At 48.4% G+C, this 265,382-nt stretch overlaps 2 protein-coding genes across 7 annotated transcripts; both read left to right on the plus strand.

The window, feature by feature from the left end:
- Nucleotides 1-24,251: 24,251 nt before the first annotated feature.
- LOC144806240 (uncharacterized) lies at nt 24,252-29,109 on the plus strand. The gene has a single exon (XM_078672637.1). It carries the CDS (start codon nt 25,218-25,220, stop codon nt 26,178-26,180), a length of 963 nt encoding a protein of 320 aa, XP_078528763.1. The 5' UTR covers nt 24,252-25,217; the 3' UTR covers nt 26,181-29,109.
- A 74,651-nt stretch (nt 29,110-103,760) lies between these two features.
- Nucleotides 103,761-219,098, plus strand: LOC144806239 (uncharacterized). Of its 6 annotated transcripts, none has more exons than XR_013605734.1 (4): nt 104,213-104,347; nt 158,437-158,506; nt 206,482-206,852; nt 214,645-215,391. XR_013605734.1 is itself a non-coding variant. In XM_078672636.1 (3 exons), exon 3 carries the CDS (start codon nt 216,002-216,004, stop codon nt 217,193-217,195), a length of 1,194 nt encoding a protein of 397 aa, XP_078528762.1. In that variant the 5' UTR covers nt 103,761-103,915; nt 158,437-158,506; nt 214,645-216,001; the 3' UTR covers nt 217,196-219,098. The 6 variants fall into 6 exon arrangements, 1 of the variants encoding a protein (XP_078528762.1); XR_013605735.1 differs by having other exon boundaries at nt 206,482-206,847; XR_013605736.1 differs by having other exon boundaries at nt 104,272-104,377.
- The last annotated feature ends 46,284 nt before the right edge of the window (nt 219,099-265,382 follow it).

Below are 265,382 nucleotides of genomic sequence, written 5' to 3' on the forward strand. Positions count from 1 at the left end.
AGGTATGGGTTAACCTTAAAGGTTACCACAATCCATACCGAAGTTCACCTCCAGTCTTGCAGGCAGGTCTATGAAGCAGCACACCCTATAGCGACAGTGACTTTGGCACTGAGGTCACAGGACCCTTGAGGCCAGTCCACCTCACCCATTGCTGCATCCATTGGAATTGTTTCAGCAGTGGTAGTGCAACTCGTCAAAAATCGACAATGCAGGATTTGCACCCACACCAAACTAAGTTTGCAAACTTCACGGTCTCTGCTTCAGGCACAAGCACTTTTAACATCTGCTTTTGCATTAGGGTTTGTGTATCATTTAATCCACACTAACAAGAACTTCAATTGTTGGGTACATCAAACTCTCTCATTTCTACTTAGGCATATCTGTCTACTTGGGTAACATAGCTTAAAAACATTGACAAAGTCAATAGCTCTGGTTAATCACTTATAAGGTCCCAAAGGTTTATTTTCAAGGTTATTTAGCGCTAGCTCCACCGAGGGTATCAGAGCACTTTACATTTGCAAGGTTATAAACAAGAAAGCAACAATTGTTATGAGCGAAACAAATTCTACAGGTTGGTCTGACAGAGCAAAAAGAAAAATGTAGAGTACGTAGTGAGATGAGTGAGTAGAAGGTAAACAAAAACCAATTAAAAGAACAAGAATGTCATTATTGATAACAATTTTACAGTATACCAAGGAGGGCTCAGCAGACTTGGTAGGGTGTGAGAGAATATAGGAAGGCGAAAAGGGGAGGGATTGAGAAAAGAATGGGTTGGTAAGGGAGGAGAGAGGGGTGTGGAGGGTGTCATGAGAGGGGTGTGTGAGTGCGATAGGTAGGCGGAGTTGCCTGAGTAAGGAGGAGGGAAAGTAGTCAGAAAGGAGAGCAGGGAATTAATTTCCTCAATATTTAGTGAGAAAGTGTATTTTAAGGTCTCTTTTGAAGCTGGTGAGACCTATTGGCTAAGCCAGTACTTGTTAATACATGTAAGTTACCCCTAAGGTTGTCCCTGGATAGCCCCAAGAGCTGGGTGCAGTATTTAAAAAGTTGGGCATGTACTTTTATGTTTTACGTGTCCTGGCAGTGAAAAGCTCTTACATTTGTTTTTTACTACAGCGATAACATTGGAGTTACCGTGTTACATTTTAGAAGTGTAATTTCCTAATGGTAAGAGATATTTGGTTTAAGTTTGGTGTCTCTGGAATCCTGAATTAAAATCCTAACTCATGTTGATGTCGAATTTTAAATTACAATTCTGAAAATGCCACTTATAGAAAGTTACCTTACAAAATAATGGGGTTGCCCCTTGTCCATCAGAACCTGGTTATTTAATTATATTGGCTACAATGTGTTCAGTTGGGTGTTGCAATTGCTTTGCGTGAAAAGTTAGTTCTAGAATATGTCACCAATGTATGCAGATCAATATGTGGCCTGGAAAATTAAGGAAACAAAATGCACAACGCAGATAGAGTGTGACCCTATCTGGGATGTGGAAATATTTTACAAATCTAGTTGTCCAAGGGACAATAAGCTACAGAAATCTACTATCATTGCACATAAATCAATTTGCCTGGCCTACTTCATAAATCAATTATACAGGCTTCCAAAAAAATGTACCTCTTATGTGTAGTGCGGACTATGACAATATTGACTTTACACAGTGAAGCTTTCGCTTGAGGAAAAAAAGTTCTATAAAATGACATGGTGTCCACTGTACTGGAAAATCTGTATCATATATTTACACAGTATACATTTTGCATAAGGTATTGCAAAGCAATAAAATGCAGTAACAAACATTTCAAACCCAAGCTGGTATTTACAAAACATCTGTGATCCAGCCGTAAGTCAGAAATGGACATGCATGTTTGAGTGTATCTCAAGTACAGCTCTGTTTTCTCCGGCAATGTGAAGGTTAGCTTTTCTAATAGATCAGACAAGAGCAGGGGTGCGAGTACTCCTTTCTTAGGAGACAGTTCTGAAGATTTCATTAAGACTTACTGCAAAGTATCATCTCACAAGGTGTGCAGGATTCTCATTTGAATAACTGACATTGCAATACATAATGGCCATAAGGAAAACTCATTGGTGTACCCCAGCCTGACCTCACTGTGGGGCAAGCAGCGGGGTAGATAGGTTTATGACTGAGGTATCGCAGTCTTACCAGCAGTCCCAAACTGAACTTACTGTGATACTTGGTGATGAGTTTATAGGATCGTCAACGAACAAGACCTCATTTTATTTTACAGAGGCACAAAAAGGGCGATAAAACTACCCAAAGGAGAGTGCTAGGTGAGAGTCTTAGAGGGCTTGATTAGACCCCAGAGCCATTTTCTTGGCCTGTGCTAGCGAGGCACAACTGATACAAGAACAAGTTGTGTAGCAATGCTCAAGTATGAAATGGCTACACTCGTGATTAGCCGGTATCAGGGCTAAGGAAGGGAAATTCTTATCAATCTTGTCTTTTCCTAGCAGGCTTTTGATGTTCCTTGGTACAAACTGTAAGGAATTCTGTCTATGGAAATGTGTTTATATGTTTATGATACACCGCTGGATGAATCCTGCATTGTCAGTATGAACATGGTATCAGAAAATAAGGCATTGCCATCAAAACGGTTGTGGTTGGAGCCGCGAGGTTTCACCGCTAATACTTACCACAGTGCTGTGACAGAATTAGACTTCGGCAGCAACTTTAACACAATGGGTCATATGCATGAACACATTTTCCCATAGACACAGAATGGGCAAAACCATTTAATGCATCTGGCCCAATGATTCCATCTTGAGTGGTCAGTATTTGTCATAATAGTCATCCTTCCGTGATGGCTATGTGCTTTGTAAGAAAATACAGATCACTGTCCTGAACCATCTATGTCAGACAGAAACCAAAGGTGCCTCTCGATCAGAACATCAAATGTTTTACTTAATACGGTTTAGAGTATGGTTTGGCCCAATTACTTCTCACTTACCAGTAAGGTGTTAAAAAATGGATCCTCAAGACTGGCTTTTCCTAACTCATGCACACTTTGGTTAAGGTAGGAGCCAATGAATGCATGCAGAAGGCGACTGGCAGGACATATCTCCAAGCAAAAAAAGCACAAATAGTCTAATTAATAAAATCACGCTGAAGCTGCTTAACATGCTCAAAAGAATCCCCGGCTGAAGAGCTATTTACCGGATGCTGGGGCATGTTACTGAGCTGGGTGCAGGGTAGGCGTATGAGAAACAAACATACACAGTGGCCTGTGTATCGGTTTTACATTGAGCTGTGCACACATGCTTTAGCCTTTTGTCCCAGATGGTCATCCACGAGACAGGTGATGAGGTTACTTGGCGGAAGTGTGCCACTTTACTTGGTGGAAGTGTGCCACTTTACTTGGCGGAAGTGTGCCACTTTACTTGGTGGAAGTGTGCCACTTTACGCAAGAGAGGAAGACAGCATGGGCAGCTGTAAGAAAGGGTGGTAGGTTGAGTCATAGGGAGATAATATGGGGAGAGGTGGAGATAGGGAATAGTGGGAATGTTAGGGCAAATACAAGAAGAGAAGTTACACAGGAAAGTAGCTTTGGGGGAGAGAAAGTAATCTACACTCACACACTTGCCCACCGTTTAGCATGAGGTGACATCAGTTTCCAACATCTAAAAAACTGAAAGCATCTTTCGTCTGAGTCAAGTGCATTTCAAACTGTGGTGGTGTCTGACCATGGACAGCAGCTAAAAACAAATTTAACAACACTTCAGGAATCCATCAAAGCCTGTGGCTTAATCTAGGGAGGGTAAATGCAAGTGATTGTCTGATTCTTCCATTACAGCACATTATCCCACCATGCTTTGAGAGAGAGAGTGAGAGAGAGAGAAACACACACACACACACACACACACACACATGCACACACGTACACACACTCACACACACCCCTCCCCCCCCCACTTTTTAATCATTAAATGTATGGCTTACACAACGAGCCCCTTGTTACTGATGGGTTCTGCAGGGAGCTAGTGTTACCTTTGGGATGGGGGTGGGAGTTACTAAGTGAGCCTTTGGTAGTCTAGAATTTGTGAATGGAGCCAGGGATTCTCGGCTAGAGATGGTTTAGGTGTCACAGTGGAAGCCGCTGATGGCTTCGCGGTTACATGTGGAGCTACTGTTAGGTCGGTGGTTCGAGAAGAGGGAGGGATGATTGAGAGTTGAGTTATAGATTTAGACATGACGAGGGAGCTAGACTGTGAACCAAAAGAATAGCAGCGGGCTTCAGAGGGGGGAGAAGAGATGTGAGTTTGGGTCCTGGAGGCTTGGTAGTGAGGTTACACTGTCAGCAAGGTAAGGATTTATTTGAGTGCAATAACAAGGAAAGGGTTGGACATGGCAAGAGATGGTTCAGGAGGTTGCTGTGGAGCTAGAAAAGATATGAATATTGTATGTGGCTAAAAGTGTTGGGTTCCTTAGGCACGGCATGGGCTCGTTTTGATGCCTTTTTGGTTTCAAACCAGAGTTTATGGTTACTGTAAAGCACTCTATATAAAAAGCATTCATGTTATCCTACATAGTGCCTCTACTCATAGCACTCTAATATGTGTTGTTTCTATATTTAGTTGCCCCTTACAAGACCTTCTGCTTGTATTTCCGTGCTTTGCAGACAGTATGTTTTGAGCAGATGAATAACTTCACTGCTGCCTGCATCGAGGTTAAATCTTGCGATTTGAGGTCCTCTCTAAATGTTACAACCTTTGTGAGGTGTCGTTGATTGAGCACATTAGAGGCAGCAGACTAAGAAGCCCAATCAAAGTCCAAGGAAAGACTGTGAGACACAGGGAGGTGTTTAAAGTCTGAAAACAAAGCTCGTCTAAGCTTTACTGATGTGCGGGACTCCAGGGCCCTGTAATCTATCAACATCAGGCCAGAAGAGTAACAGGGCACCTTCAGACTCACCACACTCCCTCCTCAAGTTCTATGTGACCACTGTTAAGAAGCCAATTGTATGCCCTGCAATAAAAAGGGTCTCAATCCTTTTTACATTTCTTCATTAATGGTATATCTGAGGTAAACTTTCCTGATGTTGACCTAGTGTTGGCATACAATACATCATGCTAGTGAAGTTATACTCTGTTGGCTAGGTTAGCAGCTGTTACATTTAAGCACCAAACATCTAACATTGCTCAACTTAGCTACAGTGTGTGATCTTTGGCAAATGTTCAGAAAACTGTTTGCACTTGGATAAAGGCTTCCCCCTTTCCTAGGCAACTGTACATTGACATATTAAGTGTTTTATTGATTAGGAGCACACCACCACTTTGTTTAAAACAGTAATAAAATCAAGATTACAGAGACCGAAAGGTACTCAGATTAGGTCCCAGTGAGTGCCAGTGGGGCCACTATTGTGTAAGGAGGAAGAATTACTATGTAGTAGATATCGGCAACAGAGGTTTCTTACGCTCTCAAGCGGTGAGCGTTTCATGTCCCACTATGTCTCAGACGCATTTCCTTGGGCATTATAAACCAAGTATTCTTGATAATACATTTTATCCCACAGGGATCTCTGCTTTTTAGAATAATTTCCCTAGTTGGAAGATATCAGTCTCAATACTGGTTGATGCCTTGCTGTGGGCTCCAGCCTATCCTGAAGGAATCATGTTCCCACATAATCTGGTTACAGCTAGGTGAGTTGATTTGGAGTCCTCCATATGTTTTTGGATTCATTTTATTGGACAACACACACCATTCTTGCGTGAGGCTTTGTTTCCCCGTACAGGCTGTCGTTAATTTACTAGTCCTGAGGAAGACCTGCTGTGATTTGTATACACTAACACACCAGGGTCGATACGTCGATGACATCTTATTGGTCCATGATCGTGGTCAACCATCTCTAATGAAATGAATGAAGAGATAGGGTGTATGTTGAGCCAGTTGACACAATAAGGATAGACATTTCTTTATTCATTTAAAGTGCTTTTATTTGTTGTGTTGTATCAAGCACTTTTGCACGTTGTGTCATCAGTCACATTGTTTGATATTTGTGTGTCCGTGACAGCCATATATGAAGAACATTGTGCATATTATTTGAGTATATGATTTATAATATACACAATATTTAATAGTTATTCTGTGTGTTGTCTATATTTTTATCGATTGTACCATGGGGGTGTTAAATATTGGTTTAATGTAGGGCCACATTTCATCTATGTTGTGTATATTGTTTAAATACTTTTTGAGACCATATATTGATCTGCATACATTGGTGATATATTCTAGACACCATCTTTTCACACTAAGGATTTGCGACACGCAACAGAACAGCTTTATCACTTTATAGAAAGTTTGCATTTTCCTGCCCTAGCCATTTGGTGTCTGCAACCTGTCTCTGGTCACATGACTGGGTGAAGTTGGCAGTGGGGCTTTCTGTATTCCTCCTAGACAGTCACAAACAATGGGAGCGAACGTGTGACTGGATGGGTCATCACGAGCAGGAAAGGCGAGGAAGCAGCTGGGCCCAGCCTCACTTATACCTGAATAGGTTGTATCCTGTGTCCACACAAAGGTCTGCACACTCCATATAGTTTAGTGTGGAGCCACAGTAGGAAAAACAGGGCATCTGTGTACTTCAAGGGCATGCCTCTTGAAGCTTCTTTCCACTTCAAAGGCATAACTGTGCATAAAAGACCATCTATGCTTCTGGACCTGTGGATACTGTGCGAGGAATAAGGGCTGCTGTGCTGCTGAAGGTCTGCTTCTCTGCTGGACTCCTGCATTTCTGTGGAGACCTGTTGCCTACTGCCCTCTTGCCTGAGTAAGAAGAACTGGACCTGCATCCCTTGAACCCAGAACCCAGAGTGACTCCAATGGCTGGTTGGCTGCCCTCCTGAACTGAAGCCTCGGGGACATGACATGCTTCCAACAACCCAACCTTGCATCTGCACTTGGACTCTACCATCTGCGATTCTTTCCTGCCAAGTTGTGTCAACCAAGTCCAGGACCCTTTGAAGTGGGCCTAAGGTACTCTGCTAGCCTCTGTGGATCCAGAAGAACCAACACATCTCTGCCGTGCAGTGCAAACACAAGCAGAGTCAACCCATCACCGCACTACATGGATCGGAACCGCTGCAAAAAAACTGCATCGAAGCCCGAGACTGCATCAGAACTGCTGCTGTGTGACACAGCCCCAGCACAGGCCCTCACATCCCCCTTTGACGTCAGCCTCGGCGATGGACTCCGCATTGCAGCTCCACACCTCCTCTGAACTGATACATCTCCCCAACTGCGCAGCGCATCTCTGACTTGGACTTCACATTGCAAGCCGTCATTGACGATGATGCAACAGGACCTCGCACTCATCTTCTACGCGGATCCACACAAGGCTCCGCAAAGTGGATTTAAGGTACTCTGTTCAGCAAGCATTACTGGATCCCTGTAGCCGACACACACTCTGTAGCGGTCAGCCTGAGTGTAATAAGGAAGAATACTCCAAATGATGTAGAAACTCAAGAGAGTTTTTTCAAGATCAATAACACAGCATCAACGGTTGAAACATCCATCTGGGTCAGCAATCTCCCTCTGAATCCCAGTTACATTCACATACAAACATACTATGATGTCAGAACATCAACTGTAATATTCTTAAACAAGCATAAGTAAATTACAACACTGAGCATGTTACTGTGTCCCGATCTGCCGTGACCAGATAGCTTCAGCAAGTACTTTACTCTTTTGGCGCCATTTACTCTAAACACTTTAACGTTCAATATCTCCAGTTCTACTACTTCGATTTTTGTCATGCTTTATTACATTTAGTTTTATTTGTATAAGTTGGTGTAGGATCTTTTTGTGTGGTGTTTTCACTGTTTTTCTAACAACTCCCCACTGTCTGATTATGGCATGAAGCTGTTGTTTTCCTTTGCATCCCAGCAGTTATTTTCCAATTACCTGGCCGCGTCCCGAGTCCCTGGTCTGTTCTGTATGTGGCCTTTGTATCCGCACAGTAGGCCATCAAAGAGTATCTAAGTATATCTCTGTTCCAACTTTTAATTGAGGATTTGCTGGATCAGTGGCCCACCATGATCCTTCCCCCACTATGCTGCCTCTGTAGAAATGGACACTGCCAATTCACATTTAAGCAAAATATGCTTTTTAGTCAGTAGATGGCTACTAATGTTTAGACGGCCCTGGCAGTTGTGATGAAGCAAAGCTTCGCATATTTTGCGGCTTGCCGAAATCAAGAACCTCGTTTATGTGTAATAAGGTAACAAAAATGTATGTTTTACTAACATTTATTTTGTTTAAGCAAAGTTCCCGAAGCTTGCCTATGTGTATTTCTAATGAATTAATCCGTGTCCCTAAAAAATGGCCGCCGCTTGTATTTTAGTTACTGCGCATGCGTCAGCCACACTCACGTGTCCTGACGCGTCTGCAGAAGTGGAGGGAAAGTTATGCGCATGCGTAATTCATAGCTGTGCTTATCATGTGGTACTGCTCGTGCCACTGCTCTTGTGTCCGTGTCAATGTAGCTAACATTTAATGCAATAAGTTTATTTCTTGATGATGAGTTAAAAGTACAAACCCTGTGATGTGTTTTCATAATGACATTATTATGTATTAATTTGTTTTCGCTTACTTTTCATGTACCGTGGGAAATGGGGGTCTGAGTGAGAGGAGAGCCATATTGGAGGTCCCTTCTGCGCCTGTGCGACATTCGGCAGCACGAGGGACCTTGGCTGATGGAACATAGCCAGTTGGCAGTGATGGGCGAGATGCTCCTGAGAAAGTCACCTCTGCCCTGCGAGAACAGCGAATGTGGCTCCTTATATGATACATTGTAATATTGCGCTACTGTTTGCCGTGTAACTTCTCATGGGAACCCCAAACCTGCTAGGCGGTACCCAAATATGTTAATGAAGGCTTCAAATCGTGTATTGTGATTGGTGTGTTACCCAAACCCTACCTTAGGACCAATCGAAATTGAGGGATTCTGACACTTTGCAACATTGGGGGGTGGTACACTGTCCCCAAACTGTATATCTACCCTGGGTTCACCTAGTGAACCGTCCGACTTGTCTGGTTTAGCTGACCTGTCACTGACCCAACGCACTCAATAGGTGACTGAAGATACAGAGCGCTGCGGAGCACTCTGTCCGAATTTGACCATAGACTAAGGTTCTACTGAACCTTAAAGTGCTGGCAAAGCACTTAGCTGGGAGTTCGCTGACCCAATCGGGGTCTTGATCGATAGCTGCAGAGCGGGTGGAGCGCAGGCGTTGCTTCCGAACTGTGGGTTCCGGTCCTGTTCTGAGGAGGGTCCTGTCCTGAGGAGGGTCCTGTCCTGAGGGTTTGCTGTCCTGTCCTGAGGGTCCTGTCCTGATTCCTATTCCGAGGGTATCCTGTCCTATCCTGGGTGTCCATTCTGCACCTGCTGTCCTTTGAGGGGTATCCTTCCTTGAGGGTTTCCTGTCCTTAACTGACCCGTGGCCAGGGTTTGGTTTCCACACCTTTCTAGGTAAATATTGCTCTGAACCTCTTGAAATTCTTGCACCTTCTGAATTTCTAACTTTTGCTTTAATAAAGTTCAACATTGCATATGTTATATTTTCCATGCCTTTCCGCAACTATTGAAAAGTCATTTATAATTTTTGCAAAGTTATTCCTGTGCCTTCTCATTTGGTAGAAATTATATTTTGCATAGCAGTGTGTCATTTCCTGATATGGTCTAGAACTTCGTTGCCTAGATTGTTCAAAGGCCACTTCACCTTAAGTGAAGCGTGTTATTCATTATAAGCTCTCCTATAGTCACACACACTTAGCCTATCCCTGTTTAGATAATACTGACTTACATAGTATTTTTTCTCGCTACATTTTATTTAGTACCTTGATGATTACTCTGTCATTATTTCTTCATGCTTATGTGATTTACGTTATCTTGGTTATTGATTGCCTTATTTTACTGTACCTCATGCAAGAAATATTGAACTTTAGATAAACATTTTAAAACTTCCAGTTGTCCGTGGTCATTTAAACAGTATTTGAATGTTATTGGTTGGGTTTGTATTTTGCTGCCTTTCCTTTACAGCTAGCTCCCTGATTCATTGTGGTCATTAGGCACCCGCATCGGTGGATGGTAAGTCGGGTGCACCGAAATTTGGTAGCAGGGAACACACACACACCAACTTGATAGAGCTCGTGAAGTCACCTGATCGATGTATATGGTGATTTGAAAAGTATATGGGCCCTGAAGCCGGAAACGGCGAAAACTGTTGGTCGGGTGGCCTCGCGCGCTCTATCAGTTTTCTGGTAGCTAGAGGATGGTTAGGGACTAGTTGAGAGTAAGGCAGGGATTAGTTGGACTAGTTAAGTCGGAAGCTGCTATTATATTAATGCTGCTATAAGAGCGGCTGTTCTGAGGGAACTGATCACTCTCTTGTGAATACGCTGCTGAAACTCATGAATTTTTGTATTGTTATTATTCTTGTTCTTATATTGTTATATGTACTAATTCATGCATTTGTAAATCGAATTGTTAAGTGTTGTCCGAACTCCCCGGGGAATTGAAAGGGCAAGTGGTGAATAGAATCCATTGTCCTGAGGTCACAGGTTCGAGGAAAGTTAGGTGCAGGTTAGGATAACCGGGAAGCACTAACTAGGGTTTTCTGAATACATGTGTGAATAAATGACAGTAACGGGGTTCATTGGCAAAATTCCCATAGTGGCGTAACCTAGTAAGGGTCACATCGGAAGAGTAGCAGGTTCCTCGGAGCTAGCGTGAAAGCAGAGGGGTCCGCTGAGAAACCTTAAACTCGGAATATATCCCGGAAAGAAGTGGATGAGTTTAGGGGAATAACAGGTTCACCGATGCTAGAGTGAAGGGTAGGCAGAAGAGATCTGCCCGCAGCGCGTGAAAAGTAAATGGAAGTAGTTTACTTGCAGTAAAAGAATTCTTTCTCTGTCTAGACACTTGAGCACTGTGGCGAATGTGTATTTGTTGTAAAATAACCAAGCACTGAGCACTTTAAAAGAAAGAAAGTTTCCGTTACCTTGTGAAGGGAGGGAGTCAGTCGCGAAGCGTCTCTGACGTCACTCTGTGCCGCGCTGGGATTGGTAGAAGCAGCGGGCGGGTAGCGGAGCTGAAATTGTAAAGGAGGGGTGAGCGCCGGAGCGTGGGAACTGTCTCACGAAGGGGCCGCGCACCCATTGGCGGAGCTTATTTTGTGTCGCGCACCCATTGGTTGCACGAATTTTCTGAAGCGCGTTCTAATTGGAGGTAGTTTGTAAACAAAGTTAGCGCAGAAGTCGTATGTGGCACTCGCGGACTACAGAGACTCGACCTGATCCAAGGCATCTAGGGTTTGAAAGGGATCAGTGGAAGGCTAATAGATACGATATTATGTACGGAACCAAGAGAAAAATGTCCCTTATAAGTAAGGTGAAAAATTATTTTAAAACGGACAAACCGATTAAATCTAGAGAAGGTGTTCTTGTCCCAGCACCCAATACTCCCGCCTCATTCATGATGTTTGACCGAGGGTACAATACCTGTGTGTGGCTGGAGAATTGGGTGAAGTACACAAAAGATGACGGAGTATTGGCTTTTCCGTTAGATGGTACTTTCAATGGTAGGATCTTATTTAATTTAAGAACCCGAATGAATGAACTGCATCCCAGACCGAGACTAACGCAGTATGAGGCATTAGAGGAATGGGAGATTGAGGCTTTTGAAAGAGAAAGACCCCGAATGGACAAGGGTTTGACCAAGTGGTACCCCAGGCAGAAACAGGAATCCAGGGATAAAAGGATGAAACAGTGGAGGCAGAGCATGATTGTTGAGGGTCTGTTTCCCATGATGCCTGCATGTCATAACATTGGAGCGGGTGAGAAAAGTACTGAAAAATGTAAGCATTGGGGGGCCCTGGGGGATTCAGATGATGAACTAATAGATGACATCTGTACCAGAAGTCCGCCACCTTACAATGAGGGAACCCGACCTTCCAGTGTAGGAGATGTTCCCCGACGCCACTTCCTAAAAGAAGAAGACAGGTCCCTGGGACTGGGAGGGGGTGGTCAAGTATTGCCCTATCCTGAAAAACCCGAACTGACGGAAACAAGGGATATATATCCCAAAGTGCCCGCAAGTCAGGAAGAAAAATATTCACGTACGAAAACCTTTTTTCCCAGACCCTTGTATGAAAGCGAAGAGAAACCCTCGAATTCAGGACTGCCTTTTGTTCAACCTCCATATGGGGAAGAGCGCAGGTCCTTTAATACTGGAACTTTATTCCCGAAACCAAATTATGGGGGAGGACCAAGTGAAACGCATCCTACTGCCCCGAGTTTTACTCCTCCATTGACCCCCCAGATATTACATGACACAACTCTAAGAAGGGTACTAGTGGAAAAGGAGCAAGAGGCTCTAGCTAGACAAAGAACAGAAATAATTCAGAAAATTTCTCAGTTAAATACCAGTCCTGAGGCATTGACTATTCCAGTAACTATTGGACCGGTGGTCCCGTTATATGGAAATGGTCAGGGAAATCCGATTACTCCAGTTATGACCCCAGTCATGGCAACCCCGAGACAGGAACCGATCATCATAGATGATCAGTCCAGTGAGTGCGAGTCTGAAGTTGCGTTTTTGGAATTGCCAAACAAACAGACTGGAAAGGGAACACAGCAGAGGTATAACCCTTTTAATACAAAAGAAATTAAATTAGAGACAGCAACAGGTACTAGGAATGTCTCTCTGGTAACTCCGGATGAAATTGAGAGTTGGAGTCGTGAATTAGAGAAGCAGACTCCGCAAACAAAGCCTTTAGATCTCTACAAACTGAGGGTCGAAATAGAAGAATTAATGGCAGGAAATGTGGGGTTGGATCGATTGAATACCTACTCTGAAGAAGAATTGTCGTTCATATGTAAAAGCTTTACAAGGAACACCAGAGTGCTCCATGAAAAACTGACCGAAACAGCAGTTAGTATGGGGGTAGATATCTCAAAATCCAAGCCCTTACAGAAACCGTACAGAGCAGACTTCTCAGACAAAGATATAGAACACCTGAATGTGGCAGGGAAGAAGTTGCAGATTAAAGAATTAATGGGGGTACTGCAGAAATGGGGAGATGTGGAAAAATGGAGAAGCAGGTGGGCGAAAAAGAGGGAAGAGGTTCGCTCCCGACAAGTGACTCCCGAGTTTGCTTTAAGAGAGGTAGAAAAACCTGAGCAGTTATGCCCCATGCGCGAAGTTCCAGGGGGAAAATATGTGCATGTCCCCTGGTCTAGGCAGGATATTGTGTCCTTCACGAACGATTTTCCAAAATTACGAGAGAAACCAGTTGACTGGTACAGGCAGGTGGAAAGGTTCTCGAAGGTACAGAAATGTCTGTGGAAAGACCTGGATGGGTTTTTCGACATTGTGGTTCCAGTAGATTTATGGACCCAGTGTAAAATAAACATAGACTGGCCGAGTGAGGAGTACCCCAGAAACAAGGAAACTGGAGAGCCATCAAAGGATGTCATGCGAAAATATGAGCAGGTAATTCAGCATTTGAAAGAAAAGGTGCCCGCAAAGGAAACTGATTGGACAAAAATAGATAGAACAACACAGGAAAGGGACGAGACAGTGCACTCCTTCTATGAGAGGTTATTGCAGGTATTTAAAACATACAGTGGTATTGACAACATCGACCTGAAGGATATGACGCACTTTATTTACAGGTTTGTAAATGGTTTAAGACCTGAAATTTGTCAGTGGATAAAAGATAATAAAATCTGTTGGCATACTAAGAAAATGGATGAGGTCCTGCGGTACGCTAAGTACTGCGAGGACGAGATGGCAGAAAAGAAAAAGGCCCTTAAGGAGAAGGTTATGTGGGCTCAGGTGAAGCTCGCAGAACAACAGGAAAAACAATTGAGTAACATGGTTAAAAATGCTGAGAACAAAGGTCCTGGGGGAGGGGGTGGAGGAAAGCCCCGGCCCAAATTTAGCAGGGAAGAGGCTATGAAAAAATGTCCCTGCCATCAGTGCGGCGAAATTGGACACTGGCGAAACGAGTGTCCCCAATTAGTCGATGTTAATGAGAAAACTCCTGATTTAACTCCACAGACGCAGAAAGAAAGACCAAGAAAGACTCAACCCCAGGTAAAAACAGTTCAGGTGCCTCGAGCACCCAAGCAGGTATACAGGGGAAGACAGGCAGAAAATGAAGAGATAGAGGTTTGGGAAAGCGGGGAGAACAGAAATACAGCAACTTCGCAGTATCTGCTGAATGATACCTTCCTTTGTAATGATCAGGACTGACGGGGCCTGAGAGGGGAGGACGAGGAGTGCGTACTTGGCGCTTCCTTGCCGCTAGACCAGTCTGGACCATATATTGAAGGAAAGGTTGACGGAAATGATGTCACCTTTCTGTTGGACACTGGCGCTACCCGTTCTACTGTAAGAACAGTGGACGTTCCAAACCTACCCCTCTCGGGAGAAAATATCCAAGTAGTGGGTGTATCTAATCAATTGATTAGTACTCCTGTTACCGAACCAATGGAGATTTCAATTGGAAATTTTAAACAGATGCATAGATTTGTCGTCTGTGACACCAGTCCAGTGAATCTACTGGGTCGTGATTTGCTGTGCAAAATGAACTGTACCATCTTTTGCACACCAAAGGGTGTTGAAATACAGACCCCAGATGAAGACGGCATTTATAAATTATTGTTGCTTAGACCTGACTCAGAAATTAAAAGATTGACCCTGCAGGACTTGCCCCAAGAACTCCAGGAAGCCGTAAAGCCAGAAGTGTGGGATTTCACTGGAAAAGATGTGGGTTTGATGAAAGATGTGGACCCCATACAGATAGCCATCAAGGACAATGCAGTATATCCTAACACTAGGCCCTACCGAATGAATGCTGAAGTGAAAGCAGGTGTCACTCTGGAAATACAAAAATTATTGGAAGGAAACATCATACAGGAAGTGATGAGCAGCCCATGCAACTCACCGATTATGGGCATCAAAAAGCCTAGTGGCAAGTATAGGGTAGTGCAGGACCTGAGAAAGGTTAACAAAATTGTAGTTCCTTGCTGCCCTATTGTCCCAAACCCTGCAGTGATATTATACCAGATTCCTTGGGATGCTGAATGGTTCACTGTGATTGATTCGTGTCATGCATTCTTTTCGATACCCCTGCACCCCGACAGCAAATTTCTTTTCTCATTTGCTTTTGAGGGTCACGTGTATTGTTGGAACAGGGTCCCTCAAGGGTATACAGAGAGCCCCTCTATCTTTAATCAGATCTTGAAAAAATGTCTAGAGACTTTGATCTTACCTGGGAACTCTGTGTTAGTGCAGTACATAGACGACCTTCTAGTGGCGTCTAAAAGTCACCGGGACTGTGTGGTTGACACCATTGCCCTCCTAAATCATCTGTGTGAGAAAGGGCATAAAGTAGCCCCTGACAAACTACAGTTCTGTGCGAAATCTGTAAAATATCTGGGACACCAAATAGAAAAGGGTGTCAGAAAAGTCACATCAGAAAGAGTGAGAATAATTCAAAAAATGCAGTTGCCCCGTACTCAAAAAGATGTCAGAATGTTCCTGGGTGTATTAGGGTACTGCAGGCAGTGGATTCTGGGATTTGCAGCCTTAGCCAGGCCCTTGATAAAAATGACCACGAGAGGGATGCCAGATGTTGTACAGTGGGACGATGAAAGTCTAATGGCTTTCACAAGATTGAAGAACTGTCTGTGTACCGCCCCTGCGTTGGGAATGCCAGATTATTCCAAAGAGTTTGCCCTTTTCTGTGACACTCGCGATAATTGCGCATTGTCTGTCCTGACTCAAGAACATGGCACGACCAGAAGGCCTGTGGCTTATTTCTCTGCCACACTGGACCCAGTAGCTGCTGGGTTACCAGGCTGTCTGAAAGCAGTAGCTGCTACCTGTGCAAGTTTGGAACAGAGTGAGTCCATTGTCATGGGACATCCTGTGACCGTGTATGTTTCACATGGAGTGGTAATTCTATTGACCAGAACTAAAACACAGTATCTCACCCCTAGTCGGCTGACTAAATACGAGAGGATTCTTGTGGGTGCAGCAAATGTAAGCATTGTTAGGTGCGGTATTCTGAACCCTGCCACCTTACTCCCCGACCCCTTGGAAATGGAAGGTGGGGATGATGATGAACATGATTGTATTGACCTAACAGAGTTCAGTACCAAGCCACGCCCAGACATAAAAGAAGTACCATTGCCTGAGCATGATAAAGAACTATTTGTGGATGGTTCCTGTCTAAGACATGAATTAGGAGGCTTGAGTGCTGCTTATGCAGTAGTGTCTTTCACAAAAATTGAACAAGCAGGTTACCTATATAACATCAAGTCTGCACAAGTAGCCGAATTGATAGCCATGATAAAGGCTTGCAAAATTGGGAAGGACTTACGCATAACAGTGTATACTGACAGTCAGTACTGTTATGGCGTTGTGCATGACTTTGGCCAATTATGGCTACAGAGGGAATTCATGACTTCCTCAGGTACTCCCATTCGGAATGCAAAGGTTGTTCATGACCTTTTAGAGGCCATCCAGTTGCCCAAAGAACTGGCAGTGGTAAAATGTACTGCTCATCAAAGAAGCATGGACAGAGTATCACTGGGGAACGATTATGCTGATCGAGTGGCTCAATGGTGTGCCAAAGATCGGTATATTGTAAATCCAAAACGAGGGGGGCCAGGAACCAGCTGCCAGCTTCAGGTGTTTGAGGAAGTGCCTACATGGGATGAGGTGAGAGAGTGGCAGGAGTCGGCTCCTTGGCAAGAAAGAGAGAAATGGAAGGAGGATGGGTGTAGACCGAGACGTGTGGATGGTGTGATTTTGGGCCCAACTGGTATGCCTGTGTTACCCCGACACTTGCTTGGCACAATGGCAAGATTAATACATGAAGGATCACACATTGGTAGGGATGCCATGATTCTGGTATTTCAACAGACTTGGTACAGTAAAAAGTTCAGGAAGGTAGCAGAGTCCCTCTGCCAGAGGTGCCTGTCATGTCAACAGATGAACCCAGGCAAGAGGACAATGGTTGAACTGAGCAAGATTGGGAGATCAGGGGGTCCCTTTATAAGGATACAGGTTGATTTTATCACCATGCCCCGTTGTGAAGGGAAACGATATGTCCTTGTCATTGTTTGCGTATTTTCAAAATGGGTAGAAGCTTACCCTACTCCTCAAAGTGACGCACTGACAGTAGCGAAGTGTTTACTAAAAGAACTGATACCTAGGTTCGGAATACCATGCATTATTGAATCAGATAAGGGTGGACATTTCCAGAATGACATACTGGCTGAACTCTGTAAGGCCTTCGGAATAAGGCAGAAACTCCATTGTGCATACCACCCAGAGGCTTCTGGAATAGTGGAACAAGTAAATGGAACTATCAAAAACAGACTAGCAAAGCTGACAGATGCTACTGGCATGACCTGGGTGAAGGCCCTGCCCCTGGTCCTGATGGGACTAAGAAGTGTTCCAGACCGCAAGACAGGCCTAAGTCCCCATGAAATCATTATGGGAAGAGTGATGAGACAAGCATGGGTGCCAGGAAGCAAACTGTTGAGTATTACTGATGATTTGGTGCTTGAATACTGCAGAAGATTGGGTGACCAAGTGCGTTCTATCTCTCGCCAGATTGGAGACGACGGCATCCTCAATCCAACGACTCCTCTCCACAGCTTGGTTCCAGGAGATTGGGTCAAAATAAAGAAGCACACTCGATCAAGCTGTCTGGCACCAAGGTGGGGAAAGAAACGCCAAGTAATCCTGGTGACAACCACTGCAGTGAAGGTCGCAGGTGTTCCTCAGTGGATCCACGCTGGACACACCCAGAAGGTATTGCCAGACAGAGGATTTGAAGAAGAAGGGCAACCAGCAGAGGACCCTGAAGGAGCCAGACCAGAAGCAACTGACAACGAGCAGCCCAGCACCAGTCAGGTTGCAGGAACAGCAGACGTTGGCCCAGGAGTAGTTGACTACGAACTGCCAAGAATCCAGCCTGCTGAAGAGGTCCAGGAAACTGAGCCAGGAGTAGCTGAAGACGAGCTGCCAAGCATATGGCCAGAAGAATGGATACCGATGATTGATCTGACTGAAGATCCTATCAGAACAAGAGAACGACTTAGTGAAGGTAGAGAGTGGACTAGTCAGGAAAAGCAAGGCACAGGCGAAGAACCTCAGCCGCTTGAGATTCAAATCAAAACTGAGGAAGGAGAAGGTCAGACAGGGACAGAGCAGGTATTCGATACACCACCGCGAACACCTGATGCAGATAAGGGAGAGACTAGAAACAGAGTGATAGTTCGAGCAGAAGAAGATCAAGAGATCGAAGTGCTTGAACAGGATCAGAAAGGGTTAGAAGAACGGGTTCAGGAAACAGAAACAGAAATAAAGACCATCGAAAGCCAAAAACAAAATATTCCTGAACAAGGCCAGATTAGCAACCAGGCAGAAGAATTTGATGCTAGCCCTGGAACTAGCCAGATAAGGGAAGTAGGAGAAGAAAGTGGAGAAGAATTACCACGAGATAGAGAGAACAAGAAAATAAGAAAAGAAAGTGAAGTCCAAGTACCGACTAAGAGACTAAAGAAAAGAAACAACCTTGAGCCTAGGTTTGTAAAAAGATTGAGACTTAGGATAAAGACAGTGGAAGAAAAACGTGCAGAGGCAAGAAGAAGTGCTCGAATAGCAGAGCAAGAAGAAGACACTTCCAAAAGAAGGAGTGAGCGAATAAAAAGACAAAACAAAAAGTACAAGTCTCCTGAATGGACACTGGTTTTGGAAGAACTTGAAGATCTTGATATAACTGACGTGAGCGACGGAGAACCTGTCCCAGAGTACTCAGCTGAAGAGGAAGACGAACCACCGTGAATTTGCACAAAGTAAGCTAGTTGTGTAAAAAGCTAAAAAGAGGGGTGAGAACACTCCTTCTGAGCTAAAATGTCTGATTCAACAGTGAATGGTAGACCTAGTTGCAGCCGTTTTAAGACGTGTTGCAAGGTGTGTATATGTAGTGTAGTAGTACTGATAGTTATCTGGATAGGATTAACAATTTTCATTCCCTTTGCTGTAAGTAAAGATACTAACATTGTCCCTGCTGAAACTGTAAATACTGACAGCGAGGGGTTGACAACACAGAGTGTAGAAAGACATGAAAGAGCTTTGAGACAAACAAAACAGAACTTAGAAGCATCAGATGAGGGAGGACTACATTATCATGGAGTTAAGAACAAGACACACTTAAACGTTTTCGCAAACTTATTAATACACTATGTAGAGACTATGGAAATTGAAGATTGCTATGTCTGCATGAAGCTACCTACTTCGGTGGCTGAAGGCGTGACATACCATCATCTGCCATTGACATATGGAATTTCCTGTAGCATTTTAGCTAGTTTATTTTACAAAAGGGGACCGTTACAGTATTATTACTCTAACAATGACGTGATCTTTTCTGAACTTCCTATACGTGGGAACTTGAATCCTGTACATACCAAAACTGACACCATAAGATATATGGGAGACTACTTTCTGACTATAGGGAACATTGACATAGCAGACGCACACAGAGATAACTTGACTTGTTCTTTGCGTGAGCAGGAAAAGATGTTCCTGAACATGGCAGAGAAAAGGAGAATTAAAATTCAGAAGAAGGCTAATGACGAAAGTCAGAAAAAGCCAAAGTGGGCAGAAAACATGGAAGGCACATCATCTGGTGGAGCGGGTCCTGCTCTGTTGCTGGATTTTGAAAAGAAAGGCAAGCTATGTCTTCACCGCGAGAAGACTAGCTATTATAATAATGTTTTCATTGGTTCCAGTGAATGCGAACATAATTACAAGGTAATTGGAGGTTGGGGTTTCAAAAATGGGTCAGAGCCTGTGTTTCCTGGAATTTATTATATTTGTGGGGACAAGGCTTATTTCAAATTGCCGGATCACTGGTATGGAAGCTGCTACTTTGGCATTGTTTTCCCGAAAATATACCATGTGAATGGAAAAGCTGGAAGCAATGAAGATACTAATGGCTTAGTGCGTAGTAAAAGAGAGAGTATAGGTGAAATTATGGGTAGTATTTTCAGTGCACTGATACCTGGAGTGGGAGTGGTTCTGAACACTCACAGAATTTGCAAATTGTCTACTATAGTAGATGTGCTGTCTACTGAAACAGCTCATGGATTTCTGCTGGTCAATACCGAAATGGTTGCGATCAGATCAATGGTTTTACAAAATCGACTTGCTCTTGACACCTTATTAGCGAAAGAGGGCGGAGTCTGCCGGATGTTGAAGGCGCAACATTGTTGCACTTATATTCCGGATAAAAGTGTACAGATCAAAAGATATGTGAAAAACATTACTAATTTGGCAAAGGAACTCAAACCACTCGAGGTTGATAGTGCCTGGAAGAGACTGGTAGATGGTCTCTCAAATGTAGGTCATTGGCTTGCTAGCATAGGTAAAAGCTTATTATTCAAAATTCTGATGCCAATTGGTATTATAGGTCTTATTATACTTTCCATTTTCTTATGCTGTAAATGCCGCAAGCGCACCAAAAAGCACGAGATAAATGCAAGAGGAGTGAAACGAAGTGTGGATGAGATTGAATTAGAGGAAGTGAATGATCAGATATACAAAAAGGTGAAGACTTCTCACCCTGCTAAAACTGAGAGAGAAAAATTAGAACGGTTGCTGGAAGAAATAGAACTTTATAAAGTGTGAAAGAAAGTTGGCATCTGGTTCCATTATAATTTGTGATGATAGTAGATATCATCAAAGAGGGGATTGATGAAGCAAAGCTTCGCATATTTTGCGGCTTGCCGAAATCAAGAACCTCGTTTATGTGTAATAAGGTAACAAAAATGTATGTTTTACTAACATTTATTTTGTTTAAGCAAAGTTCCCGAAGCTTGCCTATGTGTATTTCTAATGAATTAATCCGTGTCCCTAAAAAATGGCCGCCGCTTGTATTTTAGTTACTGCGCATGCGTCAGCCACACTCACGTGTCCTGACGCGTCTGCAGAAGTGGAGGGAAAGTTATGCGCATGCGTAATTCATAGCTGTGCTTATCATGTGGTACTGCTCGTGCCACTGCTCTTGTGTCCGTGTCAATGTAGCTAACATTTAATGCAATAAGTTTATTTCTTGATGATGAGTTAAAAGTACAAACCCTGTGATGTGTTTTCATAATGACATTATTATGTATTAATTTGTTTTCGCTTACTTTTCATGTACCGTGGGAAATGGGGGTCTGAGTGAGAGGAGAGCCATATTGGAGGTCCCTTCTGCGCCTGTGCGACATTCGGCAGCACGAGGGACCTTGGCTGATGGAACATAGCCAGTTGGCAGTGATGGGCGAGATGCTCCTGAGAAAGTCACCTCTGCCCTGCGAGAACAGCGAATGTGGCTCCTTATATGATACATTGTAATATTGCGCTACTGTTTGCCGTGTAACTTCTCATGGGAACCCCAAACCTGCTAGGCGGTACCCAAATATGTTAATGAAGGCTTCAAATCGTGTATTGTGATTGGTGTGTTACCCAAACCCTACCTTAGGACCAATCGAAATTGAGGGATTCTGACACTTTGCAACATTGGGGGGTGGTACACTGTCCCCAAACTGTATATCTACCCTGGGTTCACCTAGTGAACCGTCCGACTTGTCTGGTTTAGCTGACCTGTCACTGACCCAACGCACTCAATAGGTGACTGAAGATACAGAGCGCTGCGGAGCACTCTGTCCGAATTTGACCATAGACTAAGGTTCTACTGAACCTTAAAGTGCTGGCAAAGCACTTAGCTGGGAGTTCGCTGACCCAATCGGGGTCTTGATCGATAGCTGCAGAGCGGGTGGAGCGCAGGCGTTGCTTCCGAACTGTGGGTTCCGGTCCTGTTCTGAGGAGGGTCCTGTCCTGAGGAGGGTCCTGTCCTGAGGGTTTGCTGTCCTGTCCTGAGGGTCCTGTCCTGATTCCTATTCCGAGGGTATCCTGTCCTATCCTGGGTGTCCATTCTGCACCTGCTGTCCTTTGAGGGGTATCCTTCCTTGAGGGTTTCCTGTCCTTAACTGACCCGTGGCCAGGGTTTGGTTTCCACACCTTTCTAGGTAAATATTGCTCTGAACCTCTTGAAATTCTTGCACCTTCTGAATTTCTAACTTTTGCTTTAATAAAGTTCAACATTGCATATGTTATATTTTCCATGCCTTTCCGCAACTATTGAAAAGTCATTTATAATTTTTGCAAAGTTATTCCTGTGCCTTCTCATTTGGTAGAAATTATATTTTGCATAGCAGTGTGTCATTTCCTGATATGGTCTAGAACTTCGTTGCCTAGATTGTTCAAAGGCCACTTCACCTTAAGTGAAGCGTGTTATTCATTATAAGCTCTCCTATAGTCACACACACTTAGCCTATCCCTGTTTAGATAATACTGACTTACATAGTATTTTTTCTCGCTACATTTTATTTAGTACCTTGATGATTACTCTGTCATTATTTCTTCATGCTTATGTGATTTACGTTATCTTGGTTATTGATTGCCTTATTTTACTGTACCTCATGCAAGAAATATTGAACTTTAGATAAACATTTTAAAACTTCCAGTTGTCCGTGGTCATTTAAACAGTATTTGAATGTTATTGGTTGGGTTTGTATTTTGCTGCCTTTCCTTTACAGCTAGCTCCCTGATTCATTGTGGTCATTAGGCACCCGCATCGGTGGATGGTAAGTCGGGTGCACCGAAATTTGGTAGCAGGGAACACACACACACCAACTTGATAGAGCTCGTGAAGTCACCTGATCGATGTATATGGTGATTTGAAAAGTATATGGGCCCTGAAGCCGGAAACGGCGAAAACTGTTGGTCGGGTGGCCTCGCGCGCTCTATCAGTTGTACTCCAGTTCTGTGAAAGACATTAAATGGGGCAGGCTCAGTCAGGAGTACTCTCTTCAACCCACCATCTTAGTTACTGTCCATGCATACCATCACAACTGCATTATCAATACATCCTGTGGAATTAAGCCCCTTCTTATGGAGAACATGGGCCTTTCTTATCAAAATCAATCAACTATTTCTGACTCAGACAGATAGAGAACTGGAAGGGATTATTGGAGTTTAGAGTATAAAGATCAGTAATTTTAAAGAAAACAATAAGTCTGACCTTTCATCAGGCTGGTGTTGCTCTTGGAGTTCAGTGTCTGAGAGCTGCTGCCTTTGGCCACTCATCGTGTGGCTTATCATCTGCTATATCTCTTGTAGTTTGATCAGTTTTCACAGGCAACAGCGAAGCTAGTGCTACGTTCCACAAATTAACTTACCCAGAAACATTGTAAGAATGCCATAAAGTTAGATGCAAAGCTAAAATGCAAACCTCTTCGGCCCTGTATGCTGCTTGGTGAAATTCATGCACCGTTAGTGCCCCATGTCCCTCATGTAACAAATCCATCAACTTCACCCTCCACTGTGGCACTATCAGTTTATCTGCTCTTCTGACAACACCAGTTACCTTGGACAACTCTGACCATGCCAGCTTCTATTTATTCATGCTGCTCAACGTATCTGCCTTTCTTGGCTAAGCAAAAAGGATACATTTGTTTTATTTTTGTCAACTAATCAGCACATTGGACTTCCACAACCATTGGGCCTCAGCAATTGCTCAACTTCAAATAGATTATCCCCTCGCCAAAATAATTTAATCAATACCATTTTCACCTTCAGTGGTCCGCATTATCAGTTTCCAGACCAGGTACGTTACACCATAAAATAAAAAGTATCAACAAACCAATGCCCAACAGCATATTGTAGGGGCAGGCAATGAAGCCAGGCAACTCCATGTACAAAAATATTGGATGAATGCCACAACACTGTGAGGTGCATCCTGCTGCCTTGGGTCTTCCGGTCCATCTCTTACTCCAATCGCTATTTTTGTTTTAACAAAATCTTGACTATATGCAGCTACAAAGAGCTGTAATTATTATGCAAGTGCTACGCAAGTGTTCTTTCTTTACTAATTTACTCTATGAACACTGGTAAATCAACACATTTTCTGAAATAAATAAGTTGTGACATGTTCAACTGAACTTTTATTGAAATATCTGTATATAGTTTATAGTGTTTATAGTGAAATAACCTTGATAAGTTTCAAAGATGGTATAGCAAAGATGTTTTTATGGCCAGTTAAATATTGTGCATGCAAATTCCATTATCTTTCCATGTAGTAATTTTAATTTTTTTTACATTCAACAGAAAAAAAGCCTTGAATGCACAAAATGTTTATGAATAAAGAAGAGAATGCTGTAAATCTGCAAAAACAGTCAGAGTAAATAAGCTCCAATATTAAATAAAGCCTTCACATCCGAGACAGAGGATCCAGAGCATAAACTGACAGATCCTGGAAGAAGCAGTCAAAGGTAATTCAGTGGATGTAAGAGTCTGAGCTGTGCATCTCCACGCGACAAGACGAAGAAAAGAACTTTAGAGAATTAAGGCAAACTATCTCCTGTATAAATAAGTCCAATAACAGCATTTTATCGTGGGATCTGTAGGATGTGGTTACAGCAATGCTTTGCTGTCCACAATTATAACAACCCACCATTCAGTGCTGTAGGTGTACTGCATACACTTTCTAGCTAAACAACATCAACCAGAGAAAAGCACAATGGAGTGGAGCCAGACAACTGAAGGGTGAAGGAAAGACATGTTCTGCTATCTACAATACAAACGTTTTCCCAATTTGCTGTGACCAGTAGGAGGATTCATCTTTATCCATAAGCATGGAGCACCATTATTGAATCTAAAGACACAATCGCCCACTAAGAAGGGTATTTAGTGATCATTGTACTTTATTGTTAAATCAGAGAGAAAATGTCTGAAATATCACACACTTCCAGGGAATGTGAGACTAACGCAAGTGCATTATCAACCATGTTGTCCCATCCAGAAACGCAGTCAAGGGATGAAGAAAAATATATACCTGAACCAAAGAAAGAAAAACCACACGCATTCAGCTAAAGCTTAAGTTTGTCATCACTACTAAAGTGCTGTCAGCAAACGCACACAGATGAAAAATCATTCAACTGCACTGAATGTGTGAAGAGCTTCATTCAATTATCAGGCCTACATAGACATTTACAAAAACACGCAAGGGAAAAATCTTACCATTGCAATGAATGTGGAAGTAGATTTAGTGACTCCTCAAACCTAAGGACTCATCAGAGAATGCACACGGGGGGAAAACCATACAAGTGTAATGAATGTGAGAAGAGTTTTAGTACGTTATCAACCCTAAAACAGCATCAGAGAACACACACCGGGGAAAAGCCATATCATTGCAATGAATGTGGAAGTAGTTTTAGTCAATCGTCAACATTAAGGAAACATCAGCGAACACACACAGGAGAAAAACCTTTCATATGCATTGAATGTTTGAAGAGCTTTAGTCAGTTATCACACCTGCAAAGCCATCAACGAATACACACGGGTGAAAAACCATACCATTGCAATGAATGTGGTAGTAGTTTTACTGAATCGGCAAAACTCAGGATTCATCAGCGAACACACACAGAAGAAAAACCATTTAAATGCACTGATTGTGGTTGTAGTTTTAGAGAATCCACAACATTAATAAATCATATGCGAACACACACAGAGGAAAAACCATACCATTGCAATGAATGTGGAAGTCGGTTTAGGGACTCGTCAAAGCTAAAGATTCATCAGAGAACGCACACAGGGGAGAAGCCATTCAAGTGTAGTGAATGTGCAAAGTGCTTTAGTCAGTTATCACACCTACAAAGCCATCAGCGAACACACACAGGGGAAAAACCATACCATTGCAATGAATGTGGAGGTAGTTTTAGGGACTCCTCAAATCTCAGGATTCATCAGAGAAAGCACACAGGGGAAAAGCCATACAAGTGCAATGAATGTGAGAAAAGTTTTAGTCAATCGGCACACCTAAAACAGCATCAGAGAACTCACACTGGGGAAAGACCATATCAGCGCAGTGAATTTGAAAGTAGTTATAGTAAATCCTCTACATTAATGAATCATCAACAAACACATACAGAGGAAAAGCCAAGTGCAGTCAATATGAGAGGGCCTTTCGTCGATTATCAAACCTACAAAGACATCAGTGTATACACACAGAGGAAAACCCACTCAAGTGCAGCCAATGCTTGAAGAGCTTTTGATGATTTTCATACCTACAAAGCACCAATGTTTGCACACAGGAAAAACTATTCAGGTGAAGTGAATGTGTGAAGAGCTTCAGTTAGTCATCACTACTACATAAGACTTCAGCAAACACACCCAAGGGAAAAACATTCAAGTACATTGAACAAGTGAAGACCTTTTTCTGATTATCACCCCTATAATCCTTTGAATACCATAAGCAAAGACTGACCTTAATGAAACGTGCATAGAAATATTCCTAGAGGTGCAGCAATTCCGCAAACATTTAAGTAGATGGACATTTAAGTCTGTGGACATATTCAGTAATAAAAAAGTGCAGTTCTTTTGAGATGAAGGAATTACTCAAAATAATAAAATTACAATTATATTGAAACTTCGAATACCAGATTTTAAAAAGTAGGTGATAAAAGACTGGATTAGTAGGAAAGAAGAAAGAAACAGATATTTGTAAAATTATAAACGTGTCTGTTCTCAGTAATTGTTAATTTCTTTAAACCTTGGAAAAAAATACAAAATACCAGCAAAACATACTGGGAGATGAGCACAATGTGAACTAAAATAAAATAACCATTGTTTGTTTTTATTTATTTAGGTATAGTTAAGAAAGCAAAACACCCAAGTACACCTGATCATGCTGCCTTAAAAGCAACAATGTGAACAATGCTTGGACTAAAAAGGGTCATTTGAAAGCTAGTTTAAGGGATTAGTTAATAAATCCATAAGCCCAGCACACTAAAACTAATTTAACAAGCACATACTGGTGGAAATTCATAGCTGGTTCGGGTGTTAGGTCAGTTTGCGGAACATTGCTGGTTCTGTGGCAGCATCTAGAGAACAGTGTCCAAAAGCAGGAGAAGTGAAAGTGTGAAAATATGAGCTGCAACTCTCAGGCTTGATGCGTTCAGTTATGGTTGTTATGCCAACTGGATTTGCAAGACACGCTGATCACCCAGGAGGGAATCCTGGTCCCCAATTGAACAAAAACGGGATCGGAGGGGGAGTTCCTTCTGGTCTTGGGGGTGATGTGGGAAAAGACATCTGGTAGTGAGGTGATGTGGGATTTGGTTGCGGAGTTGTCCAGTCCATCTGAGTTGCCAATTATGGGTATGGAAGTGAATGTGGTCGTTGAGCTACGCAGGGACTAAGATGTGGAGTGCCTTTGTAGGTGAATGTGGGGAGATTGAAGGTGGTGCGCTTCTAGATGGGGAGTCAGTGAGGGTTATGCGTGTCCATGGATGAGATTGAGTATGAGTCTGCCGCTGTGCTTTGACCTGCTTGACATTTGTTGGTGAGCTTGGTGGTTGTGCCTGCATAGGGGATGGTTCCGTGGCCTAGTCTACTTGTGAAGAATGCTTGTCTGACACTCCTGCTGCTGTCTAGTGAGATCCATTTGAAAATTCTTCCGAGCATCTTGACAGTGTGGAAGCTGCTTCTATGTTGTCATGACTGGCCGTGGAGATTTGGCTATCCATTACAATACCGATTACCTGGCATCGTGGTTGGGATAGATGTGGGGCCTCTGGTGCTGGTTTACCTGGCCAGAGTCCAGAGAGAGGTGTACTTGCCAGACAGTACAACTTCAGATTTGTCAGCATTTAGCTTGAGGTAGCTTCTTTTCATCCTTTATGCTATGTTGGAAATGCACATGAGGAAGGGCAATTGTGTGATCGACGTTTCTTCTGAGAGGGAGAGCATGAGTTGCATGTCATCTGAAAATAAAGACGATGATGAGGCTGTAGAGCCATATGATGGAGGCCAGTGGAGCAGTGTAGACATTGAAGAGGATGGGATGCAATGACGAACCCTGTGGCAGTGCCACACGTGTCTTCCCACCCATAATGCAGAAGAAGTGATGCTCATTTCCATCATCACATGCATCTTTTAATGCACGAGCCATAGGTGTACAACATCGAGCTGGATCCTTGGGAGATTTGCTGGCTTACCACTATGTAAATGATTCACAGTTAGTATTTTTAAAGTTTCTTTTCTTACAGAGAATCATTCATCCAAATCCGAACTGGTGAATGAACTGAACTGGTGCATGATAGGAAAATTATTGATAGTAGAAAGGGCTGTTGAAAAGTTTAGTTCTCATTAAGTTTCTGTAAGCTTGACAACTAGGGAGAGATTGAATCTTGAGCAGTAAAGAATTCCAGCTCTGAAGAGCTAGAATCCTGAACTGTCGGGTCCCTGCTATACATTTCTGGATCCTTGGCACTGGAAAAGAAATCTGGATTCAGAAAAGACGGAGCACAAACGATTGAGTCTTGACACAAATGATATTCAGGTTTGTGTATACATGCAAAAAGGAACCCTCATTGTATAATCTCTGCCAGTGTTTGAATGAACTTACAAAGCATGTGCTGCCTCGTGGGCAAACAATAAACTTTGTTATGCATTTGAGGCTGCCTCAGACCACAAATAAGATAAACCACAGCAGTCTGAAAAATCTGAAATGTGCTTTTGTGTTGCTGAAGCCATGAAATACGCAGTGTTCTCATAGCCTAGACTTGCCTAGAGGAAGGAGTTCACCAATATAATATGCAAATCAGAAGAAAGGAAAGGGCACATCTTCAGTAGCCGAAGATGGTAGAAACGAATGCCTTCCACTAGTTCATTTTAATGAAGTGCTGAGTCGGGGAAGTTCTTCCTGCCATCGACACCATCATCAACACCACCAAGCAAGTGAGGAATTAGACACATGACTGGTCAAAAATAACACACTGCGGGGTCTGTACCAGGACTAAACTCACTTTACTTTACTTTACCAGGAACCATTTTTAAACTCAACTCTATATATTTAGGAATAAGTGGCTGGTACGGCCATTAGAGGCATAAAGAAATTGAACACTGACACTTTTAAATCTCTACTAATGAAGAACAACCAAACATCCGACCACGGCCCATGTATGGACATCCAAGAGCCTTTAAAAAACACTACAGAGGCGTGTACCAGGATCAAACCCAACTTACGTTCACATTACCATGAGCTAAAATATGATCCAGTAAAAAGCAATCATGATGCTATACAATTCACACAATGATAACTAGATTGTTCATATTTATAAGAAATCTATGTTTTTTTAATGAAATAAAGCAAAAAAAATTCTTTTAATTCATGGTATTTCACTGCTGATTGTGTAGAAAGAGATGTCAAATGAGATTTATTCCCTAAACTATAAAGATAATTTGTGATGTCAGCAAGGAGTCTAGTTTATTTGGCAATAGAGGGGTCAAATCTCAATAGCATGACAGCTTTCAGCAGGAGTCTATCCACCTTCTATCTGCGATCCTATCTGTTTGCCACCATTGTTATGAGACACAGCTGCTGCAGAAAGAAGGATATGAGGACTGTAGTGATGCCTTCTTGCAACTAAAGATCTTTCGGAAACCTCTCAGGTGTTAACACGCACTGCTCAGAATATCAGCCCTCACTCTACCTCAAAGATAATATTATTTTATGCTGGCAAACATTTTCCAATTCTTTTTCTGCGGTTTGCTTGCTGCCCCTGCTGCTCCTATCTTGTAACATATAGGGGTGGGTGACGAATTCCACCCCGCCGGCAGAGTTCACTGAGCTTTACCCACTCAGTGTGGATCGCAGAGTTTTGAAAAACTACACAAAGTGGCACAGAGCTGAGTTTTCCCTCTTACGCGGCCCTCCAATGTTAAGTTTGGCGAGCGAGAGTGAGAAGTATCATATGGCTGGCCACCTCCAGGCAAGATTTCTCAATGCGGGCTGTCGTGGCAGTTCGCTACCACTCATGTTGAGGAAGCTGCAGTGCGAGTAGAACATTTACTCAAGTGGCAGAAAAAAGCAGCGCCCTTCTGCGCTGCGCATGGTGCAGTTTTCAGATTTTATAGAGCAGGACAATGTCCTGGTGCTAAAAATTGGGCACGAGCAGAGCAACTTACTGCACATCACACTTGCAGAACGCTGCTGAGTTTTTTCGGCACATAGCAGAGTTCCACATAGCAGAACTCCTCCCAGGCCTAGTAACATACAATACTGTACTATCAGTCGGTTCCACAGCGATGCTTGAAAATATCATAAATCACCTGCTTATAGTAACTCACCTTATTAGCTGCTTATAGTAGTTTACCTTATTACCTGCCTATAGTAACTCACCTTATTAGCTGCTGTCTTTGACAAATAAAAGGTAACTTGCAGAAAACAATTTACATGCAAAATTACACTCTGTGACTTCTGTAGAGAAGAGCTTTAATTTTGAAATGATGCTCTAAATTTATAATGCCTATCTCTTTAAAATGTGTGCTCTAAAGTGACGTTATGATGTTTCAAATAGTCCAAACACCGTCCTGCCCACACTCTTCATATTTTAGAAAAATAACTAACGGTGTAGTAGAGCTCATTGTAAACAGTTAATGTCCTTCCTTTCTTTAAGCCTACACATTTCAACACAGCAGAGCACATTTCACCTTCTGACAAAGGCAGTGTGTAGTCTCATATAGTGACCGCATACATGTAATGGCCGCTAAGAGGAAGCTTATACCCATTGCTTGCACTAATTACTCAGTTAAATCCCCTAGGTCTGTGGTTCCCAAACTGTGCGCCGCGGCTCCCCGGTGCGCCGTAATGAGGTGCTAGGGGCACCGCGGGCACACTGTGGGAAATTACGACCAACATCCCTCAGTCGTCCGTCATTCGGCGGGCTCGGCTTGGACAGGAGTGAGGCACACACTTAACGTGTAAGAGTGAGCGCACATAAGAAGGAGAGAGAGATGGAAAATAAAAAGACAAAGGCACCAAGAGATAGGTAAGTGTGACAGAGAGAGAGGCAACGACACAGAAAAACAGTGAGATCAGGACAAAAATAGGGAGTGTGAGAGAAAAAGTCTTCGAAGAGGATATAGAGCACTAATTTGTGGAGTTTTATATAGCGCAAACTTGACCCGAAGGCACAGAGTGCTTCACAAATTTTACAGATTAAGGTAGACATAGAGATCAAAACAATGGCGGTACGTGAGCAAGACATAAGACGGCATGATTATCAGTATCAATATGTTTGTTATGCTGTGAGACAAGACTTAAAGATATGTTTAAACATTGTGCTGACTCGTTTCCTGGGACAGAGAAACTCAATTAAAATCTAAATAACTTTTAAACAATAAATGATAAACAATACATTAAATTGTACAGATACGTAGTTTTGCATACAATGCAGGTCATGAGAATGTGAACCTCAGTTTGGATCCTGATTTAAAATATAAAAGGTAAAAAAAATAGAATTGTGGACACCCAGACGCTGTGGAGGACATGAGCCTGTTTGTTAGAAGAGCGCCTAGCTCTGTCCTGAAAGGGGGGCGCTGATGGGGGGGGGTCGTAAATCTGTAGGAAGGGAAGTCCATCGTGCTGGCAATGTCTAGGTGTGGGGGACTCTGTAATTACTGCTAATGGGCCCAGATGAGTGGTCACTCCTAAGGCGCGAACTCCATCCGAAGGCATCAGAGCACTTTACATTAGCACCAGTTGCGTTACAGACGGACACATTAATTTTTAGGCACGGGGAGATTAATGATTTGCCCAGAATCACACGGTGTTGCGCATCTCTGCCGAGACTCGAACCCAGTTCCCCCGCTTTAAAATCAGCCGCTCTAGTCGTTTAGCCACATCCTCTCCTGGTGACCCGTGAAATGAATGACTGATGGTGAAACGTGTCCCTCACCACTGTCCGGGGCCCTCAATGCTATGTCATACCACCTTGAGCATATGACTGGATGTTTAGACTCTGGTGGGAGAAATCACCCCCAGGGGCAGTGTAAAGTATTAGGATGGGAGTTGAGCAGGGCAGGGTCCTGGGGGACTCGGGTGTGTTAGTTTATTTTATTGTAGCCCTTCCTTAAGGATAGCTCATCCCCCCCGCCCCGCCCCTCCCCTTCGCAAGTGGAGGATTGTTTTTTGAGAGCCATGAGACACTTGCAGGTATCTGACAGAAATACATTTACTGAGAGACACGTCCTTCATTAGTGGTGAAACGGGAATCAGCAAGTGACATTTTTCCTTGAAGACAAACAACTCTTTCAGAGATAGGCGTATCGTTTATTCTTCCACGGCGATTTACTTAAACACTATTATTATTATTTTTCATTAGAAACCTTATGATGAGACTGAAAGTACTAGAACGAATCTCTTTGGAGTTACCTCAAAGGCAGTGAAGTGACTGGAACAGAGTTAAGATTTTTTTTGTTCATCTTGAGGCTGAAGGCAAAAATGGAGAGCTTGATAGGGACTCAGCCCACTTAAAACACTGGGTAGATGGGATCTGGTGAGCCATCTTGGGTTCATCAGAGCCATGGGCATCTGCAGAGGGGGGCAAGGGGGATTACTTGCCCCCCCTGGATCGCCAGTGAGTCCTGTGTGGGGGAAAAGGGTGCAAGGCAGAGGGGAGAAGTATGCAAGGTAGAGAAGGGTACAAGGCGGAAGGGGAGAAGGGTGCAAGGCATAGGCGAGAAGGGTGCAAGGCAGAGGGGAGAAGGGTGCAAGGCATAGGCGAGAAGGGTGCAAGGCAGAGGGGAGAATGGTGCAAGGCAGAGGGGGTAGAAGGGCGTAAGGCAGAGGGAGTAGAAGGGTGCAAGGCAGAGGGGAGAAGGGTGCAAGGCAGAGGGGAGAAGGGTGCAAGGCAGAGGGGAGAATGGTGCAAGGCAGAGGGGAAAAGGGTGCAATGTGGACGGGAGAAGGGTGCAAGGCAGAGGGGGTAGAAGGGTGCAAGGCAGAGGGAGTAGATGGGTGCGAGGCAGAGGGGAGAAGGGTGCAAGGCAGAGGGTAGAAGGGTTCAAGGCAAAGGGGAGAAGGGTGCAAAGCAGAGGAGAGAATGGTGCAAGGCAGAGGGGAGAATGGTGCAAGGCGGAGGGGGAGAAGGGTGCAAGGCGGAGGGGAGAAGGGTGCAAGGCAGAGGGGAGAAGGGTGCAAGGCAGAGGGGAGAAGAGTGCAAGGCAGAGGGGAGAATGGTGCAAGGCAGAGGGGAAAAGGGTGCAAGGTGGAGGGGAGAAGGGTGCAAGGCAGAGGGGGTAGAAGGGTGCAAGGCAGAGGGAGTAGATGGGTGCAAGGCAGAGGGGAGAAGGGTGCAAGGCAGAGGGTGAAAGGGTGCAAGGCAAAGGGGAGAAGGGTGCAAAGCAGAGGGGAGAAGGGTGCAAGGCAGAGGGGAGAAGGGTGCAAGGCAGAGGGGAGAAGGGTGCAAGGCAGAGGGAGTAGAAGGGTGCAAGGCAGAGGGAGTAGATGGGTGTAAGGCAGAGGGGGTAGAAGGGTGTAAGGCAGAGGGAGTAGAAGGGTGCAAGGCAGAGGGGAGAAGGGTGCAAGGCAGAGGGGAGAAGGGTGCAAGGCAGAGGGGAGAAGGGTGCAAGGCAGAGGGGGTAGAAGGGTGCAAGGCAGAGAGAGTAGATGGGTGCAAGGCGGAGGGGGAGAAGGGTGAATGGGGGAGGGGAGAAGGGTTGAAGGCAGAGGGGAGAAGGGTGCAAGGCAGAGGGGGGAAGGGTGCAAGGGGGAGGGGAGAAGGGTGCAAGGTAGAGCGGAGAAGGGTGCAAGGCAGAGCGAAGAAAGGTGCAAGGCAGAGGGGGTAGAAGGGTGCAAGGGGGAGGGGAGAAGGGTTGAAGGCAGAGGGGAGAAGGGTGCAAGGCAGAGGGGGAAGGGTGCAAGGGGGAGGGGAGAAGGGTTCAAGGCAGAGGGGAGAAGGTTGTAAGGCAGAGGGGAGAAGGGTGCAAGGGGGATGGTGATGAAGTTAAAAATTGGCGCCCCCACGAAAACATTTCTGCGGACGCCCATGATCAGAGCCCACCCCACGTAAACTTCTTGTAATGCCACAGAGCTCCTTGAGCCTTTCTCTAGCCTGGTTACTTTTAGTGGGAGTGCTTTATACTTCTCTATGATGGTGTTGTAGGCATTGACATGTACTTTATAAGATCTTTGTGAATGCAAATAAAGTTTTATGATAGTGATGGCTACTCTCTGAATCCTTCATCACGTCTAGGCTTGATTCTTCGTGTAGACCAGTGGTTCCCAAAGGGTGCGCTGCGGCACCCCGGTGCGCGGGTAAAAAAATGGTGGGGAGCCATGGCCAACTGCCAATTTGGACAAGGGAGCCACAGGACAAAAAAGTTTGCGAACCACTGCCCTAGGTTAAAATGAACAATGGTTGGATCTTGTAACATGTGGATGAATCGCCTTGTACTAAGATGTATTACATCATGAGCATTAGAATATAAAACGTAGTTATGGGATACAGTAAATGTAAATGTGGGATACTTGTAAAGCGCACTGTTACTCTACCCGAGTGTCCTGGCGCTGTAGCCCGCTGGGGAACCCGTCCTGGTTTTCCCTGTGAGATGGTCCCTTTCTGGGTATCTCCAGGGTGAAACCAGGCATCCCCGGCGTCTGTGGGGGGCCGTTGTAGAGATGAGGCAAGCTTAATGCCCAGAGTTACCGAGTGTGTTCCCTGGTTAGAGTAGGCACTGAGGCAAGAATTATCGAGTCCGTTGACCCTGGTCCAAGACCCTGCCGCGTCGGGAATTGAACCCTGGTCCCGGGCCGTTCTCTGCTTACAGGTCTGCTGCCAGTGTAGCATAATATCCAGCCCATATCTCATCGAAGGATCTAGGAGCGAATTAGCTTAACACCATCACATGTTGTTATTAAAATGTTACAGATCACAGTGACGAGTTACAATTCAGTCAAAATGACCATCTCATGTAAATGCTGTGGCACTGTCACTATTGTAAATATTTTAAGCTACCTACTGTCTTCATCTAAGTCTTACAGAACGGTGAACACACATAGATCAACCATTGTCTACAACACGCTTTATCGATGGGAAGCCCGTGGGGAAGCGCCCATTAATTTGACTATTATAAAAGGAATAAAGATAAGTAGACCTCCTTTAACGAAATATCAAATATTATGACATGGTAATGTAGTCTTAATAATATTAAATGCCTGGCCTGAGAATCTAGATCTCTGTCTGATTGGTCTATCAGCAAAATTGACCACACCATTTCAGATAGCAATGCTTTGGATCTTTCGCACTAGATAAAGTTCTCCTGGAGTTCTTTTCTCAGTCAGTCAAATCCACTTTATTCGGTTAATAAAAACCATAGAATTATGGAACAAACATCATATACAACAACATAAAAACATATAAAAAAGACATATTCAAATAATCTTAGGGACCAAAAAAACATATAATCTCCAACTTCGTAAAAAAGGACTTCAACCTTCAAGTTTGAATGATTAAAAAGGACTATGCAAAATGTCTTTGAGATTTCTCTGGGGAACAAAGAACTGTCAAACACGAAGGCCACTCCTTCACATGTACCACGGAAAGGGACTCTTCATTTAAAACGGCATTAATTTAAAACACAATACATCATGATTATATAAGAGCTGCAGCATTACTTGGCATAATAAGCTGTAGTTTCCTTTACCTAACAGCAGCAACTAAAATACAAGCAATATAAAAAGTCTCTCATGTGTTATTCAACATCTGTAAATACACTAATGCAGGCAGTACCTGAACAAAACACTTTCCCCTTAAAATAGGCTCTAAAACCTTTCTACGATTTTTCATGAAAGTGGTCACAAAACATGATAAAGTGCAAGGTGTCTTGAGCGGAGAAGTTATCACATGTACAAGGGCCTAAATCTTTCATCTTTCTCCAACCCTGCGGTTAAGCCAATATCTAATGCAAAATATTAAATCTGAATCTAGTTGAAAGAAAGAAGTGATATGACTTTGTTACAGATTTCAAATATGGTTCTATCGATGAGGATGTTTTCAGCAGAAGATAGGCTCATACCATGGGTTTCACTATCTCATTTGCATCTCTGTCAATGTACATCATGTTTAAAAAATTTTTTTTAACCCACGATAGATCCTCTTGCCTAATATTCTCTGGAAACTCAAAGAAATCGGGGTGCCCTCATTTCTTTGTTACAGTAATTATATACTGTAACCACGGGTTACAACTAGCTCTTTCCAAGGATAGGCAATCACGGGCGATCTCTCGAATCTTCGTCAGTTCTGGATTAACCCAAATGGTTATGCCGCTTACGAGTTGTGCCAATCTTATCAAGTCCAACATGAAGCCAGTGCCTAGTTCTAGGTGAATTGTACATGAGGGACTGGATTATGGAACCGAGAGTAGGATCCTGAAAAACTTGTTTTCCACAATTTGAGACAATGTTCTCCTGAAGTTCTTTTCTCACTCTCCAGCTGTAAAATATTTCTAACACCAGTGGATTATCCTGCCTTTCACAAACATCCAAATATCTGTTTAGCTTGATGTCTTAAAGAATAGAAAGCTTAAGCATTGGGTCTTTGAACACTTGAATCACAAATCTTTATTTACTTTCGGAAACGTCATTGTCCTGTATCCTCTGCTACTCTTTCCAGCTGTGTTATGTGGTCCATGCAACAATCTGGAATTGATATAACCTCTTTCAGGGGTTATTATTTTAGGACGTGCCATGGCTTTCTAAGACTTTGCAATAAGAATATATTCTCAGAGCAGATCTCTATTCCTCTCAATTGCAAACCAATTGTGGAAGATTCTGTAATGAAAACGCTTTAAATAGCATGATTGGAGTCTCCAGTCTTCTAATAAGATCCAGATTGCCCCAGTTTTAATGATAGAAAGTTCTTATTTTATTAAAGATACTTAGTCGACTATCTTTAATTTTGTGGATAGTAGTTTGAGTCTCCTTTATGTGTATTGTCCATCCCTATTTAGTTCTCTAATGCAGTGATGCTTAACTTGTGGTCTGGGGACACCTGGGAGTCTGCAGCTCCTTCTCGGCGGGTCAGTGACTATTTTTACAAAATTAAATAATATAAAAATGAATACATTCAAATTAAAAAAAGTATGTTCAAATAAAGAAGGAGAACTTACAATTTGAAAACTTCTTTGATGGCGAATTAAAGAAAAGATTTGAATAGTTGAGAATATGGTGTATTCTTGTTTGTGTATATATATATATATTTTTTTTTTGAAAGACCTTTATTACATGTTCACTCACGTTACACAGCTTCTGGCCTACAACCTCTGGGGCCGGCCGCCATCAATACTCTGGTGCGTTTTACGTTAATCAGTACACAGCCCATGGGCCGCCAACCCGGAGGTGCGGTGGCATCACACTGTCACGCTTGCAGGTGGTTCATTATCACAATGCAGTATCATATAGGTCTAATTTTATATTTTATAACAATAAACAAGAAGAACATGAAGTTACCACATTCGGTCTGCATTCCATCCAAAACGGGTATGACCCCCCTATTCCGGTCTTAAATACCATGTGTCCGTTTCATTTGCGCAATCCAAGTCTCTGTAGTTCGCCGTTTATTTCCTCCACTATGGTAGGGTATTGTTTGTATATTTTTGATTATTCTTTTGAGGTTCAAATCATAGAAATTGCTTTGGAGAGGGAAATCCCGGGCTGTCAATAATAACTCAGTGGGGATCCTGGTTTCCAGTAATGATTCAGTGACGGGCACCAAAAGTTCAAGATCCGCTGCTTTAATGTGTTGCATCTTTTAACATTTTCCTCATAGAAAAGGGATATTTAGGAAAATGAAAGCGAGTGGGAGAGCGTGTGTCAGTGGCCCTGCATGTACTTCAACCAACACAGCTAACCCTACCATCTTGTTTCAAACAGTGTTGCATCTACTGTTAGAGCCTTAAAACGGATTCTAAGGTATTTTGGGGGGATACAGTTTGTTTGCTTTATGTATTTCGCAATGTAAGGTTCAGTTTAGAGAGAAAACTCAGTATATAGCATTCTACAAGCACATATATTCCATCAGGAAATATTCAATCACAAAAATACAAATATGTTTTTTACCTGAACATTGTTTACATGGTTATGTGAGTATCATAGACAATATTATTTTCCCAAATAGATAACTAGACGCACAACTGTTGTAAGATCCCAACACATTCGCCTCTCTACCTCTGGCCCATATACAGCATGTCGTTATCTTTTAGAGAACTTGTGGAAGTGCCAATTCATCAAAACAGCAACTTTGCTAACATATGTGCTACTGTCTCTATGATAGTTGCCTTTCAAGGTCTTACAGTGAATGTTCAAAGTAAACACAGTTGACATATCTTCATCATGCTGGTTCATACCAGTTATGGCTTAAAGTAATGGAAAGTCAACCAATATAGGGTAAAATTCAGTGGGAAACACGATATACACACCTCATGAATTGTCCACTCCATTAGAGAGGTCTTCGCCACAGGTCATTGCAAGAGCTTCTGCCAGACTGCCGCACCATCCATTCCAATGCTGAGAGCAGATACAGAGAGGAGCGGACCTGAGCCCGGCAGATGTGTGTTTTCCTTCCACGAAGACGCTCTTTCTCGACTGAAGTCTGACAGTCACAGCTTCTCCAACGTCAACAGGTATGCAGTGCGTGGACTCCCAGAATCTCCAAAGGCAAGTTAGTTCCTCCATACATTCTTAGTGTAGCTCACAGAAGTAGTCTTCTGAGTGCTAAGCTCTTGGGAACATTCGAATCTTGTTATAAATGTTCATATTATTCTTGCTGCTCGTAACATACATCAGTGCTGTTCTCATTTTATATGTGTGGTTATTACTCATCAGAATGAGAGTTAAAATAAACACTTTTTAAACATTAATATAGTATTTTCTTAGTACGGTAGTTGTGCGTGCGTTCTATTCTAAAGAGCAAAAGTACCACTGCGTCCCTGACCCATTACAGAGCTGGTAGTGACCCAAAAGGCATGGACAACACACTAGCAGGTATGCCTGGTGGGGATACAATAACCTGGAATTCTGTTTAAGTGATGGAGCACTGCACTCAGTCCAGGCAGCAGTGGGTGGGAAAGACGAACCCTTTGGAGCTAGACCAGAGCCCTGGTTTATGCAACACAACAATATTGTTCACATGATTCATGGGGTATCACAAACAATATCTTTAATCCAAAAAGAGGCAGCTAGACAAACAGCCATCCTAGGTTTCACTGTGCTTTACATAAGACCGTGTCTTCAAGACCATAATAAATACACAAAGAAAACATATTATAAACAAAATAGTGTAAATTATCACCCAATAAGAACACAAAAAACATTTATAATATAAAAACAATTATAAATAAATATCTTATAATGGCATCTAATTTATAGAGTATAAATTTGCAATATATTGTCACCTGATTATATTGCTTACTAATGAGAGATTTTTTAAAACCTGTCCACATTTCTTTCCATTATTCTCTTAGTAAAATATGACACTAAAAGTTATGTCACCCTATTTGTGTCTGTGAAATATATTTCCATTCATATTTAATATTACACGGTAAACAATTGACCTAAACAATAATATATTTTGCATAATCTCTAAATATCCCTGGAGGAATGCTTTCAAAAAGAAGTGCAATGTTTACACTCTATGAACACACTATGCAGCTTGTCTCCTAGATCTGTATCAAAGAACCTCACCCCTTCAAATGGCTCTTTGAGCTGCATCCGTGTTCCAGTCTTTAAAATACAGATTGTGTCTAGAAGCAACACTTGCCAAAGCTGCAGACATAACCAAGTCAAAGGAAATATATGTCCCCTCTGCATTCTTTTATGAGAAGAAGAAGCTGATGATGGAGAAACATTCGTCCTTTTAAAAGACAGCTTCCCCATGATGGCTCCAACAATAATCAGCAGTTTGCCAAGTCAGGAATGCTGCAGCACAAATCCTCAAAACAAGAAGATCATCCTGGAAAGAGACTGATATACCTGCACTCTGGCCTTTAAACGGAAAGGCGGTCATACAGGGATGCTCATCCTCACCCTCTGAAGGTGAAAGCCTGCACATGTGTGGACTCCTCTCCTCCTGCGCATGCGCAGGAATCGGGCACCCTTCCATTACTGCCACAATCTGGAAGCACCCAATCTGTGTACCCGTGTCAATTCAATTCAAATAAACTTTATTCGACAATTAAGTCATAAAAGTAAAACATAAAATCACATTTTCCAATGATTAAGAAATATCATTAAGAAGATTATACAATAAATATATTTTAAAAAGAATTAAACACCAAAGGTCAATTGCCGAATATCACATAGCTAAAAACACATCCTTAAAATGTATAAAAACTCATCAGTTATGTGGGTCAGATGCTGTCTTGCAAGGTTCATGTCCCAGCTGCATCCCAGCGTTTACAGTGCAAATAAACAGGTTAGATAATATTCTCAATCTGTTTTCATAGTGCTCTTGCCCGAATTATCCATGCCCATTTTAAAAATGTTGCCACTGCTATGGCAATTGGGGGGTTGGGGTCTGTACACAAGATTCTTAGCGCCTCCTCATGTCTGCGGATACCGATTAATTTACATATTGGTTTAATCCACAGCTCTCTAGGTGCCCCATAGAGGGGACAGAAAAAAAGGAGGTGACTTATCGTCTCTTATTCTTCTCTACACCTAGGACATTTGTCATGATGGTTTTCGCCTACCCAATTAGCTGTGAATGACCTTCTTGGAAGGGAGCCTACTCTAGTTTCAAAATAGAGTTTACGGTCCAACTGCTTTTCAATGGCATCCCAATACGGTTCCAGCTAAGGGTATCCCTTGAATTCCAGGAAGCGACCTGTAAGGTGCAGGGAGAGGCCCTTCATTCTTGCATTTAGTGTAACCATCTCCCAATATTTTTCCTTCAGAACTTTTTTAGAGGGAAAAACAGCATTTGCCGGGTCATCCCAAAGTTCCCTCATCCCCAGGCTAATTAGCAGAGACTTTATAGCCTTTAGCCAATGGATTTTTTGTGAGGAATCTTTAGCTATTATTTCTTTAAGGCCCTCTGCATAGTGCTGAAGCTCTTCTGTGGTCCATATCCTACGCCAGTATAGGAGCGGGCGTAGGAAAGCAAGATCTTGGACAGATTTTTTCCCAAGGTCCCACTTTAAAGGTAACAGCGGGGTACTTGTCCGGACACTAGTCGCTTTTCTTAGAAATTCATTTTCTGCTAGTGTCAGACTCCCCAATTTTTCAATACCCCATAGTTCAGCTCCATAAAGAGCCGAACTAAGTACCTTCATCCCATATATTTCTAGCAGTGGGCTAATGGGTTTTGATTCAGAAGATTTAAACTTTTTAAGAAGGATACCTGCCTGCTGGCGATGCTTAAGGACTGCTAGTTCTAGTTGGCTAGTCTATCCCAGATCTTTCTGAAGGGTAACCCCCAGGTAGGTAAAGGCTTCAACCTGTTCAAGCGGGGAATTATTCATGTATATCCTCCCTCTATAGGGTTTGGTACACCCAGTAAGCTTACGGTCAGTAAGGACCATATACTTGGTTTTGGCTATATTTATTTCCAAACCCCGTTCTAGGCAAAAGTCCTCAAAGCGCTTAAGAGCACGCTGTAGGCCACTGGGAGTTTTTGAAATGAATAAGGTATCGTCCACGAACATGAGGATCGGGACTCGCTCACCACACATCACAGGGGCATCAGTCGGGACCAAGGAGAGAAAACTTGCTACCCCGTTCACAAAGAGAGAGAACAGGGTAGGCGCCAAGACGCAACCCTGCCTCACCCCTCGTTCAACAGGGAAGGGTTCTGTAACATCTCCCTGGCCCCCCCACCGTACCTGAGCAAACGTACCCTCATGTAACCGAACAACCAAACACAACAGCTCGGGTGGTATCCCTAAATCCTCCAGCACTTGCCACAATTTTTTGTGGGGCACCAAATCAAAAGCCGCCCTTATGTCTACAAAGACGGCATAAAGAGTACCTTTATCCAAAACCACAGTGCGCCAAAATAAAATAATAAATCGGAAGACCTGGTCTATGGTGCTGGTCTTGGGTAGAAACCCAGCCTGGAGGTGACTCAAGATGTTATCATCATCCATCCATGTCTGGATTTTTCCCAAAACCAGCCATCCCATGATTTTTTGGACAGAGTCGATCAGGCTGATGGGCCTGTAAGTGCTTACTAACGACTTGTCCCCTTTTTTAAATACCGGAACTATTTCCGCGCATTTCCATGAAAGTGGGACTTCCATCCCCCGGGCGATGACATTTGCCAAATGCATGATATACAACCGCCATCTTCCCTTATTGTATAAAAACAAATCGGCGGGGACACAGTTCATTCCAGGTGCGCGGCCCGCGGTCACCAGATCTAAAGCTCTGTCCACATCTCCTACTGTGAATACTACTTCATTATAGAAAACGTGGACCCGTGTTACCTCTGTACAACCTGCTTCATTAGTGGCGTATTGTGGTTTAAAGTAATCAACCCATGCACTTTGGGCTACATTATTTTGGGGTGTCTCATGTTGGCCATCCCTACCCCATTTAAAAAAGTCCCAAAAAGCTTTTGTATTTTTAGCTTTACAAGCTTCTTTAAGGTCCTGCCAACTAGACTCATCCCATGCTTTTTTAGCAGTAAACTGTTTGAGCCTATAGTTGGCTCTGGCCACCTTTACTTCACTTGGGTCCTTTGATTTTAATGCTTTAGATAGCTCCCCCCTAGCTTTACGACAGGAGCCATCATACCAACCCTCTACTCTACAGGTTTGCACACGTTTTCCTTGTCGAGACTTACAGAAGTAGCTTTTTAGTCTAGTAATGTAAGTATCATGGGCATCCATAAAAGCTTTATACGGGAGCCCATCATTAGATTTGACCTCCATAGTCGCCAGGACACCTTCCAAGACATCCTCAATTTCTGTAATGATGTCCTGATGTTCAACCACCTGGCACCACTTTAAGCGTCGCTCATCATTAGCTAGAACTGGGTTCGACTTACTGGGACCCCTAGACATTTCATCTACCAACTTTAAACCCAAATTAAACACCGCGGAGAAAGGGTTATGGTCACTCTCAATGCGGTCCACTATCTCCATATCAAGAAGGGTGTAGCACAACTTGAGAGGAACAAGTAGATAGTCTATATGACTTGCTCTAATACCATTATCAAACGTTGCTTTGGCCATTCTATCCGATGGTGTACGGCCATTAGCTGCCCTCAACTGATGCCCCATACAGAGGCCCTTCAATTGAATTGCAGCCTCAGTCCACTTTCTAATAGGGTTAGTGTCTAGCTGGGGAACTCCCCATCTACTATCCTCTTCATCCGTTAGGTGCATATCATCGGGGCCCAGTGGCTCGAAAGTGGTATTATAATCACCTGCTATTATTGGCAATACGTTTCCAGGGGTTGCCTGAAGCATTGTGTCCAGGGCTGCTACCACCTCGGATACCCCTGGCATAGACATTAAAAATGTCTATTTTCAAATTCGAAGGGAAGCAAAGCCTTACGGTAAGAATATCACAGTTTGACCCGGGGAGTAAGTGGCTATGGCAGTTGAGACTCTGGCTGACCCAAATAACTAAGCCCCCCATAGGGCGACCTGGGTGGCTTTTAACTGCGGGGACATAAAAATTTAGATAACCATCTTTAAACACAGGATCAATCGCCCAAGTCTCCTGGAGCAGACAAATGTCAAATTTATCGATAAATTCCATCCAGGCGGGTGAGTTAAGTTTAGTCCCCACACCCGCCACATTCCATGAAATGAACGATGTTTGGCATACCACACCAGCATGACCATAAGCTAAATTTCCTGATTCTGGAGAACTCACGGGTGCTTGGGATTCCTCGTTCTGCATAGGCATTGCTCCCGTTCCTAGTACCTCATTTATGTTTCCAGTACCTCTCATGACTGGGCTGCAGGCACCTTTCTCTATGCGTCTGCAATCATTGACAGTCACTTCAGCTACCCACTTATCACACCCATCCTCACCTATACCTAGAGACACAGCACTTAGTGCAGGATTTCGGGGTACACAGCGTCAGTCACACTCACCCAACCCCGACAATGCCTCAAACCTATTAAACACCCTTAAGTTACCCAAAGTGCATGCATTAGTTTGCTCTTCCAATCTGAAAACATTCCTTCCAATGGGTACCCTGGGGCCATAGAAATATGATAGGGGGAAAGTTTGTATCTGAGGGGACCGATCGGATTGTGGCCATCTACAAATGTAGTTTACACTTCTCCAGTCTTTGACATTAATAATAACACAGTCCCCTTCAGACGACTTAGGGCTCCTTCCCAACCAGTTCACTCTCCTTGCAAACAGAATTTCTGTAAGAATGTTCGGTGGTAATGGGCGATACTTGTTGAGCCAAAAGACACACTTATTTTTCAGCTCCCCATAGGTTTCTCGGTTGCCATGGGCTACTGGAGGTACTCCCACTAGTATTACCAAATACGGTGCTGATTCAGGTGGGAGATCAATAGTCGGTAGGGTAGCCACAGATCTTGTTACAGGCCCCACGGTACTTGTTACAGGCCCCAAAGATGGATTTGACAAAGGTACTGCTGGACTATTCTCTGTAACATGAGGCCCTTGCTACGTCCCCACAATGTTCCCAGTGGCTGGCAGTGTAGATGGCAGTGGTGCCAAAGAAGGCACCATGTTAACTGCCTCAGAGACTCTAGCCCCCACACTAGTTGCACCCGAAATGGAATAATCCGTTGGGTGTGGAGCTGTTAGTGAATGACGTTGCGGGTTAGGAACACTACGCCGTGTTCCAACCTGCTTCTGGACTGTTGATAATGAGAGTTCCAGACACACCAGTCTATTTTCAATAGACTCCAATCGATCATATATTGGGTTGCATAGCTTTTTAATGGTTCCCTCCAGTTTTTTCCCAAAAAGGTTGGCCCAGATCAAAGTGTGACTCGTTCCTTACAGGAACCTGTAGCCCTCCATGTCCTTCAATAGTTGGTGGTACAGTCTGAGATTGGCTACTAGATGATGTTACTACTACATCCTCCTTTGGAGCAGTCTTCTTTGGACACTTTGCTTTCCTTCCCTCAGCTTGGATCGATGGACCGGGACGTTTTCTTTTCGCTAACATCCCCCCTCTAACTGTGCCGGGCCTGATTTTAAATTACAGGCTGAACGGGTTTTAATGTTAGGTGAGGGAACTCTTCGGGCACCAGGATGGGGGAGTAAAGAAATAGATGAAGACATGCTTAGATCGTCAGTGAGGTCTAGGTGGGGAGAAGAGATAATCTCCACCACACCCGAGGGAGGGAGTGTACCCTGGATATCTTCCTGCCTGGGTGTAGGAAGGTGGCTACCTGACTATGGTTACCCCAGATTTTTTGCCTGTGTTTAGCTGGTTTTTTGACTTAGTTGACCTGGTTCCCTGCTAATCAGGGCCCCAGGCCATCTGCTCTCTCTGTAAAATGGATTCCATGTACCCTAGGTACATACCAATTGGAAATGGACTCCTTGTCAGCCCCTGTAGAATGCACTATAGGTGCACAGGGCACAGGAGCCACTAAGGCCTACCAGGGGCTGCAGCATATCTTTTGCCACCCCTGGCTGGTTCTTAAATTGACACAACTGGCTGATCACTCAGCTGGGGTAAGGTGGTGTACACACCCCTTGCTTAGATATAGTATACCTATGTCTAAACCTATATCTGGACACATGTAAACCTGTGAGCCACTCCTATAGACAGGCCTCACCAATCCTGGAGGCTGGGTGCATGGTTTTTATGTGAGATGGAGCTCTAGCATGAGCTGAGCCTGTCTGCAGCCGTCGGGAACAAATCCCTAAGCTGTTTCAGGATAATGCCATACCATATACTATTAAGTGCCTTATAATCCTCGCGGTTATTTAGCAACTCTGGTTTGGCTTTATCAAAACATGTCGTGTAAGGTGTCATACGCTTTGGAATACCATCCCCTCGCCAGTTCTGGTGACGGGGATGGCATTCCACCCCTCTAGAGGGGTAAGACATGTTACTTCACTTTAATGCGGTTGATTTCTCCAAAGGCCTTAAGATCCACAAAATGGATGCCTCTGCCACAGACAAATGTCTGGACCCCTGGAGCTGACCGAAACCCAGTCAAGGGGGTCCTGGACAAAGGGTTTCCTGTCACAGGAGGGTGTCACCGCCCTCCAGACAGGAGATAGTGTATTGTAGCAGGGAGGTTTGAAAGAAACCAGACACTGCCTGGGGCGCACAAGGCTGCCCCTTGCATAATCCGGCCAAACCGGTTCTGGGGCACTCCAGCCCTCGTGCCAGGGCGGCCTGGATCAAAGGAAGGGGGTGTATCCACCCACTTCCTGGGTCCCACCCATAGGAGGGGACCTAGCAGGTAATCACGCCCACCAGATTCGAATAAGAGTGGGAGCAGTGCCAATGCACATCAGATTTCCTGGAAGAAACATTTGAAACGATATTCTGGACCCTTCGCCTCCATTTCAACGTGGAAGCCCGAAGAATCTCCCTTGTGGTCAAGGAGTGACCACCCTGCAGCAGCAGGCACCATCCAGCCCTCGACGTCTACTTAGTTGCAGTTCCCGCCGGAACTCGAGCGACTGAGATCGACGAGATCAAGCCTTCCCAGCTTCTAACAGCCCGATCCACAGTCCCTGCAAAGCTGAGACCCGTGGAGGCGACCGGAAGCGTGGGGCACGCCATCTTGAATTGACCACGAGACGCTGACCGTGCAGCCCACAAGTGATCCTCGAAGCTGTGCACCGGGGTTTGAGAAGCACCCACCCTGAGCTACTCCTGAGCCGAAGTTCAGCCCTCCACACTCGACGAGTGCTGCGTGGGGCCCTTTGGCACAATTTGGCTCAACGCGTTGGCCCGGTCACTTGCCAGCTGGCTTGTGGTCCCTGTGCCGACGAACTACCTAAGAAGACTCGTTTTGTCCTGTCCCAGGTGTCCGGCAAGGGGTATATCGTGGGCTAAGTTCAAGAGGAAATCCCTGAAGCGGAGGGGCACCACCAGCACCCGACTGGCCCCCAGTTCTGCAATCCTTTGCTCACTGTAGAGCAGGTCATTGTCCCAGTAGATCCAGTGGGCCCCCGAGGTGTCCCCTGCGCTCTGGGCAAGGGCTTGCTGCCGGAGTCCCTCGAGGGAGGGACAGGTTCTTTGTTCTTGTTGGAATTGTTCCTGGGTGGGACCCCCCTCTTGACGCCACTGGGCCAGGTCGGGGAGGTCCGGGAGCCGACCGGGTCCTTCTTCGGTTTGGGCCGGGGGACTTGCTTCTGGGGTGGCCTCCTCTGGGACAATCGCGGGAGGAGGCTCCGGCCACTCGGGTTCTTCTGGACTGGGGACGGCACGGGCGGTCATGGACCGGGTCGTGGCACAGACCCATTCGGGGAGGCCCAGCATCCCCAGGTGCTCTCTCCGTTCGACTGCTGCCCAGGGAGAGCTTTCGAGATCGTTCCCCAGGAGGCAATCCACGGGGGCATCATCGCGGACAGTCACTTTCAGCATCCCTGATACTCCTCCCCATTCGAAGGGGACGTAGGCCATTTGACATAGACTTTCTGAGTTGTCGGCCGACCGGACAGGGCAAAGAATGTTCGGCAAGATCTGGTCCGGGGCCACCAGATGACAGCGGACCGCGGTCACACTGGCCCCGGTGTCGCGGAGGGCTTCCGCCCGGCGGCCATTAATGTTGACCCACTGGCTGTACTTCTGCGTGTTGGCGGGAAGGGGGGCCCGAGGGATCAGGTCTCGTTCCCCTAAGCAAACCAGGGACATGGCGGCCGGTTCCCACTCAGGCTGGTTGGTTTCGTACTCTTCTTGGTCTTCTGGGGTTTGCTCTTCCCCCAGGGCTGCAGCAGCGACCTGGCGGGGTAAAGGGATCGGGTTCTTTGGGCAATTGGGATCATTTGCGTAGTGGCCGGGTCGCTGGCATCGGTGGCAAGTGATGTTGGCTCGGAAGCCGGGTCGCATCGGGAGGTTTCCCCTGCCGGCCGGGGGCGGGGGGTTGCTGGCAGGAGTCACCGGGCCGGTGTCCCTACCCCGACCCTGGCCTCCTCCTCCACGGGGGCGATGGGGCCCTTGGGCAGTTCTGTGCGCTTTGCTGGGTCCGTTTCGGCCAACTCGGGTGCTTTCCCATCGGTCAGCTTCGGCGGCGAGTTGCCGAGGTTCCGTTAGTTTACTGTCCAGGAGGTGCTGCCTGAGTTCGATGAAGCAGTTGTTAGAAAGGTGCTCCCACACAACAAGGTCAAAGAGCTGCTCGTAGGTGGTCACGTTGCTACCCATGATCCACCCCTCGAAGGCCCGGCTAAAGAAGTTCACGTACTCCACACAAGTTGTACCCGGGATCCGCTTGCAGTCGCGGAACCGCTGGCGGTACATCTCGGGTGTGAGTCCGTATCGAGTGAGGAGGGCAGCTTTCATGTGGTCGTAGGATGTCATCAGATGGTCCGGGAGTTGCAGCAGGGCGTCTCGCCCTTCGTTGACAAACCTCCCCCATAACCCGGCTCCCCAGTCGCTCCGGGGAATCCGGTGGGAGGTCATGGCTACCTCGTACGCTTTGAACCATTGCTGGATGTCATCGTTCTTGTAGTACTCTCTGACGACATCTTTGGGTATGTGGACCTTGGGGTCTGTAGGGGCAGGAGTGTTCGTGCGCTCGGGGACCCCGAGTTCCTTGTTCTGCTTCCGAATCTCTAGTTCTTTGAGGTTGCGCTCATGTTCGTAGGTTAGCTTCTTCTCTTCTAGCTCTCTCTGCCTTTGTTTCTCTTCTCGCTCCTCTCGGAGCCGTAAGTGTTCCAACGTTATTTTTTGTTCCGCCAATTTGAGCTCTCCATCTAAGCGAAGTTGCGCCAGTTCTAATTCATGGAGCCTGCTTTTTTCCCGTTCCCGGACCTCTTCTGGGGAGAGACCCGATCTTCTTTCTTCCGTCGGCGTGGGGCTTGTTTCGGGTGTCTCGTGGCTTCGTGTTTGGGGTACGGTCGTACCCGTCTCCGCCCAAGATTCCAGGGCTCGTTTGAAGTCCTCTTTCGTGCTCAGTCCTGTGGTTGAAATGCCTAATTCTATGCAAAATTGTTTCAGTTCTCTGTGGTTGTATTCTTCCAGCTTTTCCATCTGGAATTTTTCTGTTCCGCTCTCTTTTGTTGTCATGGTGGTTGTGTGTCGTGGGGCGAGTGACCCTCTGTACGATTATGCGTAGGTTCGGATCGCGCCGCTGGCCACCAATGTTAGACGGGGACCCAGAGGGTCGGCCGAATACTGGGGGAGAGGCCTCCGATGAGGGCCGTCTCCGGCGATCGTACAGACAAGTCACTTCCCTCCCCACAGATAGACACCACACAAGGATGAGATCAACACTCTTTATATAGAGTTCTGGCGGCAAGGTTATCAGCGGTACAGGAGATTCAGGACTCAAGGGTCCTCTCAATTCTAGTCTCTGTAGGGAAAGGGGGTAGCGGGACAGTCTTGGTACCGGATCGGTACAGGAGGTGGCAGGAGGGAAGCTCACAATCCTCGAGCTTAAGAGTCTGCAAGGTCGGGCCGCGGCAGCGCCAGCAGGCCGAGGCAATGGTTCAAATGGCAGAGGGCCGCGGCAGCGCCAGCAGGCCAAGATGATGGTTCAAGTTGCAGAGGGCCGCGGCAGCGCCAGCAGGCCAAGATGATGGTTCAAGTTGCAGAGGGCCGTGGCAGCGCCAGCAGGCCAAGATGATGGTTCACGTTGCAGAGGGCCGCGGCAGCGCCAGCAGGCCAAGATGATGGTTCACGTTGCAGAGGGCCGCGGCAGCGCCAGCAGGCCAAGATGATGGTTCAAGTTGCAGAGGGCCGCGGCAGCGCCAGCAGGCCAAGATGATGGTTCAAGTTGCAGAGGGCCGCGGCGGCGCCAGCAGGCCCAGACGAAGGGTTCACAGAGCAGGGCTGCGGCAGCGCCAGCAGTCCGCCAAGGATGAGTTCTTCTCGGTGTCTCTCGACTCCAGGATACAACTGCCCTCCTGGTCTGGGGCTGCCCCAGTTATAGGTCTGGTTCCCTTTGATGTCCGGACCCTCGCGCCTTGAGGTCGGGAGGTCCGGAATGAGGGGGTCCCGACACCCAGCAGGGGGTTGGAGCCAGCGCCCAGGGCGGCCGGGGGTGATCGACACCCGGCGGAGGAGAGCCGTTGACGCCTTCTTCTTTCATTGACCTGCCAAGTGGTCTCTTTACCTCCTGTGTGGAGGTTGGTGCCTCGATGTCGGGGCCGGGCCGGGCCCAGGGTTGGGGTCGAGTCGAGGCCACGTGGCCTCGTGTTGTAGTGTCCAAAGATGGCTGCCGGGCCGGGGCCATGGGGCTGACGGGGACCCGGTCAGCCAGTACGGGAGGGTTCAGGAGCTGGAGTCCCGGTGGGGACGGATTGTGGATTACCTCGGGGGGTTGCCGGGGTGGCTCTTGCTGGGGATTCAGGGAGAGCCGGGGTCCGGGCCCTGTTGTGTGCAGGGGGGAACGGCCCGGCTACAAGGCCTGTCCAACAAAAACAAATCCCATGTAAAAGAGCAATACGGAACTACTGATCTTAATCAGACTGTAAAGGTTTTACTGAATTGCACTGTGATTGTTTTATGGTCACAACACCTTTACCCAGTCCCCACACGTATTCCATCACACCTATCCCACCTAACTACCTCCTTTCCTTTATAACCGAGAGCGCGTTGATATGCAACTATGTAAATAACATGTTAAAACTCATGACTGATACAAGTTATACATTTGATTTGTTTCTAATTAATTGATCTATATGTTTTTCTACAAGTTTTTTGGGATTCATTGAATTGATTTATATGTTCTTTACAAACTTTTCTGATCCAAAGATTTCTGGAACTTATTGATTGATGCTAAGTTTCCGTTCTACTATGTGCGAAAATAAAATATGCACTATATAAATGGACTGGTTATGATTTAAGACACGCTATGTTCATATGTGACATTTGATGCTTTGAAAAGAAATACTCTCCGACCACTTCATACGTAACTGTTTTTAATCTCAACATGGACCAGGATGATCACATTAACTATATTGTGGCAACTGGTTGATAGTTGATCTTATATTCAGGCTTTCACCAATCTCACATCTTATGACACAACATCCTCTGTCCTGCTATGCTCATCCGACGTACTTAATAAAAGATCTGCAACAAAGTGCCCTCTTGTGGTGCCCGCCAGGCATGGTAGCGCCGGCCTGGTGAGGAGTATAGCCCAATGATGAAGCATGTCACCTTCAGGTGAGTGAACACAACTTGTCTTAAAAGCACCTGCTTCCTAGGGTGTCTGCGTTCAGTTACAGATAATGACTCTGGGACTAAACCTCCAGAACAGTATACTGGGATTTGACTGTTTTATTTTAACAAATGTACATAGCAGATATTGGCGCTTGCTTGTTTCACAAAAATTATCGGATACCTGCCTCGGAGCGCACTTCTTACAGACGAGTACAGGGTTATCATGTTGCTGCTACAAGCTCCTTACCTGTGAGAGTTATCTGGATAGATGCAGGGGGCAGACCCAAACCAGCCACACGTGGAGATCAATAACAAATACTGAAGATTTAACAGAGCTTCCAAGCTGGTGACCATTACTTAATTGACCTTGAAAATAAAAGACACGATTTTAGTATTCTGGTGACTCATGTCCATAAAAAACAAAGGTTATAAATTCAATATTGTCTCAAATACTTAAAAAATGGAACTGGATATGTAAAATGTAAATGTAAATGTAGGTGTACTTATATAGCGCAAACCTGTCACCCAAAGGGCATCCTGGCGCTTGCTTAGGGAACCCGTCCTGGTATTCCCCTGTGAGAAACCCCGGCAGGGTGTCCACAAGGTGAAAGCCAGGCATCCCGCCGCGAGGGGCCGTAGTGGAGATTAAGTAAGCTATTGCCCAGAGTTGCAGAGTGTGACCCCGTGATTCGAGTAGGCACCGGAGCGAGAATTGTCGAGTCCGTGGAATTTTGAGCCCGAGACCCGCCGAGGCAGGGAATCGAACCCTGGTCCACGGTCGATCTCAGCTTCCGGGTCTGCCGCCTCTAACCACTGAGCCACGCTTCTGATGTTGCCCCAGGTCATGCGTGACAGACACCTTCCACCACTATTGCTTATGGGACTTGTAGTTTTGTTTTTCTCATTAAAAGGATGGGTTCTAAAGTCCCAGTGATCTAAGTGATGTTAGTTAAAATCAGAGGCCTGAGTGAGGGTGAAGCATGACACTGCTCTGTTTAGCAGTGAGATGAATGACAGTTCCCCAGCCCTTCCATTCTTTGACCTACAGAGGCTCGTCGGCCATTCATATTTTTTTGCAACAGCAAATAATCTTTTATTGCAACTTGTGTCACTGAAGAGATAAAATCCATGGAAGTGTTTAATTAACTACTTACAAACATGAACAATCAAGAACATGAGTTTCTGGAAAACTATCAAGCCCCCAATCAGAATCAGCCGCCCTTCACACCCAGGAATTCTTGAGGCTTTGGAGAGGATGAATTGCATGTGGTATAAGAAGAACAATACATCGACTCAAAGCTCACTTCTCAGGGATGTACTGAAATGCCAGCCTCATGGCACACTTAGCCAGCTCTTCACCTCCTCCTCCTCAAACTGTTGACCAGCTATCAGGGCAAATGAGCTTGCAGCAAAGCATCGCTGGCTTGGTTCCACACCGGACCAGGCAATGTGGTCAACTCTGTAGGAGAGTAGGGTCTGCTATCCTATGGTCACCCCAAATTTTTGCTTTTTGCTTCACTGGTTTATGACTTAATGTGGCTGTGGGCCTGCTAATCAGACCCACAACCTGCTGTTCTCTCTCTAAATTGTAACCCATGCACTTTAGGTGCATAACGAAATTGGGACTGGTTCACCTTATTGGCCCCTGTAACAGTGTACACAGGTACCCAGGGCATAGGTGCTTCCAAGGCCTACCAGGGGCTGCAGCACGTATTGTGCCACCCCTGGCCTGGCCTCCATATTTGACACAACTGGCTGATCACTCAGCTGGGGTAAGTCGGTGTAACCACCCCTTACTTAGGTGTAGTATGCCTATACCTAACCTAAAATGGACACATATGTTCCTATCAGTCACTCCTATGGAAGGCCTCATCAATCCTGGAGGCAGAGTGCTTGGAAATATGTGAGATGGTGCTCTGGCATGAGCTGAGCCTGTCTGCAGCTTTCGGAACCATGTCCCTTAGCTGTTTCATGATACTGCCATACCATATACTCTTAAGTGCATTATAATCCTCGCGGTTAAATGCTATCTTAGGTTTGGCTTTATCAAAACATGTCGAGTAAGGTGTCATACGAATTGGAATACTACCCCCTCACCAGTTCTGGCGACGGGGGTAGCATTCCACCCTTCTAGAGGGACACGAGATGTACCTAACCTGAACCCCGGTTAAAGTTAAACAGAGCCTCAGCATCACAAAATGGATGCTGCCACCACAGACACAAGTCTGACCTCCTGTTGCTGGGAGTCCTTCCAGCGAGGGCAGCTTGGACAAAGGGTTTCCTGCCTTGGGAGGTGCTAGCACCACCCCAGACAGGATTTTGTGTATTGGGTAGGACAGGGCTGAATAAAATCAGACATGCCTGGGGCACACAAGGTGTCCCTGTGCATAGGGCAGTTCAAACCGGTGCTGGGGCTTTCCTGCCCCAGTCCTGGCGCGAAACTGGACAAAGGAAAGGGGGTGTAACCACTCCCCTTCCTGGTTCCACCCAGAGGAGGGACCTAGTAGGTGATCCGGCCCCCCAGATTCGAATAAGAGTGGGAGCTGTGTCCTGAGACTTTAGATCATCCTGAATCAACTTGAAATACAGAAGAAGACTGGACTTCGACATTCTGCTGCTCAGAAGACGGAAGAGAATCTCCCTTGTGGCCAAGGAGTGACCACCCTGTGAACACAGGCACCAACCAGCAACTCGACGTCTGCTTTGCCGCCGCCTCCCGCCGGAACCCGAGCCCAGAGCCTGACAAGACCCAGACTCCCAGACTTCTCACAGCCCGATCCACAGTCCCTGCAAAGAAGGGACCCGTGGAGGCACCGAGAGACGTGGGACCGGACCTCTTGGAAGACCCCCGAAACGCTGACTGCGCAGCATCAGAGGCACCCTCGACGCTGTGCTTTGGGGTTTGAGAAGCCCCAACCTCGCGCAGCCCTTGCACCGAAGATCAGCCCCCCAGCATCTCCTCGATCTGCGTGGGGCCCTTTTGCACCGTGCCACTCGACGCGCCATCCCGGCCACTTGCCACGTGGCTAGCGGCCATCTTGGCGACGAAACCTTCAACTTTCACTGCAGGTCTGGTTGCTCCAGACTTGCCCTCGCTCCAGTAAAACGGAGCACCCACTCTGACCTTGCTGGTCCGAGTGACAAGCCTTTTTCAATTCCTGCGTGGCTTGCATTAGCCAAGGCCTGTTTGCTCCAATCAAGTTGCCGATACCGCCAACAGTGAGAAGCCTGCGTGGGACAGCTCGTGACCGACTCCTGGACGTCTTCGACCCCTCGTGTCCACGTGGCTGCAGAGAGAAGCTACACCTCGACGCCTGTTTGCACCCGACATCGCCTGGTTCCAATCTGGTTCCACGGTAGTAACTGGCTAGTGACTTTGAACATTGTCCCCTCTGCTTTCAGGTCTTCACAACTTCAGATCCACCCTTGGATCCACCGGAACTCTTCGCATCGAGCCGCCTGCAGCACCTTCAGCTCCAAGCACCATCGACCAGTGAGACGAAACCCGACACTACTTCGACCCTATGCACCCGCGTCCTGTGGGTGAGGTAACTCAGCAACGCCGGTGTTCCCGCACTGGTACACACCTCTAGGGTCTGTGTCTAAAGTTTCATTCCTCTAGGTCACTCGGAAGGTTCCTTTTTAACTAACTTTGTACTTTTTACGCACCATAGACTTTGAATTGGTGAGTGCGTGCACTTTAAACATTGCACCCGAGTCCCGCGGGCCTTTCCCGACTTAGTCACTGCTAGTCCTGATCAGCTCCAGCGATTCCCAAGGCCCTAGGCCTATTTCCTGTCCGAGTGGTATCTCTTATACCACTTTATTAGTATATGGTTTAGGTGGCCCCTAGGGCTCATCCATATTGTGCAACTTTTGTGTATTTTAAACTGTCTTGTGTTTAACGCTTGTGCTTCTGTGCTCATAAAGAGTCCAGGGGATATTTGTAGTTAATAAATCCATATATATTTTCAATATATATCTGTGTGGTGTCCTTTCATTTGGTATTCAAGGGATTGTGTATGGTAAAACAGCTTGCTTCACATGCCTTTACAGAGTTTAGCCTAAGACTGCTTAGTCCATGCTACCCCTAGGATAGCTTGTCTATAAGGTTGACTTTACAACCTGCACCATAAGGGTTGCTTGGCATGGTACAAGGTGATCACTAGAACTAGTGAGCATCATATACCAGGCCAACTTCTCACATTGGTGGCAGCGGTGGGATTTGAGCTTGCTGTTGTTTTACCATTACAATCTTTGAGAGTATCATTTGAAAGATCATACAGGTACCTGATAGGTACACTAAAACAAGACTAGTATACTTAAGTTCTACTGAACTTAGTTGTTGTAGAGGATAGGGAGTAGCACACCCTGACTACAACTACTAGATAGGTTTGGTAGGAAAACACAAGTGTAGGTAGATTGCAACACATCCACCACACTAGAGCAATGTCTGGAGCAGAGGGATCCACTGGACCTATCTCTGTTGAGAGTGACCCTCTAAGGGCACCATCCAAATTTGCTATCTTTCCTTTTAAGGAACTGAGGCAACTGTGTTCCATGAGAGGAATCAAAACAGGTCCTACTCCTACAGCAGGACACCTCAGAGAGCTGTTAGACCAGTCTGAAGCTCTAAAGACCCCCAAACCAGGCCCCTCAGGGACTGGAGATGGAGGCTCTCCCACTGAAGATGATAACCCTGATGCCCCTGCCCCTGTCATCCAAATAGATGAGGAAGACCAGACCACTGGGAATACTCAGCCTGAGGAAGAGGAAGAGGAGGAGGAGGAGGAGGAGGAAGAAAGTGATTCTGATGATGGTAGAAATAGCCAGGTGTTAGTCAGCAGGCTTAACCAGGCTAACTTAAGCTTATTTGGGACTGAAGGTGGGTCCAACCCATTCAGACCCCCAAATGGACTTAACCAGGAGCATAGGAGGAGGAGGAATCACTCAGGTGAATCCAATACTTCCCATGTTTCTAGAGGTTCTCATGGCAACTCCAGAAGGGAGTTGGCTAGCCCTCAGAGAAGGGAACATGAGGCCAAAATGAGAGAGGCTGAACTTAGGATCCAGAAGCAAGAATTAGAAGTTGCCCTGGCCAAAGAGAAACTTGCTAGAGCAAGGCAGCCTAGAGAGAGTGGATTAGGATCCACTGGTGGCAGCACTATCCCTAAGGATAAAGACAGGTCCTATGACAATAGAAACCTGAGTAAGATTGTGCCCCCCTACAAAGTTGGGGATGATATCCACAAGTGGATGACTGCACTTGAGAGAGCTTGCAAAGTACAGCAGGTCCCTCAGGAGCAGTGGGCAGCAATCTTGTGGCTCTCCTTTGAAGGTAGAGGCCGAGACAGACTCCTCACCGTTAGTGATGGGGATTCTAGAAACTACCTGGTCCTGAAGAGTGCTCTGATTGATGGGTTAGGCTTAACCACTGAACAGTACAGGTTAATGTTCAGAGATACCCAGAAGACACAGACTCAGGACTGGTCTGAATTTGTTGAATGTGCCACTAAGGCTCTGGAGGGCTGGTTGCTAGGAAGTAAGGTTACAGACTATGAAGGATTGTACAATTTGCTTATGAGAGAACAGATTTTAAATAACTGTCAGAACCAGCAGTTGCATCAACATTTGGTTGACTCAGATGTAACCTCTCCCCAAGAATTGGGAAAGAGGGCAGACAAATGGGTTAGAACCAGAGTTAAGCAAAAGAACAAGAACCAGAACCAGGGTGGTGACCAAAAGGAAACAGACCAGAAGGGTGGGGAGCAGAAAGCTAAAGACCAGAAGTCTTCAACAGGGCCCCAAACTAATACTGAGGGTGGGTCCCAAACTTCCAAGAATAAGAAGAAAGAAGGTCAAAGAAAACACTGGTGTAGCTTTTGCAAAAACACCACTCACTGGACAAGTGATTGTAAAAAGGGTGGAGCCCCCAACACTGCAGCCCCTAAGGCACCTGCACCCACTAGTACAGTTGGCAGTGTTGGTCCACAGACTAAGGGGGTAGTGGGTATCACCTTGGGAACTGAGGGAGATTCTGACCTAGTCAGATTCCCCACACAGGCTGTTCTGATTTGTGATGGGGAGATTGATTTTTCCCCTACTGTCAGTCCCAATAATTTGGGCAAGTACAGACAGACACCTCTGATTAACGAAAAAGTGGCTCAAGCATACAGGGACACATGTGCCAGTGTCACTATGGTGACGCCTAGCTTTGTGGACCCTGGACAGTACATACCAGGTGACAATTACCTGGTGACCAATGCCAGCAATGTCACTACTACACATAGTTTGGCAATTGTTAACTTTTCCTGGGGAGGGGTAACTGGCCTAAAAAGAGTTGTGGTTAGTGCTGATCTCCCAGTAGAATGTTTGTTGGGCAATGACCTGGAGAGCTCTCTATGGTCAGAAGTTGAGTACAGGACTCATGCAGAGATGTTAGGGATATCATCACATGTCCTTGCTGTGACCAGGTCACAGGCCAAAAAGTGCCTCTCTGAACCTCAGGTCTTGGATCCTGGAACAATGGACCAAGTACCTCCCAAGACAAGGAACAGGAGGGTAAAGGCTGTGCCTTCCCAAATGCCTACAAGTGAGGAACAGCCTTCACAGGAAGATGATTCTGAGACCCCTGAAGGAACTGTCCCTATAGAGCTTGAACCTGATCAGGTTGAGTTTCTGGGGACAGGGGGACCTTCTAGGGCAGACTTGGGGCAGGCCCAGTTATCCTGTCCTTCTCTTGAACCCCTCAGACAGCAGGCTGCTGCTGAGGCTGCTGGGAATGCTCAAGGTACCCATAAGGTCTATTGGGATGATGGGCTCCTTTATTCAGAGGGTCGAGACCCCAAGCCTGGTACAACCAGGAGGTTGGTCATACCTCTGCAATATAGGGGCTTCCTTCTTACCTTGGCACACGATATTCCCTTAGCAGGACACCTAGGCCAGAACAAAACCTGGGACAGACTTGTCTGTCACTTTCACTGGCCTCACATGTCAGAGGACACAAAGGAGTTTTGTCGCTCCTGTTTAACCTGCCAAGCAAGTGGCAAAGCAGGTGGTACCACAAAGGCCCCCCTGATACCACTACCTGTGGTGGGGGTGCCGTTTGAAAGGGTAGGGATTGACATTGTTGGACCAATGGATCCCCCTACAGCATCTGGGCACAGATTCATACTGGTGGTGGTGGACCATGCCACCAGGTACCCAGAGGCAATTCCACTTAGGACCACAACAGCTCCTGTTGTGGCCAGGGCCTTACTTGGAGTTTTCTCCAGAGTGAGGTTTCCTAAGGAGGTAGTATCTGATAGAGGTGCAAACTTCATGTCAGGATACTTGACAGCAAAGTGGAAGGAATGTGGTGTCAACTATAAGTTCACCACTCCCTACCATCCACAGTGCAACGGGCTTGTTGAGAGATTTAACAAGACCCTAAAGGCCATGATCAAAGGATTACCTGAAAAGCTCAGGCGAAGATGGGATATCCTTCTGCCCTGCCTTCTGTTTGCTTACAGAGAGGTCCCACAAAAGGGGGTTGGCTTCAGCCCCTTTGAATTGTTGTTTGGGCACCCTGTAAGAGGACCCCTATGTCTGGTGAGGGAAGGATGGGAGTTACTTCTCAAAAAGCCCAAGCAAGACATAGTGGACTATGTACTTGGTCTCCGCTCCAGGATGGCTGAGTATATGGAGAAGGCATCCAAAAACCTTGAGGCTAGCCAGGAACTACAGAAAGCCTGGCATGACCAAAAGGCTGTCTTGACTGAGTACCAGCCTGGACAGAAAGTATGGGTGTTGGAGCCAGTGACCCCAGCAGCACTCCAAGACAAATGGTCTGGACCCCATACAATCATTGAGAAGAAGGGAGAGGTTACCTACTTGGTGGACCTAGGAACTCCCAGGAGCCCCCACAGGGTGCTCCATGTTAACAGGCTGAAAGCATATTTTGACAGGAAAGACATGGGCTTGCTCATGGCTACAGATGAGGGGCAGGAGGAAGAGAGTGACCCTCTCCCAGACCTGCTGACTCAGAATCCTGAGGATGGCTCAGTTGATGGTGTGGCCTTAGATGGCAGCCTCACTGAACATCAGCAACATGACTGTAGGCAGGTTCTACAGTCATATCGACATATGTTCTCCCTGACACCCAGTCAGACTAACTGGTGTACCCATGTGGTGGACACTGGTGATAGTCTTCCTGTAAAGAACAAAATTTACAGGCAGCCTGACCATGTCAGAGACTGTATCAAGGCTGAGGTGCAAAAGATGCTGGAATTAGGTGTCATTGAGCCTTCAGAGAGCCCCTGGGCTAGCCCAGTGGTTCTGGTCCCCAAACCTCACACCAAAGATGGAAAGAGAGAGATGAGGTTCTGTGTGGATTACAGAGGACTCAATGCTGTCACCAGGACAGATGCACACCCTATTCCAAGGGCAGATGAGCTCATAGACAAATTGGCTTCTGCCAAGTATTTGAGCACATTTGACTTGACAGCTGGCTACTGGCAAATCAGGTTAGCTGAGGAGTCTAAAGCCAAGACAGCGTTTTCTACCCCCAGTGGGCATTATCAGTTTGTGGTGATGCCCTTTGGTTTGAAAAATGCACCTGCCACCTTCCAAAGGTTGGTGAATCAAGTCCTTACTGGGTTGGATGACTTTTGTGCAGCATATCTGGACGATATTGCTGTCTTTAGCTCCCCCTGGGAGGATCACCTGGTCCACCTGAAGGAAGTGCTAGAGGCTCTGCAAAAGGCAGGCCTCACTATCAAGGCAACCAAGTGCCAGATAGGGCAGAGTAAGGTTGTGTACTTGGGCCACCTTGTGGGTGGAGGCCAAGTTCAACCTCTGGAGAGTAAGATTCAGACCATAAAGGACTGGACTCCTCCAACTACCCAGACTCAGGTCAGAACTTTCTTGGGCCTGACTGGGTACTACAGGCTGTTTGTTAAGAACTATGGGTCCATTGTGACTCCTCTTAATGATCTGACATCCAAGAAGATGCCCAAAAAGGTTCAGTGGACAGAATACTGTCAAAAGGCATTTGATGACCTGAAGAAGGCCATGTGCTCTGCACCTATCTTGAAGAGTCCTGACTACTCAAGAGAGTTCATTGTCCAAACAGATGCTTCTGAGTTGGGAGTGGGAGCTGTGCTTTCACAACTTAATGTAGATGGTCAAGACCAGCCCATTGCTTTCATTAGCAGAAGGCTGACCCCCAGAGAGAAACGTTGGTCGGCCATTGAGAGGGAGGCCTTTGCTGTGGTGTGGGCCCTGAAGAAGTTGAGACCATACTTGTTTGGCACTCACTTCAAGATTCAGACCGACCATAAGCCCCTCTTATGGCTTAATCAGATGAAGGGTGAAAACCCCAAACTGCTCAGGTGGTCCATTTCCCTACAGGGGATGGACTTTACAGTGGAGCACCGCCCAGGGACTGACCATGGCAACGCAGATGGTCTCTCCAGGTACTTCCACTTAGAACATGAAGACACAACTGGTCAAGGTTAGTCTAAGGTCCCTGCTTTTGGGGGTGGGTTGTGTAGGAGAGTAGGGTCTGCTATCCTATGGTCACCCCAAATTCTTGCTTTTTGCTTCACTGGTTTATGACTTAATGTGGCTGTGGGCCTGCTAATCAGACCCACAGCCTGCTGTTCTCTCTCTAAATTGTAACCCATGCACTTTAGGTGCATAACGAAATTGGGACTGGTTCACCTTATTGGCCCCTGTAACAGTGTACACAGGTACCCAGGGCATAGGTGCTTCCAAGGCCTACCAGGGGCTGCAGCACGTATTGTGCCACCCCTGGCCTGGCCTCCATATTTGACACAACTGGCTGATCACTCAGCTGGGGTAAGTCGGTGTAACCACCCCTTACTTAGGTGTAGTATGCCTATACCTAACCTAAAATGGACACATATGTTCCTATCAGTCACTCCTATGGAAGGCCTCATCAATCCTGGAGGCAGAGTGCTTGGAAATATGTGAGATGGTGCTCTGGCATGAGCTGAGCCTGTCTGCAGCTTTCGGAACCATGTCCCTTAGCTGTTTCATGATACTGCCATACCATATACTCTTAAGTGCATTATAATCCTCGCGGTTAAATGCTATCTTAGGTTTGGCTTTATCAAAACATGTCGAGTAAGGTGTCATACGAATTGGAATACTACCCCCTCGCCAGTTCTGGCGACGGGGGTAGCATTCCACCCTTCTAGAGGGACACGACATGTACCTAACCTGAACCCCTGTTAAAGTTAAACAGAGCCTCAGCATCACAAAATGGATGCTGCCACCACAGACACAAGTCTGACCTCCTGTTGCTGGGAGTCCTTCCAGCGAGGGCAGCTTGGACAAAGGGTTTCCTGCCTTGGGAGGTGCTAGCACCACCCCAGACAGGATTTTGTGTATTGGGTAGGACAGGGCTGAATAGAATCAGACATGCCTGGGGCACACAAGGTGTCCCTGTGCATAGGCCAGTTCAAACCGGTGCTGGGGCTTTCCTGCCCCAGTCCTGGCGCGAAACTGGACAAAGGAAAGGGGGTTTAACCACTCCCCTTCCTGGTTCCACCCAGAGGAGGGACCTAGTAGGTGATCCGGACCCCCAGATTCGAATAAGAGTGGGAGCTGTGTCCTGAGACTTTAGATCATCCTGAATCAACTTGAAATACAGAAGAAGACTGGACTTCAACATTCTGCTGCTCAGAAGACGGAAGAGAATCTCCCTTGTGGCCAAGGAGTGACCACCCTGTGAACACAGGCACCAACCAGCAACTCGACGTCTGTTTTGCCGCCGCCTCCCGCTGGAGCCCGAGCCCAGAGCCTGACAAGACCCAGACTCCCAGACTTCTCACAGCCCGATCCACAGTCCCTGCAAAGAAGGGACCCGTGGAGGCACCGAGAGATGTGGGACCGGACCTCTTGGAAGACCCCCGAAACGCTGACTGCGCAGCATCAGAGGCACCCTCGACGCTGTGCTTTGGGGTTTGAGAAGCCCCAACCTCGAGCAGCCCTTGCACCGACGATCAGCCCCCAGCATCTCCACGATCTGCGTGGGGGCCCTTTTGCACAGTGCCACTCGACGCGCCATCCCGGCCACTTGCCACGTGGCTAGCGGCCATCTTGGTGACGAAACCTTCAACTTTCACTGCAGGTCTGGTTGCTCCAGACTTGCCCTCGCTCCTGTAAAAGGGAGCACCCACTCTGACCTTGCTGGTCCGAGTGACAAGCCTTTTTCAATTCCTGCGTGGCTTGCATTAGCCAAGGCCTGTTTACTCCAATCAAGTTGCCGACACCGCCAACAGCGAGAAGCCTGCGTGGGACAGCTCGTGACCGACGCCTGGACGTCTTCGACCCCTCGTGTCCACGTGGCTGCAGAGAGAAGCTACACCTCGACGCCTGTTTGCACCCGACATCGCCTGGTTCCAATCTGGTTCCACGGTAGTCACTGGCTAGTGACTTTGAACATTGTCCCCTCTGCTTTCAGGTCTTCACAACTTCAGATCCACCCTTGGATCCACCGGAACTCTTCGCATCGAGCCGCCTGCAGCACCTTCAGCTCCAAGCACCATCGATCAGCGTGACGAAACCCGACACTACTTCGACCCTATGCACCCGCGTCCTGTGGGTGAGGTAACTCAGCAACGCCGGTGTTCCCGCACTGGTACACACCTCTAGGGTCTGTGTCTAAAGTTTCATTCCTCTAGGTCACTCGGAAGGTTCCTTTTTAACTAACTTTGTACTTTTTACGCACCATAGACTTTGCATTGGTGAGTGCGTGCACTTTAAACATTGCACCCGAGTCCCGCGGGCCTTTCCCGACTTAGTCACTGCTAGTCCTGATCAGCTCCAGCGATTCCCAAGGCCCTAGGCCTATTTCCTGTCCGAGTGGTATCTCTTATACCACTTTATTAGTATATGGTTTAGGTGGCCCCTAGGGCTCATCCATATTGTGCAACTTTTGTGTATTTTAAACTGTCTTGTGTTTAACGCTTGTGCTTCTGTGCTCATAAAGAGTCCAGGGGATATTTGTAGTTAATAAATCCATATATATTTTCAATATATATCTGTGTGGTGTCCTTTCATTTGGTATTCAAGGGATTGTGTATGGTAAAACAGCTTGCTCCACATGCCTTTACAGAGTTTAGCCTAAGACTGCTTAGTCCATGCTACCCCTAGGATAGCTTGTCTATAAGGTTGACTTTACAACCTGCACCATAAGGGTTGCTTGGCATGGTACAAGGTGATCACTAGAACTAGTGAGCATCATATACCAGGCCAACTTCTCACATTGGTGGCAGCGGTGGGATTTGAGCTTGCTGTTGTTTTACCATTACAATCTTTGAGAGTATCATTTGAAAGATCATACAGGTACCTGATAGGTACACTAAAACAAGACTAGTATACTTAAGTTCTACTGAACTTAGTTGTTGTAGAGGATAGGGAGTAGCACACCCTGACTACAACTACTAGATAGGTTTGGTAGGAAAACACAAGTGTAGGTAGATTGCAACACATCCACCACACTAGAGCAATGTCTGGAGCAGAGGGATCCACTGGACCTATCTCTGTTGAGAGTGACCCTCCAAGGGCACCATCCAAATTTGCTATCTTTCCTTTTAAGGAACTGAGGCAACTGTGTTCCATGAGAGGAATCAAAACAGGTCCTACTCCTACAGCAGGACACCGCAGAGAGCTGTTAGACCAGTCTGAAGCTCTAAAGACCCCCAAACCAGGCCCCTCAGGGACTGGAGATGGAGGCTCTCCCACTGAAGATGATAACCCTGATGCCCCTGCCCCTGTCATCCAGATAGATGAGGAAGACCAGACCACTGGGAATACTCAGCCTGAGGAAGAGGAAGAGGAGGAGGAGGAGGAGGAGGAAGAAAGTGATTCTGATGATGGTAGAAATAGCCAGGTGTTAGTCAGCAGGCTTAACCAGGCTAACTTAAGCTTATTTGGGACTGAAGGTGGGTCCAACCCATTCAGACCCCCAAATGGACTTAACCAGGAGCATAGAAGGAGGAGGAATCACTCAGGTGAATCCAATACTTCCCATGTTTCTAGAGGTTCTCATGGCAACTCCAGAAGGGAGTTGGCTAGCCCTCAGAGAAGGGAACATGAGGCCAAAATGAGAGAGGCTGAACTTAGGATCCAGAAGCAAGAATTAGAAGTTGCCCTGGCCAAAGAGAAACTTGCTAGAGCAAGGCAGCCTAGAGAGAGTGGATTAGGATCCACTGGTGGCAGCACTATCCCTAAGGATAAAGACAGGTCCTATGACAATAGAAACCTGAGTAAGATTGTGCCCCCCTACAAAGTTGGGGATGATATCCACAAGTGGATGACTGCACTTGAGAGAGCTTGCAAAGGACAGCAGGTCCCTCAGGAGCAGTGGGCAGCAATCTTGTGGCTCTCCTTTGAAGGTAGAGGCCGAGACAGACTCCTCACAGTTAGTGATGGGGATTCTAGAAACTACCTGGTCCTGAAGAGTGCTCTGATTGATGGGTTAGGCTTAACCACTGAACAGTACAGGTTAATGTTCAGAGATACCCAGAAGACACAGACTCAGGACTGGTCTGAATTTGTTGAATGTGCCACTAAGGCTCTGGAGGGCTGGTTGCTAGGAAGTAAGGTTACAGACTATGAAGGATTGTACAGTTTGCTTATGAGAGAACAGATTTTAAATAACTGTCAGAACCAGCAGTTGCATCAACATTTGGTTGACACAGATCTAACCTCTCCCCAAGAATTGGGAAAGAGGGCAGACAAATGGGTTAGAACCAGAGTTAAGCAAAAGAACTAGAACCAGAACCAGGGTGGTGACCAAAAGAAAACAGACCAGAAGGGTGGGGAGCAGAAAGCTAAAGACCAGAAGTCTTCAACAGGGCCCCAAACCAATACTGAGGGTGGGTCCCAAACTTCCAAGAATAAGAAGAAAGAAGGATAAAGAAAACACTGGTGTAGCTTTTGCAAAAACACCACTCACTGGACAAGTGATTGTAAAAAGGGTGGAGACCCCAACGCTGCAGCCCCTAAGGCACCTGCACCCACTAGTACAGTTGGCAGTGTTGGTCCACAGACTAAGGGGGTAGTGGGTATAACCTTGGGAACTGAGGGAGATTCTGACCTAGTCAGAGTCCCCACACAGGCTGTTCTGATTTGTGATGGGGAGATTGATTTTTCCCCTACTGTCAGTCCCAATAATTTGGGCAAGTACAGACAGACACCTCTGATTAACGAAAAAGTGGCTCAAGCATACAGGGACACATGTGCCAGTGTCACTATGGTGACGCCTAGCTTTGTGAACCCTGGACAGTACATACCAGGTGACAATTACCTGGTGACCAATGCCAGCAATGTCACTACTACACATAGTGTGGCAATTGTTAACTTTTCCTGGGGAGGGGTAACTGGCCTAAAAAGAGTTGTGGTTAGTGCTGATCTCCCAGTAGAATGTTTGTTGGGCAATGACCTGGAGAGCTCTCTATGGTCAGAAGTTGAGTACAGGACTCATGCAGAGATGTTAGGGATATCATCACATGTCCTTGCTGTGACCAGGTCACAGGCCAAAAAGTGCCTCTCTGAACCTCAGGTCTTGGATCCTGGAACAATGGACCAAGTACCTCCCAAGACAAGGAACAGGAGGGTAAAGGCTGTGCCTTCCCAAATGCCTACAAGTGAGGATCAGCCTTCACAGGAAGATGATTCTGAGACCCCTGAAGGAACTGTCCCTATAGAGCTTGAACCTGATCAGGTTGAGTTTCTGGGGACAGGGGGACCTTCTAGGGCAGACTTGGGGCAGGCTCAGTTATCCTGTCCTTCTCTTGAACCCCTCAGACAGCAGGCTGCTGCTGAGGCTGCTGGGAATGCTCAAGGTACCCATAAGGTCTATTGGGATGATGGGCTCCTTTATTCAGAGGGTCGAGACCCCAAGCCTGGTACAACCAGGAGGTTGGTCATACCTCTGCAATATAGGGGCTTCCTTCTTACCTTGGCACACAATATTCCCTTAGCAGGACACCTAGGCCAGAACAAAACCTGGGACAGACTTGTCTGTCACTTTCACTGGCCTCACATGTCAGAGGACACAAAGGAGTTTTGTCGCTCCTGTTTAACCTGCCAAGCAAGTGGCAAAGCAGGTGGTACCACAAAGGCCCCCCTGATACCACTACCTGTGGTGGGGGTGCCGTTTGAAAGGGTAGGGATTGACATTGTTGGACCAATGGATCCCCCTACAGCATCTGGGCACAGATTCATACTGGTGGTGGTGGACCATGCCACCAGGTACCCAGAGGCAATTCCACTTAGGACCACAACAGCTCCTGTTGTGGCCAGGGCCTTACTTGGAGTTTTCTCCAGAGTGGGGTTTCCTAAGGAGGTAGTATCTGATAGAGGTGCAAACTTCATGTCAGGATACTTGACAGCAATGTGGAAGGAATGTGGTGTCAACTATAAGTTCACCACTCCCTACCATCCACAGTGCAACGGGCTTGTTGAGAGATTTAACAAGACCCTAAAGGCCATGATCAAAGGATTACCTGAAAAGCTCAGGCGAAGATGGGATATCCTTCTGCCCTGCCTTCTGTTTGCTTACAGAGAGGTCCCACAAAAGGGGGTTGGCTTCAGCCCCTTTGAATTGTTGTTTGGGCACCCTGTAAGAGGACCCCTATGTCTGGTGAGGGAAGGATGGGAGTTACTTCTCAAAAAGCCCAAGCAAGACATAGTGGACTATGTACTTGGTCTCCGCTCCAGGATGGCTGAGTATATGGAGAAGGCATCCAAAAACCTTGAGGCTAGCCAGGAACTACAGAAAGCCTGGCATGACCAAAAGGCTGTCTTGACTGAGTACCAGCCTGGACAGAAAGTATGGGTGTTGGAGCCAGTGACCCCAGCAGCACTCCAAGACAAATGGTCTGGACCCCATACAATCATTGAGAAGAAGGGAGAGGTTACCTACTTGGTGGACCTAGGAACTCCCAGGAGCCCCCACAGGGTGCTCCATGTTAACAGGCTGAAAGCATATTTTGACAGGAAAGACATGGGCTTGCTCATGGCTACAGATGAGGGGCAGGAGGAAGAGAGTGACCCTCTCCCAGACCTGCTGACTCAGAATCCTGAGGATGGCTCAGTTGATGGTGTGGCCTTAGATGGCAGCCTCACTGAACATCAGCAACATGACTGTAGGCAGGTTCTACAGTCATATCGACATATGTTCTCCCTGACACCCAGTCAGACTAACTGGTGTACCCATGTGGTGGACACTGGTGATAGTCTTCCTGTAAAGAACACAATTTACAGGCAGCCTGACCATGTCAGAGACTGTATCAAGGCTGAGGTGCAAAAGATGCTGGAATTAGGTGTCATTGAGCCTTCAGAGAGCCCCTGGGCTAGCCCAGTGGTTCTGGTCCCCAAACCTCACACCAAAGATGGAAAGAGAGAGATGAGGTTCTGTGTGGATTACAGAGGACTCAATGCTGTCACCAGGACAGATGCACACCCTATTCCAAGGGCAGATGAGCTCATAGACAAATTGGCTTCTGCCAAGTATTTGAGCACATTTGACTTGACAGCTGGCTACTGGCAAATCAGGTTAGCTGAGGAGTCTAAAGCCAAGACAGCGTTTTCTACCCCCAGTGGGCATTATCAGTTTGTGGTGATGCCCTTTGGTTTGAAAAATGCACCTGCCACCTTCCAAAGGTTGGTGAATCAAGTCCTTACTGGGTTGGATGACTTTTGTGCAGCATATCTGGACGATATTGCTGTCTTTAGCTCCCCCTGGGAGGATCACCTGGTCCACCTGAAGGAAGTGCTAGAGGCTCTGCAAAAGGCAGGCCTCACTATCAAGGCAACCAAGTGCCAGATAGGGCAGAGTAAGGTTGTGTACTTGGGCCACCTTGTGGGTGGAGGCCAAGTTCAACCTCTGGAGAGTAAGATTCAGACCATAAAGGACTGGACTCCTCCAACTACCCAGACTCAGGTCAGAACTTTCTTGGGCCTGACTGGGTACTACAGGCTGTTTGTTAAGAACTATGGGTCCATTGTGACTCCTCTTAATGATCTGACATCCAAGAAGATGCCCAAAAAGGTTCAGTGGACAGAATACTGTCAAAAGGCATTTGATGACCTGAAGAAGGCCATGTGCTCTGCACCTATCTTGAAGAGTCCTGACTACTCAAGAGAGTTCATTGTCCAAACAGATGCTTCTGAGTTGGGAGTGGGAGCTGTGCTTTCACAACTTAATGTAGATGGTCAAGACCAGCCCATTGCTTTCATTAGCAGAAGGCTGACCCCCAGAGAGAAACGTTGGTCAGCCATTGAGAGGGAGGCCTTTGCTGTGGTGTGGGCCCTGAAGAAGTTGAGACCATACTTGTTTGGCACTCACTTCAAGATTCAGACCGACCATAAGCCCCTCTTATGGCTTAATCAGATGAAGGGTGAAAACCCCAAACTGCTCAGGTGGTCCATTTCCCTACAGGGGATGGACTTTACAGTGGAGCACCGCCCAGGGACTGACCATGGCAACGCAGATGGTCTCTCCTGGTACTTCCACTTAGAACATGAAGACACAACTGGTCAAGGTTAGTCTAATGTCCCTGCTTTTGGGGGTGGGTTGTGTAGGAGAGTAGGGTCTGCTATCCTATGGTCACCCCAAATTCTTGCTTTTTGCTTCACTGGTTTATGACTTAATGTGGCTGTGGGCCTGCTAATCAGACCCACAGCCTGCTGTTCTCTCTCTAAATTGTAACCCATGCACTTTAGGTGCATAACGAAATTGGGACTGGTTCACCTTATTGGCCCCTGTAACAGTGTACACAGGTACCCAGGGCATAGGTGCTTCCAAGGCCTACCAGGGGCTGCAGCACGTATTGTGCCACCCCTGGCCTGGCCTCCATATTTGACACAACTGGCTGATCACTCAGCTGGGGTAAGTCGGTGTAACCACCCCTTACTTAGGTGTAGTATGCCTATACCTAACCTAAAATGGACACATATGTTCCTATCAGTCACTCCTATGGAAGGCCTCATCAATCCTGGAGGCAGAGTGCTTGGAAATATGTGAGATGGTGCTCTGGCATGAGCTGAGCCTGTCTGCAGCTTTCGGAACCATGTCCCTTAGCTGTTTCATGATACTGCCATACCATATACTCTTAAGTGCATTATAATCCTCGCGGTTAAATGCTATCTTAGGTTTGGCTTTATCAAAACATGTCGAGTAAGGTGTCATACGAATTGGAATACTACCCCCTCGCCAGTTCTGGCGACGGGGGTAGCATTCCACCCTTCTAGAGGGACACGACATGTACCTAACCTGAACCCCGGTTAAAGTTAAACAGAGCCTCAGCATCACAAAATGGATGCTGCCACCACAGACACAAGTCTGACCTCCTGTTGCTGGGAGTCCTTCCAGCGAGGGCAGCTTGGACAAAGGGTTTCCTGCCTTGGGAGGTGCTAGCACCACCCCAGACAGGATTTTGTGTATTGGGTAGGACAGGGCTGAATAGAATCAGACATGCCTGGGGCACACAAGGTGTCCCTGTGCATAGGCCAGTTCAAACCGGTGCTGGGGCTTTCCTGCCCCAGTCCTGGCGCGAAACTGGACAAAGGAAAGGGGGTTTAACCACTTCCCTTCCTGGTTCCACCCAGAGGAGGGACCTAGTAGGTGATCCGGACCCCCAGATTCGAATAAGAGTGGGAGCTGTGTCCTGAGACTTTAGATCATCCTGAATCAACTTGAAATACAGAAGAAGACTGGACTTCAACATTCTGCTGCTCAGAAGACGGAAGAGAATCTCCCTTGTGGCCAAGGAGTGACCACCCTGTGAACACAGGCACCAACCAGCAACTCGATGTCTGTTTTGCCGCCGCCTCCCGCTGGAGCCCGAGCCCAGAGCCTGACAAGACCCAGACTCCCAGACTTCTCACAGCCCGATCCACAGTCCCTGCAAAGAAGGGACCCGTGGAGGCACCGACAGACGTGGGACCGGACCTCTTGGAAGACCCCCGAAACGCTGACTGCGCAGCATCAGAGGCACCCTCGACGCTGTGCTTTGGGGTTTGAGAAGCCCCAACCTCGAGCAGCCCTTGCACCGAAGATCAGCCACCAGCATCTCCACGATCTGCGTGGGGGCCCTTTTGCACAGTGCCACTCGACGCGCCATCCCGGCCACTTGCCACGTGGCTAGCGGCCATCTTGGCGACGAAACCTTCAACTTTCACTGCAGGTCTGGTTGCTCCAGATTTGCCCTCGCTCCTGTAAAAGGGAGCACCCACTCTGACCTTGCTGGTCCGAGTGACAAGCCTTTTTCAATTCCTGCGTGGCTTGCATTAGCCAAGGCCTGTTTGCTCCAATCAAGTTGCCGACACCGCCAACAGCGAGAAGCCTGCGTGGGACAGCTCGTGACCGACTCCTGGACGTCTTCGACCCCTCGTGTCCACGTGGCTGCAGAGAGAAGCTACACCTCGACGCCTGTTTGCACCCGACATCGCCTGGTTCCAATCTGGTTCCACGGTAGTCACTGGCTAGTGACTTTGAACATTGTCCCCTCTGCTTTCAGGTCTTCACAACTTCAGATCCACCCTTGGATCCACCGGAACTCTTCGCATCGAGCCGCCTGCAGCACCTTCAGCTCCAAGCACCATCGATCAGCGTGACGAAACCCGACACTACTTCGACCCTATGCACCCGCGTCCTGTGGGTGAGGTAACTCAGCAACGCCGGTGTTCCCGCACTGGTACACACCTCTAGGGTCTGCGTCTAAAGTTTCATTCCTCTAGGTCACTCGGAAGGTTCCTTTTTAACTAACTTTGTACTTTTTACGCACCATAGACTTTGCATTGGTGAGTGCGTGCACTTTAAACATTGCACCCGAGTCCCGCGGGCCTTTCCCGACTTAGTCACTGCTAGTCCTGATCAGCTCCAGCGATTCCCAAGGCCCTAGGCCTATTTCCTGTCCGAGTGGTATCTCTTATACCACTTTATTAGTATATGGTTTAGGTGGCCCCTAGGGCTCATCCATATTGTGCAACTTTTGTGTATTTTAAACTGTCTTGTGTTTAACGCTTGTGCTTCTGTGCTCATAAAGAGTCCAGGGGATATTTGTAGTTAATAAATCCATATATATTTTCAATATATATCTGTGTGGTGTCCTTTCATTTGGTATTCAAGGGATTGTGTATGGTAAAACAGCTTGCTCCACATGCCTTTACAGAGTTTAGCCTAAGACTGCTTAGTCCATGCTACCCATAGGATAGCTTGTCTATAAGGTTGACTTTACAACCTGCACCATAAGGGTTGCTTGGCATGGTACAAGGTGATCACTAGAACTAGTGAGCATCATATACCAGGCCAACTTCTCACATTGGTGGCAGCGGTGGGATTTGAGCTTGCTGTTGTTTTACCATTACAATCTTTGAGAGTATCATTTGAAAGATCATACAGGTACCTGATAGGTACACTAAAACAAGACTAGTATACTTAAGTTCTACTGAACTTAACTGTTGTAGAGGATAGGGAGTAGCACACCCTGACTACAACTACTAGATAGGTTTGGTAGGAAAACACAAGTGTAGGTAGATTGCAACACATCCACCACACTAGAGCAATGTCTGGAGCAGAGGGATCCACTGGACCTATCTCTGTTGAGAGTGACCCTCCAAGGGCACCATCCAAATTTGCTATCTTTCCTTTTAAGGAACTGAGGCAACTGTGTTCCATGAGAGGAATCAAAACAGGTCCTACTCCTACAGCAGGACACCGCAGAGAGCTGTTAGACCAGTCTGAAGCTCTAAAGACCCCCAAACCAGGCCCCTCAGGGACTGGAGATGGAGGCTCTCCCACTGAAGATGATAACCCTGATGCCCCTGCCCCTGTCATCCAGATAGATGAGGAAGACCAGACCACTGGGAATACTCAGCCTGAGGAAGAGGAAGAGGAGGAGGAGGAGGAGGAGGAAGAAAGTGATTCTGATGATGGTAGAAATAGCCAGGTGTTAGTCAGCAGGCTTAACCAGGCTAACTTAAGCTTATTTGGGACTGAAGGTGGGTCCAACCCATTCAGACCCCCAAATGGACTTAACCAGGAGCATAGGAGGAGGAGGAATCACTCAGGTGAATCCAATACTTCCCATGTTTCTAGAGGTTCTCATGGCAACTCCAGAAGGGAGTTGGCTAGCCCTCAGAGAAGGGAACATGAGGCCAAAATGAGAGAGGCTGAACTTAGGATCCAGAAGCAAGAATTAGAAGTTGCCCTGGCCAAAGAGAAACTTGCTAGAGCAAGGCAGCCTAGAGAGAGTGGATTAGGATCCACTGGTGGCAGCACTATCCCTAAGGATAAAGACAGGTCCTATGACAATAGAAACCTGAGTAAGATTGTGCCCCCCTACAAAGTTGGGGATGATATCCACAAGTGGATGACTGCACTTGAGAGAGCTTGCAAAGGACAGCAGGTCCCTCAGGAGCAGTGGGCAGCAATCTTGTGGCTCTCCTTTGAAGGTAGAGGCCGAGACAGACTCCTCACAGTTAGTGATGGGGATTCTAGAAACTACCTGGTCCTGAAGAGTGCTCTGATTGATGGGTTAGGCTTAACCACTGAACAGTACAGGTTAATGTTCAGAGATACCCAGAAGACACAGACTCAGGACTGGTCTGAATTTGTTGAATGTGCCACTAAGGCTCTGGAGGGCTGGTTGCTAGGAAGTAAGGTTACAGACTATGAAGGATTGTACAGTTTGCTTATGAGAGAACAGATTTTAAATAACTGTCAGAACCAGCAGTTGCATCAACATTTGGTTGACACAGATCTAACCTCTCCCCAAGAATTGGGAAAGAGGGCAGACAAATGGGTTAGAACCAGAGTTAAGCAAAAGAACTAGAACCAGAACCAGGGTGGTGACCAAAAGAAAACAGACCAGAAGGGTGGGGAGCAGAAAGCTAAAGACCAGAAGTCTTCAACAGGGCCCCAAACCAATACTGAGGGTGGGTCCCAAACTTCCAAGAATAAGAAGAAAGAAGGTCAAAGAAAACACTGGTGTAGCTTTTGCAAAAACACCACTCACTGGACAAGTGATTGTAAAAAGGGTGGAGACCCCAACGCTGCAGCCCCTAAGGCACCTGCACCCACTAGTACAGTTGGCAGTGTTGGTCCACAGACTAAGGGGGTAGTGGGTATCACCTTGGGAACGGAGGGAGATTCTGACCTAGTCAGAGTCCCCACACAGGCTGTTCTGATTTGTGATGGGGAGATTGATTTTTCCCCTACTGTCAGTCCCAATAATTTGGGCAAGTACAGACAGACACCTCTGATTAACGAAAAAGTGGCTCAAGCATACAGGGACACATGTGCCAGTGTCACTATGGTGACGCCTAGCTTTGTGAACCCTGGACAGTACATACCAGGTGACAATTACCTGGTGACCAATGCCAGCAATGTCACTACTACACATAGTGTGGCAATTGTTAACTTTTCCTGGGGAGGGGTAACTGGCCTAAAAAGAGTTGTGGTTAGTGCTGATCTCCCAGTAGAATGTTTGTTGGGCAATGACCTGGAGAGCTCTCTATGGTCAGAAGTTGAGTACAGGACTCATGCAGAGATGTTAGGGATATCATCACATGTCCTTGCTGTGACCAGGTCACAGGCCAAAAAGTGCCTCTCTGAACCTCAGGTCTTGGATCCTGGAACAATGGACCAAGTACCTCCCAAGACAAGGAACAGGAGGGTAAAGGCTGTGCCTTCCCAAATGCCTACAAGTGAGGATCAGCCTTCACAGGAAGATGATTCTGAGACCCCTGAAGGAACTGTCCCTATAGAGCTTGAACCTGATCAGGTTGAGTTTCTGGGGACAGGGGGACCTTCTAGGGCAGACTTGGGGCAGGCTCAGTTATCCTGTCCTTCTCTTGAACCCCTCAGACAGCAGGCTGCTGCTGAGGCTGCTGGGAATGCTCAAGGTACCCATAAGGTCTATTGGGATGATGGGCTCCTTTATTCAGAGGGTCGAGACCCCAAGCCTGGTACAACCAGGAGGTTGGTCATACCTCTGCAATATAGGGGCTTCCTTCTTACCTTGGCACACGATATTCCCTTAGCAGGACACCTAGGCCAGAACAAAACCTGGGACAGACTTGTCTGTCACTTTCACTGGCCTCACATGTCAGAGGACACAAAGGAGTTTTGTCGCTCCTGTTTAACCTGCCAAGCAAGTGGCAAAGCAGGTGGTACCACAAAGGCCCCCCTGATACCACTACCTGTGGTGGGGGTGCCGTTTGAAAGGGTAGGGATTGACATTGTTGGACCAATGGATCCCCCTACAGCATCTGGGCACAGATTCATACTGGTGGTGGTGGACCATGCCACCAGGTACCCAGAGGCAATTCCACTTAGGACCACAACAGCTCCTGTTGTGGCCAGGGCCTTACTTGGAGTTTTCTCCAGAGTGGGGTTTCCTAAGGAGGTAGTATCTGATAGAGGTGCAAACTTCATGTCAGGATACTTGACAGCAATGTGGAAGGAATGTGGTGTCAACTATAAGTTCACCACTCCCTACCATCCACAGTGCAACGGGCTTGTTGAGAGATTTAACAAGACCCTAAAGGCCATGATCAAAGGATTACCTGAAAAGCTCAGGCGAAGATGGGATATCCTTCTGCCCTGCCTTCTGTTTGCTTACAGAGAGGTCCCACAAAAGGGGGTTGGCTTCAGCCCCTTTGAATTGTTGTTTGGGCACCCTGTAAGAGGACCCCTATGTCTGGTGAGGGAAGGATGGGAGTTACTTCTCAAAAAGCCCAAGCAAGACATAGTGGACTATGTACTTGGTCTCCGCTCCAGGATGGCTGAGTATATGGAGAAGGCATCCAAAAACCTTGAGGCTAGCCAGGAACTACAGAAAGCCTGGCATGACCAAAAGGCTGTCTTGACTGAGTCAAGTCAAGTCATAACATTTATATAGCGCACTACATACCCAGAGGGTTTCAAGGCGCTTAGGAAGGGGAGTAGGATTATTTGTCAAATATCCACGTTTTAAGCTGCTTTCTGAACGCTAGGTGATTCTGGGTGAGGCGAAGGTAAGCGGGGAGTGAGTTCCATGTTTTGGCAGCCAGGTAAGAGAAGGATCTGCCTCCCATGGTGGTCTTGTTGATGCGAGGTACAGTGGCGAAGGCTTGGCTGGAAGAGCGAAGTTGGCGGGAGGGGGTGTAAAAGGACAGTCGAGAGTTGAGGCACTCTGGTCCGATGTCGTAGAGTGATTTGTGTGCGTGGGTAAGCAGTCGGAAAGTAATCCTCTTATTGACGGGTAGCCAATGGAGGTCTTTAAGGTGACCAGAGATGTGTTCGTTGCGTGGGATGTCTAATATGAGCCTGGCTGAGGCGTTTTGGATTCGTTGTAGTTTCTTCTGGAGTTTTGCGGTAGTACCTGCGTAGAGGGTGTTTCCGTAGTCCAGTCGGCTCGTGACCAGAGCGTGGGTGACTGTTTTCCTTGTTTCGGAGGGGATCCAGCGAAATGTTTTTCTGAGCATGCGAAGAATGTTAAAGCAGGAGGAGGATACGGCGCTGACTTGTCTGTTCATAGAGAGTGAAGAATCCAGGATGACGCCTAGGTTCCGTGCGTGGTCTGTCGGGATGGGTGCTTTCCCGAGGGCTTCCGGCCACCAAGAGTCGTCCCATGCAGAGGGGGATTTACCTAGGATGAGGACTTCTGTTTTGTCTGAGTTCAGTTTCAGACGGCTTTGTTTCATCCATTCGGCGACTTCTTTCATTCCCTCGTGTAGGTTAGTTTTGGCGGTGCTGGGGTCCTTGGTGAGAGATAGGATCAGTTGAGTATCATCCGCGTAAGAGATGATGTTGAGGTTGTGTTGGCGGGCGATGGCCGCGAGGGGGCTCATGTATACGTTGAAGAGGGTGGGACTGAGTGAGGATCCTTGTGGAACGCCGCAGATGATTTCTGAGGCCTCGGACTTGAATGGTGGGAGGCGGACTCTCTGGGTTCTTCCGGTGAGGAACGAGGTGATCCATTCAAGTGCTTTTCCTTGGATTCCGATGTTATTGAGGCGTTGTAGAAGGGTGCTGTGGCAGACTGTGTCGAATGCTGCAGAGAGGTCGAGGAGGATGAGGGCGACTGTGTCTCCATTGTCCAGTAGAGTTCGAATGTCGTCTGTTGCTGCGATGAGGGCGGTCTCAGTGCTGTGTTTGGCTCGGAAGCCAGATTGTGAGGGGTCGAGTGATTTGTTGGCTTCGAGGAAGGCGGCGAGCTGGTTGTTGACAGCTTTCTCGATGACTTTGGCCGGGAATGGAAGAAGCGAGATGGGGCGGTAGTTTTTGAGTTCGGTGGAGTCTGCTGTTGGTTTTTTCAGAAGGGCGGTGAGTTCAGCGTGTTTCCAGTCTTCTGGGAAGGTAGCGGAGTTGAAGGAGCAGTTGATGACGTCTCGGAGGTGCGGAGCTATGACGGAGTCTGCTTTGTTGAAGATGTGGTGAGGGCATGGGTCAGTGGGGGATCCAGAGTGGATGGAATTCATCAGGCGGATGGTGTCCTCAGTGGAGATTGGGTTCCAGGCGTTAAGGGTGTTAACGGGGGGAAGAAGGTCAGCTGATGGTAGGGTGGGTTGGCTTCCGGGTTGGTTGTCAAAGCTGTTGTGGATGTCAGCAATCTTGTTGTGGAAAAAAGAGGCTAGGGAATCGCAGAGGGTTTGAGAGGGGGTGATGTCGTTGGAGTTGGCCGAGGGGTTGGAGAATTCCTTGACGATGTTGAAAAGTTCCTTGCTGTTGTGGGCGTTGTTGTCAAGTCGAACTTTGAATGCTGTTTTCTTGGCTTTTCGGATCAGTTGGTGGTGAGTACGGATGGCACTTTTGAAGGCGTCCTTGTTGCTGGTGGATGGGTCTTTTTTCCAGGCCTTTTCAAGGGAGCGGCACAGTTTCTTGGACTTCTTGAGGTCATCGTTGAACCATGAGGCCTTCTTGATGCTAAGTTTGTGTTGATGTTTTTTCAGTGGTGCTAAGTTGTCGGCGGTGTTGGATAACCAAAGGGTGAGGTTGGAGGCGGCTTCGTTGGCGTTAGAAGAGAGGGCTGGGGAGGTTTGAAGGAGCGATGTGGAGATCTGTTCTGTGGTGATTTTGTTCCAGTTTCTTTGTAGAGTTGGTTGGAGGAGGATGGCGGGTTTCGGCTTGTTGTAGGTGAAGTGAACGCAGCTGTGGTCAGTCCAGAGGAGATCCGTAGTGTGGCTGAAGGAGACATGGTTGCTGGAGGTGAAGATGGGGTCGAGAGTGTGACCTGCGATGTGGGTGGGGGAAGTGACCAGTTGTTTAAGTCCGAGGTTGGCGAGGTTGTCCAAAAGGGTGGCGGTGTTGCGGTCGTTGATCTTTTCAAGGTGGAAGTTGAGGTCTCCCAGAAGGATGTAGTCTTTGGAGGGGAGTGCGTGTGGGGTGATGAAGTCCGTGATGTCTTCACTGAATTTTGCGCGGGGTCCTGGTGGTCTGTAGAGGAGGGTGCCTCTGAGTGTGGTCTTGGGGTCGATGTGGATCTGGAAGTGAAGGTGTTCGGAGTTGGCGAGGTTGGCATCAGAGCTGGTTGAGATGCGGATGGTTTTCTTATGGACGATAGCGATTCCACCTCCTGTATGGTTGGTGCGGTCCTTGCGTGTGATCTTATAGTCATCAGGGATAGCGATGGCGATGTCAGGGGCGGAGGAAGCGTTCATCCATGTTTCCGTTAGGAAGGCGACGTCAGGAGAGATGGTGTCTAGTAGGTTCCAAAGGTCAATGGCGTGCCTGTGGACCGAGCGGGTGTTGAGAAGGATGCATTCTAGGTGGTTGGGTCGGGAATCAGTGTTGTGGTCGTAGCGGAGAAGTTGTAGGTGCCGTTAAATTTGCAGGAGAAGCAGGAGAACGGTCCATGGGTGCGTCCAGGAGCGGCTTGGACGCAGTTGGGGGCGCGACCGGGGTTGAGGGCTAGGAGGGTGGCTGCATCGTAGGTAACGCGGGGGGGCTGGGCAGCGCGAGGGACAGGGGGTCTGGCGCTGGGCGCGGACCAGGCGCGGACGGGCATAGACAGGCTTACCTTTGGCGCACCTTCGGCGCGGATTGGGCGCGGTCGCTGCGCGTGAACGCTGCGCGCGGGAGCTACTGTCATATATGGATGGTGGAAGGGGAGGGGCGAGGGCGTCACAGCTGGGAGGCGGGGCGGGCACACGAGGACAACAACAAACAAAATGGAGGCGGAGGGGGGGGCACAGCGTAGCGCTACAGACAAACGCGCTTACAGGACAAATCAATGAGGAGACCCAATGTTAAAGCGCTAGCGAAGCAAAAGCGGCAATAAGCAACAAATGAAAGCACTTCAGGCGAGGCAGCGCTATCAAAACAGTAGGCGGAAAGTAGCTACTCAGAGCAAACTAGGCAGCGCTAACAATAATCAACGCAAGCTAAGCAGCGCTAACAGTAATCAATGCAGACTAGGCAGCGCTGACAAATATTCAATGCAGCAGGCTAAACTAGATGACAGACGCTCTGCAAATCAAAGTTTTGGTAATGCAGCGCGGTAAAAACCAGATGCCTGCAAGAGACACTGGGAGCGACCACTCAGCTGGTAGGCGAGGAGCGAGTCTGGACAGAAAGTACCAGCCTGGACAGAAAGTATGGGTGTTGGAGCCAGTGGCCCCAGCAGCACTCCAAGACAAATGGTCTGGACCCCATACAATCATTGAGAAGAAGGGAGAGGTTACCTACTTGGTGGACCTAGGAACTCCCAGGAGCCCCCACAGGGTGCTCCATGTTAACAGGCTGAAAGCATATTTTGACAGGAAAGACATGGGCTTGCTCATGGCTACAGATGAGGGGCAGGAGGAAGAGAGTGACCCTCTCCCAGACCTGCTGACTCAGAATCCTGAGGATGGCTCAGTTGATGGTGGGGCCTTAGATGGCAGCCTCACTGAACATCAGCAACATGACTGTAGGCAGGTTCTACAGTCATATCGACATATGTTCTCCCTGACACCCAGTCAGACTAACTGGTGTACCCATGTGGTGGACACTGGTGATAGTCTTCCCGTAAAGAACAAAATTTACAGGCAGCCTGACCATGTCAGAGACTGTATCAAGGCTGAGGTGCAAAAGATGCTGGAATTAGGTGTCATTGAGCCTTCAGAGAGCCCCTGGGCTAGCCCAGTGGTTTTGGTCCCCAAACCTCACACCAAAGATGGAAAGAGAGAGATGAGGTTCTGTGTGGATTACAGAGGACTCAATGCTATCACCAGGACAGATGCACACCCTATTCCAAGGGCAGATGAGCTCATAGACAAATTGGCTTCTGCCAAGTATTTGAGCACATTTGACTTGACAGCTGGCTACTGGCAAATCAGGTTAGCTGAGGAGTCTAAAGCCAAGACAGCGTTTTCTACCCCCAGTGGGCATTATCAGTTTGTGGTGATGCCCTTTGGTTTGAAAAATGCACCTGCCACCTTCCAAAGGTTAGTGAATCAAGTCCTTACTGGGTTGGATGACTTTTGTGCAGCATATCTGGATGATATTGCTGTCTTTAGCTCCACCTGGGAGGATCACCCGGTCCACCTGAAGGAAGTGCTAGAGGCTCTGCAAAAGGCAGGCCTCACTATCAAGGCAACCAAGTGCCAGATAGGGCAGAGTAAGGTTGTGTACTTGGGCCACCTTGTGGGTGGAGGCCAAGTTCAACCTCTGGAGAGTAAGATTCAGACCATAAAGGACTGGACTCCTCCAACTACCCAGACTCAGGTCAGAGCTTTCTTGGGCCTGACTGGGTACTACAGGCTGTTTGTTAAGAACTATGGGTCCATTGTGACTCCTCTTAATGATCTGACATCCAAGAAGATGCCCAAAAAGGTTCAGTGGACAGAATACTGTCAAAAGGCATTTGATGACCTGAAGAAGGCCATGTGCTCTGCACCTATCTTGAAGAGTCCTGACTACTCAAGAGAGTTCATTGTCCAAACAGATGCTTCTGAGTTGGGAGTGGGAGCTGTGCTTTCACAACTTAATGTAGATGGTCAAGACCAGCCCATTGCTTTCATTAGCAGAAGGCTGACCCCCAGAGAGAAACGTTGGTCAGCCATTGAGAGGGAGGCCTTTGCTGTGGTGTGGGCCCTGAAGAAGTTGAGACCATACTTGTTTGGCACTCACTTCAAGATTCAGACCGACCATAAGCCCCTCTTATGGCTTAATCAGATGAAGGGTGAAAACCCCAAACTGCTCAGGTGGTCCATTTCCCTACAGGGGATGGACTTTACAGTGGAGCACCGCCCAGGGAATGACCAAGGCAACGCAGATGGTCTCTCCAGGTACTTCCACTTAGAACATGAAGACACAACTGGTCAAGGTTAGTCTAATGTCCCTGCTTTTGGGGGTGGGTTGTGTAGGAGAGTAGGGTCTGCTATCCTATGGTCACCCCAAATTCTTGCTTTTTGCTTCACTGGTTTATGACTTAAAGTGGCTGTGGGCCTGCTAATCAAACCCACAGCCTGCTGTTCTCTCTCTAAATTGTAACCCATGCACTTTAGGTGCATAACGAAATTGGGACTGGTTCACCTTATTGGCCCCTGTAACAGTGTACACAGGTACCCAGGGCATAGGTGCTTCCAAGGCCTACCAGGGGCTGCAGCACGTATTGTGCCACCCCTGGCCTGGCCTCCATATTTGACACAACTGGCTGATCACTCAGCTGGGGTAAGTCGGTGTAACCACCCCTTACTTAGGTGTAGTATGCCTATACCTAACCTAAAATGGACACATATGTTCCTATCAGTCACTCCTATGGAAGGCCTCATCAATCCTGGAGGCAGAGTGCTTGGAAATATGTGAGATGGTGCTCTGGCATGAGCTGAGCCTGTCTGCAGCTTTCGGAACCATGTCCCTTAGCTGTTTCATGATACTGCCATACCATATACTCTTAAGTGCATTATAATCCTCGCGGTTAAATGCTATCTTAGGTTTGGCTTTATCAAAACATGTCGAGTAAGGTGTCATACAAATTGGAATACTACCCCCTCGCCAGTTCTGGCGACGGGGGTAGCATTCCACCCTTCTAGAGGGACACGACATGTACCTAACCTGAACCCCGGTTAAAGTTAAACAGAGCCTCAGCATCACAAAATGGATGCTGCCACCACAGACACAAGTCTGACCTCCTGTTGCTGGGAGTCCTTCCAGCGAGGGCAGCTTGGACAAAGGGTTTCCTGCCTTGGGAGGTGCTAGCACCACCCCAGACAGGATTTTGTGTATTGGGTAGGACAGGGCTGAATAGAATCAGACATGCCTGGGGCACACAAGGTGTCCCTGTGCATAGGCCAGTTCAAACCGGTGCTGGGGCTTTCCTGCCCCAGTCCTGGCGCGAAACTGGACAAAGGAAAGGGGGTGTAACCACTCCCCTTCCTGGTTCCACCCAGAGGAGGGACCTAGTAGGTGATCCGGACCCCCAGATTCGAATAAGAGTGGGAGCTGTGTCCTGAGACTTTAGATCATCCTGAATCAACTTGAAATACAGAAGAAGACTGGACTTCAACAATCTGCTGCTCAGAAGACGGAAGAGAATTTCCCTTGTGGCCAAGGAGTGACCACCCTGTGAACACAGGCACCAACCAGCAACTCGACGTCTGCTTTGCCGCCGCCTCCCGCCGGAGCCCGAGCCCAGAGCCTGACAAGACCCAGACTCCCAGACTTCTCACAGCCCGATCCACAGTCCCTGCAAAGAAGGGACCCGTGGAGGCACCGAGAGACGTGGGACCGGACCTCTTGGAAGACCGCCGAAACGCTGACTGCGCAGCATCAGAGGCACCTTCGATGCTGTGCTTTGGGGTTTGAGAAGCCCCAACCTCGAGCAGCCCTTGCACCGAAGATCAGCCCCCCAGCATCTCCACGATCTGCGTGGGGGCCCTTTTGCACAGTGCCACTCGACGCGCCATCCCGGCCACTTGCCACGTGGCTAGCGGCCATCTTGGCGACGAAACCTTCAACTTTCACTGCAGGTCTGGTTGCTCCAGACTTGCCCTCGCTCCTGTAAAAGGGAGCACCCACTCTGACCTTGCTGGTCCGAGTGACAAGCCTTTTTCAATTCCTGCGTGGCTTGCATTAGCCAAGGCCTGTTTGCTCCAATCAAGTTGCCGACACCGCCAACAGCGAGAAGCCTGCGTGGGACAGCTCGTGACCGACTCCTGGACGTCTTCGACCCCTCGTGTCCACGTGGCTGCAGAGAGAAGCTACACCTCGACGCCTGTTTGCACCCGACATCGCCTGGTTCCAATCTGGTTCCACGGTAGTCACTGGCTAGTGACTTTGAACATTGTCCCCTCTGCTTTCAGGTCTTCACAACTTCAGATCCACCCTTGGATCCACCGGAACTCTTCGCATCGAGCGCCTGCAGCACCTTCAGCTCCAAGCACCATCGATCAGCGTGACGAAACCCGACACTACTTCGACCCTATGCACCCGCGTCCTGTGGGTGAGGTAACTCAGCAACGCCGGTATTCCCGCACTGGTACACACCTCTAGGGTCTGTGTCTAAAGTTTCATTCCTCTAGGTCACTCGGAAGGTTCCTTTTTAACTAACTTTGTACTTTTTACGCACCATAGACTTTGCATTGGTGAGTGCGTGCACTTTAAACATTGCACCCGAGTCCCGCGGGCCTTTCCCGACTTAGTCACTGCTAGTCCTGATCAGCTCCAGCGATTCCCAAGGCCCTAGGCCTATTTCCTGTCCGAGTGGTATCTCTTATACCACTTTATTAGTATATGGTTTAGGTGGCCCCTAGGGCTCATCCATATTGTGCAACTTTTGTGTATTTTAAACTGTCTTGTGTTTAACGCTTGTGCTTCTGTGCTCATAAAGAGTCCAGGGGATATTTGTAGTTAATAAATCCATAAATATTTTCAATTTATATCTGTGTGGTGTCCTTTCATTTGGTATTCGAGGGATTGTGTATGGTAAAACAGCTTGCTTCACATGCCTTTACAGAGTTTAGCCTAAGACTGCTTAGTCCATGCTACCCCTAGGATAGCTTGTCTATAAGGTTGACTTTACAACCTGCACCATAAGGGTTGCTTGGCATGGTACAAGCTGATCACTAGAACTAGTGAGCATCATATACCAGGCCAACTTCTCACAAACTCCATACTCCAAGTCAGCAAGCACTCTGGGCGAGCCCGTTCTTACCCCACATGAATGTTCCCCATCACAACTATTTTAATGGTACTAAGTTATGTTTCTGCCAAATGATTGAGTCAAAAATTGAAAGGTTTTACTATGAAGTGCTGAAAGAGAAATCATTACGTTTTTCAATACTTCTGAGTCTGCCACAGTACACAGGAGCATTATTTCTCTACAGCAGCAAATCATGTATGTGCCCTGCAGAAAGCATGTTTGAATGTAACATGGAATGCATTGCAGCCAAAAATCCATGCAACAACATAGAGTACAAGATAACTTGTGTTATTATTGCAGCAGAACGAAATGCCATTCCGAATGTGTAGGTCATTTTAAAGACAAACCCAGAAAAATGTAGGGTCAGTGTTGTTCTTCTGTCAGTTAAAATACTATCACCATTAATGTGTCAGAAATTAAAATACAATGAGAAATCCTACTCTATGGCAGGGTGTTGCCTGCCACTATATTGCAGGTTACTTCCAACATAATCTAATTTATACATACATACTGCAGGGTGCTGCCAGCTATCGGGTCTGCACACAGCAGTCTGGAGCCACTCAGGAAGGAGGCAAGTTCTTCATTTCATCTTAAGCCCTTAGGTTACATTCACAGCCTGATGGGTCCGGAGAACTTTATCCACGCTCTAACTGTGCCGAGCAGATAGACGTAGCCCATCATAGACTGTGTTGTGTGCTGGGTGATGCCTGGCATCATATTATCGTTGGCGGGAGGATGAAGCTCTGATAGGAGCTACTACAAGAAGAGCAGAGAAACAGGACCACAGTTGGCCACAGAGCGACAACTGCCCAGAAGCTGAAGAAAGAACTCTGGAACAGCAAACCTCCTACACCCTGGAGATTCTCCAGGATAAGCAAATGATGGTAATGAAATGCAAACTGCAGCATTAAGGTCACACACTACAAAATCTTTCCCTTTAAACCGAAGATAACAGCCTACAATAAAAATAATAACCAAAAAGCAACAAAACTAGAAAATGCATTTCCAAATGCTGCAAAAGAGAACCAGTTAATACAATTGAACAATATTTAACTTTGTTGGTACCTTAGTAAAGTGCTTGCTTCTGGCTTCACTCCATCTGCAGCAATAACGCTCTGAAAGGAGAAATTACTGCTGTGAGTCTCAGAGTCTTCAGTATTACTGGTCTCAGTCACGAAGACTGTGATGTCGGAAGATAACTTTCTCTTATTTGGCTTTATAGTTCCACCAGTCGCGCCATCGCTTTTAGCAGACACGCTACTGTCAGCAGCATCATAACTTCAGGCAGATCAGCAAAGTGGATATCACCACTCACATTGGGTGAACAGGCTCATCTCAGCTACATACATCCACTCGGTTTTCAAATTTGCTTGTGGCTGCCAAAATACAAAGAGCTGCAATATATTCGCCACACATTCCTGACTACCTTGTTTTAAAAAGTTTGTGAGATTCAAGCGCGATTCTTGGTTCGTCTGTAAGCTGAAGTTTTTTAGAGGTTCTATTGCCACACAATACTCGTCCCATATTCCAATTTGTCCACAGGGTGTTTCAACCGTGGTAGGTTATCAACTGCCTATTTTGCAGATAATTTTAGATAGTTTATGTAAGAAACTGAATTATTATTTGCGGTAGATGAGGAACAATCACAACCGTTGTCAGAATGAACTTTCAAAGCCATTCAATTAACCTAGGATCAACCCCCTGGTACTTAAGCACCGAACAGGCAGGCTTAACTTAAGGCAATATGTAAAATATTTATGCAGAAACCAAAAAAGTAAAAGTCAAAATGCAAATCAATAAAAAAAAAAAAACGAAATAGAAAAATAAAGTAAAGTGTATTGAACAAAATGACAATAAAATGACAAAATCCAATAAGGAGAATGAGATATGAACTGTAACGCTGTAAGAATCACAAGGTGCCAATGGATGAGGGGCTCAGGCATGGATTAGTCTCTCTGGAGCTGACTGCCAAGTCAGAGGAAACCGGAGGCCACGGCCTGCAAGCACATGGTGCAGGAATTAGCCGCAGTGGTCCTAGAAGACATCTAGTGCTCCAGGCTCACATAGGGCTGATGGCCTACAGGGGGATTCACAGCAGGTTCGGGCGCAAAGTGCTTAGAGTATTGAGAACAAGCAGCAGATGCTCAGCAGGGCAATAGCAGACGGTCGAAGGCAGCAAGGCCCGGACGAGACTGAAAGGAGTGACACCTCGGGCCCTCACCATCAAGCAACAGCAGAGTGGAGCTCAGCGGGAGGACAACCCGGTGACTGCCACCCACTGGGGCTGTGACCACACGACAAGGCAGGCCGGTCTGGTGATGTGGTAAGAGATATAGCAGCCATGTCCTCAGCGAGAAGCAAGAAGGATCAGAATCTAAAAAAGATGCTGACTAAGCTCCTGATGACCGGCAGCGGAGAAGGGAGGCTCTCCCCAATGACACAAATCAGCCAAGATGTAGACACCTCTGAAGCCCCAGTTACCCCCGCCTTTTTAGAGTCGCTATTCGGTGCATTACAAGGCGACTTGCAGACGCTGAAAAGGGAAATAGCGGGGGAGATGAAGGAGATAACCAATGGAAGCCACATGTTCCCAAACAGCATCAACGTCCCGCCTTTTGATAAGGCGGGATGTTGATGCTGTTGGGGACCGTATGGCCTCCATCGAGGATCAGAAGCAAGCCCGGGAAGAGGAGGTGGAGCATCTACAGCAAGAGATAGTCCGGCTCAAGGCTCAACAGATCGATCTCCAGGCACACACAGAAGACCTGGAGAATCGGTCTTGGCGAAACAACATCCGCGTTAAGGGAGTTCCACCTAAAGAAGAAGGGCCAGACATCACACAATACCTGCAGGGTCTCTTCAGGAGCATACTGGAGGCCCCCACCGGATATGTTGGCTTACATTCCAGACTTTCAACTAAAAGAGTGTATGCTACGTGCTGCCAGGGACAAGCAACCACTAAGATATCAGGACCACTCCATAGCTTTGTACCAGGACCTGGCTCTAATACCCCTTTAAAAGTGTAGGGAGTTCCGAGTGGCAACCCTGCGTCTTCGAAATCAAGGAATACCGCATTCTTTGGGTCACCCTTTCCGGCTGATTTTCATATGGCAGGGCACACTCCTTCAGCTCAGATCCATGCAGGACACTTGCCAGGTGCTAGGCATCGAGAATCCAATCCAGGATGAGACAGAGGGCCCACAGACCAAAACACCTCGAGAAAGATGACATAAGGTCTACGGGAGGCATAGCACAGAGCGAGCAACGAGACCAGACCCCAAGACCATGGCACAAGAAAGACTGGCAGTGCTGGAGACATTGTCGAAGGAGACATTCCTCCATGATGACACCGTGAATGACTGAGGGACAGACAAGTGACATTTGCAAGGCTGGGTAGTCGGCGAAGAAGTCTACGGGGAGTGTATAGACACGGGGAGTGTAGAGAGGATCACTGAAAGAATATCGACTACCACAATATCGAGTACCCAAAATATCGAGGTGAAAATATCTACTACAAAAATATCGAGTTTGTATGTACAAACAGGTAAGTACAAAAATATCGACTACAAAATATCGTTTACAAAAATATTGTTGTAAAAAATATCGACTTTACTAAAAACAATGTTTAATTACATTAATATAAAAAATTAATTACTAAAATATAATTAACAATACTTAAAATAACTTTTAATAATTAAATATTTAATGAAAGTAAAAAAAATATATATTTTTAATCATATTTCTTAAAACATATATATATATAGTAACAACATTTAATTAAATAATAGGCAATATTGTATATGTACCCCAAAAACCCAAAACTGACCCTGAACCCTAAAAATACCCCTTTACCCAAAAACTAAAAACTGACCCTGAACCCTAAAAATAACCCTTTACCCAAAAACTGAAAACTGACCCTGAACCCTAAAAATACCCCTTTACCCAAAAACTGAAAACTGACCCTGAACCCTAAAAATACCCCTTGACCCAAAAACTGAAAACTGACCCTGAACCCTAAAAATACCCCTTTACCCAAAAACTGAAAACTGACCCTGAACCCTAAAAATACCCCTTTACCCAAAAACTGAAAACTGACCCTGAACCCTAAAAATACCCCTTTACCCAAAAACTAAAAACTGACCCTGAACCCTAAAAATACCCCTTTACCCAAAAACTGAAAACTGACCCTGAACCCTAAAAATACCCCTTTACCCAAAAACTAAAAACTGACCCTGAACCCTAAAAATACCCCTTTACCCAAAAACTGAAAACTGACCCTGAACCCTAAAAATACCCCTTTACCCAAAAACTAAAAACTGACCCTGAACCCTAAAAATACCCCTTTCATTTAACATAATTAGCAATTAATCAATTAAATAAAATTAATTACCAATTACATTTTAATTAATTAACAAACATTTTTTAATTAACAATTAATTAAATATTACTACCAATTATTAAATTAACATATTTAATTAATTATAATTAAATTACTTCCCACCCTATTCCCCTATAAACCCACAACCCGCTAGAGAAAATACATTATTTTAATTGACATAATTAGCAATTAATCAATTAAATAAAATTAATTACCAATTAAATTTTAAATAATTAACATATATTATTTAATTACCAATTAATTAATTATTACTACCAATTAATAAATTTACATATTTAATTAATTATAATTAAATTACTTCCCACCCTATTCCCCTATAAACCCACAACCCGCTACAGAATTAAATTACACAATAATTAAAAAAATAATTAATTAAAAAAAATAATAAAATAAATTGACACTTTTCACACATATTATAACATAAACACACTATAAATAATTAAATATTATTTAAAAAACTATATTTTTTACTATCTAGATTATATACTTGGATATTTTCACTGTCTATATTATTTACAGTCGATATTACTTCACTTACCTTAAAAACGATATTTTGGCTGTCGATATTCTGTCTAGTCGATATTTTCTCCAAACGATATTTAAAACTCGATATTCTGTCCAGACGATATTTTGGAGTCGATATTATGTCTGTGCACCTTGTAGAGACACAGGGAACAGGCGACACACGTTCCCAACTATTCAGACTTCCAAGGACGCGCACGCAAGAATGGCGGGCCGTGGACAATTTGAGGTTAATGGGTTTCTAAGTTGGGGTTAGGGAGGGGAGGGAGGAGAACTGGTATGCAGGTTAAAGGCGTTGAAGAGAGGATCAAAGGGCAATGGAGACCGGGCAGACGTTGGGAGCTCAGGGGGAAGAGGATCACAGGGACCCAAATACAGGCCAAAGCTGGTGCACTCACTATGACATTCTATTTCCCAGCCCACACTGAAAATTCTCACTCTCAATGCGAGAGGTCACAACAATCCCAATAAAAGGAAGACCATCCTTTCCTACCTGGATAACATGGAGGCAGATGTGTGCCTCCTCCAGGAGACACAGCTCCTCTCCAAAGATTGGCATAGAATGAGGTCACGCTCTTTTCCAAGCAGTTCTTTTCATCTACCCTGGATAAGAAGGCGGGTGACTATTTTAGTAGCCAAACGTTTTAAGGGGGCAATGGGGGAAAAGGTGGCCGAAATCAAAGAGGTTGATGGGAGCAGGGCCATCGATAGTGTAGGTGTTGGTATGAGTATTTTAGATGCCGAAATTGTGTCGCAAACCGCCAGAGTTACTGCTCCCGCAATCACCCTTCACCCGATATACGATCAATCCAGGGGCTGCGTCAATTGCCTATAGATAGAAAGGCTCCCCCCCCCCCACCCACATATACCAATAACCATTTAAAATACCAACCCCACCAGGGATGGTGTTAATAGGTTAAACAGGCCCAGGGGCTCGAATCAGACCAGGTTGTCTAGTACCTCGTGCATTAATGTTCCTGCCGCCCCAAGTATCAATGGCTAATCAGGATGTCCTGAGTCTGCGGCCTGCTGCTTGCCCTCATGTGTTGGTACTGGCAGGAGTACCTACTTTAATTTTTAATTTTTAATTTAAAGGAGTTTGTAGAGCGCCTGGTGACGCCTCCCGGCGTGTCCCCGCGCTGTGGAGAGAGTGTGAGATAGTGTAGAGGAACCAATCACAAGGTAAAGAGGCAGGTTTTCAACTTCTTCCTAAACATAGTTTCATTATTCTCCATCCTAATATCCAAAGGAAGAAGGTTCCACTTCCTAGCAGCTAAAGTGCGGAATGATCTGCCTCCCATTCTAGCTTTTTTGGGGCATGTAGTTCTGAGCAGACCCATTCCTTTAGATCTAAGCGACCTGCTAGGTTCATAAACAGATGCCAAGTCCGACATATAAGCCGGTGCTCTGTTATGAATTATTTTATGGCACCATAGCATAGCTTTGAAATCAATCCTCTTCCTGATTGGTAGCCAGTGGAGGGCTTCCAGAGAGGGGCGTGATGGAGCTCTGCGGGGAAGCCTTAAGACCAGGCGAGCTGCCGAATTTTGTAGAACCTGTAGCTTTTTGATGTTTTTCTCAGTTGACCCCATGAGCAGCACGTTTCCGTAATCAATACGGGACGTTATCAGTGCTTGCGTCATGGTACGCCTAGAATTGATGGGTAACAGGTCAAGGGTTCGGGTCAGAGTTTTCATCACCCCAAAGCATTTGCCTACAGTTTTTCTTATGTGGCTATCAAAGGACAGTTTATTGTCCACCCACACTCCCAAATTCTTCGCCTCTTGAGAGGGGGAGGGCAAAGGACCAAGGCAGCTGGGCCACCACTCAGTAGTCCATTTGACCTCATTGCCACCAATAATGAGGACCTCCGTCTTTGTCCCATTGAGTTTCAGACAATGGTCATTCATCCATGTGGCAAGTTTGGTCATGCATGCATTGAAGTTGTCAGCTTCCTTAGAGGGGGCTTGGGTCAGAGATATCAGAATTTGCGTGTCGTCGGCGTAGGAGACAAGCTCCACGCCGAACGACTGCACTACCTCTGCCAAAGGGGCCATGTATAGATTAAACAGGGTGGGACTCAGGGCAGAGCCCTGAGGAACCCCCTGCTCAAGCATCACCCTATCAGAGAGAGAAGTCCCCCTTTGGACTTGAAAGCTCCTGTTGAGCAAGAAAGCTTTCAGCCATCCCAGTGCCTTATTGGTGACTCCCGCTTTATTTAGACACTGTAGCAAGATGGAGTGTGCTACAGTGTCAAAAGCGGCACTGAGATCAAGCATGATGAGGGCCATTGTCTTTCCCTCATCTGCTCCCTCCCGTAGGGTTTCTGTGGCCCTCAGAAGAGCTGTCTCCGTAGAGAAACCAGATCTGAAACCCGACTGAGATTTATGGAAAGCATTGTGGGTCTCCAGATGTTCCATCAGTTGACTGTTAGCAATTTTCTCTGCTAACTTGGCCACATAAGGTAGCAGGGATATAGGTCGTAAATTATCCATTATGTCCACACTGATGTTGGGTTTTTTCTTAATGGGTAGCACTATTGCCTGTTTCCATTCCTCCGGGAGACAAGAGGTTGAAAAGGAGGTTTGAAGTATGTGCCTCAGATGAGGTTCCAATACTGAGAAGGCTTCCGCTAAAATTTTTGGTGGTGCCGGGTCCCGGGGCGATCCTGATTTGATTTTATTACACATTTTGGACAGAATCTCATAGGAGGGAACTACAAAAGACTTAAGGCACACAGGAGTAGTTACAGTTTTATCGTTTTCAGTAAAGTCCGTGGCCGGGGCTCCCTGTTTAGAAAAGCTCGTGTAGATTTTACTAATTTTGCCAGCAAAATACTGAGCAATCTTATTGCACGATTCCACAGAATCATTTTGGGTGGGGGATGACATCTCCACTATGGATATCTCTTTGTATATTTGAAACAGTTCCCTTGAGGAGTTGCCTGCTTCCGTGATGCGAGTGTGATAATGCTCGGCTTTGGCCAGGCGAACTGATTTGTAATATTCTTTCTGTGCTATTTTATATTGTATTTTAGTATCTGCACAGAAGTTATGGCGCCAGGCTCTCTCAAGTTTCTTGCAAGCCGTTTTCAAGGTCTGTAGTTCTTGGCTGAACCATGGGGCAGTTTTCTGAGGCCTCCTAACATTGGACATGGTGCGGCTAGGGGCTGTAATGTCCAGGGCCTTAGTGACGATATTGTTTAGATTTTCATTACTTTGAAGAGGGATCAGCATGAGTCATGGGACCAGCTACGCAATAAATGTGCGGACTGACTATCAAGGCATAGAAGCTTCCATGTATCCGAATTAAAGGAAAATACTGATCCTGCTATTAGGTTACCTCACGCCCTGCCAGAAACTGAGTGTACTATTCCCACAACCCACTTATCCCCCCTATGCAAACGAAGGCCTCAGCAAGTTCAGACCTCCGTATCTTAAGCTGGAATGTTGCAAGGTTGTACTCTAAACTTCACCAGCCAGATTGGGTACAACTCATTAAAGACCAAGATATCTTTTTATTTCAGGAAACATGGGCCACACAAGAATTGCATATTGAGGGGTTTGAGTGCCATAACATCCTAGCAACAACCCCCAAGCAGGGTCGACCATTTGGGGGTTTATCAATCTGGGTCAATATTAAGACAGGGGGATGCATAAAAACTGTACATATAGATAACAATAATTTTCTAGGCTTATTATTTAATAGGGGAATTTCCTTTTGGATAATTAATTTTTAGAACAATGATTTTCATTCCGTTCCAAATATGCATTTTATAAATGTGTTTAATTTTATTGCATCTATTGGAAAATACAAAGACTCTTTTAAGTCAGTAAGAATCTGTCTGGGGGCGATTTTAATGCTAAGCTATCTTTGTCATGGTCAAGTGAATATTTACACAGCAGCAGACAAACATGCAATGGGGTAGAGAGCTAATGGACCATTTGAACACCCTTAACTTAATTAATGTTATGGAAATTGATGTAACTACAAAAGATAATGCCCCCCCGAACCGACATTCAGAGGGAGGGGCTGTTCATCTACAATTGATACTATTTTTTATCCCCCCCGCTTTAGAAGCAAGCTTGCTTAAAGCCGAAATTATGGCCACAATCTTTGGGGACCATAAACCCAATACAAATAACGTTACGGATGTCTCCAGTTCCAAACGCCTCAGACAGAATGTGGTGCTAGGGATCTATCACCGTCCATAGATAACCTCAGACTGGTATGTCGAGGCATTAATGACGCAGACCGATTCAGTTATATGGTTAGGGGAAACAGGACTCTTATTAACATCTGTTTAGAGGCCCTGTTGCACACCGAGTGGCTATCAGAACCTTTCCCGAACTCAGTGGAGCCATTAAATCCTTGCTGTCTAAACCCGTTTGTACAGTACTGAGCAAACCTAGATGGTTCAATCAGGAGTGCTCAATTGCCAACAGGAAGCTCCGCAAGGCCCTATCTCAAAAGCCTAGGTGTAATGATTTGGTCAAGTCCTTAAGGTTGACATATAAGCTGGCTATTGCTAAAAGGAAGGAACAGTTATTGAATGAGTACTGGGATGCGTTCATTAATGCTGCCAGCTTAAATAATGGGAATATATTTTGGACTACCAATAAAGAGTTAAGATCAATGGGACAACCGCTCACTCCCATCAGATGCAACATAATGAGCGCTACCTGGGAAAGTCACTTTTCCACTATTTACCAAGAGCCTGCTTTTGAATCCGACCCTTTTATGAAAAGGGTGCCACCTGGAGTCTCATTATCAATAAACGAGGTTGAGGAAGCTATATGTCAGAGTGCGGGCAATAAAACTCCAGGCCCTGATGGGTTGCCCATCGATCTTATTAAATATAAACCAGATTTGTTGGCCCCACTGTTTTTAAATATTTTTAATATTCTAACCAATGCCCCACTGCCTAAGACATGGTGTACTAGCACGATTGTTCCCATTTTTTTTTAAAAAAAGGGCGATTGCACACAACCTTGTTGCTATAGACCGATCTCCCTCATAGATAACACCCTTAAAATTTTAGCAGAGTTTTATACACAAAAATTTTAACCTGGACAGAGGACAATCAGATTTTAGAACAATGCCAACTAGGCTTCAGGGGTAAATTTGGCACAAACGAGCAAAGTCATAATCTTAATTTGATCATAGGGAAGTACACTATTGCACAGCGCTCGCCACTTTACTTAGCTTTTATGGACCTGTCCTCAGCTTTTGATTTTGTCAATAGGTCCTGTCTATGGTCCATCCTTTTAGAATATGGACTGGATGAGGCCCTTGTTCATTTTTTGGCCTATCTCCATACGGACCTGAAAGCGTGGGTCAGGATTGTTGGTGAGGGAGAAGTTTCCACTTACATCAGTGTAGACAGAGTGGTCACACAGGGGTGTGTTCTGGCCCCTTTTCTATTTATCATATATATAAACAATTGAGATAAATCACTGATCACACTAACTAATGCTATTCCCAGAATTCAAGGCAAACCTCTCCCAGTGCTTTTATACACAGATGATGCGGTTTTAATTGGTTGCACACCAAATGCACTACTCACTTTAGTTCAAGGTTTCACAGATTTTATGTCCGGCTTAGATTTATGCACAAATTTTAAGAAATCTTTTATAATGCCTTGTGGGCAGGGATGTGGAATTCCTATAGCCCGACGCCCAGGACATATTCTTTGGGGTCAGGGGCAACAAGTTTTAATGTGTATTTTGTCCTTGGGACAAGTAGGCCCAACCCCCTGCAGCACAGACCCTTTGGCTGCCAGTTTTCAGTACCACATTAAGGATCAAGGAAGGACACTGCCTGTAGTTAAGTTAATATTTGTGTGCACGTGTTAATGCTGTTCAAACTTGTATTTATGGTTCATTAATTGAAAGCCTTTATTATTAGGGTGAGCGCGCTAAGTAATTGTCCGTTCTGACTGCACTACTGACAGTGGTTCCAGTATGAAAATATGTTCACACAGTTACAAAGTTTAGCAACATGAGGCTATGCATGATGCTCACAGAATGCTCTCTGATTAGATGCAAATATTTGCAGAAGCTTGAAAGCAAGATTAATGTTTCTTTGCTTTCAATATAAAATGTTCCTAAAAAATGAAAGTAGGGAAAAAAACATTTTGCTAAACTACTGTAAAATTTCAGGTACCATTTCTTTGCAGCATCATTTAGTAAAATGTGTTGATGCAGGCTAGTATTTCCCCAAAATATTCATATTGGAAAATTTGTGTAACCAGTTTCAATAAGATTATGGGAAACAAAAATAAACAAGCCTTGGCAAAACCAGTAGGTCTGACATTGGTGGTCAGCTTTTTAGTTTGGCAATGAGTGACTTGTTTTGATATGGCTTTTGTAAAACCTTACTGATGTGCGTGCTGCCGGGCCCTCACGATTATAACAAACATTGGCAAACGCAAAAATTGTTTTTGGTCTAAAAAAAGCACACACTGCCACATTAGTTACTAGCACTGAACAAAACTACTTTGTGTACTGATATGCTCCTTGTGAAAGAGCAGAATGCTGTCACTCACAGTGAAGCCAGCCGATTCTGAGAGAGAGAATTTGAATTCACACAAAAGGTCATAGTTAACGCCAGACCAAATTAGGGGCCCAATTATTAAAGAAAGTCTCAAAAGTGCAACTTTGGTATATGGCTTTCGTGAATTCACAAGAATTTACATTAGTAGGGCAAGAAATTGTATTTCTACAAAATATTTGTGAACTGCATTTCAGGTTGAGCAAATATGCATGTGTAGATTTGCTCATGTGAAAACCTGGATGTTTGAAAGTTCATTTTCCCTCCAACTACTTTTTCCCCCAACTCTGAAAGAAGGTTTACGTCTGCCATACTCAGGAGTAAATTTCCAACCTTTCTCAGTATGGGAAAGATTAGAGAACATTTGTTGAAAACCTTTACAACATGCTAGTTAGTAGGTTTGCACAGACTCAAAAGGGCATTCCAACCCTGGAACTACTGCTTACCACCATCATCAGTCCTAGTATGTAGATCTCCGGAAACGTGGCAACATAAAATGATTACTAGTATTCAAACACTACTATGGTATATGCCCTGGTATAATCAGAGAGGCTATACAAGAGCTCTTATATGATGAGATTGCTGCCATAATTTGTGGCAGCACTACATGGCACCAAAGGGACAAGTGGATTTTGTTACAGGACAAGTCGATTTATGAAGCAACCTGCCCCATGGACAAGTAGATATTTAAATAAATTCCACACCCCTGCTTGTGGGCCAAGGAAATGTCCTTTAAATTTTATCTCTGTGGGTGACCAAAAATGTACTTGCACTGCTACTTTACCTTATCTGGGAATGGTCTTCGCTGCGAACGGCACCTGGTGTGAACACTTGGCATATTGTAAAAGTACGTTCTCGAGGGCTTTTAACTCAAACCTCAGTCTCCTCCGCCCTAAAAGATGGGGAACAATTCCAGCCCTTTTAAAGATTTTTAAGATCCTGTGTGTACCAATAGCTACCTATGGGGCAGAGGTATGGGGTGTTGCCAAATGCTCTTGCATCCAATCAGAGGAAAATAGATGTTGTAGAAAACTCTTAGGCGCTCCAATCTCCACCCCTTTAAACATATGTCAAGGTGATCTGAAATTAGGATACATTGAAGACATCATAAGGGCCCTGCACTATTTTGGCTATCCATAATGAAGAATCCCGAGGCTTCTCTCACAAGGGACATAATAGATGGTAGTCTTTGCTGTGAGAAAGGGATGCATATTCTTCCTGGGGTAGTCAAGAGTCTAGAAAGCGTTAACCTTGGTAGACTGTTTGCTAATTCGAACACAGCTGTATCAATGGACAAAAAAGTTTTAAAGACAGCATTGTACACACTTTATAGCGCGGAAAGACTAGAAAGGGAATTGAATAATCAAACTGTTGCAAAATGTATATCCATTGCGTACCCTGAGCATTGTCTAGCAAGTTATATTGCACTACGCATGTCCCAATGGGAGAGAGGCTTCCTATTCCGTCTAAAAGCTGGGAAAGTAAGATATTTGCTTTGTTTTCCCTATAGTTGTAACGCAAAACGTGACTCCCTGCCATGTCCATGTGATGGTCACAGCGGTCAAACACTTTTACACTTTTTATTCTTTAGTAGATACTATATGAAATATACATAATCGTTGCTAAGTCCGTATTTAAAAAAAATTTCACCTATTAATTTAACAGACGCTCTTGACTGCAAATTTAAATTGGACAATGTTGAATTGATCTTGCGCATTGGCAACTTTTTGAGAGTAGCTACGGGTGCACGGAAATCTATGTGCGATCTATGAAGTTAATCGTATTGTACTATTCACAATATGCGCTTTACCTAGGTTTACTGTATTTTGCTACATTATGGGTTGGAGATTGCTATCTATTTATTTTTCTGTTGGTTTTTATCCTGTACGTGTGTTACTTTTATGGATACGTTGCTATCCCAATAAAGTCTTTTGGATTGGGATTGGATTGGCTACTTTCAGTCCTCTCACTCTTGAATGGGATTAGAAAGGTTTCTTTAAGTTGGCTGCTGCTAATGGCTTTCCCTGACAGTGCTCTGTGGATAACTCATGTTCCTGCAGTTAGCAGATAATTAATTTCCAAGTTTGGGGGCTCTCCGAGAGGCACAGTGACAAGAGAAGGCTCACAACTTTTTGTGTATTAAGTTTATGTGCAGGTCAGTGGTGTAACAAAACGTGAGCCCTCCCCCCACTCCCTATCTGCAAAAAACATGGACGCCCTCCTTCCCCCAGACTGTCAGGACCTCTCGGGCCAAAATTAATTAAATGAATGATGTCAAGTATTCATATTGTAACCTGGAATTGCATATCGTTTTGTATTATCATGCTTCACATTCTGATCATGGCAAAGTGAAATATTGTTCTAAACCTTCTCTGTCTAAATAATATAGCAATGTAACTTGCTTTTTATGCGCATACTTTCATTCACTGCTCTGGGTAAAAGCAGCTTGTTCTGCTAATCCTTCCCTAACTTTCCAGAAGTGTCGGAGCAGACAGGCTCGTGGAGTCATTCTTGGTTACTGAGTGATTCAGTTACATTTTTGCAACATTTCTTCAGTGAGTCTGTTTATTCTTAAATGCATGTGACAAGAGGCTCAGATAAGATGTTTATGTATTTGTAAAGTGCATAGCCCAAACTTTGCTGCCCCCGGGAAAATGTGAGTACCTGTGATCTAGATCACCAAAAGGCAGGAGTAGTTAGACACGAGGACTAAACATAAGCATGCATCTCTAAAAGGCACAAACAGGAACCAATGAAAACAAGCCTTGGCATAGCCAATAGGTCTCGCCTTTGGGACCTTATACGTGTTTAGCCATGCAACAGTTGATGTTGTTGCACCATTGATATTGTGCTGGATAACTAAACACTTATAAGGTCCCAAAGGTACGACCTAGTGACTATGCCAATGCTTGCTTACCAGATGGGCATTGGCTGACCGCTACCTGGTTACTGAGGCCCTAGTGAGGTTGAGACATATTTGGGGGAGTTTTAGCCAAATCAGATTCTACTGTGCATGCCCCAGCCTAGGTAGCAATGAAGCGCAGTTGTTAGTGCTGACTATGAGTGTGTTCTTTCACTGTGGGGAGAGGAGCTGGCCTAACGGCGAGGGCGCTCGACCTCAGACCTGGGGATCTTGGTTCGAGTCTTGGTAACGACGCCAAACATCCTGTGATTCTGGGCAAATCACTTAATCTCCCCGTGCCTAACAAAAATGAATGTGTGTCCACATGTAACGTAACTGGTGCTATGTAAAGCGATCTGATACCCGATTTGGGTCAAATTTGCGCTATATAAAACTCTGCAAAAAAAAATTTTTAAACCAAAAAAAAAACTGTGCTACTTTCAATTGACGGGGCTGCCCCCGTTTACTCTGGTGAAAGCCAAAAACGGAATTGTGATCTTCTCATCACACAGACTTTTCAGGTGAAAAAAATGACAACGTTTGCTGAGGCCCTTCAAAATAGTTACCCAACTACACCAATGAGAGTCAATGAACATTTTTGATACAAAATAATAATGTCTAATGATCGATGCAGACAACAAAAAATAAAAAAATGAATGCTGTGACAGCACGCTTGAGACCCAACCAGCACCAGACAATCGTTCTCAGGTAATGCGGTGAGAATCTGGAACTCGCTTCCTCCTTTGCCCCGTGCCATCACCTCCATTCAGATCTTCAAAGCGGACCTCAAATTTCTTCTATTCCAAAGACACTTTCAGAACTAATTCTCTCCTTCAGACCCCGCCAGGAAGTTCTTTACTCATTGTAATTGGTCATATATATGTATATTTTTGTTTGTACATTCTGTGCTTGCTGTGTTTGTTATTGTGTTCCTTTTGCCTGCATTGTTTTGATTCTATGGCCTGCTACCTTTGTTTGTTCCTTTCCTGTAACAGTTCTCTCATGTAACGTAATTGGTTCTATTGTACAGCGCTCTGACACCTTCGGGTAAAATCAGCGCTTTATAAAAAAGCATCAAATAAAATAAATAAATAAATAAATAAATGACCTCACCTGGGGTTTAATACGGGTGCTGTGGTCCATGCCGTGGGTCGGGCCTCCTCCGCTGGCCCTGCGGAGCCTGAGGCCAGGACTGAACTATGAGCGCGGGTTAAAAGAGGGCCTGTTCATGGATAACTGGGCATGCGCAGGGGATAGACACTGCTTCCCACAACGCGGGTTAAAGAGGCCTTGGATTAACTATGCATGCGCTGACGACAGACACTGCCTCCCGCTGCGGAGCGCGAGTTAAGGAAGGCCTTGAATTAACAACTGCGCATGTGCTGAGGACAGACACTGCCTCCCGCCGTGGAGCGCGAGTTAAGGAAGGCCTTGAATTTTTTCTTCAAAGAATTTGGTCTGGGCTTGGATCATCTCCCTATGATATTTTCTAATAGCTGCCTTATATTGACTTTTGATGGCGAGATCATAGTTTTTTCTCCACAATATTTCCATTCTTTTACATGATTTTTTGTCTGAATTAATTGCTCATTGAACCATGGGGCTTTAATCCTAACATCAAGTTTAAGTCGTCTGATTTTCTGTGGGTGTTGGGCTGCATCTTTGTTGAGCCAGTCAGCCCAAATCTTGTTGGCCTCTTCTACGTCATCTGTCAGGCTTGGTGCTTGGTCCTCTAATTCAATCCTTACGTTGTCAGGTAGGGATTTTGGGCATTTATTCTTAATCCAGGTTACTTTGTGACTGGTGTGTCGAGCATGTGGATTTTCCAGTGTAAACGGGAGGAAATAATGATCCGACCATGGCATTGGTATAGGGGTCCCTACTTTTAGCTTAGAGTCATTTGAAACAAGCATTGGCATAGCCAATCAGTCTTGCCTTTGGGACCTTATAAGTGTTTAGCCATGCACAAGTTAATAATCTTGGACCAAGGATATTGTGCTGCTTAACTTAATATTTATACGGTTCCAAAAGCGAGACCTATTGGCTATGCCAATGCTTGTTTAGTGTTGCACTGGTGCTTCCTTTGGTACAGTGCTATACACCGTAATTTAAAATAGGGTTAATACATATAATCAAATAAACGTTGCCCGTGCAAGATCGTTTCCTACTGTTTTTGTAGTGTTGCTCTGGTGTTTCCTTTCTAATTATTAAAAAATGTTTTTGTGTCAAGGATCAGAACGGCAGCGAAATATACAGTGAATCATGCCCTCTAATAGTGGGTGTAAAAATGGCATCAATGTTGTGCATTGGCATGCTGAAGGCACCATCTATGCATGTTTGTAATTCTGAGGAGATATGATATTATTCTATTCTGACTCGTGTTGCAGGCGAACCCTAGTACGAGTCTACACTAACTGTTTATTGCTCATTTTAAACTAATAAACAGATTGAATTGGAGGACTCTGAGACTCTTAAAAGGCATCTCTGCCACGGACGAGACTTCTCTGGTTGTTTACTCGGAAGTGGAAGCAAATCTTGCAACAATACCTGAACTCCCGAAAGTCATCTTCAAATGTCTGAGTATAAAACAAGCTTGCAAAAACTATTTTCTTTACAGGTGCTTGTTGTTGTCCTAGATATTCATGTATGCATGCGTATCTGCGGTGGCTGTCCTTAAGTGGCATTTTGTTAACTATTCAAAAGTGCACTCAAAGCGAGCTCTGGCTGATGCTTGCGCATCCACGAGCCATCGTTGAATGAACAGGTTTAGTTTAAGTAAAGCACATTCAAATATTCTCCCTGTAGATGTGCGTGCATCAGTTGTAGGAGCGATATTTGATGAGATTTGTTAAAGCAAGTGCCATTTGAAGATGCAAGTAGTGCATGCGTGCACTTGCGGCACGTTAAAATGTCAGCGTGCGTGTGCGCGCAGTCTGCTCTTTTTGGAAGCACATACTCGTGCTTGTGGCTCACCCCTGCTTGCTCCCGCAAGGCGGATGCCACCACAAGCACGAGTGTGTGCTTCCAAAAAGAGCAGAGCGCCGGCTAAAGGTCCTCCTATGCAGCGCATGCGCACTGCGTATGCGAGACCTAAAAATTGGCTTAGAGTATTATACCCTTTACATGGGTGCTTATGTTTATCAGTTGTTTCATTTGCATGGCCTATACAAGTGCTGTGGTCCCTGCTGTGGATATGGTCTCACCTGGGGTTTCATATGGGTGCTGTGGTCTGGCCTCACCTGGGGTTTAATATGGTTGCTGAGGTCCCTGCTGTGGTCGGGCCTCATCTGGGTTTCATGCGGTTGCTGGGGTCCCTGCTGTGGGTCTGGCCTCACCTGGGGTTTAATATAGGTGATGTGGTCCCTGCTGTGGTCGGGCCTCACTTGGGGTTTAATATGGGTGCTGTGGTCCCTGCTGTGGGTCTGGCCTCACCTGGGGTTTCATGTGGGGCCTGGGCTCCCTGCTGTGGGTCTGGCCTCACCTGGGGTTTCATGTGGGGCCTGGGCTCACTGCTGTGGGTCGTGACCTCACCTGGGGTTTCATGTGGGGCCTGGGCTCACTGCTGTGGGTCGTGACCTCACCTGGGGTTTCATGTGGGACCTGGGCTCCCTGCTGTGGGTCATGCCCTCACCTGGGGTTTCATGCGGGTGCTGGGGTCCCTGCTGTGGGTCTGGCCTCACCTGGGGTTTAATATGGGTGCTGTGGTCCCGGCTGTGGGTCTGGCCTCACCTGGGGTTTCATGTGGGGCCTGGGCTCACTGCTGTGGGTCGTGACCTCACCTGGGGTTTCATGTGGGGCCTGGGCTCCCTGCTGTGGGTCATGCCCTCACCTGGGGTTTCATGCGGGTGCTGGGGTCCCTGCTGTGGGTCTGGCCTCACCTGGGGTTTAATATAGGTGATGTGGTCCCTGCTTTGGTCGGGCCTCACCTGGGGTTTAATATGGGTGCTGTGGTCCCGGCTGTGGGTCTGGCCTCACCTGGGGTTTAATATGGGTGCTGTGGTCCCTGCTGTGGGTCTGGCCTCACCTGGGGTTTCATGTGGGGCCTGGGCTCACTGCTGTGGGTCGTGACCTCACCTGGGGTTTCATGTGGGGCCTGGGCTCCCTGCTGTGGGTCATGCCCTCACCTGGGGTTTCATGCGGGTGCTGGGGTCCCTGCTGTGGGTCTGGCCTCACCTGGGGTTTAATATAGGTGATGTGGTCCCTGCTGTGGTCGGGCCTCACCTGGGGTTTAATATGGGTGCTGTGGTCCCGGCTGTGGGTCTGGCCTCACCTGGGGTTTCATGTGGGGCCTGGGCTCCCTGCTGTGGGTCTGGCCTCACCTGGGGTTTCATGTGGGGCCTGGGCTCACTGCTGTGGGTCGTGACCTCACCTGGGGTTTCATGTGGGGCCTGGGCTCCCTGCTGTGGGTCATGCCCTCACCTGGGGTTTCATGCGGGTGCTGGGGTCCCTGCTGTGGGTCATGCCCTCACCTGGGGTTTCATGCGGGTGCTGGGGTCCCTGCTGTGGGTCATGCCCTCACCTGGGGTTTAATATGGGTGCTGTGGTCCCGGCTGTGGGTCTGGCCTCACCTGGGGTTTCATGTGGGGCCTGGGCTCCCTGCTGTGGGTCATGACCTCACCTGGGGTTTCATGTGGGGCCTGGGCTCCCTGCTGTGGGTCATGACCTCACCTGGGGTTTCATGTGGGGCCTGGGCTCCCTGCTGTGGGTCATGCCCTCACCTGGGGTTTCATGTGGGGCCTGGGCTCCCTGCTGTGGGTCATGCCCTCACCTGGGGTTTCATGTGGGGCCTGGGCCCCCTGCTGTGGGTCATGACCTCACCTGGGGTTTCATGTGGGGCCTGGGCTCCCTGCTGTGGGTCATGACCTCACCTGGGGTTTCATGTGAGGCCTGGGCTCCCTGCTGTGGGTCTGGCCTCACCTGGGGTTTCATGTGGGGCCTGGGCTCCCTGCTGTGGGTCTGGCCTCACCTGGGGTTTATTTCGGGGCCTGGGCTCCCTGCTGTGGGTTGTGACCTCACCTGGGGTTTATTTCGGGGCCTGGGCTCCCTGCTGTGGGTCTGGCCTCACCTGGGGTTTCATGTGGGGCCTGGGCTCCCTGCTGTGGGTCATGCCCTCACCTGGGGTTTCATGTGGGGCCTGGGCTCCCTGCTGTGGGTCTGGCCTCACCTGGGGTTTAATATGGGTGCTGGGGTCCCTGCTGTGGGTCTGGCCTCACCTGGGGTTTAATATGGGTGCTGGGGTCCCTGCTGTGGTCTGACCTCACCTGGGGTTTCATGTGGGGCCTGGGCTCCCTGCTGTGGGTCATGCCCTCACCTGGGGTTTCATGCGGGTGCTGGGGTCCCTGCTGTGGGTCTGGCCTCACCTGGGGTTTAATATAGGTGATGTGCTCCCTGCTGTGGGTCTGGCCTCACCTGGGGTTTAATATAGGTGATGTGCTCCCTGCTGTGGGTCTGGCCTCACCTGGGGTTTAATATGGGTGCTGTGGTCCCTGCTGTGGGTCTGGCCTCACCTGGGGTTTAATATAGGTGATGTGCTCCCTGCTGTGGGTCTGGCCTCACCTGGGGTTTAATATGGGTGCTGTGGTCCCTGCTGTGGGTCTGGCCTCACCTGGGGTTTCATATGGGTGCTGTGGTCCCTGCTGTGGGTCAGGCCTCACCTGGGGTTTAATATGGGTGCTGTGGTCCCTGCTGTTGGTCTGGCACCCTCGCTGGCCCTGCTGAGCTTTCCAAGGCCTTTGTGTACACCAGAGGGGGGGTTAAAGAGGGCCTTGGATGAACAACTGCGCATGCGCTGAGGACAGACACTGCCGCCCGCCGCTGAGTGATTGTTCTGGAAGGCCTTAAATTAACAACTGCGCATGCGCTGAGAACAGATATGGCCTACCGCGGATTAAAGCGGACCTGTGGATGAAAACTGCGCATGCGCTGAAGACAGACACAACCTACCAGGGCAGAGCGCGAGTTGAAGTGCGTCGTGACTGAATAAATGCGCATGCGCTATGGACACTCCCGCCCACCGCCGAGCGCTGGTTCAGGAAGGCGGCGTTGACTTAACTGGGCATGCGCTGAGGACAGACACCGCTGTCAAGACAATTCAACCCAAGATGTCGTTGCAAGAAATATTTATTTAGTTCACAGGACGGAGCGCAGTAAACGGCGAAACCTGTGACTTGTCAGCTAACAGTTCAGAGCCAGTACAGGTGAGACGGTGTCCCCGCAGGGACACAAAGAAGCACAACAATTACAGTGACGCAGTGAGTAAGACACACGGAGCACGAGGGGCCTCGCGCCACAGCCAATGCTGAGATGTGTCTCAGTGCAGAGCTCCTGGGTTTGGCTCCTCTATGGGGGCGGGGCGGGGGGTGTCCAGGGCAGTTCACAGTCTGTGCTCCGTGCGAGGTCCCAACACTGTGTGATTGGTCGGCCGTAGGGAGTAGTGTCTTCGCTCCGCACATGCGCAGCTGTGACGCGGTCCTGCGCGTGCGCAGCCGTGAGACCCGTTGTTTTGTTTAGTTGAGCGCGCGCGTCACTCGTGGGGCAATAACACACCGCCCCCCCTCCTCACAGGCAACCGGGCCCCCGGTGCCCTCCCCCAGGCCCTGCAGCCCCCACGGACCGGAGCTGAAGCAGAGGTGAGGAGGCCTCGAAGCGTCCAGCCGAGTGTGTGTGAGGTTTAAATAATATTTGTATTGCATTTTATGTTTTTTAAAAATATTTTGTTGTTATTTATGAAGAACAAAAGAGAGTCAATGACCTCGCCATAGTCCAACAAGTCCATGTAACCGCACTCCCCGTGTGCGTGTTTGTGATTTGAATCAAGCATTTGCAATGCAATGGGTCTCGCATTTGCGAGAGTTTGAGCTATTGGCATTGTAAATGGCAATGCCTTTTGTTTATCTGCGTTAAACACTAACACATATATAAAAGGAATTGTCATTTACAATGCCAATAGCTCTCGCCAGTGTGAGACCCATTGCATTGCAAATGCTTGTTTTTCTGCTCCTGTCTCTTCTCTCTCAGGCCCCCCACAGACCGTCTCCTCCCTGCGCCTGCCCTCTCAGGCCCCCCACAGACCGTCTCCTCCCTGTGCCTGCCCTCTCAGGCCCCCCACAGACCGTCTCCTCCCTGCGCCTGTCTCTTCTCTCTCAGGCCCCCACAGACCGTCTCCTCCCTGCGCCTGCCCTCTCAGGCCCCCCACAGACCGTCTCCTCCCTGCGCCTGCCCTCTCAGGCCCCCCACAGACCGTCTCCTCCCTGCGCCTGTCTCTTCTCTCTCAGGCCCCCACAGACCGTCTCCTCCCTGTGCCTGCCCTCTCAGGCCCCCCACAGACCGTCTCCTCCCTGTGCCTGCCCTCTCAGGCCCCCCACAGACCGTCTCCTCCCTGTGCCTGCCCTCTCAGGCCCCCCACAGACCGTCTCCTCCCTGCGCCTGTCTCTTCTCTCTCAGGCCCCCACAGACCATCTCCTCCCTGTGCCTGCCCTCTCAGGCCCCCACAGACCTTCTCCTCCCTGCGCCTGTCTCTTCTCTCTCAGGCCCCCCACAGACCGTCTCCTCCCTGTGCCTACCCTCTCAGGCCCCCCACAGACCGTCTCCTCCCTGCGCCTGCCCTCTCAGGCCCCCCACAGACCGTCTCCTCCCTGTGCCTGCCCTCTCAGGCCCCCCACAGACCGTCTCCTCCCTGCGCCTGCCCTCTCAGGCCCCCCACAGACCGTCTCCTCCCTGCGCCTGCCCTCTCAGGCCCCCCACAGACCGTCTCCTCCCTGCGCCTGCCCTCTCAGGCCCCCCACAGACCGTCTCCTCCCTGTGCCTGCCCTCTCAGACCCCCCACAGACCGTCTCCTCCCTGCGCCTGCCCTCTCAGGCCCCCCACAGACCGTCTCCTCCCTGCGCCTGCCCTCTCAGGCCCCCCACAGACCGTCTCCTCCCTGTGCCTGCCCTCTCAGGCCCCCCACAGACCGTCTCCTCCCTGCGCCTGTCTCTTCTCTCTCAGGCCCCCACAGACCGTCTCCTCCCTGTGCCTGCCCTCTCAGGCCCCCCACAGACCGTCTCCTCCCTGTGCCTGCCCTCTCAGGCCCCCCACAGACCGTCTCCTCCCTGTGCCTGCCCTCTCAGGCCCCCCACAGACCGTCTCCTCCCTGCGCCTGTCTCTTCTCTCTCAGGCCCCCACAGACCGTCTCCTCCCTGTGCCTGCCCTCTCAGGCCCCCCACAGACCGTCTCCTCCCTGTGCCTGCCCTCTCAGGCCCCCCACAGACCGTCTCCTCCCTGTGCCTGCCCTCTCAGGCCCCCCACAGACCGTCTCCTCCCTGCGCCTGCCCTCTCAGGCCCCCCACAGACCGTCTCCTCCCTGCGCCTGCCCTCTCAGGCCCCCCACAGACCGTCTCCTCCCTGTGCCTGCCCTCTCAGGCCCCCCACAGACCGTCTCCTCCCTGCGCCTGTCTCTTCTCTCTCAGGCCCCCACAGACCGTCTCCTCCCTGTGCCTGCCCTCTCAGGCCCCCCACAGACCGTCTCCTCCCTGTGCCTGCCCTCTCAGGCCCCCCACAGACCGTCTCCTCCCTGCGCCTGTCTCTTCTCTCTCAGGCCCCCACAGACCGTCTCCTCCCTGTGCCTGCCCTCTCAGGCCCCCCACAGACCGTCTCCTCCCTGTGCCTGCCCTCTCAGGCCCCCCACAGACCGTCTCCTCCCTGCGCCTGCCCTCTCAGGCCCCCCACAGACCGTCTCCTCCCTGCGCCTGCCCTCTCAGGCCCCCCACAGACCGTCTCCTCCCTGTGCCTGCCCTCTCAGGCCCCCCACAGACCGTCTCCTCCCTGCGCCTGTGTAGGAAGGTGGCTACCTGACTATGGTTACCCCAGATTTTTTGCCTGTGTTTAGCTGGTTTTTTGACTTAGTTGACCTGGTTCCCTGCTAATCAGGGCCCCAGGCCATCTGCTCTCTCTGTAAAATGGATTCCATGTACCCTAGGTACATACCAATTGGAAATGGACTCCTTGTCAGCCCCTGTAGAATGCACTATAGGTGCACAGGGCACAGGAGCCACTAAGGCCTACCAGGGGCTGCAGCATATCTTTTGCCACCCCTGGCTGGTTCTTAAATTGACACAACTGGCTGATCACTCAGCTGGGGTAAGGTGGTGTACACACCCCTTGCTTAGATATAGTATACCTATGTCTAAACCTATATCTGGACACATGTAAACCTGTGAGCCACTCCTATAGACAGGCCTCACCAATCCTGGAGGCTGGGTGCATGGTTTCTATGTGAGATGGAGCTCTAGCATGAGCTGAGCCTGTCTGCAGCCGTCGGGAACAAATCCCTAAGCTGTTTCAGGATAATGCCATACCATATACTATTAAGTGCCTTATAATCCTCGCGGTTATTTAGCAACTCTGGTTTGGCTTTATCAAAACATGTCGTGTAAGGTGTCATACGCTTTGGAATACCATCCCCTCGCCAGTTCTGGCGACGGGGATGGCATTCCACCCCTCTAGAGGGGTAAGACATGTTACTTCACTTTAATGCGGTTGATTTCTCCAAAGGCCTTAAGATCCACAAAATGGATGCCTCTGCCACAGACAAATGTCTGGACCCCTGGAGCTGACCGAAACCCAGTCAAGGGGGTCCTGGACAAAGGGTTTCCTGTCACAGGAGGGTGTCACCGCCCTCCAGACAGGAGATAGTGTATTGTAGCAGGGAGGTTTGAAAGAAACCAGACACTGCCTGGGGCGCACAAGGCTGCCCCTTGCATAATCCGGCCAAACCGGTTCTGGGGCACTCCAGCCCTCGTGCCAGGGCGGCCTGGATCAAAGGAAGGGGGTGTATCCACCCACTTCCTGGGTCCCACCCATAGGAGGGGACCTAGCAGGTAATCACGCCCACCAGATTCGAATAAGAGTGGGAGCAGTGCCAATGCACATCAGATTTCCTGGAAGAAACATTTGAAACGATATTCTGGACCCTTTGCCCTCCATCTCAACGTGGAAGCCCGAAGAATCTCCCTTGTGGTCAAGGAGTGACCACCCTGCAGCAGCAGGCACCATCCAGCCCTCGACGTCTACTTAGTTGCAGTTCCCGCCGGAACTCGAGCGACTGAGATCGACGAGATCAAGCCTGCCCAGCTTCTAACAGCCCGATCCACAGTCCCTGCAAAGCTGAGACCCGTGGAGGCGACCGGAAGCGTGGGGCACGCCATCTTGAAGTGACCACGAGACGCTGACCGTGCAGCCCACGAGTGACCCTCGAAGCTGTACACCGGGGTTTGAGAAGCCCCCACCCTGAGCTACTCCTGAGCCGAAGTTCAGCCCTCCACACTCGACGAGTGCTGCGTGGGGCCCTTTGGCACGATTTGGCTCAACGCGTTGGCCCGGTCACTTGCCAGCTGGCTTGTGGTCCCTGTGCCGACGAACTACCAAAGAAGACTCGTGAATCTGGTTGCTCCAGATCCACACCAGCTCCCCTGAAAAGGAGCCCCGACTCTGACCTTCCTGGTCCGAGTGAGACGCCATCTTCCAATCCCGCGTGGATTGCTCTTACCAAGGCTTGTTTGCTCCAAACCGGAAGCCGACTGCACCGACGGTGAGAGCCTGCGTGGGACAGATCGTGACCTGCTCCTGGACGTCGCAGATGCCCCAGAGCCCACGTGACAGCGAAGAGAAGCGCCTCGACGACCACCTGATTGCGCCCGACATTGCCTGGTTCCGTCCTGGTTCCACCCTGGTCACTGCTGAGTGACCCAGACTCTGTCCCCTCTGCTTTCAGGTACTCTACAACTTGAGTCCACCCTTGGACTCCACCGGACACTTCGTCTTCACCCTGCCTGCAGCCCTTTCAGCTTCAAGCACCAAGAGCCTGCGTGTCAAAACCCGACGCCACTTCGACCCTGTGCACCCACTTCCTGTGGGTGAGGTAACTTTGCTCCGCCGGTGTTCCCACACTGGTGCACACCTCTAGGGTCTGTGTGTTAAGTTTTGTTCCTCTAGGTTCAGCGGAAGTGTCCTTAAACTTTAACTATTTGACTTTTACGTACCATTGGTTAACATTGGTGCATGCGTGCGCTTTCCGCACATCTCCCGAATCCCGAGGGCCATTCCCGACTTCAGCATTGCTTGTCCTGACTGCTCCCAGCGATTCCCTAGGCCCTAGGCCTAACCACTGTTCGAGTGGCCTCTCTTATACCACTTGTTTAGTATATGGTTTGAGTGGCCCCCCGCCCTCATCCATAATTGTGCAACTTGTATGTTTAAACAGTGCTTTTGATTTAACGCTTGTGCCCCTTTATTCATAAAGAATACTGGGGATTGTTTCTAGTAATAAACACATATATTTTTATAATATATACTTGTGTGGTGTCCTTTCATTTGGTATTACAGGATTGTATGTGGTAAAACAGCTCGCTTAACACGACCTCTTAAGTTAAGCCTTTAGGCTGCTTAGTCCATGCTACCCCTAGGATAGCTTGTCTAATAAGGTTGACTTACAACCAGACACCATAAGGGGATTGTTTGGTCAGGTAGTAGGTGGTTCCAGAATTGGAAACATCCCCTACCAGGCCAACTTCTCACATTGGTGAGCAGCGGTGCGGATTTGAGCTTGCTGTTGTTTTACCATTGCAATCTTTATATCAAATTGAAAGATCACATCAAGTACCTCTAGGTACATATAAAATCAAAAGCTTAGCATATTAAGTTCTACTGAACTTAGTAGTTGTAGGTTGAAGGGAGTAGCACACCCCTGACTACAACTCACTAGCAAGGTCCAGTAGGAAAACACTTAGTGTAGGTAAGTGCACCACTTACACCTCACTAGTAACCATGTCTGACACAGGAAAGGCCTCAGGGTCTAGTCCTGTGACAGTTGACCCTACCCAGGCAACTTTTGGATATGACAAACTAACCCGCAGAGACTTGATTGCCTTGTGCAAAGCAAGAGGGTTAAAAAGGGGCAGAAGCCCCACCTGCCTAACCCTGGTAGAAATCCTAGAACAGGATGACTTAGAGAAGGCTAAAGCAGCTTCCCTAGACACAGGAAATGGAGAGAACCCCCCTGTAGTTGATCCCCCTGAAGAGGAGGATGATGATGACTTGGATGAGGACTCAGATGTTGGGGACTTAGAAGTACAGGATCAGGGTAGCCAGGTTCCAGTTGGTAGGCTTAGCCAGGCCAACTTGGACCTACTGGGGAATGGAGAGGGCCAGCACCTCCCCAGAACCCAACATATGATTCTCCCAGGCAACAGAAGAGTGAGATCTCCCTCAGGGGACTCTCATCTTTCTAGTGCCTCCAGAGAATCAGAGAGAGGCATGAGTGCTTCTCAGAAAGCTGAGCATAGGGCTAGAATGAGGGCTGTCAAACTCCAGATAGAGAGAGAGGAGGTAGCCCTGAGTCAAGCTAGACTTACCTTAGCTCAAGCTAAACTTGCCTTGGCAAGAGAGCAAAAATTGTGTGGCTTAGATGCCACTGGTGGCAGCAATATTCCTAAAGAGAAACCCAGGTCCTATGATAGTAGAAACCTGACAAAGATTGTGCCCCCCTACAAGGAAGGGGATGACATCCACAAGTGGATAACTGCTCTTGAGAGGGCCTGCATGGTACAGCAGGTTCCTGAGGAACAGTGGGCAGCAATCTTATGGTACTCCTTTTCAGAGAAAGGGAGAGATAAGCTCCTCACTGTCAGACATGAGGATGCAAACAATTACAAAGTCCTGAAGAGTGTTCTGATAGATGGGTTTGGCTTAACCACTGAACAGTACAGGTTGAAGTTCAGAGATACCCAGAAGACACAGACTCAGGACTGGACTGATTTTGTAGATTGTGCTACTAAGGCTCTGGAGGGTTGGCTACATGGCAGCAAAGTACATGACTTTACAGGATTGTATAATTTGATTATGAGGGAGCAGATCCTAAGTAATTGTCAGAACCAGCTCTTACACCAGCACCTGGTAGACTCTGATCTGACCTCTCCCCAAGAATTGGGAAAGAAGGCAGACAAATGGGTCAGAACCAGGATTAGGCCTAAGAATCAGGACAGTAACCAGAAGAAGGAGTCTACCAAGCCTCAAGATAAGGGTGGGGATAAAAGTAAAGAAAAGACTTCCCCAGGGCCCCAAAACTCCAAGGATGGGGGTGGGTCCCAAGACACTTCTTCAACTGAGAAAAAACCCTATTGTTATCCCTGTAAACAGGTGGGGCATTACAAAACAGACAGCTGTTGTCCCAAGAATAACAATAAAGAAAATATACCTCCAAAGCCAGCTTCAACACCTCCTGTTACTGTCAGCAGTAATCCCCCAGGAAGTGGAAGCACACCCAGGAATCTGGGTGGGTTTACTTTTGGAAATCAGGTGGACCCTGGCCTATCCAGGTCCCCATCACCCAATGATCTTGTTTATGAGGCTGGCATGGGGTTTGCCAACTTCTCTGCTTGCCCAAATACTTTGAGCAAGTATAGACAAGAACCCATCATCAATGGTTTAAGAGTTGAAGCTTTTAGAGACACAGGGGCTAGCATCACCATGGTGGCTGATGGCATAGTCCCCTCTAAGCAACTTTTACCTGGTGCCACATACCAGGTAATAAACATTGATGGCATCCAAACAAATCATCCCATGGCAGTAGTAAGTCTCAGCTGGGGAGGTGTCACTGGCCCAAAGAGAGTGGCAGTGTCCCCAAACTTGCCTGTAGACTGTCTACTGGGTAATGATTTAGAAATCTCAGCCTGGGCTGGGGTTGAACAGGAAATCCATTCTAGAATGGTAAATTCCAATGGAAAGGTTAGTGGGGCTGTAATGGCTACAGCCCCAATTCAAGATGTCCTTCCTGAAAAGGTTGGTAGGGCGGAGATACTCCCTGCCCCATCTTTAGCAAAAGCTCTTCCTGAACAGAATAGCAAAGCTGTTATGATAACAGCAGAAACCCAAACTGAGTCTCCTCCTGAAAAGGTTGGTGGGGCTGTGATGGCCACAGCCCAAACTCAAACTGACACGTGTGTTGTGAAACCTGAAATGATGGATAACTCCACACAAACTGAGAGCATGGAGGAGGAAGAGAAATCTCCCCCTCACCAGACTTTAGGACAGGATCAGCCTCCTCAGGGAACTGATCTTACCCCTGATGAAGGAACTGCCCCAGAGGTGGTTGGGCCTAGCCTGACAGAACCTCTGATGTCAGTGGACCCTTCTCAGGTGGGACCCAGTCTGGAGCAGGTAACCTGCCCCTCTCTCCCTTGCCTTAGCCAGCCCAGGGCTGCAGAGGACAAGAAGGACAGTGAGACCCAGAGGGCCCCCTGTCAAATAAAGCACCCCCATCAAAAGATTAGGTGCACCAAAACTAGTAGCCCTAGTAAGGTGAAAACTTTAAAAACTCCTGAGGGAGCCCCCTTAAAAACAGTTAGGGACCTCCCACAGATGGATTCTGTTGGGCACAGCCAAACCTGGGACCCAAGGGGCCCAAACCTGAACTGTCCCTCCAGCAAGCCAAACAGAGGGACCCAGCCTCCAGCTTTAGGTAGCCAGAGGTTGACCCTGAGAGCACAGTGCAACTCAGTTAAAGAGAGAAAGGCACACATGGTGGAAGATAATTGGAGGAAGCTAAGCCCTAAATTAGTAGAGCCTCGCTTCAATACTCCATATCCAAACCAGCCTTTAACTTTGCCTAAACACACCCAAGGTAGTGATTCCCTATGGTGGAGACCCTCTAATACCCAAAGGGTGAGGGACTGCTTAGTGGACCATGAGACAGGGGGTACCCATGCTAGTGCAGGTACTTCCTTATATGGCCACTCAGGCAATATAGGCTTACCTGGCCAAGGATAGCCTTATCTCCTTTCGTTTGGGGGGGGGTTATGTAGGAAGGTGGCTACCTGACTATGGTTACCCCAGATTTTTTGCCTGTGTTTAGCTGGTTTTTTGACTTAGTTGACCTGGTTCCCTGCTAATCAGGGCCCCAGGCCATCTGCTCTCTCTGTAAAATGGATTCCATGTACCCTAGGTACATACCAATTGGAAATGGACTCCTTGTCAGCCCCTGTAGAATGCACTATAGGTGCACAGGGCACAGGAGCCACTAAGGCCTACCAGGGGCTGCAGCATATCTTTTGCCACCCCTGGCTGGTTCCTAAATTGACACAACTGGCTGATCACTCAGCTGGGGTAAGGTGGTGTACACACCCCTTGCTTAGATATAGTATACCTATGTCTAAACCTATATCTGGACACATGTAAACCTGTGAGCCACTCCTATAGACAGGCCTCACCAATCCTGGAGGCTGGGTGCATGGTTTCTATGTGAGATGGAGCTCTAGCATGAGCTGAGCCTGTCTGCAGCCGTCGGGAACAAATCCCTAAGCTGTTTCAGGATAATGCCATACCATATACTATTAAGTGCCTTATAATCCTCGCGGTTATTTAGCAACTCTGGTTTGGCTTTATCAAAACATGTCGTGTAAGGTGTCATACGCTTTGGAATACCATCCCCTCGCCAGTTCTGGCGACGGGGATGGCATTCCACCCCTCTAGAGGGGTAAGACATGTTACTTCACTTTAATGCGGTTGATTTCTCCAAAGGCCTTAAGATCCACAAAATGGATGCCTCTGCCACAGACAAATGTCTGGACCCCTGGAGCTGACCGAAACCCAGTCAAGGGGGTCCTGGACAAAGGGTTTCCTGTCACAGGAGGGTGTCACCGCCCTCCAGACAGGAGATAGTGTATTGTAGCAGGGAGGTTTGAAAGAAACCAGACACTGCCTGGGGCGCACAAGGCTGCCCCTTGCATAATCCGGCCAAACCGGTTCTGGGGCACTCCAGCCCTCGTGCCAGGGCGGCCTGGATCAAAGGAAGGGGGTGTATCCACCCACTTCCTGGGTCCCACCCATAGGAGGGGACCTAGCAGGTAATCACGCCCACCAGATTCGAATAAGAGTGGGAGCAGTGCCAATGCACATCAGATTTCCTGGAAGAAACATTTGAAACGATATTCTGGACCCTTCGCCCTCCATCTCAACGTGGAAGCCCGAAGAATCTCCCTTGTGGTCAAGGAGTGACCACCCTGCAGCAGCAGGCACCATCCAGCCCTCGACGTCTACTTAGTTGCAGTTCCCGCCGGAACTCGAGCGACTGAGATCGACGAGATCAAGCCTGCCCAGCTTCTAACAGCCCGATCCACAGTCCCTGCAAAGCTGAGACCCGTGGAGGCGACCGGAAGCGTGGGGCACGCCATCTTGAAGTGACCACGAGACGCTGACCGTGCAGCCCACGAGTGACCCTCGAAGCTGTACACCGGGGTTTGAGAAGCCCCTACCCTGAGCTACTCCTGAGCCGAAGTTCAGCCCTCCACACTCGACGAGTGCTGCGTGGGGCCCTTTGGCACGATTTGGCTCAACGCGTTGGCCCGGTCACTTGCCAGCTGGCTTGTGGTCCCTGTGCCGACGAACTACCAAAGAAGACTCGTGAATCTGGTTGCTCCAGATCCACACCAGCTCCCCTGAAAAGGAGCCCCGACTCTGACCTTCCTGGTCCGAGTGAGACGCCATCTTCCAATCCCGCGTGGATTGCTCTTACCAAGGCTTGTTTGCTCCAAACCGGAAGCCGACTGCACCGACGGTGAGAGCCTGCGTGGGACAGATCGTGACCTGCTCCTGGACGTCGCAGATGCCCCAGAGCCCACGTGACAGCGAAGAGAAGCGCCTCGACGACCACCTGATTGCGCCCGACATTGCCTGGTTCCGTCCTGGTTCCACCCTGGTCACTGCTGAGTGACCCAGACTCTGTCCCCTCTGCTTTCAGGTACTCTACAACTTGAGTCCACCCTTGGACTCCACCGGACACTTCGTCTTCACCCTGCCTGCAGCCCTTTCAGCTTCAAGCACCAAGAGCCTGCGTGTCAAAACCCGACGCCACTTCGACCCTGTGCACCCACTTCCTGTGGGTGAGGTAACTTTGCTCCGCCGGTGTTCCCACACTGGTGCACACCTCTAGGGTCTGTGTGTTAAGTTTTGTTCCTCTAGGTTCAGCGGAAGTGTCCTTAAACTTTAACTATTTGACTTTTACGCACCATTGGTTAACATTGGTGCATGCGTGCGCTTTCCGCACATCTCCCGAATCCCGAGGGCCATTCCCGACTTCAGCATTGCTTGTCCTGACTGCTCCCAGCGATTCCCTAGGCCCTAGGCCTAACCACTGTTCGAGTGGCCTCTCTTATACCACTTGTTTAGTATATGGTTTGAGTGGCCCCCCGCCCTCATCCATAATTGTGCAACTTGTATGTTTAAACAGTGCTTTTGATTTAACGCTTGTGCCCCTTTATTCATAAAGAATACTGGGGATTGTTTCTAGTAATAAACACATATATTTTTATAATATATACTTGTGTGGTGTCCTTTCATTTGGTATTACAGGATTGTATGTGGTAAAACAGCTCGCTTAACACGACCTCTTAAGTTAAGCCTTTAGGCTGCTTAGTCCATGCTACCCCTAGGATAGCTTGTCTAATAAGGTTGACTTACAACCAGACACCATAAGGGGATTGTTTGGTCAGGTAGTAGGTGGTTCCAGAATTGGAAACATCCCCTACCAGGCCAACTTCTCACAGCCTGTCTCTTCTCTCTCAGGCCCCCACAGACCGTCTCCTCCCTGTGCCTGCCCTCTCAGGCCCCCCACAGACCGTCTCCTCCCTGTGCCTGCCCTCTCAGGCCCCCCACAGACCGTCTCCTCCCTGTGCCTGCCCTCTCAGGCACCCCACAGACCGTCTCCTCCCTGCGCCTGTCTCTTCTCTCTCAGGCCCCCACAGACCGTCTCCTCCCTGTGCCTGCCCTCTCAGGCCCCCCACAGACCGTCTCCTCCCTGTGCCTGCCCTCTCAGGCCCCCCACAGACCGTCTCCTCCCTGCGCCTGCCCTCTCAGGCCCCCCACAGACCGTCTCCTCCCTGCGCCTGCCCTCTCAGGCCCCCCACAGACCGTCTCCTCCCTGTGCCTGCCCTCTCAGGCCCCCCACAGACCGTCTCCTCCCTGCGCCTGTCTCTTCTCTCTCAGGCCCCCACAGACCGTCTCCTCCCTGTGCCTGCCCTCTCAGGCCCCCCACAGACCGTCTCCTCCCTGTGCCTGCCCTCTCAGGCCCCCCACAGACCGTCTCCTCCCTGTGCCTGCCCTCTCAGGCCCCCCACAGACCGTCTCCTCCCTGCGCCTGCCCTCTCAGGCCCCCCACAGACCGTCTCCTCCCTGCGCCTGCCCTCTCAGGCCCCCCACAGACCGTCTCCTCCCTGTGCCTGCCCTCTCAGGCCCCCCACAGACCGTCTCCTCCCTGTGCCTGCCCTCTCAGGCCCCCCACAGACCGTCTCCTCCCTGTGCCTGCCCTCTCAGGCCCCCCACAGACCGTCTCCTCCCTGTGCCTGCCCTCTCAGGCCCCCCACAGACCGTCTCCTCCCTGTGCCTGCCCTCTCAGGCCCCCCACAGACCGTCTCCTCCCTGCGCCTGTCTCTTCTCTCTCAGGCCCCCACAGACCGTCTCCTCCCTGCGCCTGCCCTCTCAGGCCCCCCACAGACCGTCTCCTCCCTGTGCCTGCCCTCTCAGGCCCCCCACAGACCGTCTCCTCCCTGTGCCTGCCCTCTCAGGCCCCCCACAGACCGTCTCCTCCCTGCGCCTGTCTCTTCTCTCTCAGGCCCCCACAGACCGTCTCCTCCCTGTGCCTGCCCTCTCAGGCCCCCCACAGACCGTCTCCTCCCTGTGCCTGCCCTCTCAGGCCCCCCACAGACCGTCTCCTCCCTGTGCCTGCCCTCTCAGGCCCCCCACAGACCGTCTCCTCCCTGCGCCTGTCTCTTCTCTCTCAGGCCCCCACAGACCGTCTCCTCCCTGTGCCTGCCCTCTCAGGCCCCCCACAGACCGTCTCCTCCCTGTGCCTGCCCTCTCAGGCCCCCCACAGACCGTCTCCTCCCTGTGCCTGCCCTCTCAGGCCCCCCACAGACCGTCTCCTCCCTGCGCCTGTCTCTTCTCTCTCAGGCCCCCACAGACCGTCTCCTCCCTGTGCCTGCCCTCTCAGGCCCCCCACAGACCGTCTCCTCCCTGTGCCTGCCCTCTCAGGCCCCCCACAGACCGTCTCCTCCCTGTGCCTGCCCTCTCAGGCCCCCCACAGACCGTCTCCTCCCTGCGCCTGCCCTCTCAGGCCCCCCACAGACCGTCTCCTCCCTGCGCCTGCCCTCTCAGGCCCCCCACAGACCGTCTCCTCCCTGTGCCTGCCCTCTCAGGCCCCCCACAGACCGTCTCCTCCCTGTGCCTGCCCTCTCAGGCCCCCCACAGACCGTCTCCTCCCTGCGCCTGCCCTCTCAGGCCCCCCACAGACCGTCTCCTCCCTGCGCCTGCCCTCTCAGGCCCCCCACAGACCGTCTCCTCCCTGCGCCTGCCCTCTCAGGCCCCCCACAGACCGTCTCCTCCCTGCGCCTGCCCTCTCAGGCCCCCCACAGACCGTCTCCTCCCTGCGCCTGCCCTCTCAGGCCCCCCACAGACCGTCTCCTCCCTGTGCCTGCCCTCTCAGGCCCCCCACAGACCGTCTCCTCCCTGCGCCTGTCTCTTCTCTCTCAGGCCCCCACAGACCGTCTCCTCCCTGTGCCTGCCCTCTCAGGCCCCCCACAGACCGTCTCCTCCCTGTGCCTGCCCTCTCAGGCCCCCCACAGACCGTCTCCTCCCTGCGCCTGCCCTCTCAGGCCCCCCACAGACCGTCTTCTCCCTGTGCCTGCCCTCTCAGGCCCCCCACAGACCGTCTCCTCCCTGTGCCTGCCCTCTCAGGCCCCCCACAGACCGTCTCCTCCCTGCGCCTGTCTCTTCTCTCTCAGGCCCCCACAGACCGTCTCCTCCCTGTGCCTGCCCTCTCAGGCCCCCCACAGACCGTCTCCTCCCTGTGCCTGCCCTCTCAGGCCCCCCACAGACCGTCTCCTCCCTGCGCCTGCCCTCTCAGGCCCCCCACAGACCGTCTCCTCCCTGTGCCTGCCCTCTCAGGCCCCCCACAGACCATCTCCTCCCTGCGCCTGCCCTCTCAGGCCCCCCACAGACCGTCTCCTCCCTGTGCCTGCCCTCTCAGGCCCCCCACAGACCGTCTCCTCCCTGCGCCTGCCCTCTCAGGCCCCCACAGACCGTCTTCTCCCTGTGCCTGCCCTCTCAGGCCCCCCACAGACCGTCTCCTCCCTGCGCCTGCCCTCTCAGGCCCCCCACAGACCGTCTCCTCCCTGCGCCTGCCCTCTCAGGCCCCCCACAGACCGTCTCCTCCCTGCGCCTGCCCTCTCAGGCCCCCCACAGACCGTCTCCTCCCTGTGCCTGCCCTCTCAGGCCCCCCACAGACCGTCTCCTCCCTGTGCCTGCCCTCTCAGGCCCCCCACAGACCGTCTCCTCCCTGCGCCTGCCCTCTCAGGCCCCCCACAGACCGTCTCCTCCCTGTGCCTGCCCTCTCAGGCCCCCCACAGACCGTCTCCTCCCTGCACCTGCCCTCTCAGGCCCCCCACAGACCGTCTCCTCCCTGTGCCTGCCCTCTCAGGCCCCCCACAGACCGTCTCCTCCCTGTGCCTGCCCTCTCAGGCCCCCCACAGACCGTCTCCTCCCTGTGCCTGCCCTCTCAGGCCCCCCACAGACCGTCTCCTCCCTGCGCCTGTCTCTTCTCTCTCAGGCCCCCACACACCGTCTCCTCCCTGTGCCTGCCCTCTCAGGCCCCCCACAGACCGTCTCCTCCCTGTGCCTGCCCTCTCAGGCCCCCCACAGACCGTCTCCTCCCTGTGCCTGCCCTCTCAGGCCCCCCACAGACCGTCTCCTCCCTGCGCCTGCCCTCTCAGGCCCCCCACAGACCGTCTCCTCCCTGCGCCTGCCCTCTCAGGCCCCCCACAGACCGTCTCCTCCCTGTGCCTGCCCTCTCAGGCCCCCCACAGACCGTCTCCTCCCTGCGCCTGCCCTCTCAGGCCCCCCACAGACCGTCTCCTCCCTGTGCCTGCCCTCTCAGGCCCCCCACAGACCGTCTCCTCCCTGCGCCTGCCCTCTCAGGCCCCCCACAGACCGTCTCCTCCCTGCGCCTGCCCTCTCAGGCCCCCCACAGACCGTCTCCTCCCTGCGCCTGTCTCTTCTCTCTCAGGCCCCCACAGACCGTCTCCTCCCTGTGCCTGCCCTCTCAGGCCCCCCACAGACCGTCTCCTCCCTGTGCCTGCCCTCTCAGGCCCCCCACAGACCGTCTCCTCCCTGTGCCTGCCCTCTCAGGCCCCCCACAGACCGTCTCCTCCCTGTGCCTGCCCTCTCAGGCCCCCCACAGACCGTCTCCTCCCTGTGCCTGCCCTCTCAGGCCCCCCACAGACCTTCTCCTCCCTGCGCCTGTCTCTTCTCTCTCAGGCCCCCACAGACCGTCTCCTCCCTGTGCCTGCCCTCTCAGGCCCCCCACAGACCGTCTCCTCCCTGCGCCTGCCCTCTCAGGCCCCCCACAGACCGTCTCCTCCCTGTGCCTGCCCTCTCAGGCCCCCCACAGACCGTCTCCTCCCTGCGCCTGCCCTCTCAGGCCCCCCACAGACCGTCTCCTCCCTGCGCCTGCCCTCTCAGGCCCCCCACAGACCGTCTCCTCCCTGCGCCTGCCCTCTCAGGCCCCCCACAGACCGTCTCCTCCCTGCGCCTGCCCTCTCAGGCCCCCCACAGACCGTCTCCTCCCTGCGCCTGCCCTCTCAGGCCCCCCACAGACCGTCTCCTCCCTGCGCCTGCCCTCTCAGGCCCCCCACAGACCGTCTCCTCCCTGCGCCTGCCCTCTCAGGCCCCCCACAGACCGTCTCCTCCCTGCGCCTGCCCTCTCAGGCCCCCCACAGACCGTCTCCTCCCTGTGCCTACCCTCTCAGGCCCCCCACAGACCGTCTCCTCCCTGCGCCTGCCCTCTCAGGCCCCCCACAGACCGTCTCCTCCCTGTGCCTGCCCTCTCAGGCCCCCCACAGACCGTCTCCTCCCTGCGCCTGCCCTCTCAGGCCCCCCACAGACCGTCTCCTCCCTGCGCCTGCCCTCTCAGGCCCCCCACAGACCGTCTCCTCCCTGCGCCTGCCCTCTCAGGCCCCCCACAGACCGTCTCCTCCCTGCGCCTGCCCTCTCAGGCCCCCCACAGACCGTCTCCTCCCTGCGCCTGCCCTCTCAGGCCCCCCACAGACCGTCTCCTCCCTGCGCCTGTCTCTTCTCTCTCAGGCCCCCACAGACCGTCTCCTCCCTGTGCCTGCCCTCTCAGGCCCCCCACAGACCGTCTCCTCCCTGTGCCTGCCCTCTCAGGCCCCCCACAGACCGTCTCCTCCCTGCGCCTGCCCTCTCAGGCCCCCCACAGACCGTCTCCTCCCTGTGCCTGCCCTCTCAGGCCCCCACAGACCATCTCCTCCCTGTGCCTGCCCTCTCAGGCCCCCCACAGACCTTCTCCTCCCTGCGCCTGTCTCTTCTCTCTCAGGCCCCCCACAGACCGTCTCCTCCCTGTGCCTACCCTCTCAGGCCCCCCACAGACCGTCTCCTCCCTGCGCCTGCCCTCTCAGGCCCCCCACAGACCGTCTCCTCCCTGTGCCTGCCCTCTCAGGCCCCCCACAGACCGTCTCCTCCCTGCGCCTGCCCTCTCAGGCCCCCCACAGACCGTCTCCTCCCTGTGCCTGCCCTCTCAGGCCCCCCACAGACCGTCTCCTCCCTGCGCCTGCCCTCTCAGGCCCCCCACAGACCGTCTCCTCCCTGTGCCTGCCCTCTCAGGCCCCCCACAGACCGTCTCCTCCCTGCGCCTGCCCTCTCAGGCCCCCCACAGACCGTCTCCTCCCTGTGCCTGCCCTCTCAGGCCCCCCACAGACCGTCTCCTCCCTGCGCCTGCCCTCTCAGGCCCCCCACAGACCGTCTCCTCCCTGCGCCTGCCCTCTCAGGCCCCCCACAGACCGTCTCCTCCCTGCGCCTGCCCTCTCAGGCCCCCCACAGACCGTCTCCTCCCTGTGCCTGCCCTCTCAGGCCCCCCACAGACCGTCTCCTCCCTGCGCCTGCCCTCTCAGGCCCCCCACAGACCGTCTCCTCCCTGTGCCTGCCCTCTCAGGCCCCCCACAGACCGTCTCCTCCCTGCGCCTGCCCTCTCAGGCCCCCCACAGACCGTCTCCTCCCTGTGCCTGCCCTCTCAGGCCCCCCACAGACCGTCTCCTCCCTGCGCCTGCCCTCTCAGGCCCCCCACAGACCGTCTCCTCCCTGTGCCTGCCCTCTCAGGCCCCCCACAGACCGTCTCCTCCCTGCGCCTGCCCTCTCAGGCCCCCCACAGACCGTCTCCTCCCTGTGCCTGCCCTCTCAGGCCCCCCACAGACCGTCTCCTCCCTGCGCCTGCCCTCTCACAGGCTCCTTCCTATGTAAACTGTGACAAGTTAAGGAGTGATGGTTCTTGGTCCCCACCCTGAATGTACATGGCAGGGTCACTGGGGGTCAGACCTCCAATGCTTCTGTTGTCTGTGTGACTGCTAGAGGTGGGCGAGCCTGAGAATTCATGGAAAGGGCCGAGCCATGGCAGGGTCACTGGGGGTCAGACCTCCAATGCTTCTGTTGTCTGTGTGACTGCTAGAGGTGGGGGAGCCTGAGAATTCATGGGAAGGGCTGAGCCATGGCAGGGTCTCTGGGGGTCAGACCTGCAATGCTTCTGTTGTCTGTGTGACTGCTAGAGGTGGGGGAGCCTGAGAATTCATGGGAAGGGCTGAGCCATGGCAGGGTCACTGGGGGTCAGACCTCCAATGCTTCTGTTGTCTGTGTGACTGCTAGAGGTGGGGGAGCCAGAGAATTCATGGGAAGGGCCGAGCCATGGCAGGGTCTCTGGGGGTCAGACCTCCAATGCTTCTGTTGTCTGTGTGACTGCTAGAGGTGGGGGAGCCTGAGAATTCATGGGAAGGGCTGAGCCATGGCAGGGTCACTGGGGGTCAGACCTGCAATGCTTCTGTTGTCTGTGTGACTGCTAGAGGTGGGGGAGCCTGAGAATTCATGGGAAGGGCTGAGCCATGGCAGGGTCACTGGGGGTCAGACCTGCAATGCTTCTGTTGTCTGTGTGACTGCTAGAGGTGGGCGAGCCAGAGAATTCATGGGAAGGGGCGAGCCATGGCAGGGTCACTGGGGGTCAGACCTGTAATGCTTCTGTTGTCTGTGTGACTGCTAGAGGTGGGGGAGCCTGAGAATTCATGGGAAGGGCTGAGCAATGGCAGGGTCACTGGGGGTCAGACCTGTAATGCTTCTGTTGTCTGTGTGACTGCTAGAGGTGGGGGAGCCTGAGAATTCACGGGAAGGGCTGAGCCATGGCAGGGTCACTGGGGGTCAGACCTGCAATGCTTCTGTTGTCTGTGTGACTGCTAGAGGTGGGGGAGCCAGAGAATTCATGGGAAGGGCCGAGCCATGGCAGGGTCACTGGGGGTCGGACCTGCAATGCTTCTGTTGTCTGTGTGACTGCTAGAGGTGGGGGAGCCAGAGAATTCATGGGAAGGGCCGAGCCATGGCAGGGTCACTGGGGGTCAGACCTGCAATGCTTCTGTTGTCTGTGTGACTGCTAGAGGTGGTCGAGCCTGAGAATTCATGGAAAGGGCCGAGCCATGGCAGGGTCACTGGGGGTCAGACCTGCAATGCTTCTGTTGTCTGTGTGACTGCTAGAGGTGGGGGAGCCAGAGAATTCATGGGAAGGGCCGAGCCATGGCAGGGTCACCGTGGGTCAGACCTCCAATGCTTCTGTTGTCTGTGTGACTGCTAGAGGTGGGGGAGCCTGAGAATTCATGGGAAGGGGCGAGCCATGGCAGGGTCACTGGGGGTCAGACCTCCAATGCTTCTGTTGTCTGTGTGACTGCTAGAGGTGGGGGAGCCTGAGAATTCATGGGAAGGGCCGAGCCATGGCAGGGTCACTGGGGGTCAGACCTGCAATGCTTCTGTTGTCTGTGTGACTGCTAGAGGTGGGCGAGCCTGAGAATTCACGGGAAGGGCTGAGCCATGGCAGGGTCACTGGGGGTCAGACCTGCAATGCTTCTGTTGTCTGTGTGACTGCTAGAGGTGGGCGAGCCTGAGAATTCATGGGAAGGGCCGAGCCATGGCAGGGTCACTGGGGGTCAGACCTGCAATGCTTCTGTTGTCTGTGTGACTGCTAGAGGTGGGGGAGCCTGAGAATTCATGGGAAGGGCCGAGCCATGGCAGGGTCACTGGGGGTCAGACCTGCAATGCTTCTGTTGTCTGTGTGACTGCTAGAGGTGGGGGAGCCTGAGAATTCATGGGAAGGGCCGAGCCATGGCAGGGTCACTGGGGGTCAGACCTCCAATGCTTCTGTTGTCTGTGTGACTGCTAGAGGTGGGCGAGCCTGAGAATTCATGGGAAGGGCTGGGCCATGGCAGGGTCACTGGGGGTCAGACCTGCAATGCTTCTGTTGTCTGTGTGACTGCTAGAGGTGGGGGAGCCTGAGAATTCATGGGAAGGGCTGAGCCATGGCAGGGTCACTGGGGGTCAGACCTGCAATGCTTCTGTTGTCTGTGTGACTGCTAGAGGTGGGCGAGCCAGAGAATTCATGGAAAGGGCCGAGCCATGGCAGGGTCACTGGGGGTCAGACCTGTAATGCTTCTGTTGTCTGTGTGACTGCTAGAGGTGGGGGAGCCAGAGAATTCATGGGAAGGGCCGAGCCATGGCACGGTCACTGGGGGTCAGACCTGCAATGCTTCTGTTGTCTGTGTGACTGCTAGAGGTGGGGGAGCCAGAGAATTCATGGGAAGGGCCGAGCCATGGCAGGGTCACTGGGGGTCAGACCTGCAATGCTTCTGTTGTCTGTGTGACTGCTAGAGGTGGGGGAGCCAGAGAATTCATGGGAAGGGCCGAGCCATGGCACGGTCACTGGGGGTCAGACCTGCAATGCTTCTGTTGTCTGTGTGACTGCTAGAGGTGGGGGAGCCTGAGAATTCATGGGAAGGGCCGAGCCATGGCAGGGTCACTGGGGGTCAGACCTGCAATGCTTCTGTTGTCTGTGTGACTGCTAGAGGTGGGGGAGCCTGAGAATTCATGGGAAGGGCCGAGCCATGACAGGGTCACTGGGGGTCAGACCTGCAATGCTTCTGTTGTCTGTGTGACTGCTAGAGGTGGGGGAGCCTGAGAATTCATGGGAAGGGCCGAGCCATGGCAGGGTCACCGTGGGTCAGACCTCCAATGCTTCTGTTGTCTATGTGACTGCTAGAGGTGGGGGAGCCTGAGAATTCATGGGAAGGGCCGAGCCATGGCAGGGTCACCGTGGGTCAGACCTGCAATGCTTCTGTTGTCTGTGTGACTGCTAGAGGTGGGGGAGCCAGAGAATTCATGGGAAGGGCCGAGCCATGGCAGGGTCACCGTGGGTCAGACCTCCAATGCTTCTGTTGTCTATGTGACTGCTAGAGGTGGGGGAGCCTGAGAATTCATGGGAAGGGCCGAGCCATGGCAGGGTCACTGGGGGTCAGACCTGTAATGCTTCTGTTGTCTGTGTGACTGCTAGAGGTGGGGGAGCCTGAGAATTCATGGGAAGGGCTGAGCAATGGCAGGGTCACTGGGGGTCAGACCTGTAATGCTTCTGTTGTCTGTGTGACTGCTAGAGGTGGGGGAGCCTGAGAATTCACGGGAAGGGCTGAGCCATGGCAGGGTCACTGGGGGTCAGACCTGCAATGCTTCTGTTGTCTGTGTGACTGCTAGAGGTGGGGGAGCCTGAGAATTCATGGGAAGGAGCGAGCCATGGCAAGGTCACTGGGGGTCAGACCTCCAATGCTTCTGTTGTCTGTGTGACTGCTAGAGGTGGGGGAGCCAGAGAATTCATGGGAAGGGCCGAGCCATGGCAGGGTCACTGGGGGTCAGACCTCCAATGCTTCTGTTGTCTGTGTGACTGCTAGAGGTGGGGGAGCCTGAGAATTCATGGAAAGGGCCGAGCCATGGCAGGGTCACCGGGGGTCAGACCTCCAATGCTTCTGTTGTCTGTGTGACTGCTAGAGGTGGGGGAGCCTGAGAATTCATGGGAAGGGCTGAGCCATGGCAGGGTCACCGTGGGTCAGACCTCCAATGCTTCTGTTGTCTGTGTGACTGCTAGAGGTGGGGGAGCCTGAGAATTCATGGGAAGGGCCGAGCCATGGCAGGGTCACTGGGGGTCAGACCTGCAATGCTTCTGTTGTCTGTGTGACTGCTAGAGGTGGGGGAGCCTGAGAATTCATGGAAAGGGCCGAGCCATGGCAGGGTCACTGGGGGTCAGACCTCCAATGCTTCTGTTGTCTGTGCGACTGCTAGAGGTGGGGGAGCCAGAGAATTCATGGGAAGGGCTGAGCCATGGCAGGGTCACCGTGGGTCAGACCTGCAATGCTTCTGTTGTCTGTGTGACTGCTAGAGGTGGGCGAGCCTGAGAATTCACGGGAAGGGCTGAGCCATGGCAGGGTCACTGGGGGTCAGACCTGCAATGCTTCTGATGTCTGTGTGACTGCTAGAGGTGGGCGAGCCTGAGAATTCACGGGAAGGGCTGAGCCATGGCAGGGTCACTGGGGGTCAGACCTGCAATGCTTCTGTTGTCTGTGTGACTGCTAGAGGTGGGCGAGCCTGAGAATTCACGGGAAGGGCTGAGCCATGGCAGGGTCACTGGGGGTCAGACCTGCAATGCTTCTGATGTCTATGTGACTGCTAGAGGTGGGGGAGCCTGAGAATTCATGGAAAGGGCCGAGCCATGGCACGGTCACTGGGAGTCAGACCTCCAATGCTTCTGTTGTCTGTGTGACTGCTAGAGGTGGGGGAGCCTGAGAATTCATGGGAAGGGCCGAGCCATGGCAGGGTCACTGGGGGTCAGACCTCCAATGCTTCTGTTGTCTGTGTGACTGCTAGAGGTGGGGGAGCCTGAGAATTCATGGAAAGGGCCGAGCCATGGCAGGGTCACTGGGAGTCAGACCTGCAATGCTTCTGTTGTCTGTGTGACTGCTAGAGGTGGGGGAGCCTGAGAATTCATGGGAAGGGCCGAGCCATGGCAGGGTCACTGGGGGTCAGACCTCCAATGCTTCTGTTGTCTGTGTGACTGCTAGAGGTGGGGGAGCCTGAGAATTCATGGAAAGGGCCGAGCCATGGCAGGGTCACTGGGGGTCAGACCTCCAATGCTTCTGTTGTCTGTGTGACTGCTAGAGGTGGGGGAGCCTGAGAATTCATGGAAAGGGCCGAGCCATGGCAGGGTCACTGGGAGTCAGACCTGCAATGCTTCTGTTGTCTATGTGACGGCTAGAGGTGGGGGAGCCAGAGAATTCATGGGAAGGGCCGAGCCATGACAGGGTCACTGGGGGTCAGACCTGCAATGCTTCTGTTGTCTGTGTGACTGCTAGAGGTGGGCGAGCCAGAGAATTCATGGGAAGGGCCGAGCCATGGCAGGGTCACTGGGGGTCAGACCTGCAATGCTTCTGTTGTCTGTGTGACTGCTAGAGGTGGTCGAGCCTGAGAATTCATGGGAAGGGCTGAGCAATGGCAGGGTCACTGGGGGTCAGACCTGCAATGCTTCTGTTGTCTGTGTGACTGCTAGAGGTGGGGGAGCCTGAGAATTCATGGGAAGGGGCGAGCCATGGCAGGGTCACTGGGGGTCAGACCTGTAATGCTTCTGTTGTCTGTGTGACTGCTAGAGGTGGGCGAGCCAGAGAATTCATGGGAAGGGGCGAGCCATGGCAGGGTCACTGGGGGTCAGACCTGTAATGCTTCTGTTGTCTGTGTGACTGCTAGAGGTGGGGGAGCCAGAGAATTCATGGGAAGGGCCGAGCCATGGCAGGGTCACTGGGGGTCGGACCTGCAATGCTTCTGTTGTCTGTGTGACTGCTAGAGGTGGGGGAGCCTGAGAATTCATGGGAAGGGCCGAGCCATGGCAGGGTCACTGGGGGTCAGACCTGCAATGCTTCTGTTGTCTGTGTGACTGCTAGAGGTGGGGGAGCCAGAGAATTCATGGGAAGGGCCGAGCCATGGCAGGGTCACCGTGGGTCAGACCTCCAATGCTTCTGTTGTCTATGTGACTGCTAGAGGTGGGGGAGCCAGAGAATTCATGGGAAGGGCCGAGCCATGGCAGGGTCACTGGGGGTCGGACCTGCAATGCTTCTGTTGTCTGTGTGACTGCTAGAGGTGGGGGAGCCTGAGAATTCATGGGAAGGGGCGAGACATGGCAGGGTCTCTGGGGGTCAGACCTCCAATGCTTCTGTTGTCTGTGTGACTGCTAGAGGTGGGGGAGCCTGAGAATTCATGGAAAGGGCCGAGCCATGGCAGGGTCACCGTGGGTCAGACCTCCAATGCTTCTGTTGTCTGTGTGACTGCTAGAGGTGGGGAACCTGAGAATTCACGGGAAGGGCTGAGCCATGGCAGGGTCACTGGGGGTCAGACCTGTAATGCTTCTGTTGTCTGTGTGACTGCTAGAGGTGGGGGAGCCTGAGAATTCATGGAAAGGGCCGAGCCATGGCAGGGTCACTGGGGGTCAGACCTCCAATGCTTCTGTTGTCTGTGTGACTGCTAGAGGTGGGGGAGCCTGAGAATTCATGGAAAGGGCTGGGCCATGGCAGGGTCACTGGGGGTCGGACCTGCAATGCTTCTGTTGTCTGTGTGACTGCTAGAGGTGGGGGAGCCAGAGAATTCATGGAAAGGGCCGAGCCATGGCAGGGTCACTGGGGGTCAGACCTGCAATGCTTCTGTTGTCTGTGTGACTGCTAGAGGTGGGGGAGCCTGAGAATTCATGGGAAGAGCCGAGCCATGGCAGGGTCACTGGGGGTCGGACCTGCAATGCTTCTGTTGTCTGTGTGACTGCTAGAGGTGGGGGAGTCAGAGAATTCATGGGAAGGGCTGAGCCATGGCAGGGTCACTGGGGGTCAGACCTGCAATGCTTCTGTTGTCTGTGTGACTGCTAGAGGTGGTCGAGCCTGAGAATTCATGGAAAGGGCCGAGCCATGGCAGGGTCACTGGGGGTCAGACCTGCAATGCTTCTGTTGTCTGTGTGACTGCTAGAGGTGGGGGAGCCTGAGAATTCATGGGAAGGGCCGAGCCATGGCAGGGTCACTGGGGGTCAGACCTGCAATGCTTCTGTTGTCTGTGTGACTGCTAGAGGTGGGCGAGCCTGAGAATTCATGGGAAGGGCTGAGCCATGGCAGGGTCACTCGGGGTTAGACCTGCAATGCTTCTGTTGTCTGTGTGACTGCTAGAGGTGGGGGAGCCTGAGAATTCATGGAAAGGGCCGAGCCATGGCAGGGTCACTGGGGGTCAGACCTCCAATGCTTCTGTTGTCTGTGTGACTGCTAGAGGTGGGGGAGCCTGAGAATTCATGGGAAGGGCTGAGCCATGGCAGGGTCACTGGGGGTCAGACCTGCAATGCTTCTGTTGTCTGTGTGACTGCTAGAGGTGGGGGAGCCTGAGAATTCATGGAAAGGGCCGAGCCATGGCAGGGTCACTGGGGGTCAGACCTCCAATGCTTCTGTTGTCTGTGTGACTGCTAGAGGTGGGGGAGCCTGAGAATTCATGGAAAGGGCCGAGCCATGGCAGGGTCACTGGGGGTCAGACCTGCAATGCTTCTGTTGTCTGTGTGACTGCTAGAGGAGGGGGAGCCTGAGAATTCATGGGAAGGGCCGAGCCATGGCAGGGTCACTGGGGGTCAGACCTGCAATGCTTCTGTTGTCTGTGTGACTGCTAGAGGTGGGGGAGCCTGAGAATTCATGGGAAGGGCTGAGCCATGGCAGGGTCACTGGGGGTCAGACCTGCAATGCTTCTGTTGTCTGTGTGACTGCTAGAGGTGGGGAACCTGAGAATTCATGGGAAGGGCCGAGCCATGGCAGGGTCACTGGGGGTCAGACCTGCAATGCTTCTGATGTCTATGTGACTGCTAGAGGTGGGGGAGCCTGAGAATTCATGGGAAGGGCTGAGCCATGGCAGGGTCACTGGGGGTCAGACCTGCAATGCTTCTGTTGTCTGTGTGACTGCTAGAGGTGGGGGAGCCAGAGAATTCATGGGAAGGGCCGAGCCATGGCAGGGTCACCGTGGGTCAGACCTCCAATGCTTCTGTTGTCTGTGTGACTGCTAGAGGTGGGGGAGCCTGAGAATTCATGGGAAGGGCCGAGCCATGGCAGGGTCACTGGGGGTCAGACCTGCAATGCTTCTGTTGTCTGTGTGACTGCTAGAGGTGGGGGAGCCAGAGAATTCATGGAAAGGGCCGAGCCATGGCAGGGTCACCGTGGGTCAGACCTCCAATGCTTCTGTTGTCTGTGTGACTGCTAGAGGTGGGCGAGCCTGAGAATTCACGGGAAGGGCTGAGCCATGGCAGGGTCACTGGGGGTCAGACCTGCAATGCTTCTGTTGTCTGTGTGACTGCTAGAGGTGGGCGAGCCTGAGAATTCACGGGAAGGGCTGAGCCATGGCAGGGTCACTGGGGGTCAGACCTGCAATGCTTCTGTTGTCTGTGTGACTGCTAGAGGTGGGGGAGCCTGAGAATTCACGGGAAGGGCTGAGCCATGGCAGGGTCACTGGGGGTCAGACCTGCAATGCTTCTGTTGTCTGTGTGACTGCTAGAGGTGGGGGAGCCAGAGAATTCATGGAAAGGGCCGAGCCATGGCAGGGTCACTGGGGGTCAGACCTGCAATGCTTCTGTTGTCTGTGTGACTGCTAGAGGTGGGGGAGCCTGAGAATTCATGGAAAGGGCCGAGCCATGGCAGGGTCACTGGGGGTCAGACCTGCAATGCTTCTGTTGTCTGTGTGACTGCTAGAGGGGGGGGAGCCAGAGAATTCATGGGAAGGGCCGAGCCATGGCAGGGTCACCGTGGGTCAGACCTCCAATGCTTCTGTTGTCTGTGTGACTGCTAGAGGTGGGGGAGCCTGAGAATTCATGGGAAGGGCCGAGCCATGGCAGGGTCACTGGGGGTCAGACCTGCAATGCTTCTGTTGTCTGTGTGACTGCTAGAGGTGGGGGAGCCAGAGAATTCATGGAAAGGGCCGAGCCATGGCAGGGTCACCGTGGGTCAGACCTCCAATGCTTCTGTTGTCTGTGTGACTGCTAGAGGTGGGCGAGCCTGAGAATTCACGGGAAGGGCTGAGCCATGGCAGGGTCACTGGGGGTCAGACCTGCAATGCTTCTGTTGTCTGTGTGACTGCTAGAGGTGGGCGAGCCTGAGAATTCACGGGAAGGGCTGAGCCATGGCAGGGTCACTGGGGGTCAGACCTGCAATGCTTCTGTTGTCTGTGTGACTGCTAGAGGTGGGCGAGCCTGAGAATTCATGGAAAGGGCCGAGCCATGGCAGGGTCACTGGGGGTCAGACCTGCAATGCTTCTGTTGTCTGTGTGACTGCTAGAGGTGGGGGAGCCTGAGAATTCATGGGAAGGGCTGAGCAATGGCAGGGTCACTGGGGGTCAGACCTGTAATGCTTCTGTTGTCTGTGTGACTGCTAGAGGTGGGCGAGCCTGAGAATTCATGGGAAGGGCTGAGCCATGGCAGGGTCACTGGGGGTCAGACCTGCAATGCTTCTGTTGTCTGTGTGACTGCTAGAGGTGGGGGAGCCAGAGAATTCATGGGAAGGGCTGAGCAATGGCAGGGTCACTGGGGGTCAGACCTGTAATGCTTCTGTTGTCTGTGTGACTGCTAGAGGTGGGGGAGCCTGAGAATTCATGGGAAGGGCCGAGCCATGGCAGGGTCACTGGGGGTCAGACCTGCAATGCTTCTGTTGTCTGTGTGACTGCTAGAGGTGGGGGAGCCTGAGAATTCATGGGAAGGGCCGAGCCATGGCAGGGTCACTGGGGGTCAGACCTGCAATGCTTCTGTTGTCTGTGTGACTGCTAGAGGTGGGGGAGCCTGAGAATTCATGGGAAGGGCTGAGCCATGGCAGGGTCACCGTGGGTCAGACCTCCAATGCTTCTGTTGTCTGTGTGACTGCTAGAGGAGGGGGAGCCTGAGAATTCATGGAAAGGGCCGAGCCATGGCAGGGTCACTGGGGGTCAGACCTGCAATGCTTCTGTTGTCTGTGTGACTGCTAGAGGTGGGGGAGCCAGAGAATTCTTGGGAAGGGCTGAGCAATGGCAGGGTCACTGGGGGTCAGACCTCCAATGCTTCTGTTGTCTGTGTGACTGCTAGAGGTGGGGGAGCCTGAGAATTCATGGGAAGGGCCGAGCCATGGCAGGGTCACTGGGGGTCAGACCTGCAATGCTTCTGTTGTTTGTGTGACTGCTAGAGGTGGGGGAGCCTGAGAATTCATGGGAAGGGCCGAGCCATGGCAGGGTCACTGGGGGTCAGACCTGCAATGCTTCTGTTGTCTGTGTGACTGCTAGAGGTGGGGGAGCCTGAGAATTCATGGAAAGGGCCGAGCCATGGCAGGGTCTCTGGGGGTCAGACCTGCAATGCTTCTGTTGTCTGTGTGACTGCTAGAGGTGGGGGAGCCTGAGAATTTATGGAAAGGGCCGAGCCATGGCAGGGTCACTGGGAGTCAGACCTGCAATGCTTCTGTTGTCTATGTGACTGCTAGAGGTGGTCGAGCCTGAGAATTCATGGGAAGGGCTGAGCCATGGCAGGGTCACTGGGGGTCAGACCTCCAATGCTTCTGTTGTCTGTGTGACTGCTAGAGGTGGGGGAGCCTGAGAATTCATGGAAAGGGCCGAGCCATGGCAGGGTCTCTGGGGGTCAGACCTGCAATGCTTCTGTTGTCTGTGTGACTGCTAGAGGTGGGGGAGCCAGAGAATTCATGGAAAGGGCCGAGCCATGGCAGGGTCACTGGGGGTCAGACCTCCAATGCTTCTGTTGTCTGTGTGACTGCTAGAGGTGGGGGAGCCTCAGAATTCATGGAAAGGGCCGAGCCATGGCAGGGTCACTGGGGGTCAGACCTGCAATGCTTCTGTTGTCTGTGTGACGGCTAGAGGTGGGCGAGCCTGAGAATTCATGGAAAGGGCCGAGCCATGGCAGGGTCACTGGGGGTCAGACCTGTAATGCTTCTGTTGTCTGTGTGACTGCTAGAGGTGGGCGAGCCTGAGAATTCATGGGAAGGGCTGAGCCATGGCAGGGTCACTGGGGGTCAGACCTGCAATGCTTCTGTTGTCTGTGTGACTGCTAGAGGTGGGGGAGCCAGAGAATTCATGGGAAGGGCTGAGCAATGGCAGGGTCACTGGGGGTCAGACCTGTAATGCTTCTGTTGTCTGTGTGACTGCTAGAGGTGGGGGAGCCTGAGAATTCATGGGAAGGGCCGAGCCATGGCAGGGTCACTGGGGGTCAGACCTGCAATGCTTCTGTTGTCTGTGTGACTGCTAGAGGTGGGGGAGCCTGAGAATTCATGGGAAGGGCCGAGCCATGGCAGGGTCACTGGGGGTCAGACCTGCAATGCTTCTGTTGTCTGTGTGACTGCTAGAGGTGGGGGAGCCTGAGAATTCATGGGAAGGGCTGAGCCATGGCAGGGTCACCGTGGGTCAGACCTCCAATGCTTCTGTTGTCTGTGTGACTGCTAGAGGAGGGGGAGCCTGAGAATTCATGGAAAGGGCCGAGCCATGGCAGGGTCACTGGGGGTCAGACCTGCAATGCTTCTGTTGTCTGTGTGACTGCTAGAGGTGGGGGAGCCAGAGAATTCTTGGGAAGGGCTGAGCAATGGCAGGGTCACTGGGGGTCAGACCTCCAATGCTTCTGTTGTCTGTGTGACTGCTAGAGGTGGGGGAGCCTGAGAATTCATGGGAAGGGCCGAGCCATGGCAGGGTCACTGGGGGTCAGACCTGCAATGCTTCTGTTGTTTGTGTGACTGCTAGAGGTGGGGGAGCCTGAGAATTCATGGGAAGGGCCGAGCCATGGCAGGGTCACTGGGGGTCAGACCTGCAATGCTTCTGTTGTCTGTGTGACTGCTAGAGGTGGGGGAGCCTGAGAATTCATGGAAAGGGCCGAGCCATGGCAGGGTCTCTGGGGGTCAGACCTGCAATGCTTCTGTTGTCTGTGTGACTGCTAGAGGTGGGGGAGCCTGAGAATTTAGGGAAAGGGCCGAGCCATGGCAGGGTCACTGGGAGTCAGACCTGCAATGCTTCTGTTGTCTATGTGACTGCTAGAGGTGGTCGAGCCTGAGAATTCATGGGAAGGGCTGAGCCATGGCAGGGTCACTGGGGGTCAGACCTCCAATGCTTCTGTTGTCTGTGTGACTGCTAGAGGTGGGGGAGCCTGAGAATTCATGGAAAGGGCCGAGCCATGGCAGGGTCTCTGGGGGTCAGACCTGCAATGCTTCTGTTGTCTGTGTGACTGCTAGAGGTGGGGGAGCCAGAGAATTCATGGAAAGGGCCGAGCCATGGCAGGGTCACTGGGGGTCAGACCTCCAATGCTTCTGTTGTCTGTGTGACTGCTAGAGGTGGGGGAGCCTGAGAATTCATGGAAAGGGCCGAGCCATGGCAGGGTCACTGGGGGTCAGACCTGCAATGCTTCTGTTGTCTGTGTGACGGCTAGAGGTGGGCGAGCCTGAGAATTCATGGAAAGGGCCGAGCCATGGCAGGGTCACTGGGGGTCAGACCTCCAATGCTTCTGTTGTCTGTGTGACTGCTAGAGGTGGGCGAGCCTGAGAATTCATGGAAAGGGCCGAGCCATGGCAGGGTCACTGGGGGTCAGACCTGCAATGCTTCTGATGTCTATGTGACTGCTAGAGGTGGGGGAGCCTGAGAATTCATGGGAAGGGCCGAGCCATGGCAGGGTCACTGGGGGTCAGACCTCCAATGCTTCTGTTGTCTGTGTGACTGCTAGAGGTGGTCGAGCCTGAGAATTCACGGGAAGGGCTGAGCCATGGCAGGGTCACTGGGGGTCAGACCTGCAATGCTTCTGTTGTCTGTGTGACTGCTAGAGGTGGGGGAGCCAGAGAATTCATGGAAAGGGCCGAGCCATGGCAGGGTCACTGGGGGTCAGACCTCCAATGCTTCTGTTGTCTGTGTGACTGCTAGAGGTGGGGGAGCCTGAGAATTCATGGGAAGGGCCGAGCCATGGCACGGTCACTGGGGGTCAGACCTCCAATGCTTCTGTTGTCTGTGTGACTGCTAGAGGTGGGGGAGCCTGAGAATTCATGGGAAGGGCTGAGCAATGGCAGGGTCACTGGGGGTCAGACCTGTAATGCTTCTGTTGTCTGTGTGACTGCTAGAGGTGGGCGAGCCTGAGAATTCATGGGAAGAGCCGAGCCATGGCAGGGTCACTGGGGGTCAGACCTGTAATGCTTCTGTTGTCTGTGTGACTGCTAGAGGTGGGCGAGCCTGAGAATTCATGGGAAGGGCTGAGCCATGGCAGGGTCACCGTGGGTCAGACCTGTAATGCTTCTGTTGTCTGTGTGACTGCTAGAGGTGGGGGAGCCTGAGAATTCATGGGAAGGGCTGAGCCATGGCAGGGTCACTGGGGGTCAGACCTGTAATGCTTCTGTTGTCTGTGTGACTGCTAGAGGTGGGGGAGCCAGAGAATTCATGGGAAGGAGCGAGCCATGGCACGGTCACTGGGGGTCAGACCTGCAATGCTTCTGTTGTCTGTGTGACTGCTAGAGGTGGGGGAGCCTGAGAATTCATGGAAAGGGCCGAGCCATGGCAGGGTCACTGGGGGTCAGACCTCCAATGCTTCTGTTGTCTGTGTGACTGCTAGAGGTGGGGGAGCCAGAGAATTCATGGAAAGGGCCGAGCCATGGCAGGGTCACTGGGGGTCAGACCTGCAATGCTTCTGTTGTCTGTGTGACTGCTAGAGGTGGGGGAGCCTGAGAATTCATGGGAAGGCCTGAGCCATGGCAGGGTCACTGGGGGTCAGACCTGCAATGCTTCTGTTGTCTGTGTGACTGCTAGAGGTGGGGGAGCCTGAGAATTCATGGGAAGGGCCGAGCCATGGCAGGGTCACCGTGGGTCAGACCTGCAATGCTTCTGTTGTCTGTGTGACTGCTAGAGGTGGGGGAGCCAGAGAATTCATGGGAAGGGCTGAGCCATGGCAGGGTCACTGGGGGTCAGACCTGCAATGCTTCTGTTGTCTGTGTGACTGCTAGAGGTGGGCGAGCCTGAGAATTCATGGGAAGGGCTGAGCCATGGCAGGGTCACTGGGGGTCAGACCTCCAATGCTTCTGTTGTCTGTGTGACTGCTAGAGGTGGGGGAGCCAGAGAATTCATGGGAAGGGGCGAGACATGGCAGGGTCACTGGGGGTCAGACCTGCAATGCTTCTGTTGTCTGTGTGACTGCTAGAGGTGGGGGAGCCTGAGAATTCATGGGAAGAGCCGAGCCATGGCAGGGTCACCGGGGGTCAGACCTCCAATGCTTCTGTTGTCTGTGTGACTGCTAGAGGTGGGGGAGCCTGAGAATTCATGGGAAGAGCCGAGCCATGGCAGGGTCACCGGGGGTCAGACCTCCAATGCTTCTGTTGTCTGTGTGACTGCTAGAGGTGGGCGAGCCTGAGAATTCATGGGAAGGGCTGAGCCATGGCAGGGTCTCTGGGGGTCAGACCTCCAATGCTTCTGTTGTCTGTGTGACTGCTAGAGGTGGGCGAGCCTGAGAATTCATGGGAAGGGCCGAGCCATGGCAGGGTCACTGGGGGTCAGACCTGCAATGCTTCTGTTGTCTGTGTGACTGCTAGAGGTGGGGGAGCCAGAGAATTCATGGGAAGGGCTGAGCCATGGCAGGGTCACTGGGGGTCAGACCTGCAATGCTTCTGTTGTCTGTGTGACTGCTAGAGGTGGGGGAGCCAGAGAATTCATGGAAAGGGCCGAGCCATGGCAGGGTCACTGGGGGTCAGACCTGCAATGCTTCTGTTGTCTGTGTGACTGCTAGAGGTGGGGGAGCCTGAGAATTCATGGGAAGGGCCGAGCCATGGCAGGGTCACCGTGGGTCAGACCTCCAATGCTTCTGTTGTCTGTGTGACTGCTAGAGGTGGGCGAGCCAGAGAATTCATGGAAAGGGCTGGGCCATGGCAGGGTCACTGGGGGTCGGACCTGCAATGCTTCTGTTGTCTGTGTGACTGCTAGAGGTGGGGGAGCCTGAGAATTCATGGAAAGGGCCGAGCCATGGCAGGGTCACTGGGGGTCGGACCTGCAATGCTTCTGTTGTCTGTGTGACTGCTAGAGGTGGGGGAGCCTGAGAATTCATGGAAAGGGCTGGGCCATGGCAGGGTCACTGGGGGTCAGACCTGCAATGCTTCTGTTGTCTGTGTGACTGCTAGAGGTGGGGAACCTGAGAATTCATGGGAAGGGCCGAGCCATGGCAGGGTCACTGGGGGTCAGACCTGCAATGCTTCTGTTGTCTGTGTGACTGCTAGAGGTGGGGGAGCCTGAGAATTCATGGGAAGGGCCGAGCCATGGCAGGGTCACTGGGGGTCAGACCTGCAATGCTTCTGTTGTCTGTGTGACTGCTAGAGGTGGGGGAGCCTGAGAATTCATGGGAAGGGCTGAGCCATGGCAGGGTCACTGGGGGTCAGACCTGTAATGCTTCTGTTGTCTGTGTGACTGCTAGAGGTGGGGGAGCCTGAGAATTCATGGAAAGGGCCGAGCCATGGCAGGGTCACCGTGGGTCAGACCTCCAATGCTTCTGTTGTCTGTGTGACTGCTAGAGGTGGGGGAGCCTGAGAATTCACGGGAAGGGCTGAGCCATGGCAGGGTCACTGGGGGTCAGACCTGCAATGCTTCTGTTGTCTGTGTGACTGCTAGAGGTGGGCGAGCCTGAGAATTCATGGGAAGGGCTGAGCAATGGCAGGGTCACTGGGGGTCAGACCTGTAATGCTTCTGTTGTCTGTGTGACTGCTAGAGGTGGGGGAGCCTGAGAATTCATGGGAAGGGCTGAGCCATGGCAGGGTCACTGGGGGTCACTCCTGCCATGCTTCTGTTGTCTGTGTGACTGCTAGAGGTGGGGGAGCCAGAGAATTCATGGGAAGAGCCGAGCCATGACAGGGTCACTGGGGGTCAGACCTCCAATGCTTCTGTTGTCCGTGTGACTGCTAGAGGTGGGGGAGCCAGAGAATTCATGGGAAGGGCCGAGCCATGACAGGGTCACTGGGGATCAGACCTCCAATGCTTCTGTTGTCTGTGTGACTGCTAGAGGTGGGGGAGCCAGAGAATTCATGGGAAGGGCTGAGCCATGGCAGGGTCACTGGGGGTCAGACCTGCAATGCTTCTGTTGTCTGTGTGACTGCTAGAGGTGGGGGAGCCAGAGAATTCATGGGAAGGGCCGAGCCATGACAGGGTCACTGGGGGTCAGACCTCCAATGCTTCTGTTGTCTGTGTGACTGCTAGAGGTGGGCGAGCCCGAGAATTCACGGGAAGGGCTGAGCCATGGCAGGGTCACTGGGGGTCAGACCTGCAATGCTTCTGTTGTCTGTGTGACTGCTAGAGGTGGGCGAGCCTGAGAATTCACGGGAAGGGCTGAGCCATGGCAGGGTCACTGGGGGTCAGACCTGCAATGCTTCTGATGTCTGTGTGACTGCTAGAGGTGGGCGAGCCTGAGAATTCATGGAAAGGGCCGAGCCATGGCAGGGTCACCGTGGGTCAGACCTCCAATGCTTCTGTTGTCTGTGTGACTGCTAGAGGTGGGGGAGCCTGAGAATTCATGGGAAGGGCTGAGCAATGGCAGGGTCACTGGGGGTCAGACCTGTAATGCTTCTGTTGTCTGTGTGACTGCTAGAGGTGGGGAACCTGAGAATTCATGGGAAGGGCTGAGCCATGCTCTCAGCTCTAACAGCCAAAGCACGAGCCGAGCCCAGGAAATAATCTGTCTGTTGGTAAATCAGGTCGCACGCAGTCTTTGTTTAAACAGATTACACGTAACCTACCCAATTCTACAGGCAGTGTGCAGACTTTCTAACAATTCTTTCATTAGCTATTCACCATTTCCAAGTCCGCAGCAACTCGCAATCATAATCTAACATGTCTTTCGAAAGCATCTCGAATCTTACAGATAACAGAGCAGATACCTAAAAAGCATAGACAAAGCATAATATTGTTACAGAATGCAATGTGTCCGGAAGTGACAACATACGCATCAGCAAGTGAAAATCCTCTTATTTTGTTGCCAAAGTCTGGGTACAATCTTCACAAGTTAAAACATTAGTGTTTATGTGCACAAAACACAAGCCTAGTCTAGTTAAAAGAACACTATATATTTGAAAAAATTCTAATGTCGAATAAAACCACTACATGGCGGTAGATTTAAATGCACATTAAGCAAAGCAGACTTCGCATTAGGAAGCTAGGCCGATTTCCTTCAGACTTGGAACTAATTTGGTTGATATTAGGGATCACAGCAAAGGCTAGACAAATAAACTACACGTCATTGCACCCATGTTTTTCAATAGTTTTGGGTTTCTATCATGTTTATGAAACGCCCATGCTTGACTCCACAAGCCATCGAAAGACGTACATGAGGTAGCAAATTAAAAAAAATATCGTCTAAATTGAAAAAATATCGATTTCTCAGCATCACAAAAAAATACATACTCATATAATTGAATGACATTTACTGAAAGTAATATATATTTTTTTAATGAAACGTTGGCAAAAATTCCCATGACCTGACAACATTGACACGTTATTCAAAATGTCAGTTTGTCATGTTATTTATTTCTATAGGCTGTATTGCTATTAAATGTTAGCACTTTTGCTTACATTAACCTGTACGTGAGGTTTTTGTGCTGCGCTGGATTACTTCATTGTGCTCTCATATTGTTTGGCTTAGCAAAATGATAGTGAAGTAAAGTGATGAGCCGTGGATCACACAGTTTGGTCTAGTGGGAAGCCAGGATTTTTCAACCAGAATAGCATATTGTGCAGTTCAGAAACTCTAAAAGTACACCCATCTCTATTCTGTTCCACACAAAGTCATTGCTTTGTGTTCAGCTATTCACGTAGTGATACTATGCCTCTGCTGCCACTTCAGCTCACCAGGCTGCACACCCCCTCACCCCTCGCTCACCAATGTCCCGCCCACCCTTCCTTTGATCTCGCAGGTTAATGGCCCTCCCCAGCACAGAGCGCTCATCGCTTGTTCTTTCTGCTTTCTCCTTGCTGGCTGGCTCATGGTGCTGCTCCCAGTTAATCTAATCTCCCCATACCGTTCCTACACAACATCTCCCGCCCCTTGCAGCTTATCTGTAGTGTCATTGTTCTGCTTTTGGACCATGTCCTGCCCATCGCTGCTTGTACGGCGCTGCTCACAGCTGCTCATTTAATTTTATTTTAAGCACTCTGTTAGTGTGGTTGCTGGCTACCATCAGTACTTTCATACAAGTGTTGTTGATTATCTCTAAAAGATCCTTCCCACCCTCCGAAGTCTGGGTGCTTTTTTTCATTTTCTAATCATGGGCGCCAGTTCACCTAAAAACCACGGGTGGTAGCGAGTGATGTCATGTACCATTTCCCCCGCCTAAATTTACATCACTGGGTTGACCTTTTTCCCTGACCTAAACCCCTTCATTGTTGCTTTCTTCCACCCATCTCCGCAAAGCCCTCCCACAACACAGCTTGACTCCCCACCCCCTTTCCTCCCAGGTCGTTGCTCCCTCTTTGCAACCCTTTCCCACAACACTGCTTGCTTGCCACGATACAAGCAAGCATCTTTCCCATGTAGTTGGAATACGTATGGAATTAAAGCTCCATCGCCTATACACATATTGGCGCTTTCACATCAAATCTCCACTAGCGTGCCTATGCACTTAATCAACCTTTGCAATCGTTCACACAGTTCTAAAAAGCAGGCTTGTGAAACCCACACACACCCGCACACACCACACACACACACACACACCCCACACACACACACCCCACACACACCCCCCAAGCACACAACCACCCCACACACACCCCCAAGCACACAACCACCCCACACACACACACACACACACACACACACACAACCCCCCCACACACACAACCCCCCACACACACAACCCCACCCTGGGCTCACCAGTGTCCTTCCTGCCTACAATGAGAACACTGATTTATCCCTATTTCAGCAACTGGACCTGTTCCTTACAACACTCGGGTCTTCAAATCCTTAACTTTTTTATCAGACTTGTCCTTGCTCTTATTTTCCCGATGTTCATAATATTGACCCATACTGAGTATAACGGAAGGGGTGGAGGTGGTCCACTTACTTTCGGCAGCCTGCAATCGTGTCATTATCTCAGGCAGCAAATTAGTGACAAATCTGTTTACGAATAGCCGTGTACCACCCTCCGTCGACAGATCCTGACCACTGAAATTAATGAATACTTTCTCAAACCAAGTAAAGAAATCAGACACATTTTCGTCCTTTTTCTGTTTACAAGCCGACAGCTTATCACAATCCACCTTACGTGGAGGAATAAGGGTTTGCTTATATGTTATAATACGAGCAGGTATAGCTAAGATCTCTGCTTGAGGCTTATCACTCGGTTTCCGGTCTCTGTCCCAATCTTTAATTTGGTCCCATGTTCCACCAAAATCTGCAACATGGTCTTGGTCATGCACTTGTCTCCATATATCTACCGGGATCAATAGGCCGAAAAATAACTCAATGTCAGCAAGGGTCATAACAGCTAGGCACGAGCGGAAAATCCGTTACGTCCGCGGATTTTTCGGATTTTTAGTGAATCCGCAATCCGCGTATTTTACGTATTTTCCACAAAATCCGAAAAAAAAATCCGCGGATGTAACGGGTTCAAAAGTTGAACCCCCACTCATGTAACTATTTTACAATGGCGCCAGCAAGCTGCCAGCGCCGTTGTAAAATAGTTACAAAGTTAGCTTGCACAGGAACCACTAGATAAAACGAAGCAGGTGCTGCTTTATTTTATCCAAGTGCTTCCTGTGCAAGCTAACTTTGTAACTATTTTACAACGGCGCTGGCAGCTTGCTGGCGCCATTGTAAAATACTACAGCAACAGCAGCTCACTCAAGAGACCCCTGCGCCCTTCGGCGCGATTGCATAGTAACACACACATGGTCGCTGGAACTAGTTGAAGCTCAAATGCAGTGACTCATTCATCAGCCCAGAAACAATCGAGAGCGTCGTCGAGGCTGGGCAATGTGCCTTCTTTACCAAATCTACCGTGGAAAATCAGCTGTGATGCTGGATAGACTTTGCATCCTTGACTTTCACGAGCGCAATACCCATGAGTAGGCACATTGTGTTCGCACGGGTTTCTGCACTTTCGCGAGCGTTTTGTACAATAAAACCCTCGCGAACTTGCAGAAACCCGTGCGAACACAAAAAAAAAAAAATACGCTAGGATCCGCGGATTTTGCGTATTTTCGAAATACGCAAATCCGCAAATCCGCGGATTGCCAATACGCAAAATCCGCTCACCCCTATTAACAGCCGAATTAGCTGCCTCAGTAAGTTCTTTGTAATAAGCCGTAGGATTCTTACGGGGGTCGGGAAGCTGGGCTTTTAATGCGAGAACCTCGCTTCTCTTTCAAGGGGTATAAACCCACTGTTCTTGAAAACGTGTCGTGTCACATAACTCTTATCCGCCTGTAATCGAAATTGTCTATCAGTTTGTTCAATATTCTTCTCTACTTTTGCTTTCTCATATGCCACAGCCTTTTGCCTAATTGTCTGACAGGATTCAATTTTTTCCTAATTTCTCCTCTCGCATTCGCCGTCGTTTTGCTTCCTTTAACCATAGGGTCAAAGAGTCGAACATTGCCTGACGGCTCCTTTTGGCGAACAATTTATTTTGCAAATAATTAATTTTTCTTTCATCAAAAGACCCCGTTAAGGGCCATTGCAATTCCTGATTATCTTTGGTGTACATCTTCCAGATCGTATTAAACAAAATGGAAGAGATACCATGTTTAACATACATATCAAAACTCGGGCTGCCCTCCGGAGGAGCAGGCTGCCTTTCATCCAAACGCCCACTCTTCCGACTACAGCAACATCCAAAACACAATTTACTAAAACACAACATATTTATTCATTCAACAACTCGTACTTTCCAAACACACCATTCACCAGGACATGTCCATCTTCTATATACTCATTCGTTCTCAGATCATACAATCGCATTCACCACTCACACATGGGCTTCATAAATTTCGATTGATAACCAAAGTACAGCCGGCGTTCTTAATACAGTACAAATAGGCGTCAATTCCAAATTCATGTCTTCCAAATCGAACAGAGCCCGTTGACTGTTCGGGGAATCGATCAAACCTGATTCCAGACTACACAGATTTACAAAAGAGACAGTCCAGAGACTGCCCAGAGATCATCAGACGGGCGAACCACGGACCTTCTTACGGACGATCCCATAGTCCTATGCTGGTTGGACTAGGATGACTGGGCGCGTAGCTCCAGGACCCAAGCTTACCCAGTTGCTGTTACGGGCTTTTCCGAAGAAGATCGGCCGATCGAGCACCCCTTGTGCAACACCAGGGCATCTGACGTCTCAATTAATCACCAAACAAGTCTGTGGGGCATCCACCCGTGCAGCCACTCCGCTGCCACGTCGGACCCCCAGATTCCCTGTGGTTCACCAACCACCAAATTCCAAAATACAGTTAACTGTTTCCAAAGGCACCGTTCAACAGTGCAATTCCAAAGGATGCCAAAATAAGTCACTCACCTGGTGCACTCAGGTCTGATTGCGTGTTCTCCACTGCCGACTCCTGTAGACCAACACGGTCAGCTGTTCCGGGTTAAGCCCGAAGGACTCCGGCGAAAGGTTATTTAGCAGCTGGGAAGGTCACTTGGCGCGAGAGTGGACATTTTCCGACCAAAAACTGGTTTCTCAATAGGGATCCTTTTTCAGTCCACCCACTTGACCAGAACCCCTCCCTGTCCCTTCACTCCTGCTTACAGGAGGGGATGGCCCTATCGCGGAGTCCCGGCGTAGTCGCCAACTGAATTACCCAAAAATGATATACCATAGGACTATACTTACCAATAGCCCATATACCAATTACCAATAATCAGTCAGTCGGCAATGGAGAAGGTTCAATCGTTTATTATGCAAAGTACTCTATTTAGAGGAGCCTCTCTCTCGTCCTCACTGTAGTGATGAGCCTCGTCCTTCTCTGCACAAAGTCCTCAGACCATAAGAATTTGGCACAGAAACTGGAAATAGAAAAACAATATTTATTACACCTCATGAGATGGTACTACGGTCCAAACAACACCCTTCAGTATTGTATGAAGTAGCACCCCTAACAAAGAAAGCATGGTCCTTTTATACCCACGCAGGGGCTCAAAAGGAGGTGGTACAAAACACAAGAGCAAGTTTTATGTACATATAAGGGCATATTGGAAGGCACAATCAATGAGTGGGCGGAGTTAACAGTTTTCAGAAACTAGTAAACACATTCCTATCTGGAACTAATTACTAACAGCTGCAGACCCTACTGGACATGCCTGGGCATGCGTGAAAGTGGGGGATGCTAAATATAGCCTGTTGCTGGGCAGATTTCAGGCGCAGTTAACAAGAAGGTAGGACAAAGCACATGGTGAGCACATGGCAACATGTGGCAGACAAAATGGCTGCCACAAATACAAAAAGGAGTCCGCACGATGTTACAATAGTTGCTGAAAACAGCATATCTTATGCTAATGCTTAAACCAGCCGCTGCCAAATTACAACATCTCAAAGGTGCTGTAGAGGAGACTACTGGATCACATTCAAAACAGTGCATATATACTTTCAGCATAACACATGAAACCCCTTACATGGAAAAGTACCACTTCTCGTGAAGCCAAAAAGGAAAGCCCATATAAGGCACAGTTGATTAGTTTGAAACTCAGCTATGCTATTATGGGGGCAGGTCAGAGAAGGTGACTCCCTTTCGTTCTGGTGCACGGGAGTACAGGCACGGCGCCTACAGGAATGTGCCTATCTGACTTAAAAGGCAGATGCGACCTTGAGTTCCCAGGACCAGAAGTAATGGTTCATTCTTAGCCTAGGCTGACCGCTCAGTTTCTATCCTAAAGGGTGTCACGTGCTTTCGGAACTAAACTAAGTGAGGACGGGGAAACAAAACGAAGATGGCGCCTATTCGGCCAAGGCCCGATTTTCCCATGTCTCTAGTACGAGCGTATTACAAGGAGTTTCGCTGCAAAGTAATATTTCGTATATTGGATATATTACACCAATATCATATATGTCGGATTTTATCTCTTCAGAACTGCAATGGTAATAGAAGCAGATAAAAGTAATTAGCAAAATAAGCACATTGAACAGAATAAATAGTTCCACCATCTTTCTAAAACAATGTACATATGCAAGCATATAAAAACTGTATATAGCGTTTTCCTACTATGCTTTCCCGTGTGTGTGTGACTGTGTGTGTGTCTGTTGGTCTCTGTGTTTCTGTCTCCCATTCCCTGTAGGGAAAGTATGTAGCTCCTCGTGTAGAAGAGTCGGTCAAGAAGGAGCACACTGTGTAGTGTAGTTCCTATTATCCCAATATGCTCTGCGCATTGGAATAATATCTTCAATAGTATAGACGTAGGACAGAGGTTAACTAGGTCTTCTACTGACGATATTAGACTTAAGTTTTGTGTGCCAGCTAGCTCAGAGTTCACTAGAAACTTTCTCGAATAGGCAAGGAGGAGTTTAACCTCCCTGGATAGACAAGAAGGGATTTAGTTTCTGACAACCATAGAACATGACAACTTTGCTCTCCCTAATCAAGAGTATATCTCCAGAGTCGTGTGAAAACAAAAGACAATTATTTTACTCAGTCAGTACGTGCATACTTAGTTTCACCAGATTGTAGAGAAAGAAGATATGGGCGTGTTCAATAAAAGGGTGTTCTTTATTGATCAGTCTCTTTTCTCATACAAGAGAAATGAATCGCTACAATTGCAATACTTAAGGTTAAGTAAAGTGCATACAGTAAAAGCAGGTTTATAAAATAATACTGTAAAAGCATTGATATGGTTTCTTAGCCATATGATACTTTAAAATGTATAAAAGATATACATACATATATACATTGACTAATCATACTCAACTGGTGCTTCTAACTACGCCTACCCCGGTGTACCTGACCTAAGCCCCCTACGTGGGAGGGAGTAAGTAAGTAGCAGTTTAAGTTAAGTTTGTTTTGCCAAGAATCTGACTCAAGAATTCTCTGTAAGGGGTTAGTCAGTTCAGTACCTGGGATTTAGAAGGCAGGAGGGCTGGTATCTCGTTCTCAGGACTCGGTATCCCAGTCACCCGCGAGGGCAAGCTGGAAACGCAGGAAGCTGGATTTCTCGGCAAGAGAAAAGACAGCGTCTTCCTCAGCGCGTCAAAAGGGAGGGGCAGCGTCCGTGGACTCTTTGCATCAGCTGGGCTCTCCGGCAAGTAGTCACTGCTCCAAGCTCATCACCACCGTGTCTCTGCTTAGGGCAGCGTCGGTATATTTATACCTGAAAGGTGCCGAGTTTGACGTAAGGATGGACATAAGACGGCAGTAAGGATGACATTAAGAGCTGGTCGTTCTTACATTCTTTACAGGAGTTCTCGAACGAAATCAAAACAATGGCAGCGGGGGATTTCACAGGTCTGCTGGAGGCTTGGTTTGTTTACAGAACTCGATGTGCTTTCTAGGGGGCTGGAGGAATCGTGCTTGCCTAATGTGACAGCATGCGCTATGACTTAATCTGAAAACGGGTTTCTGTGCCGTTGTATGGACATTAGTGAATAATAACCGGACAAGGGTCAGAAATAGGAGTATCGATACAGGTCCCTAGATAAACATACTACACCCACTCCACGCTTTTATGTCCATATTTACTAACCTACGCAATAGTAAACAAAACCAATAGTGCATGTGTATACCGAACCACCCCAAAATACATTTATTGCATTTGAAAAATGGCATATGCGAAATACACGAAAAATGAGTATAGCTACTGTATGCATTCAAGCAGTGTAATCATTCAAAAGGATGCACATTTTATATCAGCATGAATGATTTGCGCAAATAACACATGAAATGGCTCTTAATACAGAAGAAAAAGGTGCGAGACCACTTCATCACATATAAATACAAATACTTGTAAATAAGCTAGAGGTTGAGGTAATGTATTGTCTCTAGAGTTCCTAAAAAATAGAAGCTCTGTTCTCTAAGAATAGTTCTACTTTAAGCAGAAGATAGTGCCAAAAAAGGTAAATATTTTGGATTGGGAAAAAGTTATCATTTTTCAGGGGAGAAGAGGAAAAAATAGTTCACAGTTGCTTTGTTTTTTCAAAGCTGAAGGCCAAATTCAGAGTTCAGGGAACGCTGTGTGCAATTTTGCTCAAAGTCATTCTCTCTGTTCTGGTGAAAACATAATTTCAGACAGACTCTCGAAAAAACAGTCTACCGCTTCTGGTGAAAGTTCGACCAAGTTGGAAAATGTTGCTACCATGCAGTCATGAACATGTTCGCTTTCAGTGATGTTTCGATCAGCACTGCTTACAGAAGGTCGTACCTGGTTGATGCTGCTTTCATCCTGTACTTCACTACCCTTCAATCGTAGTGGTGAAGTCTCCACGAATGCCGTCATCAGGAAAGGTAGCCGCTGGGGACAGCACAATGCATGAGCCTTTACTGGACTCAACAAAGTATCTGCATCCAATGGTACTTCTGATTGTAATGTAAGACAGGTGTCCAACACGCATTCTTCGCCGCATAGCATGCACCTCAATACAGGTATAACACAATTCTGCCATATGGGTCTGAACGAAAGAAACCAGGTCATATTCAGATCTCTTAGCCGGGCTAATCCAAGGACTTTAGTTATGCGGTCCCGGTAGCGTATAGCTAGGATCGTTTCTTCCATTGTTGCTGGAGTCTTGTCTGTGACATGGCTTGCCATAACGAAGCAAGAGTAGCAAAAATAAAATGCCTGCTACGAGTCCCAACAGGAGTGGAAGTCCGCCAAAGATGGAATGGCCGAAATTTGGAAAAATACCCAGGACTGCTTTAAATGGTGTTAACAGTCCCGTAAAAACGGTCTTAAATACACTCGCGATACCATTTGTATCAGAAATATTTAAGATGTCGCTTAGCATTTCTGCGAAGTGTAGGGGGCAATTTGTTGATAACAATGCATGTATCTCTCCCGTTGTCCTTGCAACTTGGAGATCATACGTTTCTTTTGATGACGTCAAGCGAATTGGCGCCTGTAGGAGCACAGTCTTCATTCTGCTTAAAGTATCAATTCGAATAGAAGAGATATTCAAACTGGGCCAAATTTTTCCCTCCCTGTCTGGAGTGTCATTCGGAAACAATACTCTCTCACAACAAGTGAACATGTAGCTCACGCTTACTAGATAAGGTTTTCCTGGCAGCAAGCCACAACATCTGTGATCCACAATTACAATGTAGCTCCCGTTAGAAAGCCGTCTAAAGAATGGTTCTATTTGCGTTGCAGGTGTGCCGAGCTGGTGACATGAAAGGTTATTTGAAGTCCCCTCACAGGCCCCATGTAAACTTATACCCTGACACAGAAGTATACCACTTAGTGATTTTTCACAATTATTACCACTAAGAAATACACTCTGTCCTTTATTACTGTAACATGTGTGTGTATAAGGTAAGTTCCATGTTGACTTAATGTATCCTTTACCCAACTTTTCATACTGGCCTGCCTGTATATATTTTTGGCAGTATCGAAACTGGAAAGTCGTTATCGGAATAGTTATTATCCCATGTATTATCCATTCAATGACAGGTCGTTCTGACATTGTCAATGGTAATCTCTCAAGTTTTTCAATGCTCAGAATTGTATACTCTGCACCCTTTTGTGCCAAGCTGATTTGTGTATCAGTAAGGTTAAAGATACTGAATAATGACGTTGTATTGATTAAACGCCAAGGCACGTAGCCTGAACGCATATTTTGTAACGTCCAGCCAAGCTGTACAATAGAACGCAATTGGGACTGACCGTGTTGCAACATCAGTAAGTCTTGCTCTATTATATCGATTGCAGGTGATACAATACTGTCCAGTGAATATATTCTGGAAGACAGTCATTAACCCATTGTCTACAACAGAAAGTGATTTTTCCAAATTAACACGGTCAATTTCCCGTATTTTTTCTGCTGTCTCAATTTGAGTTTCTTTCCAAGCTTCGTTGTAAGCTGCATATATAGAGGCCGCTATGAAACGTTTTTGACGCTGTTTGCGTGGTCCCATAATGAAATCACGCAAGTCAGCACCTTCTTTAAGTAAAGTCAAGTGTTGCTTAATTTCAACCAGTGTGGATGTTTGTAGCCATTCAAGGCAGAGTTTCCCTACACTGTAAGTAGTTACAATCCCTGGATGTTGTCTCTGGGAGTATCTAAGGTCTGGCCTGGTCAATGTGAACCCCTGTGTTTTGTTCAGGAATCTATCTTGACAGTTATTTGTGTCTGTGGGCCAGATCAACCATTTTTTCCAATCAGGATGTGTTCTGTTTTGGTTCAAAATATGGGATATGTCTATCTCAACATCTGTAGTGCTATTACTGTCGGGTGTTGGCTTTGGAATAGACGGTTTGTTTAAGTCTTTGATTTTGGCTAGGCCAAGACAGGTTGTCTGTTGAATTGTATCATTCAAAAATATAATTTGTTCTGGGATCATGCAGGCTCTAAATAATGATTCTATACCTTGCACTTGCCAATCTTTTGTACCCCAGATCGTTTTCGTTTCAATATTATTGTTCCAGAAATCAAAACCAAATGTTTTCATTTTTTCAAAAAATGTCTCTGAATAGATTAACTTTGTGTTTGTAAGCATGGTTTTCATTCCTGTCTTATTTAACAGTCTAAAATAAAACGTTTCTGCATTACTTGTGTTAAACCCTGAGAAGTATGAACATTTATCATAAAATGTTTTTGAACTTCCTTTTGGTGGAGTTGCACAATGTTCCCATTGGTTATAATTTAAAACTTTTCTAGGTTGAGCAGATTTATGCAGATAATGGTTACCATAGTGGTTGTAACAATACATCTGGTCATAATTAGATGAACCTTGCAAATAATCATGTTCTGTAAATTTAGCTGACATCACTAGATCTGACATCATACCATTAATACTTTCAAAGTCCCAATCATCAGCGAATGTGCTTGGTTTTTACAAAGTCACTCAATGAAATCTTGAATTGATGAGGATACTTCAGGAGCTCGACCGGACCATAGATTTCGTAATCAGTTTTGTCCCATGCTACCCCACCGGGTATAGGATTGGCTGTGAAGTTTACTGAAGAAAGTTCTCTTTTCTCGATGTGTGAAGACTTGTGTGGTTTCAGGACCAGGTTGATATTCTGACTTGCTGTGTCCATTGTAACATATTTTCCCTCAATAAAATGTCCCAAGCATAGTACCATGATGAGCCAAAGTATGAAGATGAATACACCTAGTGCCACCCAAAGTTCAATCCATGGAGAAATCAGATAGGTTTCTTTTAGTTGATGAAAGAGTTCCTTTGCTTTATCTTTAAAAGTTTTTGTTGTTGGTTGTTCCCCAGGTTCACTTGCATCCTCAGAAAAATCATCGAAGTTGATGAAGTAGCCTGATGCTGTTCTGTCAATTGTTTCAATTGTTTCTGGATTCCTTTTTGCTTTTTGAATTTGCTTTGTTTCATTAGCATAGTCAGTGGTTCCATCATTGTAGATTGGTGTTTCTTGATGTAAAATTTTGATTTGGGTTTCCAGAGGTTTAAGCTCCATGGCTTTGTTGCATAGTCCTAGTTGAGTCACTGTAGGTTTATCAAATGTGATTAGTCTCTCAGTTTGAACCTCTGTATTTGTAGCAAACTTTTGTGTTCCACTACTTCTTGGGAGTCCACTTGGCCTACTACTTGTTATCGGCCACATGATTGTGGTTTAACCAGGTCGATGGATATAACTCGGTTCTCCTTTTTACCAGCAAGGGGTGGAAATACTACTGATCTTGTCCCGTTGACAGACAAGACAGGAACTGCTTTTCTGTAAGAAGACCCAAATTCCTTCTTTACCGCGATCTTCTCTCTGACCAGATCCCCGATTTTTGGAATCCAGACAGACCTTGCTGGGACAGGTGGTTTCTCTTCAGTGGCTGTTGGCTGTGGTTTCAGCTTTATGTTGCTCAGGTCTTTTCTTTTTTCATTTAAGTCCTGTAACATAGCCAAACGATCTTTGATATCAAAGCATTTTTCTTTCACCACTGAAGTTTGACTATCGAGGTCCTGGATCAACATTCTAGTCCCAAACAATAGTTCGTACGGACTGAGACCTCTCAGAGAATTTCTTGGCAGATTATTAAGACTACGTTGGACACTTATTAAATGTTTGACCCACCCAGCTCCCGAACCTAATACCTTTGCCGTTATAGATTGCTCTATGCCTTGGTTTTTTCTTTACACCATCCCGTTTCCCTCAGGAAGGAAGTGAGAAGAGTCCCGCAATGTAATGCCCATGCTGGCCATGCCCCCCCTTCATAAGCTCGAGAGCTAAAAGGCAGGATATTGGTCAGAATGTAGCATGCTTCTAGCGTATATGCCATTATAGACTCGCAAATCTTTTATAACAGTTCAGACGTCAGCCGAGTGCTGGGGTCTACATCTATAAGTGAAAATAGTCTCTACATGTTAATATGACGTATTATTCATACTGTTTTTTTTTTTATTGTTTAATCCAATCTCGAGCGAAACGCCATGGTAATATACCGTCTCGGTCGCCACTGCGATCTCTGTTACAGTCTGGGCAGTTTTTTACAAATATGTGATGTTCCAGGCTCATTCCTGGCCACCAGTATATTGATTGTAATTCTTCCAGAGAATCCCTAAGCTTAAGGTGTCTAAGACCCTCACCCATATGTGCGTCTGCTATTAACAAGAGTCTCCTGTTCGTGTTTGGAATTACTCAATCCCCCACTCCATGGATTAGAGCAAAAGGAACGGAGTTTGCATCGATTATGTATGTATAATTGAGTGGATAGTTGATGGGTAGCGCTGAGCAGTCGCCTTTTGATGACTTTTTCACCGCCAGCATTGTTTCCCCTTCAATGTTTTTTTCAGAACACTTTTTTGTAGCTACGGAAGCCGATTTAGTTGTTTCCGCTGTGGCTGTCTCAGCCAATGAATTCCCTGCAACGTGAACGCCATCACGCTGATCACTCAGTGAATGTATCACGTGAGTCTTTCGTAGTTCTTTCTTTAAAAGAACTACTTGTTCCCAAAGCGATTTTTGCTTGATTGTGGCACCTGTGTCCTCTTTGTAACCGTTTTGAATCCATTTCTGTAAATCGTTATTGTATGATTTGACGCAGTAATACGAATCGCACACTATTAGTGTCGGAAATTCGCGATCGGCATTATCTAGCGCCATTTTTAACGCTATTATTTCAGTTTGTTGTTCTGAATTGTTTTCCACTGAGTGTGTTTTCGTAAATAGAGGTTTCAATTTACCTCCTCACCACACCTCTTTTATAATCTCGCATGTAGCGTTATATGCTTGCTCTCCCCAAACTGAGGGTTGAGCATGTCCGTCTGTATATATTACACAGGCGTACTGTCGTATGGGCAGAATGTCGATTGGCAGAGGATATTCTCTTTCATATTCTAGTTTTTTTAAATTTTTTCATTTCCGGATCAAAATAGTATTTTACTTTGTCTGTAGTAAAAGAATTTTCCCATTGTATCCATTTTGGATTTAGTGCCATAGTAGGTAAATTACATGGGCTTGTTAATGCCTCAAAAGCTGATTTTGCTGTTCTGACTAATCCGTCTGCCGTCAGCTTGGTCTCTTTCTCTTGCTACAGCTGTTTGAACCGCATGAACAATGTTTTCTTTGATGCTGAACGTTTTTTCAGCTTCTGTGTACAAATGAGATTTGTATGCTATTGGGACCGTTTCTCCCTCATTAGAGGTTAGGTATGTGAATCCGCATCTTCCTGGGATGACTCGGATTACAAGGTTGCGTGTGTTATCGCGTGTTTGTAGTTTTGTTTTAACTAACATGTCTGTTTGTAAAGATCTCAAAATTTCTGTGTGTTTTTGAGTCCAATTGATTCTTTTAAAATCTGGTCTTATTAAGTCATAGAGAGGTTTAACCCTCTCTGCATAATTTAGAATATAAGTTCTTCCGAAATTCAGGAAACCTAGAATTGATTGTAAGTTTTTCAGCGTTCTTGGTGCTTGGATTACAGCACATTTCTCTAGGCTGGATTTTGCACAGCGGTCCCGTTGAACAGTGGGCGCGTAACTTTGAAAGCGACTTTTTGATGCCACGTCGGAAACTGTTTTTGAATCACCATTAACTGTCCCAGTAGACAAATTGAACACCTCGCTGAGCGGTGGGCGTTTAACTTTGAAAGCGACAATTGATGCCTCTGTGGGAATTGTGTCTGCACTATCATTAACTGCTCGAGTAGACATTGGAAACATCTAGGATTAAGTTCGACACCCCCCGACCGCCTGTCTGGATGGTGGGTAAATTACGCCCAAAAATTCCATATCGTCCATTTTGAAGTAAGAGGACAAAGGTCACCCACTGAAAATTCATGGGTTCATGTCCTTGATAGATCTACGGTTTGAAGGTTGTGCCATATATGTCCTGAGGAAGACCCGCAGGTCGAGGTTCTCAGTCACCCCTGAACCAAAAGACGGGTCGAAACGTCGACGCTTCTTTAAATGCAAATTGGACCACCAGGAATTACATTATACACGCTATTCACGACTGTATAAATGTATAAGTGTAAATAATCAGTGGTCGTTTGCCGGATAAGCTGGAATTTTTAATCAGCTTTATTTAATTAATTGAAATTGTTTATTTTCTGTGTCACTTTTCTTTGAGGCTTGCAAAAAAAAAAATCACCTCTTTTTTCCTTTCTTGCACCTTCTTAGTAGCAAATTGCTCTCCTTTTTACCGTTAGTATTAAAAAATGTACAAATGTATATAAAGAATCTATTTAGATGGAGTAATTCATTAAAACTCCCCTTTTTTGAATAACCATGGGTTTTGTCAGGTAGTTGCATTGTTTTGATAAATGAACCACAGATTGATTCTTTAGAGCGGGTTAATTCGAAGGCCCGTACAATAATGACAAATATTCAATTACGAATATGACTGTACCGCCTCTTGATGTCAGTCCATTTTCTATTAGCTTAAGAGTTATAGTTTTTCTTAAGCTGACCGGGATGAGTATTGCCCGGGTCAGTTTGCAGGAGACTTGTGTCGTCTGCTAGGAGTTGAGCTGCTATTCTAGCTGCCTCCCTTTCTCCCTCGCTGTCTGACATTTTACTGACAGCAAGGTTTTTTGTTTTTGTTGCAGATCAGGTTTCCACGGAAACAAAGATTAGGTGCACAATATTTTGGAACACTGTATCCTTCAACGTTGAATAAACCAAAAAACCATACATCGGAGTCTCCTCCTACTAAGTTTGGCGGATTTTAACCTTTGACCCACTCCAGACGTCTTTGGAGTATTACGGGAGAAAGGGTCTTTGTGAAAAAGCACGACTGAGTTACTCTAATGTCTTGCGTTAGATTTATCGCCTTACCAAACGTTGGGCGCCATGTAGTGTAGTTCCTATTATCCCAATAGGCTCTGCGCATTGGAATAATATCTTCAATAGTATAGACGTAGGACAGAGGTTAACTAGGTCTTCTACTGACGATATTAGACTTAAGTTTTGTGTGCCAGCTAGCTCAGAGTTCACTAGAAACTTTCTCGAATAGGCAAGGAGGAGTTTAACCTCCCTGGATAGACAAGAAGGGATTTAGTTTCTGACAACCATAGAACATGACAACTTTGCTCTCCCTAATCAAGAGTATATCTCCAGAGTCTTGTGAAAACAAAAGACACTTATTTTACTCAGTCAGTACGTGCATACTTAGTTTCACCAGATTGTAGAGAAAGAAGAGATGGGCGTGTTCAATAAAAGGGTGTTATTTATTGATCAGTCTCTTTTCTCATACAAGAGAAATGAATCGCTACAATTGCAATACTTAAGGTTAAGTAAAGTGCATACAGTAAAAGCAGGATTATAAAATAATACTGTAAAAGCATTGATATGGTTTCTTAGCCATATTTATTTTATTTTTTTATTTTAATTTCTTATATCGCGCCGGAATCAATCCCGTAAGGGTATCTCCGCGCTTTGCCAGCCATGAGCATTAGCAGAGTCAGTGAGAGAGATTAATGGGGCTGGAATGCTTCCCGGAAGAGGAGAGTTTTTAATGTTTTTCTAAAGGAGAGATGGTTGGTGGTCATTCTCAAATCTGTTGGAAGCTTATTCCATAAGGCAGGGCCGACTGAGGAGAATGCTCGGTCTCCTTGTCTGGATTTTTTTGTTGCAGGGGGTTTCAGAAGAGCTTGGTTGCTTGAGCGGAGTGACCGGCTAGGTTGGTACAGCTCCAGTGATTGAGAGAGATATTTAGGACTATCCCCATATAAGCACTTGTGGACCGTACAGCATATCTTAAAACTGATGCGCTGCCGTATAGGGAGCCAATGCAGTTCATCCAACAAGGGCTTAGAGGGAGTCCTAGCCGGTGCACTCATGACCAGTCTAGCCGCAGTATTCTGGACTACCTGCAAACGGCCTACTGCATCTGCGTTTGCTAATGTCAGCAGGCCGTTGCAGTAGTCCAGACGGCTGGTAACCAGGGCCTGTACGAGTGTCCTCCTGTAGATGTCAGGGAGATACGGGAAGACTCGTCTTAGAAGGCCAATGGTATGGAAGCACAGTCCTGCAATGTGGTTGGTATGTTCCTTAAGGGTCAGTTTTTGGTCGATTTTTACGCCTAGATTTTTAACGTGTGGCTTTGATGTTGGAACTGGACCCAAATCCAGCGGCCACCAGTCTGGAGACCACAGAAGACTTGCTTTGCCGAAGAGCATAACCTCTGTTTTTGCAACGTTACATTGGAGGCAATTTGCGGCCATCCAATGTGACACTGCCCTCATACCCTCAGCAAAGTTTTCCTTGACTTTAGGGCCAAGGGAGCTGAAAGGGTAGAGGAGCTGGGTGTCATCAGCGTAGGAGACCGGTGTGAACCCATACTTCCGCACAATCTCAGCAAGGGGGGCCACATATACATTAAACAATGTAGGGCTAAGGCATAAGCCCTGTGGCACCCCCTTCGTGAGCACCCTCGAGGTGGAGCGGTAGGGGCCCAGGCTAATAGATTGCGACCTCCCGGAAAGGAAGCTCTCCAGCCAGGATAGTGCTGAGCCTCCAATCCCCACTCCCTGCAAACGGCTGAGGAGGATGTTATGAGACACGGTATCAAAGGCCGCGGACAGGTCCAACAGCACTAGAATCATGGAACCCCCTCTATCCTGTGACATTTTGATCTTATCAGTCACCGAGAGGAGGGCCGATTCAGTGCTGTGGTTGGGCCTGAACCCAGATTGTGATTGGTCCAGACCCCCTGTCGCCTCGATAAAGCTGGAAATGATGGTGTTGACGTGTTTCTCAGCCAGTTTGCTAATAAAAGGGAGGAGGGAAATAGGGCGGAGGTTGGAGAGCTCTGACCAAGGTAGGGTTGTGTTTTTGCGTATGGGGTTCACAACCGCTTCTTTCCAGGGTTGTGGAAGTTGCCCTTCGGCAAAGGAGAGATTCATTAGTCTTTGAATAGTGGGGCCTAAAGACTCCGTCAGGGGGGGAAATCATTTTGGCAGGGATCAAGTCATTGGGGGAGCCGGTCTTCATTTTGTTAATAAGTGTGGTCAATTGTTGAAGAGTTATTTCTGGGATTACATAAAGGGTATTCCCAGGGGTCACCGTTAGAGAGATTTCAGAGGCCACAGTCTCTAGAGGGCCTGAGACTTTCATAATTTTCGTATATATCCCCTCGATTTTATCTTCAAAAAACTGGGAGATTTTATTGCAGAGATCTTGGGTAAAAACATTCGGGCTCTCACACATTACTGGGTTGGTGAAGGCCTGTATAACCTTAAATAGCTCTCGAGTAGAATTGCCTGCCTCTATTATTTGGGAGGTAAGACTAATTTTCCTCGCTTTTTTAATATTTTTGTAGTAAGTGGTCATAGCTACCAGATATCGTTCCTTGTCTTACCCCTTATGTGTCCGTCTCCATCGCTTCTCTAATTTCCTACATCCCTGCTTTTCTGCTTTGAGGGCCTCAGTGTACCAAGTTTCCCTCTTAGCCATAGTTGGCTGTTTAACCGTTTTCTGAGGAGCCAGTATGTTAATGGCTGTCACCAGAGTGGAGTTAAATTTGGAGAGAGATGTCTCGACGTCATCCGAGTTTAAAAGTACTGGCTGCTTCCAGATTTGTGCGAAACTGGCAGGAGTGACTTTATGCCATGGTCTGCGTTTAATGGGCTGTGTAATAAGGTGATTAGTGGATTGAGGTAGATACAGAAAAGAAAAGTCTAGCATTTTATGATCAGACCAGTAGATGTACTTGGGGGGTTGACAGTAAACTTTAGGGAGGGAAGTAAAAATTGGGTCCAGGGTGTGGCCACCTGTGTGGGTGGGACCATTGTTACGAAGATGAAGGCCCAGTAGAGCAAGATCTGTCAAAAGTGCTATTGTATCAGGGTGGTCTGCAGCATCAATGTGAAAATTGAAGTCTCCGAGTAAAATAAAATTTTCGTTGGTTTTAATATAGGGAGCTAAGAGTTCTGTCAAGGCTAGGGAAAACCCAGCATTAGGTCCGGGTGGACGGTATACTAGTGCCCCTTTCCAGTGTACCTTAGGGCTAGCTTTTAGATGAAAGATTACTACTTCCATAGTAGGTAGCATTACTTGTTCTAGAACCCTAATATTCAGAGTATCTTTATATATAATGGCGATCCCGCCTCCTACTTTCTCAAGCCGATCCTAGCGAAGAATTTTGTACCCCATAGGTATTCCTAAGGTGATAGCGGGGATAGTGTGGGGTTTGAGCCAGGTTTCAGTAATAAAACAAATCTCTGGTTTGATACTGTGTATAGTGTCCCAGAGTTGTGTATGATGTTTAGGGAGGGACCTTACATTTAGTAGAAAACTTTTCCAACCTTTAGGAATATCAGGATTATCACAGGGGCGCCCAACTCTAATATGGGAATGAGTAGCATGAAAACCACATAAAATGCAGGAGAAAGGCCCTTCGGGACATATTGACAATCTGTTATTACAACTATATTTGTCCTGGGGTTGTAGGGCAAGTAGGACATGTGCAGAATACCTGATATGAGGGGTGGTTGTAGGAACGTCCATAATACCAAGTGCGGCAGAGTAGCAGGCCCCTGGCCCCGTCCTGTCGCGGACGGGCGCAGACGGGCAGCTCTTTGGCAGGTCTTAGGCGGGGCTGCGCGCGATCGCTGCGCGCTCGGGGGGTGCGAGGGCTATATAGCCCTGTGTTCAGCCACTAGAGCGCTAACCGCTCCTAGTGGGACCGGAAGTGCCGCAAATGCCTACCACCCCCTTGCTACAGTGGGAGGCGGCAACCAGCGCTATCAGTGACTGTGAAGGCACACGAGTGTGTCTAGAGGCAAGTGTTGCTGTAAAATGAGTGCGGGAAATGCGGTTTCCAATTTTAAAAATAGTACACAGTTTTTAAAAATTAGTGCAAGTTCAATTATAAAAGTGACACAATCACTATCACGATCTTTTCAATCCTCAAGAGCGAGGCTGACCGGCAAGCGGGTTGGAGACACTGCCACCGTCTCCTTCCCGCAGCGAGCTCCTGCGGTGCTCCGCCTATATAGCCCTGTGTTCAGCCACTAGAGCGCTAACCGCTCCTAGTGGGACCGGAAGTGCCGCAAATGCCTACCACCCCCTTGCTACAATGGGAGGTGGGAGGCGGCAACCAGCGCTATCAGTGACTGTGAAGGCACACAAGTGTGTCTAGAGGCAAGTGTTGCTGTAAAATGAGTGCGGGAAATGCGGTTTCAAATTTTAAAAATAGTACACAGTTTTAGAAAATTAGTGCTAGTTCAATTATAAAAGTGACACAATCACTATCACGATCTTTTCAATCCTCAAGAGCGAGGCTGACTGGCAAGCGGGTTGGAGACACTGCCACCGTCTCCTTCCCGCATATGATACTTTAAAATGGATAAAAGATATACATACATATAAACATTGACTAATCGTACTCAACTGGTGCTTCTAACTACGCCTACCCCGGTGTACCTGACCTAAGCCTAATACATGGGAGGGAGTAAGTAAGTAGCAGTTTAAGTTAAGTTTGTTTTGCCAAGAATCTGACTCAAGAATTCTCTGTCAGGAGTTAGTCAGTTCAGTACCTGGGATTTAGAAGGCAGGAGGGCTGGTATCTCTGTCTCAGGACTCGGTATCCCAGTTACCCGCGAGGGCAAGCTGGAAACGCCGGATGCTGGATTTCTCGGCAGGAGAAAAGACAGCATAACTCTCAGCGCGTCAAAAGGGAGGGGCAGCGTCCGTGGGCTTCCTGCATCAGCTGGGCTCTCCGGCAAGTAGTCACTGCTCCAAGCTCATCACCACCGTGTGTTTGCTTAGGGCAGCGTCGGTATATGTATACCTGAAAGGTGCCGAGTTTGACGTAAGGATGGACATAAGACGTCAGTAAGGATGACATTAAGAACTGGTCGTTCTTACATTCTTTACAGGAGTTCTCGAACGAAATCAAAACAATGGCAGCGTGGGATTTCCCAGGTCTGCTGGAGGCTTGGTTTGTTTAGAGAACTCGATGTGCTTTCTAGGGGGCTGGAGGAATAGTGCTTGCCTAATGTGACAGCATGCGCTATGACTTAATCTGAAAACGGGTTTCTGTGCCGTTGTATGGACATTAGTGAATAATACCCGGACAAGGGTCAGAAATAGGAGTATCGATACAGGTCCCTAGATAAACATACTACAACTGCATTGAATAATTTCTTGGTATGCACTTTTTATTAGTATTACAGGAAATCACAATGATTGATTGTCTCCGTTATATTCTTCTTTCCCACAGGGTCTTTCTCTTCAGTCCCTTTGGTGTGCCTCGGCCGCCGTCGTCCCTCAGACAGAAGGAAAAGACTCAAGTAAGTGTTTTTGCTGTATGGTTTAGTCAAGGGAGGATGTGTGGGATACATAATAGCTATGCATAAATGTGAAGGGAGGGTGTAGAGGTTGGAGCAGCCAAAAGAAAGAGTAGCCGATGATTTCTGCTCTTGTCTTTGTTTCTGTCTCACTTATTTCCTTTTCCCTGGGTCCCTTTCACCCCTCAGCCTTTCCAAAAGTCCCGTAGACGCACACGCACCTGTAAGAGCCACGTCACTCCGGGGCCGTGGCGTGGTGATTCCGCGTCCTTCAGTGAGGTCTGGTCTTCTGCTTCGGCTTTCCCTCCTCCGCCAGGTTAGGGTGCTCTGCTCGGCAACAAGCTGTGAGCTCCCCTGGGCTCCGGTTCTCTCTCTCGTAAAGCTGTTAGCCCTTCTCTGTCTTTCCGGTCTTCCCCTGCTGGTTTCTCCGCCTTGCGTTCCCATGCCGCGTGTAGCTGGACCAACTACTGACCAACCTGACGTGCTCTCCGTCCCCGCCTTCTTCAAGTGTGTATCCTCTGATGTCCGTCCTCTGCTCCGTCTTAAAGGGGCCGCCTGCCGATTCCCCTCTCTCCACTTCTTGATAACAGCAAAGTGGACAACTGGTAAAAGGGTACTGTGAATATAGGGGGGGAGAAATATATGAAGGGATGGCATGGCACTCCTTATCCTCTATCCCATCGTCTACCACAGGTGCTACCTGACACACCCCACCCCCAGACACACCCAAAAATAGCTTATCCTAAAAAACCACCTCCCAAAAACAAGATACCAAACAAAAGGAAAATCTTAGGAGCTTCAGGTGATGTCCCTAGTGTCTGATTACTGGTGTTTGTTTAGGTTTACAGGAGTCCAGATGTTACATAGCAGACCTTGTCTATGCATGCCGTGTATTTTTCATTCATTATTGTCGTATTTATGAAATCCACTCATCGCGTGCCAGAAAGTAGAAGTATTTGGCTACATTTGTTTATATAGCGCCAGATTAGATCTGGTCTGTGTCTCCTGCTCCACAGCTTGTACCCGTAAAAGTGCATCAATGTCTCCTTCCCTTGGAAGCAAATCCACTTGTATTCCAGTTTAAGCATATTTATTCTCATAGAATCACTTTCAAAATCCACTGTTCCTCAAGTAAATTCAAATTCAGTCTGCCCAATTCATTTTGGGGGTTCACCTTCATCAGGGGATGCATGTGAAGAATCTTTGTTGTATGTTGTGTGCGGAAAATAGTGACATAAGAATCGAAATTTGCCTAGCATTGTGACGGTAAGTTTTAATTCTATTAAGGACACGGAGGCAAGGATTATGCTTTTCTTTCTCCGCTTTAATCCAACATCATAAACACAGCAGCCAGAAAAGCAATAAAATGATTTTTTCTTGTAACATACAGAGAAAAAACGTCATTTGCTCTTATAAGAAAAAGTAAAACTCAGTCCATGAACATCAAATCCCATAAGTCCAAGAGATAGCCTGCCACGTAGTCCTTCCTCACTGTCTCCAACTCCTAGAAAGCTCCACCATCTTACGCAGACCTCCTCTTTCTTCGCGCGAGTCACGCCTGCATTGATCTTGCTTGGCTCCATGACATGTCATGAAACATAACGACAGCCCGTGAGCGTACTTGAAACCATCCTCACAGAGTCAACACCACAACTGTGAAGAACATAAAAATGCAGGCAACAAGCCTTTCCTCGCAAAGATAAAAATAGTTTACATTCATAAGTACGGGAGGGTTCGCACCTAGTGTGCAACGGGGGGGATAGTCCTCGCCTCCATGTCCTTAATAGAATTGAACATTACCGTCACAATGCTAGGCAAATTTGGATTCTATGTCCGGACCGGAGGCTCTGATTATGCTAGTTCAAAGCTTACTTACCACTAACTGAGCAACCTCCACCACTGGCTTAAACCTCTTAGGTGGAGTCAGAAGACCAATCTGCCACCTGCATAAGGTCTTCTAATCGAGCTCCTAAGGAAAAAGCCTTCTGTAGTAGGGGATCTCTGTTTATAGTCATAATCTAGTGAATAGTCCCACCCATGTGCGTGGACCCCGGAGCAATCAAAAATAATCTCTTAAGGTGTCGAAAAAATGCAGAACTGCACAGACACTTAAGAGAGAATTTAAAGACAGATAATGCAGCCTATATAACAGGCTACACTGTCCAGTACTTCAACTAGAAATTCAACCAAAAATCCACAAACAGCAAAGTCTGTCCAGATCTCCCTTGCTTCAGCAGCAAAAACCCTCTGGAATGATAGAGAGGAAGACATAGACAGACAAGCCCCATAGGCTGTGAATATGTGGCTCAAAACAGGATACTGTGCCTTTAAGAGAACTTTCCAGAACTTCACAGTATCCCAGAATGCACTGCAGGTCCCTTTTACTTTCAGTTCTTTTTTTCCGGCTCCTGGTCCACTGTCAACTTGAGTGAGAACTGTGGATCCACGAAGTCAATCCCTCGCACTTCACGGCGGTCGCTGTCGTCAGGAGGACGGTGTAGGGGCCTTTCCACCTAGGCTGGAGGCAGTGCCGTCCAGTGTGGGCCTTGATCCAGATCCGTTCCCCAGGCTGCAGGTCATGTGGTGGCGGAGTTGCTGCTTCTGGAAGAGCCTGCAGGACCTGGCTGTGAAGATAACGTAATGTCTCTGTTAGTTTTTTACAGTAACACAAAAGCAGATCATCTACTATTGGCAGAGGCGCAGTGGACATGTGACCCGCAATGTTCAAGGGTCGCCCAAACAAAATTTCATGCGCACTCAATTTTGTTACCCTGTCAGGCGTACTTCTCATTGCCAGCAGGGCTATTGGCAGTGCATCCACCCATGACAGTTCTGTAGAAGCGCAGATTTTCCCTATCTTATTCTTCAAGACCCCATTTTCCTCTCGACTGCACCTGCTGCTGGTGGGTGGTAAGCACAATGTAGTTTCTGTGTGACCCCCAGACCTTTGCATAGGCCCCTTATTACCTGGGAAATGAACGCAGGCCCATTGTCTGAGGCCAGAAGGGTTGGAATCCCAAATCTTGGTATCAGTTCTTGCAGGAGACACTTAGCAACTGTTGATGCATCACAGTTCTTTGTGGGGTATGCCTCTGTCCATTTACTGAACATACACACTTTCACCAAGACATGCCTGAACTTGTGGGTGGAGGGCATGTCAATGAAATCCATTTGTAGGCTTTCAAACGGTCCATGGGGTGGAGGGAAGTGACCGGGTGCAGTGTGGGTACCCTTTCCAGTGTTATATTGTGCACAGATAGTGCACTGCCTGCAAAGTCTCTCAGCTGTTTGACGAAACTTGCCATGATACCAGCACTGTGAAAATAAACGAATCATGCCGTCTCTCCCCACATGTGAGGGGCCATGGAAGAGACGTGCCATTGAAGGAAGCATTGATGAAGACAGGCAGATTTTCCCATTGGGCCCAGTCCATAATCCCTCCTCTGTTTTCACACACCCTCCTTTTGCCCACTCGGCTATCTCCTCAATGTCAACTTGTTTCTGGATGTGAATGGGGTCAAACTGTAATGAGTCTTTTAATGAGTCTTTTCAGAAACCCCTCCTGAGGCAAAATAGCCGGGAGTCTAACTGCTGTTAATTTTTAAAACTATTGTTGTATAATCTGTGTTTTAAGGAACTCACTCACCCCCTGGGCACTCATTATTCGGACCAGTCGACATCCCGCATGTAGGAGAGTGGGGTCTGCAATCCCATGGCCACCCCAGATTTTTGCTTTTTGCTTCACTGATTTACGACTTTCCCTGGCTGTGGGCCTGCTAATCAGACCCACAGCCTAGCTGTTCTCTCTCTAAATTACAACCATGTACCTTAGGTGCATTTTACCAATTAGTACTGGGCCACCTTATCAGTCCCTGTACAGCATACCTTAGGTATCCAGGGCATAGGTGTACCCAGGGCCTACCAGGGGCTGAAGAATGTATTATGCCACCTCTTGCTGGCCATCCAAACAGACACAACTGGCAGCACGACAGCTGGGGCAAGGTGGTGTAAACATCCTTTGCTTTAGATATAGTATACCTATATCTAACCCTAAAATGGACACATATATTCCTATCAGTCACTCCTATGGCAGGCCTTATCAATCCTGAAGGCAGAGTGCTTGGAATTATGTGAGATGGTGCTCTGGCATGAGCTGAGCCCGTTTGCAGCTTGCGTAACCAAGTCCTAATAGCTGTTCCATGATAACGCTATACCATATACTCTTAAGTGCATTATAATTCTCGCGGTTAAATGCGAACTTTGGCATAGCATTATCAAAACATGTCGAGTAAGGTGTCATACGAATTGGAATACTAACCCCTCGCCAATTCTGGCGACGGGGTTAGCATTCCACCCTTCTGGAGGGACACGACATGTATGTAACTGTGAACCCCGGTTAAAGTCAGACATAGCCTCAGCTCCACAAAATGGATGCTGCCACCGAGACACAAGTCTGCCCTCCTGCTGCTGGGAGTCCTACCAGCAACGGAGGCCTGGACAAAGGGTTTCCTGCCAGGGGCGGTGCTAGCACCGTCCGCGACAGGATTTTGTGTATTCCAGGTAGGCAGGGCTGAAAGGAAGGTGACTGCATAGTGGCACCCCGGTGCTCACTGTGCATAGCCCCGCTCAAACCTGTTCCAGGGGCACCCCAGCCCCTGAGCTGGGGAGAGACCGGACAAAGGAGAGGGGTGTAACCACCCCCCTCCTGGTCCCACCCATTGGGCAGGACCTAGTCGTGTGCCAGCCCCTTTTTTTAGGATAAAGGTAGGAGCAGGCACCCTTCCCAAATTAGATAATCTTGAATCTTGAATACTTTCCACGAAAGAACTCTTGACTTCTTCTGAAGACTCTCCCTTGTGGCTAAGGAGTAGCCACCCTGCACAAGCAGGCACCACCGAAGCTCTTCTGCGGTTTGCTGTAACTCCATCCTCCGGATCAAGACTGCCCAGCTCGACGAGAACCGGTCTTCCCGCCATCTCTGACCTCTACCTACATCATCCAGCCCAGCTTAGATTCGTGGGTGTGACGAGACCCGTGGGACCGGCCATCTTCAAGACCTGCACGGCGCTTCACCAGCACGACTTCCGAGAGACCCTCGAGTAAGTGCTTTGGGGTTTGAGAAACCCTAACCCTGAGCAGCTCCAGCACCGAAGTTCAGCTCCCCAGCATCCACAAGATCTGCGTGGGGCCCTTCTGCTCTTTGCTGCTCACCGCGTTCTCTGGCTACTTGCCTGATGGCTTGTGGCCCTCCTGACGACGAATGACGACATTTCCATCGCTGGTCTGGTTGCCCCAGACTGGCCCTTGCTCCCCTCCAACAGAGGAGCACCCCGGACCCTCCTGGTCCACTCCAGACACCATTTTGAGTCCACCGCGTGGGCTTGAATTTGCCAAGGCTTGTTGCTCCAATCCTGGTTTCAGCTGCGCCGACAGCAGACACCGTCGTGGGACAGCTCGCCCCTCCATCCTGGTCGCCGACAACGCCTCCTGGTCCGAGAGACTGCAGAGCCCAGCGTCACCCACTCACCCGGTCGAGGTGTCCTCATCCGGTGCCATCCTGGTGCCCATCTGATCACTGGCTAGTGATCCAGAACTGAGTCCCCTCTGCTTTCAGGTCATCTTCAACTCCGATCCAGGCTTGGATCCCATCGAACTTCTTCACTGGTCGCCTGCCAGCAACTTCTTCTTTCAGGCTCCATAGACTTCAACGAGGATTCCCGACGTCACTTGAACCCTATGCAGCCGCGGCCCCTGGGCTAGGTAACTTGAGTATCTCGGTACTCCAGCACAGGTTCACTATCCAAGTGTCCAGATCCTTTGTCGTTTTTAGTCTACCTAGTCGGATTCGTCCGATAACACTAACTTTACGAAAGCTAGCATCCATAGACTTCTTCCCGCATCCCGCGTGAGAGTGCACACTCTGCACCCGATCTCTCTAGGCCTCTTACTTGTAATCTGAAGGTTCGGTAGTGTAGTCCTAGCGATCCTGAAGCCTCTGGATCTTGTTACTTACCTGCTAGTATTTCGCATTCCACTTTTGTAGTATATGGTTTTTCGTGCCCCTCGGGCATTTGTGTATATTGTGCAACTTAAAGTATTTTCGTAAGAGTTTTGTATTGTGCTTAGCTCCCTGACTCATAAAGAGATCAGGGTAGAACTGTTATTAATAAATATCCTATATTTTTATAACAACTTGTGTGGTGTCCTTTCACTTGGTGTTCAAGGGGTATATGTGATGGTGAAACAGCTGGCTTAACACGCCCTCCAGAGTTTAGCCTAAAGACTGCTCTTGTCCACGCTACTAGGATAGCTGGTCTAATAAGGTTGACTTACAACCAATCATCAATAAGGGTCGTTTTGAATGATACACAGTGATCACTAGAATAGTGAGCACTACATATCAGGCCAACTTCTCACATTGGTGTGCAGCGGTTGGGATTTGAGCTTGCTGTTGTTTTACTTCGCACGTATCCTAAGAATATCATTTGAAAGATCACATAAGTACCCAGGTACATATAACTTAACTTAGAATACTCTGAGTTCTACTGAACCAGCTGTTGTAGTGTAACAGGGCTTAGCACACCCTGACTACAACTCCTAGCAAGGGATCAGTAGGCAAACCCATAGTGTAGGTAGGTGCATCACTTACACCACACTAGAAGCATGTCTACCCATGGAGAATCTTCAGAGATTCCCCTTGTGGTTGTTGACCCTCCACAGGTCACTTCCAGATGTGCAGCCCTTAGCTTCCAGGAGATGAGACAACTGTGTACCTCCAGGAAAATAAAGCAGGGTTCTAACCCTACCACTCCTTTTCTGTTAGGTCTCTTAGAGACATATGATGCCAGAAGGGCTATGCAGACAGATGGGAGCATGCCAGCCTTAGAAGGTACCCTTGGTGATCCTGACCTCACTGAAACAGTTGATGTAGAAGAGGAGGAGGAAGCTGAGGAGAATTCTGGGGATGAGGCAGACAAAGGTCCTGAGCTAGTCAGCAGACTTACTAGGGCCAACTTAGATTTGCTTAGGCTAGGATCTGGGGGACCCCCAGTACTGACCCTAAGCAGGCCTAACCTTGGAGTTAGAAGAGATAGATCTCATTCTAGGGACTCCAATAGATCTCTGCACTCTAATGCCTCTTCTCAGAGGAGAAGGATTTCTCCCCAGAGGAGATTGACTTCCCCTCAGAGAAGAGAACATGAAGCAAGGATGAAGCAGGCTAATCTGAGGATTGAGAGGGAAGAACTTGCCCTTGCCAAAGAGAAGCTTGCCTTTGCTAGAGAGCAGCAGATGAGTGGGACAGTTCCCACTGGTGGCAGCAATATCCCTAAGGAGAAAGACAGGAGTTTTGATACTAGACACCTGAGTAAAATAGTGCCCCCCTTTAAACAAGGGGATGACATCCACAAGTGGATGACTGCTTTGGAGAGGGCCTGCACTGTCCAGTGCATCCCCCCAAATCAGTGGGCAGCTATTTTGTGGCTCTCCTTTGAAGGCAAAGGTAGAGATAAGCTCCTCACTACTAGAGCTGAGGATGCTAACAATTACCAAGTCTTGAAGAATACACTGATTGATGGGTTTGGCTTAACCACTGAACAGTACAGGTTGCTGTTCAGAGACACCCAGAAAACTCAGTCTCAAGATTGGGCTGACTTTGTTGATTGTGCCACTAAGGCTTTTGAAGGCTGGTTACTGGGAAGTAAAGTTACTGATTTCACAGGATTGTATAACCTAATTATGAGAGAACAAATCTTAAGTAATTGTCAGAATCAGTTGTTGCATCAGCACCTTATTGACTCAGATCTGACCTCTCCCCAAGAATTGGGAAAGAAGGCAGACAGATGGGTCAGGACAAGGGTCAAGCAGCAGAACCAGAACCAGGCTGGTGGCCAAAAGAAAGCAGATCCCAAGGGTAATGAGAATAAGCAAAATGACCAGAAGTCTTCAACAGGGCCCCAACAATCTAAAGAGGGTGGGTCCCAGAATTCCCAAAAGAAGAATGGTCAGAAGAAACCATGGTGCCAATACTGCAAAAGTAATACTCACTGGTTTAGTGAGTGCACCAAGAAAGGCCCAACTTCTACCACTACAGCCCCTAAGGCACCTCCACCCCCTAGTACAGTTAGTAGTGGTAGTAATCCTCCTAAGGTTTTAGTGGGGTTAACCCTGGGAACTGAGGCGGGCTCTGACTTAGTCAGAACACCTACTCAGGCTGTTCTTGTTTGTACTGGGGACATGGATATGAACCCTACACTAAGTCCCAGTACTCTGGGCAAGTACAGGCAGACGCCTTTGATAAATGGAAAAATGGCTCAGGCCTACAGGGACACTTGTGCCAGTGTCACCATGGTGACACCTAACTTTGTGGACCCTGACCAGGTAATACTGGGAGCAGACTACCTGGTGACCAATGCTAGCAATGCCACTACCTCCCATAGTATGGCACTTGTTAACTTCTCCTGGGGAGGGGTAAATGGCCTCAAAAGGGTTGTTGTTAGTTCAGATCTCCCTGTGGACTGTCTTTTGGGCAATGATTTGGAATCCTCCTTATGGTCAGATGTGGAGTATAGGACTCATGTGGAAATGTTAGGTTTGTCAGCACATGTCCTTGCTGTGACTAGGTCACAGGCCAAGAAATGCCCAGCTGAACTAGTGCTGGATCCTGGAACAATGGACCAGACACTACCCAAGAGAAAGAGCAGTAGGGGTAAGATTGACTCTTCCCTCCTGCCTCAGGAACAGGATCAGCTCTCCCAGGAGACTGACCCCAAGACCCCAGCAGGAACTGTCCTAGAAGAACTTGAGCCTGAACAGGTTGAGTTACTTGGGACAGGGGGCCCTTCCAGGGCAGACTTGAGGCAGGCACAGTTAGACTGTTCCTCTCTTGAACCCCTCAGACATCAGGCTGCTGCTGAGGCTGCAGGGAATGCCACAGGTGCCCATAAAGTGTACTGGGACAATGGACTCCTTTACTCTGAGGCAAGAGACCCCAAGCCTGGTGCTACCAGGAGGCTGGTCATCCCCTTGACTCTGAGAGGTTTCCTTCTCACCTTGGCCCATGAAATTCCCCTTGCAGGTCACTTAGGCCAGAACAAGACTTGGGACAGGCTTGCCCCACACTTTCACTGGCCTCATATGTCTGAGGACACTAAGGACTTTTGTCGTTCATGTGTCACCTGCCAAGCCAGTGGCAAATCAGGTGGCACCACAAAGGCCCCCCTTATACCACTACCTGTGGTGGGGGTTCCCTTTGAGAGAGTGGGGATTGACATTGTTGGACCAATGGACCCCCCAACAGCATCTGGGCACAGATTTATACTGGTGGTAGTGGATCATGCCACCAGGTATCCAGAAGCTATTCCCCTTAGAACCACTACAGCTCCTGTTGTGGCAAGGTCCCTGGTTGGAGTTTTCTCCAGAGTGGGGTTCCCTAAGGAGGTGATCTCTGACAGAGGTGCAAACTTCATGTCAGGATACTTGACTGCTATGTGGAAGGAATGTGGTGTCAATTACAAATTCACCACGCCCTATCACCCACAATGCAATGGGCTTGTTGAAAGATTCAACACGACCCTCAAAGGGATGATAAAAGGGTTACCTGAAAAGCTTAGGCGAAGATGGGACATCCTTTTACCCTGCCTTCTGTTTGCTTACAGAGAGGTCCCACAGAAGGGGGTTGGCTACAGCCCTTTTGAGCTTTAGTTTGGACATCCTGTAAGAGGACCCCTATGTCTTGTGAAGGAAGGATGGGAGTTACCTCTCAAAAAGCCTAAACTTGACATAGTAGACTATGTACTTGGTCTCCGCTCCAGGATGGCAGAGTACATGGAGAAGGCATCTAAAAACCTTGAGGCTAGCCAGGAACTTCAAAAAGCTTGGCATGACCAAAAGGCTGTCCTTACTGTATACCATGCAGGACAGAAGGTGTGGGTGTTGGAGCCAGTGGCCCCAGCAGCTCTCCAAGACAAATGGTCTGGACCCCACATCATTATTGAGCAAAAGGGAGAAGTCACCTACTTGGTTGACATGGGAACTCCCAGGAGCCCTCACAGAGTACTTCATGTGAATAGGCTCAAAGCATTTGTCGACAGGAAGGACATGGGCTTGCTCATGGCCACAGATGAGGGACAGGAGGAAGAGAGTGACCCTCTCCCAGACCTGCTCACTCAGAACCCTGATGATGGGTCAGTAGATGGTGTAGTCTTTTCTGACAGCCTCACTGAGCCTCAGCAAAAGGATTGTAGGCAAGTCCTTCAATCCTTCAGACAAATGTTTTCTCTGACCCCCAGTCAGACAAACTGGTGCACACATGAGGTGGACACTGGAGACAGTCTGCCTATAAAGAGTAAAATCTACAGGCAACCTGACCACGTCAGGGACTGCATAAAAACTGAAGTACAAAAGATGTTGGAATTAGGAGTCATTGAACCCTCAGAGAGCCCTTGGGCTAGTCCTGTAGTTCTAGTGCCTAAACCTCACACCCAGGATGGTAAGAGAGAGATGAGGTTTTGCGTAGACTACAGGGGTCTCAATGCTGTCACTAAGACAGATGCCCATCCAATACCTAGGGCAGATGAACTGATAGATACGTTGGCTTCTGCAACTTTCTTAAGTACATTTGACCTGACAGCTGGTTATTGGCAAATCAGGTTAGCTGAGGATACCAAGGCCAAGACAGCATTTTCTACCCCAGGAGGTCATTACCAATTTGTGGTGATGCCCTTTGGTTTGAAGAATGCACCTGGCACTTTTCAAAGGTTGGTGAACCAAGTTCTCACTGGGTTGGATGACTTTTGTGCAGCATATCTAGATGATATTGCTGTCTTTAGCTCCACCTGGGAGGATCACCTGATCCACCTGAGGAAAGTTTTAGAGGCCCTGCAAAAGGCAGGCCTCACTATCAAGGCTACTAAGTGCCAGATAGGGCAGAGTCAAGTTGTATACTTGGGCCACCTTGTAGGTGGAGGCCAAGTTCAACCTTTGGAGAGCAAGATACAGGCCATAAAGGACTGGGCTCCTCCAACCACCCAGACACAGGTCAGAGCTTTCTTGGGCCTGTCTGGTTACTACAGGAAATTTGTCAAAAATTATGGGTCCATTGTGACACCACTTAATGACCTGACAAGTAAGAAGATGCCAAAGAAAGTTCAGTGGACAGTTAGCTGTCAGAAGGCATTCGGTGACCTAAAGCAGGCCATGTGCACTGCACCTATTCTCAAGAGTCCAGACTACTCCAAAATCTTCATTGTCCAAACAGATGCTTCTGAGTTGGGTGTGGGAGCTGTTCTATCTCAGCTGAATATTGATGGTCATGACCAGCCCATTGCTTTTATAAGCAGAAGGCTGACCCCTAGAGAGAAACGTTGGTCAGCTATTGAGAGGGAGGCCTTTGCTGTGGTTTGGGCCCTGAAGAAGCTGAGGCCATACTTGTTTGGTTCTCACTTCAAGATTCAGACCGACCATAAGCCCCTCTTATGGCTAAATCAAATGAAGGGTGAAAACCCCAAACTTCTTAGGTGGTCCATTTCCCTACAGGGGATGGGGCAGTGAGCTAAATAGTGAGCTAAATAACGGTGATGGATCAAGCCCTGATCTTTGGATTGGGTAAGAGTGGTCTGCTTAATTCAGACACTCTGTTCATCACCACCCCCTTTTCTGAATCAGGACTTTACAGTGGAGCACCGCCCAGGGACTGACCATGGTAATGCAGATGGTCTCTCCAGGTACTTCCACTTAGAGCAAGAAGACTCACCTGGTCAAGGTTAGTTTAATGTCCCTAAGTTTGGGGGGGGGTTGTGTAGGAGAGTGGGGTCTGCAATCCCATGGCCACCCCAGATTTTTGCTTTTAGCTTCACTGATTTACGACTTTCCCTGGCTGTGGGCCTGCTAATCAGACCCACAGCCTAGCTGTTCTCTCTCTAAATAACAACCATGTGCCTGAGGTGCATTTTACCAATTGGTACTGGGCCACCTTATCAGTCCCTGTACAGCATACCTTAGGTATCAAGGGCATAGGTGTACCCAGGGCCTACCCGAGGCTGAAGCATGTATTATCCCACCCCTGGCTGGCCATCCAAACAGACACAACTGGCTGCACGACAAATGGGGCAAGGTGGTGGAAACAGCCTTTGCTTTAGATATAGTATACCTATATCTAACCCTAAAATGGACACATATATTCCTATCAGTCATTCCTATGGCAGGCCTTATGAATCCTGAAGGCAGAGTGCTTGGAATTATGTGAGATGGTGCTCTGGCATGAGCTGAGCCCGTTTGCAGCTTGCGGAACCAAGTCCTAATAGCTGTTCCATGATAACGCTATACCATATACTCTTAAGTGCATTATAATCCTCGCGGTTAAATGCTAACTTTGGTATAGCATTATCAAAACATGTCGAGTAAGGTGTCATACGAATTGGAATACTAACCCCTCGCCAATTCTGGCGACGGGGTTAGCATTCCACCCTTCTGGAGGGACACGACATGTATGTAACTGTGAACCCCGGTTAAAGTCAGACATAGCCTCAGCTCCACAAAATGGATGCTGCCACCGAGACACAAGTCTGCCCTCCTGCTGCTGGGAGTCCTTCCAGCAACGGAGGCCTGGACAAAGGGTTTCCTGCCAGGGGCGGTGCTAGCACCGTCCCAGACAGGATTTTGTGTATTCCAGGTAGGCAGGGCTGAAAGGAAGGTGACTGCAGAGTGGCACCCCGGTGCTCACTGTGCATAGCCCGGCTCAAACCAGTTCCAGGGGCACCCCAGAGCCCCTGAGCTGGGGAGAGACCGGACAAAGGAGAGGGGTGTAACCACCCCCCTCCTGGTCCCACCCATAGGGCAGGAACTAGTCGTGTGCCAGCCCCTTTTTTTAGGATAAAGGTAGGAGCAGGCACCCTTCCCAAATTAGATAATCTTGAATCTTGAATACTTTCCACGAAAATACTCTTGACTTCTTCTGAAGACTCTCCCTTGTGGCTAAGGAGTAGCCACCCTGCACAAGCAGGCACCACCGAAGCTCTTCTGCGGTTTGCTGTAAGTCCATCCTCCAGATCAAGACTGCCCAGCTCGACGAGAACCGGTCTTCCCGCCATCTCTGACCTCTACCTACATCATCCAGCCCAGCTGAGATTCGTGGGTGTGACGAGACCCGTGGGACCGGCCATCTTCAAGACCTGCACGACGCTTCACCAGCACGACTTCCGAGAGACCCTCGAGTAAGTGCTTTGGGGTTTGAGAAACCCTAACCCTGAGCAGCTCCAGCACCGAAGTCCAGCTCCCCAGCATTCACGAGATCTGCGTGGGGCCCTTCTGCTCTTTGCTGCTTACCGCGTTGTCCGGCTACTTTCCTGCTGGCTTGTGGCCCTCCTGACGACGAACGACGACATTTCCATCGCTGGTCTGGTTGCCCCAGACTGGCCCTTGCTCCCCTCCAACAGAGGAGCACCCCGGACCCTCCTGGTCCACTCCAGACGCCACGTTGGTCAGACCAACCACCTCAAATGCATCCTTCTCAACACCCGCTCGGTTCACAAACACGCCATCGACCTTTGGAATCTACTCGACACCATTTCTCCGGACATCGCCTTCCTAACAGAAACCTGGATGAATGCCTCTTCAGCTCCAGACATCACCATAGCCATCCCGGACGGCTACAAGACGGCTACAAGATCATCCGTAAGGACTGCCCCATCCAAACAGGAGGAGGCATCGCTATCGTCCACAAGAACACCATCCGCGTCTCAACCAGCTCAGATGACAACCTCGCTATCGCCGAACACCTTCACTTCCAGATCCACACCGACCCCAAGACAACACTTAGGGGCACCCTCCTTTACAGGCCACCAGGACCCCGTACAAAATTCAGCGAAGACATCACTGACTTTATCACCCCACACGCCCTCCCTTCGGAAGAATACATTCTACTTGGAGACCTCAATTTCCATCTGGAAAAAAGCAACGACAGTAACACCACCACCCTTCCGGACAACCTCGCCAATATCGGACTCAAACAACTTGTTAACACCCCCACACACTATGCAGGACACACACTCGACCCTATCTTCACCTCCAGCAAGCATATCTCCTTCACTCATACCACACCCCTCCACTGGACGGACCACAGCTGCATCCACTTTACTTACAATAAGACCTCGATCCACAACCACCCTCAACCAACGCTGCGAAGAAATTGGAACAAAATCACCATCGACCAGATCTCAACATCGCTTCTTCAAAAACCCCCTACCTATTCAACGAGCCCCAACAAAGCCGCCATCAACCTCACACAATGGTTAACACAAACCGCCGACAAATTAGCACCCTTTAAAAAACATCAAATCAAGCAAGGAAGCAAGAACGCCCCCTGGTTCAACGATGAACTTAAGATATCCAAGAAGCTCTGTCGCTCCCTTGAGAAAACTTGGAAAGCAGACCCAAACACTATCACCCAAGCCGCCTTCAAAAACGCCACCCGCAAACACCACCAACTAATCCGGACAGCCAAGAAATCAGCACTCAAAGACAGACTAGACAACAATGCCCACAACAGCAAGGAACTTTTCAACATCATCAAAGAATTCACCAACCCCACCGCCAGCTCTAACGACATCACCCCCTCTCAAGTACTCTGCGACTCCCTTGCCTCATTTTTTCATGACAAAATCGCCGACATCCATAACAGCTTCGACAACCAACCTGTAAACCAGTCCACCCCACTCACCTCTAAACCGTTACCTCCTCCGAATATCCTTTTCGAATCGAACCCAATGACCACAGAAGAGACCATTCGCCTGATGAACTCCATCCACTCAGGGTCCCCTACAGACCCATGTCCCCATCACATCTTCAACAAAGCAGACACCATTATCGCACCCCATCTCCGAGATGTCATCAACTGCTCCCTTAACTCCGCCACATTCCCAGAAAGCTGGAAACATGCCGAACTCAGCGCCCTTCTGAAGAAACCCACAGCTGACCCCACCGAACTCAAAAACTACCGTCCCATCTCGCTCCTCCCATTCCCTGCCAAAGTCATTGAGAAAGCTGTCAACAACCAGCTCGCCGCCTTCCTTGAAACGAACAAATCACTCGACTCCTCACAGTCTGGCTTCCGAGCCAAACACAGCACCGAGACCGCCCTCATCGCAGCAACAGACGACATTCGAACACTACTGGACAACGGAGACACAGTCGCCCTTATCCTCCTTGACCTCTCCGCAGCCTTCGACACAGTCTGCCATAGCACCCTGACACAACGCCTCAGAAACATCAGAATTCAAGGAAAAGCATTGGACTGGATCATTTCGTTCCTCGCGGGAAGAACTCAGAGAGTCTGCCTCCCCCCTTTTAAGTCAGAGGCCACCGAAGTCATCTGCGGCGTCCCGCAAGGATCATCTCTCAGCCCCACCCTCTTCAACGTCTACATGAGCCCCCTCGCAACGATTGCACGTCAACACAACCTCAATATCATCTCCTACGCTGATGACACTCAGCTGATCCTCTCACTCACCAAAGACCCAACAACCGCCAAAACCAACCTACACGAAGGGATGAAAGAAGTAGCCGAGTGGATGAAGCACAGCCGTCTGAAACTGAACTCGGACAAAACGGAAGTCCTCATCTTAGGCTCTTCCCCTTCCGCCTGGGACGACTCTTGGTGGCCAACGGCCCTAGGAAAAGCCCCCATACCGACGGACCATGCACAGAACTTGGGCATCATCCTGGACTCCTCACTCTCGATGACTAGACAAGCCAACGCCGTCTCATCTTCATGCTTCAACATCCTACGCATGCTCAAAAAAACATTTCACTGGATCCCCACCGAAACAAGAAAAACGGTCACCCACGCACTGGTTACAAGCCGTCTGGACTACGGAAACACCCTTTACGCCGGTACCACCGCGAAACTACAGAAAAAACTCCAACGCATCCAAAATGCTTCAGCCAGGCTCATACTAGACATCCCCCGCACAGACCACATCTCCGCTCACCTGAAAGACCTTCACTGGCTCCCCGTCAATAAGAGAATAACCTTCCGTCTCCTCACCCACGCACACAAAGCCCTATACAAACTTGGACCTGATTGTCTCAACACGCGTCTTTCCTTTTACACCCCCACCCGCGAGCTGCGTTCGTCCAACCAAGCCCTCGCCGCTGTTCCGCGCATCCACAAAGCCACCATGGGAGGAAGATCCTTCTCCTACTTAGCAGCCAAGACCTGGAACTCCCTTCCCATCCACCTCCGCCTTACTCAGGATCACCTATCCTTCAGAAAACAACTTAAAACATGGATATTCGATAAGTAAACCTCCCCCCCCCTTCCTCAAGCGCCTTGAGACCCCATGGGTATGTAGTGCGCTATATAAATTCTGACTTGACTTGACTTGATTTTGACTCCACCGCGTGGGCTTGAATTTGCCAAGGCTTGTTGCTCCAATCCTGGTTTCAGCAGCGCCGACGGCAGACACCTTCGTGGGACAGCTCGCACCTCCATCCTGGTCGCCGACAACGCCTCCTGGTCCGAGAGACTGCAGAGCCCAGCGTCGCCCACTCACCTGGTCGAGGTGCCCTCATCCGGTGCCACCCTGGTGCCCATCTGATCACTGGCTAGTGATCCAGAACTGAGTCCTCTCTGCTTTCAGGTCATCTTCAACTCCGATCCAAGCTTGGATCCCATCGAACTTCTTCACTGGTCGCCTGCCAGCAACTTCTTCTTTCAGGCTCCATAGACTTCAACGAGGATTCCCGACGTCACTTGAACCCTATGCAGCCGCGGCCCCTGGGCTAGATAACTTGAGTATCTCGGTACTCCAGCACAGGTTCACTATCCAAGTGTCCAGATCCTTTGTCGTTTTAGTCTACCTAGTCGGATTCGTCCGATAACACTAACTTTACGAAAGCTAGCACCCATAGACTTCTTCCCGCATCCCGCGTGAGAGTGCACACTCTGCACCCGATCTCCCTAGGCCTCTTACTTGTAATCTGAAGGTTCGGTAGTGTAGTCCTAGCGATCCTGAAGCCTCTGAATCTTGTTACTTACCTGCTAGTACTTCGCATCCCACTTTTGTAGTATATGGTTTTTCGTGCCCCTCGGGCATTTGTGTATATTGTGCAACTTAAAGTATTTTCGTAAGAGTTTTGTATTGTGCTTAGCTCCCTGACTCATAAAGAGTTCAGGGTAGAACTGTTATTAATAAATATCCTATATTTTTATAACAACTTGTGTGGTGTCCTTTCACTTGGTGTTCAAGGGGTATATGTGATGGTAAAACAGCTGGCTTAACACGCCCTCTAGAGTTTAGCCTAAAGACTGCTCTTGTCCACGCTACTAGGATAGCTGGTCTAATAAGGTTGACTTACAACCAATCATCAATAAGGGTTGTTTGGAATGATACACAGTGATCACTAGAATAGTGAGCACTACATATCAGGCCAACTTCTCACATTGGTGTGCAGCGGTTGGGATTTGAGCTTGCTGTTGTTTTACCTCGCACGAATCCTAAGAATATCGATTGAAAGATCACATAAGTACCCAGGTACATATAACTTAACTTAGAATACTCTGAGTTCTACTGAACCAGCTGTTGTAGTGTAACAGGGCTTAGCACACCCTGACTACAACTCCTAGCAAGGGATCAGTAGGTAAACCCATAGTGTAGGTAGGTGCATCACTTACACCACACTAGAAGCATGTCTACCCATGGAGAATCTTCAGAGATTCCCCTTGTGGTTGTTGACCCTCCACAGGTCACTTCAAGATATGCAGCCCCTAGCTTCCAGGAGATGAGACAATTGTGTACCTCCAGGAAACTAAAACAGGGTTCTAACCCTACCACTCCTTTTCTGTTAGGTCTCTTAGAGACATATGATGCCAGAAGGGCTACTCAGACAGATGGGAGCATGCCAGCCTTAGAAGGTACCCTTGGTGATCCTGACCTCACTGAAACAGTTGATGTAGAAGAGGAGGAGGAAGCTGAGGAGGAATCTGGGGATGAGGCAGACAAAGGTCCTGAGCTAGTCAGCAGACTTACTAGGGCCAACTTAGATTTGCATAGGGAAGGATCTGGGGTACCCCCAGTACTGACCCTAAGCAGACCTAACTTTGGAGTTAGAAGAGATAGATCTCATTCTAGGGACTCCAATAGATCTATGCACTCTCATGCCTCTTCTCATAGGAGAATGATCTCTCCCCTGAGGAGAATGACTTCTCCCCAGAGAAGAGAACATGAAGCAAGGATGAAACAGGCTAATCTGAGGATTCAGAGGGAAGAACTTGCCCTTGCCAAAGAGAAGCTTGCCTTTGCTAGAGAGCAGCAGATGAGTGGGGTAGTCCCCACTGGTGGCAGCAATATCCCTAAGGATAAAGACAGGAGTTTTGATACTAGACACCTGAGTAAAATAGTGCCCCCCTTTAAACAAGGGGATGACATCCACAAGTGGATGACTGCTTGGGAGAGGGCCTGCACTGTCCAGTGCATCACCCCAAATCAGTGGGCAGCTATTTTGTGGCTCTCCTTTGAAGGCAAAGGTAGAGATAAGCTCCTCGCTACTAGAGCTGAGGATGCTAACAATTACCAAGTCTTGAAGAATACACTGATGGATGGGTTTGGCTTAACCACTGAACAGTACAGGTTGCTGTTCAGAGACACCCAGAAAACTCAGTCTCAAGATTGGGCTGACTTTGTTGATTGTGCCACTAAGGCTTTTGAAGGCTGGTTACTGGGAAGTAAAGTTACTGATTTCACAGGATTGTATAACCTAATTATGAGAGAACAAATCTTAAGTAATTGTCAGAATCAGTTGTTGCATCAGCACCTTATTGACTCAGATCTGACCTCTCCCCAAGAATTGGGAAAGAAGGCAGACAGATGGGTCAGGACAAGGGTCAAGCAGCAGAACCAGGGTGGTGGCCAGAAGAAAGCAGATCCCAAGGGTAATGAGAATAAGCAAAATGACCAGAAGTCTTCAACAGGGCCCAACAACCTAAAGAGGGTGGGTCCCAGAATTCCCAGAATTCCAAAAAGAAGAAGAACAATGGTCAGAAGAAACCATGGTGCCAGTACTGTAAAAGTAATACTCACTGGTTTAGTGAGTGCACCAAGAAAGGCCCAACTCCTACCACTACTGCCCCTAAGGCATCTGCACCCCCTAGTACAGTTAGTAGTGGTAGTAACCCTCCTAAGGCTATAGTGGGGTTAACCCTGGGAACTGAGGCGGGCTCTGACTTAGTCAGAACACCTACTCAGGCTGTTCTTGTTTGTACTGGGGACATGGATATGACCCCTACACTAAGTCCCAGTACTCTGGGCAAGTACAGGCAGACGCCTTTGATAAATGGAAAAATGGCTCAGGCCTACAGGGACACTTGTGCCAGTGTCACCATGGTGACACCTAACTTTGTGGACCCTGACCAGGTAATACTGGGAGCAGACTACCTGGTGACCAATGCTAGCATTGCCACTACCTCCCATAGTATGGCACTTGTTAACTTCTCCTGGGGAGGGGTAAATGGCCTCAAAAGGGTTGTTGTTAGTTCAGACCTCCCTGTGGACTGTCTTTTGGGCAATGATTTGGAATCCTCCTTATGGTCAGATGTGGAGTATAGGACACATGTGGAAATGTTAGGTTTGTCAGCACATGTCCTTGCTGTGACTAGGTCACAGGCCGAGAAATGCCCAGCTGAACTAGTGCTGGATCCTGGAACAATGGACCAGACACTAACCAAGAGAAAGAGCAGTAGGGGTAAGATTGACTCTTCCCCCCCTGCCTCAGGAACAGGATCAGCTCTCTCAGGAGACTGACCCCAAGACCCCAGAAGGAACTGTCCTAGAAGAGCTTGAGCCTGAACAGGTTGAGTTTCTTGGGACAGGGGGCCCTTCCAGGGCAGACTTGAGGCAGGCACAGTTAGACTGTTCCTCTCTTGAACCCCTCAGACATCAGGCTGCTGCTGAGGCTGCAGGGAATGCCACAGGTGCCCATAAAGTGTACTGGGACGATGGACTCCTTTACTCTGAGGCAAGAGACCCCAAGCCTGGTGCTACCAGGAGGCTGGTCATCCCCTTGACTCTGAGAGGTTTCCTTCTCACCTTGGCCCATGAAATTCCCCTTGCAGGTCACTTATGCCAGAACAAGACTTGGGACAGGTTTGCCCCACACTTTCACTGGCCTCATATGTCTGAGGACACTAAGGACTTTTGTCGTTCATGTGTCACCTGCCAAGCCAGTGGCAAATCAGGTGGCACCACAAAGGCCCCCCTTATACCACTACCTGTGGTGGGGGTTCCCTTTGAGAGAGTGGGGATTGACATTGTTGGACCAATGGACCCCCCAACAGCATCTGGGCACAGATTTATACTGGTGGTAGTGGATCATGCCACCAGGTATCCAGAAGCTATTCCCCTTAGAACCACTACAGCTCCTGTTGTGGCAAGGGCCCTGGTTGGAGTTTTCTCCAGAGTGGGGTTCCCTAAGGAGGTGATCTCTGACAGAGGTGCAAACTTCATGTCAGGATACTTGACTGCTATGTGGAAGGAATGTGGTGTCAATTACAAATTCACCACACCCTATCACCCACAATGCAATGGGCTTGTTGAAAGATTCAACAAGACCCTCAAAGGGATGATAAAAGGGTTACCAGAAAAGCGTAGGCGAAGATGGGACATCCTTTTACCCTGCCTTCTGTTTGCTTACAGAGAGGTCCCACAGAAGGGGGTTGGTTACAGCCCTTTTGAGCTTTTGTTTGGACATCCTGTAAGAGGACCCCTATGTCTTGTGAAGGAAGGATGGGAGTTACCTCTCAAAAAGCCTAAACTTGACATAGTGGACTATGTACTTGGTCTCCGCTCCAGGATGGCAGAGTACATGGAGAAGGCATCTAAAAACCTTGAGGCCAGCCAGGAACTTCAAAAAGCTTGGCGTGACCAAAAGGCTGTCCTAACTGTATACCATGCAGGACAGAAGGTGTGGGTGTTGGAGCCAGTGGCCCCAGCAGCTCTCCAGGACAAATGGTCTGGACCCCACATCATTATTGAGAAAAAGGGAGAAGTCACCTACTTGGTTGACGTGGGAACTCCCAGGAGCCCTCACACAGTACTTCATGTGAATAGGCTCAAAGCATTTGTTGACAGGGAGGACATGGGCTTGCTCATGGCCACAGATGAGGGACAGGAGTAAGAGAGTGACCCTCTCCCAGACCTGCTCACTCAGAACCCTGATGATGGGTCAGTAGATGGTGTAGTCTTTTCTGACAGCCTCTCTGAGCCTCAGCAACAGGATTGTAGGCAGGTCCTTAATTCCTTCAGACAAATGTTTTCTCTGACCCCCAGTCAGACAAACTGGTGCACACATGAGGTGGACACTGGAGACAGTCTGCCTATAAAGAATAAAATCTATAGGCAACCTGACCACGTCAGGGACTGCATAAAAACTGAAGTACAAAAGATGTTGGAATTGGGAGTCATTGAACCCTCAGAGAGCCCTTGGGCTAGTCCTGTAGTTCTAGTGCCTAAACCTCACACCCAGGATGGTAAGAGAGAGATGAGGTTTTGCGTAGACTACAGGGGTCTCAATGCTGTCACTAAGACAGATGCCCATCCAATACCTAGGGCAGATGAACTGATAGATAAGTTGGCTTCTGCAACTTTCTTAAGTACATTTGACCTGACAGCTGGTTATTGGCAAATCAGGTTAGCTGAGGATGCCAAGGCCAAGATAGCATTTTCTACCCCAGGAGGTCATTACCAATTTCTGGGGATGCCCTTTGGTTTGAAAAATGCACCTGCCACTTTTCAAAGGTTGGTGAACCAAGTTCACACTGGGTTGGATGACTTCTGTGCAGCATATCTAGATGATATTGCTGTCTTTAGCTCCACCTGGGAGGATCACCTGATCCACCTGAGGAAAGTTTTAGAGGCCCTGCAAAAGGTAGGCCTCACTATCAAGGCTACTAAGTGCCAGATAGGGCAGAGTCAAGTTGTATACTTGGGCCACCTTGTAGGTGGAGGCCAAGTTCAACCTCTGGAGAGCAAGATACAGGCCATAAAGGACTGGGCTCCTCCAACCACCCAGACACAGGTCAGAGCTTTCTTGGGCCTGTCTGGTTATTACAGGAAATTTGTCAGAAATTATGGGTCCATTGTGACACCACTTAATGACCTGACAAGTAAGAAAATGCCAAAGAAAGTTCATTGGACAGTTAGCTGTCAGAAGGCATTCGATGACCTAAAGCAGGCCATGTGCACTGCACCTATTCTCAAGAGTCCAGACTACTCCAAAATCTTCATTGTCCAAACAGATGCTTCTGAGTTGGGTGTGGGAGCTGTTCTATCTCAGCTGAATATTGATGGTCATGACCAGCCCATTGCTTTTATAAGCAGAAGGCTGACCCCTAGAGAGAAACGTTGGTCAGCTATTGAGAGGGAGGCCTTTGCTGTGGTTTGGGCCCTGAAGAAGTTGAGGCCATACTTGTTTGGTACTCACTTCAAGATTCAGACCGACCATAAGCCCCTCTTATGGCTAAATCAAATGAAGAATGAAAACCCCAAACTTCTTAGGTGGTCCATCTCCCTACAGGGGATGGACTTTACAGTGGAGCACCGCCCAGGGACTGACCATGGTAATGCAGATGGTCTCTCCAGGTACTTCCACTTAGAGCAAGAAGACTCACCTGGTCAAGGTTAGTTTAATGTCCCTAAGTTTGGGGGGGGGGGTTATGTAGGAGAGTGGGGTCTGCAATCCCATGGCCACCCCAGATTTTTGCTTTTTTGCTTCACTGATTTACGACTTTCCCTGGCTGTGGGCCTGCTAATCAGACCCACAGCCTAGCTGTTCTCTCTCTAAATTACAACCATGTACCTTAGGTGCATTTTACCAATTGGTACTGGGCCACCTTATCAGTCCCTGTACAGTATACCTTAGGTATCCAGGGCATAGGTGTACCCTGGGCCTACCAGGGGCTGAAGCATGTATTATGCCACCCCTGGCTGGCCATCCAAACAGACACAACTGGCTGCACGACAGCTGGGGCAAGGTGGTGTAATCACCCTTTGCTTTAGATATAGTATACCTATATCTAACCCTAAAATGGACACATATATTCCTATCAGTCACTCCTATGGCAGGCCTTATCAATCCTGAAGGCAGAGTGCTTGGAATTATGTGAGATGGTGCTCTGGCATGAGCTGAGCCCGTTTGCAGCTTGCGGAACCAAGTCCTAATAGCTGTTCCATGATAACGCTATACCATATACTCTTAAGTGCATTATAATCCTCGCGGTTAAATGCTAACTTTGGTATAGCATTATCAAAACATGTCGAGTAAGGTGTCATACGAATTGGAATACTAACCCCTCGCCAATTCTGGCGACGGGGTTAGCATTCCACCCTTCTAGAGGGACACGACATGTATGTAACTGTGAACCCTGGTTAAAGTCAGACATAGCCTCAGCTCCACAAAATGGATGCTGCCACCGAGACACAAGTCTGCCCTCCTGCTGCTGGGAGTCCTTCCAGCAACGGAGGCCTGGACAAAGGGTTTCCTGCCAGGGGCGGTGCTAGCACCGTCCCAGACAGGATTTTGTGTATTCCAGGTAGGCAGGGCTGAAAGGAAGGTGACTGCAGAGTGGCACCCCGGTGCTCACTGTGCATAGCCCGGCTCAAACCAGTTCCAGGGGCACCCCAGAGCCCCTGAGCTGGGGAGAGACCGGACAAAGGAGAGGGGTGTAACCACCCCCCTCCTGGTCCCACCCATAGGGCAGGAACTAGTCGTGTGCCAGCCCCTTTTTTTAGGATAAAGGTAGGAGCAGGCACCCTTCCCAAATTAGATAATCTTGAATCTTGAATACTTTCCACGAAAATACTCTTGACTTCTTCTGAAGACTCTCCCTTGTGGCTAAGGAGTAGCCACCCTGCACAAGCAGGCACCACCGAAGCTCTTCTGCGGTTTGCTGTAAGTCCATCCTCCAGATCAAGACTGCCCAGCTCGACGAGAACCGGTCTTCCCGCCATCTCTGACCTCTACCTACATCATCCAGCCCAGCTGAGATTCGTGGGTGTGACGAGACCCGTGGGACCGGCCATCTTCAAGACCTGCACGACGCTTCACCAGCACGACTTCCGAGAGACCCTCGAGTAAGTGCTTTGGGGTTTGAGAAACCCTAACCCTGAGCAGCTCCAGCACCGAAGTCCAGCTCCCCAGCATTCACGAGATCTGCGTGGGGCCCTTCTGCTCTTTGCTGCTTACCGCGTTGTCCGGCTACTTTCCTGCTGGCTTGTGGCCCTCCTGACGACGAACGACGACATTTCCATCGCTGGTCTGGTTGCCCCAGACTGGCCCTTGCTCCCCTCCAACAGAGGAGCACCCCGGACCCTCCTGGTCCACTCCAGACGCCACGTTGGTCAGACCAACCACCTCAAATGCATCCTTCTCAACACCCGCTCGGTTCACAAACACGCCATCGACCTTTGGAATCTACTCGACACCATTTCTCCGGACATCGCCTTCCTAACAGAAACCTGGATGAATGCCTCTTCAGCTCCAGACATCACCATAGCCATCCCGGACGGCTACAAGACGGCTACAAGATCATCCGTAAGGACTGCCCCATCCAAACAGGAGGAGGCATCGCTATCGTCCACAAGAACACCATCCGCGTCTCAACCAGCTCAGATGACAACCTCGCTATCGCCGAACACCTTCACTTCCAGATCCACACCGACCCCAAGACAACACTTAGGGGCACCCTCCTTTACAGGCCACCAGGACCCCGTACAAAATTCAGCGAAGACATCACTGACTTTATCACCCCACACGCCCTCCCTTCGGAAGAATACATTCTACTTGGAGACCTCAATTTCCATCTGGAAAAAAGCAACGACAGTAACACCACCACCCTTCCGGACAACCTCGCCAATATCGGACTCAAACAACTTGTTAACACCCCCACACACTATGCAGGACACACACTCGACCCTATCTTCACCTCCAGCAAGCATATCTCCTTCACTCATACCACACCCCTCCACTGGACGGACCACAGCTGCATCCACTTTACTTACAATAAGACCTCGATCCACAACCACCCTCAACCAACGCTGCGAAGAAATTGGAACAAAATCACCATCGACCAGATCTCAACATCGCTTCTTCAAAAACCCCCTACCTATTCAACGAGCCCCAACAAAGCCGCCATCAACCTCACACAATGGTTAACACAAACCGCCGACAAATTAGCACCCTTTAAAAAACATCAAATCAAGCAAGGAAGCAAGAACGCCCCCTGGTTCAACGATGAACTTAAGATATCCAAGAAGCTCTGTCGCTCCCTTGAGAAAACTTGGAAAGCAGACCCAAACACTATCACCCAAGCCGCCTTCAAAAACGCCACCCGCAAACACCACCAACTAATCCGGACAGCCAAGAAATCAGCACTCAAAGACAGACTAGACAACAATGCCCACAACAGCAAGGAACTTTTCAACATCATCAAAGAATTCACCAACCCCACCGCCAGCTCTAACGACATCACCCCCTCTCAAGTACTCTGCGACTCCCTTGCCTCATTTTTTCATGACAAAATCGCCGACATCCATAACAGCTTCGACAACCAACCTGTAAACCAGTCCACCCCACTCACCTCTAAACCGTTACCTCCTCCGAATATCCTTTTCGAATCGAACCCAATGACCACAGAAGAGACCATTCGCCTGATGAACTCCATCCACTCAGGGTCCCCTACAGACCCATGTCCCCATCACATCTTCAACAAAGCAGACACCATTATCGCACCCCATCTCCGAGATGTCATCAACTGCTCCCTTAACTCCGCCACATTCCCAGAAAGCTGGAAACATGCCGAACTCAGCGCCCTTCTGAAGAAACCCACAGCTGACCCCACCGAACTCAAAAACTACCGTCCCATCTCGCTCCTCCCATTCCCTGCCAAAGTCATTGAGAAAGCTGTCAACAACCAGCTCGCCGCCTTCCTTGAAACGAACAAATCACTCGACTCCTCACAGTCTGGCTTCCGAGCCAAACACAGCACCGAGACCGCCCTCATCGCAGCAACAGACGACATTCGAACACTACTGGACAACGGAGACACAGTCGCCCTTATCCTCCTTGACCTCTCCGCAGCCTTCGACACAGTCTGCCATAGCACCCTGACACAACGCCTCAGAAACATCAGAATTCAAGGAAAAGCATTGGACTGGATCATTTCGTTCCTCGCGGGAAGAACTCAGAGAGTCTGCCTCCCCCCTTTTAAGTCAGAGGCCACCGAAGTCATCTGCGGCGTCCCGCAAGGATCATCTCTCAGCCCCACCCTCTTCAACGTCTACATGAGCCCCCTCGCAACGATTGCACGTCAACACAACCTCAATATCATCTCCTACGCTGATGACACTCAGCTGATCCTCTCACTCACCAAAGACCCAACAACCGCCAAAACCAACCTACACGAAGGGATGAAAGAAGTAGCCGAGTGGATGAAGCACAGCCGTCTGAAACTGAACTCGGACAAAACGGAAGTCCTCATCTTAGGCTCTTCCCCTTCCGCCTGGGACGACTCTTGGTGGCCAACGGCCCTAGGAAAAGCCCCCATACCGACGGACCATGCACGGAACTTGGGCATCATCCTGGACTCCTCACTCTCGATGACTAGACAAGCCAACGCCGTCTCATCTTCATGCTTCAACATCCTACGCATGCTCAAAAAAACATTTCACTGGATCCCCACCGAAACAAGAAAAACGGTCACCCACGCACTGGTTACAAGCCGTCTGGACTACGGAAACACCCTTTACGCCGGTACCACCGCGAAACTACAGAAAAAACTCCAACGCATCCAAAATGCTTCAGCCAGGCTCATACTAGACATCCCCCGCACAGACCACATCTCCGCTCACCTGAAAGACCTTCACTGGCTCCCCGTCAATAAGAGAATAACCTTCCGTCTCCTCACCCACGCACACAAAGCCCTATACAAACTTGGACCTGATTGTCTCAACACGCGTCTTTCCTTTTACACCCCCACCCGCGAGCTGCGTTCGTCCAACCAAGCCCTCGCCGCTGTTCCGCGCATCCACAAAGCCACCATGGGAGGAAGATCCTTCTCCTACTTAGCAGCCAAGACCTGGAACTCCCTTCCCATCCACCTCCGCCTTACTCAGGATCACCTATCCTTCAGAAAACAACTTAAAACATGGATATTCGATAAGTAAACCTCCCCCCCCCTTCCTCAAGCGCCTTGAGACCCCATGGGTATGTAGTGCGCTATATAAATTCTGACTTGACTTGACTTGATTTTGACTCCACCGCGTGGGCTTGAATTTGCCAAGGCTTGTTGCTCCAATCCTGGTTTCAGCAGCGCCGACGGCAGACACCTTCGTGGGACAGCTCGCACCTCCATCCTGGTCGCCGACAACGCCTCCTGGTCCGAGAGACTGCAGAGCCCAGCGTCGCCCACTCACCTGGTCGAGGTGCCCTCATCCGGTGCCACCCTGGTGCCCATCTGATCACTGGCTAGTGATCCAGAACTGAGTCCTCTCTGCTTTCAGGTCATCTTCAACTCCGATCCAAGCTTGGATCCCATCGAACTTCTTCACTGGTCGCCTGCCAGCAACTTCTTCTTTCAGGCTCCATAGACTTCAACGAGGATTCCCGACGTCACTTGAACCCTATGCAGCCGCGGCCCCTGGGCTAGATAACTTGAGTATCTCGGTACTCCAGCACAGGTTCACTATCCAAGTGTCCAGATCCTTTGTCGTTTTAGTCTACCTAGTCGGATTCGTCCGATAACACTAACTTTACGAAAGCTAGCACCCATAGACTTCTTCCCGCATCCCGCGTGAGAGTGCACACTCTGCACCCGATCTCCCTAGGCCTCTTACTTGTAATCTGAAGGTTCGGTAGTGTAGTCCTAGCGATCCTGAAGCCTCTGAATCTTGTTACTTACCTGCTAGTACTTCGCATCCCACTTTTGTAGTATATGGTTTTTCGTGCCCCTCGGGCATTTGTGTATATTGTGCAACTTAAAGTATTTTCGTAAGAGTTTTGTATTGTGCTTAGCTCCCTGACTCATAAAGAGTTCAGGGTAGAACTGTTATTAATAAATATCCTATATTTTTATAACAACTTGTGTGGTGTCCTTTCACTTGGTGTTCAAGGGGTATATGTGATGGTAAAACAGCTGGCTTAACACGCCCTCTAGAGTTTAGCCTAAAGACTGCTCTTGTCCACGCTACTAGGATAGCTGGTCTAATAAGGTTGACTTACAACCAATCATCAATAAGGGTTGTTTGGAATGATACACAGTGATCACTAGAATAGTGAGCACTACATATCAGGCCAACTTCTCACATTGGTGTGCAGCGGTTGGGATTTGAGCTTGCTGTTGTTTTACCTCGCACGAATCCTAAGAATATCGATTGAAAGATCACATAAGTACCCAGGTACATATAACTTAACTTAGAATACTCTGAGTTCTACTGAACCAGCTGTTGTAGTGTAACAGGGCTTAGCACACCCTGACTACAACTCCTAGCAAGGGATCAGTAGGTAAACCCATAGTGTAGGTAGGTGCATCACTTACACCACACTAGAAGCATGTCTACCCATGGAGAATCTTCAGAGATTCCCCTTGTGGTTGTTGACCCTCCACAGGTCACTTCAAGATATGCAGCCCCTAGCTTCCAGGAGATGAGACAATTGTGTACCTCCAGGAAACTAAAACAGGGTTCTAACCCTACCACTCCTTTTCTGTTAGGTCTCTTAGAGACATATGATGCCAGAAGGGCTACTCAGACAGATGGGAGCATGCCAGCCTTAGAAGGTACCCTTGGTGATCCTGACCTCACTGAAACAGTTGATGTAGAAGAGGAGGAGGAAGCTGAGGAGGAATCTGGGGATGAGGCAGACAAAGGTCCTGAGCTAGTCAGCAGACTTACTAGGGCCAACTTAGATTTGCATAGGGAAGGATCTGGGGTACCCCCAGTACTGACCCTAAGCAGACCTAACTTTGGAGTTAGAAGAGATAGATCTCATTCTAGGGACTCCAATAGATCTATGCACTCTCATGCCTCTTCTCATAGGAGAATGATCTCTCCCCTGAGGAGAATGACTTCTCCCCAGAGAAGAGAACATGAAGCAAGGATGAAACAGGCTAATCTGAGGATTCAGAGGGAAGAACTTGCCCTTGCCAAAGAGAAGCTTGCCTTTGCTAGAGAGCAGCAGATGAGTGGGGTAGTCCCCACTGGTGGCAGCAATATCCCTAAGGATAAAGACAGGAGTTTTGATACTAGACACCTGAGTAAAATAGTGCCCCCCTTTAAACAAGGGGATGACATCCACAAGTGGATGACTGCTTGGGAGAGGGCCTGCACTGTCCAGTGCATCACCCCAAATCAGTGGGCAGCTATTTTGTGGCTCTCCTTTGAAGGCAAAGGTAGAGATAAGCTCCTCGCTACTAGAGCTGAGGATGCTAACAATTACCAAGTCTTGAAGAATACACTGATGGATGGGTTTGGCTTAACCACTGAACAGTACAGGTTGCTGTTCAGAGACACCCAGAAAACTCAGTCTCAAGATTGGGCTGACTTTGTTGATTGTGCCACTAAGGCTTTTGAAGGCTGGTTACTGGGAAGTAAAGTTACTGATTTCACAGGATTGTATAACCTAATTATGAGAGAACAAATCTTAAGTAATTGTCAGAATCAGTTGTTGCATCAGCACCTTATTGACTCAGATCTGACCTCTCCCCAAGAATTGGGAAAGAAGGCAGACAGATGGGTCAGGACAAGGGTCAAGCAGCAGAACCAGGGTGGTGGCCAGAAGAAAGCAGATCCCAAGGGTAATGAGAATAAGCAAAATGACCAGAAGTCTTCAACAGGGCCCAACAACCTAAAGAGGGTGGGTCCCAGAATTCCCAGAATTCCAAAAAGAAGAAGAACAATGGTCAGAAGAAACCATGGTGCCAGTACTGTAAAAGTAATACTCACTGGTTTAGTGAGTGCACCAAGAAAGGCCCAACTCCTACCACTACTGCCCCTAAGGCATCTGCACCCCCTAGTACAGTTAGTAGTGGTAGTAACCCTCCTAAGGCTATAGTGGGGTTAACCCTGGGAACTGAGGCGGGCTCTGACTTAGTCAGAACACCTACTCAGGCTGTTCTTGTTTGTACTGGGGACATGGATATGACCCCTACACTAAGTCCCAGTACTCTGGGCAAGTACAGGCAGACGCCTTTGATAAATGGAAAAATGGCTCAGGCCTACAGGGACACTTGTGCCAGTGTCACCATGGTGACACCTAACTTTGTGGACCCTGACCAGGTAATACTGGGAGCAGACTACCTGGTGACCAATGCTAGCATTGCCACTACCTCCCATAGTATGGCACTTGTTAACTTCTCCTGGGGAGGGGTAAATGGCCTCAAAAGGGTTGTTGTTAGTTCAGACCTCCCTGTGGACTGTCTTTTGGGCAATGATTTGGAATCCTCCTTATGGTCAGATGTGGAGTATAGGACACATGTGGAAATGTTAGGTTTGTCAGCACATGTCCTTGCTGTGACTAGGTCACAGGCCGAGAAATGCCCAGCTGAACTAGTGCTGGATCCTGGAACAATGGACCAGACACTAACCAAGAGAAAGAGCAGTAGGGGTAAGATTGACTCTTCCCCCCCTGCCTCAGGAACAGGATCAGCTCTCTCAGGAGACTGACCCCAAGACCCCAGAAGGAACTGTCCTAGAAGAGCTTGAGCCTGAACAGGTTGAGTTTCTTGGGACAGGGGGCCCTTCCAGGGCAGACTTGAGGCAGGCACAGTTAGACTGTTCCTCTCTTGAACCCCTCAGACATCAGGCTGCTGCTGAGGCTGCAGGGAATGCCACAGGTGCCCATAAAGTGTACTGGGACGATGGACTCCTTTACTCTGAGGCAAGAGACCCCAAGCCTGGTGCTACCAGGAGGCTGGTCATCCCCTTGACTCTGAGAGGTTTCCTTCTCACCTTGGCCCATGAAATTCCCCTTGCAGGTCACTTATGCCAGAACAAGACTTGGGACAGGTTTGCCCCACACTTTCACTGGCCTCATATGTCTGAGGACACTAAGGACTTTTGTCGTTCATGTGTCACCTGCCAAGCCAGTGGCAAATCAGGTGGCACCACAAAGGCCCCCCTTATACCACTACCTGTGGTGGGGGTTCCCTTTGAGAGAGTGGGGATTGACATTGTTGGACCAATGGACCCCCCAACAGCATCTGGGCACAGATTTATACTGGTGGTAGTGGATCATGCCACCAGGTATCCAGAAGCTATTCCCCTTAGAACCACTACAGCTCCTGTTGTGGCAAGGGCCCTGGTTGGAGTTTTCTCCAGAGTGGGGTTCCCTAAGGAGGTGATCTCTGACAGAGGTGCAAACTTCATGTCAGGATACTTGACTGCTATGTGGAAGGAATGTGGTGTCAATTACAAATTCACCACACCCTATCACCCACAATGCAATGGGCTTGTTGAAAGATTCAACAAGACCCTCAAAGGGATGATAAAAGGGTTACCAGAAAAGCGTAGGCGAAGATGGGACATCCTTTTACCCTGCCTTCTGTTTGCTTACAGAGAGGTCCCACAGAAGGGGGTTGGTTACAGCCCTTTTGAGCTTTTGTTTGGACATCCTGTAAGAGGACCCCTATGTCTTGTGAAGGAAGGATGGGAGTTACCTCTCAAAAAGCCTAAACTTGACATAGTGGACTATGTACTTGGTCTCCGCTCCAGGATGGCAGAGTACATGGAGAAGGCATCTAAAAACCTTGAGGCCAGCCAGGAACTTCAAAAAGCTTGGCGTGACCAAAAGGCTGTCCTAACTGTATACCATGCAGGACAGAAGGTGTGGGTGTTGGAGCCAGTGGCCCCAGCAGCTCTCCAGGACAAATGGTCTGGACCCCACATCATTATTGAGAAAAAGGGAGAAGTCACCTACTTGGTTGACGTGGGAACTCCCAGGAGCCCTCACAGAGTACTTCATGTGAATAGGCTCAAAGCATTTGTTGACAGGGAGGACATGGGCTTGCTCATGGCCACAGATGAGGGACAGGAGTAAGAGAGTGACCCTCTCCCAGACCTGCTCACTCAGAACCCTGATGATGGGTCAGTAGATGGTGTAGTCTTTTCTGACAGCCTCTCTGAGCCTCAGCAACAGGATTGTAGGCAGGTCCTTAATTCCTTCAGACAAATGTTTTCTCTGACCCCCAGTCAGACAAACTGGTGCACACATGAGGTGGACACTGGAGACAGTCTGCCTATAAAGAATAAAATCTATAGGCAACCTGACCACGTCAGGGACTGCATAAAAACTGAAGTACAAAAGATGTTGGAATTGGGAGTCATTGAACCCTCAGAGAGCCCTTGGGCTAGTCCTGTAGTTCTAGTGCCTAAACCTCACACCCAGGATGGTAAGAGAGAGATGAGGTTTTGCGTAGACTACAGGGGTCTCAATGCTGTCACTAAGACAGATGCCCATCCAATACCTAGGGCAGATGAACTGATAGATAAGTTGGCTTCTGCAACTTTCTTAAGTACATTTGACCTGACAGCTGGTTATTGGCAAATCAGGTTAGCTGAGGATGCCAAGGCCAAGATAGCATTTTCTACCCCAGGAGGTCATTACCAATTTCTGGGGATGCCCTTTGGTTTGAAAAATGCACCTGCCACTTTTCAAAGGTTGGTGAACCAAGTTCACACTGGGTTGGATGACTTCTGTGCAGCATATCTAGATGATATTGCTGTCTTTAGCTCCACCTGGGAGGATCACCTGATCCACCTGAGGAAAGTTTTAGAGGCCCTGCAAAAGGTAGGCCTCACTATCAAGGCTACTAAGTGCCAGATAGGGCAGAGTCAAGTTGTATACTTGGGCCACCTTGTAGGTGGAGGCCAAGTTCAACCTCTGGAGAGCAAGATACAGGCCATAAAGGACTGGGCTCCTCCAACCACCCAGACACAGGTCAGAGCTTTCTTGGGCCTGTCTGGTTATTACAGGAAATTTGTCAGAAATTATGGGTCCATTGTGACACCACTTAATGACCTGACAAGTAAGAAAATGCCAAAGAAAGTTCATTGGACAGTTAGCTGTCAGAAGGCATTCGATGACCTAAAGCAGGCCATGTGCACTGCACCTATTCTCAAGAGTCCAGACTACTCCAAAATCTTCATTGTCCAAACAGATGCTTCTGAGTTGGGTGTGGGAGCTGTTCTATCTCAGCTGAATATTGATGGTCATGACCAGCCCATTGCTTTTATAAGCAGAAGGCTGACCCCTAGAGAGAAACGTTGGTCAGCTATTGAGAGGGAGGCCTTTGCTGTGGTTTGGGCCCTGAAGAAGTTGAGGCCATACTTGTTTGGTACTCACTTCAAGATTCAGACCGACCATAAGCCCCTCTTATGGCTAAATCAAATGAAGAATGAAAACCCCAAACTTCTTAGGTGGTCCATCTCCCTACAGGGGATGGACTTTACAGTGGAGCACCGCCCAGGGACTGACCATGGTAATGCAGATGGTCTCTCCAGGTACTTCCACTTAGAGCAAGAAGACTCACCTGGTCAAGGTTAGTTTAATGTCCCTAAGTTTGGGGGGGGGGGTTATGTAGGAGAGTGGGGTCTGCAATCCCATGGCCACCCCAGATTTTTGCTTTTTTGCTTCACTGATTTACGACTTTCCCTGGCTGTGGGCCTGCTAATCAGACCCACAGCCTAGCTGTTCTCTCTCTAAATTACAACCATGTACCTTAGGTGCATTTTACCAATTGGTACTGGGCCACCTTATCAGTCCCTGTACAGTATACCTTAGGTATCCAGGGCATAGGTGTACCCTGGGCCTACCAGGGGCTGAAGCATGTATTATGCCACCCCTGGCTGGCCATCCAAACAGACACAACTGGCTGCACGACAGCTGGGGCAAGGTGGTGTAATCACCCTTTGCTTTAGATATAGTATACCTATATCTAACCCTAAAATGGACACATATATTCCTATCAGTCACTCCTATGGCAGGCCTTATCAATCCTGAAGGCAGAGTGCTTGGAATTATGTGAGATGGTGCTCTGGCATGAGCTGAGCCCGTTTGCAGCTTGCGGAACCAAGTCCTAATAGCTGTTCCATGATAACGCTATACCATATACTCTTAAGTGCATTATAATCCTCGCGGTTAAATGCTAACTTTGGTATAGCATTATCAAAACATGTCGAGTAAGGTGTCATACGAATTGGAATACTAACCCCTCGCCAATTCTGGCGACGGGGTTAGCATTCCACCCTTCTAGAGGGACACGACATGTATGTAACTGTGAACCCTGGTTAAAGTCAGACATAGCCTCAGCTCCACAAAATGGATGCTGCCACCGAGACACAAGTCTGCCTTCCTGATGCTGGGAGTCCTTCCAGCAACGGAGGCCTGGACAAAGGGTTTCCTGTCAGGGGCGGTGCTAGCACCATCCCAGACAGGATTTTGTGTATCCCAGGTAGGCAGGGCTGAAAGGAAGGTGACTGCAAGTGGCACCCCGGTGCTCACTGTGCATAGTCCGGCTCAAACCAGTTCCAGGGGCAACCCAGCCCCTGAGCTGGGGAGAGACCAGACAAAGGAGAGGGGTGCAACAACCCCCCTCCTGGTCCCACCCATAGGGCAGGACCTAGTCGTGTGCCAGCCCCTTTTCTTAGGATAAAGGTAGGAGCAGGCCCCCTTCCCAAATTAGATAATTCTGAATCTTGACTACTTTCCACGAAAGGAACTCTTGACTTTCTCTGAAGACTCTCCCTTGTGGCTAAGGAGTAGCCACCCTGCACCAGCAGGCACCACCGAAGCTCTTTGCGGTTTGCTGTAAGTCCATCCTCCGGATCAAGACTGCCCAGCTCGATGAGAACCGGTCTTCCCGCCATCTCTGACCTCTACCTACATCATCCAGCCCAGCTGCGATTTGTGGGTGTGACGAGACCCGTGGGACCGGCCATCTTCAAGACCTGCACGACGCTTCACCAGCACGACCCTCGAGTAAGTGCACTGGGGTTTGAGAAGCCCTAACCCTGAGCAGCTCCAGCACCGAAGTCCAGCCCCCCAGCCTCCACGAGATCTGCGTGGGGCCCTTCTGCTCTTTGCTGCTCACCGCGTTGTCCGGCTACTTGCCTGCTGGCTTGTGGCCCTCCTGACGACGAACTACGACACTTCCATCGTTGGTCTGGTTGCTCCAGACTGGACCTTGCTCCCCTCCAACAGAGGAGTACCCTGGACCCTCCTGGTCCACTCCAGACGCCATCTTGAGTCCACCGCGTGGGCTTGACTTTGCCAAGGCTTGTTGCTCCAATCCTGGTTTCAGCAGCGCCGACGGCAGACACCTTCGTGGGACAGCTCGCACCTCCATCCTGGTCGCCGACAACGCCTCCTGGTCCGATAGACTGCAGAGCCCAGTGTCGCCCACTCACCTGGTCGAGGTGCCCTCATCCGGTGCCACCCTGGTGCCCATCTGATCACTGGCTAGTGATCCAGAACTGAGTCCCCTCTGCTTTCAGGTCATCTTCAACTCCGATCCAGGCTTGGATCCCATCGAACTTCATCACTGGTCGCCTGCCAGCAACTTCTTCTTTCAGGCTCCATAGACTGTAACGAGGACCTCCGACGTCTTTTGAACCCTATGCAGCCGCAGCCCCTGGGTTAGGTAACTCTAGCATTTCGGTGCTCCGACGTAGGTTCACTATCCAAGTGTCCAGATCCTTTTTCGTTTTCAGCCTACCTAGTCGGATTCGTCCGATAACACTAACTTTACGAAATCTAGCATCCATAGACTTCTTCCCGCGTGAGAGTGCACACTCTGCACCCGATCTCCCTAGGCCTCCTGCTCCTAACCTTAGGGTTCAGTAGTGTAGTCCTAGCGATCCTGAAGCCTCTGGATCTTGTACTTACCTGCTAGTACTTCGCATCCCACTTTTGTAGTATATGGTTTTTCGTGCCCCTCGGGCATCTGTGTAAATTGTGCAACTTGTCGTATTTTCACAAGAGTTTTGTATTGTGCTTAGCTCCCTGACTCATAAAGAGTTCAGGGTAGAACTGTTATTAATAAATATCCTATATATAACAACTTGTGTGGTGTCCTTTCACTTGGTGTTCAAGGGGTATATGTGATGGTAAAACAGCTGGCTTAACACGCCCTCTAGAGTTTAGCCTAAAGACTGCTCTTGTCCACGCTACTAGGATAGCTGGTCTAATAAGGTTGACTTACAACCAATCATCAATAAGGGTTGTTTGGAATGATACACAGTGATCACTAGAATAGTGAGCACTACATATCAGGCCAACCTCTCACAGTGAGTGTGTGTATCACCTGTAGGGCCCTAAAAGTGGGGTGGGGACGGCACCAAATACGTGTACCGGGTAAGTAATCTCTCCGCCACCTGACGATAACAGAGCAGGCAAGCGGTTAATACATTGTCATGGTATTTGTACTAAGGCAGCCAGCCAGCACATGTGGTTAAGTCGGAGGATAGACTCCTGACACTCCGTGAGAAAGAGGCTCAATCCTATGACCTCATGAAGGGTACCCTAAGTGAGGGCTTTGGATTCAGTACGGAGTATAGCACCAGTTTCAGGGAGGCTCGAAAAACCCACAGCCAGGCCTGGGTAGATTTTGTAGACTATTCACTGAAATCAGTAGGAGGTTGGTTAGTAGGTAACAATGTGCATGCCTTTGAAGGTATTTATCATTTGGTAATGAATGAGCATCTGTTAAGTAATTGTTACCAAGGGAAGCTACATCAATTCCTGGTAGACCGTGGTCCACTTTCTCCTCAAGAGTTGGGCAAGAAGGCAGACCACTGGGTCAAAACTAGGGTGACCAAGACTCCTGCTGGTGGGGGAGACCAAAAGAAAGAGGCCAGAAAGCGACCCTAGGGAAATGGGGTAACCCGAAAAAGAAAGATTCTACTTCAGGCCCCTAAAAACCTGTTCAAGAGAGTGGGCCCAGAGACTCTTGACATCCAAAGGGTGGGTACCAGGGTAAGAACTGGGATCCTAAGATGGGCTTGGTGCCATGGCTGTAGGTCACTTGGGCACTGAGCTTGAGACTCTGGCTGTAAAAACAAGAAATATACCTCTGGTCCACCTGCAGTACCTGCAGCTGCCAATCTCCAGATGGGATCTCAGGAGAGCAATGGCCATGCCAATGAGCTCTCTTAGCCGACTCAAGTAGGGATGTGGCCTTAGCCACCTTAGCTGCCTGGCCCACTAACATGCACATGGGGTTTTTAGGGTAGAGGCCTTGGGAGACACTGGTGCCAGCATCACCATGGTGACTGAGCAGATAGTTTCCTTAGAACAGCATCTGCCTGGAAGGACCTTTCCAGTCATCAATGTTGAAAATGTGACAAAAACCCATCCCGCAGGCGAGGTTGTCTTTTGATTTGGGAGGAGTTGCCGGCAACGAAGAGGTAGCAGTGTCTTCATCCATACTAGTTGATTGTTTTCTTGGAAATGATTTGGAACCCTTAGCCTGGGATGAGGCAGAACTGAGGATCCATGCAGAAATGCTTGGAACCTCACACTGGGTGTGTGTGTGAAAACCATAGCACAGAGCAGAGCCCGGGTGTAAAGGAGGTGCTGAAGTCTGGAATAATGGCCCAGTCCTCCAAGAGAAAAGGCAGGAAAACTGGAGAACCAGATTGTAGCCAGACACCAGACCGTTCTCCTCAGGAGGAAGAAGCGTCAGCCCCAGAGACAACTGAGCCTCAGGAGCTGAAGTTTTGCCAGGATGAGCTTTTAGCCCTGGTGCGACCCTCTAGGGAAGATCTGTGCCAGGGACAGAAAACCTGTCCCACTCTTGAAAACCTGTGACTGCAAGCTGCAGCACAGGAAGGAGGTGATGGCAGTGGTGTCCACAGGACATATTGGGAGGAGGAAATCCTTTACACTGAGGCCAAAGACCCCCAAACCTTGTGCCACTAGGAGAGTGGTAGAGCCTCTGGCGTTTGGGGGAGTTCCTGCGCCTCCATTTGTGCATTATAAGCAGCCACATATACGACTTATTCTGTCCAGACTATTTGAGATTATCAAAGAACGGACTGTTCTTCTCTGCTTTTCATGATAGAACTTCGGGTCAGAGTTGTATATGACGTATTGTTTGGCGTCTGTGCAGCCACATCTTCTTTAAGATCAGTGAAAGCAGCCACGAAGCATATCTGGATGAGAGTCTTGAAGGTAAGTAACTCTCAGAAGCTCCTGTTAAGCTATCTTCCCTTCAGTATGTATGTATGTATGTATGTAGGCATACTTATATAGCGCGTCTGTCACCCAGAGGGCATCCTGGCGCTTTGACCACAGACATTCTTACAGATGACAATTACACTGCCTTAGGAAAAAGGTAGGTTTTAAGATCCTTTCTAAAAGATAAGAGGTCCTTCTTGCACCTTAGGGCCAGAGGTAGGGAGTTCCAAAGCTTGGCGGCCGCGAAGCTGAATGAACGGCCGCCCATCCTCACCCTTTTTATCTTGGGAACAATCACCAAGAAGGCAGAGGAAGATCTCAAGAGTCTGGCAGCAGAGTGCCAGGAAAAAAGACCTCGCAGTACCACTGGACCCAGCCCATGCAAGGCTCTAAAGACCAAGCAAGCTGATTTAAAACAGATCCGTTTTTGCACCGGAAGCCAGTGTAGATCCGAAAGGGCAAGAGAGGACGAAGCATGCCATGGCCGCGAGAGCACCAGTTTAGCCGCCATGTTCTGTACCCGCTGTAGCTTCATAATTAGGGTACTGGGAGCTCCCAGAAGCAGTGCGTTACAGTAGTCTAACCTACTGAGAATGATACTACGCACTGCTTCCGTCCTCGCTGAGTGAGGGAGAAGCGGAAGAATCTTCTGCAGCATACGTAACAGCAGCATGCAGGTCGCCGTGGTTTTATTAACGAAGGCGTTCAGCTGGAGACCAGGCCCGAGCAGGACACCTAGGTTACGGACTGAGTCCGCCGCTGCGACAGTGCCTAAGGTAGAAGAAGGCCAGAGTCCCTCTGGCAGAGGGCGAGGTATACGATCTGCCGAACAGTAGAGAACTTCAGTTTTTGCCCCGTTAAACTGTAACGAGTTCTGACGCATCCCGCTTCCCTGCCCTCGATGGAAAAAATAAGCTGAGTGTCATCGGCATAATTGATGACAGACATGCCGAATGACTTGATCAGACTTATTAGAGGGCGAAGGTATAAATTGAAAAGGATCGGGCTGATTGCCGAACCCTGCGGCACTCCCTGTTTTACCTCTCTCACCAACGAACGAAACGGCGGCATAGCCACAGATTGCCGCCTGTTACAGAGGTATGATGCCAGCCAGTCCAAGGCTAAGCCCGTTACCCCGGACTCCTGGAGCCTACCCAATAAGACCGCGTGGTCAACCGTGTCGAACGCGGCCGACATGTCAAGCAACACCAGAAACGCTGCTCCTCCCATGTCGACACGCGAACGGAGGTCATCCGGGACGGCCACCAAGGCAGACTCCGTACCGTGGGCCGGCCTAAAGCCAAATTGGGCCACGTCCAATAGATCGTTGGATTCCAGGAAGCTGGATAGGGCCCTAGTGACCAATTTCTCTAAGATTTTTATTGAGAAATTCAGTGGGGCAAACTTGTTTGTATCTTTCCTAGAGGACCTGGTTGTGGCATCCCCGTAGCTGGACACCATGACCAGACCAGAACTAAAGACCAGGGATGCACCAGAAGGTGAAGGAGATTTGTAACTCCTGTCCCATCTGTAAAGCCAGTGGCACGACAGGTGGGCACCCAAAGGCCCTCTTAATCCCGCTTCCAGTTGTTGGCGTTCCCTTTGAAAAGGCAATGATTGACATTGTTGGTCCCCTTGACCCCCCTACAGATTCAGGGATCAGTTCTGCTGATAGTAGATCATGCCTCCAGGTATTCCGAGGCTATTCCCCTCTGGACTACCACTGCCCCTGCAGTGGCTAGGGCCCTCATTAGCTTCTTTGCCAGGGTTGGCTTCCCTAAGGAGGTTGTGTCATACAGAGGTACCAACTTCATGTCTGGCTACTTGAAACACATGTCGAAGGAGTGTGGCGTGAGTTACCGGTTCACTACCCTCTACCACCCACAATGTAATGGCTTTGTTTTGTTTTTTTAGAACTTTATTTTAATTTTAACAACATACACCTGGCAGTCAGAGTATACATAGGCATATCATACCAATATGTTCTACGTAAGTAGGTTAATCAAGAAGCAGTCAATAATTACACATGCACTAATCTGCTTTCCGATTCTCCAGGTGATCAATAAGTGTCCCATTCCCCTAATTGGGAATGTACCTTATAATTATCGTGTGGAGACACCTCCTTGCTTATCCCCAGTGTCGTAGTGTTTTGCCTCGTCAGTTTCAGAGCCAGAGTCTGTGTCTGTTGTTACTCATGAAGCAGGAGCTAGGAGTTATCTGTATGAGCACGGCAAGTGTTTAGTGTATCCTCAAATATGACATCCTTTCTGCTAAGGCGCATATGTGTCTCCTCAGCTAGGGCCCAGTCGAGCACATCTCTATGCCAGAGCGCAATCGTTGGGGCTTGCTGGGACAGACATGTGATTGCATTTTTACGTCATGCCAGTACATAGGCGACTGACCAAATTGAAAGGTTATCTTGCGCCCTTCCAGCATCTAATGAGGCTTAATAATCATCATTTCGGTGTCGGATCAATACTTAGTTGTGTGGCATGTACCATTTCTTCAACAGCTTGTTGCCAGAAGGAGTGTATTGCATCGCAGGGCCATCGTTAATGTAAGAAATCAGCCCCCACAGTGTTGCAGCGCAGGCATATATCTGGGCAAGACACGACCATTCGATAAAGGTCTTGTGGCGTTAAGTAGGTTCTTCACAGAAATGTATAATGTATCATTCGAAAATGGGCATTACTAGAAACCATGCATGTTAGTTCACAGGACCGCCGCCAGTCTTGATCATCCTTTGGAATGTCAAAGTCTAAATTCCAGGCCTCTCGTGTCCGTGTGTAGTGTGAAGTGTCTACTGTACAGTTTAAAATGCAGCCCTTTGGTGGTGCGAGGGGTCGTGGCTCCTCCTCTTCCTTTCGGGGATGTTACAACCAATATCAGCAGTACCATCCCTATCCGGGCCAACCGCGTTACTCCTCCTCCCTGCAACAGCAGTCGTTTCGTCAGCCGCAGGCTGCCTCTTACAAGCAGTACAGAGGGAAATCCTCCTGCTGAGGTAGAGATTCCTCAAAAAAGCACTGCCAACTGCCAACTGTCAACCGCTCTTCCCATCAATCCGACCAAAGTTGGAGGGCGGATCTCCCATTTCTTCTCCAATTGGTCCGTAATAACTACAGATTGATGGGTTTTGGACATAGTGTCCAGGGACTACACTCTGGAATTTGTGAAATTCCCTAAAAAATCTCCCCCCAGAGGTCCTCCTCCTGCCCGTCTAATGGAACTTATATGCCAAATCCATCTCATGTTAAGGAAAGGAGCGATCAAAGTGTACCGAATCTTCAAAGGGATACAGGCTTCTAGTCAAGATTCTTCCAAATCAAGGAAAAATCAGGGAAGTGGCACCCCATTCTGGACCTTCGTTCCCTCAAAAATATTCTCAAGAAGCAAACTTTCCGGATGTTGTCTCTCCTAGAAGTGCGTCAATTACTCCCTCAAGGGGATTACAAGCCAACACTGGACCTTCAAGATGCCTATTTTCATGTCCCTATCCTACCCAGACACAGAAACTTCCTGCGCTTTAGAGTGGCTGGCAGAGATTTCCAATTCCAAGTCCTTCCATCTGGCCTTCGCTCTGCACCCGAATGTTCACTAAAGTTTTGGCACCGGTGGCAGCATATCTTGGTCAAGCTGATGTCCAAATATTTCGCTACCTCGACGACTGCCTTATAAAGGCCTAGTCGTTCACAGTCGCAAGCAGACACACTCAATCATGCCTGTCTCTGTGTCTTTCCATCACTCTGTATAAGTCTCAGTTCACCCCCTCTCAAGTGAGGACCTTCTTGGGGGCCATCATAGACACACAGCAAACAAGGGCTTTTGTCTCCAATGAAAGACAACAGCAGATTTCCAAACTGGCAACTCTCCTGTGCACATAAAAGTATGTTTTTGTTCAACAGTTCAAATCGCTTCTGGGGATGCTGTCTTCCGGTATTCCCCTAATTCCCAACTGTCGCCTCAAAATAGGACCCCGACTGGAGAACTCGACAACCAATTGCAACAAGTCTCAGGGTCCTTCGACAATGTCATCAACATAATGTCTCAGATATGATTAGCATTGCTATGGTGGACTCGCATACCAAACATCTCTGCAGTTCGTTTGTAGTGGACACTCCAAGTTTCATCCTCACGACAGATGCCTCCCTCGAATGATGGGAAAGTAATCTTCAAGCCCTCACAGTCAAGGGGAAATGGGACACCCACCTATGAACTTGGCACTTAAACCTTTTGGAGTTACTGGCAATATTTCCGGCTCTGAAGTCCTTTTGCACCCTCATTCAAGGAGCTTCAGTGTTGATCCGAATGGACAACACAACAACCTGACCCCAGGCCACCCCCCACGCCGCTCGGCTCCTCCGCTGTGACCGCGTCTCTGCCCCCGGCGCCGCAGGTTCGCCCCTGACCTCGGTGTCCCCCTGCTGCTACCTTCTCCTTTCTGCTTCTGCCCTCACTTGTGAATTGTGCTTTTTTTCTGGACTTCTGCATTTTTCTGTATTTTTCGTAGTTGCTGTTGTATCCCTGCCCTCTGTGTGTGCCTCCCCCGCTTCCTGCCGCAGCTCCCCCACGGCCCCGCCCCTTTTCTTTTGTACCCCCTGCCCATTGGCCGCCCCGCTCCCGCCTCCCAGCTGCTCCACCCTCCCACTTCGTCTCATATGGCGGCCGCAAGGCATCCGCGCGCAGAAGGCGCGCCAAAGGCAAGCCCGTCTGCGCCTGGACCACGCCCAGCGCCAGTACCCCTGGCCCTCAACGATGCCTGCCCACCCGACGGACTTACGACGCCGCCACCATCCACGCACTCAACGCCGGCCGGAACCCCGCCTGCTACCGAGCCATCCCGAAACGCACCCACGGACCCTTCACCTGCCAAGCCTGCAAATTCACCTGCCTCCAAACCTGCACCGCACCCGCCAAGTCAGCTACCAGCAACAATCACCTCAAGTGCATCCTGCTCAACACCCGCTCCGTCCACAGGCACACAGTCGAACTCTGGAACTCTAGAACCTCCTGGACACATCACCAGACGTCGCCTTCCTCACAGAAACCTGGATGCACGCCTTCTCAGCCCCCGACATCGCCATAGCCATCCCGGATGGCTACAAGATCACCCGGAGGGACCGCGTCAACCAAACCGGAGGAGGCATCGCCATTGTCCACAGAAACACCATCCAAATCACGACCAACTCCGACGACACCAACTCCGCCGCCGAGCACCTTCGCTTCCAGATACACACAGACCCCAAGACCACCCTCAGGGGCACTCTCATGTACAGACCCCCGGGACCACGCACACAATTCAGCGAAGCCATCGCAGACTTCGTCAGCCCGCACACCCTAACCTCCTCAGACTACATCCTCCTAGGGGACCTCAACTTCCACCTGGAGAACAACAATGACAGCAACACCGCGGCCCTGCTGGACAACCTCACCAACCTCGCACTCAAGCAACTGGTGAACACCCCCACCCAGTACGCCGGCCACACGCTTGACCCCATCTTCTCCTCCAGCAAGCACATCTCCTTCAGCCACTCCGCCGGACTACACTGGACAGATCACAGCTGTGTCAACTTCAACTTCAGGAGAACCACGACCCACCACCACCCGCAATAGGTTCCTCGCAGAAGCTGGCGCAAGATCACCACCGACCAGCTCACCACCTCCCTCAGCCAGAACCTTCCCACCAACACGACGGACCCCAACGAAGCAGCCCGCAACCTCATACAGTGGCTTACCAACTGCGCCGATGAACTCGCACTATGGAAGAATACTCCCAGCAGACCCGGCAGCAAGAAAGCCTCATGGTTTACCAACGACCTCAAAAACTCCCAAGAATACCTGCCGCACCCTCGAGAAAGCCTGACGCCACAACCAGACAACAGAAAACATGACAGCCCTCAAGTACGCCACCCTCAAACACCACCAGCTGATCCGCACCACTAAAAGGACAACATTCAAAGAACGACTGGACAACAACAACCACAACAGCAAGGAACTCTTCAGCATCGTTAAAGAGCTCTCCAACCCCAGCACCTGCAACAACGACATTAAACCATCGCAAGACCTCTGCGACTCACTCGCCTTGTTCTTTCACAGCAAGATCGCCGACATACACAACAGCTTCGGCGCACAGACCACGCACCCTACCACCGAACCATCGCCCCTCGCCACCACCACCCTATGCACCTGGACCTCGGTTAGCACCGAAGATATCACCCAAACGATTAACACCATCCACTCCGGCTCCCCAACCGACCCCTAGCCACACCACATCTTCAACAAAGCCGACTCCATCTTCGCACCCCAACTCCGGGACATCATCAACAGCTCCTTCGCATCCGCCACCTTCCCGGAGAGCTGGAAACATGCCGAGCTCAGCGCCACCCGAAAGAAAATACCCGCGGACCCCACGGACCTCAAGAACTTTTGCCCCATCTCGCGCCTCGCGTTTCCGGCCAAAGTCATCGAGAAGACCGCCAACAAACAACTCTCCGCCTTCCTCGAGACAAACGGATCCCTCGACCCCTCGCAGTCAGGTTTCCGAGCAAACCACAGCACCGAGACCGCCCTCATCGCAGCTACCGACGACATCAGGTCCTTGCTCGACAACGGGGAAACAGCTGCCCTCATCCTCCTGGACCTATCAGCAGCCTTCGACACTGTGTGCCACCGCACCCTAATACAGCGCCTCAGCAACGCCGGAATCCAAGGAAAGGCCTTGGAGTGGATCATCTCGTTCCTCGCCGGAAGAACCCAGAGAGTCCGCCTCCCCCGTTCGATCCGCGTCCACCGAAGTCATCTGCGGCATACTGCAAGGATCCTCGCTCAGCCCCACCCTCTTCAACGTCTACATGAGCCCCCTCGCAGCCATCGCACACCAACACAACCTAAACATTATCTACGCTGACGACACCCAGCTGATCCTCTCCCTCACCAACGACCCCGCCACCGCCAGAGCCAGCCTCCAGAAGGAATGAAAGACGTCGCGGAATGGATGAAGCTCAGCTGTCTGAAACTGAACTCAGACAAGACGGAAGTCCTCATCCTGGGACCATCCCCCTCTGCCTGGGACGATTCCTGGTGGCCCCCTGCCCTGGGCACCGCCCCCAAGCCAAAGGACCATGCACGCAACCTGAGCTTCTTCTTGGACTCCTCCCTCAAGATGACCAAGCAAGTCAACGCCGCCTCGTCATTCTGTTGCAACACCCTGCGCATGCTTCGAAAAATCTTCCGGTGGATCCCCACCGAAACCAGGAAGACGGTCACCCAGGCCCTCATCACCAGCCGACTGGACTACGGAAACACCCTCTACGCTGGAACCACAGCCAAACTCCAGAAAAGACTCCAGCGCATACAGAACACCTCTGCACGACTCATCCTGGACATCCCCCGTCACAGCCACATCTCTCCCCATCTGAAAGACCTGCACTGGCTCCCCGTCAGCAAGAGGATCACGTTCAGACTCCTCACCCATGCACACAAGGCTCTCCACGACATGGGCCCCAAATACCTCAACAGCCGCCTCGCATTCTACACACCCACCCGCCAGCTCTGATCCGCCAGCCTCGCCCTCAGCACCGTCCCATGCATTCGCAAAGCCACCGCCGGAGGAAGACCAAGACATGGAACTCCCTCCCCACCCACCTACGGCTGACCCAGGACCATTTCTCCTTCAGGAAACAACTCAAGACCTGGCTCTTCGAGCAGTAGCGACCCCCCCCTCCTCCCAGCGCCTGAGACCCTTACGGGTGAGTAGCGCACTTTACAAATTTGTTGATTGATTGAACAAGAATGCATTATGTGACCAAACAAGGGGGCACGAGATACACTTTGCTATCCCTACAAGCTCAGCAAATTTGGGATTGGGCGAGTCAACATCAGATCACAGCAGTCCATGTTCCGGGGGTGTCCAACCTTCTAGCGGACTCCCTGAGCAGGTCAGTCTCGTTAAACCACTAGTGGGAACTTCATCAGCCGACGCTGGACCGCATCTTTTAGCTTTGCGGACACCCCAATCTGGATTTATTGGTGACCAACTTGAACCGCAAATGCCCATTCTATGCAAGTTGGCTTCCCCACTCAGAATCGTGCAGAAATGCGTTTTTGATGAAACGGTCAAAAATATATGCTCACGCTTTTCCACTGATTTCTCTAGTCGCAAGGGTACTTTGGAAAATGCAGAAAGAACCCTGCGGCATTCTTCTCATAGCCCCCAGATGGCCTCGCCAGTTCTGGTTTACGGAGCTCCTCCTTCTGTCGGAGTGCAATCCAATTTGGCTGCGCCCAATTTCGAATCTTCTTACTATGAACCATGGCCTGATCTGCCATCCGAATCCTACTGGTGCCTGAGCACTATGAGTTTGCTAATTTGATTATTCCTCCGGACTGCAGGGAGGTCCTCACTAACGCTAGAGCACCCTCCACTATCAAAACCTACAAACTCAAGTGGAAACGGTTATATCTTTGGTATGAAGCTTCAAATTCTTCAGTTTAACTCTGAGAAGACAGAGATTCTACACTGTGCAGTAGATAGAATCCCTCCTAAACTTCCGCTTGAGTTTTGGCCAACATCCCCTGCTACTCCATTGGCTCCCAGTAGCGTGCTACATAATCTGGGAGTCATGGTTGACAACAAATTGACATTAGAAAACTGTCAACAAAACAGCTGGAAGTGGTTTTACTCTGATCAGAGCATTTCGGAAAATCCTTCCGATGTTCTCTTACAGAACAGAGCGATGATAGTCCGGAGCACCATCCTCAGTAAGCTGGACTATTGTGATGCCCTGTTACTAGAATCCCCGCAATATCTGATTGAGAAATTGCAGAGAGTACAGACCATGGTGGCCAAAATGGTACTAGTGCAACCACGCCACTCCTCCGCCTCCCAGGCACTCTCAGATTTACACTGGCTGCCAGTCTCGCAGAGGATACGATTTAAGGCATTATGTATAGCATTTAAGGCTCTACATGGTCAAGGGCCCAAATATCTGTAGGAGAAACTGACATGGTATGTCCCTTCATGAGCACTGCGCTCCTCATCGGCTAATCTGGTGAGGGTGCCTAGAGTTAGGAAAGTCAAATCAGGAGGTAGGGCCTTCAGTGCGTCAGAGACCTGCCTTTGGAATACTCTTCCATTTGATACAAGATAAATGGACAACATCCTGCAGTTTAGAAAAAGGTTAAAAACCTGGCTCTACCCTCGAGTAGGCTCCTTGGCATCCTGCTAACTCCTTCCTGGCAGGGGACGCAGTCTCTCGGCCCTAAGCTAGTCGCCTGTATCACAGCGCCAGGTTACCCGTAGGGTGTCAGTTGCTAACTTAAATAAATAAATAAATGTTCACCCTGTTCACTCTACGCCAAAGCAGCTTCTGCCTTTTTTCTTACAATTAGCAAAGTCCGGCCACTCTCACCCTAGCCTGAAGGTTTTTCTGGATGCAGTTTCCAGATTCCAGCACGATGGCTCCAATTCTCTTTATTCTTCAAGAATTATTCAACAATTTTTCAAAGGCTTATTTCAGATGTTCCCTCCAATCAACGCCCGCCTCCTCCTTGGCATCTGAACATTGTGGTGGCACAACTCATGAAGTCCCCATTTGAGCCCATTCGTAGGGTTGATCTTAAATCCATCACTGCTTTTAGCTCTTACTTAGAGTCAGCGAGATACAAGCTTTTACTGTCAAACCACATTTTCTTCAATTCACCAAAGACGCTGTGGCGCTCCGCCCTAATCCGGCCTTAATACTTTTTTCCTTAATCCACAGTTTCCAGCAGAAAAGACTTTACATTCTGAGATGTTTGACATTTTATTTGCAAAGAACAACCAGTATCCGTAAAACTGATCAGCTCTTCATAACCTACGGCAGGATGCGTAAAGAACTTATAGTTGCTAAACAGACTATTGCACGTTGGATATCTAGAGCAATTTCCTTTTGCCATCAGCAAACAGGCAAGACACTTCATGCAATGATTAAAGCGCACTGTACTAGAGCAGTCTCCTCGTCTACTTCTCTCTTTGCTGGTGTGCCTCTTCATCAGATTTGCAGAGCTGCGACCAAGCACTACTGTCTGGAAGCTGCCAACAATGCTGACACAGCTGCGGGTCAAGCGGTGCTACGTAATCTTTTTAAGTAAGGTGAGCCTCTGTTTCTTACCTCCTCCTGCACACATTGTATATATGTATATATTTCTGCTTTTGCAGATGTGCCCATGTTTACTGCTATACTGTAATATACGTATATGTATTCTCTCGTACTCTGTTTACAATGTACTTATGGCTTACTATTTACAGTTCTCGAATTACTGCTATCTACTCTGATTCAAGCTTGTGAATCTATGAAAGATACCCCAATACTGGAGAAGAACATAAGTTACTTACCTGAAAACTGTGCTTCTCCAGTATTGATATCTTTCATAGATTCACGTGTGACCCACCCACCTCCCCTCAGAGACTCCGCTCTTCTCCTTGGCTCTTATGCCACACATATGATAAAAAATCGGAGAGCCTGAGCCTCTGAGGAGAAGGTTCCAGAGGGTGCTGTCGCCTGATTGGCTGGAGTTTGGAACATATCTAATGACTTGGATATGACTGTCGCCCTCACTCTATCTATCTATCTATCTAGTGCCCTTACTCTATCTATCGCCCTCACTCTATCTATCACCCTCACTCTATCTCCCTCACTCTATCTATCTATCGCCCTCACTCTATCTTTCGCCTTCACTCTATCTTTCGCCCTCACTCTATCTTTCGCCCTCACTCTATCTTTAGCCCTCACTCTATCTATCGCCCTCACTCTATCTATCGCCCTCACTCTATCTATCGCCCTCACTCTATCTATCTATCGCCCTCACTCTATCTAACGCCCTCACTCTATCGCCCTCACTCTATCTAACGCCCTCACTCTATCGCCCTCACTCTATCTATCTATCGCCCTCACTCTATCTATGTATTGCCCTCACTCTATCTATCTATCTACCGCCCTCACTCTATCTATCTATCTACCGCCCTCACTCTATCTATCTATCGCCCTCACTCTATCGCCCTCACTCTATCTATCTATCGCCCTCTATCTATCGCCGTCACTCTATCGCCCTCACTCTATCTATCTATCGCCCTCACTCTATCTATCTCCCTCACTCTATCTGTCTATCTATCTATCGCCCTGACTCTATCTATCTATCGCCCTCCCTCTATCTATCTATCGCCCTCCCTCTATCTATCGCCCTCACTCTATCTATCGATCTATATCTATCTATCGCCATCACTCTATCTATCTATCACCCTCACTCTATCTGTCTGTCTATCGCACTCACTCTATCTGTCTGTCTATCGCACTCACTCTATCTATCGCCATCACTCTTTTCTGTCTATCTATCTATCACCCTCCCTCTATCTATCTATCGCCCTCACTCTATCTATCTATCGCATCACCACAGCATCACTAAGCACCACGACAGCATCACTCAGGGGCACCACAACATCACTATGCGCTACCACAGCATCACTGAACGCCACAGCATCATTCGGCAACACCAAAACATCACTCAGCAGCAATCTGTGCAACAATTCAACAACAACTAGTTCAAATATGTTCTCTCAATGTTTCAAGCTTTATTACAAATGTCACAAAAAGATGTTAATATTTCACTTCTGTTCTTGGATTTTCGTCAAAATGAAATACACTGAACATAATCTTCACAAGTTATTTACAAAAGTTTAAGCAATTGCCATTATAAATTACAATAACTTTTACTTAAGTATTAATTATTAAAAAAAATTAAGCCATTGTTATTTTTAATATCAATACATCTAAGTCACGTAAATACAACACATATTGCATTACAAATGCTATAGGTGTCACATTTGCGAAAGTTAAAACTATTGGCATTGTAAATGACCAAGCTATTAATTTAGCTATTTTCAAAACCAACACATAAATAAAAAATGTGTCTTTTACAATATCAATAGCTCAAACTTTCCTAATGCGAGACCTATTGCATTGCAAATGCTTGTTGTAATTACAAGGGTGTGACAACACCACATAACACTGCATAAGCAACAAGTGCAGATTAAACCACAGGGTTCAAATAAACACCCACACACACCGTGAGATTAAACCTGTACTAAACACACAGGCCTCAATAACAGGTACATCATAGAAAGACTGATAGACATAATGAAGCAGGCCTAGAGATACATGCATAGCACAGACAAGATAAAGGTCTTGATTTAGAGTTTGGTGAGCAGGGTACTCGTTCACAAGCATGGTGGAGTATCCTGTCCAACAAATGGATGGTCTGCCTGTAAATACATCGGATGACCATTCCTTTTTAGATCAAGCAGTCTGATGTATTTTTCTCTTATTCAGGACCACCAGGGAATACCTGGCAGTTGTGATGAGAATTTGTTTATAAATGAATCCCACTTCCTGGCAGTAAATTAACCAGGGAGAAAGTTCCAAGGGTGTCAGGTTGATTAGTTATTGGTTTTTAAAAACAAACTCCAGCTTTGGAAGCTTGTTTTTGAAAAACACAAATGTTGTTGAATGTCCGCCTGAAACAGCCCCAAGGTATCCAGAGAATTGTAGATCAACTTCCTATAGATGGTTGAGATTGCTTTTTCGGTTGGGGATTAGTTAGCAGCTGGTCCTCCAGTGGGGGATGCATCAGGCAACTTCCCCCCTTCCCAGATGTGACCTTGCAGAGCGTGACCCACCTGCAAATGTCAGAACCGTTTTTAGTCACCTAATTCATACTTTTGTTGTAGGATCGCGAAGGACACAAACGCCTGTCCCCTCCACACATCGCCTGGCCTTCTAAGCTAATCAATCCCCATTTGTGAAGCCCTGCAATCCTCCCACTGCACTTAAGAGATCCCTATCATATAGTGGAGTCATTTCAGTCTGTTTACCGTCTCAGCCTAAACACTTGGTAGCCTCTCTCCACACCCATACCACTGTTTGGGTATGAGTAGGTAGAGTGCACTCATACTTTCTTCGATACAGCACCGGGGTGGGGTAACCTCTCTTGCTCATGGCCAATCTATCTACCCGGTAAGCAGGATCCTCACGGTCCGCAAAACCCCAGTTGTTGACTGCCACCAGCTGCGTGGCCCAGTAATACTTGAGAATGCTCCGGACCGCCAGTCCACCTTAACCCCTTCAGCATGGCGTGAATTCTCGCGCTGTGCTGAAGGTTCTAATGAGCCAACGGGCTCATGACGGAACGGTTCCGTCATGAGCACAGCTCAACCGACGCTCATGATGGAACCGTTCTGTCATGAGCATCGAAGGGGTTAATAAACTCCCCTCTGCACCTTACTCAGCGCGAAGCACCACCATCCCACAACAGGAGCCAAAGTTCTCAGTATACCTTTTGAAAGAAAATGTCTGGTGGGATCTTAAAGGACGTTTTTTGCAGGATGTACAGGAGGCCCTGGAGGGTCATCACTTTAAATAGGACGACCCGGCCCAGTAAGGAAAGCGGGAGTGCCCGCAAGTGTGGGGCATCCCAGCAAAGCCGGTCTAATTTCTGAAGTATGTTCCTGCCTGTGGCTCTCTTGTAATAAAAATGCCCAAATGTTTAAAGCCATGTAGTGCCACCCTAACTGTGCACCTAGAGTGCAGCCGCAGGGTCCCTGCCACGAGCAGGAATGTTAAGGACTTCTTCCAGTTGATCTTATATCCTGAATAATCGCTAAATATGTGAAAAAATTGTAGGATTTGTTCACTCGAGAAGGCTGATTATGTGTCCTACAGCAAAACGTCAGCATAGAGGGAGATTTTCTCATCCCACTCCTGATCAACTGAAATACCCCGTATGAGAGGTCCTGGCGAACCTACGCATGTGTGAAGAGCATAGGAGACAAGGAACTTCCCTGTCGGACGGCAAAGACTCGGGAAACTGTATTATTGACGCATATGCGCGCTAGAGGGTCCACATACAAGAGCATGACAGCAGCGCCGCTGGTTCAGCAAAGGATTCCCCTGTTGCGTGTGGTACTCCATTAAGGTGTCAGAGATATGAGCGCAATCCCTGGTGTGGCATAAAGCCCGATTGATCAGGATGATCCACTGTTGCAATTACTGTCCGCACGCAGATCGCCAGGGCCTACGCAAGGACCTTAGTCTCAAAATTAAGCAGGGAGAAAGGTCTATAAGACCCACACTCAGTTGCAGGTTCGTCCTTTTTTGTGATGACCACCGCCTCAGACGTTCTTTGGTCCTCTGGGAGACACCCTTATTTTCAGGCAGTCTGAAACCTCCTCTGGAGGCCCTCCCTGATTTTATCCATCATGCTTTTTTATAATTCTATGGGGAGCTCATTAGGCCCCGTTGCTGGCCTTGTTTGCAAGGCTCCTATTGTCCTATTTATTTAGTCTACTGTCAGGTCTTGGTCTAGTGCGTCTCAGTCCTCATTCGTTAGCATTGGCAGGGTCAGGTCTTTCAGGAAGTCTCTCCCGGTATTTCCGTCCCCTTGTTGTCAGTGTCCTCAAGGATCACTGGCTTGAATTCATCCTATTGTTTGAGAAAAACAGTCCTAGGCAATCTGAGATATAGACCTGTCAATAGACAATAAAATAGAACAGTAAAGTATGTAATCTAAAGACAGTGGAGAGGCAAAAAGTGTAAAATGTACATTGAAATTTTAATAGTTAGTTTTGTTTAAAAAATCTCCAAAAAATGGAGACAACATAATATATTACAATTCATACATATAAATCCACATAATTAGTATACAATCAATGAAAAATAAAAAACATATAATAAAAAGTGGCACTAAAGTCGTTATTTTGTCTCGACGAGCGTTTCGGCGTGTAAAACGCCTTCTTCAGGAGTAACCACAAAGTTTGCTTTCTTCTGTAGAAAGAACCTTCCGAAAATGTCTGAAGAAGGAATATTTTGTATATACCTGTGTGAATAGCGATAATAGTACAAAGTGGAGTTTAATCAGAAGGTTGTTCGAAATTCATTGGTAGTAAAAAAGCGTTGTATTCCTAGTCGCATTTGATTGTAGTTAGAAGCTCTAGTAGCAAGGGACTTATTTCTATTTTTAAAATACCCTGATAAAGTCAGTCGTTGCTGACGAAAATTAATCTCTTAAACGATTTCTAGGACGATATGTGTGGGACCTCAAAATCTGGTAAACTTTCTTTAAGATATATCACGTAGGCCCGGCAGGAAATGACCGGCGGTCGTCACTGCATGCGGTAAATAATGCCCCGAAGTGTTCAGAGCGGGGTGATTATAATACAAGCAACTGGATAAAGTGCAATGTATAGTGGACCTCACGCTCTGATAAACTTCTTTCGGATTTTCAGCAAGCGCCCGGCAAGGAGATGGCCGTCAGCGTCTCTAGATAAATTAGGCCTCTAGCACGCAAGCTGATTCAACAGGCCGCCCGTTCTCCATAAAATAGAAGTCTGCTCCATCTCTCATACAAGCTTTGAACGTCTTGTCTTTTAAATATCACGGATCAACCCTCGGGGGTAGCATGAAGTCCACAACTGGACCATCGAGTTGCAACTCCACCAGTGAATGGTCTGAGATTCCCCCTTTTATGTGCGTAGCAGCTCTAAAATCATCTTTATGGACAGTCTTGGTGAAAAGATAGTGCAGGCATGCCAGACTACCATGTGCTGCAGACTGGTGTGTCCGGTTCTGATACCCTCTTCCCCTCTAGGGGCATTTAGGAGTATCATGAATATAGTATAGGGTCAGTTCTGTCACTCCAATCACCCCAATGCGTGTATGCTCTGTCGTAAGCGTCTTACCCTTTCACAGGATGAGTCAGTCTTGTCTGGGTCTCTTTCCTGTTTCCTGGCACTTGAATGGCACGCCCGAAGGCTCGAGAGAGCAGTGACCCACCAGCAGGCTTTTGTGGAGCGCATTTGTCCTAGATATAGTGCTGCATTCAGTAGGGCACCCACTCTGTCTTTTCTTTGCAGTTGCCTGAAGATCAGCAGTCCCAAGGTAGCAGTCTGTAAGTGCAGCCCCCTCTGGAGTCTTGACCATCAGAAAAGTAGTCAGAAATTCAGCAGCTAAAAGCCCAACACAGGCTCTCCAGGAAGTCAGTAGAGTCAGACTCTGTTGTGTTAGGAATTTGGCAAATGCAACCTTGAATGGGCCTGTTGGCAGCACACAATCGTCCTACTGGGCCTCAACAATCATGTTGTCGTAGAGTTTTATTTTCTGTCTTGAACTGTTGGGAGAGTCTTGGCATCCCTCAGACTAGCTGGTAGTGCTTGATGGCTTTCCGGCCCGCCCTACAGATAACGGGGATGTGTCGGACCTTGCTTTTTCCAGGACAGCCTTGTCCTCCTGCTGGATAGTCAAACTCCCTTCCCTTTCTTACCAGACAGGCAGGCTTCTAGGCAGACTTCTAGGCTCTTCAGGACAGGTACACAGCTTCTCCATTAAGTAATTCAGCCTGCAGGTGATGTCCCTTCAACTTAGATAAGCTGTCAGGCTGATACCATCCCTGGTGGCACAGCAGGCACCTGAGTACTTTGTAGAGCACATTATTCCTTGGTAACAGAGGACTTTGAACTGGGGTATAAAAGAGGGATAGATGGTCCCACTTGTATACACAACTGGCAAGCAGGAGATGCAGTTTACTCTGTCGCACTCTCACATTGCATTTATGCTACACACACCAACACCCTAAACATGCACTTGATGTTAGTGCAAAGTCTGGGCACAGGTATAGAAATGGAGCATTACAATGGTGTGTCAGTAGAAAGCCACTCCACTGACCATGATGCAAAGATTTTATCAGGCTATTGATCCTTACAACAGGTTGCATTGCCTTCCCCGTTCTAGCTGTTAAACCCATGACAGTCCTCTGCCTTAAATGAGGGCACACTTGGTGTGACCCTCCAGGTCACAGGGCCGGTCCAAGGTCTCTTAGTCCCTTGTTCGAGGTTGCACAGTACTGGGGTGGCAGAAAAATTTCATGTAATTGTTTTGTGGTAGATTTATCCCAGTAACATGCAGTTACAAGTTTGACGCCATGGACTGGGGGGTTGCCACGAGGAACAGATTATTCTGCCTGTCAAACCACATGCCATTCACTATTTCATAGTGTTTTTCTGCTTTTATTTACCACTTGTTTTAAGCAGGTGGTAGATATATGCATGTGGTTGGTTGGGGGAGATGGGTGAAGCAGGGGAGGGAAGAGGAAAGCATTTTCTAACAGAGGGAAGAATTGTGTGTTTCTCAGAGTTAGTAAAAAAACACAGCATAAGTCTTGCCTGCTTCTGCTGCACCCAGAGTCTTGTGGGTCTTTTCAGTCTAATTTTTCTGTCTGGAAAAAAATGGTGTCCTGTTTTTCTGCATGCGGTACATCCAGGTGCAGAAAAACCTAAACTGATAATCAGGTGGAATAAAATGAGCACTTGAAAGTACTCCTTAATTTCATTGCCCTTGATTCATACTCTGGGCCATAGTTGAGGGATATGTCTAGGCATAGTCCTCGCAGCACACAATAGATTGGCATGCATCAGAGGCCAGAGCTCAAAAGTCAGGACACCAGGTACAAGTAGGTGGTAACTCAGGGCAGAGGAAAACACCTGTTGTCAGTGGAGGGGAAATTCCTGTCCCAGAAATCTACATTAAAAATGAATTAATAGTATTCTATTTTAAATATCTGTTTGGTGCCAGTCCATATGACTTTAATTTCTGCCTTTGGGATTCTATGTTACAAGTCCATAGGGTACAGGTATCCTTTGTGAGCTTAATAAATTGTTAGAAATTCTACACATCCTCACTTCTACATCCAAGTACTCTCAGGCTACCATTCTACACTCTGCTCTGTCTGAAGAACAGCTCAACATTTTCAAAATTCTGCAATTCTGCATTGATATGGCTTGTAAATTATTTTTGGGGTAAATGTACATGTATTAACTGTATTTAATTTTAATACTATAGGTGTTTGAAATTACGGACGAAGAAAGCAAGATTTAGCACCAGCCAACTAAATGTTAGTGCCATAAGAAGGATTATTTTGAAAACTTAAGGACATCCAGCATTCTAAGTTTAAACAATTTCCAAAATCTAGGTGTGGCGAGGAAGTGGGAGCTGAGGAAAGTACTATACCTGTAAGTGAAGTCTCTAATTTTGCATTTCATTAACCCAGAGCAAAGTCACAGCATCAGAAATAATGTCAGAAAGACCAATTACAACATCCTCATCTGAAATATTATCAGAAAGACAAATTGCAGCAGCATGACAGAATAACATTCATCTAAAGCACGCATGATCTAAAGCATCATGTAATTCCAGAGTGGAAGCACACACTGCATAAAAGAAAGATATAACAAAAGGTTTCTTCTGCAAACCATCAAAGAAAAGACACTGAAAGAAGACTCCGAAGCGGACACGTTAACAACCAAAAGATTGGAAAATCACCTTTGTTCAACAACCGTTTTTGACTAGTTACGCAAGTTTGAGACTATCTGCCTCGGGATATAACACCTCGACCCACTCTGCTCACTCTGGCGAAAACCTTAACAATTCACCACTTTATTGTGTTCATGACCATCTCAGATTGTTTCCTTTTTATTGTGTACTGTTCTGTAATTCTATGTAAATCGCCACAACATTATCTGCTGTGCATGAGTGATATGTAAAAACGGATTAAATGAGCACCGTTGTGCTATGGCTAATGTAAATAAATCCTCGTCTTCAGAACTACAATCCTTAACCTTACACCAAACATACAAAGGGTAAAAGGAACTGATGTTCTGCGACTGGTGAGCCACAATAATACTGTGCATGTTCTAATGTTCTCAGTTACTGCCATTACGCCAGTGCAAAAAGGTACTTCTCAGTTTAATCATTAAATATCAGACTAACACCTTATCACTGCATTGCTAAGAATCTATACAAATAGATTTGAGAAAAACTTCAGTCACAAAATAACCCAAAGACTGTTATCTGCTAGAAACATTTCGACAGGTTTTATAGGGCTGCATCCAGACATGTTTTGCTCAATTCAAGTGTTAAGAAGATTACACACAATTTCTTTTAGAGATAAATGCTGAACATTATCTAAACAAGCCCGACTCTAAAATCGGGTTCACTCTTACCGTGGCATATAAGCAAGGGAAAACTGAATGTAGAGATATTAACTCTAGGAATACACCTTATAAAAACACAGGCTTTGAGAACAAATTCAGTGTTCAAACCTGCCTCAATCAAAGCAAAGTAACCCTAGCTGGGAAAAAAAGATACCTGTGCCAAAAAAGATTCAGCCATTAAATCTCATCTCACTGAATTTGAGAGAATGCACACTGGGAAAAACCTCTCTCAGTGCTCTGAATGCCAAAAAAGTTTCAGCAGTAAATATTATCTCACTATGCATATGAGAATCCACACTGGGGAAAAACCTTATCAGTGCTCTGAATGTCAGAAATGTTTCCGTGAAAAAAGCAGTCTCACTAAGCATATAAGAACCCACACTGGGGAAAAACCTTATCATTGCTCTGAATGTCAGAAATGTTTCACTAACAAACTCAGTCTCACTCAGCATATAAGAACACACACTGGGGAAAAACCTTATCAGTGCCCTGAATGCCAAAAAGATTTCAAAGGTAAATCACTTCTAACTGCACATGTGCGATTCCACACTGAGGAAAAACCTTATCAGTGCTCTGAATGCCAGAAATGTTTCATAAACAAACTCAGTCTCACTCAGCATATAAGAACCCACACTGGGGAAACACCTTTTCAGTGCTCTGAATGCCAGAGATGTTTCAGTAACAAAAGAATACTCACTCAACATGTAACAACCCACACTGGGGAAAAACCTTATCAGTGCTCTGAATGCCACAAATGTTTCAGTGTAAAAAGCAGTCTCACTCTGCATATACGACTCCACACTGGGGAAAAACCTTATCAGTGCTCTGAATGCCAGAAATGTTTCATAAACAAACTCAGTCTCACTCAGCATATAAGAACCCACACTGGGGAAACACCTTTTCAGTGCTCTGAATGCCAGAGATGTTTCAGTACCAAAAGAAGACTCACTCAACATGTAACAACCCACACTGGGGAAAAACCTTATCAGTGCTCTGAATGCCAGAAATGTTTCAGTGTAAAAAGCAGTCTCACTCATCATATAAGAACCCACACTGGGGAAAAACCTTATCAGTGCTCTGAATGCCAGAAATGTTTCGGTGAAAAAAGACTACTCACTCGGCATACAAGAACCCACACTGGGGAAAAACCTTACTCATGCTCTGAATGTCAGAAATGTTTCGGAGACAAACGCAGTCTCACTCATCATATAAGAACCCACACTGGGGAAAAACCTTATCAGTGCTCTGAATGCCAGAAATGTTTCCGTGAAAAAAGACTACTCATTCATCATATAAGAACCCACACGGGGGAAAAACCTTATCAGTGCTCCGAATGCCAAAAATGTTTCAGCCGTAAATCTGATCTCACTGCACATGTGAGAATCCACACTGGTGAATAAAATTATCAGCGCTCTAAAGGTCAGAAAAGATTCAGAGGTAGAGATGTTTACATGCATCATAAGAAAATACACCATCAAAAATAATGCAGTGCTCCAAATGCCAGAAAAGCATCAAGTTTAAACGCAATCTCACTCTACATGAGCAGACGCACACAGGGAAAAAACATTACCAATGCTGTGAATGCCAGAAATTCCTATTTGATAGCCTCACTAACCATAAGCGACTCCCTACTGATGTAAAACCTTATGAGTGCTCTGAATGCCAGAAAAGCTGCAGAGAAAATTGCTATCTCACCATGAGAAACTCCACACTGGAGAAATTCCTTATGCCATAAAACCTTGAATCTGAAAGACCGTGTTATGCTTCATGAGAGATCCCACTCTGGGGAAACACCTTATGAGTGCTCGAAATGCAAGCACATTTTTGGTTACAAATTACTTCTCACTTGTCATGAGCGAACTCACACGGGAGAAAAAAGCCTTCTGTGTGTTCTGAATGCCAGATAAGGTTTAATCATGAATACTATGTCACCTCATATGAGAGAATTCACACTGGACTAAAGCCATATACAGGAGGGGAAAGCCAGAAACGCTATACTCAGAAAGGAGATTTCACTAAACAAGAGAAATGCATTCCCATGAGGTGAAAAGTGAGGCGTATCTTGAGTTGCAGAAAAGCTTCTAACAACCCTACCTTCCATGAGAGAGCACATATTGTAGTTGCAATAGGATAAATCAAGAAATTCTTGCAGGATAACTTAGGCTGCCCGCATGCAACCTCAAAAGAAATTTCAGGTCTTGAAAGTGTTTTAATTGCAACAAAATTCACAATTTAAGTATCTGACAGTTACAAAACTCTCAAGGTCTTTACTTGACACAGAGAAGTGTTAGTACTTGCAAAAATCAACTAATTACCAAAAAAGTCACACTATTAATGTCTTAAATGTTATCCACCCAAAAGGTTTCTACTCACCGTTGTTTCTTAACATATGACTGAAATCTAGATTTTCATGATAAGTTTAAGCCTAGGCGGTGTTCCTCAATGAAGAACTCCGCGAAGTGTAAAAAAAAACTCCACCGCTCTACATGGAGTTCTACGAGCAGCAGAGTGTGTTGGGGTCATGCCGTTCGTGGTGATTTTGATCTCCGATTGTTTGTCATGCCCTGTAAAATTAATCGTGAATGGCACCATGTGCAGCGCAAGAGGGTGCAGCTGCTTTACTCCAGCAGCAGCTTTGTCAATGCGAAGGAAGGTTTCTCAACGTGAGTGGTAGTGACCTGCCGCGACCACTCGCATAGAGAAATCCAACAACGAATCTCGCCAGGAAGTTGATTTTGCTTGCCAACTAGACCTTGGCGAGCGCGAGCAAGGAAAATCTCATCAGGAGGTGGATTTTCCTCGCTCCAGTACATGACGTTGAAGAGCGCGAGCGTGAAAAAAACCCTTGCTACGCTCCGGTGCAGAGTTTTTAGGAACTCCGCGGAGTACGCAAAACTCTGCAAGCGGAGTTCACCACCCGGAATTAGATAATATACAACAGCAGGAAAACATAACAAACCAGTTACTTGCCTTCGGTAACGCTCTTTCTGGTGGATACTCCTTTACCTACAGATTCCTTACCGTTTGAATATTCCCCACACGCCAGACAGGATCCTCAAACTTTAAAACAGTCCTGCTGCACGCAGTAGGAAACATCATGCAGCTCAGTGTCACGTCATTCTGCTTCGGAAGTTTACAAGCGTAGACGCATAGAAGCACTTCCCATGTGCACTGTGAACTATAGAGGTCTATGAGTTCATTATCTCACAGGTCTGTATCACATATGCAGGCCCTGGGCAGATATTAATTCACCATTTTTATCAAGATTCAAATTCAGATGATGCTTTTTGTGGTGTCTTCTTGTAAATAAATATTCACGCTGGAAACAGATAGACTTCTGCGTAGGTTTTATGAAACCTCAGCCACAAACGCTCCGAGTCAACTGACTCAAATCACCATCAACATTCCAGAATACAGAAGGTTAGCAAAGAATCAAGAAACGTAAGAATTGGGTAATTTAAAGAAACCGGGGAAAATAATAAGGGAAGCATAACATCACAAATCTTCCTTCCTAACAAAACGAAAAGAATGAAAAATAAAGCAATTAAACATAATCTTTCATGTACATAGGAGCACTACGTAACCTCATGCTCCTCTTATGGGAAGTACAAGACGTGGAAGGGACAGCTGCAGAGAAATTGATGCCATTGAATGAATCATTTTCATTAGTCAAATCAGAAACAAAAGTATTAGATTTAACAAGTACAACACAACTCTTATTCCATATCCTCCCATCTTGTGTTTTTATAGCATTCTTGAAAACCTTAATGACTGGCCTTACGTTTGTATATTTAGACCACAACTTACATCCAACCGGTGCTTTTATTTTAACAAGATCACCCACGTTAATCTCTTGAAATCGTACACACTTCTTCTCATCAAAATAAATCTTTCTCAACATCTGTTTATTCAACTCCCTTTCTCTCCATTCACCTATGCTATTATCAACCAAACCTATATTCAGTTTCATCCAACCAGGACACCACAAAGTATTGGGTATTCTACCCTTGAACAACTCAAAAGGAGACCTCCCAGGAAAGGAATGAGGAGAAAAACGATAGGCATTTATCCTTTCTTGAAGAGCAACCATCCAGTTCAAACCATTTGACCTAGCCAATTGTATAGACTCTTTGAGTGTTTTGTTCACCCTCTCAACAGCACCATTGGTCTCAGGATGATATAAAGAACATCTTTTGTGGACAACACCACATTTTTTCAAAAAATCTGAAAACAAACTAGAACAAAACTGAGGACCATTATCAGACAATAAACTATTAGGAAAACTCTCCCTTTTAAATAGGTCTTCCAAAAACTTAATGACAGAGCTAGAGGTAATGTCTCCAACCGCAGTCAACTCAATCCATCTGGAATACAGATCAATAAGAACAATCAAATACGGAGTGTCTGACACACCACTAAGTGGACCTAAAATATCAATAGCAACTTCATCCCAAGGATAACTAGGCAAAGCTCTACACACCATAGACATGTGTCTAGTTTTTAAAATCTTGTCTCTCGCACAACATTCAACACAATCCCTGATTAATCTTTCTACCTCTAAATCCATGTTAGGCCACCAAAACTGCAAACGCATCATCTCCTTAGTTTTAACTATGCCCAAATGACCATTATGAACATGAGATAACAGTTTTTTCTAAATACCCAAAGGAGGAACTCATTTTGTACCACGAGTCAGCATGCCATCCGTGATAGAGAGCTCATCAGCCAAAAGGGACCAGGGTTTATTCAAACGCACATTTCCCTTCAAAGAATTTATAACAGAAATCATCTCATCATCCTTCTCCAATTCACTTTTCCAAACACCTTCTTCCACAGCACCATCAGTGACCTCACAAACATTGATAACCTCCTCCATTGCATACATGACATCCTCCTCACTACACCCACTGTCAACCAATCTTGACAAACAATTAGCAGATTTGTTTACCACACCTGGAACATATTGTACTTCAAAATCAAATTCCCGCAAGGAAATAATCCATCTCCTAATTCTTGAAGAAATAGAATCCAATCCTTTCTTTAAGAACACCTCTTTCAAAGGCTTATGGTCAAAAAACACAACCACCTTGGTACCCCAAATCAAATTCTTAAATTTCCTTAAAGCCCAATAAATGGCCGAAGACTCTCTTTCAATTACCGAATAATTTAATTCAGACCCTTTGAGACACCTGGAAGAACAATAAATCAAAACCTCTTTTCCATCCTTCTTTTGAAGTAGAACAGAACCAAGACCCTTTTCACTCGCATCAGTAAACATATAAGTAGGAAGACCTGGTACAAAAGCATGAAGAGAAGGAGCTTTTTTTAACTCATTCTTAATACACTCAAACTCTTTCTTGCAGTCAGACGACCATTCATACGTGACATTTTTTGCTGTAAATTTTCTTAGATTAAATGACTTATCTGCAAAGTTCGTTATGAACTTCCCATAAAATTCTACCATACCAAGATATAAAAGTAATTCATCCTTGTTAACTGGCTCCTTAACTTTGTTAATGGTGTCAACTAATTCTTTTTTTGGAAACACACCTTGACACGTAATGCGATGACCAAGATAATTTACTTCTTCCAATCCAAATTTACATTTTTCTTTTTTTAAAGACATTCCTTCCCCACTCAAGCGTTCCAAAACTGCACACACCCAGGAATTATGCTCCTGAATGTTCTTGCCATAAATTAAAAGATCATCTTGATAGCATTTTACCCCCTTAAGTCCTTTCAGTATCCTGGACATAATACGTTGGAATACAGAGGCTGCCGATACGAGGCCAAAAGGCATCCTCCTGAACTTTAACGTACCCATGGGTGTAATAAAGGCAGTCAAATCTTGAGAGACTTCATCTAACTCCACCTGGTGATACGCGAAAGCCAAATCTAATGTAGTAAAGTATTTTGCACCCTCTATTGTACCAACCATCTCATCAATGTTTGGAAGTGGAAAATGATCTACAACCACCTCCTTATTTAAAGCATGCAAATCAATACATAAACGAATCTCGTTATTAGGTTTTTTAGCAATAACTACTGGTGCCAACCATTCCGTGGCCTCAACAGATTCAATAATTTCATTTTTAATAAGTTTTTCAATTTCGTTTTGTACACTAGCTTGTTGAGATAGAGGAATTCTTCTTACCTTCGCTACAACAGGAACAGCCCGCTCCTTTAGTCTAATGTGATGTTTGTATCCCTTCAAACATCCTAAACTTTCTTTAAAAACATTAGGGAATTTATCAGAAAACATGGTCGACATGTCACCTATCTCTTGAACTATAACTTGAGGAGACTCATTAGGATTGAGTTGAACACCAAGATCACGCTGATGTAACCAACTCAACAAAGAATCACCTTTCTTTGTCACATATACCTTCCCCACCGTCATGCGACTACCCATTTCAAGCTTCGCTTTAAAGTAACCCAACATTTTGATGGGTTTATCACCATAACCCAAAGGAGCAACATCACATTTGAATAACTTAACTTTTCTCTTATAATTCCTTAAAAACATTTCCTCATCAATCATAGTAATATGTGAGCAAGAATCAAATTTAAAATTGATCATCACATTTTCAACAGAAACCAAATGAGAGGGATGATCCATTTTCTCACAATTAACCTGAAATGTCACAGTTTTCACTTGTGGTTGTGATCATTTCTTATTTGAACTCTCACAAGTGAACATTTTAGACCTACAGAATTTCGCAAAATGTCCTCTTTTATCACAAGTGTTGCACAAAGTTTTTAACGCAGGACAATTTGATGAATTAGCTAAATGACTAAATTGCCCACATCTGAAACAAGAAAAACTATTTCCTGAATTTGTATTAGAAACATATGGCATTGAATTTTTTTTCAAAACAGATTTTATTGACAGATCACATATGGAGCCACAGATCTCTGTATCCCAGAGGTATCTGCGAGATATCAATACCTTTGTACAGGAACGCAATCCGTCATATCTTTCGTAGTGAAGCCATGGGAACAATCACAGTAAACAAGTCCCCCCCCGAACCCCCCCCAACTAACCCCCCTCCCACCCCACCCCGATCCCTCCCCCCGCACGGCCTTCGATCGTTCACGTCACTCTCGCACACCCATCCAATCAGCGAGCTTGTTAATACGTCTGGATCCGGATCCCGCTCTGTCGGTGGCTCTAGCCAAAGACCCCTGTATTCAGCCCACCTCTTCCATATCTTGTAGTGTTTGCTGGGGCAACCACGGGCCAGAAATATGGGGATTTCCATCCCCATACAGAAGTCAAGGCCTCTTTTCCAAACAAGAAGTGACGGGGCTGTGGATCCTTCCAGGCCCTTGCTATGTCACGCTTGGCTATCGTTAGTCCCAAGAGTAGCAAATGTCTTTTGTACAGGTTGCCCCCCACTCCCTACAGCACATGCAGCAGACCCAAGCGTGGCATGCGCGGGAGCACCCAGCCCAGTGCCTCATCAAATCCATTCCAGACCCCACACCAGAACCTATCCAGTCGCCCACAACTTCACACTGTATGAAGGAAAGGACCCTCCTCGCTCCCACATCTGGTACACTCCGGGGATGCAATGAGTCCCGCCCTCCCCAACCTTTGCCGCGTATAGTACACTCTATGGAAGTATTTAAATTGAATCAGCCGGAGCCGGATCGAGATGGCCGCGCCTCTAGAGCTCGCCAGCGCCTCATTCCAATCCTCCTCCAGCGGCCCAACATCTTCTTCCCATTTCTCCTTAAGGGAGCATAAGTCAGAGGAGCAATGTATGATCAGAGATTGATAAATGCGGGAAATCTTTTTAGTATCCAGCTCCCCCATAAAGACTCGGGCCTCTAAGGGGCTAAACTCATGGAGGGACATTAAACCCGCCAGGTCCGGAGCCAGGGCATGTCAAAATTGCAGGTAGCGGAAAAACTGCGTATGTGGCATGTCATATTCCACTCGTAGCTCCTGGAACGTTTTAAGAGTCGTCCCGGCCATGACATCCCCCAACCTAGAGATGCCGATGGCGTCCCATCCCGCAAATCCCGCCAAGGAAGCCAGGCCTGGGAGGCGGCCATTGCGTCAGAGGGCTGTCTCCTCGGGCAGAGTTCGCCACCATCCCATCCGCCTCAGCGCACGCCGCCAAACGTCGAATACAACCTGCGTCACCGCCGGCAAGGCCCCGCGTATCTTTGGCGCGTATACCAGCGTGTGTAGTGTGTGCGGTTCCATTAGTAATCTCTCCAGCGCATAGGCTGGGTCTCCCCTGTCCCCATACCACCAATCATTCAGGACTAGTAAATGGGACGCCTGGTAATAGGAGAGAACGTCTGAGGTCGCCAGCCCACCACCGTATGTGGAACGAAAGCACGTGCGCAGCGCCACCCTTACAGAGCCGCCCTCCCAGAGAAACTGTCCCAGGAATGTGTTCACTCGCTGAAACCATGAGGGTTGGATCGGGTATTGATGATTCTGCAATTGATATAACAGCCTGGGCAGGGCCACCATCTTGAATATGGCCGATCTGCCATAGATGGTCAGCGGCATACGGGACCACACCTTAATGTCTGCCTGGGTCCGTTCCCAGACCGGCACCACATTGCGCTCCCAGGCAATAGCTGGGATCTCGGTCAAGTGGACCCCTTCCCAGCACCCAGAGAGTAGATTTACGTGGGCTCATGTACAAGCCCGACGTCTCACCAAAGATCTGTAGGATGCGCATGAGGCGGGGTCCGGACCTATTGAGGTCTGTGAGAAAAAACAGAACATCGTCCGAATAGAGTGCTATGCGGTCAGACAGGTCGACAGTCCACTCAAAGCCCTTCATCTGCGCGTCGATTCGGACCCAGGCGGCCAGGGGCTCCATAGCTAGGGTGAATAAGTAGGGCAAGAGGGGGCAGCCCTGTCTGGTGCCCCTCCGGATAGGGAAGGTCGATGACACCGCCCCCGCCACCCGAACCGAGGCCGTCAGGTCGGTATAGAGCAGCTTCACATATGACAAGAATACCGGCCCCAAATTCAGCCGCGGCAGTAGCGAGAAGAGGTACGTCCAGCTGAGGGAGTCGAACGCTCTGTCCATATCCGCCAGGAACAGCGCCGCCTGCACCCCGGAGGACCGAATCACCGCGATCGCGACGTTGGCCCGCCGAATATTGTGCTGCGTAGCCCGTTTGGGTATAAAGCCGGCTTGGTCCGGATGTATGAGATCGGAGATGTATGGCAACAATCTATTGGCCAGAGCCTTAGCCAAGACTTTGGCCTCCACATTTAACAAGGAGATCGGGCGATACGATGCGTATTCCTCGGGAGGTCGGCCGGGTTTGTGAAAAACCACCACCTCAGCGTGTCTCCAGTCTTGGGGCATGTAGCCAAGTTCCTGTGCCTCCTCCACCACTGCTCTGTAGTGAGTTCCCAACTGGAGATGAAACTTCTTAAAGAATTCGCTGGGGAAGCCGTTGGGGCCGGGGACTTTCCCCGTTTCAGTTCCCCAAGAGCGGTTCCCAGCTCGTCCTCCGTCAAAGGTCTGTCCAGCAATCGCCGGCTTCGTCTGAAAGTGCCCGCGGAGGTAGATCCGCTATAAACTTGTCAATCAAGTCCTCACCAATGCATTTGTGCGGGGAGTATAGGTCGGCATAATAAGTCACAAAGCCTTCCGAAAGTGACATGGGATCAGTTATCAGGGCGCCAGACCCATCTAGGATTCTCGGAGGGGTCTGGGTTTGGAACAGGCCCTGGCACAACCTGTGCAACATCGTCCCAGATTTATCCCCCCACTGGTATACCCTGCTGCGGGTCGCCAGCCACATCTGCCGCTCTTCATCGAGTAGCAATGAAGCGTAGGACTGTTGCGCTAACAGCAGTTGATCCAGTGCCCTGTCTTCCCCTTCCGGACCACTTTGCCGCTCTAGATCCCGTACGGTCGCCTCCGCTTGATCGAGAGTCTCCCTGCGGCGCCTCTTGGCTGCCACACACCACGCTATATCTATGCCCCTCAACGTGGGCTTTATGGCTTCCCAGAGCGTCGCCTTAGTCGCCACGGTGCCAGTATTCTCAACCAAATATTGTGCTATGGCTTTTCGCATGTGGGCCTGGTAATCTCCCGACTGTAGGTGCCAAACTGAGAGGCGCCAACGAAACTGCTGCTTCCTGCGGTCCAAACTAATCGTGGCCGCCACCGGAGAATGATCAGACAGTCCCCGCGCCAAGATATCCGCGGCCTCCACCCTACCCTGAGCTGCCATGGGGACGAAGATATAGTCCAACCTAGAGAATGATCAATGGACTGCCGAAAGGAAGGTGTATTCTCGCTGTGTGCCTCGTATGTATCTCCATGTGTCCACCCATCCCAGATTCCGGGTTATGTCATGCAATTTGGTATGCCCGGATGCGACTGTCCCCCCCCCCCCCCCCCCCCCCCCCCGGACCTGTACCTGTCGCGCGCCTGGTCCATCACATCATTCCAGTCCCCCCCAATGACAGCCAACCCATTCGGGATATCCACCCACACTGCTAATATCTTTTCAACCAAGGACCACTGCAAGGGGGGCGGAGCATATACGCAACCGAACACTACCTCCTCGTCTCCAAGTGTACCCTGAATAAAGATGTATCTGCCCTGTGGGTCTCGCCAGTGAGTGGAGTGTACATAAGAGACCCTGCGGTGCACCAGGATGGCCACGCCTCTGGATCCCCTGGCAAAACCAGCGTGAAAAACCTGACTGTAGCCAAAGCGCTGGAGGCATAATGCCTTAGTCCCCAGAAGATGCATTTCCTGCAGCATGACAACATCCGCCCCCACTCTTTTAGCCTGTTTCAGAACCGCTCCACGCTTGATCTTGTCCAACACTCCTCTTACATTCCAGCTAAGGACCCGAAGTGTGGCCCCAGACCCAACGGCCCCTCTATCCAGGGTCGACATCAAGGACCTGTCGCAGCCAGCATTCATGACACTCGCCATCAGTGTGTGCTACCAACCACCATCCCGATCGCATCAGAGCCGTGCAGTCCCCCCCCCCAAGTCAACATCCACCAACTCCCCAGAACTCCCCCCCCACTCCACCCCATACCTCATAATGGCATTGAATTTTGCTTCTCTATATTAACATTAGTTTTTTGTTTAACTTGACAAACAACTTCTTCCACTTTAGCTTCACTTTTAGTTTCTACTGTAGATGTCTTCTTTTTTTCACCTTTCAATTCTTCAACACATTTAGTCATATGTTACACCTGTTTTGCAATAACTAAAACTTCATCCAGAGGTGGTTCGTCCTTCAACCACAATTCTTTTCTTATGTTGTCATGGGCACATCTCAAAACAAATTGGTCTCTTATTCTCTCATCTAAAGTTTGACCAAAATTGCATGATGAGGCTAACTTCCTTAAGACAGAAACATATTCTTCTACAGTTTCATCCTTCTTCTGTTCCCTTAAACCAAAATGATACCTCTCCATTATGGAACTCAGTCTTGGTAAATAGTGCCGATCAAGTTGAACAATAGCAATTTCATATTCATTTAGATTTCTTTGTTCAGCTGCACTGAGTTCAGGTAAATGTTCTAAAACTTCTTGACCCTCTCCACCCAAACAATGCAAAAGTAACGAATGTTTATGCGCAGCACTTAAATTAGTTCCACAAATTCCACAAGTTCCATTTCCAAAAATTTTAATTGTGTACTCAGCAGCAAGTGTATGTATAAATCATTGAGTGATGACTGCGCAGTGCTCAAGATGAAAGTGATATGATAATAAAACAATCCGATCCACATTTTGCACACAGAAACAGGGGTGTAAATACTTTTGTACAATACAAGTTATGCAAAGGCGATTCACCGAAGATATCATTTATATGAAATAGTCCCTGTATAGTCAACGTTTCGACCGTTCCAGTTAATTACCGTGGTCTCATCAGGACGGTAGATCGCCGATCTCCAATATGCTTCTCAACTATATTCAATACAACCCAGTAAGGATTCTTCTGTATCTCGGGGCAGCGTACCTGGGAGGAAGTCAAATTCAACTAAGCAGTTCCAGCGCCCGTTCGTCGGACCAAACAACTGTAGCCAGTGAATCCTCGGCTCGCTGTCAAACAAGTTCAAGTGTGACTCTTCCTGATGAGACCATCGTCATTGACTGTCTTGTCTGTGAGAAGTTGCACCAGCCATCCTGTGATGGTGGGCAGGAAGACATTCACCGCCAAGTGAAATGCTCGCAACTCCAACAGCTTGTTGTGGAGTTGGGTCTCTGCCGGTGACGAGGGGTCCCTAGTCTCTGTCTCCCATATGGCCTTCCCATCCCAGAAGTAATACAACCGTTGCTACTGTTAAGTCTGGGTGGAATAGGGAGAGGGATCTGCCACTGGCATAATCTAATTCACTGGAGAAAATGTTGGATACTGCCTACAATAGGGTTTCAGCCGTTCGTCCATCATCTCCTTGTGTTTGCTTTATTTGCCCTAAGTTGGCAGGGTACGCCCAGACATGGGTCCCTTGCTTCCTTTGCCACTGGATTCAAGCTAGCCTGGCCGATGATGGGTTTTACCCCGAAACTGGTCCCATGATGCTTATATCTGAAAGAGAGACTATTAGTTATAGATTCGTTACCTTAGAATTATCCCGAGCTTCAGACTGGATCCGGAGAAATGTTTTCTTAGCAGTACACCTGCGCTTCAGTAGGTGGGCTTGGTCGACTCAGTGTCTGGCGGCGTAGTCGCCGGGATGATGTCACAGTGTCTACTTAGACGCCACACTTGCGCGCTGACGTCCATCTTTTTCCACGCCAGCCAACCCAGATCGGGAGAGGGCGTGCTTTTTAGTCAGTTTTTGACTAAACCATTTTTCGACTTTGGTCAACCTCTTTTTTTTAGTCTTTGACTTCTGGTAGCATGAGGGATGTCCCATCGTCGCACCGGTTTCAAGCCCTGTGACTCTGGACAAAAGTTGATGTCGGTCACCGCTCCGCAACTCGCGTGCCTTTGGTTCCTGGAGCGCGACCACGATGCGCAGTCGTGCTCCGACTGCCCAGCCATGAACCTGAAGTCTTTGCCCGACCGATCCCGAAAGCATTTGGAGGCCTGGCAGTCCACTCCACGCAGCTCCAAGTCCCCATCGAGAGGAAGGTCACTGAGTCATCACCATTCCTCTTCGAAGCCTTTGCACTCCTCAAGTAAGTTGATGCACAAAAAGAAGGCAAAGATGCATCATCGCTCTTCGCCTTCTCCCTGTCCGTTGGCCTACGCTTCGGCCTACGCGTTTTCTGGGTTTACTCTAAAGCGCTATAATAAACATATTCAATCCTTTTAGATTTGATCTGTTTGTACTGGTTTCTATTGCAGACAATAATTTAGATTTAGACGAAGGATCAATTCCACCCATGGCTTTTAAACTCTATCAATGATCTCTATTAGTGTTATCGCAACTAAAACTGTAATAGAACTGATCTTAGAGGTACACCTTCAAGTATTATGCTCACTCAATTTATTGAACAAACTATGGAGTTAAAATCTGAATAGATTATATCCACAAGCATTGCCTGACCACTGTATTTTACATTAATAGATTACTTATCAGCACATTTTCACTCATCTTCTATTTTTCGAGGACCACTTGCTGGGTCTGTTTGAACTCTTTTAAAATATGACATTTAAATGTCCAAAAGTTCAGGGATTCTAGTTTCAAGCCTGGTCAAACCTCAATGAATGGTATAACTAAAGATGCCCTTCTGTTCCTACATTTTATTGTGCACCATGATTCAGAAATGGTATGTTTTTGCTTTCGGAGGTAAAATTCGAAACATATTTATTGTTGTTGCCATCCGAAAAATTATCACTAATTAAGAAGCTAACAACAAGTGGTCCTGTGATGATTGCTGGAATGGGAAGTGTTTGATTAGAAGGTGGATTGAATTAAAGTTTAGGTGACAATTTCACAAAAATGTATGGATTTTGTATATATTTAAAATTGCTGATTTCCAAAAAGGCCTAAATCAATAAATTGAATTGAAATTCAAGTTTATCATTTGAATCCTATTGTTGGAAAAGATGTGATTTTGAACCCCATGAGGCGGTTCCTTTCCAGAAAGCATTCAGGTTGCAATCATGAGTCAAATAATGCTGAGGAGGTTAAAATATTCAAATTGAATTCAAATTACACATGAAATGTTCATTGTTCAATATATTTCTAGTAGTATTTTAGTGTGCAGACTTTATTGCTTAAAAAAATAATTCGTATTTTTGTTCTTTATGAACGTTTCTATTGTTGAACTTTAAAGATTACCCGAAACTAATAATTGTGCTCTACTCAACTTTGCTGTGTTACGGTATTTTGATTTTTATGTACAACTTTTGTCTCTTATGTGTATTGCAACTGATATTTTGTTTTGCTTTAATAATCGGCTTATGCTTATTAGGTTTTATTATTCAATAAAATGTTTCAAACACAACAAATGGTAGTTGATATGTATTTACAACTGCAGCATTTTTATTGTATGGGCGCTTTCAAAGGGGCCAAAAATATAGTCTGCGGGATGACGGAGGACGACATTGGCATCAGCAGGAAGAGGTTTAGGCAGGTGATTGGGGGTCTATGTAAGGTTGGAAGTAGGGGAAACAAAGCATGTACATTGTGTGGACTGTGACTCCTGGAGTTATTGTGAGGGATACCATGCTATCCTGTAAATTAATCCCCTAGTGATTATTATCAACAAACCTTATTCGGTTTTATAAAAGAAAACGATAAGTCATTTACAAAATGATAAACCATCTTCCAAGTTACAGATTTACAAATATAATATGTCTAAGTTAATCAAAATCCAAGATAAAAATTCATGAATTACAGTACAGAAGTTCATCTCAGCTTGACCTGAGGCTAACAACGACCAATAAAAAGTTAAGCATATGCAAAACAGTGTCATTAGAGAGTAGTTATAAAAAGATAATAGCTGGTCTCACCCGCCTAAATCCCGCTTTTTACGTCTCGGCCTAGCGAAGGCTGCGCTTGCGCAGTCTCGCTGTCGAGATTTTATGTTTTTTAGTATGGGGGCTTGAACCCGCCCCTCTTCTCGATTGGCTGGCTTCCTAAACGGAGGCCAGCCCTTGGAGGAGAGGGGCATCACTCCGTATAAGCCCCGTCTTTTTGGAATTCGGGGGGGTGTTTTTTTACATTCTTTCTCTTTTCTTTCTTTCCTCTTCCCATTGGCTGGAATTTTACCTTCCAGCCAATGAGAAGAGGAGAGAACGAAAAACACGCCTCTGAGGCATTCCTGCTTCGCCTTGGAGAAACGTGGTGGTGTCATGGCGGAGCTCGCCCCCCCCCCCAGTCCGAAAAGGACGGGGCTTATCCGCAGCTGCTGCCACCATTTTGCTTGTCTCATTTCCTGTTTTCCTATCTCATTGCCCTCCTTTCTTTTGTTGATTTCCCCTCTCCATATTTGCAACATTTTTCTCGTTCTGTCTATCCCATTACCATTGCCTTCATTCTCCCTCCATCCCAGGCTGTCCCTTCCTTTAGCAGCGCACCATCCTCACCACTCATCTCGCTGCCCGTCCCCGCCCCCTCAGATCAGCACCTAATCAGCTGCCGCTAAGGCCACGGAGTGACAGGCATGGACGGAGCCCTGCGGCTGACTCATCATCTTCCTCCAGGACAGGCTACCAGAGGCTAGTATCACCTCGCGACCCTGGGAATGCGGTCTGCCGCCCGGCGAGCCCTCTCCTACACCCACACACTGCCGTCAGACTCTATCCAGTACCCCCAGCCTGCACAGACCCCCCTCTCAGGAGGAGTGGTTTCACTCGCACCCACCCTCCCTGACACGGGCGCCTTGACTTGCACCCACATCACAAGTGAGCCCCCCACTCCCACTGGAGCAGGAGTCGAACCCTTCCGGAATCGAGGAAGGAGTCGCTCGCCTTCAATCCGTGGACTGAGTTTTGGAAGAAAACTCTCTCTCACCTGAACAACATGTTGGTGGTGACGCACCAAGAAAAGCCCAACCGGATTGGCTACACGCAGATAAAAAAATACACAGCACCAGACCGCAGCGTGAATACGGAACTGCACGTCATTTATTTTCTTCTGAAGTTTTTGTTGGTTCGTGCTATTTACGTTACTTTGTGCTCTGTGGTTTTGCTTTCGTAAAAGGTCGAAGGTCGATAGGTGTGTGAGACCAATGGCAACCGTGCCTGATGTTTCTGAGGAGTGGTGCTGCGGCCGGGGTAACTGATGCTGGACGCTGGAGCTCCGGAGACAGGTCAGCCCAGCCCAGCACCATGCGACTCTGGGCAATAGTTTACTTAATCTTCCCGGTGGCCCGCAGCGCCAGGATGCCTTCGGGTAGCTGTGCGTTTTACAAATACTGGATTTATATAACTACGTAAGACTGTCTGTAGCTAACCAAATGATAACAAGCATTGGCATAGCCAATAGGTTTCGCCTTGGGGACCTTAGAAGTGTTTAGGCATGCAACACTTGATGTTGTTGCACCAAGGATATTGTGCTGCGTACAAAGGCTAAGACCAGAGCCACTGGAATTATACGGCAGAGCTAAGTAAATTATGTGGCAAGAGAAGGCTAAATTTCATCACGCACCAAAACTCAAATAGTCTAGGTATGAAGAAAGGTTGATAAGCACAAGACCTCAAACACACATACAGTCACATATCACAGCCTAAACAAAAACACGAACAACACACACACATCTATGGAGATAAACCAACCAAAACACAAATACCGTAATACAAACGCTCTCGAAGATAGACAATTATACATAAACGCACACACAAAAAGTTAGACAGGAAGACCTACTTATGGGCACATAGTTGGACATAGACATATGTATGCACAGGGAGAGGTACCCACATGGGTGCCACAAAAGAGACAATTGGGCACACAGCTATCCTATTATAAGTGCTTTAATTCCGACGTTAAAAAAACACGCACATGTGCCACCACACATTTAGACAGGCTACAGATTTAGATAGGCTAATCACGTTGCCAACAGCTGTACAGAGATGTAAATACACAGTTACACAACACACACCAGAGGCGCAACTAGTGCCAAATTCCGGGGGGCGGGTAAGAAACAATTTCATGGGCGGGGGCTGAAACTAAACTTTAAGCAATAGGCAGAGAGGAGCTGCAGGGGCTATTAGAAGGGGTGAAACAACAACAAAGCCTCATTAACATGCAAATAGTCTTTGAAAGACGGGTGCGGCTGTGTGTGTGCCCGGGAAGCTGTCTCACCCCGGGCTGCCACACACGACGGGTGGGGCTGAAGCCCTTTGAGTCCAATTGGTGTACGCGCCTGACACACACACACATGCAAGCCGTCTAGCATTGCTCTTCGTAACCTGTTGTGTACTAGGCGACCCCCACCACTGACACACGCACCCTGCCCGTGAACCACCAGATTGATAAGACAATTTGCTTTTCCAAACTGCTTGTGGTTGGGCCCGGGAGGGGCCAGCTGATGCAACATGGTGCAGTACAGCACCTCTCTGAAGGAAGATTATATCAAAGGTGATTACTGAGTCAGGAGAGTTTAACCCCGGGATTACCAGCCAGAGACAGGTGGGGGCAGGAGGGGTAGGGAAGGGCAGCGAGATAAGGAGAGGTGTTTGTGAGTGTCGAAGGAAGAACGAGGCAATACAGCATGTGGGACTGAATAAAACGAAAATAAGGAAAATAAGGAACCAAGAGCGGGCAGCGGTGACAAGCGCAATATCTCCAGCCAGGCGAAGGCGGCCAGGAGACTGCAATCAGGGTTCACATGCCTTAGAGGGGCGCCAAGCTTTTTCCAATCCATAATGCGTTAACCTCAGAGGGGCGATATGTACTGTAACCTTTGCCCCCTCCTACCTCAGTGTGATCTACTTCACACAAACACCTTTTTGCGGGGTGTGTTATCATAAGAATACCAGTGAAAGTCAAGAGAACAGAAGGAAAACATGATAGGAGAAAGGAGAAAATGTAGAAAGAGGGCGAGGAGCAACGGACGAGGAGAGAGGGAGGGACATATTGGAAAGATGAGGAGAGAGATAGGGGACGAAGTAAGGGTGGTGAGGCGTAGGAAGGAGAATGAGCGAATGAATGAAGTGACGGAGTATGACTGGGGATTGAGAAAAGAGGAAAAGCGAAAGAATGTGTGGATGGGATAGGGGTGGGGTTTGGGGGGAGAGATAGGGCAGCGCTAAGGAGAGAATATAGAAGGGGACAAGGGATTGGGGGTGGTAGCAAAATGCGAGAATACAAATATTAAATGTATCCATCCAGTGCGTCAAACGCAGTGTTGTTCCCTATAAGTGAATCAGAAAAATAGGGAGTAAGAAGAGAACATGTGAAACTACCAGACATAAGGTTGCAGTAGCTAGGGAGGGGGAGAGGCAATGGTTGGAAAACAAGAGCGGAAAAGCGGGTGGGGAGCACAAATTGTCGAAGGAAAGTAAAGAGGCGAAAGAGAGTGGGTGAAAAGGAGGGGGGTGCGAAGAGAGGCTGTGCAGAGGAAGGAGGGACTCAGAAACGGGGGGAGAAGAGACAGAAGAAGGCAGGGAGGGTTAAGGAAAACAGAGTGGCGCTGGCTGAAAATACAACAAAGCCCGCAAGTGGTGCGTGCGTGAGAGAGAGGGGGAGCAGGAGGTGAGCAGCAATGCAGGGGGAGGTATTCAAGCGGCAACCTGAGAGGGGTGGTGGGGCAGTCAACTAGCAAATACGTGGTTCTGTGGTACTAGAGAATTTCAGCACAGTGGGTAACACCCAGTACCTGAGATGGGAGCCGCTGATCCAGCCGTTGGTGAGCCGTACACACAGAGCTCGTGGTTCTGGAGACGCGGCTCGGCTCCTGAGATGCAGAGGGGTTAGCTGTGGCAGTGTCGGTGGCCTCCCACACGGAGCCGATTTGAAAATAAAAATGCAAGTAGCACGCTGCTGTGTGGCACACGGGTGCCGTGCATAATTTTAAAAAGGCATACACGTAAATAGGATTACATATGTGAGTTGCCGGCCACCAGCTTGCTATTATGCGCACAATCGCGCGCGACGTGCACAGCAAGCCAGATGGTAGCTGTGCACGTCACGCGCGTGCTTGTGCGCGAGATAGTAAGCTGGTCGCGGGGAAAGTAGCACTTTTCAAAGCAGCTACTAAATGTCTCGGCCAGACTAGCACATGTGCTGGATCAGGCCGAGACCTAAAAAGTATCAGCTGCCTGTATTTACTTTGGAATGGTGGAACTGAGTCTGCTACTGAAGAATCCTGCCATCCTACTTGTGTGTCCTCCAAGGCGCAGTAACACAACAGTACACAGTTAATTAGTCTGAATAGTTTAATCGTGGGAACAACGAGCCACTGCTCCTCTCACGACAGAAGAGAGGCACCAACTGACTCTTCATGGAACTTAGACACAGAGAAGTTCCATGACAACACATGGGATTCTGTATGGAATCCAAACAAGCATATCTAGGCATAACATATTACCTCTTTTTGTAAAGAAAACAAACAATATAATGCATAGCAAATAATGAGAGAAAGCATTAAGCATAAAAAAAAAATCATTTGGAAAAATACAAGAGTACAAGAAAAATGTATGGTAGAATACAGTTAATGCAGAATATGCACAAAACATAAACATGAGAAGCATAAAAAATGCAACAAAGTTGACCATAAACATGAAGATTGCAAGTGATTGCTGAAAAGTTTAACGCAGCTTCCAGGGAAGCCGTCTAACACGCATAGACTTCCTTGGCACCTGACTTGTCGCATTGGTTTCAGAGACATTACTTGGAGAAATATTTGCAGGTCCTGTCAGATAAGAAGATACAGAAACATTTGCAGGTCCTGTCAGATAAGAAGATACAGAAACATTTGCAGGTCCTGTCATAGAAGAAGATACAGAAACATTTGCAGGTCCTGTCGGAGAAGAAGATACAGAAACATTTGCAGGTCCTGTCGGAGAAGAAGATACCGAAACATTTTCAGGTCCTGTCGGAGAAGAAGATACAGAAACAATTGCAAGTCCTGTCGGAGAAGAAGATAAATTTGCTGGTCCCGTTGGAGAATTGGTGTTGCCTGCAGACACATTAGTCAAACCAGAAGGTTTATTCACTGCAGACTAAACTTTGACAACTTTTCCCAGATTCCACCAATGTCCACCCCTTACCATAACGGCACCACCACAGACTTTCTCTACACAAATGGGTTCACCAAAGGACATGCCACCTTTTCTTACAAAATTTGTGTTTTTAATACAAACCATGTCCCCAGGAGACAATCCAACTGTCTTTGCAGATTTCTTCAGATTATACCTGCCAGACATCTTCTTTTGCACAACTTTAACACGAGACTCCAAAGCAACATTATCCACACAGCATGAAACTTTGTTAGAAACGGTTCTTAACAACCAAGCAGGATAAAGAGTAGAAGTAGGTACTTTACCTTTAAGTGAAACAAAAGGTGCAATTTTTGTAAGTGAATGTGGCGTTGTGCGATAAAACCACAACATGGATCTGACTGCACCCTCCACATCAAAACTGTTGTCTTTAGCCCACTTGATACATTCCACTACTACTCTGTTCATTCTCTCAACTAAACCGTTGGTTTGTGGGTGTCCAACAGAACATCTTAAATGCTTCACACCGGATTCACTTAAAAACTCACTCATTTCCTGATTAACAAATTGCACACCATTATCTGAAACTATTGCCTCCAAAACCCTTCCCTCATAAAAATCACTTTAAGGAAGAGTATGGCATTGCTAGCAGTGGGAGACACGCAAAGCTTGACTTCAGGCCACTTGCTGTGAAAGTCCATTAGTACAAACGCAATAAATAAGTTGTGGGGAAGAAAATTGAATGGCCCAACCAAATCAATGCTCACCTTAAGCCATGGCTTTGTAGGAAAAGAGATGGGTTGAAGAGGAGGTGTAACAACTTTCAAACCCTTTTCTGCTCCACTACAGACAACACACTCCTTGACCCTCCCTTCTATGTCTTTGTCCATGGAGGGCCACCAATAGTGTAGTCTGAGACGTTTCTCATCCTCGTCGCCAAAAATTATGTTGTGTCCTCCAAGGCGCAGTAACACAACAGGACACAGTTAATTAGTCTGAATAGTTTAATCGTGGGAACAACAAACCACGCTCCTCTCACAACAGAAGTGAGGCACAAACTGACTCTTCATGGATCTTAGACACAGAGAAGCTCCATGACAACACATGAGATTCTGTATGGAATCCAAACAAGCATATCTAAACATAACACTATTGGCCTGTGAAGGAAGAAGCCTGTTACAATTTATTTATTTTGAAAGTATTCTGTAGTGCAAACATAACCAACTCGGGTATCAGAGTGCTTTACAGTTTATATATAACAAGAGGGGAACAAACAATCAGAAACAGAACCAACAATGCAAAAAATACACAGTAATGAAGAGGCGAGGGATTCCCGCCACCATAGAAGCTGGGCCACAGATCAGCAACTGTGACCTCAGTGTCCACTGGTATAGCCAGTCCAAAGCAGAGATTTCTTCATCAAGAGCCCTTTGACTTCCTTTTTAAAGAGGACAATGGAAGGGGGCGCTAGAGGGCGCACTTGCAACATGGCCGCACATATGTGAGGCTCTTGCAGCCTGGAGACGACATCCTCCATTTATCCTTCTTATCTGCCGTCTGCGCCACCAATGTCCGTGTGGTCTACATGAGGAGGACTTAGTGCACCTTCGGCTCGAGTTTGGATGAGATCCGCCGCTCCTGTCCAGAGTTACGAGGGACTGGAGTTCCGTCCGTGCGGTAGCCTGGGAACGTCCGCACCTGCTGGCCGGCTGGCTGTGTCACTGGGGGCCGCGGCGCACCACGAGGAGTGTAGGCCCTCCTGTGAACTCTGCCGCTGAGCTGCTGAGAGCCCTCTTGAATCGGACATCCCAACTCATTGCAGCGATATGAGACAGCCATCGGACCAGCGTGACGGCTGATTGGGACCCTTGCTTCGCATTTGGGGACGCGCTGGCCTGCGCAGCTGCTACCGGTCCCTGTGTCGCCTTTTTACCGCCGGCGGACCTGGCGGCCATGGAAGCTGCGTCCATTATGAGTTCCAGGTGAGGCGGGGTCATTTCACTGCCTGCTCGTGCCCCTGGTTGCTGTGGCCATCTGTGGACACCCCCCTGGTTCTTGGCTACCCTGTGGTTGTCGGACTTCCCTGCTCTATGCTTCTCCGTGGGGCCGGCCATACTTGAGCTCCGGGTGCGGACCCTACCTGTTGTGCTGCGGCGCCATTGGCGTGTTGTGTGGGGCTGCGGAGACTGGTGGTGTGGGGTGCTCGCACTTGCTCCGTATGCTGCTGTCTCGTGGGGTCACTACTGGCCGCAGGCGACTTGCTCCTGGCGTTTCCTGCCTGGCTTCTCACGGATTGGCGGCTAGTGCTGTGAGTCCAATTCTCGATTATGGTGCCCTCTGTATGAGCCGTTACTGCCTGCTGTGTGCCTCCCTTGCTGCAGTGATCTGGCTGCCACCTCATTGGTGTGTAAGCTGCGACGAGAGGCTGCGCTACTTGTATTCGGCTGCACCTTTGCAAATCTGACATACTGCTTGCTGGAGCTGGGGACGGACCCCTGGAGTGTGCTACTGGCTTAATTTCTTTCACATCCTTACCCTCTGCTACCCCTGCTATTGATCGTGGACTGGGTGTCATAACCCTGCTGCGTTGGAACGCTCCTGCTGGCTCCTCCTGCTGGCCATCTTGCAGAGGGTGCGCGCTACGCAGTTGAGAGGGGAGCTCTTACCCTGGTTGGTTTGGAGCTTAAAGACCACTTTTGGACTACGTCACCGTATCAGACATTGTGTTGGACTGCTCCCGATATCTGGCCATGGGTAAACCTGACAACAAACAACCGAAGTTGTCTTTTGACTCTCTGGCGGCCAAAAGAAGTTCCCGGGTTGTGCAGGACGCGGGGGGCTCCTGCTCTCCCTCTACTGTTCCTGACGCTGTTCCTCAGCCTGCTGCCCCTGACTTTCAGCAAATGATGCAGGAAATGCGACAAGGGTTCGCGACCATAGTGGATAAAGTTGATAAGCTATCATCACGAATGGACGCAGTGGTACAAAAATTGGACGTTCATGAGGAGCGAATTACGGCGGTGGAGCAGCGCGTTTCTGACCACGACGATACGGCGGCTACCCACACTACCCAACTGGCGCGTATGGTCAATGTCCTCCGGGTTATTGCTGCGAAGAATGAGGAGTTGGAGGCCAGAAGTAGGCGCAATAACATACGCGTGATTGGCGTGCCGGAGACGACCAATGTGGGTAGGATGGAAACTTATGTGGAGAAGATACTACTTGGCGCGATTGGTGAGGAGGCCTTCTCTAAGCAGTTCATCGTGGAGAGGGCACATCGATCTCTTGGGCCGCGGCCGGCCACTGGGACTCCGCCGCGACCAATAATTGCCCGTCTCCTCAATTATCGTGATCGAGACACAGCCTTACGTGCGGCTCGCACCGCCCGCACACTCTCTTATGACGGAGTCAACTTTACCATCTTCCCGGACTTCACGCCAGTGGTGCAGGAACAGAGGCGTAAGTTTCTAGATGTGAAGAAGAAACTCAGGGACCTCCAGGTGGATTATGCCCTATTGTACCCTGCCAAATTGCGAGTGACACATCAGGCGAAACAACATTTTTTTACCAATCCACAGCAGGCGGAAGACTTCGTGAAGCGGCTTAAGAGGGAGCGTGCTGCTGACCGACGCGGTGGAGATGATGGACAGGAGGGATTCCACTCCGCCAACGAAGATGAGTGATATTACATACTGTTTGGTCGTAGTGTATACTGTGTACACATGGGGGGCTGCTGTGAGTTTTCCTCCTATCCTATAGCCTACTGTTTTGCTACCCCCTCACAGTGGAGAACTGCATTTTGGATTTTGTCACATACTACATGAGGACGCTGGACGTGCGCCAGACTATGGTGGTAATTTACTCCGGCACCCTCCCCCCACTACCTGGGCCGTGCCTACTTGAGCTATGTGGGTCAATGGCGAGGTGTGGGGGGTGGTTGTATGCGCCTCTAGACTGCACCCTGAAGGGTATTCCCCATTGACTTTGTTCTTTCTGATGCTAATGTTATGTTTGGGAGTGTTCGCTATGGGAGGGGGTTGGGCGTGGGGTCCTGACAGATTGGGGTTGCTCAGGTGGGTGGTGGGAGGGAGTGCCTGTGCTCATGAGCGATGGACCCATGGGATCATTTTCGTGCCATTTGCTGCTGGTGTTACTGCTGTGATTATGATTGTGTTCCTGACTCAAGGCTTTGAACTTCCCAGCGCGCCTTCGGGCCCCTTTTGGTGTATTGCACTGTGGCAAGGCCCTATGCTTCTCACGCAGATCCGCTTCTTCCTCCAGGGTGTAATGGGATGTTGCTGGATGGCTAATGTGAGTTGGGGTGTAGGTATTTGCATGGGGTACTGTACGATACTTGCACTGATTTTGGGTGAGGCTTTCTGTTCTGGACTAGTATGGGCTTGTGTTGTACTGGGTTGGGGTTACCGGGCTGGGGTTGGGGGGTTGTTACAGTGTGTTTGTGGCACGGATTGGTTGCGGCTGGGACTGCATGGTGTGCGCTTATTATACTGTTCTTTGCCTGATAGGTGGCTTTGGTGTGTGTGTGGCTCAGTATTGATGGTCGACTGTGTGGAGAATGGCTGATGGCACGTTGGATACTTTAGCGATCCTGTCCTGGAATGTGCGGGGCCTTAATGATGCCAGAAAATGTAGGAATGTGCTGGCGTACTTGGATAGGCATCGGGTGCAGATTGCCTTTTTACAGGAGACGCATCTGCGTCCAAAGATTGACCCTAAGTTTGCTGCTCGATGGGCCTCCACTCGAAAATGTTCATCATATTCATCCTATGCTCGTGGGACTGCTGTTTTGATTAGGAAAACACTCGCATTTCAGGAACTGGGGGAGAGGCTGGATTCTGAAGGGCCCTATGTGATTGTGTGGGGTAGGCTGGGTTCAGACACTGTTGTACTTGTAAACTGTTATGCACCGAACACTGATTCCCCTGAATTTTTTCTCACCCTTTGGGGTCATGTTGCTGCCATTGACGCCACACACGTTATCTGGTGCGGGGATTTTAACATTGCACTGTGGCCTAGGACAGACCGATCTGATGGGAGCAGCCAAAAAAAAAACGCAAGCGAGGGACATTCTACGGGACATACTAGATGAGGCTGCATTGGTGGATAGTTGGAGGTTTACACATCCTGACAGCAGGGAGGGCACTCACTTCACCGCGCATGCACGCACTTGGGCACGTTTGGACTATTGTTTCTTGTCGCGGGGGCTTAGCGTAGGCTTACACAAGGCACAACATCTCCCCAGAACTTATTCAGATCACTGCCCAGTCAGGGTGGTTGTGGCGATGCCGGGTCTTAACAGGCCGCGTCCACCTTGGAGGCTATTTCCCTCAGTACTGTTGGATCCCATCTTCAAGACAGAACTCGGGGAGGAGATAGAGGCTTTTTTCCACGAAATAAGGGGACGGTGGATAGTGTGGAGTTGATTTGGGAGGCTTTTAAGGTAACAGTTCGTGGGATTGCGTTAGCCAAGAGCTGTGGGGTGCTTACAAGTATTGTCAGATCCATAACGGCACTAGAGGCGGACCTAAAAGACTTAGAGAACAGGATGGTTACTGACCCGGACCCGGAACTTCGTCATACGTTTAGGGGAAAGCTATCGGACTATGAAGAGGAAGCTGCTCGGGAAGTCAAGTATAGAGGAAAACATTGGACAGCTAGGAAGTACTGTGAGGGTGAGAGGCCTGGTAGGGTGCTTGCCTCGCTCACGAGACACCCACGTTTTAGCACTGGGGTCCTGGAACTTGCGCTGAGGGATGGCACCCGCTGTAGGGATGCGTTGGGGATCCAGAGAGCCTTCATGCATCACTATGAGCAACTGTACACTTCACAACAGTCGGGGGAGGTCCGTTATGGGGGATTCCTCGATGATCTTGCCTTGTGTTGGCTTTCTGATGGTCAAAGAGCATTTCTTGGCGCCCCGCTGGAAGTGGAGGAAATACGAGACGCCATAATGTCACTCAGTAATGGGAAGGCGACAGGGTTGGATGGACTCCCCGCCGAGTTCTATAAGTGTTACATTGATGTTATGGCCCCGGTACTTAAAGAGGTTTTTGAGGAGTCGTTGGAGTTGGGCATTCTGCCCGGGTCGATGAGGGAGGTGGTCATTACGTCCCTGTTAAAACCTGGCAAGGATCCGTTGGACACGGACTCTTATCGTCCCCTGTCACTGCTTAATTGTGACGCGAAAATTTTAGCGAAGGTACTAGCGGCACGGCTATCTCTGCTTATGCCCACTATAGTGCTCCCAGACCAATCAGGCTTTGTGCCCGGGCGTGCAACCTCCCATAATCTTCGCACACTGTTTTCCTTGCTTCCAACTATTGCTCCTGAAATCCCTGTAGCTGCAGTTTTCCTCGATGCTACTAAAGCATTTGATTCGGTTGAATGGAATTACCTGATTGACATTTTGTGTAGAATGGGTTTTCCCAAAATATTTATTGCGTGGGTGAAACTACTGTACACCCAACCCGTGGCCAGAGTGGTGGTGAATGGAGTTCTTTCCCCTCACTTGCCTATCTCGAGAGGCACGAGGCAGGGCTGTCCCCTTTCCCCGTTGTTATTTGCTATCGCCATCGAACCGCTGGCGTGCCGTATCCGGCAACTACATCAGCATAGTGCATTTAACTGTTTCCAGCGACAGATAGGTGTGTCACTATATGCAGACGATATTACCTTGTATGTGAAGGACCCGCAGTTGAATCTCAACCCGATCCTGCGGCAGCTTATTGTATTTGGCGGCATTTCCGGTATTCATATGAATTGGAAGAAATCACAATTCTTTCCGCTGACTCCGTCTGTCGAGAGGTTCCAACTGGAATACCCACTAGAGTGGTGCGATACGGACCTTCGCTATTTGGGCATAGTGATCTCTCTGGATAGGGAAGAGACGATCAGGCTCAATTATGGAGTTGCTATCTCTAAACTGGCTGATAATATTACGCGGTGGATGTCTTTGCCACTTTCTATGGCGGGTAGGGCTTCCTTAGTGAAAATGGTTGTGCTTCCACGCTTCCTTTATTTGTTTCAGAATATCCCCTACCACCCCGGTGCCTATTTTTTTAAGCGCCTACGTTCGGAGCTCCTTAGACTGTTTTGGGGGGGCAGGCAGCCGAGAGTGAGGTGGTCCACCTTGACACTGCCGTATGACAGGGGGGGGTTTGATGTCCCGGATTTTGAGATTTACTATCTTAGCGCTCAGGCACACTATGCCTATCATTGGATGCGTCCCACCCCCTTTATGCCACAGATAGCAGCTGAAGAATGGATAGTGCATCCCCTTCCACTGGAGGGCATGGTACTGGGAAGATCTCGTGATGTGGATACCCGATCCACCACGGTGCACTGCACTATGGATGCGTGGTCTCGTATTGCAATCACTTTGGGGTTAGCGCTGCTTTATTCCCCGGCATTGCCACTCGCATACCACCCGAAACTGTCTTTGCTACAGGAAACTGGGTTTCGGGCTATGTGCAAGCGAAACGGGGTGCTCACATGGGGTGACCTCTTTCTTGAGGGCACTCTTCGTACGAAGGATCAATTCTTCCGCGGAGAGCCACCCTCCCCCCTGGAGGTTTTTTATTATGTACGGCTTCGGCAGGGACTGCGTGCTCTACTGCCACAATTTCCGAATGAACCTGGGGTTGCCTTACCACTGCATGCACTGCTAGTGTCTGATGGTAGACATCTGGTCTCTAAATTGTACAACACCATTAGGAAGCAGTGAGATACTCCACCTAGTCATGCGAGAGGACAGTGGGCTCTTGAGTTGGATATAGATATCACTGATGAACACTGGGCATATTGCTGTGGCGTTACTGCTAATATCTCCTCTAGCTGTAGATTGAAGATAATACAGTATAAATTTGTGCAGAGGTTTTACTATACTCCAGTTAGGAAATTCAAGTTTCGCCTGGCGGACGATGATAGATGTGCTCGTTGTCGGGCGGAGGGGGCTGGCTTTCTTCATTTGGCCTGGGGATGCGATGCGATGCGATTCATGCCTACTGGTTCCAAGTCCATGAGGCATTGGATGTTATGACTGAAAAGGCTGTACCGTTCGATCCCCTAATCATGCTGTTGGGGTACACGAAAGACATACCTCCTCCCTACCGCAGGTTTACAGATGTGGCCCTGCTCCTGGCCAAGCGTAGGATAGCCTGTAGGTGGGGTAGAGGTAGGGCTCCGAAATTCAAGGACTGGCTGGACGACATGGTGTTTTGTCAGGACCAATATAATATATATGCTGACCTGATGCCAGTGCGGTGCAGGCCTAAAGATTTCTGGAGCCCACTGCAAGTTTACTGGCTGACCAGGCCCGCCCACAGTGAGGACTCTGATGATGCTGGCCGGGGTGTGCTGCCGTAGGGGGTTTCATCCTTGATGACTTTACAGCACTAGTCTCCTAGGTTGTCCATTAATGGTCCGTGTATTGTATGCTCTGGTGGGTTGAGATGAGCAGGTCATGGCTGTTACCCTTAGTCTCTGATGCGGCACTGTTTACTACTGCTCACCATGTCCTGATCTTCCCATATCTGCTCTCGGCACCTACTGCCTGCTGGGGATTGTTATTGTCTCTTAATGTTCTGCTTTATGCCATGTGTCAAGTGGGGCCCCACTGGCTGTGCTGTTCTCCTTCTCCGGGGTGACGTGCTCCTACTGTGCAATGCCATTTCTGTTTCGTGCTGACCTGTGCCACCAAGTACAATCTGTATTGTGTGATTTGGAGACTGCCCGCATTCCAATTTTCTTTCTGTCTTTATTGTGTACCTGACATTGTGCCTACTTCTCCTGTAACCAATCTGTGTATGCGCCACTGTATGGTTTTGTGTTCCTAATAAAGGTTTAAAAAAAAAAAAAAGAGGACAATGGAAGGATTCACCCTGACTTCAGGGGGAGGGAGTTCCAAATCCTCAGTGCTATACCCGAGAAGGCTCGATTGTAGGTTTTTTCTGGAGCTTCTGGAGGCTCTCGCACCGCATGTGAGCTCCTGTTTCTGAGTGAGGTACAGAGGGTGTTGAAGTGAAGGCTTTGTGTGCCATGCATGCAATTTTTAATTGTATCCGAGCTTCATATGGCAGCCAGTTCAAGGACAAAAGGTCAGGGGTCGGCTCAGTCTTATGAACTACTCTTTATGGGCAGTTCTGTTGCTAGAATTTGGTTTTGAAGCTTTATGCTCCTTTGATTTCACACTCTAATCCTATTCTATTTTGTGGTGGGCAGACTCACACCCAACCTGCACCGCAAGACATGGGCAGTGCAAAAGTTTTAGCTATCTCATGATGAGGCTTGGCATTTAATCTTTGTTTTGCCAAAATATGCTGGTTATGAAATCTACACTTAGCCTGGACACTTTCCACAGCACAGTGGCATATCTCTTGGTGAGAGGAGTTCCTGAGTCCAACCATCAGAACAACTCACAACCCCATTGTGTAGTGACCCAGATGGAAACTTATTCAAACTAAACACTTGTAGTAAGTATGTGATGATAAAATTGCACTGTAAAACAATGATCATTTCATTTGACCCTTGGGGAGAGAACACCCAGTCTCATAATACACTCACTAAAATATGATGTAGTGAGAAAGTTATGAATCTTGAAACAAGGAGTTCTCCTCCATGGTGTTGGTACTCCTGCTTCATCAAACGTTTCTGTAGATATTCAAATACCATCCTTACTATGTCTTTGTGCCCGTAATTTCCATTATTTTATAGAGGTGGACGAGCCAGTGAAGGATGCCTGGCTTTAGCTCAGCTCGGAGTTTACTCGGATCCTCGGACCAAAGCAAGCCAAGCCATTTGTCTGCCTCAGGAGGCCTTCTTCAGGGGTGACTGGCGTATATTGAAAATCGTGTTTGACTTTGCCACACATGGTGAAGGCAGAGTCGAGATCAAGCAGTTTACACTCTTCTGCAGTCTGCATTGGCAGACCTCCTGTTAGTAATTTACTTGGGCTACTCAGGGTGGCATAAAAAGTGCTTCAGGCCCTGGTGACCCCTTTAACACCCATGCCCTGGGTACCATTGACACAATGTACCAGGGACTTATACGGGGTTAAAGTCCTTGCCAATTGGGGATGCCAATTCACATATAGCAATTTCAGCCTGCTCCAGTGTACTTTCAGTGTCCTAACCAACAGTGTCTGGAGCAAAAAGTGTGGGGGTGACCACCCAAAAAGGGTACTTTCCTCCGGGTGATGATGGAGACAGTCTAGTGGCCTGCGTCCTTTGAGCTCTCTCTATATAAAAGCACAGGGATAGCTCTCTGTCTGGAATCCATGTTTTAAACCAGTCTCCCCGGTTTGTTGTCCTTCTGTGCCCTTCGGCAGTCCCAGCAGCGACAGATTATTTCTGCATGATCGGCCTTCTGGATCTTCCATGGAGTGTTCGAGGAGTGTTGTTGGCTTATTCAGTCGTCTATGCTCATCTAGTGGTGCCTGCCACATCTTCCAGGGAGGAAATGCGCCCCTCTGCCTCCATAGCTCACAAGTATAAGTCATGTAAGCCTTGAAGGAGGAGCGAGACCCCTACCCCATAAATCTTGTCTGTCAAGTCTTAGTGGTTGTCTTTGATCACTTGGTGACCTGCTGCTGTGGAAACCGTCTCTTCCTGTAGTAGATGGGGAGGCCCTGTGCTCCTCCCCCTACTGACCAGCCATGTACCACCGGTTTGGTGTATTTATCTATCTGTCCCTAGGCCCCTGCTGCCTTCTCCTTCACAATGGTGGCAATCCAATATCCAGCATGAGTATTTGCTGCCTTGGGTACTCACACATCCTCAGTCTCTTCTCCAGGGCAATTGGTGCCAGTTACGGTGCACAGCCAGATTAATGCCACTCCCCCAACTTCTCACCTCTGTGTCTGTCAGCAAGGAGTAGGCCGTCCTTATCCAGCGTCATCGCCTGGTTGGTCCTCTTGCCTTAGAGGCTCCCACAGTGGGTCAGAATTGGTGTGAGGGGAAGGCCGCCTCGCTTATAGAGGAGGCAAAAGATGAGAGAGGTGCCTATCCATCTCTCGCAGCCCCAACGGAAGTGTCATTGGGTGACTGCCACTCTCACTGTCCACTCTGAGGTCTATCTCCTCTCTCTGGGTAGCCAGCAGCAGTGAGGGAGATAGCCGAGTTCGATCCCCAGTCCCCAGCTGCCGCAGCAGAAGTCCCCGTGGTGTGACCACCCTCATCAATGTCTGTTTAATGGCCGCTGACCATGTTTTCAGCCCCTACTCCACTCATGGTGGGTCCAGCAGCAGGAAACAGTGATTGGGGGCAGGTAGTCAGCCACCAGCAAGGACTGATCCCTCTCCAAAGGGGCAGGATGCTGAAGGATATTCGTGGCCGGCACAAAGCCCGTTTAGATTGCAGCCACCAGGAAAAATATCTTCAATTAGTGTAGTGTAGAGACCGCTGATAATTTTCCTATATTTGCCCATTTTGTTTTAGTAGGAGTTAGTAGTAGAGTTCTAGATGATATTTGATTCACTCTCGAGGTCTTGAGGGCACAGTTCAACTGCTGGTAATTTGGAGAGGTCGAATTCCTCCCGAAGAGTTTCAAATGTTTTGAGGCCCCCTCAGGAAGGACCTAGCTGCTACATTTGGAAGGCCAGGGGTGAGACGATCTGTTCTTCCTCAGTGGAGTCATCGTCCCAACAGTGGGAGTAATCAGCTGTATCATCTATATGGGTACAATCTTGAAGAATCATTTCCCATGCCCATGTGTGGTCTGCACTCCACAGCCGCTTCTGAGCTTCGGCTTTTAGTATTGTTCCCTCGCATGTGGCCCATTAGATTAGTTCATTTCCCCTCTCTTGGAGTGTGGGTCCCCTGAGGGGTTCCAAAAGAGGGTTGTCTAGCTTCATGCATGAACCAGGGCTATATCTGCACATCCCGAGGAAATCATATTGGCTTTAGGTTTAGGATATATGCCTAGGAGGCGGCCGCTGGGGAATTGGATTTGACTGTTATGCCCTGGCAATAATGTAACTTGTCTCTGTTTCCCAGCTTTTGGTCCAGTTCATTTTGTACCTGTAAAACGCTGTAAAGTCAGATATGGTGGACATGAGTGCTGGCAGCGAACGTTCTGGGGAGGCTAAAGGGAGGAGCATGTTTTCCGCTTACAGCATAATTTAGAGGTTTCCGGCTTTGATTTCAGTTCCCCAAATGCCTTCTGAGCAGTATAGGGTGATAGTGAGGGGCTCTGGGGCTATCAGGAAGAGTATGGGTAAAAGGGGACATCCCTGCCTCATGCTAGGTCCAATGGAGTTCTGTCTCTTTCTTTCCCTTTTGCTCTTCTCCACTTCCTTTCTTGTCTGCCATCTGTTTGTTCTCATCCAAGTGCGCACTTCACATTATGTGTTGTATGCATGCTCAGAATTTAGATTTTCCTAAGTGTAAAGATTCAGAAAGTCTAGACTATTATGCATTTCATCCCTTGCTTTACCAGTATCTACGTTAAATGCAGTTACAAAATGACTGCACTTCCCAGAGCCCATTGGAATGCATGACTACAGATAACTGCACCTGGTGCACCGTCATGGCACACTAGGTCTCGTTGTTAATCCTCCTGAGCATGCACCAAGTCCTTTTCTCTGATAATGAACATTGAAAACAAGATGCATAGGCTTTTCTGGTTTCAGTTTCTATGGGTTCGAAATTGTGGTGTTCTTTTCAGTGTTTTACAAACTTTTAAAACATTTTTGCTCTGTAAAAATTCACAGGGCTAGTGTTTATCCAAAGAATGTTGAGTTTATTTCCTTCTCTTGCTTGTCCCTATTGCCATTTCTAATATCTATCTATCTTCTCCTAACTCTCTTTTTTGAATTTGCTCTTTCAGGTGATTTTTCATTGTTTTGCTCACCTCCAAACCTGTCTCATTTCCCATTGATCTGTTTCCAGCAGTCTAGTCCTAGGATGTGCAGGATGGAGGTATGTTTGCCTCTAATTATCTCATAAAGATTTGATTGCAGCTGGTGAAAGTTTTTTTCATTTTTTATTCTTTTAAAACACCAAAAAGAGGAAACTCAATGAGGTATACAGGTTGCAGGGAGCATCAATGACATAATATATGTGACATATGTAAACACATCATGGTTCGGCAGCATTGCTATTTACATCAGATCTAGATCTACTAAGGTAAAGGGTGATCACAAGGCGAGGAGGAGACGGTGAGGACTACAAAACATGCCAATCCTAATTGCAGATAGTGCGTCAATAAAACAATACATCATAAGGAAGTAGGTGTAAGGGGGAGGCTGCAGGGATCACATATGGGTAGATCAAAATGATGTTTAATCCATGCCATCTGCCGGCGCGGCTCCCAGCCCCACCGTCCACAGGGGAACAGAGATCGGATGAACAGAATGCTACACATCATACTTCAGTACAATTATACAGAAATTATGCATTCATGAGGTCCTGGACATAGTTGCTTCATGGTGGTCGAATGTCGTTTTTGGCTGCTATGCTAAAGATATACATATCACAGTTCCCTCCCATCCACTCTCCCCACTCTCCCGGTGAGTAGCATGTGTTGTGTGTTGGCCTCTGCTCGTGCACAGTGCAGGAGAGTATGCAGCTGCCTCTTAGTGTCCAGGACAGAGGCTGCGTTCCAAGACATTTCGATTTGGCACTTGAAAAGTGGGAAATGACCTTTACATCACAGTCATTACACCCCAATGCCATTACAATGCGGTTGTTACAAAGACCGCGTTGTTACCACACGATGCCATTACTATTCAGGTCATTACAACGACTTGCAGTAGATGACACGCTAGTATAAGGAATAGTATAGTTTACTATTCCAACACCTTCCCTACTTTTACGTAGGCTGGAGTTGGAGTAGTAAATTATACATTTCTAATGTTAGCGCGCCATCTACTGCAAGTCGATGTAATGACTTTCGTAGTAATGGCATTGCGTAGTAACAAAGCGGTCGCTGTAACGACCGCGTTGTAGTGCCACACGATGTAATTACTCGCTTAATAACGAGTCATATTCTTGAAAAGTACTTATGCAAAGTCTGTAAACTGGTGTAAATATTTGCCCCCCTTTGCTTTAGGACGAAGACCTCGCAGGCAGGAGTAGGTGACCGTGTATGGTCTGCGAGTTCCGCTATGGTGGCTGTAACCTCAAGCCATGACACCTGTAGTGGTGGGTACTCCCTCACCATATGTTAGAAGCTGACATCATCCAGTTTACAGCGCAGGCACTTTGGTTTGGAATCAGGAAACACACGCTGAATAAGTTGGGGTGAGAGATAACTGATGTGTGTAGTTAAGTTGTGTGAATTGGAATCCAGGGTTCAAGTAACCCCTCGCAACATGTTGTAGCGCCCGCATGCATGACTTGAGCGGTTGCGGGAGCACAGTGTTCCGTCTAGCCAATGCTGTCCCCATGTGCAGCTGGTGAAAGGTTTATGGTCGGCATTTAACACACCTTCCTGTTGCCCTGTTCTTTAAACAATCATTAAAGATTGGCTGAAGTGAGGTGCTCAGTGCTGTGTTATTGAAAGCCATTGTCCTACTACCCGGTTCTTTATCTCAAAATACTTCTGGGCCTGCACCCGCTGTATCTCTCATAGAGGAGAAGCTGCTGAGGAATCAACACACATGCTGTTAGTTTCAGCCTCTTCGGTCTCAAGACGGCCATCCAAAGAGACATGCGCACTATAAACTAGTGAACAGGAAGCCCAGCACTGCTGCCAGTCACAAGGCCCGCCCCTTCCTGAGTCTCTGGGGGTTTTCTCAGGTGCATTTAAGTGGGGTGACGCTCCTTTCCTCCAATGGAGAATCCGCCCGTGAGAGACACAGGTAAGGCAGGCAATAATAACCATCACAATAACAGTATCATGGGAGCTAGAGCAAGAATGTGTTCATCAGTAGCACTTTCACGTATCTTTTGAAAGATGCAGGTGAAGAGTTAACTCAGATTGCAGACGGTAGAGAAATCCGAATTTCGGGCAATTGCCAGAGAAGGCTCAATGGTAAGTTTTCTTCTTGAATTTCTCCAGTTTCAACAGTAAACATGTGGTGCTTCTTGAGGTTCTAGATCACCAGGCAGCTCCAGTTTTTGTGCAAAGTACCTCGGGGGTGTTGGAGTCTATGGCTTTGTGTGTCATGCAGGCAATTTAACAATTAATTTGTGTCTCTTTAGAGCACCAGTGTAGTGATTTCCAATAAGGTATGATGTGGTTATTACATTAAGATCCAGTAATAAGCCTTGCAGCTGAGTTAAGGGAGGCCCTAAGGGGGGTGAACTTTGACGTAGGAAGGCCACAAAGGGTTACATTTCCATAGTCCAGCCTGGAAATCACTGGGGCTTGAGCAACTGACTTGAAGTCATCGAGGGGAGGAAGGGTTGGATTTTCCTTAAGATCCCTATTTGGAAGTGAGCCCCATCCTGTTTTCCAGTAAGTCAAGGAAGCTGTCATGTTTGACCGTATCAAATGCTGATGAGAGGTCAAGTACGCTTAAAAGGCAGGATTAATTTTTATCAAGCATTTGTAACACGTCGTCAACGATGTGAGTCATGGCTAATTCAGTGCTGTGTCCCTGAAGGAATCTGGATTGGTATTGGTTTAAGAGTTGGAATTGCTCTATGTGATTGCATAGCTGGGTATGGGCACATTTCTAAAGGAGCTTTGAAAGAGTCGGGATGCTAGAGATAGGGCGGAAGGTATGTAGATCAGTGTTCTCCGCTGTGGGTTTTTTAAGAATGGGAGTTATCTGTCCCGACTTGAGGCAGTCTGGTATAGTGCCTTGAATTAATGAATCATTTACTATTTTGGTTCAGAGTGGGAGAAGAGAGGTTTTAATCTCACTGAAGAGATTTGAAGGAAGCGGATCGAAGAAGTGGTTTGAAGGTTTAAGTGTTCACAGGATTTGTAGTATGGTCATTCCATCAAAGGTTTTGAATGAACACCAGGCGGCAATATTTTTGGAGGGGTGTGCAGGCCGCTCAGGCCACATGGGTGGGTGGGGGCTGACATGTGAAGGCGTTAGTAGAAGATCCAATCCAGTCTTTAAGTCACTTTCAATTTTTTCGGTCTTTCCCAGGAAGAAGGCGGCAAGTTCTTAGCGGTTAGGGTGCAGATTAGACCCAGAAAGCAGGTTGGGTTTCCTGTTAGATTATGATTTAACAAGTTTAAACAGTTTTTAGGTCGATTCATGGCATTGTTTAGCTGTTTCCTAAAGACGTTTGCTTTTGAGCTATGTATGTGTTTGTTGTAAATGATTCTTAGAGATCTCAGGTGCTGGAGGTGTTCGAACGAGGAGGCGAATCTCCATGGCCCTTCACTCAATCTTAGATTGCATCTTTCAGCGTTTAGACTACCATTGTACCAATGCTCAGAGTCTTTGGTGGATACTCTTTTTAGTTGGAGGGGTTCCATAGAGTCTGGAATGTTTGTCATTGAATTAGTGTAATGATCAGTAAGGTCCTGGACAACTGACATGTCCTCGGAGGGGATAGGATGTAATTGCTGATAGATGTTAGTTAATTCAGGTTTAGGTTTCGAGGGTTCCTTTTCCAGTTTCTGTTTTTTTTATTTGAACGATTTTTGAGGACAGCGATTCAGTGATGAGCAAAGTGATGCAGTGGTGATCTGTCCAATCACATGGAATGATAAATTCAAGTTGAATGGAATTAGCTTTAGAGATAATTAAATCCAATGGCGTTTCCAGGTTCTGAGTAGGACTTTCGCATATTTGGATCAAGTTTAGGTCAGCTAGGAAGGTTTTTAGGCTAATCACTGATTGGTAATTTGGGTAATTCCAGTAGAGGTTGAAGTCACCAAGGAAGATTTGGTCGCAGTATACACCGGAGTTGTTTCTGATGATTTCCATAATTTGGTCAACGGATGGGAGGTTATCTCCTGGAGGGTGGTAAAACACATGCAGTTTGTATCTTTACTCAGGATAACAATGCCTAGATATTCACACGAGATGAGAGTAACGTTTTAGTGTTGCTTCACAGAGAGATTATTGCAGTGAGTACAGGGTTTACCTTCACCTGGTCTGTTTGGTCGATCTAATCTGATGATGTCATAGCTGGGCGGTGCTAGAATGTCGAGCGTTGGTGTGGAGGAGTCATTTAGACAAGTTTCAATCAGGACTATAAGGTCAAGATCATGAGTAGGGATAGGGTCAGCAATATCCACTGCGTGTTTCGATGCCGATCTGCAGTTGAGTAGCGTACATTTCAGGTGGGGTATGGCGACAGCGGAGGCAGCCTGCGTGATGGGAATTTGCTTCAAGTTGGAATTGTTACCTGCTCTGGGATTGGGCCTAGGATCACTATGTGGATTCGACTGAAGGAGGAGGGAGTAAATGTTGTTGTCCGATTGAGTATCTTTCATCCTGATGGGTCGGGTGGAGGTGTAGGGGTAGGGAATTGTCTTCCAGGTCACATGAGGAGACTTTGCGATTGCTAAGATCCCATTGGATGTGCGGGGTGACATCCGTCTAACGTGATTGTTATTGGATTGCTAAAGGGAGTGTCTATTCTTACCCATCGGCCTGGTGGCACACCAACAATTAGCGAGCTCGGAGGTGAGGGATATTAGGCTTTAAACCTCAGCCTTAAATTGATGAAGCTCCTGAGAGATCTCAGTGAGTTTGGAGTCAATATTAATGTGGGAACAGGAGCTCGTGATGTGGGTCAGGAGGCCAGGAGAGAGGGTGCTCTGGTCTATGGCGTTAGGGAGCAGCTGTGGTGGGAGAACCAGGAGAGGGGGGAATAGAGCTGGAGTCATGATTGAGGAGTGGGGGTGTGGGGCTTATAAACTGGTTGCTGAGGACATAGGAGCCATGTTATTGGTCAAGTTGGGGGGTTCCAAGATAGCCTTTCATCATCAAATACTTTATTTTCGATCACAAAGATCCTATAAAGTGCAAGGTGCTATAAAAGTAGCACAAGCAGTAATAATAGCATCCAAATACAATATACAACAACGGTTAAAAAATATACAGAATTCAATATACAACATTATTTAAGAAAAATTAAGTCGATAAAATAGCCCCAGCTTTAGCATACAATGATTTAGAAGACTATGTAATATATTTAGAGTGTTTGAGCCATAATGCAAACCAGAATCTGGCGAGGCCAAATTCCACTACCCTTGTGTATCCGTGGCTAATATTCTCAAAGCCTCCAAATAGTGACCCGGACCGACCAATCTGCATAATGGCACAATCCACTCAGTCCTCAGATTTTTGTAGTGAGGGCAGAAAAACAACAGGAGGACTATTGATTCTGGAGAAGCATTACATGCCGGCCACTGGTTGTCTACGGACACAGTGCAACACCACTTTTTGTAGAATAGTTTAGTTGGCAAGGTTTAAAATGATATTCTATAAATAATTTCCTTGCTAAAGTTTGATCAATGGTTTTTTTCATAAAATGCAGCAAATTTAAAATTTGTAAATTCTTGTGTCAAAGTGCCCACCCGTCTGGCCGCCTCATTCTCCATAATGCCGTCCCATTAGATGGTTTTTACTCTGCACTTTAGAATAAGGCCACGTTTTTCTGGGGAGGTCCAGTATTCCTACATCCTAAGACTCTTCAGTAGATTCTTCAAACAGCTAAACCATGGGAGGGAGTTAACCTGGGATCGCTTTAGGAGATCTATCGTCTCAGCTCTGTATGGTGTAAGCTCGGTTGACAAGTCCAGAAACCATAAACTAGGCAGCCCAGAGACCGGTTCATCCTCTTTGACTTTATTGATGATTATGCCTTGATGGATCCATGGTGATTGACGCAACTGAGGGACATGGACTATACTTTCACCTCCTGCGTCCATTGTAAACGTTTAAACCTTGATCCTCCCAAACAGTACCTCTGATCATGATCTTCTGCAACTCAACTACAGCAAGGTATAAAGCCCCTGAAGACAAGCAAAGACGGTGCCAATATCTGAGCCAGTACTTGGAGAAGAACGATGGGTCCATCTCCTATGCACAGGTGCTGTGAGAGGGCAGGAAGGTCTCTGAGAGGCAATTTGATAAACAATGTGGCTGCCTAGCAGTTCCATTGTGAGGCATAAGCGCGGTTGTTGACTGACCTTGCATTTCACCTGGCTCAGACGTATAATGCATTGCTGACACCTGCTCTTCTCAAGGAGCTGCTCGGGGGCCAAGTATGATCTGAACTCCCATTACACAGTGGAGGGCCAGAGGGATATGGTCTGTGGACGATATACTAGGGAAGGGAGTTGGCCCCCTTTGGTACTCTCATGCGTGATTATGGGATGCCACAATCGCATCACTGACAATACCGACAGCCTATGCATAGCCTACAACACATGCTGGGTGCTCCCCCTTATGATCCTAAGACTGCCCCAATGTTGAGTTATACTCTGATGTGGAAAGGATTCAAGGACACTAGGGGCCCGATTCTGATGCGGTGTGGAAAGCTTCCCGACTAAATGGGTTTGGGAATGGTATCCAACCAAATCGGATCGGGAGAGTCCAATGGACCGAATATGATACATCCGGATGCTTCCAGATACAATTTGGTTGGGCTCCCATTGACATCAATGGGAGCCTATGTTCCGAACCGCATCGTAATTGGCCCCTAGGTGGGAATGCTTTCATAACTGCATCGTAATCGGGCCCTCAGTTGGAAAGACACGTTCCCGATCCGATTTGGACGGAGCAAATTTCGTTAGGAGGCCTTCCTAACCACATCAGAATCAGGCCCTAAGGTGGGGTTGTATGTTACAGCTGCGGACAGCCTTTTTTCGAGCACCACTGCCCACAATCTATGCTGTTTGTTGGAGCAGAGGCTGGGCCTCCCACTCTCTGAGTTGGACTGGCATGACCTTTAGAAAGACCAAGGCAGTTTCCCCCAGGAGGTCAGGTAGAAATTCAGTTTTTTCAAGTTCCTACACCACTGGCACTGGACGCAGGAGTGAATCTATAAAGCAAATATGGCAGACGATTCCAAGTGCATTTTGCATTTCCTGCGGACTGTACAGTACTTTGTTCTACTGGGGCTCCGTTTCGGATACCTTGATGACCAACCTAGGGGTGGCACCGCAATTCATGGCCCGACTGACCTTGCTTCACAAAATGTCAATATTCCAGGATTTATTGGTGCGAGTAAGCTGGCTACAGCCTTCATAGTGGGAGTTGTTTTTTTGGAGGGCGACTATGGGGCCTGGCACCCTGACTTTTCTCTCCTGTTCCCATGTCCCTTCCCCTCGCATTCCCCCGCTTCCTCCTTCCCTGATCATCTGCGGGATCTTATGGGATACATCACCTCTATCTAGTGGGATTATTTCATTTATTGTTTTTCCTGTTTTCAATGTCTTCTCACAAATTCTAGTTTACACAGTATCTTGGACTCTGCTGATTCGATAAACTTCCATACCTGTTATATGCTCATTATATGAAAAATCAATAAAGAATTGAGGTATTAAAAAAAGACACAGGGAATAGTGTCACTCAACATTTGACTTTAACAATACCAAAGGAAGAGACATTACTGATTTTATAGACATGATCAGAACACATGTAAAGTGATAAAATTGACAACCAAGTCTCACTAAAATAGACATTCAATGTGTGCAGTACTCATGATGAAATATGAGAAAAGTTTTGCCAACAAAATGTGGGACAGAGGGTCTGCTCTGTGCCGAATAGTCAAGTGTGAAGTTCTAGTTAATCCCCATAGTTTTGAAGAATGGGCCAGGTTTGAGTGAGATTTCAGCACAACCTCCAAATGTGTTAGTGTCACTCATGATGAGTGAGGCTTGAGGGCTCTGATGTATGCACGTCCAAACCAATGTCGCTGTTGAGGCACCCATGGTTGCTTGCATGAAAATGCTACAAAGAGTTGACGCACTCACTAATCAACGGTGTATTGATGGTTCATACTTGGTTGCCCTATCTTAGGAATTAATTGTTTCAAAGATAAATTGTTTTCTTTTTTGTCAGTGAATCTCTGTTAAGAGAGGGAGGTGGTTACTATAAGCAAAACAACAAAGCCTGGAAGAGTCCGCTATCTTGATCATTTAGGAGACAGTTGTGCTCTTAAGCGCTTAACCACAGTGCAAATTCTCCCACAGTGCAGGAGAATTAATGAGTGGGCGGGGCTGCGTCGGCCAACTGACTTGTGCAGCACCTGCGAGGTAGAGCTGTTGGCCGACGCGAGCACGGAATGGGTTAAATCAGAAACTCAAAACCTAATTATAACCTAAATTTCAGTCTTGTTCAAGGATATAAAATGTATCAAATATGAGGAGTAAGCCACAGACACAAGAAAATTAGAAATAAGCTGTTCCTTTAATTGTCGCTTTGACACATGACCTATGCTGCATTGTAACTGATCTGGTGTATAAAACTCCATGGTATTTTCCTCTGTTTACTTTCCTATGTACCACGTTGTAGATTTGAAAATCCTGCAAATTAATTATTTAAAAAAATAAATAAGCTGCCTAGTTTCATTGCAAAACTGACCGATATGCCATATATTCATTGAAATACAGATATATTCATTGAAATACAGATATATTCATTGAAATAGAGACTGTCACTTCCAGTTGTCATCTTTCTTTCAATACTCTTAAGTCCTTTACGTCAGTGTTTGGAAGATGCTCATCTGAAGTGAAGCTATAAATACTTTTTTACAGCAGCAAAGTGTGAGGCCTGTACTTGAACTGTCTGACCCTTAAAAACATTCACGTCTGTGACATCTGAAATCCCAGGTCTTTACAGATATAAATGCTTGTTTGTGTGAAATGTATTCACTCCTGGAGCCTGGAGGCGGTGGTTCCGTCAGCGGCCACCAGAGGGCGCTCCTCGCCCGCTGATGAAACCCATTGAGCTGCACGTTGGATGAAAGGGAGAAGGGTTTCCTTTTCCGGGTCAGCGGCGGCAGAGACAGCACCAGCAGCGAATGCCGACATCACTTCCAGCCTCTCCCGGTGTGAGCCCTGTCTGGTGGGCAGTTACCTCCATCTACAGACCCTCACAGACCCCCCTCAGATCCCGAGATCTGCCCCATCAAACCCCAGATATGCCCACCTCAGATCCCACATCTGCCCCTCCCCCCCTCAGACCCCTGATCTGCCCCCCCAGCCCAGGGGGAGGAGAGAGCCTGGACACGTCTGCACAAGCCTCTGCTCAGGTAGGAGATTGTCAGCACCTTCTCCTGTGTTTGTAGAAATAGCCTGAATAATCCTGGATGGAATCTCTGCAGGAGCCGGGCTGAGCTGGGCTCTTCTATCCTGGGGCCCCTAGGGCTGAGCTGGGCTCATATATATGGGGGGCCCTGGGGCTGAGCTGGGCTCTTCTATCCGGGGGCCCTGAGGCTGAGCTGGGCCCTTCTATCCAGGGACCCCTGGGGCTGAGCTGGGCTCTTCTATCCGGGGGCCCCGGGGGCTGAGCTGGGCTCTTCTATCCGCGGGCCCTTGGGGCAGAGCTGGACTCTTCTATCCGGAGGCCACTGGGGTTGAGCTGGGCTCCTCTATCCGGGGGCCCCTGGGGCTGAGCTGGGCTCTTCTATCCGGGGCCCCTAGGGCTGAGCTGGGCTCTTCTATCCGGGAGCCCCTGGGGCTGAGCTAGGCTCTTCTATCCGGGGCCCCTGGGGCTGAGCTGGGCTCTTCTATCCTGGGGCCCCTGGTGCTGAGCTAGGCTCTTCTATCCGGGGGCCCTTGGGGCTGAGCTGGGCTCTTCTATCAGGGGCCCCTGGAGCAGAGTTGGGCTCTTTTATCCAGGGGGCCCTGGGGTGCTGAGCTGGACTCTTGTATCCGGGGGCCCCTGGGGCTGAGCTGGGCTCTTCCATCCAGGGGCCCTGGGGGGATTTTCTTCTGGCCCTGGGGTTTTTGTGGGCATCATTTGTGTCACAAAACCGTATTCTATCGTTTGTGTTAAAGAGGAGATCTGTGCACTGCATCTTACTGCGCTGAACGAAATCCCCTTGAATACTGGGAGTCCCTAGGGGACAATTAGCCCACCAGGAACCTACAGTATGCGCCAGGGGGCTGCATTGCAGAGCGGTGTTCTGAGGCTACGCCCCTTTTTACACCTCTCTGCAACGCAGCTCTGTGGCGCTTAATGGAGGTAGCTGGTGGGCTAGTTGACCCCCAGGGACCCTCAGTATTGAGGAGGAATTAATTCTCCAACTTAAAACGCGCCACAGGGCGTGTTTGCAGACATTATTTACAACAAGGGGTGGTGAGGGACAGAGTCTCTGAATTAAGCAGAATACTCTCACCCAGTCAAGAGAACAGGGCTAGATCCAACACCGTTTTTTAGCTCATTGCACCATCCCAGTTTCAGAACCTGGCTGTATGCAAATTAGTCTGTTCCTGTCCCAGTGCATGATGGGAACAGGGCAAACCAAACTACAAAAGCCAATTCTTACACTGGGAAGGAAACAAGCTTCCGGGGACCGGTTTCTGGCATTACAGCCGTCTTCGGCCCGGCTTGCTTGAATCCTGATGATGCAATGAGCAAGGGACTCATGTCTGAGTATACCCTTCCACGCTTAGGGTGGACAAAATTATTTACAACAAGGGGTGGTGAGGGACAGAGTCTCTGAATTAAGCAGAATACTCTCATCCAGTCAAGAGATCAGGGCTAGATCCAACACCGTTTTTTAGCTCATTGCACCATCCCAGTTTCAGAACCTGGCTGTATGCAAATTAGTCTGTTCCTGTCCCAGTGCATGATGGGAACAGGGCAAACCAAACTACAAAAGCCAATTCTTACACTGGGAAGGAAACAAGCTTCCGGGGACCGGTTTCTGGCATTACAGCCGTCTTCGGCCCGGCTTGCTTGAATCCTGATGGTGCAATGAGCAAGGGACTCATGTCTGAGTATACCCTTCCACGCTTAGGGTGGACAAAATTATTTACAACAAGGGGTGGTGAGGGACAGAGTCTCTGAATTAAGCAGAATACTCTCACCCAGTCAAGAGATCAGGGCTAGATCCAACACCGTTTTTTAGCTCATTGCACCATCCCAGTTTCAGAACCTGGCTGTATGCAAATTAGTCTGTTCCTGTCTCAGTGCATGATGGGAACAGGGCAAACCAAACTACAAAAGCCAATTCTTACACTGGGAAGGAAACAAGCTTCCGGGGACCGGTTTCTGGCATTACAGCCGTCTTCGGCCCGGCTTGCTTGAATCCTGATGGTGCAATGAGCAAGGGACTCATGTCTGAGTATACCCTTCCACGCTTAGGGTGGACAACATTATTTACAACAAGGGGTGGTGAGGGACAGAGTCTCTGAATTAAGCAGAATACTCTCACCCAGTCAAGAGATCAGGGCTAGATCCAACACCGTCAGCGGCCACCAGAGGGCGCTCCTCGCCCGCTGATGAAACCCACTGAGCTGCACGTTGGATGAAAGGGAGAAGGGTTTCCTTTTCCGGGTCAGCGGCGGCAGAGACAGCACCAGCAGCGAATGCCGACATCACTTCCAGCCTCTCCCGGTGTGAGCCCTGTCTGGTGGGCAGTTACCTCCATCTACAGACCCTCACAGACCCCCCTCAGATCCCGAGATCTGCCCCATCAAACCCCAGATATGCCCACCTCAGATCCCACATCTGCCCCTCCCCCCCTCAGACCCCTGATCTGCCCCCCCAGCCCAGGGGGAGGAGAGAGCCTGGACACGTCTGCACAAGTCTCTGCTCAGGTAGGAGATTGTCAGCACCTTCTGCTGTGTTTGTAGAAATAGCCTGAATAATCCTGGATGGAATCTCTGCAGGAGCCGGGCTGAGCTGGGCTCTTCTCTCCGGGGGCCCCTAGGGCTGAGCTGGGCTCATATATATGGGGGGCCCTGGGGCTGAGCTGGGCTCTTCTATCCGGGGGCCCTGAGGCTGAGCTGGGCCCTTCTATCCGGGAGCCCCTGGGGCTGAGCTAGGCTCTTCTATCAGGGGCCCCTGGGGCTGAGCTGGGCTCTTCTATCCTGGGGCCCCTGGTGCTGAGCTAGGCTCTTCTATCCGGGGGCCCTTGGGGCTGAGCTGGGCTCTTCTATCAGGGGGCCCCTGGAGCAGAGTTGGGCTCTTTTATCCAGGGGGCCCTGGGGTGCTGAGCTGGACTCTTGTATCCGGGGGCCCCTGGGGCTGAGCTGGGCTCTTCCATCCAGGGGCCCTGGGGGGATTTTCTTCTGGCCCTGGGGTTTTTGTGGGCATCATTTGTGTCACAAAACCGTATTCTATCGTTTGTGTTAAAGAGGAGATCTGTGCACTGCATCTTACTGCGCTGAACGAAATCCCCTTGAATACTGGGAGTCCCTAGGGGACAATTAGCCCACCAGGAACCTACAGTATGCGCCAGGGGGCTGCATTGCAGAGCGGTGTTCTGAGGCTACGCCCCTTTTTACACCTCTCTGCAACGCAGCTCTGTGGCGCTTAATGGAGGTAGCTGGTGGGCTAGTTGACCCCCAGGGACCCTCAGTATTGAGGAGGAATTAATTCTCCAACTTAAAACGCGCCACAGGGCGTGTTTGCAGACATGTCACCTCAGGCCACGCCCCCTTCCTTCACCATTGTGCAAACGCGCCCCGTGGCGAGTTGTAAGTTGGGGAATTAATTCTCTTTCAATACTGAGGGTCACTGAGGGCCAACTAGCCCACCAGGTACCTCCAGTGTGCGCCACGGAGACAGGTTGCAGACAGGTGTTCAGCGCCCACGCTCCTTTTTACATCTCTCTGCAACGCAGCTCTGTGGTGCTTACTGGAGGTACCTAGTGGGCTAGTTTGACCCTAGGGACCCTTAGGATTCAAGGGGACTTAATTTCCCAACTTAGAACGGACACAGGGCGCGTTTACACCGTGGTGAAGGGAGGGGACGGGGACTGAGGTGACGTGTGCAAACACGCCCTGTGGCGTGTTTTAAGTTGGGGAATTAATTCCCCTTCAATCCTGAGGGCCCCTGGGGGCCAAGTAGCCTACCAGGTGCTTCCAGTAAGTGACACTGTGAGAGGTCTGTCTGTTGCATATGACTCACAGTAAGAGGGTGTTTAGAGTTTAAGAAATCTGTGCACTCTGTGCTGATGTTTGCCCACACTGCGAGGGGCATTTACTTTTTGTGGAAACCCTTCAAACACTGTACCACTTAGGGTGGAGTCATTCGAAGAGCCAGGTCTTCAACTTCTTGCTTAACTCAAGAAGCGAGGAGGAGGCTCTGATGTGGCTCTGATGTGTTTATTTATTTTATTTATTTATTTTGCATCTTGTAACGCGCAAACTAAAACCCGAAGGTGTCAAGGCGCCTAACAAAAAAGATCAGAAGGCTGGCACTCATGCGCTTAAATCATACACTTGGACAAAGAGGAGAGTTTTGAGAGCGGCTCTAAAGGTTTGCAGGGAGGGGAGGGACCTGAGCTCCAAAGGGAGGTCGTTCCACCATTTTGGAGCCAAGATGGAAAAAGCCCTACCGCCCCATCTGGCTTTCCGAATGCGAGGGACATGAAGAAGAAAATGGTTGGAGGAGCGAAGGTTCCTGCCAGGATTATAGTGGGTCAAGATGGATCTAATGCCTGTAGGGCTACTTTTTGCCAAGGCCTTATAGACCATGCACATGGACTTAAAGACAATCCGCTCCTTTATCGGCCGCCAGTGGAGCTGCTTTCTAGCCAACGTTGCCGAAGAGCGTCGGGGAAGATCAAGAACAAATCTGGCTGCCGCATTCTGGACTACCTGCAAGCGCTGCAGCTGACTCTTATTCAGTCCAGCATACAACGCATTGCAGTAGTCCAGACGGGACCCCAAAAGGGCGACAGCCAGTTGCCTTCTTGCCTGCAGGGAGAGGTAGTTCCTGATTTTCCTGAGAACATGGATTATGCCCCAGCAGGTAGATACCGTCCTGCTGACCTGTTGGCGCATATCAAGCGTAGGGTCAATCATCACCCCAAGATTTCTAGCCGAGGAGGTGGGCTTAGGGCAGGAACCAAACTAGTCAGGCCACCACTCCATGGACCAAATGTCTTCCCTTCCGCCGAACACCATCACCTTGGTCTTCTCCCCATTCAACTTCAGTGAGTTGTAGATCATCCACTGGCCGACGGCCTCCATGCAAGATCTAAATCTGGGGGCCGTCAGCTCTGTTGAATGGGAGAGAGACACGAGGATCTGAGTGTCGTCCGCGTAGGAGACTACCTCCATCCCAAAGGATCTAATAAGTCTGGCAAGGGGGGGTCACATAGATGTTAAAAAGGGTGGGGCTAAGCGCCGACCCTTGTGGGACCCCACAATGCACAGACAGGGATGGAGATAGAAATTTTCCCAGCATTACCCTCTGCTCCCTATGATGTAAAAAGGAAGAGAGCAGACCCAGGGCTGCCCCCCGGACCCCAATCTCACCCAGACGAGATGTTAAAACCCGGGGAGATAGGGTATCGAAGGCAGCCGTGAGGTCCAGAAGGATCAGGAGGGATGTCCGACCCTCGTCCACACTCATACGGATAGAGTCGAGGACCAAGGTGAGGGCGGACTCGGTGCTGTGTTCCCTCCTGAAACCATGCTGGGAAGGGTCCAAACAGCCCGACTTCTCCACAAAGGCAGCTAGATGCCCATTTAAATGGGACTCAAGCATCTTTGCAGGGGCCGGGAGCAGTGAGATGTGGCGAAAGTTTTTTAATACCCCGGGATCTAGGGAGGGTTTCTTAAGGAGAGGTTTTACCACAGCATTTTTCCACTGCTGTGGAAAAACGCCCTCCCTCATAACCCCATTCATGATCTCAAGTAATGGGGGTAGAAGACATCCTCTACACTGCTTCATGATCTTAAGAGGGCAGGCATCTAATGGAGACCCTGACTTAGTTTTCTCAAGCAGCATGTCAAGATCTTGTAGGGAGAGCGGAGGAAAAGATTCCAAATAGTCGGCCACAGGAGGCTCCGCCACAGAAACATCCGGGACTACAGTGGCCGGAGGCTCAGCCGTTAAGAGTCTCTGTGACTCCAGAGAAGTGTAAATGTCCGATATTTTGGACTGGAAGAAGAGGGAAGTCGCTCCATGCTTTAGGAGCGATGAATGAGAAGGTGTGGCCTTCGGATCTGTTTCTGTGTATGTCTGTGATGTGTCTGAGTATGAGTCCGGCTGAGCGGGGTACCTAGGGGTTTGACGGAAGGAGTTGTGGTTGTTAATATAGGCAGGGCCTTTTTGTGTAGTGCTGTGAATGTGTGGGTGAGTAGTTTGAACTGTGGGTGCTTATGTATCTGGAAGTGAAAGGGCTATCCCTGGAAAGATTTGTAGACAGGAGAGCTGCTACCAGAATACCGTGCTCCTAACACATTCACTCACAACAAGCACTCAATATATCATTAGAGTCACTGGTCACAGACTGGATCATAACGTTTACAGTCTATTTTATTAAAAAAATGTGTACATTAAAATTTCAGTAGAAATTCTATTGAATTTTACTGAAAGCATTTAGTATAAAGACATCTCATAGTATAAAAGAATTATTTATAAAAGAAGAACAAAATACAATTGCATATATATAACACATTAAAGATGAAAAACAAAATACATTTTTCTTAGTCCACCAGAGTAGTCATACAGTATATCACAAATCAATACAAAAAACATACAACAGAACCCCTTAATTTCAATAGAGCAATTAATGTTGCTACAGATTAGTTGATCCAAAGGCCTTTGTATGGATATATGGGGACTTCCAGTATTGTACAATAGAATATCTCTAGGATCCCCTAGGCTTATCTGGATTCTATATGAAAAAGTGCGTCAACGCGTTTCGGTGTAGCAGCCCGTAGATGTGGTCACACCTTCATCAGGACAGTTTTTTGTTTGGGGTCATCAAGTTCGAACGACCGTTTCCTTTCTGTACATTAGAAAAGCATCAGTCAGTACATGTTTGTGATTGTGATATCAACACCATGATATGACATACCGATCACTAGTCTACCAGGCAATTATGTCTCTTTACATCAGTAGTCCTTGCCTTACGGTTATGTCCCTTGAACATTACACCTGTCTTGCATAATTATTCTACTACATTTTATAAATTCATAATATTCACAACTTCTATTATTCCTGATATCTAGTCCCTCCATTATGTTTTAGTAAGTGACCAGCTTTGTAATATCACTCGGGCCAACTGCGCTACTATGTACTGACCTCTTAAGTGTGTGGATTAGATGTTCCTTATATTCACTGATTCTCGCATCCCATCATACGTTCATGTCAGAGTAGTCTTATTACTCAGGGGATTCAGTATTGAATCTAATGGGGGATAAATCAATAAATGGGGGGTTCTATTAATATTTGTAGATTCTCACTCCCCGGTCCAGTTTAGTTGGTCAGACGCCTGTTGATGGTTTTCTCTAGGACTTTGGCCGTGTATGGTAGGATGGAGCTTGGTCAGTAGTTGTAGAGTTTGTTAAGGTCCATGGAGGGTTTATTCAGCAGGGCTGTACCAGCTGCCTGTTTCAAGGCTCCTGGGAAAAGGGCTGCATTGATGGAATTGATCAGGATGGTAGTGAGGACTTCACTGATGGAGTGTAGGTCTATTTTAGGTCTCGCCTATGC

Source organism: Lissotriton helveticus (genome assembly GCF_964261635.1).
Source record: "Lissotriton helveticus chromosome 1_1 unlocalized genomic scaffold, aLisHel1.1 SUPER_1_unloc_55, whole genome shotgun sequence".
Lineage (NCBI taxonomy): Eukaryota > Metazoa > Chordata > Amphibia > Caudata > Salamandridae > Lissotriton > Lissotriton helveticus.

Coding starts and splice junctions, on each gene's coding strand:
- LOC144806240 (XM_078672637.1), top strand. CDS start 25,218: ATGCACACGGGGGGAAAACCATACAAGTGTAATGAATGTGAGAAGAGT.
- LOC144806239 (XM_078672636.1), top strand. CDS start 216,002: ATGCACACTGGGAAAAACCTCTCTCAGTGCTCTGAATGCCAAAAAAGT.